The sequence below is a fragment of the Myotis myotis genome, unplaced genomic scaffold (assembly GCF_014108235.1).
Source record: "Myotis myotis isolate mMyoMyo1 unplaced genomic scaffold, mMyoMyo1.p scaffold_m19_p_16, whole genome shotgun sequence".
NCBI classification, from domain to species: Eukaryota; Metazoa; Chordata; class Mammalia; order Chiroptera; family Vespertilionidae; genus Myotis; species Myotis myotis.
The window spans coordinates 35,642,291-35,886,083 of NW_023416320.1; the positions used below are offsets into that span (position 1 = coordinate 35,642,291).

General features: G+C 38.6%; 1 protein-coding gene across 1 annotated transcript; it reads left to right on the forward strand.

Annotated features, from left to right (window-relative positions):
- Positions 1–21,238: 21,238 nt before the first annotated feature.
- PREX2 (phosphatidylinositol-3,4,5-trisphosphate dependent Rac exchange factor 2) lies at positions 21,239–238,616 on the forward strand. The gene is made up of 40 exons (XM_036338466.1): positions 21,239–21,432; positions 78,430–78,501; positions 79,821–79,943; positions 82,796–82,900; positions 86,412–86,513; positions 89,661–89,822; positions 95,570–95,703; positions 102,181–102,284; positions 104,192–104,341; positions 107,391–107,535; positions 111,860–111,960; positions 116,382–116,485; positions 117,425–117,474; positions 120,297–120,372; positions 122,277–122,349; positions 124,775–124,917; positions 125,072–125,164; positions 127,494–127,642; positions 131,662–131,747; positions 134,066–134,202; positions 136,561–136,678; positions 139,330–139,514; positions 142,153–142,314; positions 146,239–146,458; positions 147,002–147,209; positions 154,374–154,553; positions 155,812–155,906; positions 156,674–156,756; positions 157,486–157,576; positions 158,599–158,727; positions 165,934–165,975; positions 171,834–172,051; positions 176,047–176,149; positions 182,901–183,044; positions 191,925–192,039; positions 210,818–210,884; positions 211,348–211,538; positions 222,643–222,745; positions 227,006–227,073; positions 233,257–238,616. Exons 1-40 carry the CDS (start codon positions 21,316–21,318, stop codon positions 233,300–233,302), a joined length of 4,794 nt encoding a protein of 1,597 aa, XP_036194359.1. The 5' UTR covers positions 21,239–21,315; the 3' UTR covers positions 233,303–238,616.
- The last annotated feature ends 5,177 nt before the right edge of the window (positions 238,617–243,793 follow it).

A 243,793-nucleotide genomic window follows, 5' to 3' on the forward strand; every position in this document is an offset into this window, starting at 1 on the left:
CTAAATGACTAGACCTCAGGATTTGGAGATTGAACCATTGTCTTTCAGACTTAAAATAGTGTGAGGCAAGGTTACCTCTAAGGATCCTTGCTGCTTTTCTAAAGTGCAGGGTTGCCTAGTGAAAACAAAACAGGCTCTGTAGTCAGGCAGCCCTAGAGTTACTGTCTACAGGCTGTGATCCTGTAAAGTTAGTTCTTCTGTCTTTGTGAGACTCACTTTGTAGACTGGCAAATTGAGGGCACTGATGTCTATCTCATAGAACTACAGTACACTCTCATTCTAGGTTACGGAACCTAACGTACGTAGGATACTGCCCAGCAGAGTGAAGATGCTCATTCATAAGAAGCATTATTAATTTGGAATGGTTTTACCTCTGCCAGTAATGAAGTGTGCAACTTCAGGAGAACCACTCAAACCGAAGTTCCTGTCAACAGACAGGCCTGGACTCTAAGTTCTCACAGTCACCACAATTGTTAGGCTCTCAACAAATATGAAGTGCCTTTGGGTGAGACTATCAACCATTTTCAGGTTGACCTATTGCCATTGGGAAAAATATCCATGATTACGATTTTTCTGGGTGATTTACTGTTTAAAAAATAAATTGCCTTGGATGAGAGGGGGAAATGCTAAAAGATTGCATTTTCACAAAATTTGAAAACCAGTCTCATAGCTCCACACCACCCCCCGCCCAAAGCAGTTACTAAAAATGGTGCTTGGTGTTGTGTCCCTTGGCTTGGAGCCTCCAACTTCCTATGAGCACATTGAAAATAACACAGGAAATACCTTATTCCAGAGAAGTTAGTTTAGCCTTTCTTCAGGCAGCCTTATCTGTGCCAAATCTAAACCACACTTGAAGATTTATGGATCAAGCTGCATTGGTGAAAAGGAATAAGTTGCCTTTGAGTTGGGCTCCAGCACAAGTATATGCTGTTGAATCAACAGTAAAACTAAAGTCAAGTCATGTCTTTCTACTGCTCAAAACCTCTTAACAGCATTCCCTCTCACACAAGTCCTCAGTCTGGTCTGCACAAATGTGCACCACTGCCTCCTTCACTTTTGGCCTCATCTACTGCATTCTGCCCGGTCTTCCGGGTCTTTAGCTTCTTCCCATCAGCCTACCCAGACAAACTGCCTCCGGGCCTTGATACTCTCTCCACTTCTGCTTAGAAGGCTCTTTGCCCAAATACCTATCAATCTTCATGGCTCCTTCCTCACCTCCTTAGGGCCTTTCCTGACACTGTCATCCTCATAGTGAACCTCTCTGACGACCCATGCCATTCCTTCCCCCTTGCATCATTTACTTATTTCTCCTTAGTAATTATTATTATTATGTTCTATTTCATTTATTTATTTTTTAAAAAATATTTTTATTAATTTCAGAGAGAAAGAGAGAGGGAGAGAGGTAGAAACATCAGTGATGAAAGAGAATCATTGATTGGCTGCCTCCTGCACCTCCCTAACCAAGAATCAAACCGTGACTTCCTGGTTCGTAGGTAGTTGCTCAACCACTGAGCCATGCTGGCCGGCATGTTCTATTTTATTTATTTATTTGGTTTTTCTCTCTACTACCTTGTTATAGGAGGTCAGGTGTTTGGTTTTTTTAAATTTGGTTTATTTACTAGTTATATTTCAGATAGGACCTGGTCCAGAATAGGTTCTCATTACATTTTTATTGAATGAATGAATAAATTAATGTTGATAGCCTGACCAAGGAGAAATGACTCATCAGGACAAACCATCAGAGATCTTAGTGTGTAAGCTCCCCAAGGAAAAGACATTCCCTTGCTAATTCTTGACTGCCTCCACAAAGCTTTGCAAAGCCCTGGGATATAGTGGACATGCAATTGATACTTATTTTATAAATAAATTAATTTATTGACAATTTAAGCCTCTTAATTGTCACAGTGTCTCCTAAAATAAACCATCATGCTTTGGGCAAAAGACTTCTTGTTATAATTTGGCTACCACTTTTGTTTTAGAAACTTAAATAAATTTCTCCTTTCTGTGCCTCAATCTTCTTATATTTAAATGGGCCAATATTATTTTTAGTGTTTGTATCTAAGAATTAGAATAGTTAAATTATATACAATGTCTGGCAGATAATAAAGTTTCAATAAACATTGTTATTTTTTTCCTCTTTTTAAATCACCCTAGCTCTAAATTACTCCTATTATACAATTTATGTTTACATTGTTCTCTTTGAGAAAAAACTTAAAATCTCAGCTGCAAAACAACCATCTGTAACAGTAAAACAAATTGTAAATTTATATTCTCTTCCCTCAGTTCCTCCCTAAATGTTAAGCTACACCTGTGCAGGAAGTATTACACCACATAAACAAAGTCTTAATCATTGATTACTACCAAAAAAGAGAAACGGGGAAACATCTACAAGTTCCAGAGGAAATTCCAAGCACAAATTCTCACAGTTGCCTCTATTCACTTGTTGTTCCTCCTCTGACCATTGTTTTAACTACGGCTCAAAGAGAGATGCTAGTTTCATGGTACTTTTGCCTCCTTAAAGCAATATACTATCACTGCTGTCCAAGCTTAATATTTGTAATACTTGCAATAGTTAACCATTAAACTAAATAACATACGAAGTCAAAGATTAAATTCTGGAAGTTAAATTTAAAGAGGAATTTTAAAAACCCATGTGCCACAAAGCTTGACATAGTCTGTTCAATTGTGGCCCTACAAAGCAGACTGTTGGAAGGCATGCTTCATTAACTTTCATCTACATAGGCCTGAAGCAATGAGCATCATCTTACAAAATTAATAGTATGGCTGTAGTTTTTCTTATTATTAGGAGTAGAAGATTTGAAGGAGGAATCATTTTAAGGGAATCGTGGTAAGCGAACTAACATAATACTCCAGAGAGATTTCTAAATTTATCCCAATTGTGAACTTGCCCTATTTATCTAAATTCCTGGAATTTATTTTTGTTTTGTGCTGACCAGCCTTTGACTCATTTATTTCATTAGTCATTCTTTGTTAAACTTTAGTTAAGTTTTAAGAGACACCATTGCTAGAGAATAGCACTAACTGTATTTGGTATAATTTGTTGTCTGAGTTGATAAAAATGCCTCTGTTTTGGCAATGTTTTAGTCATTTTCTGGCTCTTTTCAGAATGGTTAAAACTAAAAACAATGTTTTAAGTAAGTAGGGCAACTTTTACACAATTAGAATAAGTATAGAAATGTCTTTAGAATGTTATGCATACTTTTAGAGCAATGTCCTTAGAATGATAATATTTTATATAGATCTCCTTTTAATCATGATCTCTGAGATTAGCTTTAAAAGATCCTTAAATTCAAATACAATGGCTCTTTAGTTCCATTGTCTACATTTTGTTGAGTATATGCTTTGGTTAAGATAACACATCAGGCAGTAGCTGGTTTGGCTCAGTGGATAGAGTGTTGGCCTGTGGACTGAAAGGTCCCAGGTTTGATTCCTGTCAAAGGCATGTACCTTGGCTGCAGACACATCCCCAGTGGGGGGTGTGCAGGAGGCAGCTGATCGATGTTTCTCTCTTATCGATGTTTCTAACCCTCTATCCCTCTCCCTTCCTCTCTGTAAAAAAATCAATAAAATATATTAAAAAAAAAGATAACACATCAGTTCTCTCATCCCTAAACTGTCTGTCAATCCCCATACAGATCACATGGGGGGGAAATAATAGCAGTTTTCATTTTCAATATCCTCTGAATTTTTCTCTCTCATTCCTCCTTTGCCTTACATGTTTGACTGCATAATGCTTTTAGAAGGAAGATGTGGTGTTTAGAGAATTATGGTTTAGATAATAAGTCTAACATTTTTATTTATTTACCCTGCAAATATTTACTGAGCACTGCTTTGTTATCTATCCCGAATAACAAATGACCGCAAAACTTAGTAGCCCAAAGTAATGTTCTTATTTTGCATCATTCTCTGTGTTGGCTGGGGCTCAGCTGGGTGGTTGTTCCGCTGATCTTGTTTGGGATGTCAGAGGAGATTGCAGTCAGATGGTAGGTGGAGCTGGGTCATCCAAGATGGCTTCTTCACTGGCTTGTTGGGCACACTGGGGCTTCGACATGTAGCCTGTCTCTCCAGGGGGTTGCCTCGATTTCTTACATAGTGGCACGGGACTCTAAGAGGCAGTTAGTGGAAACGGCCACTCTTCTGTACGTCTGGTCGGTCTCAAAGTCCCAGGATGTAACTTCTATTGTATTCTATTGGTTAAAGCCATTCACAAGGCTGTTAGCAATGCATAAATATTTTTAAAGGAAGAAAAATGAGGGTTAAAGTTCAGAATAGAGAGCTGAATAAAATGCCTCTCTCTCCTCTACAACAATACAAAACCAGGACAAACTATATACTTATGACATTGTGTGAGCCCTTCAAATTGTTAAGGTCACTGGACCAACCATTACTTAAAATCTGGAGAGAGATAAGCATCTGCAAGGAGAAATGAAATCTGAGTATTTGCTTGCCTTGGACAGACACCACCAAGCACCATAAAAGCTGGTAAGAATATTCATCTAGTAACTTTTAATGAATTGCTAAAGGCCGCGTGTGGAGGATTAATAACTACTGTGTAGGGCTAGAATACCATTATGTGCTAGCCACATTGTCTGGAACAGAGGATGTAGCCATTAAATGAAAGCTGTTGACACTATTTGGAATGTTTGATAATGAAGGCAGTATTGTTTTGCTTTTCTCAGTACATTTACTTAATTTATATCTTCACACATATTGAGCAAATTAAGTAAATTGGCTGAATATTTTTGTCTTCATCACATAAACAGGAAAACTACGTCTGAATATAAAGTGACTTTTTCAAGACTATTTCAATTCTGTCTCTCAAGAGGGATCCCTATTTTGCAAAACAAACCATGATGAGTCAGCCAATATTTACTGAGTACCTTTGTTCCCAGGCAAAATACGCACATACACAGACACACTCACATATACACATAAACTTTAAAGTAGATACAGATTGACTGCCTCATTTTTCTTCCTTTCCCTTATCATTTTATCTCTGGAGTTGGTGTTTCAGTTTGCAGGTTATGTTCCTTGGCCTGTGCCCTTCCCCCACCCTTCCACAGGCACACCTTGCATCAATTGAGCTCCTAAGGCAAAAGTGGCTAACAGATGTGTGGGCTCTGCTGTACTTTGGTATTGTAATTTCCTATCACTGAAAAAAATGTGAAGTGTCACCAAGGAGTCCAGGGGGGTTTCCTGGCTAGCAATGCCTTTGAAGTTGAAGAATATTTCACGACAGAGGTTTTTAATTGCAAAGAATCTTAATCACATGGAGAAGTATGCCTTTGAAATATTTTTCTCTGAACCGTACGTTTACCAGCTGAGGAAGCTTCTTTCTAAGGAATGATACTTTCATTTCGATGCATTTACTTCCCTTACATTGCTGCCGTGCTATTCTTAGTCTTATTAATTACATTCTGAAAATTAGGCTACTTGCCTTAAGCTATTCTATATAAATGTGTTTACTCCCCACATCTGTTATTTCAGAGATGCAATTTTAGCCTTTAATTGAAGAAAACAATCTAAAGTGGCTCCGACTGAGATTTCCTGGGTTTATTCTCCTGCCGTCTCTGCAGGAGCTATTCTCCACTTCAAAAATCTGACAGTCTCCACGAATGCTAATTCTGGGTCTAAAGAGACTTCACGTCTAAATTCAATTTTCCTAACTCATTCCATTTGCTGAAAGTTTGAATAAACTGGGCTTATCTTAAAATGGATATTTGACCAGGCAAAAGCCAACACAAGAGCAGTGGAAAGTTTGTCATTGGTTTAAGACAGGAGAATGATTCTCTTCAAAGTTCATGTCAAAAATATATTGCCATAAATGTCTCATTATTTATCCCAGTTAGAGGTAAGATTTTTTTGTGTTCACATTCATATATATATATATATATATATATATATATATATGTATATATATACATGTGTATATATATGTATGTATGTGTGTATATATATATATATACACACACACACACACATATATATATATATGTATTTACCAGAAACATATTTTGTCTTTGGTTATAGTAACACCACACACACACACACACACACACACACACACACACGATCATTGAAGCCCAAGTAAAATGACATTCATTAGGAAACCACACTCTTTTGAATGAAGGTCAATTCTGAAATAAATTTAACGTTTCAAGTACAGACCCTTTACTTAAAACACCATCACTAATTGCATGTGGATGCTTTGATATCAATCTAGCCTGAATGAATTATCTGCCATATCTGTAACTATATTAATAATTATTACACATGTCTGTCTGTCTGTTAATACATCTTTGGCCCCAGGGTCTCTTAAGATTTGGGTTGCACATTTAGTTTCTAGGTTGCTTGTTTGGTCCAGTTTTTGTCTTTAGTAGTGTTAGTATTGCCATTAATAAATTTGATTTTGACTTGAGGAAAGACCTACTGTTATGTTCTTTTATCTTTTCCACATTTGCATGTGGGGTTAAAACCCCTGGATAACCAATAATATTTGCTCATCACAGAGGAAATACCAGGTGAGGAAGACTGTACTGGGCAATGCAAGTCAGGCGAAGTCTCTTGAGCCGACCACGTGGCAGCCTTACATTTGCGTAAAGGAAAGCTTACAGAGGGTAAATTGGATAGGGAGGAAGAACTCATCTAGAAGCTGGGGTTGCACAACATATTAAATGACACTGAAGAGAAGTTTAGTGCAGGTAACGAAGAATAAGGGTTGGGGTGGAGGGTGGCTGCAGCCTCCGTGATAGAGATTATGGTTATAGTAACCTGACCTGGATAAAAGATAAGAATTATAAAACAATGGCAAGTTTGCCCAGCCAGTGTGGCTCAGTGGTTGAGTGTCGACTTATGAACCAGAAGGTCACGGTTCCATTCCTGGTCAGGGCACATGCCCAGGTTGTGCGCTCCATCCCCAGTGTGGGGCATGCAAGAGGCAGCTGATCAATGATTGTCTCTCATCATTGATGTTTCTATTTCTCTCTCCCTCTCCCTTCCTCTCTGAAATCAATAAAAAATATTTTTTAAAAATGACAAGTTTTAGTGTCAAGAACAGTATTTTTTTTTCTAGGAGAGTTGTGTGCCAAGCTACTCAATTTTGGAAAAATAAGTATCCCAAATATGCTTTCATCTCTGCTTTAGTGAGAAGCCTAGAAAAAGGCCGAAGGCAGTTTCGTAAGTCATCTTCAGTTTTGGTTAAAAACAAACAAGCACATTTTTTTAAAAATCCCACATTTCACCCATCCAAAAGTTTTCTTAGAGTCTAATAAATAGTATTCATTTTAAAAGAAGCATGTAAAAAACTTCCCTTCATGCACCAAGAGCAATAGCTCTTGTGAAAAAGGATTTACTGGAAATTTCTGACATCATCAAGGACAACTTTTCCATATCTAATTTGATTCTATTTTCCCCATTTTTTTAAAAAGGAAAGTTTGTAATAAGGATAGGCTATTCCTCAAAAATATCTCAAATGAAGCTATCAAATATATTCTCTAATGCCTGAAAAAAAAAATTAATATGCTTTTTATTGATACTTAGAGAGGGAGAGGAAGGAGATAACAAGAAACATAGATTGGCTGCCTCCAAAAGCCACCCAGACTGGGGATAGAACTTGCAACCCAAGCATGTGCCCTGACCAGGAATCAAACCAGCGACCTTTTGGTGCCCAGGCCAATGCTCAACCAACTGAGCCACACCAGCCAGGGCCCTATAAAATTGTAAAGACCATGTCAATCACAGCAAAGTAGTCCTTTCCTTTTTAACAGATTATTTTGAATTCCAGGAAAGGAATATAAAGTGAAAAATACTTTCCTCTATTCATAAAAATAGGGGTTAAGGTCAACATCAATAAGTAAGCATTTTATTTGTGACAACATTTAAGGCATATTTTGATTTTAAAGCACTATGAGAACCTTCTGCTTTTAAAAGAGGGCGGTGGAGCAATTTTTGATCTTTAGAGTCTATGGTTGAGAACACAAGGACTATGGTTCTGACACCAGTTCCAGTGTGTATGATTTTTCCACACCATGAAGCAATTCTGTGACACCAATTGGATGTCCTACAATTCAAATCTACTCCAACACTGTCCACCGGAGGCAGTGTCAGATCCCATAGGTTAAGGACTCACTCCTAGAAGATTGCCTTACACACACACACACACACACACAGATCACAAGTCCATGTTGACACCTGTGCTTCTGACCCAGTAGGTATAGATAGAGGTTCTTTGGGCCTCCTCCTTGGGCTTGATTAATTTGCTAGAACAGCTCACAGAACTCAGAAACATTTTACTTCCCAGATCAACAGTTTATTGTAAAGTTACTAGAGGCTCGGTGCATGAAAATTTGTGCATGGGCGAGGCAGATCCCTCAGCCCAGCCTGTACCCTCTACAATCCAGGAGCTCTCAGGGGTTGTCTGTCTGCCAGTTTAACCCTGTAGGATGGGGCCTAAACCAGCAGTCAGACATCCCTCTTGCAATCTAGGACCGCTGATTCCTAACCGCTTGCCTGTCTGCCGGCCTGATCGCCACCTAACCACTCCCCTGCTGGCCTGATGGCTCCCAACTGCCCTCCCCTGCCAGCCTGATCGCCCCTAACTGCCTTTGCCTTGGCCCCCAGCTCTGTGGCTTTGTCTGGAAGGAAGTCAGACGTCCAGAAGATGTCCGGTCACCCAGTCTAATTAGCATATTACCCTTTTATTAGTATAGATAATTGAGGAACAGCCCAATGAAATCGATGCATAAGGCAAAGTATGGAAAAGGGGCATGGAACTTCCATGTCCTAACCAAGCATGTCACTCTCCCAGCACCTAGAGGTGTTTACCAGCCTAGAAGCTCTTCAAACTCCATCCTTTGTGTTTTTGTAGAAGTTTCATTAGATAGGCATGCCTGAGCGACTGAATGGCCTCTCTTCCCTCCCTCTCTTCCCTCCCATCATGAAGACCCCACCCTGATGACCTCATCTAAAGTTAATTACCTCCAAAAGGTCCCATTTACAAATATCAAAATGGGGATTAGGACTTCAACACATGAATTTGGGGGGAACACATTTCAGTCCATAGCAGTCAGCTTCTTAGATTTGTAGGTTTATAGTTTTCATCAACTTTGGAAAAATTTTTAGCTATCATGTTTAATTTTGGATAATTTCTACTGCTATGCCTCCAAGTTCATTAGTATGGTCTTCTGTAGTGTCTAATCTGTTTTTCATTCCATCCAGTGTATTTCATTTTAGATATTGTATTTTTCATCTCTAGGGGTTTGATTTGGGTCTTTTTAATATATTTTGTTCTCTGCTCCTTACCCTCACAGTTTCCTCTATCTTCTCGAACTTAAGTGGTTTATTTATAACATCCTTGTCTATTAATTCTAATATCTTCTTTCTGGGTCTATGGATATTGATTGATTTTTCTCTTGAAATATGATTATAGCTCATTTTCCCCTTTTTTACTGGCACTCAATAAAAATCAGTTAATTTGTATTGAGTGCCAGTCATTGTGAATTTTACATTGTTCGGTGCTGGATATTTTTGTATGCCCTTACATATTTTGGGGCTTTGTTCCTGGACAAATAAAATTACTTAGAATCAGTGTGACCCTTTGAGGTTTCTTCTGAATCTTCATTGTAGCAGGTTTAACTTGAGGATAATTGGCCTGCTACTAAACATGCTACCTGATGGCTCATTTATTAGATCCTTCCACTCTGCCTGATAGGAACATGAATTATTCCTGGCTCTACGAGATCCGAGGGTTGCTCTGTCTACTTCCCTCTGGTGGTCTTTCCTCAGCCTTATTTTTCTCATGTGAATACACAGAGCAGTTCTTAGGAAAAGACTTGAGAGGAAACCTGCACAGATCTGCCAATCCCTCTCTCTGCATTTCCTTCTCCCCAGCACTCTATCCTGATAATTATACCAGCCTTGGCCTCCTTCATTGTGTTTCCTCAATCAGTGAGAGCTCCTCCTCCTAGATCTTAGCCTGGAAAAGGCTCCCTAGGTCATTCATTCGTCTCATTTTTCTTGTTTCCCTGTGTTAGGAACCATTGCTCTGAGCTGCCTGTTGTTTCATATAGCAGGTCTGCTTTTCTACTTGTTTAAGATGAGAGGCTAAATCCAGTCCCTCATGTGCCATCATGGCCAGAAGTAGAGGTCTCATTTCCATACCATATTTGTTACACATTGAATTTGTACATATTGTAATATATCTATTAACTGTTCTGTTACTCTGATATAGTTGCCTATTTATGTGCTAATAACACATTATTTTGGTCATGGAGTCTTTATGCTAAGTTGTAATGTTTGCAAGGCCAATCTAGCCTCTACTTTTCATATTTTTTTAATGCTCTTAGATATTTTTATGATCTATTTTCCCTTTTTAGATCTTGTTATATGACCTCAAGTAATAGATTATAATTACATTTAATTAAGCACTTTATTGTTAGAAATACTGTTTCTAAACCATATTATAAATGAATTGTATTTTCTGTTTGTTTCTTGCTCATAATTCCCAGTATAGAATAAAGCTACTAATTTTTGCATATTATCTTTTAAGAAGTAATCAAATCTCCTTTTTATATCATATATCATATTAACAAAAAGATAATTGAATTTCTTCTTGTTCAATATTGACTGATATTTTTATTACTTTCACTTAGTATATTCCCTAAAACTGCAGTTCCCTGGAACTATGAGTCAATGTTGTCTAGTAATGATATTAGAGGGCATTTCTTTCTTCTTCCTGATTTTGATGAAAATGGCTTTAGTGGTTCACCATTTGGAATAATATTTGTTGGCTTATCATATAAAAGCCATTTATTTAAATGCCTTTTAAGAGTTCTTACTGGAATTTCTGTTACATTTTATCAAGTGCCATTTCAGAATGTATTGAAATGATGAAAAAATTTTCTCTTTAGTGTGTTAATTAGTGAATTATGTTAATTGGGATATTTTCACATTGAACCCTCTTCTATTTCTAAATTAAATCTTCCTTGATCATTTTGATACACTGTGAGTAGACTGAATTCTGTTATTGTCAGATACTGTTAGATTGGATTAAAAAACAACGTGTTTTTTTTTTTTTCTTCCAGAATTTGTACAGTGATGAATGAGTAGCTTTCCTCCTTTTTATATCCTCTTTAACAAGTTTTGTTACTAAATTAAACTGGGCCCTTAACATAACTAAGGAGACATCTAGAAAAATCAATGGTCTGGATTTAAAATTCTAAAAAATAAAATTATATCAAGAAGAATGCAAGTATTGGCCCCATATTTTTTAAAAGAAAATATGGCTTGCATGCATACAGAGGTGCGAGGAGAGAATGTCAGAGGTGAAAGCAACCTGCCCGGGATATGCAAATGTTTCAGTTGCTTATGGATAGCAGTTCCCTCCTCTTTTTGTTTGTCACTCCTCCCTCATCCCTGAGATTTGCTACCCACGTGTCAACCTGAGCTGGGCTCAGCTGCAGAGTAGTTTTGTACTTTTTGCTGCCAAACCCAAGAAGCTGGAATATACAGTCTCTTAGGGCTTAGCAGTTGTTAAAGTGAGAAAATCCTCTCTGGCAACTGCTGAGGGAATGCATGGATGTCAGGGAGTGAGGAGATCCTGGAGGCAAAGAACAGCTCTTCAGAGACACAGATGTGCGACCTGCTCGGCAGGCCCACTTAACATTCTGGTCAGCAGCTGTGGTGGGTGTCCTGGAACTCAGAATGCTTCCTAAAACCCTGGGCCCTCAACTGTAATAAACATTTTTTTCTCTTTTATAGCTGATTCTGCGGCCAGAGCAGTTCTCGTAACCTCCAGAGCTGCCGCGGTTGTAATGGAAGGAATATGTGGCCTTTCCCCTCCCATCCGTGTGTTCTTTACCTTAACAACCTCGCTGGGACCCAGTGTCTTCTTTCCCTCTCTCTCCCCCCACCCCCCAAGTTGTCCCTTATTTCTGCCTCATCTCCTCTGCCTTTCCAGCTTTGCCTTCACTCTCTCCATACATTGTTGTCAGCTCAGTTTAGGCTGGAGTGCAGTTCAACACTGGCAGTCCTTGCAGCACTTCGAATGCCATGATGTGGAGTCGGTTCATAATATTGGCAGCAATGGGCTTGGCGTGATGGCAGCAGCACAGTGGACTCAGAGGTGGCAGTTCTGATGGGGGCAGATTGGGCAAGGCTGCCAGCAGTTTCCATGGTGACATTGTTGGCTTCACGAGAAGCAGGGAGTGAATAATGGTCATGAACAGAGGCTTTTCCATGGTTAGTTGCAACCCTCCTTCCACCTGTCATGGACATTGTAATTGTCTTCCTAGCATTCATTCAGTCCCTCCCCATTGGCTTGGGAGAGAGTGAACTCCCCTCATTTCTAGGAATGGGACCTGTTTTGATCTAAGCCATTCATTACAAGTTCTCACTATAACAGCCAGTTCAAGGTAAAGCCATAACTCAGCTCGAAGCTAATTAGTGCACAGAATTACTTTAGTGATAGTGATTGTTGAAGGGATGGGCACCTGCCATTAAGTGGTCCAGTTAGAGGCAGTGTTCATGACTTCTGTTAGATGTTGTTGATGTTTCAGTAATCCCTTGCTCAAGAAAAAAAAAAAACTCCAAAATGTAGTGTCTTAAAACATCAATGATTTATTATTTCTCTTAATTTTGTGAGTCAACTATGTGAATGTTTCTTCTGGACTTACCCGAGGTCATTCATGTGGTTGCAATCATATCACAGTTCACTTGTGACTGGAGGATCCCAAATGGTGTCACACTTATGTCTGACAATTGATACTATTGGTTGGAGTGCCATGACTCTCCTCCATGTAGCTTATCCCACAATAGGGTACCCTGGGTATTTGCCTAACATGTTGATTTTAGGTTTTTAAGAGTGGAAGTTACAAGTTCTTTTAAGGTTTAATCTCTGGAACTTGCATATCATCACTTCTGTCATATTCTATTGGTAAGGGCAATTAACTAAGCCAGCTAATATTTAAGCTAGAGAAAAAAACGGACTTCATTTCTTAATGGGAGCAGCAGAATTGTCAATTACTAAGTGATGTGAACACAAAGAATCATAATTCATTAAGGGACATTAGCTATCCATAATGGTTAAGTAAGGCTAGTTATGCAGTATAAGTTACATGTGCTGCATAATTTATTGTCCAGTATTATATCTTTAAAAAATTATCATGTAGATTCCTCTATCTGGTGTATTACAGTTTTCATAATTTTCTCTTTAGAACTGGCTTTCTGTTCTGCCACATCAAAGTGTGTGTTACACTTATTTTAGTGTATGTGTACCTATCTCCCAATTTGAAATTACCTATAGATTCAACATAATTCCTATTGAAATCCCAGCAAAGTAATTAGTACACATTGAAAAACTTATTCTAAAGTTGATATGGAAAGACAAAATAGCCAACTTAATATTAAAGGAGAACAGAATCAGAGGATTGTTAATACCTGACTTTATGATTTATGATAAGTCTAGGATAATCAATACAGTGTGGAACTGGTGAAAGAATAGACAAATAGATCAAGGTACTAGAATAGAGAGCACAGAAATAGACCCACACAAATATAATAAATCATTGGAAAAGAAGCACAGGCAATTGAATTAAGATTAAATTTAAAGGGTAATTTTTTCAACAAATCGTGCTGAAAGAACTACATCCACATACAAAAAAAAAATCTACACACAGACCTTAGACCTTTCACAAAATTAACACATGGATCATGAACCTAAGTGTAAAATGCAAAACTATAAACCTCTGAGAAGATAACATAGGAGAGAAAATCTAGGTGACTTTGGGTCTGGCAATGATAAATCCACACATTTTTAGGCACAACACCAAAAATGTGATCCATGAAAGAAGAAATTGATAAATTAAACTTCATTAAAATGAAAACCTTCTGCTGTGCAAAATGACAATGCCAAGAGAATGAAAAAAAAACAAGCTACAGGGGGAAAATATTTGCAAAAGACACAGCTGATAAAGAACTGTTATACAAAACTAGAGGCCCAAAATTCACAGCCCGGCTTCATCCAGAAGGTCATCTGGAAGGTCGTCCAGATGGTCGTTCCACTGTTTGGCCGTCTGGTCTAATTAGCATATGATGCTTTTATTATTATAGATATATACAGAACCCTTGAAACTCAATAATAAGGAAACAACCTAATTAAAGAATGGGCCAAAGACCTTAATAGACACTTCCCCAGAGAAGATATACAGATGACAAGCAAGCACTGAAAAAGATATTTAACATCATAAGTCATAAGGGAATTGCAAATCAAAACAATGAGATGCCACTACATACCAATTACATGGCCAAAATCCAAAACCCTGACAACACTAAAAGCTGGAGAGGATGTGGAGCAACAGGAACTATCCTTCATTGCTGGTGGGAATGAGATATGATACAGCCACTTTGGAAAAGAGTTGGCAATTTGTTACAAAGCTAAATATACTCATGATCCAGCAGTCACACTCCGTGGTATTTACTCAAATGAAGTAAATATGCATTTAAGTTTCCTCCATGTCTTTTAATGGTTTGATAGCTCATTTTATTTTACCACTGAATAAAATTTCATTGTCTCAGATTGACATCCTATGTCCACACAAAAACTTGCACGCAAATGTTTATAGCAGCTTGATTCATAATTGCCAAAATCTGAAAGCTTCCAAGAAGTCCTTCAGTAGCTGAGTTAGTAAACAAACTGGTCCATCTCCAGTGGTTCTCAACCTGTGGGTCGCAAACAATGAAAATACATCCTGCATATCAGATATTTACATTATGATTCATAACAACTAAAAAAAAAAAAAAAAAAAAAAGACCGTACCCTTTTATGTAATGATGTAAAAGGGTACGGTTTTTTTTTTTTTTTTTAGTTTTATTGTAGCAACATTACAGTTGAAGTAACAACGAAAATAATTTAATGGTTGGGGGTCACCACAACATGGGGAACTGTATTAAAGGGTCGCGGCATGAGGAAGATTGAGAACCACTGAATTCTTGACAATGAAATTTTATTGAGTGGTAAAATGAATGAGCTATCAAGCATTAAAAGATGTGGAGGCAACTTAAATGAATATTGCTAAAGCTAAAGAAGCCAATCTGAAAAGGTTACATACTGTGTGATTCCAACTATGTGACATTCTGTGAAAGGCAAAACTATGAAGTCAGTAAAAAGATCAGTGATTACCAGGATCCTGAAGGGAGAGGTAACCAGGTGGATTTTTAGGGTAGTATTCAGTAGGATACTGTAATGGTGTATATACGTCATACAGTTGTTAAAACCCATAGAATGTGCAACACAAGGAATGGACCCTAATATAAACTATGTACTTTTGTTGTAATAATACATGCATATTAGCTCATTAAAAGTAACAAATGTACCACATTGATCAAGATAATAATAAGGGAAACTAGGGGTGGGGTGAGGGTGGGATAGAAGGTGGTTTATAGAAACTCTCTTTACATTCCACTCAATTTTTCTATAAACCTGAAACTGTTCAAAAAATAAAGTCTAATAATTTTTAAAAATAGATACAAGAAAGCTATTTAATAATGTTTTATTTTATATTTACATGAGTCCAGAAGTACTGCGGTAAAAAGGCAGTTATTCTCCAGTACAATGGGTGGCCTAATACATTATATATCTGTTTTCATTAAACTTATTTTTGTACTTTGGTAATTATAATTTCTTTCCTAGTTTATTATAATGTATTTCTTTCACTGCTTGAAATGATTGCTTTGGGAAGAGTGTGGATGGATTTGATTATGTTATTGACACATTTCAGGTGAGATGAGTGATACTTCTTTGAGAATACAGAATATTAATATAATATTTGTAGTTTCTTTGTGTCCCTTACATAGACTCACAATCCATAATGAAGCTCATTGACTCAGAAAGCATTGGTTTAAAGATAGACTGATTAGGCGCTGGGAGGCCAATAGAGTTCCAGTGCATTTTATTCTTCTATTTATTCATTTATATATTCAATCAGCAAATATTCATTTAACTACAATTATATGCTAGATTCCCAAGAGGCTCAGGGTTCACATGGGTGACACAATCTTTTTCTTCAGGACACTGGTCTGGTAATGAGTTCCATCAGCTGAACTGGCAGTTATGATAAAGAATAGTCAGTGCTGTGACAGGAGAAAGGACTGCACTGTGGGCATTGTACTGTGTGGCTGGGGTGCATTTGCACAGGGAGGTGTGGCATGGAATGCAGCCAGAGAGGCTGGTCAGCAATGACATTGTCTGTATCTTGAAGTACTCGAAACAGGATCAGAAAACCCATGTATTCAAGAAAAAACAAAACAAAACACACCTCTCGACCTCTTATTCCTGATGATCATGGAAGCAGCTCCTCAGATGCTCAGACCAGTCTGACACAGGAACAGCCTCAGAGGGCCTCACCCTTCTCGCTTCCTCACTCGGATCTTATCTGTGGAAACCTCTCCAGGGGTGGGCAAACTTTTTGACTCGAGGGCCACAATGGGTTCTTAAACTGGACCGGAGGCCGGAACAAAAGCATGGATGGAGTGTTTGTGTGAACTAATATAAATTCAAAGTAAACATCATTACATAAAAGGGTACGGTCTTTTTTTTTTCCAGTTTTATTCATTTCAAACTGGCCGGATCCGGCCCGCGGGCCGTGGTTTGCCCACGGCTGCTCTAGGCACTCATGCACGGGCAAGGTGGGCGTGCAGGGACCACGCAGCAATCCTTGGCCAGTTGAGAATAGGAAATGATGAGGAGGTGCTTCCTTCTTCCCTCCTCCAGGCTGGCCGCGCGGGAGGAAGGTCCTATAGGAGGCACTCGGGCATCCAGTTCCCCAGAGGGGTGGCCAGCTCTGTTGTTCCTTCTTGTGCTGGTGTTCCCTCTTCCTCTAGTTCACTTTTTCTTCCCCACACTCCTGCTCCCTGGGATCACATGGCCATACGTATTATCTTCACATTAGCTTCACATTAGCCAGTGTGGAAATGAGCACATCTTTAAGAACTTTAGAGTCCTGCTAGAATAATCCTACCCAAACATTTATTTAGTTTTATATGTCATACACATTGTATCTAAAACTAAAACATGGCTATGAAAACTATATTTTATCCTTTAGGGCAATACTAAAATCCTCGAATTGGTATGATAGAAATAATTACATGTTCCAGTACATTCTATGCTTGTTATGACTAAAATATAACTGAATTAACAAGTCTTTTTAGAATTGCTTCTTGTCCAAGACTCTTAACTATACATTATATAGCTGAATGTGTCTGATCTATATCTATATCTATATCTATCTATATTTATATTTATCTGTCTATATATATTTATTGTTGTTGTTAATCCTCACCCAAGGATATTTTTCCATTGATTTTTTAGAGAGAGTGGAGGGGAGGGAGAGGGGAATGAGAGAGAGAGAGAGAGAGAGAGAGAGAGAGAGAGAGAGAGAGAGAGAAAGAGAAACATGAGACACACATTGATTGGTTGCCTCCTGCACATGCCCACACTGTAGCCTGGGGTCGAACCAGAAACCCAGGTATGCCCCCTTGGCCAGGTATCAAATCTGAGACCATCCATCCTTGACCAGGAATCGAATGTGAGACCTTCGGTGCTGGGACTGATGCTTTAACCACCGAACACAGCAGCCAGGGCTGTAATATTTTTATACCAGTATGATTTAGAATCACCTAACATAGTCCAAAGTAATGAAAAAATACCAGAGTCAATTTTACTTGTAAATAAAGAACAGTCTGTCTCTTAGAATTCTTTATTTAACTAGAGATTTTTTTCAATGCTGTTATCTTAATAAATGTCAGCATCCAATTTTATTTATGACCTTACCTAGTATTGAAATGGCAGGAAGGCTAACATGATCTCGATCTGATATATGACCACGGAAGCCATTGTCTTACAAAGAAACATCCTTGGGTTTTTCCTTTAGTCCAGGAGTCCTTCTATCAGCCTGACCAAGGAAGCCTGCTCTGCCCTGTGCGTTGGCTCTTTGAACCGTATGATCATGGGCTCTAACCACGCCAAGTTCACGCATCTGAAATACATTTAATGGCTGAGCAACTTTACTACTCAGCAGCCTCTTCTATCTTCTCTTCTCCCATCTCCTTTTTATGGGATGCTTCAACCTCATTAGCATTTCAGGAAAAAAAAAACTGGATCCTGTCCATCATTTTTGTTGTCGCTTTCCTTTTCCTGGCAGACAGAGCCTGAAGTTTCAATAGAGGAAGCGGGGAGGGATACAGCACATTCAGAGTTTATGAAAGACCTTATTTACCATTAAAGTGAAGGTTTCCAGACACTCCAGCCCTGTTTTCTTATGCTCTTCTGTCTTTGATGAGGAATTAAGGACTCCAGCCAGGGCTACAGAAGACACCGAGAGCTGTCTGGCAGAAGGCTCTAGTCAGTGCCCTGAAGCCGGTCGTTATTACGAATGATGCTGAGGGGTACACTGAGGAGCGGAAGAGTGGGCAGAAACCATTGATAATCCCCTTACAGGGGCACTTCTGAGAGGAGTCTGACTCTGCACACTTAAGCAAATATTTTTCTGCTAGCTTCCTTTGCACATTTTATTTTTTTTGCAAAGCACTCATTACAGTTTGTCTTTTTTTAAAAAAATATTTTATTGATTTTCTACAGAGAGGAAGGCAGAGGAATAGAGAGTTAGAAACATCGATGAGTGAGAAACATTGATCAGCTGCCCCCTGCACACCCCCCACTGGGGATGTGCCCGCAACCCAGGTACATGCCCTTGACCGGAATCGAGTCTGGGACCCTTGAGTCCGCAGGCTGACGCTCTATCCACTGAGCCAAACCGGTTAGGGCACAGTTTGTCTTTTAATAGAATTACTCCATTCCGTTCCACTCAATTGTAAGTCTTTAGAATGGAGGCTTTCAGATGTTAGTGTGTCTAAGAATAATCTGAAGACCTTGTCAGATTAGTTTAGGGCTCACATCTTTGAGATTCTCATTCAATACATTTGGGATGGGGCCCGGAAATGTTCATTTTAACAAGATCTCAGGGAACTGTCATACATTTGTCTGTGACCCACCTTGAGAAACATTTGCCTAGAGATCAAGGTCTCTGTGGTCTTATGCCCTTGCACTATGCAATACACATAGAGGTCCTCAGCACCTGTGCGTGGACCTGAGGCGCATGCTCTGGGTGGGTAAAACCCCATTGGTGGTTCAAGCTCAATGGTGGCTCAAGCTCTCAGAGGTAAGACTGACTCTCTAGGGGGTGGTGCATAGACTAATTTCCTTTGTTGGCAGAAAGAAATTAGATAAACAGTTCTCCAATTGGGAACAATTAGTAAGAGAGAAATACTTCTTCTGGGAGAACACCTGATAGAAAGCATGATTTATGTACTTACTTTTTACTTTAGAGGGGGGTGCAGACCTAGGGGGGAGGAAATGCATTCATGTTTGATTTTCCCATTCATTACTGGAGGCCCATTTCCCATGTCTTCCGTTTATTCCTTTTGTTTATTGTTTACTAGGTGCTGTGAAGGCTGCTCTTTCATGTGCCTTGTCCTTTGTTCTTCTGCCACAGGGTGTGAAGCCATTTACTTCTTTCTTCTTTGCTCACGGCTACCTCTAAAGAGACATGTGCAAAAGAAAGAGGAAAAGCACATCTTGCCCATCAGCTGTTCACACATCAGTCAAACACGGGGTCCTTCATATAAGGAGACGAGGACAGCCCCCGTTTGTTGCATTCGGAGGGGCACAGTGATTCATCACAAACTATGCTCTCTAACGACATCATCTGCAGAACTGATAGTTGTTTTACTATCAATAATTGGAAAGCATCTTAATTTTTTTAGAGTTTTGCTACTGCTTGCAACTATTGGAACAGATTTACATGCCACATTCTTGCATCAGAACCATTCACTCTTCAGTTTATTAAGTGTCATTAGTGTGGACTGTTTAAAGTTGTTGTAAGTAGGAAAAAATGCCTCTGAAAAATACATGTGAATAGTATCAAGACAAAAGTGTATATGGTTTGTTTTGCTTACTTGTGTTTTGGCTCTTTGATTCTGGTATTTTTTTCATTACTTTTGCCTATGTTCGATGATTCTAAATTATACTAGTATAAAAATTAAGTGAAAATAGTCATTGCTCATTAGCTCCTGGATCTGTTTCCCAGTGAGAAAAGGCAATGAACATAAACATTAAAATCAAGACACGCTCTTGATTTTAAGAATCTATCTGCATCTTTTGATGAGCATTCACTAACAACTCTGTCTCTTTAATTAGGGTCAGTGTCTTAAGTTATAGCAGCTCTTAGAAACAAAACCGGCACATATATTCTTGCCTCTGGTTGGATTTACATACTATCTAGAATGTTGAAAAAAAGTTAAGGACTTGCAAAGGGTCTCCCTTCAAAACAGCATAGAGCAATGGTGATGCTCATTGTATTGGAGCTTACTGCATAGGCCAGGGCTGTCACTTTCCCATAGTGTCTTTATTTATTATGCTAATTGACTCTCCCAGTGCAGCCAGGAGGGGATCAGCCCTGTGAAAATTTTTTTTTTGGGGGGGGTGGAGTGGGGAAGGAGGGGGTTAAAAGCAAACCTGTTTTGTGCCTGAATAAAACAAAAAAATCAATGTGGTTTTTTCCCCCCTCTTTTCCCCCCAAAAAACAGGAGGGTCAATACCATGGTTGTTTTTGTTCCCATCCAGTTATGTAACCGTGGGGACTTGCTTCATTGCTTTCAGGATTTGTACAAAACACATTAAAGCTAAACAATAGGCGGGAGTCCCAGGAGCGACCCCCGGAGCTGTGACTTCGAGTCTGTCCTCCCTCCTAGGTTTGGGATCTCCCATTAGTTGCATCTCCAGTGCTGACTGGGAGTGAGCGAGTGTGTGTGTGTGTGTGTGTGTGTGTGTGTGTGTGTGTTTAGTTAGCTGGCACGCAACACACTTCCCCAGGGTTGTGTTTCCTTTTTCCTGAGATTTGGCGAAGGGTAAAGGGTCGGAGTCACATGGATACAAAGCATTTGATTAATGTCCAAGTCACCGCGGTGGCTGCCAGAGCCGCCTCGCCTCTAGCCCGGACCGTGTGAGGCCGGAGCGGCGGGGCCGGGCGCGCAGGTCCCGGGCCGGAGCCCCATCCCCCGGGGGAGTTTCCTCTGCGGTGGCCCCCGCCTCCCGCGCCCCCGTTCCAGCGGGCGACCCCTGCTGTCCCCCCCGCCCCCCGCCCCAGCCTCTCCCCCGCCTGTAAAGTCGCCGATCCCGCCACGGACTTTGCAGAGGCCGCAACTTTCCTTTCCCGCCGCAGCCCGGCCGCCCACCATCCCAGCATGAGCGAGGAGAGCCGCGGGGACCCGGAGCGGCAGCTCCGCCTGCGCGTGTGCGTGCTCAGCGAGCTGCAGAAGACCGAGCGGGACTACGTGGCCACGCTGGAGTTCCTGGTGTCGGTGAGTGTCCCGCGGCGCGGGGACCCGGACCGCTCCCGGCATCGCGGGCGCTGTGTGCACGGGGCGTGGACCGCGGGGACATGTGGGTGCCGGGGGTCGCCCGGAGTTCCCCGCGCCTCGGAGAGGTGCCGGTTTGCAAAGTGAGCTGGAGGGGGAGAAGGAGCTGGTCCCGGGAGTCCCGGCATCTTTCCTCACTCTCCCGCCCCCCTCCCCGCCTGGCCTGCGGGATCACATTGTGCAATCTTTCCCCCCCTTTTCTTCCTCCCCTGGGGATTTTGTGTTAAGACTTTGGCTCGCGGAGGAAAGTCAGTCTGCTACATCTAAATGCATTTAGTTTTTAAAAAGTACTTGGTTCTTCTAGAGCCGGAGCCCATTATTCAGATTTCAGGACGGGGAAGTCCCTTTCGTTAGAATAATCTTTGAAACAGGGTTCGGGTGGAGGGTCGGCACTGAGAGAGCAGCGGGGTGGTGGCCTCTAGCAGCTGTTCGATATTAGAGCCACATGTGGTGGTCGCCCCTTCCTAGTCCTACAATCTCCTCCCCCACCCCCCACCCCGGGTTTAAATCAGTTCCCGCTCAGGTTCTGGGGTCCCACTGAGCCCAGGAGAGGCGCATAATAAAACTCATGTCAAACAACTTCAAGTTTTCCTAGAACTGGCAGGAACTTTGTTTCAAAGTTTCAGCCTGGCTCACTGGGAGTCAGCTTTTGTAAACGGTTCATTCATTGTAGGACCGGGAGGGACAACATTGAGTGAAAGAAACTTCTTAGACTTCACTCAAAAGTTGATCCCCCCCCCCCCCCCCCCACTGCTGCAAAGACAAAGAATTTGAGGATTGGCTGCTTTCCACCCAGATGTCCGGGAGAGCATCGTTCAGACTCAGGAGCCATAGGCTTTGCAATCTCCCCCAAATCTAACCTTCTTCCACCACCCTGTTGGTAACCCCGGTCCAAAGGGAAATGTTTCTTAAGCCAAACTTCCTGCTCAGTTTTCTGAACGATGTAAACTTTCTGCTTATGATTATGACAGAAGAAATTCACTTCTTAACTAGGGCAGAAAGGAAAGAACAATGAATGTCTCCAGGGATGTAAGATGCACAGGTTGGCTTCTGGGTAATTTCTCAAGTTAAAAATCAATCTCCTTGAGCCCCCCAGGGGCCACGCTCTTTGGAAATGTTGTGTATTTGAGAATATACTGGTAATTGGTTATAAATAGAATTCTACGCGTCCATGCAGCAATGTAAAAAAAAAGAAGAAGAAAAGAAAAGCATGTTTTAAAGGAGATTTGAGTTTTAATAGCCTCAAACTGGCTTTCATGAAACTTTGGTGGTGACAAAGTCCTTTGGCTTAGAACAATCTGAGTCACTTCTTAAATTGCCTTCCTTCCTTCTTTCTGGAGGTTTATGAAAAAGATATTGTGGAGAGTCCTAATTTAGAGACATAGCTAACCTAAGCTTCCTTAAAAACCAAGTTGTTGATCTTTATTTAAAATATCATTTTTCCTCTAATCTTAACACCTGATTATTAAAACTGCAAACTTATTGCTATATAGCGATAGAAATGATAGGAGGTATAAAATAAATTATATTTTCCTACCTACAAGTAGATCACCTTATAATTTCATTCTTTTCGTCTCATGCAGAAATTATGGACTTTTCCTTTTCTTATGTCCATTATGTGTGCACATGTATGTTTACACACACACGCAAACATGGCCTGGAAGTCATCCTTAACAAAAGTTTACCCTGACTTCTTTATAGTCTTATAACTAACTATTCAAAGCCAAGATCTACTTATAATACACTATTAGCTTTTATTTTTTAGGTATTATGGATAGTAACATTTAATTTCCATGTATTATATTTGGTCCATCTAGTTTTAATTTTAGCCTAATCTAATATGTATCAAGAGCTTTAAAAAAATTTAAACCCTTTGGGCTGGTAATTCAGCTTCTAGAAGTCTATCCTAATGGAATAATCAGAAATGCACACAAACAATGAAAGTTATTTTAAAAAATTAGCTGTAATATTAAATAAGCACTGTGGTAAATTAGTTGCAAAGCTTTGATAGTGCATTCTTCAGTCAAATTTAAATATTTGTTAGATTAGTCATGTAGATGTTTGTCATTGCTTCAAGCCATTCACAGGGATGAAGGGTAACTCATCTTTATTACAAAGAGATAGAAAACATATTTTTAGTTTTATCAAGAACATATTTTTACTTGCGGGCCCATAAATAAACCCATCAAAATGGTATTATTGCTCTTGATTAAATGATTGTGTGGCCTGAGGGGATGACTCTTCTTACTAAGATTTTTACTTCTGAATCCTTTCTCTTCTCTTTTCTAGCTCTGCACCTTCGCTGGAGAGAGCACCTCTCCCCACCCCCACCCCTAGGTAGCCCATGAACGTTGCCTTTTTTCTCTGTCCATATGCACCTTCTTTCCCGTGCCTGCCAGGCGCACACTTCTTGATTGAATGAGAGACTTTCCTTTAAGTTTGCTGCTGTCATTTGGAGTGGCTGTCTCTTCCCCTGCGTGTCATGATTTCTCAGGGCTCCTCTCTCGCTCCTCCCTAGCCCTTAGCTACCTGCTGGATTCCTACTGGGCTTTTCAAGGCTCAGTTCAAGTCCTTCGGAAAACCTTCATGAACCACCCTGCATTCCCCCAGGTTAGAATAATGCTCACTGCTTTGTACCTACTCTTCCCTGTGGTTACTTCATGAACCACCCTGCATTCCCCCAGGTTAGAATAATGCTCACTGCTTTGTACCTACTCTTCCCTGTGGTTACTTCTTCCTTAGCGCTAAGGAAAGCTTATGCATTTATTTGTTTACCTTTGTTTCATTCTACTAGAATGCAAGCTTCTTGAGGCCTACATTTTCTTCACCTGTGTTTCCCCAGAATCTTGTTCTGTGCTTGAGACATTGTAAGTAATCAGTACATGCTGAAGGAATAAATGAATGAATGAGCAAATTGACTCATCTTCTAAACTCCTACCCCTTTAAAAAAAATCTTTATTGTTGAGAGTATTACTGATAAATACTCCCTCCGCCCCATTACTGCCCCCCCTCCCCCCCCCACACACCTGGTTCCCACTCTGCCCCAGGCCTTTACCACCCTATAGTCTCTGTCCATAGGTAACTAGGTAGTGCATATATGCATTATAAGATCTTTGGTCTCTTCTCACCCTTTCCCCACCTCCCCTCACCCATTTTTAAGGACAGTTTCTTAATTATCCTTAAATTTCTGATTTTGGTCTGTATAGTTAGTGGAAATTACTTAAGTTTAGGCACATATGTATTTATGTAACAAAATATTTTAAATTAAACATTATTGCCTGCATTTAGTAAAACAGAAACATGATTTAAATCAGGCATCGAGGTATTTTTGACTTTGTAATACACTATTATTTCAATTCATTGTATTCTAAAATTTCATTTGAGACTATGGATCAATTACATTATCTGGATTATTTATTTTTGGGACAAAGAAAATGGTGGAGAAAGACCAAATTTGCTTGAATATATCTTCTTGTTTTGTTTGGGCAATGAAATTTTGTGCTTCGTTAGAAATACTCTAAAACATGTCTTCTAAAGAATGCTATGATGGGTCTAGTAACATGTCCAAAGTCTGGACAATAGTAGGTTGCAACTGGTTTCCTGCTTGCAATCCAGTCACAGGGCATGATGCTTTCACAGACCCACCTGAGTGGACAGAAAAAGGACAGACCAGGGCCAACCTCATGGGTCTCACTTCACAGCAGTCACATGGGGCTTAACATTCAGAAGGACCTTAGGTAGGTTTAATGTTCTGCCATTACCATCTTGAAATTCTTGCTAGTCTTTTAAAAACATTTTTATTGATTTGAGAGAGAGAGAGACGAAGAAGGAGAGAAAGAGAGATTTGTTGTTCTACTTACTATGCAGTCATTGGTTGATTCTTATATGTGCCCTGACCAGGAATCAAACCTGAAACTTATGAGTATTGGGACGATGCTTTAACCAACTGAGCTACCTAGTTAGGGTGAAATTCTTGCTGATTTTGTCTTTGAACTTGTCTTTTGCAAGTGAAGTTCAGTGGGACAGTGGAGTGTGAGCAGCGCAGATACACGTAAGAAAAAAGACTTTGTATTTTCAGCACCTTTGATAGTACTTTTTTTCTGCCGTTTGAACAAAAGGCCTCCCATTTTTGTTTTGCACTGGGCCTGGAAAATTGGGTAGACATGTTTCACTATAGCAAGTAGCATTGAGGCAGGATGACCATATACTTTTTTGTCTAAACTGGGACACTTTTGAGAGTGAAAGGCAGAGCTATTAATAATTACAGTGGGAAACAGCTGTAAACTAGGATCACTCCACACTGTAGGCTGTTCAGACAAAGTTATGTGTCTTTCCATAAACCAGAGATACTGAAATATGCTATCTGTCCAGGCTTGACCTCATGTACTCCAGAATTAGTCCTGTCTCTGATGTATTATGTAACTTGGGAGACACTCCAAAACTTTTCAAGGCCTATTTTCCTCGTCTGTAAAATGGGGAAACAGTAAATGTCTCAAGGCTGCTATGATGACAAGATGAAGTATGCTTTGGGCTCAGTCCAGAGTCTGGCTGGCAGGAGGGCCCTATAAATAGTCACTCTTATTTCCTCTGATGCTGCAGTGCCATACGGAGCCACACATGCTGGTCATCCTTAGTGCGTAATTACAGTCTCCTCTACCTTTTAGCTGTGTCTCCGAGGCCCTGCTTCCTCCCCTCTGCTTCCTTCTGCCGGTGCACTCCTTCCCACGGTAGTCTGTCCTTGCTCAGTTGACTTTAAGACTGTAAGAACTCTTCATACAACCATAGTTAGTACGGTGCTTTCCAATTTACCCTAAACAGTTGCATATTCATTATCTTCTTTGGCCTAACAGGTGTATCTCTTAGCTCTTTCCCATGGTGCTCCCTAGAGCTCCAGGCTTTTGTGATTTGGCTTCACAAAGGGTCAGGGTGGGGGCTGACTTAGGTGGACCCCGGCTCTCCACCTTCTTCTGATTTGTGTTTTTGCTAAAGCCGTGAGAAAAACCACTTAACTAGATGGTAAACCCCAAGAGAACAGGGTCTGAGCGTTTATTTCCTGTGTGCATTTACTTCCTATGCATGCTTTTCTTGGCCTAAATACAGTGCTTTGTAAATAGCAGGTGCTCAAGAAAACAAACAGGCAAATAAAGCCAAACAAACAAAACAGTTTGCATGAATTTGAAAACAACTTCTTTCAGTCAGGATCTAACTTTTCCAGGCAATGATGAATAGATTCAGCATATTATGTTAAGGCTTATGGTCTGCAATTGTGCCCCTCACCCCCCCGATTCATGTTGCAGCCCTAACCCTTAGTATACAGATAATGACAGTATGGTGTGGCAGGTGCAACTACGTATAATAATAAAAGCATAATATGCTAATTAGACTGGACAGCCAAACGACCTTCCGGACGTCCTTCTGGATGAAGCCGTGGTGGCGGAGGCTGTGGCAGAGGCGGTTAGGGGTGATCAGGCAGGCAGGCAGGCAGAGTGGTTAGGGGTGATCAGGCAGGCAGGTGAGTGGTTAGGGGCAATAAGGCAGGCAGACAGGCCAGCAGTTAGGAGCCAGTGGTCCCGGATTGCGAGAGGGATGTCCTGGATTGCGAGAGGGTGCAGGCTGGGCTGAGGGGACTCATCCCCCCCCCCCCCCCCGTGAATTTCATGTACTGGGCCTCTAGTAGAATGATAAACATCGTAGCAGGGAGGCATCAAGGTGCTCCCTCAGTATAGGGTCCAAGGAAGCTTTTGGGAAGAGATGACAATAGAGCTGGCTTTTGAGGGCTGAGGAGGAATGTGCCAGACTAGGAAGATAATTATCCACTTCCCCAAAGTAGCATGTTCAGTGTGACCTTGGAATGTGGGAAGAAGTTCCCTGAATCTGTGTCATCTTCAAATTCCTTCTCCTTATTTTCTATTCCTGCCACCTCAGCAGCCCTCAGCATGCACTGCCTCTTCAACAACCCTAATCTAGAGAAGACCTGTCCTTGCTCCCCTTAATCTGGGTCAAATTATAACTTTCAAAAAGCGTTATTTGCTAAAGGTGAGGCCAAGAACCCTAGAAGTGACATGAAACACAGACAGTCTGGCTTCTCCTACCTAAGCGAGCTTGCTCTAAGGGTCTGCAGACTCTGCCCTGTTCTAACCTTAAACCCTCCAATAGCTTCTGTTTGATCCTTCTGGCTAGGCACCACTCCTGGGCTGATTTGCCTGGGTTCTTTGTTTTCTACTCATTAGCCTGAAGTGTATACATGAGGATGGCATCAGGAAGATGCCCTTAAGAGGTCATTACTCTTGCAGTAAATGTACCATGAACTAAATGGAGTTCATTCATAATTCTGATTTTTGGAGAATTAATCATGTGGCCAGAGCCTGCTCCCTACACAGAAGGATGTGTCTTTAGTCTATGGTTTCATTTGTATAATTATATCTTATTATAATATGATGACATAATGGAAAAAATAGTATCTATTGAGATTAGCTTTGTTTCTTATCAATATAATTCTATCATTGGGTTTGAGGAACAAAGTTGAGGTCTAGTTACCCATTAGGAGTTTCTGCCATTGCATTGGCTCAGGTAAGAAACGTGGAATGTCTGGTCTAAGGTAGAGGCATTGACGAAGATACTAAACAATAAAACACAAAACACCCAACAACTAGGAGACATTTCTTGGGTAGAACCTTTAGTATTTGTGTTCACTGGGAAGTGAAGGTAAATAGAATGGAGAACATAAGGTGGTACATAGGTCTCTAGTTTGAAGATAAGATGGGTAGCGTCCTTAATGAGAAATGGAATGTGAGGGACAGAACAGCATTGGGAGGAAGAGGAGGAGAAAAGGGAATTTGGTTTTGGACACACTGAGCTGCCAATTCTGCTCATTATTGGAGATAGGAAGATAAAGCTTAGGAAAGAATTTGGGGCAAAAGTTAGAGATCTAGAAATTAACTAGTCATATATGTTGCACCTGTCAAGTGGATCAGATGACACACGGGGAACAATTTGAGGAAGAAAACGTACAGAGAAGGGTAGGATGTTAGAGAGCCAATGTTTAAAGGTTAGAGGAAGAGGAGAGTGCCCTGGTGACTTGGACTGAGCCCTCAGAGGTTGAAACAAAGAACCAGGACGGAGTGATCTCTTGAAAGACAAGGAAGGATCTAGTTCCCCAAAGAAAGGTTTCTTTCAAGTGTCAACTTTAGAAAAGTAGGTAGTGTGAAGAGGGAAGGTTAGACAATTAGAGCGTCTTTGGGATTTTAGCTTCAGTAGTGTGTGTGAGCAGGAGACTGATGAAGAATGAGCTGAGACATGAGTGGAAGCTGAGGAGGTAAAGAGGAGGAAGAAAAATCTTCAATTTGCTTGGTGGTAAATGCAAGGGAAGAAGTGGGTTAGTATTGTAAGGGGCTGATTTTGTCCAGGATGTTTGAGGAAGATCTGTATAGCCAAGGGGAAGGAGACAATGAAAAGGGAACTAAAGCAGCTACAACATATCATGGCAGAAGTCAAATGCATCTTCTGGAAAAACATGGCACTGGGAGGCAAGACACTTGGCAAAATTCACTGAGCCATCTCGCCATGGAACATTCCCACAGCAACATGTCACTGCAGAACTAAGGCTAAGCAAGTTGTCTCTTGTATACTTCAAAAATTCTGCTTCTTCTCTAATCTATAGCTAGTGGAACTGCTGGGATGGCCTTTGTACCTCCTTTTGAAAACACCATCGCTCTGGGACAGTGGGGTGAAGTGCATGGTGCACAGCATGGTTTTGGGGAATCTGACGACCTGGGTTAAAGTCCTGCATGAAATGTATAAACTGTGTTATTTGGACAAATTGCATAGCCTCTTAGCCCTGGCTGGTGTGGTGTAGTGGGATGGAATGTCATCCTGAGCACCCAAGGGTTGCAGGTTTGATTTCCAGTCAGGGTAAATATCCAGGTTGCAGGTTTGATTCCTAGTTGTGGCCTGTGTGTGAGGCAACCGATGGATGTTTCTCTCTCTAAAATCAATAAAAACATTCTTGGGTGAGGATTAAAAAAAGATTACATAACCTCTTTATGCCTAGTTTCATATTTGGAAGACACAGTCGATACCTCATACCTCATGGGGCTGGCCTGAAGCTCTAATCTGCTCATGGAGTAAAGTCCTGGTAGGTAGGAAGTGTCTTCTTGTTTTCTCCCTTTGCAAACTCTGAGTTTATCTCTCTCTCCTCTGTCTCTCCTACCTCACAGACTGAGCCTGGAACTCGCTCAAACCACCTAACCTGCTCCTGACCCCTTTCTTTTCCAATCCTAGGAGCTCACGGGAGGGTTTAATAGATGAAGAAAGGTCCTGAGGAGGCCAGAGGGGCCTTCAGGAATGCAGGGAGGGGCATCTTGTCTTGGAGCTACAGGAGGGATGTTTTCCTCTGGGAGTGGGGAAGGATGTAAGGCCAAGGGTCAGGTTAAGGGGGGAGGAATTTGGAGGTTCCTACCTGGTGCCCTTTATTTTATCTGTGGAGTTGAACTCTTGCTTTCTTTGTGTTCTGTTTTTGTTTTGCTGTGTGTATTGGCTGAGAGTGAGGTGCCCTAAAAACAGTAAAAGATTTAGAACATACACTTTCATCAGTAGTCAAGGGAATTGAACACAGACATCTGAGGTTTGTTGGGAGTCTGTATAATATCTTTGTATAATTATTCTTTTAAATGTGACTTTCTTAAGTGCAACATATAAATTTAAAAGTCAAAATACAGAAGTAAGCTCTCCTGATTTAGTACATCTACTATGACTAGGTTCAAATCTTGAAATGATGGTGTAATACTTTTTTAAACCTTGATACAAATTGTACTGAATTTCTTTATTACATTTAATGCACACAGCCATCATTGTACACACTTTAAAAAAAAGAAACATTGATTTATCTGACAAGGTTTTGGTGTGATTACATTAGTCTCAGTGCTGGTCTTTTAACAGTGTTCTGTTGAATGTTCTCTATACCTGGTATTATATTTTAATACCAAATAAAATTATGTTTGTTTTCAGTACAAATAGTTTGACCTAAAAATAGTTATTTTTTACATTAATTCTTTGAAAATTTTATGTATATTTACTTTTTATAATAGATGACTTTTTATTCTCACATGTTAAAATTGCATTAGCTATATTAAAATCAATATTTCTTTGATTTATGATATTATATTTACCTCAAAGGTTTCTTTGATTTTTAACATTATATAAGCAATCAAATATACAGGAAAAACATCCCTTAGTAAATTTTTCTTTGTTTAAAAGTGTGGTTGAGTCACTTTTCCAATGGCATTGAGTATAATCAATCAAATACTGACATCTAATAAAAACTTAAAAAAATTTTTTTTCCATTCTTATGAATTATTTCATTTGACTCAGGAAGTCAATGATTGTAAATTTTTGTTTGTTTGTTTGTTTTTTAATATATTTTATTCATTTTTTACAGAGAGGAGGGGAGAGGGACAGAGAGCCAGAAACATCGATGAGAGAGAAACATTGATCAGCTGCCTCCTGCACGCCCCCCACTGGGGATGTGCCCGCAACTAAGACACATGCCCTTGACCAGAATCGAACCTGGGACCCTTGAGTCTGCAGGCTGACGCTCCATCCGTGGAGCCACACCGGCCAGGGCAATGATTGTAAATTTTAAGAAAATTGATACATTAAGTTGAAGTTATGATATAAAAAAAACTGTGAGCAATATTTATTTCAACTATAATCACAATTCTTAATTACACATTTAGTTTTATTTATTTTTAAAATTTAAATTCTTTATTGTTTAAAGTATTACATATGTCTCCTTTTCCCCCAGTTGATCTCTCCCCAGCTGCTCCCACTCCCCAGAACATGCCCTCACCCCCTACTGTCTGTGTCCATTGGTTATGCTCATATGCATGGATACAAGTCCTTTGGTTGATCTCTTACCCCTCCCCTGCCTTCCCTCTTAGATTGAATGGTCTGTTAGATGCTTCTATGACTCTGGTTCTATTTTTGTTCAGTTTATGTTGTTCATTATATTCCACAACTGAGTGAGATCATGTGATACTTCTAGTTAGTGTAGATGATTTCAGACTTTGGTTCCTTGAATTTGTTGTATTCTAGCCTTGCTATATCGCTATTAATAATGGACATAAAGGACCTGTTTTGTGGGAGAATATTTAAGCCAAGGACATTGTGTCCTCTCACTAATGCGAAACGCATATTTTCTTTTAAAGGCACGTCTTTCGTTTGAAAAGATTAAATGGTATAATACTTAAGAAGTGACTCCAGCTGCTTAAATTTGGAATAAGGATATAAAAATATTCTCTGGGTTTATAGCAAAAATATAACAATATAGAATATGAATGGGCAGATGTTTTAATTCATCTGAAAACTTTGTTTCTCTAAGACAGTCAAATAGGGGTTGATATCTATGGCTTTTCTTTGCCACTTTTTGTTACTTTAACTATCAACTTAAATTGTCTTCTTGTTTAAATTGTCTTGGAGAGCCTTTATAGATGGTGACACATTTTTAGTGATTGTGTAAGTAATGTTGATATTTTCCTTAGATGACTTGTAATGCTTCAACTTGGACTTGCTGCCTTGGAGTCTAGTTTTTTTCTTATTTGTCCCAAAGAAATAAATTTTAGGAGTCCAGAAATGATAATTGCCATTCCAAAGTTTTATTTCTGTCAGTAGCACTAGGGGAGGAGCTATGGAAAGACATTATTTCATCTAAATGTTAGTCCCATACCCACATGTTCCAAGATTACTTTATTAATTCATTGTTTTCCCAGAGGTGAAACTATGAGAGGAAAAGGCACTTTTTTTTTGTACACTGTACATCTAGGTTGTGTTGCACTTTGCATACCTTTGATATATCTTAATATTTTATATAGAAATATTTTTGTATTTATATTGTTTACATTTGACAACATTTTTGAATATTCTAGATAGAATTTTATCTCAATTTTTCTCGTATCTCTTAAGAATGAGATCTCTGGCATAGACTTCTAATTGCCCCTAATATCTAATATTCTTTCCTTCTATAATGATAGAAGTTTTAGCTCAGTACTTGATTATCCAGCTCGAGATTACATTTCCCAGCCTTCCTTGCAGTTAGGTGTGTATATGTATAGGTTCCAGGCAGTGGGATGAGCAGAAGTGCTAAAGTACGTCCTTATAACAAAGGAGTATGCACTCTGCCCCTTCGCCCCAGCTGGTATGAGGCTGTGATGGCAGGTGCTGGGGCAACCATTTTGGACCATGAAATGGAAGTCACATGTTGAGAATGACAGAGCAACTAAATAGGAGTCTGTTTCTTTATTAAAGCAGTTTAACCTGCGACCTATCAAAATGGGCCTGTAAGATAAATCAGTATTTGTTTAATTCTGATCTAAACTCATCTCTGATCATCTTTTTGAGATTTCACATTTTGCTTCCAAGTTCTCATTGAGTTATGCAAAAATTATTAAAAAATTGGCAAACTTAAATAATTTTGTGTGCCTTTGCCTTGTCAAACTGAGTAGTCTTAATATTTTAAATTTATTTTTAGTTTTTCTTTAATGAATCTTCTCTAGCTCACCAATGATTTCCCTGGATTGCGCTAAAACCACACTCTCTTATTTTAGTTTTTTTCTTTAGAGAAAGAACAATATATTTTTTTTTTACCCACACATATACTATTTCTTCTGAAGACCAGAATTTTTGTGTTTATTTTGTATATTTATAAGGATATTTGTTCAACTGCTTTCACTGAGGCCAGATAGCAGTAGTTTAAATGACACAGGCGGCTTGTTTGTGAATATGAAAGGTGTATGGCATCAGCATGGCTCGGCTTTGCTTTCTCTCTCGGAGCTCTTTTCTTTAATTTTTGATACCGTTGCCCAACAGTGTTCCAGGGGAGGACGAAGCTCAGCTCCATTGGGTTATTCAGATTCTCGCTCTTTCTATTTCTCCACTCTCCCCCAGGACCAATTAAATCTGAATCTGTAGGAGAGAGTCAGGCATCAGTATTTTATGTAGTTTCCTCAGCTCGTTCCATTGTGCAAAGAAGGTTGGGGAACCAATACACTAGAGCAGCCGTGGGCAAACTACAGCCCGCGGGCCAGATCCGGCCCGTTTGAAATGAATAAAACTAAAAAAAAAAAAGACCATACCCTTTTATGTATTGATGTTTACTTTGAATTTATATTAGTTCACACAAACACTCCATCCATGCTTTTGTTCCGGCCCTCCGGTCCAGTTTAAGAACCCATTGTGGCCCTCGAGTCAAAAAGTTTGCCCACCCCTGCACTAGAGTGTTCTTGTCGTTATAGTTGAAGCTGGCTTATCAGGGCCCCTTGCATATTCCAGAGCCAGGGGGACAGAGGGTGTGAGACAGATTCCACACATTACTTGCACACTCATCCTCTTGGTCAGAACTTTGTAACATGGCTGAACCAGCTGCAAGGGAGCCTGGGAAGTGTGTTGTCTATTCAGCAGCCATGTGTACAGTTTGGGGAGTTCTATAGTAAAACTAGAGACCCAGTGCACGAATTCATGCATGGGTGGGGTCCCTCGGCCAGGCCCACGATGAGGGCCATCTCGCCCAGTCCCGATTGGGGCTGGCTGGCCGGGGAGGTACTGCAGGAGGGCTCCAGGGCATGTCCAGCCCATCTTGCACAGTCCCAGTCGGCCGGACCCCAGCAGCAAGCTAACCTACCAGTCAGAGCACCTGCCCCCTGGGGGTCAGTGCATGTTATAGTGACTGGTTCAGCGGTCAACCAAATGGTCGACCGATCGGTTGGACACTTAGCATATTACGACTTTTTTATATAGGATAAAGAATTGGAGAATTAATGCTGAGGAGCAAAGCATAGTCTCTGCCACATTTTGGGCCCCAGTGATACTCTAGGCTTGTGTCCTCAAAATATAATTTATATTAATTCTTGGATTCCTTCACTGGAAGAACCTATTATACTTAAAATATAATTTGGAGTATTTTTCCTCTTAAAATAATGTATTCTTACATAGAAATCCATCTAATATTTATCTACCTTTTCATATATGTTTGTAAGTGTACTCTATCATTCCCCGACCCCACAACCCCTCTCAATTGGCTCTCACTACAGGAAGCGTTTGAGAAGACTTAGAGATTTTGTGTAATTTCTCTTATTTTTCTTAAGTCTCCAAAAAAATATCCCAGGGTGACATTGAAATCTTCAAATATCATGTGTTTGTATGTGTCAGGTGCTGCATAGTCATGTGTACCTCACAACTCACAACTACCTTCAAGTCTTACATCATTGTAACTCACAACTGAGGACACACCAATCAATTCAGTGGGAGGTTGAGGATTCTGAATAGATCTATTTGAATCTGTTCCAAGATTCAGTGGGTGATTTGCTGGCCTGGGCATTTCCAGATTGTGGGAGCAGCGTGATTAATCGGGACTAGGAAAACCAAGGCAGATTTGGAACCCAGACACAGAACTTTACTCCGGATGTACACAAAAGCTAGAAGTCAGGAAGGAACAGCAGTTCATTTCAGGCAAACCGTCAAGAGCAAGAGAGCAACAGACACTAATGGTCAGCCAAGACAGGTCAGAGCCGGGTAAGTACTCAGGAGCCAAAGATTACCCAGAAGTCAGGAGCTTCTTGCTCAGAAATGAGGATACACAATGAACCTTGAAAAAAAATAGAAAACCTTAGTTCTCCTGTTGGTTATCTGTTAACACACATCATCCTTGAGACTACTTTCAGCCAACTTTAATTATTCTAGGATTATTTTGGATCTCTCTACTTGTTTACTTAGTACTTCATAGCATATTGGAACTCTTAGTTTTATGTGTTAAATGTAGCTCATGTTTATCCCATACATGCTTAAATCAAAAGATATTTGAGGCAAGGGTTAATTTTACACGCACACACATACACACACCTCCAAAATGTGTGTGCTTCTCTGCATTCAGTGGATGTTGTATAGATCATATTGGTAGAAAGCATTAATGTAATTTAAACACAAATGAAGTGAATCCGTAACTGAAATGATTGGTATTCCCGGGATTCTGTTGACAGGCCTACTTTTTACTTCCCACCTAATAAATTTTATTTTTAAATTTTTATTTATTGTTGACAGTATTCCAGATGGTCTTCCACTCCCATCCCCCACCCCCTTTGCCCACCTCCACTCAACCCCTGCCCCCTCCCCAGGCCTTCGCCACACTATTGTTTGTGTCCATGGGCTATGCATATATGTTCTTTGGTTCATCTCTTCCCTACCCCTTCCCCTCTGAAGGCCTACTTCTTTTGATCCTTTAGATGCGATAGAGTAACTGGAATTCTGGCAGCCCTGGAATCAAGTTTGATAAATAGGCATGTTATATAGACGGGGTATTCTCCTCAGTTTCTAGCAAGGACAATTAGCACAATTACATATATTCTTAGAGTCCAAAAGGAATCACTGTTCTAGACTAAGAAGATGTATACATAATTAAAAATCCCTGCTTTCATGGAGCTCCCACTTTAAACCAGGAGATACGAGACAAAAGAGTAAAATTTTGATATATTAGCTAGCCTAAATAGCAAGGAGAATGAATGAAGCAGAGACGGGAAGAAAAAGCTGCGTATGTTTTGACATTTTATAGGACGAAAAGGCAGGAATTCACTCCTTTCTGTACACGCTTCTTTCTCTGTCTCTAAAAATATTTTAAAACAACGTCTATTTTTTTTACTCTTACCTTAAGAGGCGGTATCCAAGAAGAAGCAGGGCTCTTGTTGAACTCTCCAGTATAATTATAATCTTTACATGAAATTAAACCCAGGTGAACATTGCTAATAAAGTTAATAGAACAGATTAGCAAAAGCATGGTGACTAAGGTTTAAAGCTTTCACTAGCTGTCATTTTTCAGTGCATTGATTTTAACGTAATAGGCCTATTTTTTCGGAGGTGCCAACTGAAAATCCACTACCTCATTCCAGTGCCAATGGACTGGGGCACCAGAAAGGCGGCTGGTGGTGAGGGGGTCGGAGAGCCCGAATGCTCCGCAGCCTCTAAAGCCAGTTTTGTAACTGTTACCTTAGATAACCCCAGGCATGGGTTAAAAGCAAAGGTATAGGTCACTGGTTTAGGGTCTTTCCCTGAGAGGGAACAGGAATGGTAAGCAGTTGTTCCTGGCAACACCCTCCCCCACCCCCACCCCCTTGTTCCTAGGGTATTGTCCCCCTAATGTCCCTGGAGAAGTGTGGACAGCTGGCTGCAGCCCCTTTGTGGCCTGTAAAGTGTCTCTGGGAGCCACTGCCAGACTGTGGGGGAGGGGAAAGGTCACTTCAGGACTGTGGAAAATATTCCCTTTCCCCTCAGCATCTCGAGGCCTTCCTGTTAATAGAGGCCAGGAGCTCGGATTCCGAGGCTGAAGTTTGGTTCAGGGTTGGTTAGTTCTCGAAATGATATTTTTAAAGCAGCCTTCTGCAGCACTTCATTCTGCAGCTCACTGACTGTGTAGCACAAAGGAGAGGAAATAGATTTATTGCTATCGTCATGACCAACTTCAGAATAGAAATTGGTGAATAATTATGCTTATGTTAGACGCTAAAAAAAAAGTATAACTGAAGGGAAGGGATTTAGCTGCCTGTATTTTTTGATAAGCTTGTGTGCTTTCCTCTTCCGTTTCTCTGTAGAGACCATTCTATGGCTAATACATCATAAAAGCTAAAAGGAAGTGCAAACACAATTACCACAGAAAGTTGGAATCTTTTCCATTCACTTCTTTGTGCTATTTGTGACTTGCCTGCCTGATTGTTTCAAAGTAAAAAAAAAAAAAAAAAAAAAAAGTTGGTATTCTTATCTCTCCTTTATCAGTGGCACTGGTTTTGAGAGCGTGGTTGGGACCAAATCAGCCCTAACGCCAACAGCCGTTGTACTAAACCACAGGACCGTGTACAGCATATATGCAGTGAGCCTTAAAGGCAAGTAGATTTGTCTAATGAAATCATGTAAGATGCAGTGTCTCGGAGGGAACTTCCCTTTAATTCTGTAGCAACATGTTCAGGGTCATCAGTAGCTCTTACTTAGGGGCTTTGAGATCTGCCATCCTGTGCTCAGGCAGGATCTCAGCACTCATCCTGGCCCTCAGTCCCAAAGCCCCAGGAGGAGGCCCTGCGTGCTGATGGTGCTCATTAATCAAGAGCACAGTGTCTGCCATTGGGGTCATCACTGGGAAGCCAGGCTGGGTTTAGAAGTCGGTCTAAGATAACATCTGGACGTTGCAGAGGGTCATGAAAGGAAATGGGGTCAAGGGTTAACACAGCTGAGTTCTCTGTGACACAGAGCCAAGGAAGCAGCCTTCGGGGATCTCTGCCACTTCTTACTCTTGAGAAATGTAGCTAGTTCCTGCTGCTCAGCCCCTTCCCATGCTCTCTGCTCTGGTCCCCCACAGCTCCCCCCAATCCCCGGCACCCTTCACTTTCAGGATCCTCCGGCAGAGACACTTCCTGAGCTGCTGGGTAGCTTCGAGTAAGGACTTCAGGCTTGTGATACTGTCTGAGGGACGGATGATCCCAAAATAATAAAGATTGGGACCAATATCTGTAACAAAGAGAGGTAGATTCTAACTGCTTTTATTAAACTTATGTCCTAGATGATTAGAATCATCATTTGTGCCAATTACTTTATAGTTACTCCCTTAGTCCCTTTCCCACCTAGGAAGGTTTGTTAATGTCTTTTGATTATTGTGTAATTTATAAGAATACTTACCAGACACAAGGACCTTCCTTTATGTACCAAGTCTGGTCTTACCTAGAGACTGAGCCTTTAGGAAAAGCTTGAAAACGCCCCTGACGACTTGTCTGGAGGGAGGTAAGCAGGTTCCCTTTGGGTCTTTCATGTAACTTACGGTCCCAGGTGCACAGAGGTGAAGGGGGTTGTCCAAACAAAAGGACAAGTCAGAGACTCTTTGGCCCATCATCTGAGCCCAACTCCAGTCTTAATGCCCTATAACTCAAGTTTCTATAGCTCGATGTGTTCTAATTCCCAAGCACCTTCTGTACTTTTTCCCCTTGATTGTTTATACCAGTGATATAATCAGTTTGGAGATTCAGGAAGTATGAAAAAATAAGGAAGACAGAAATCAGTTATCTCCTTCTTTTTTGGGAAACCACAGAGCAAAGTGGTTTTGTTTATGAACTTGATGATGTCTGAGGAACAGTTGTTGAGAGTGAGGTTAAGATCTGTTGTTCAGAGTTATAGTCTCTACATTTCATGTAATATAGGATAAGGTCCAGATACAATTTAGTCTTCAAACGGCCACACCAAACTGAAAACAAAAATGAATACAAAACCCCAAACCCCCAAACAAGATCCATTCCTATTCATATGAAGAAAAACCTTAATACTCTCAAGGACTTGGGATTAATTATCCCAGGAAAGTAACAATACCCCCAATCTATTTTCACCCTTCTATGTCTCTGATGGAATCAATTTACAAATAAAAGGCTGACATTTTACTTTGAGTTCTCAGCCCCACCAACCTCCTACAGAGATTGGGCTGGGCTGCCAGCTTGGGAAAATACACCAAAAAAAAACCACTTGGAATTAAAGAGTTCTCACACTAGTAGCTACAAACTCATGTTTTTTTAATCAAGGGATAATCCCACTTTTGACTTCAGAGTAAGAAATATGAAATAAATGAGGAAACAATCGTCCTCTACTTCTGAGACTGTGATGCAATTGATGTCATACATGAGGCTACTCAGAACCTTCTAGACTAGAGCCCGGAGGGTAAGGAGAGAGCCTGGTGTTGCAGGGCTCTCTTCCTGCACCTGCTGACCCAGAGCCCAGACTATCTGAAGCTATTTAGCAATTATATTCGTATACTAATTTACTTAATGCAAACAGATTCTCCTTCCACTGTCACTCTAATGACAAAGTGTGAAGGCCTGTGTTGTTTAGACTGTACTTTAGGTGGGAATTGTTTGCTTTTGCTTTTTTAGAACAGTGATTAAAATGGTCAGGTTGAAGGGGTGTTATAGAGGAATAGTGATGGATGATCAAGGTGGCCTGGGGTCAGATGGTGTTGGGTAGACTTGAATGGCAGAGAAGTAGCTTAGAACTATCAATAGACAATGGAGAGTGAGGGGACATTGTTGAGCCAGGGAATCAGAGAATTGAGCCTTGATTCAGGAAGAGTCATCTGGCAGACTGGCTTTAGACGGGCAATAATAGATTGTAGGAGTGGCTCTATTGGGCACAGGGGGACTGGAAGAGAACAATCCATTGAGCCCAACAGATGTTGGAGAAACCAAATCAGTGGGGAATATGATGATGGCCTCTCTCTAGAACAACTTAATTAAAATCTCAGGATAAGGGGAAAAGGTGTGGGAACTCAGGAATCAGTATTTTTAGAAAGCTCTTTAGCTAATTCTAATGTTAGGTAGAGTTGAGAAATATATACAGGGAAATGAATAAAATGGCATTAATGTACATTTCAATAAAGGATTGAGATAACTAATCTCAAGTTGACCAGTATGCCCCTAAAAGTTTGATCAGTGTGGTTTAAGTTGTGTGCTTGCTTCCTTGAAAAGTGAGAGAGCTCTGAAGTGACAAAAAGGAAAACACAATGACTTGAGAATGGGAATGTATTTACAGAGTAGTTAAAAAATCACCAGTAGAAAGACTTTATTGAATTGGTCAAAATGACCAGAAATGAGGCGAGAGTGACCGCAGTTATGGCCAGAACAGGCTTTTTGTGCAGCTAAATGTGCTTAGGGATTTTCTGATGCTCTCCTTCCATTCTTTAGTTCTCTAGATACATTAATTTCTGAAAAAAAGAAATACTTTTTTTTAAGTACTAGGTGGTGGGAGAGGTACAGTGAAATTTGAGTTCTGGTCCTCCCACTGCTTACTAGGAAAATGGGGAAAGTAACTGATATATGTCAAGCAGCTCCCATACGATGGTTATTTAATATCGTACATTATCATTAACCTGCACAACAGTCCTGTGGTACTGGGATTAACCTCCCCATTTTATAGGAAATGAAAGGAGGCTCACCAGAGATGAGGAACTGGAGATAAACTTTGAGCACTTTGTAGTAAAGGAGAGCACAAAGATTAGTATTGTTATTGTCATTATTAGTTATTATAGAGAGAACGCAGATGGATGGTGGGTTCAAGGTTACGTGAAGGTAAATGACAAAGCATGTACAGAAGGAAGCAGAGTTCAGTTACCCAGAGAACAGAAAGAAGAGTTAGGCTGAAGACACAGGTAAATTCATATTATTCTCTTCATATATATATATATATATATATATATATATATAGAGAGAGAGAGAGAGAGAGAGAGAGAGAGAGATAGAGAGAGAGAGAGAGAGAGAGAAATATATATATTAACCCAGCCCTACTGGTGTTCATCCACCGTTCCACCAGAAATGCCTTTGTCAAAATCACCAGTAATATTCATGTTGCTAAATCCAGTGGTCAGCCTCTCAGGACTCGTTCTACTTGATTTAAAGGAGTGTTTGACCTTCCTCCCCACGTTCTCCCAGGACACTACACTCTCCTGATTTCCTGCTGCCTCTCGGCTCCTGCATCTCAGGGTCCCTTGCTGGTTGCTCTTCTCCAAGATAAGTAGCTATTGGAGCTGCATGTTTCCTTGAGGCGCAGGATTCATTGCTCTGACCCTTTGTCTTCTCTACCTACGTGACCACCCTGAACTTCAGCCTTGAATTTCTGCCTCTCCTCCTGGATGTCTGCTAGATGTCTCAAATTAACATGACCAACACCAAACTCCTGATCGCCTCCCCTTCTCCCCATCCTGCTTTCTCACTGCCAGCCTCATCCTCTTGAGATCTGACTCATGTCAGAAATGACAATTTAATCTTTTCTTCCATCCCCTCATCGAATACTGGCAAATCCTGTTAGCACTTATCTTTTAAAAAAATCTAGACTTTGATGACTTTTTCCCACCTCTGTCCACTGCTGTTACTCTGATCCAGCAGCTTTCCACTTGGTTTCCTGCATCCCTACAACCAGGGATTTATACAGTAGCTGAAGGGATTCTGTAAGAACATGTTAGGTCATTTCACTTTGCTCTAAGCCAGGGGTCCTCAAACTTTTTAAATAGGGGGCCAGTTCACTGTCCCTCAGACCTTTGGAGGGCCGGACTATAGTTTAAAAAAGAACTATGAACAAATTCCTATGCACACTGCACATATCTTATTTTGAAGTAAAAAAACAAAACGGGAACAAATACAATATTTGTATTTGCATGTGGCCCGCGGGCCATAGTTTGAGGACCCCTGCTCTAAGCCCTCCAAATACTTCTCATGTCCTTAAAAGCCAAAGTTCTAGTGGCCTTATGAGACCTTATGATGTCATTTCCTGCTATTCTTCCCCACACTCTCTTTTAATCAGTCTTCTCTGCTGATCCTGCAACATGCCGGGCAGGCTCCAGCCTCAGGGCCTTTGCTCTGTTGTTCCCTTGCTTGGAGCACTGTCCTCCCAGATACCCCGATGCCAGCTCCTTTGCTTCCTTAGGTCTCTGTGACCACCATATTCCAAAATTGCAACTCTCCTCTAAATTGCAACTCTCCTCTCTTCAGTCCAATGCTCCTCAGTCACCTTTTCTGTTTTAATTTCTTTAAAGTACTTGCTGACATACTAAATACCTTAATTATTTTGTTTATGGCTGCTTCTTTTCTCACTACAGAGTGAACTCTTTAGGAAAGGGAAGGGATCATGACTGTTAGTTTATTGCTCTGTGCCCCACCTCTATAATTATGCCTAGCACATAGTAGGCGCTCATTAATGTTTTGGAATAAATTGATGTGGGTCATACTCAATATTTTATTAAGGAATAGAAATATATTTTTAAAATCCTTTGTTGGAAAAAATTATTGAATCATTCACCATATATAAGAAAGGTATTGAAGGTCTAGTAATGAGCTACAAACTTGAGTCAGATCTATAAATGTTAAATAATCCTATCTAATAATAGAGAAACATGGTAATTAACCGTAACTTCGCTACCCTTCCCATTGACTAATCAGCGAGATATGCAAATTAACTGCCAACCAAGATGGCGTCCGGCAGCCAGACAGCTGAAGCGAACAGGAGGCTTGCTTGCTCCAGTGATAGAGGAAGCCAACGTTCCCCGCCTGCCACTGCCGGCCTCTGAGCTTGCACTCTAAGCAACTATGTTGCAATTATAGAAGTTAAACAATCCCCAGAAACCTGCTTTCAGCCGTCAGAGCTGGAGCGAGCAGGACCACAACAGTGTTACAATTATAGAACCCAAACAAACCCAGATACCTGCTTTCAGCAGCTGAGGTCTCAGAGCTGGAGCCAAGCCTTAGAGCTAAAGCCAGCTCTCAGCTCCAGTGACAGCCATAGAAGGTAAATAAATCCCAGAATAAAAAAAAAAGAAAAAAAGGAGAGGTTGGGAGCTTCAGTCACCTGCCAGCCTGAAAACGGCCCTCAGCCCCTCACCCAGACTGGCCAGGCACCCCAGTGGGGACCCCCACCCTGAAGTGGGTGTGACCAGCTGCAGACAGCCATCATCCCCTCATCCAGGCTGGCCAGGCACCCAAGAGGGACCTCCACCCTGAAGGGAGTGTGACCAGCTGCAAACAGCCATCATCCCCTCATCCAGGCTGGCCAGGCACCCAAGCGGGACCCCTACCCTGATCCGGGACACCCTTCAGGGCAAACCAGCCGGCCCCCACCCGTGCACCAGGCCTCTATCCTATATAGTAAAAGGGTAATATGAAAATTGACCCTAACAGCAGAAAGACTGGGAATGACTGGTCACTATGACACACACTGACCACCAGGGGGCAGATGCTCAATGCAGGAGCTGTCCTCTGGTGGTCAGTGCACTCTCACATGGGAGGAGCTCTGCTCAGCCACAAGCCAAGCTGATGGCTGCCAGTACAGCGGTGGTGGTGGGAGCCTCTCCTGCCTCCTCAGCAGCGCTAAGGATGTCCGACTGCAGTTTAGGCCTGCTCCCCGCTGGCAAGTGGACATCCCTCGAGGGCTGCCGGGCTGCCAGAGGGATGTCTGATTGCCATCTTAGGCTCAATCCCCCGGGGAGCGGGCCTAAGTCACCAGGTGGTCATCCCCTGAGGGGTCCCAGACTTCGAGAGGGCACAGGCTGGGCTGCGGGACCTCCCTCCCCCCTGAGTGCACAAATTTTTGTGAACTGGGCCTCTAGTATTGATAATAAAATGAATGATGAGAAAGGATAGCCTGACAAAACCCTATATAATAAAAGGGGAATATGCAAATTGACCCTAACAGCTGCATGACCAGGAACCACAGGTCATTATGACATGCACTGACCACCAGGGGGCAGACGCTCAATGCAGGAGCTGCCCCCTGGTGGTCAGTGCACTCCCACAGGGGGAGCTCCACTCAGCAACAAGCCCGAGCTCATGGCTGCAAGTGCAACAACAATGGCGGGAGCCTTTCCTGCCTCCGTGGCAGCCTTAAGGATGTCTGATTGGGGCTTAGGCGCACTCCCCATGGGCCGTCAGTTGGACATCCTCCAAGGGCCTCCTGGACTGTGAAAGGATGCAGGCCGGGCTGAGGGCGTTCCCACCCCCCCATCCCCCCCCCCCCCCCCCCACGAAATTTTGTGCACCGGGCCTCTAGTTAACTCATAAAACTAAGGAATAAGTAAACATTGGAGAAGAAGCTAAAGAGAAATGAAATTAGCTAGGAGACTGCATTTATAAGATGTCAGTGGTTATCCAGTGATATTTTTCAAAACTAATGAGAAATGCTGGCAGTAGAAAAGATATTGTTAAAGTCTGGATTTAACTTAGGTAGAAGTCAACTAATTGTGTTTCATGTATCTGAGCAAAGCAATAAGACAGTAGTGATTAGTGGGAAGTACTCTGGTGTGGGAAAGGAAGTATGCTACTTTGGGAAATAAGGATGTTGTAAAAATTAATATTTTAAAGTCTTCAGATGATTCCCATAGGGGAGTGATGCATTTTCCAAAGTTCTTTGTTGTGATTAGTTATGCAGAGTTATTTTCTAAGTGCCAATCTGTGAATATAAGCATCTGCATACCAAGGGAGATTTAAAATGCAAGGGAGCCACTAAGGTTTGATGTGATGTCCTTAAAGGTTTTGTTTTGTTTTTTGTCTCATCCCTCATGTCTAAAGGCATAATTAAAGTTCACTGTTGTGAGAGGCTCAGATGCCTTTGCTTTTGAGTGTACTGGCAATAATTTGATATCTGGTTGCAGTAATTCCTGTAATAAAGTCCTTTGGCAATCTCCACAGAATTTAGGTTGTTACTACTATATATAAGATTACTGTATGCCATCAGATTAGGCAGGTCTTTTGTATTGAAAATACTCTGGAAAACTTGTCCTAATCTCATTGCCACTTGTAGCTGCTGTAGAAATTCTCTCCCAAAGCTTTCAGACGCATTGCCCACATTGCTATATTCACTTGCAGTTTCTGCTTCATGGCCTCTTGGAACCCTTCCCAACCTGGCTTCTTGACCCCTCTCTATAGAAGAAAGACTCCTGAGGTTTTTCAGCGACAATCTTTTAGCCATTTCTCTTCGCTCTGTCCCAATTTTGATCTCCCTTTGCTTCCCTGTGCCATTTGACATTGTTCAGCAATGTTCCTTTTTTGAAATTCCCTCATTGTAGGTTGTCTCTTTTGGATTCATGATGAAACTCTATAATTAGTCTCTGCTTTCAACTTTCATGCTTAGCTTCTCATTCCCTTTTTTTTACACAATTTTTAGTTTTATCACTAAGCTTATTAACTCCTCATGGCCTCTGCAATTACCCCTCCCCCTTCTTTATTTTCTTATAATTACCATTACATAAAGAAAACTTAATTAAAATATATCACTCCAGGCAAGATCTTGAGTCCTTAGGCTATGTCTTTTAATATAGGACATTCCATTGTATGTCTCACTTTCACCTCCAACTCATCATGTGCGAAATTGAACTCATTTTCCCTTGGAAGATATTCATCCCTTCTCTCTCTCTACCTCCTTGCTGTAATTGGCATTCTCCAGTCTCCCTGGACTGGAAGGCTGTGTCATCTTTGTCTCCTTACCCTTCATCCCTGTCTAACCAGTCTCAATGCCCTAATGGTTCCCCTTTCTAAGTGTCTCCAGACATTTCCAAGTGTCCCCAGGCCTTTACTGCTTATTCTTATGAACTAAACTCCCTTTCTGCTGGGGAGACGTAACAATGAGATAGCAGGCAGAGGGATATCCATCCAGCCAACATGCCCAGCTTCATCTCCCTAAAATAGTCTCTTCACCTTTTTATTTCTTTTGTCATAGTCTTCCCCTCCTTGAATCTCATACATCCTCATTTCCCAACTTGACATTCTAGAGCCTTTATAAAAAGGTCTTTACCGTGTTTGTCCAAACCTTCTTTCGTTAGCTATCCCTAAGAACCCCTCAGGTAGAGTTCGTTTATTGCTCAAGTAATCCAAATCATCATGTTGCTCACCCACCTTTCTGCCTCTGCTTATGCTATTCTTTCTGCTGGGATAACTTCTCTTCTTGAGTATCTATATTCCACCTGACTTTCAGGACCTGGTTTAAATACATCTTTCGCAATGACATCCCTTTCTACTCGATTCCATACACTCTTACTTTCCATCCCCTCCTGTATATTTTATTATTCACACCACAAGTCGCCAAGGTGCCAGTCACGTGAATGATGATGGGATGAAGCCACTTTAGTGATGGATCCTCCAGTCACCCCCAGTGGATGCCACCTGTAGCACAATGTCAGGCTGAGCTCTTCTCACATTTCTAACCCTCAAAATCATGAGCAAAGTAAATGGTTCATTTAAGCCACTACGTTTTGGCACACTTAGTTATGTAACAATAGGTAAGTGAAACATAACATACAGAAACCTGTAAATCATCAATCAATTTCACAAATTGAACCCAAATGTGTAATTGGCACCAGAATCAAGAAACAGAGTATTGCTGGCACCTTGGAAGCTGTTTCATCCCCTTCCAGGAATAGCCTTCTCCACGAGTAACAACTGCTCTGACACCCAGCACCCTAGATTAGTTTTGTCCGGTTTGGAATTTTATGTAAATGAAATATATCCATTATGTACTCATTTTTGTCTTGCATCTTTCACTTCTCATTATATTTGTGTGATTTATCTAGTTTTAGTTCAAACCTTCTCATTGCTGTATAACATCCCATTCTATGAATGTACCACAATATATTCTTCTATTGATGGACGTTGGGGTGGTTTCCTGTTGTTGACTATTATGGACAGTCCTGCTGTTAACATTCATAAATGTGTCTTTGGTAAACATATGTACACTTCTCTTTCGGGTGGTTTTTGAAATGTTTTGTACTTATTAAATTCTATAAGTCATCTATATGCCATTTTAGAATATAATGTCTAGGCTTTATATTATATATTTTTTTCTTTCTCTTCATTATGCCTTTCAAGTAGAGTTCAAGTTTAGAGTTATTATTGAGGAAATGTATGTGATTGGTCTTTTAGAACTTTCAAAGCACAAATTCTTGGCTTCTCCAAAAAAGTTTTAAAGTAGCCATAGAGTTTACACTCTAGTCTTTAAGTGCAAAAAAATAGGAAATATCCTTTCAATTAGCCCTTTCTGTTGAATTAATAACAGCTTATTGGAAAATATTTTATTTGCCCAGAACTATTGTTTGGTGTCTTGCAAATAGTGTGAGAAAGAAAATCACTTTGTTTCTTATAATGATAAAAGAAAGGATACTATGACCAACTAAGGTTTCTGTGTACTATTAGCATACCTAGGTTTTAAGCTTCAGTGAATCACTTGTTAGGAACTAATAAATTATATTGTTGTGTGTAACTTGAAAATAGTCTTAGAGTACATATTCTCTGTTTTGATGCGTTATTTGTTTAGAATTGTATCATAACATTTACTGTAATATGAATTAATGGGCACTAAAATTATAATATTTTTTTCTTCACATCTAATCAACTCCAGAAATTTCCTTGTTCTTTGCTGTAACATTTGGACTATTTACTTAAAAATTGCAATGATAAAACTATTTCAAATAAGCTAGGTCTGATTATTTTCAACCCTAGCACATTTACTTAAATTCCATATGGAAGGGTTTAACTCCAATATGCCATACGTTTTTCTTTTTTGGTAAAGTGTAGCTTTTGGCCAAAAAAAAAAAAGTGGCGTAGATATTCAAATTAATATCAGATGGTTTTAGAGCTTGTGTGGTTGCTAACTCTGAGGAATCTGGACACATAAAAAGATTAAAGAATTTTTTTAACTACCAAGCTTAAAATATATGTGTTTACAAACACATCCATGCATTGTATATCTTGGTTTATCCTTGTTCCTTTAATTGCCAGTATGTTTTCTTGCATCTTCCCATTCGTTTATTTATTCAGCAAAGATTTTTTGGGTATTTTCTGTGGGGCAAATACTCTGAGTCCTTTCATTTTTATAATCAGGGCTCCTACTCTGCCTTGGAGGAGATCAGAGTCTACTGGGTCACAGTCATGTGGGTCACAGGTATTGACAATATGCATCTAATAGATACACGAGCAAAGTAGTATCACAGCAACTCATTCTGCCTGGGAGAGTGTGGACAGTTTCAGAGAGCAGATCAACTTGGGACTGAGACTTAAAGGAAGTACAGGAATTGGAACAAAGAAGTGCATGGAGAGATGTATGCAAAGGGAGTAGGGGAATGCAAAGCTGAGCTGAGGAAAGTTTGGCATGTGCAGGACACAGTTTTAAGTTCCATTTGCTGAGAGCTCAAAGCACGGGGGAGTGAAGAGGAGAGAAGAGTGGGAATGAGGTAAGTTACTATTCCCACTGCCAGAAATGAAGAACCCAGCCCTCCCCCAGGTGTCTTTCCTCTTTGTAACTTGGAATTTTGGAGATCTGGGAACTGGTAACCCTTTCTGGAATTGGCAGGAATTGAAGGAAAGGTCAGCTTTTGATCAGCAAAGAGATTGGGCATTCCAAAAAACAAAAAGTAATGTGAAGAAGGGGAAGAATATTCTCAGAACAATAAGTAGATCAGTTGGCCATTCCTAAAACAGAGATGCTACCGATGAAATGGGCAACCCTTTTGGAGGGAGACCTCCATCCGAGTACTGTAGACACTGGCCATGGCTTTCTTTATTTGCCTCTCTTGACTGACCTGGGTGAAATCACAGAGGGCAACTAGATAGAACAGATGCTAATGTGGCTGATAACAGAAGCAAGCAACAACAATGGTTTTGAATAGGAAGGTAGAACGGCCTGAAAATGAGAAAGTAAAGTTTAAAGACATAAATAATTCTAAAATGTTACAATTATTGGGGAAAAGATGGTAGGTGTTTTAAATAAATGCCTAAAAAAGGGAACAATGTTATGAGACGATTAAGGAAGCAAATGTCTTATCAGGAAGATCTGAATAAAGGTGGGAGAGAGTGTCCCTCTAGCCTCCATCCGGGCATTTCATTTAGTCTGGATGCCATATATTAAGAAATAACTGCAGAGATCAAAATAAAAAGCTTTTGCACAGCAAAGGAAACCATCAACAAAACAACAAGAAGACCCACTACATGGGAGAACATATTTGCCAATGATACCACCGATAAGGGTTTAATTTCCAACATTTACAGGGATCTCATGAAACTTAACAAAAGGAAGATAAACAACCCAATAAAAAAATGGGCAACGGACCTAGATAGACACTTTTCGAAAGAGGACATACAGAAGGCCGAAAGACATATGAAAACCTGCTCAAAGTCACTAATTATACGAGAGATGCAAATCAAAACGACAATGCGTTATCATCTCACACCTGTCAGAATGGCTATCATCAACAAATCAACAAACAACAAGTGTTGGAGAGGATGTGGAGAAAAAGGAACCCTTCTGCACTGCTGGTGGGAATGCAGACTGGTGCAGCCACTGTGGAGAACAGTATGGAGCTACCTCAGAAGACTAAAAATGGAACTCCCATTTGACCCAGTGATCCCACTACTAGGAATATATCCCAAGAAACCAGAAACGCCAATCAGAAAGGATATATGCACCCCTATGTTCATAGCAGCACAATTCACCATAGCTAAGATTTGGAAATAGCCTAAGTGCCCATCAGCAGATGAGTGGATTAGAAAACTGTGGTACATATACACAATGGAATACTATGCTGCAGTAAAAAAAAGGGAACTCTTGCCTTTTGCAACAGCATGGATGGAACTGGAGAGCATTATGCTAAGTGAAATAAGCCAGTCAGAGAAAGATAAATACCACATGATCTCACTCATTTGTGGATTATAGAGAACAACATAGACTGATGAAAAGGGACAGACCCAAAGACTGAGAAACAGCGATCAGGCTATCAATCCCCAGAAGGAAAGTAGGGGAGGGCGGGGGTAAGGGGAAGAAATCAACCGAAGGACTTGTATACATGTATATAAGCCAAACCAATGGACATGGACAACAGGGGGAAGGGAGCATGAGTGTGTGTGTGTGGGGGAGATTGGGGGGTTAATGGGGGGGATGAGGACACATTTGTAATACCTTAACTAATAATAATAAAATAATTATAAAATAATTATAAAATAATAAATTATAAAATAATAATAAAATAATTATAAAAAAAGAAATAACTGCAGAGAAGAGAATGGCTGGGGAACGTAACCCGGGTAGTAAAAGGTCTGGGAAGAATATTGCAGATAATGAAACTGAAGCTAGAAACCCTCTCGAATGAAGGAGACAAGACAGACAGTTGTTGAGAGCAAGAATTGTCCAGGGGGAAGACAGCGACCACTAAATGAAGTCCAGGGAGTAGATTTAATTTTAAGACGAGATGATCTTTCTAATGGTTTCTATTGTGACTAGGGAAGTAAACAACGTTGGAATAAGTACAGTCCCTCTAAGATAATGAGTTCCCTGTGGACTAGGAATGTTCTAGCTGTAAATGAGTGCCAAGCTGTCAGGGATGCTGCGAATTGTGGGAGTTTTACCTAATGACTCTCAGTGCCACTTGTCTGCGAGTGTAAAATATGATACTTGATATCTTTAAGATGTGTGGGAACCAGATGGCCTCGGCTAAATGCATCTAAGAGCCCCAAAGCCAGCGAACCCTGGGTGTAAGGTAGGGCTGTGTGCTGCGGAGTTTTATCTGATGTTTGCCGGTGGGGAATGACTTAGTTGCTAAATTGAGATGCAATCAATAATCGTCACAGTCACTAGGAGATGAATGCCTCTTAGTGCCCAATTCTCAGCTGGGTACTTTATATGATCTATCTGATTAATCATCACAACAAACTTGGGTTTTTTTATTCACTCTTCCTTTTGCCAGTGAAAAATTGGGGTTAAACAAGTTAAGTCCAGCTCTGACATTTCCTAGTTGTGTCACTTTGAGAGAGTGACATAATGCCTCCATGTCTCATTTCCATCATCCGAAAGTGTGGATGTTGTGAGGGTCAAATGTGTCTGGCACAGAGTAGATGCTTAATAAAAGTTTGCTATTATACTTTAATTTTTTTTTTAAATATATTTTATTGATCTTTTACAGAGAGGAAGGGAGAGAGATAGAGAGTTAGAAACATCGATGAGAGAGAAACATTGATCAGCTGCCTCCTGCACATCTCCTACTGGGGATGTGCCCGCAACCCAGGTACATGCCCTTGACCGGAATCGAACCTGGGACCTCTCAGTCCGCAGGCTGACGCTCTATCCACTGAGCCAAACCGGTTTCGGCAATATACTTTAATTTTTATTATGGCCCCAAACTCATGCTGTTTGCACCATGGTACTTTAATTTTCCCTTATTTAGCAAAGGATGGAAGGGAATATGACAGTTAGCAAAAGAAATATTGAAAAGTATTAGAATTTTCATTAAACACATAGGCATTCCATTTAGGAATTTGGTAGGGGGTTGACAATCACATGAGTGAACTTACATTTTTATGTATAAGAACAGCTTACAGTATTTTCCCTCTGTATTTTTACTCATGCCTACCACCTCTCAAAGCCCATCTAAAATGTTACGTACTTTATAAACTTTTGCTGATCTACAAAATGGAATGGGAGTCTTTCATTAAACCCCCAGAGAATGTTTTTATTTGCTTATTTCCTGCTGAAAATAATAGCTACCTATGTACTTATCTTACCATTTCCCAAGGACATAAAGCTCAGTTTTGGCCTGGCTTTGCCACCTATGTGATGTTTCTTGGAATACCTCAATTCTGATATGCAGATACTTAAGTATTTGAATTGAGCCACATTGTTAAGCTTTAATTTTTATTCTTTTCACCTGATTCCTTTAAATAATACCGAAAGGCATCTTTTAAAAAATATATATTTTTTTATTGATTTCAGAGAGGAAGGGAGAGGGAGAGAGAGAGAAAGAAACATCAATGGTGAGAGAATAATTGATTGGCTATTGCCTGCATGCCCCACACTGGGGATCTAGCCCACAATCTGGGCATGTGCCCTGACTGCGAATTGAACCATGACCTCCTGGTTCAAAGGTCGATGCTCAGCTGCTGAGACACACAGGCCAGGCCTGAAAGGCATGTTCAGAACATTTTCTTTATATACGCCATAGTGTTTTATTTTTTAAACAGTTACACTAATTCTGAAAATTTTATGTTTGTGTTTTTCTTCAAGAACAAACATTATTTAATAAAACAGATTCCGAATCTTTGTTTGATATCCACATAGTGACAATTGTGAGTCAGTGGTGAAGGGAATGAACTTTGAGTCACTCTAGCCTCACCCCAAAAGGACTTCCATGAAAAAGATTGAATGTTCCCTTTATCTGACCCAACTCCATGGACACCTGGGTGCAGCGTCTCCCCTGCATTGCCCAGCCAGGTTAGCTCAGTGATGCTTGAATGCACAAGTGCTTTGCAATATCTGTCATCTCTCCATCCTCACTGTCACTTCGTTTGTATTCTAAAATTATCATACCTGAGTTATTATAACAGCTTCCTAATTTGAGGTTCCTGCCTCTGTTCTTGACTCAAATAAGGCCCCACCCTCCAGAAAGTAAACTTTCTGTATAGAGAAGTGACTGTGTTCATTCACCTGGATCGTCCGCAGGAGTTCCGTGCAGTTGAGCTGGCCTAGTGCCTTCCTAGGTCATTCCCCTATGGAATTTCCAGCAGCACCCTTCTCCTGCCCTATCCCTTCTGCCAGACCCTGTGGACTTTATGTTCCAGAAATACAAGTTAGTTTTTCCATTTGTTTACTCTTCGATTATCCATTAAATATTATAGTGTGCCTTGTAAGTAGTTATTAGGGATGCGGGCTCTAGATCCACATGGTCCAGATCGAAGCTTTGTGATCATAGTAGAGGTTTTTAATTTCTATCTCCTTCACCTTTCATATTTGTAAGATGGGGATGATATGGGCACCCAAGTCATAGATTGTCGAGAACATTGAGCTAATGCCTGGCACATACAGGGGTGGGCAAACTTTTTGACTCGAGGGCCACAATGGGTTCTTAAACTGGACCGGAGGGCTGGAACAAAAGCATGGATGGAGTGTTTGTGTGAACTAATATAAATTCAAAGTAAACATCATTACATAAAAGGGTACGGTCTTTTTTTTTATTAGTTTTATTCATTTCAAACGGGCTCACGGCTGCACTAGGCACACATCAGTTTCACTCTGCTCTATCCTTCTCTGGGAATTTGTGTCATCACACCTTGCTTTTCCCTGTCTCAAGTGTTCCTCTCTGTCAACGTGAAGAATTTCTATCCATCCTTTAGAACCCTCCTAAGGTACCAGCTTCTTAGTAAAGCTTTTCCATGTCACCCTTTCCATTCTCAGGAAGGCCTGATCACTCCATCTTCTGTTCTACCTCTGAACCTTGAAAATACATTCATATGCAACACACTTTAATGCAATTTTTCAAATATATAATGGTGTCCCCTACTGGACCACAAAGTCATGAGAACAAAGACTATGATTTATTAATCATTGATTCCTTAGGAGCTAGCTCTGTGCCTGCCACAAAGTAACTCACAAATAATTGTGGAACTGTGTGTTTTTTGTTTTTGTTTTTTTATATATATATTTTATTGAATTTTTACAGAGAGGAAGGGAGAGGGACAGAGAGTTAGAAACATCGATGAGAGAGAAACATCGATCAGCCGCCTCCTACACACCCCCCACTGGGGATGTGCCCGCAACCAAGGCACATGCCCTTGACTGGAACCGAACTCGGGACCCCCCAGTCCGCAGGCCGACGCTCTATGCACTGAGCCAAACCGGTCAGGGCGGAACTGTACGTATTGGGTTGAACAGCAAAACACTTTATGACATAACGTGGTGTTGGTGGTACTTGAATGTCAAGACGTTGGACTCTAATCCAGAGTACTTTGCCACTACGTCATGCTGATAGGTGTATAGTTTGACTAGTCTATGCCCGATCAAATCAAATGACGGCTGCGAGTTGTTCATTTATTTAACTACTGCTGGTAGTTTATAAGAAATGAATGTCTCTGGCTTCCTATGTAGAAATGGAAGCTGTCCACTGTGGTGGTTCAGTGCCAAAGATGCGTTGCTGTTCGCCTGGAAGACTCTGTGTGCGCTGGCTCAAGCTGTGCTCTGATAAACAGGAGCTCGGACACTTGATGATGGGAAGTACAGCTGAGGACTCAAGTGCAGAGCTGATCGTGCTGAATGCTTTTCTGGGTCATGCTCATTTCATAAAAACAGTCCATTCCCAGCCTTCCCGGGAGAGGAAATGCTGAAGGTCCCCAGCTGCAGTGTGGGGTAAGGGGGAAACCAAGGACTGGGAGCGGGAGGGGCCCCACCCCCTGTCCTCTCCCTGGCCAATAAGTGGCAGGCACTGAGCCCAGTCACACAGGTCCCCGCACAGCAGCTTTCAGGCTACATTTGTGCTGTTGCTTAAAAGCAGATTCCCCCCCACCCCCCTTTTCTAGCGACCACGTTGTTCCAGTGACCAGAGCAACATGACATAGAAGCAGAAAAAACACACCAAGTTCTTGCCAGTTGCTAGGCAGAGAAAACGCTTTTCTGTGGCTGAAGTATGCTTCCCATGTTGATTTCCTAATCATGACTTGTTTGCAAAGCCAAATACAATAGCTCCGTGAACACTCATCGGCATTTGGTCGGCTTCGCTGCCAAGCTAATTAACAGATTTCACTTTAGAGGGAGGAGAATAAAAGGGATGCTTTTTGTAAAGAGGCAGCTTCATGGGAAATTTGATTTTTCTCTATTTAAGGATGGTTATGTCTGAATTTTTGACACAACCCTGTAAATACTGATTCTATTGGCCATGCATGTTTCAATTATAACATGGGCAGTCTTTCGATTATGCTTAATGTTGATGCCAGCACATTTGCAATGGATAGTACCTAAGTTGTCTTTTGAAAAGTCTGATGAATAATTAAAAAGTATTCACTTTGGATCCAAATGTGAGGATTAGAGCAGGTTATCTGTGTGACGGACTTAGGTGCACGTTGATGAGGCTCCTTTTTCCTCATTGTCAGGGATGAGAACACAGCCATTTGCTCTGAAACACCAAAGCTCTCCCTGGTACCCAGTACACTTCCTCCGAATCCTGGAATTGGAGGCAGACAATCCTCAGGAAGCTGTAGAGTGTAGGAGGCTGAAAGGGAAGCAGGCGGGGACCCTCCCTGGCTGGCCAAACACAATGGGAAGGGACAGGAATAGGGAGACTGCAGTGGCTGGTGTAAGAGTGATGCGAGGGCAGGGCTTTCGGGCATGGCTGGCCCTGGGGTCAGCCGTTTACCAGTGGGCAGTGGAGCTGCTCCATCCACACAGGCAGTCAACTGCACCCACCAGAGATATCCAGAGTGATGTCTCTCTAATTCTGTTATCAGGATGGTGAGGTTTTTAGCTGAGTACACAGCTCTGCTTGAGGCTTTCAGGAAGCTGTGTGAATAGGAAGACACATGTGGTGGTGGAAAGAGCTCAGGCCAGCTGTCGCTTGGGAGATGGAAGTTCAAGGTTAATTTCGGTTGGTTGGCAAAAGAGTATTGAGAGAAAAGTTCATTTTCATAATGTTTCTTTTGGCCGAAGACAGGGGAAATGGGGAAAAGATTAACATATTTTTCTAGGATCTCTTCTGAGCTAATTAGGTTATTCCAATGAAAATGATCAGTGTGCAAGGCACAGGGCTGAGTGCACTGTGAGTGCAAACTCTTAGTTCTCACAATAGCCCCATGAGGTAGAAACCCTGACCCTTTCCTTCTTAGAGATGCGAAGCTGAGGTATGGAGAGGTTAAGCAATTGCCCAGAATCACCCAGCGAGTGAGTGGCAGAGCTGGAATTTGAACCAAAGAAGTTTTGTGACAGAGTTACTGCTCTCAGCCAGTGCACTCTACTTCCTGCCTGGGCCTTCAGAGAGGTGTAGATATGACAGCTGGGTTGGTCTCCAAGCGTTCTGTAGCACTTCATGGGGGCATTTTTTCCCACTGGGGTTAAGTAATTGATTTTTGGTTTGTATTACCTCTATCATTTTGCACAGACCTTATGAAGTTGTGGGACCCAGTGCCTGTGACCAGGGGCCCAGAGTGACAAGAAGGTGAGGAGCGTTGAGTGATCTACGAGACACTTTTTGACTTTTGTCAGAGGAATAGAGGTAGTGTCTTGTGGAGTTTACTGAAATCAAACTTAAGATGATTAAAGAAATAAAAGAATCCATTTTTGATGTGTTCATGTTTGCTTTCTATCATTAATATTTCCATCTTTCTAGAACGATGTGAAGCCTGTCAAATCTTCCTAAAACTTAAGCTAGCGAGGCATTTATTTGGCTACCGATGCTAACCGGATCAACTCAGAGCCACTGCCTGCACCTTAAAGCTCGATGCTTTTTCTTTATACTGTCTGGGCTCCTTGAGAATATTTATTATCTTTCTCCAACTCACTGTACTCTCGCAGGGATGCTGGAGTTTTCTCTATGTGGGGAGAACTATGTGCATTGGATGCAAAGTTTCAGTTACCGAATGTGTCCAGAATGAATTCTCAGCCTGGCCCTGAAGGGCATCTATAATTCCTCTGCAGGTACATTTTCAGGCTCATTTCCATCCCCCCTACCCAACCTCCTACCCTATGCTTCCATCACATGCACTGGACTGATCATCTGTCCTCAAACAGACTGGTGGCTTCTGCCTCTGGGTCTGGCCTCACATGGTTCCCTTAGATAAAAATACCCTTCACCCTGCATTCTCCTGCCCGTGGGGGCCCTTCTCTGCCTGTGAAGCCCAGCCTCCTCCATTTCTCAGCAGCTGCCCAGGTCTCCCCTCTTGTTCCCCCCCACTCCTCCTTCACCCTGGTCTGGAAACAGGACTGGATTTAGAGCCCTAGGATCAACAGTAAGCTGAGGAGGTGAGTGCACTCTGCAGCGATGCTCTCCTGGCAGCCTGATGTCACTATTTCAGTTTTGCCGATGAAGAAACTGAAGCTCCTGGAAATGATGGAGCACAGTCGGGATCTGAAGCCAGATTTCACCACTGACAGTCCCATGTTCTCCCCCCTATGGCTCCCCAAGTCTCCTGAGCCCTGGTGTGTGCCTGGCACAGTGCTTTCATCACTAGTGCATACTCACCCTGGGGCCGATAATGGTGGATAGAGTCCATGACTCAAGCACAGGTCTTTTTCACTCTTCTCTTCCCATTCTCCTGTGCCACTCCTGACTGCCTAGAACACACAGAGGAAATTCTGTCTTGTTTCCTGGGGTGCTGCCCATGTGTACCTTTTATCTTCCGGACCCCCATCCTAGCTTGTGTCTAAGTTAATGGCCTTTTACTTCATTAGCTTCTGAGTGCAATCAAGAACATCTGCCCGGTTTTCTTGCTAACTCTGTGGTTCAGCAAGGATGAGGGTATCATAATGTCAGAGACACAGGTGTTAAGATATATACCCCCCCTTCTTCCCGAAACTTAACTAACATCCTGACTGTGCTCTGTTCTCACGAATATATTTCTAATTTTGGTGCTTGTGCATTAGTCTCAGCTGAGAAGTATGATTAACATCTCCTTAGTGTTTATTTACTCAACAAGCATTTAGGCTGAGAAGCATTTAAGAACTTGGAGATATGGAGCATTTTATAATTTTATGAAACATTGATTAAATAAACTATGATCAAATATTGATTCTTTTAGAAACACATTTGAGACTGTTTTATAAACAATTAAGACACAGGTTTCTCCTTTAATTTTCTAATATAGCATATACTGGTGTAGGCATTCTTTAAAAGAGGGCAATATTTTGCAAGAAACATCATTGTTAATGGCAGTATAACCATAGGATCTAAATATCAGCACTTTGATTTAGAAGCAGTCGAAAGCTTATTTTCCATAGCTTCTGTAGCAACAGTTCAGATTTCATTAGTTTGGGTTACTCATCTGAACATAATAGGAACTGTTTTCTTGTTATAGGAACCAAACTGAGTTTTTTAAAGAGGGTATGGGGTTAATAACTGGTACCTTAGAAAAACACGGGCAATGTAATTTGTTATTTTTAAGGCAAAATGTACGTTGAACACATTTCAACTGTAAATTTTAAGGTTATGAACAAATTTCAATGTTCACTTTAAAAATTAATATTTGAAGATTATTAACTATTTATTTCAGAACTTGAACCACTGAAACCTATCTTTTTTTTATTATTATTAGTTAAGGTATTACAAATGTGTCCTCATCCCCCCCATTAACCCCCAACCTCCCCCCTCCCCCGCCCCGCACACTCATGCTCCCATCCCCCTGTTGTCCATGTCCATTGGTTTGGCTTATATACATGTATACAAGTCCTTCGGCTGATCTCTCAAACCTATCTGTAGCTTAAGTTTGTAAACATATTTCAAAGTGTTTTTGATTTTTTAATGGTGACTAAACAATTATTAAAAATGGTTGTAGATTTGTAAGTATTTATAGATTGATGTTCGTCTAAGAACTGTTTCTTTTAAGTACTGATAACTTCTCAAATTAATGTCTTGCTTTGGCTATTTTTTCTGATCATGCATTGTACTTTATTAGACTGTGTTCCCTTTCTAGATAATAGCATCCATTTGGAGTCATATGATGATTAAGGATGAAATTTGTGTATAATTCTAGTTTCTTAGAAAGAATAGTATGGCTTACAACTACTTTTTGAAATTTCAGAATATTACTTCACTTTAGTACCTATTTGAATATCTTATATAGTGCCAATCATCAGGGGCATGCTCAAATGTAAGATTAAATGTCAAAATAAGCATTTTATCCAATAAAGTCTATTGACAATCCATTAAGAAACAAATACCTGGGCCAAAAGATTTGAGGAAGTCTTCATGGAGAAAGTGGGCTTTCATGTGTAGGTCCTGTAGGCTGGATTGAATTTATATGGACAGGTATATGCGGGTGTCATTAATAACACTGGTGATTGAAGGGAGAAGTGATTGGGGTCATAGGATGACTTTAGGAAGATAAATGGCTGAGAGATAATATTAAAAAAGATCAATTAAGTTCTCTAGGAATGATGTATAGCAACTATATAAAACTTTAAACTGATTATTGCTTATATACTGTCATCTGGCCCTGGGTGATTCCATTGGTAAAAGTATAGCATCTATTGCAAGTCAGACCACACTTTCTTGTGTTCCAAGGCCATAGATTGCGCTTACTGTCTCAGTAATGTGCCTACTTGTCATTAGTAGGTGGGCCGGCTGAGATCACCACTCATAATACACAGGTGAGAACCTGAATTAGCCCAGCCTAGGAATCATATTGTTTGTCTTTGACAGATATTCCACATGGCATAGACGCTACAATAAAAATTCAGTTGTTGGAGTTGCCTAAATATTGTCACTGAATGTATTGTTGTAAGTTTTGTGGTAAAGAAGAGAGGAGCTTCTTTCATTGGTTACTTTTGATGTCAACTGATAGGTTTTCTTAAATCTTGAATGAAATATTGTCCTTGAAGAAGATAATAAAGGCGATTGTAAGTTATTTCACATAATTGGATATTCAACAATTGTTGGAAAATTTGAATTCAAAAAAGTACACTGAAGAAAAGAAATATTCACACCCAATAGTTTAACATGCCTTTGTTAAGCATCTGTTATGTGCAGAGTCCTGGGCTAGAGAGAGAACCGGAGGAACAGATTTCATTCTAGTCTTCAAGAATTTTCTCAATCACTAGCTTTGCTGACTAAATTTTCAGGGAATTACTTCACCATGAAGTCCAGGTTAATAAGCTCACACATATTTATTGAGCCTCTGCTATGTGCCAGGTAGTGTAATATCCAGGGGGATATTAAAAGCTGGAACTATGCCTGGAGAGGAGACAGGGGTTAATCTTAGATAACATTTTATACTAAGAAGTTCTATAAAGTTTTAATATAATTTGATATGTTTATAATTTTAGCCTAAAACTAAACTGTAATCATTTTGAGACAAAGAATTGTTTCCTCTTATCCTTTATTACATTTTCTTTTCTCTTTTCTCCCCATCACAATTTCCTCCTATTTCTTTTAGACTAATCTGCAAAGACGGTGCATTCTGCATATCAGCTGCCTTCCATTCATAGTGTTACTTAATAAACGTTTCATGGATAATGAAGATATAAGTTTTAGTTATTATTAAACCCTGGAATATAATCTATATGGCTTTTAATAATTACTTTTTCTATGATTACTACAATGCAAACATTTCTTACAAACCCTTTTGGTATTGATTTTAATTTTTTTATTTTCACTAGTATGTTTCACAAATGAAAGCAGATATGAATGAATGGATGTGAAATAACGTGACTCATTGTCAGATCGCTGGAAAAAGCAAGAAAGACAAATACAGAATAATCATTTCTGTTTAAACTTATTATTTCTGTGATAGTCATAGCAAAAGTGATAAAGTGTTCACTTTTTCACTAGCTATAGAAAATATCTCAATGAATGCTTCCATAATCCTGTAAAGTTGAGTGTAATCTTAGCTCCATTTCAGCAATAGAGAAACGGAGCCTGGAAGAAGCAAATATAGTAAATCCTTCCCATCATCCACAGGTTCTTGAAAAATTAAGGGAAACCATGTATAATAAAACCAATTTGACCGGAGGCTAACTGAGAGAAACAAGAGTTAAGTTCCTATGGCATATTTTTGGTTACAAGAACAACACACAACTTCTAAATAAAGACCCAAACACTTCTAATAGTTAACAGTGAAACCAACGTGAGCTAGACATACATTATAAAAACAAGTAAGATCATCTTCCTTAGTATTTATTTATTCAACAAGCATTTAGGCTGAGAAACATTTAAGAACTTGGAGAAATAGAGTGTTTTATAATTTTATGGAACATTGCCCAAACTCTGATCAGATGCTGATCTTTTTAAAAACACATTTGGGACTGAGTGTTTCATAAGCAATTTTTAAGGTACAGGTTCCTCCTTTAATTTTCTAATAGAGTGCCTCATCACCACACCTGGCTTTCTGCACCCAGGAGTTCCCTTTCCATCTGGCTACCCTGAGCCCACCATTGAGACAGGTGCTACAGCATGCATTGCATGAGGCCTGCGAGGTGATTAATCCCAATTCTTCTCTCTGGTCCTCAGCTTTCAGTGGGTCCTTGCCTTGCCCTGGGAAGGCCCCGTGTGCCCCACTGGGGACCTTTCTCAGCTTTCTTGCTTTTGTCTCCAATGCTTAGCACACTGCCCTTCAGCACACTTCAGCACTTGCTGGAAGCTTGTGGGAAAGAGTTGGCTGGTGTGTGTGAACTTGGCTTGTTGCTGGGGCTTATTGGGATTCTAATTTCAGATGTACTCTTTAAAAGTTCTTTAAAAGTTGAACTAGTTTCTCTGTACTCTGATCTATAACAGATTCGTATTCCTTCTACAGCTCCTCCAGGTAGGCAAGCAGAATGCCTGGCCATTTCTCACTTATGAAGGGCTCATCACTATCTGAAATCCATTTCATTTAGATTTTTTTTGCATCATTAGCTCCCTGAAAAATCACGATTTTTGTCACTTATCCATCTTGTTCTGCTTGTTAGAGTGGAAGCAATGGTGTGTGGCAACTTTCTGTATCCCAACCGAAACACAGAAGTTCCGTGTAATCATTTAAGATGCATGGAGAAGAGACTAATTTTCCTTATATAATTGTCCTGGTGGCTCTCTGTCCTAGTAGCAGCTTTCAGTGTACTGTTTGCAATATATGAACTTACTGGAATATGTGAGCTCATTGGTAATATGTTCATGATATCTGAACTTATAGAGAATATTCTTAAAAATGTCTTTACCTCATCCAGATCCATTCCATTTACACTGTGTGTGGTACTTCCTAATCTTAAGGGATTTGGAATATGTCACTAATGCATTTAAAATCATAATGCTAATCGCATGGTGGAAAACATTTTGCTGAAACATTAGTTTGATGAAAGTGGTACATATTATACTTCAATAACTGGTTAAATCTAGTTATAGGAATTTTTGAGTTAGGAACAATATGCTGGTTAAGGAGCTCATGTTTTAACATTGTGCGGAGAACAGTTAGATCTCTGGAGAATGAGGGGTTAGTATAATTGTTATCATTATAGGTCAGCTTCAGTGAATATTTTTGTGCTACTTTTAATTCATTAATACATTTTTCTCAAAAGATGTCTGTAGACTATTTAAGGGTTTGGGATTAATCCTAACTAGATCCTAAACCCTGATAAGTCCCGTTATATTCCACTACGTAGTAGTTTCTTAATACAGTAATTTCTGATTAAAACCCTTTGAGTATCTAAATTCCTGAGATGGCAAAAGGTCATTCCGATGGGGCCACTTTTGCTAAATCAGACTAGTGAGCAGTATGGAACTAGGAAGGCCTTGCCTGCCCCTGGTGTCAGCTGGAACTTGTGAACTGAGAATAGGTACTTGATTGTATTGTTTTTGAATGTGGTCTTCTTAACTTACATGCTGTAATTATGATAAGAAGAAAGGGATTCTGGAGAATTTTCTTCTATAAGCAATATTCTGTTACAGAAGTATAAAGTTACTCAACTTCTGTGATTGTTATTTAGTTAGGAAAAAAATCAGGGCAATCAAAGTCCAGGAGCCTTAAATTGAAGAGACTTGCCTAATTTCTCTGCTAAAAGATCCGAGAGCAGTGACATCCTTTCCTAGGCAGGAAGAGGAACTTTGGAAATTAAATTCAGAAACTGAGTGTAATTGGGTTTTATTTCGCCTCTACATGAGGTCTCCTGGTCTGACATTCTAACTTACCTGTGAGGAAGTGTGGGTGTAATCATCCAATCACTGGTTAGAGCGCTGGTGCAGAGTCCAGCAGGGAATGAATCCACGCTACTTCATTTCCTGGCTGTTTGACCTTGGAGAAGTTACAGCAGGTCTTCCAATAATGTTGTTCTGTTCAACATCATCCTATATAATAAAAGCCCAGTGACTGAAATGGCACAACCAGAACGACCAGTACGACCAGAACAACCGTGGCCCCTCACCCCTGCTGGCTCCGCCTCCCAGTGGGCCCCCCACCCTGATCAGGGTTGGGGCCAGCTGCCGTAGCTTGAGAAGATGGCCCTGATCACAGGCCAGGCCTAGGGACATTCCAATGCAAGAATTTCATGTGCCGGGCCTCTAGTTTGTTACGAGAAAAAAAACCATGATTCCAGGGCCACTGCCTCTATTGGTTTGCACCTTCTCCCCACATCTGAGTGGGTTCCTCCCACATCCCAAAGATGTGCATGTGAGGTCCATTGATTGCCCCATCTCAGTGAGTGTGGGTAGGTGTGAGTGGCTCTGGGATGGAAGGGTGTCCTGTACAGGGTAGGTCCTGTCGTGAGCTACCAGGACAGGCTTCAGCCACTTGTGACCCTGAACTGGAATAAGCAAGTTGGAAAATTATCTTAACTTGTTTTTATAAATCTTACTTAAATGTGTGTCTAGCTCAGATTTTCTTTTTAAATCCTCTTTAGAGGATATGCTTTTATTGATTTTAGAGAGAGAGGATGGAAGAAAGAGAGAAAGGGAGAGAGAGACATGTATGTGAGAGAGAAACTCAGTTGGTTGCCTCCCAGAAGCGTCTAATTGGCGATCGAACCTGCAACCTAGGTATGTGCCCTCCTTACCTCCAAACATCTGGCCTAGTTCTGATTAGGTTTTGGTTTACCATTCAGTTTATCCTTTATATTATTTGCATTTTTAAGCTGCATGCCTTACAAACAATCTCCCTAAGCCATGTTAGTTATCCATACTCAGCCCAGGGACAATTTCACTTACATCCCCAAAAGGCTGCTTCTTGGGGACCTGGGATGATGCAGGTCCTTTGATATGAAGGACTGTTGATATTAGGGGATATTTGTCGTTTTTTAGTAATTGAGCAAATCTGTTGCATCTCTGTGATTATATAACAAAGCTCATAAATAAAGTTTGAATACACATTAGCTTTTCCTTGTTTGTTTTTTCACATAATTCAGATCAGAAAAAAGTGCATGAAATATATTTTAGTTATCATAGCTTTTTTTCCTGAAAGGTAAGTTTACCTGCATCCAGCTTGCCTCATGAATATTCAGCTGTTGACAGAGCTGCAAGCCAATATCCATGGCAATGAACTCATTAATAGGATTTTTCTGGCTCCTATTTGATTTATGGAGTTATATAGAAATATTTATGATATTTCATATTTTATTTTCTTCTCACTTTTTAAAACATAATAGTATTGTCGATAATAATTTGTTTTCCCTGATTTGCAGTTGAGTTTATTTTTTCTCATATTTCTTGATGGTATATGCAAATGCTTTCAGATATTTGCCTTCGTGCAGATTGTTGATATAATTTTTACAAAGAACATTATGAATAAAAACTGTGAATGGCCCAGCAGATGTGGCTCAGTGGGTGAGCATTATCAACCCATGAACCAGGAGGTGTTGGTTCGATTCCTGGTCAGGGCATGTGCCCAGGCTGCGGGTTCGATTCCCAGTAGGGGGCGTGCAGGAGGCAGCTAATCAATGATTCTCATCATTGATGTTTCTCTCTCTCCCTCCCCCTTCCGCTCTGAAATCAATTAAAAAAAATTATGAATGGCTTAAAAACAGTTTTGAAATATTTATACATAATCCTCTTATTAATGCATTGATTACAACTTGCTGTGCGAATATTGTAAAAAAGAACGATTCTCCTTGAAGGTCTTCCTTCAAAGATGAAGTGTGCAGCTGTTTAATGAAAATAGCATATGCCAAATATATTTGGTGATGTCAAATGAAACAGAAAAAAACAGTAATAATAGCAAACAGCTATTATTAGTCCTTGATATGCCAGGTGCTTTACATATATATTAATTTATTTAATCTTTAGAGCAAGTTTGCAGGAGTGGATATCCTATTACTCTCATTTGGCAAATATGGAGACTGCCTCAGGGAAGTAGTAACTTGTGAGATGTCACATGACTAGTAACTGGCAGATTTGAACCCAGGTGGAACAACTCCAGAGTTCAAGCCCTTAACCACTTCTCATTCTTGTCTCCTTTTATATTTTGGCAAAGTCTATACACCTGACTGCCTATTGTCTCAACACCTGTGCCTTCTTTCCTCACTTATTTGAAGCACCATACTAAATTCCCCTCTACTCAGGATGTTTTCTGGACTCTTGTCTGTTCCATTAATCTATTTGTCCAGATCAGCCCAACACTAACGGTACACGTTAATTCCTTGTAGTAATAGAGTCCAAATAGAATGAAGAAGGAAAGGAAACCAAACTACAGCTAAGGACTGGATGGTATGTTGAATATTTGGGCATGAGAAAAGGGGAGACGGGGATATGGTGAGTCAGAAGGGCAATAGGATGTTGATAGAAAAGCTGTATGTGTTTTAAGGATAAGAGTAGACAATTTCAGGAGTCAGGTTTTAAAGAAAAGGTGAAGGAGATACATAAATTTTGGAATAAAAAGTTCTTTATATTAGTTGAAACAAGTATGCATTTTGAAGCGGGTTTGAAATCTTCTTTTCTGTACTTCATGGGGTTGCACAGTGAGAAAAATGTGTGAGAAAAAAGGGGGTAGTGGGTGCCGGGCAGAGAACCTTTGAGCTGGAATCCTCAGTTCCCTTCTCTAGGTTGTTTTCCAGCTTCAAACACTTTTCCTCCCCCTCTTACATTTCCTTTTCTCGAATAACGACTTAAACAGGAATGGTGTTCTGCATGTTGAATTCGGGAAATGACCAGTTTCCTGTGCCAGAGAAAAATTTGTGCTTGAGAATATTATCTATATTATGTGCTTTGTACTTCCCACTCAACCTTCTCTTTCATTGTGCTGTGTTTTTTAAGTTATCTGATATCAATGTAAATTCCTGAGCAGCACAATGTGAAGTATTATATTGGAGACACAATAGCCTGCTGGCCTCTCTGTATAAATATTTGTGTAACATTAAAAATACAGCAATTTACCAGACATCTTATTAAGGAAAACTTGCCCAAGTATGTTCATTTAAGCTCATGAGCTGCCTTTTAGAAATCCATTCCCGAATTAGTCACTAACTGACACCATGAAATGTATTTTTATCTGAAATGCCACCAGAAATCGGGGAATATTTGAAATACTTTTGTTATAATTCTGAACTTAATTGAAAATTTATTATTTTCATCTGACACCAAGCTCTTTTACAAATATGATGTCATATATAAAGAATCGATTTTAATTTATGTTTTGTCACCTAATATATGACCTTTGTTTAATGATTCTGTTGCTGCTATAAAGAGTTGACAGCATCCAGAAGAACTAAGGCAGCTTCAAGAAGATTAGTCTTCTTTTCTGCACCTGACTTTTCTATAGTAATGTTCTTAGATTAGCCTGTGTAATTCTTGTCCATACCCAAATCTTGTTGCAGCTCATTGAAATCAAAGCCATAATCTGGCCATACTCCACATATATTGTTTAGGTTTTTTAATACCTTGTTTTCCACATCTTCTCAAGGATTATGGAAATATTAGTCTTTATTAGCATTTTATAGTTTGATCCTGAATTATTTTTTTCTACCTTCTGCTATTTGTTAATTTTTACATTTTGAAATATGAATAGAGAGATTGACGTTTGCCACATTTGAGGACCAGCCTGGAATCAGTGCAGAAAAGACCTAATGCAATGTGGAAAATATCCTATCTAATAAAGAGGGAATATGCTAATTGACTGCCACAAACTCAAAGATGGCGGCACTAACAGCCAATAAGGAGGGAATATGCTAATTGACTGCCACACCCTCAAAGATGGCGGTGCCCACAGACACAAGATGGCCAGCAGGGGAGGGCAGTTGTGGGTGATCACGCTGGCAGGGGAGCAGTTAGGCGTTGATCAGACTGGCTGGGGAAGTGGTTAGGGGGTGATCAGGCAGGCAGGCGGAAGCGGTTGGGAGTCAGCAGTCGGATTGTGAGAGGGATATCCCTCGAGAAGTCCCAGAATGGAGAGGGTGCAGGCAGGGCTGAGGGACACCCCCCCCCCCCAGTGCACTCTATTTTATCTATCTATCTATCTATCTATCTATCTATCTACCTATCTATCTATATATACACCTATATATATCTATCTATATATATACACACATATATGTGTGTACATATATGTATAGATATATATACAGGGTGGGACAAAAGTAAGTTTACAGTTGTGAGTACACGAAACAGAATTTATTCTTTTTTGTATTATTATTTATCAATTACTATATTATTTTCCATACAAACAACTCTAAACCTACTTTTGCCCCACCTTGCATATATACATATATAACACATATATTTATGTATATTTAAATAAACATAGTAGATCCCCCTCCCAAAGTCTTGGATTATTTGTTTTGAAACAAAGGATTTTTCAGAAGTTAGAGTCTGTTGGATTGATTCACTGTTAACAGAGGAGCAAAACTGAACTTTAGCTCAGTTCTCTCTAGTGTTAACAATAATTGTAATCACAGTAGAGATAATAGAACAATGTCTGTGGATGTAGCAGTAACAGCAGAAATATCAGATAACATTTTTTTGATCCTAATTAGGCACTAGTTCTGTTCGAAGTGCCAGCAAAAATTACTTCCCTGTAATGTATAATTCTCTTCCTGCTCTGTGAGAGAGCTGTTATTATTACCCCAATTAATGAGCAAGAAAGCTGAGCCTTGGGCTTCATACATGCTTATCACATGGCTGAACTTTACCCCTACGAGACATCCTGTGTCTGAATAAATATGTGGGTAGCAGTTTCTAGGTGTATTGGTGGGGGGTGGGGTGGGGGTGGGGGGGGCTTAATTTTGATAGATTTCACATTAGTTGACTAACATTGGGCACTTCGTAATCTTACTTTAGTTCAGTTCTCCCTAGAGTCTGGTATATCCCTGATCATTCCGGAAAGAGATGTCAATCATCCTAAACAATATAAGGAACACAAGATCATCATGTATCAAATGATACTTGGAATATATAAGCCAAGAAGAGTTTATTGTCAAAAGTCACTTTATTAAAATAAATGTTTAATAGTTTAAAATAAAGGCTATAGAGTCCTTTCAGTATTTGAGAAAACTAGTTGAATCCATGGCTTCCAGAGCTGTCTGCCAAGAATTAACATCTAACTTAATTTTGAATTCCTTGGGAAACTAGAATTTAAGTAAATGGGCACCAGTTTTCTTAGTTTCTTTAATATTTTTTTTTTCTCTCTTCCATCTTGGGAGTACTTTTTCACTTAAACACATTAAGATCAAATGCCATTTTGAAACTTAGACTTCTGGATGATCATTATGAAAACTTTGTAAGAGCTAAAAGGGCCTACGCAAAACCTCAAGGTTATGGCTAGGAATTGAAATGGCTACAGAGATATCTAAGTAGCAAAAATGAATAAAATGGACTCTGTGTGAAAGAGGATAATATTAGTGTGAGAATGAGTAATGAGCATTTAGCTTTGTAGGGATAATAGGAAATAGTGGTGACTGTAGCAAACTAAGGAAACCGGGCTCTCTTTGCTTCAGCCTGTTGTTACCGTTCAGAAATGTGGGTCCTGTATTGATATTTTTTCCTAGTGTTTGAAGAGAAACTACAGATATTGACTTTTATGTGAATGCTGTCATTTCTTTAAATGGTAGCAAGTTAATCAATGTTTTAACCACACTGTGCTATGCTAAAAATACCTCCAGTGCTTTTGACCTCTGCTTTAGATAAACTCATTGCCTTAGGCCAATGGAAATTACCCAAGAAAGTCAGCTACAGTATCCTTATTCTTATAGTCTGAGCTGTGAGATGAATTTGGTGGGAATTGAAATTGCAAAACACATTTAAAAATGTTAAACAAAAAATAACAAAACCTAAAATATTAACAAAAGACAACTTCAAAAAAGTGTGCACTTACTGTAGTATTTCATTGCAATCATGTCAATAAATTTCTGAATTTTCACTTTCACTGTTAATAATTTTATGACTCTAATTCCATTGGGGATGGTTCTGAGTTCTCTTTCACCTTCTGTCCAGTTTCACTATTGACTTTCCAGCCACCTAACTATTAGACATCTTTACAATCGTGTGCCTTTCAGTTAGTGCACTGACCACAAGCTGACAACGATGAATTCTTTCTATTGAAGACTGAAGAACACAGTTCTGTCAAGCTTCTGAGACGACACTAAATAATGTTTTAATTATCATCAAATCCTGGAAAAGTTTCATTGAAGAGTTTAAAAAATCTGGGTGGTCTGATGAAAAATCATCTTCCCCAAGGCTCTCAGCTAAATGGTGACGTTCTCTTTAATAGTTGTTCTGAAAAAGAATAAAACACATTTCGGTGGGGAGTTGATCAGATGCTAAAAGGCTCTTAATAACTCAGACACACCAAATCCCTTTGGTTCTGAATAATAAGCAAACATCAACAATCAGGGGACTTCGATGTACTGTGTAGGTGTCACTGCGATCCCTTCAGGTAACGGAGTGATCCAGGGGTGGTATATATTTCTCAGTGGTTTGTAGAGTCATAGATGCCCATGGCAAGTGATTTATTGTTCTTTAAGTTTTTGGAATTTAATATCGACAGAATGTTGTTATGGCCATTTAGGGACAAACTAACAACTGTTCCAAAGATGAAAAGGTGCTGCCCGTATTCTGAAGGAGCTTACAATCTCGTGGAGAGTGGACATGCAAACTAACAGTATTTTGTAATTGTTGTTCATTGTAGTAACAACATGAACATTTAAACATAAATTCTTCCTAATTATAATTTTCATAAAATGTTTTTGACTTTTTATTCATAATCTAACACATTTATTGAAACAAGGAGACTATATAGAGAGATAATGGACTGTGCAAAAGCTCAGTTAGACATGGAAAATCCATCATTTTTATAATGTAGCCCAGAGAATAATTTAAAAGTCTTTCATCTCAAATTCATGAATTTACTTGGCATTTGCTATAGGTATTTTGGGACTTATATGCTAGAGGTGCTCAACTGTGGGTGTGGGGTTGGGCATGTAGCAATGTATGGAGACGTTTTTAGGTTGTCACTGCTAGGGTAGCGGTTGCTGCTGGCATCCAGTAGGTGGAACTGTTAAATCTCCTGAATGTACAGGACAGGCCCCACAGCCAGGATTGATCTAGTCCCCAACGTCAGTAGTGTCAAAGTTGAGAAACACTGGTATACGGTGATAGAAAAGGGAAAGATTATATGACATCCTTATAATACAAATGGCTGACTATTCGGATTCGGGGGAAGATAATACACATATTTGGGAAAATTTGGGGAAGATAATATACTAGGGAAATTAATACTACACAGTCTGGTGGTGTTTAGACACAAAAACCTAGGTAAGAAAAAATTCTCCACGCATTCCACTGACGTTTATTGAGAGCTCACGAGGTGCGAGGCAGTGCTGTAGGTGCTGAGGATACACCAGACAGGCTCTGTCTCCATGGAGCTCCTGTCCCAATGTGGGAGACCAGTAAACAGACAAATACATAACCTGGGACATGGAGGAGTGGGGCGGGGGGAGGGGTGAACAAGCAGAGTAATGTGATACTTAGCACTGATAGGGGTTGGAGAAGGGACATGCCATGCTGGATGGTCATCAGTGACCTCTCAGGAGGTGGCAAATATGCTGAGAACTGAAGGCCAGCAGGAGGCAGCCAGAAAACAGGGTTCCACGCAGAGGAAGCAGGTAGTGAAAAGGTGCTAATGTGGAAGTGAGCACGCATGTCTGGGGAGGAGCCGGAAGGCTGTGTGGCTGGGCAGTGGCCCAGAATGGGAAACAGGTATGACTAAGAGGGAGAGAGGGAGGAAGGGAGGGGCTAGACATCAATAAAGGGACTCTGAAACTCTAGACCAGGATCATCATTGTAAGATAAAAATATCTATGGTTGCTAATTTCCCTGTGTTTCTAATTTTTCTCAGTTCCCTAGTCAAATGAGTCCCAAGTGCTTGGCAGTAAGAATAAAATGGAAGAATACTTGCTTCCTTATTTTTGGAGGTCACTGGGCATTGTAGAGGAAGGTTATAGTGTCCCATCCCACTGTTGGTCTTATGCACAGAGTGGGTATAGAAGACAGTAATAGAGCAAAGGAAAGACATATGAGGAAGGAAAAGAGAACGGGCAGCTTTGGCTGGTGTGAGAAGTGATTCCATGGATGTAACAAGAGAAAGGTCAGGTTTAATTAAATAACAGAATTGAGTGGTTTAGATTTATGGTGGTGAATTTTGAGCCCTGGGTCTTGGAGAGCATGGAATTATTGCAAGGTATTATATGGGTTTCCAAATGTGTGAAGATTCCTTTTTATTATTATGGTAAATTTATTGCTCAGTTTTAGCACCTTCCGTCTAATGTACCAAATATGTTTATGATTATTTATTGAATATTATATGTATCCTCCCAATAGAACATAAGCAAGGAATTTTGACCATTTTGTTTATTAATATATTCTATATGCCTAAAACAGTAGTTCCTAAAGTGTGGTTTGCAGACATTTGGAGTTTTGTGAAATCCTTTCAGGAGATTTGAAAGGTCAAAACTATTTTTATGGTGTACTAAAACCTTATTTGCTTGTTTTCTCTGTTGACATTTGCACTGATGGAGCAAAAGCAATGGTGTGTAAAACTGTTGATGCTTTACTGTGAATAAAGGCATAGCAACAGACTGTACGAGTGGTCACTGTATACTTCACTGTCACTCACTCATGATGGTGGTGGTGGTGGTGGAGGGGGGTAGGAGGATGCCAGTTTCACTTAAGAATGTTCTTGGTAAAGCTGTAAAAATTATTAATTTTGTTAAGTCCTGACTCTTGCACAAGTCTGTTTGATATTCTGTGTGGTGAAATGGGAAGTAGACCTAAGTACTTCTGCATATTTAAGTATTATAGCTGTCTCCAGGGAAAGAATTTGTGTGCCTGTCTGCGTTGCTATGGAACATCATATTTACTTGAAGTAACAACTGTGAGGCAAACTGTGGTTTCAGTTTCAGGGCATTGAGGTATTTGGCAGATATTTTCTCAAAAGACAATGAAGTGAGCTTGAATTCAGCTGGAAAACAACTGAAAATACTTGTTGATGATGAGGAATTCAAGCTTGTAAGTGAATTTAGAGTTTTGGAGAATTTATATCTATGACTGTGAGCTTGACAATGCCCTAATAAAGACTTTCCTCATGAGTTGAATACTGATATTAACTAACAGAATGTGAGTTTTTTGATAATGTATAATTAAATGTGTTAATATTTCACATATTTGCATAACTCTTAATCAGTGTTAAAAAATTTACAAAATCACACGTGGATAAAAGATCCCTTCAAATTGCAAGATAGATCAATGGGTTTTAATGGAACAGAGTATGAAAAGTTCACTGATATAGTTTAAGAATCCACATCATGCCTAATTTTTAAGAAACTACCACTTATTTAGTTTTGGTGTTATATTAAAGAATATCCACAAATATCTGAAAATGTTATAGCAATAAACACATTTCTCCCTTTCCCAACTATCATGAGAAATACGTTTTCAAATAGCATATCACAACAAATTGAAGTATCTATGAGAATTTAGCTATTTTCTATTAACCTAGATATTAAAGAAAGTTGTAATTATATGAAACAGTACCACACTTCTTACTTAATTATTTTGGAAAATATTTTTCAAAAGAATATGTTATATATACATTAACATGTAATGGGCTTATTTTTGATTTTTAATAAACTTATAAATTAATAAATTGGGTAACAGATATTAAAAATTTTCTTAGTTTTAATTTCTGATATATTAAACATTGGTAGATATAATATACATAAATAAAAGCTCTTTGTGGTTCTCCATATTTTTTAAGAGTATAAAGGAGTCCTGAGACCGAAACATTTAAGAACCTCTGCCAAGAACAATGCCTGGCACACAGCATAAACATTGTTGAATTTTTTCTAATAGTTTTTTGTTAATATGTATTTAAATTGACAGATTAATATTAGCACCACAATATGCATGTCTATCATTTTTTTCATGTTTAGGGAAGGATTCCTACTCAAAAAATTAGGAATCAGTAGGTGTGCAGGGAAGGGTGAGATCCGATAAACTGGAGAGGTTACAAAAGGTTCACTGTATTAAAGGGCATAATGTGATTTGCAGGATGGATTGAGATAGTATTATTTAACTTAAAAAATAAACATTCCCTTGATCCAAATCCATTTCCATACCTGTGCTCCCTGTATCAGCAAAAGTTTAAAGTTTTTAAAACATTTTCTGTGGTAATAGCTCCATTTCCACATCCTCTGTTTTCCCCTCTACCCATTCCATTGGGAACTGCTCTGGTCAAAATCAAATGACTGACTCTGTGTTGTCCAGCCACATGTCATTTGTGTAGTGTCCTTTGTGCACGTGTCTTTCGTGCACTACTTGATTTCTCGGCGCTGTTAAAGCAGCTGTCCACGCCCTCATTCTGGAAACACTCTCTGCTGTTGGCGTTTATGATACCACATTCTTCTGGATTTGCTCCTACCTTATTGGCTTCTGTGGTTTTTCTTCTGCTTGACATCTCCATGTTGGAGTGCCCCCAGGTTCTGTCCTGGGGCCTTCTGTGTTCTCCATCTGTGTTCTTCAACGGAGTGGGGCCATTGGCCCTTCTGCCTGTGAACACTTCCTGCTTTATGTCTTTGTGCTCCGCTCTCTCCTCAAAACTTCAGATTGGCACAGTGAACTCCCCACTTGAGATCTCCACACTGGTGTTCAGTAGGCATCTCAAGAACATACTCCCATTCTTTCATCCCCAAACCTACTGCTCCTTCAGACTTCTCCATTGCAATAAAATCATACCACTATCAAGCAGGTGTTCAAGACACACTCAAATGACAAGTCTTTTTCATTTATGAGGACTTTGTTTTTCTCTCAGGAAGACAAAACAAAATAACTTAACTTCTAAAGAATTTTGATGTGATAACATTGTTTTAAGTTCAAGAGGTAAAAGGAAAATATTTACCCTTTCCCCCCCACTTATTTTCATGAAACGAGTATACAATTTCCTGCAATAGTGTAGCCCCTCTTAAATTTTCCCCTTTTCACCTTTATATATAAAATTTACCTATCTCTATCCCTATAAAATTGGCCACATTTTAAGATGACAGTTGTTGCTATGATCATTCTGAATGTCGAATATTCATAGGAGTACAAAGGTTTACTGCCTGTACAATATTAGGAAATTCAGATTGGCACAAGGTATCTAGAATTAAGTCTAGACCGGTGGTTCTCAACCTTCCTAATGCCGCAACCCTTTAATACAGTTTTTCATGTTGTGGTGACCCCCAGCCATAAAATTATTTTCGTTGCTACTTCATAACTAATTTTGCTACTGTTATGAATCATAATTAAATATCTGATATGCAGGATGTATTTTCATTGTTTCAAATTTAACATAATTAAAGCATAGTGGTTAATCACAAAAACAATATGTAATTATATATGTGTTTTCCGATGGTCTTAGGCGACTCCTGTGAAAGGGTCTTTCGACTTCCAAAGGGGTTGCGACCCACAGGTTGAGAACCACTGCTCTAGACTATGAACATCTGTGGGACTTTTGAGAGATCTGTGTGTGCCTGACAAAAGAAAGAGCAGAAAGGACAAAAATGAGTTGAGAGAGATCATTGAATATACTGAAATTAGGACATTAGCAGGTGTTCTCTGAGAGTAAAACTCATCATGGACTTCACTTTTGAGCTGTCAGTGGCCCAGGTGGGCAGACTAGGGGACAGGGGATTGTGTCCATCTCCCTGTTGTATCTTAGTCCATTTCTTCCTTCTTTTGATTTTTTTGTAGCAAATTTGTGACATTTTTGCTTTCTTAAGCAATTCATACATGGCATTTGACATATTTTACCAAGTGCACGATAAGAGGAAAACAACATGGGGAGCAAGTTGAAGAGTTCTGAATCAAGTTAGGGGAATGCTGGCGAGTGTGCAAGCTGACACACCTGCCCGCTGAAAGGCACCTGGAGGCACACCTTCGAGCCTCGCTTCCTCCAAGTGTGACTTGGAGATTATTAGGACCTGTTTACCCGTTGGTTGTGATTTTCATTATTGGGGGGCAAGGTCCTCTGGCGGGGTGTTAGCAATCGCAAGTGGCTGAATGAGAGGGTGTTGTACATAGAGGGAGTTTGACAGAGTTGAAAGTCAAGGTGAAACAAATGAACCCCCCTTTTTTTTTCATTCAGATTCATTTGTTTCTCAAAGTCTTTTTTTCAGACTTTGGAAGAATGAACCTAAAGGAATGGTCACCAACATGTGGTCTATAGTCCAACTGCATCAGGATGCAGATTTATATGCACCTAGGGAGCTTGCTTTCTGGGTCCTGAACCCATCTGCTGAATCAGACCTTCTGGGGATAGGCCAGGGAATCTGTATTTGGAAGAAACTTTCCACATCATAAAACACAATAAAAAAGTTTGAGAACCATTGGCATGAGAAGCTATTTGCCAGTACTTATTTCCAATATGTTTGTATCAAAATGAAGATGATCTAATTCTAATGAAATTCTGGACCAGTGAGAATGACTGAATGCAGAGATAAACAGCGTATCCACTCCCTCCCAGGGTTTTGTGACTAGGGTATTAATGCTTTCTTGATTGATATGACAAAGATTGAATGCCCAGTCACCAAAGTCTGAAAGGACTTTATAGATACTGGTTTTTAAGGGATGATTCTGAACACACATTATTTATCTCTATTTTCAAGAAGGAAGATTTACACATTTTGTGAAAAAATGTCAACCAGTTTTTTATAAGTTTGAACGCTCAACCAACTATCAAAAATCTGCCTGCACTGTTGTGTAAAATGGGGCTCTTGGGAAAAATAAACGCTTGGTCAGAAATGCTAATAAGTTCCAGGTTTTCTGTCGTATACAGTTAAGCAGAAAGTTCCATATTGTCACGGAGGATAAGAAGATAAAAAATCAGATAAAGATATAGTTTACTTTATTAGTTAGTATTTCCCCTTCTCTCTCATATTTTGAATTATTTTGACTATCTCTTTACTTTAATTTATTAGTTTCAGGATGTGACTGAGCTCAATTTATGAGGAAAAGGTTTATAAGTCTAGACTTGAAGTTTAAGCGTTGCTTGCCTGAGAGGTTACCTGTTTACTGTGTGGTCAATATTGAAATGTAAACAAGGCAACTAAACCACCCATGTTATTTTAAGACTAAATGGAAAGGTCTAAAAAGCATTTTTGGTATGAGGATGTGGAAAAATATTCAAGAAAAACAAAACTAAAATTAAACAGAGTAATACTAATTAAATGGACACTTAGAGTTAGAAAATTCAAAACCTGTGTTTTCGTTACCAATTAAATGAAAATTTAGAAAATAGTTCAAAAATTGTGTCATTTTTAAAAAATGATGTTTTATTTGTTTCAGAGAGGAAGAGAGAGGGAAAGAGATAGAAACATCAGTGATGAGAGAGAATCATTGTTTGGTTGCTTCCTGTACACCCCATTCTGGGGATTGAGCCCACAATCTGGGCATGTGCCCTGACTGGGAATCAAACCGTGACCTCCTGGTTCATAGGTCGATGCTCAACCACAGAGTCATGACGGCTAGGCTGTATCATATTTTTTTTGTTGTTTGTTTTTGTTTTTAAATATATTTATTGATTTTTTTACAGAGAGGCAGGGAGAGAGATAGAGAGTTAGAAACATCGATGAGAGAGAAACATCGATCAGCTGCCTCCTGCACATCTCCCACTGGAGAAGTGCCCACAACCCAGGTACATGCCCTTGACTGGAATCGAACCTGGGACCTCTCAGTCCGCAAGCCAACGCTCTATCCACTGAGCCAAACCGGCTTCGGCAGTATCATGTTTTTTAAATAAAAAAATTTAAGGTAATATCTACTATGTTGTTTTTCATTTTATTTAATTCAGATGAATTATTTTATTCTATTAAGCTATTAGTACTGTACTGATGTGTCTTTGTAGTTATGAATACGAGGTATGAATTGGTTGAATCGGGAATAAAGATGGTGCTAAAACTAATGTTAGGAGTAAGAGCTTGTGCTCATTTGTTTTGTTTCTTTCAAATAGTTTTGTTTTTCTTTTTACAGAACGTACTAATAGCCTAATATTCTGAAAATAAGGAAGGTTGCTTTCCTACTTTCTGGAGGTAACCACTGTTTGTGTTTTGGTATATACTACATATTTTTTCTCAGGATGTATGTATACTGACGTTGCACATATGTATATAAGTATATATACTTGTATGCATGTGTATATATGTATGTGTATACATACATATATTAGTATGTGTATATGTCTGTACATATCAAGTATATCACTTTGTAAATCTTTTCACCAAATGGTATCTTAGAGACAACTGTTTTATACACGCATTTGTGTATATTATTTTATAACATTCCATTTATGATTATACTTTTGCAGTGTATTTTAAAATGTGAATGTGTAGAAATATATTAAATGATTCCCTTATTGATGGCCATTTACGTTATTTCCAATGTGTCCACTTTTGTAATGAACACACCGAAACCTCTTGTCTGAATATTTTCTTAGGATAAATTTCTAGAGTTACATTTGCTGAGTTAAAGGGAACGCCCATTTAAAAACTTGAGCTACATTGTCAGATTGTCCTCAGAAATGTCCTGCCATTTTATACTCTTACTAGCAATGTCTTGAGGGTGGTAATTTTGGAATGTTGTGGCCACATCTGGGTTTCATTAATCTTCTAAATAATTAGTATGCCTCAAACGGGATTCTTACCTTACTTTGTTTGCTGCAGTGTCCAGAGAGTCCCTAGAGCTTCTCTGTGCCCTGGGGAGTCGGTGACTTGGCAGGTGGTGGGTAGAGTCCTAAGATAGACAAGGGAAAGAATGGCCTCACCTGGGCATTAGATAGTTACTGGACAATGTCTTGGGGACACAAATTAACTTTGCTTGATGGAAAGTCTCTTCTCCTTTTCCTTCTAAACTTTCTCTTTTGAGGCTCAATATAAGTAACTCATGCTACTCTTTTTTTCCCTTTGTAAAAATAATAGCTTATTTATCTATGGATCAAAGCTTAATAATCATCATGAATAGTCCCAGTTATTGAAAGTGCTAATGAAATTATTTGTCTACTATAGGGCTCTGCAGAACCCTGAGCTGATCCCAGAAATACACATTCCGGCTTCCTAAAACTTGGGGGAGGGGATGAAAAGGGGGCATCTTTCCATTTCTTCCTGAAGAGTCACTTTCTCTCCCTCCCTCTCTCAGTCTCTCTGTGTTTTTATTAGACTTTAGTCTTTTGTGCTTCATAAGACTTAGAAGTTTAGGAAACATCTGACTCTTAAGTATTTACCACTGAACTTGGAGACTCCAGTGGATAAATTTAATTCACATTTATGTGGCCTTGACCCCAAACTATAAAGGAAATATAATTCTTGGGTAGGAACAGCAATGCACAAAGAGTCCCCCTTTTATGATAAAACTATACTCAACAATGATTGGATTTGTAAGCTTTGGTGTCTTGTAAAAAACACATTAAGTGTATCAACACAGTTATTTTATTAACCTAATGTTACCTTTCTATCTTTTCTTGTCCCGCGCAGGCATTCTTACAGCGAATGAACCAGTGTGCAGCATCAAAAGTTGACAAAAATGTCACAGAGGAGACAGTGAAGGTGAGGAGGGACAGTGGGCCCTCACCCCAAACACAGGTTCCTCCTAGATGAAATTTCACCTGGGGATGTTTCTTCAGGACTCTTTAACCTGCCTTCAGTCCCAGTATACGTTCTTATGCCATTTACTTGTGTGGGTCATCATTAGAAAAGGAAAACCAGACTTTGGGAAAAGAAATGGTGATTAAGAGGATGGAGACGGAGACAGAGAGAGATTGTTTTTGCCCGAGCCTGGAGACAAGTTCGAAAAGACAAAGAAAAATAAACCCAGACCAAGAACCTGAGTGTCTGTGAGAGGGAGGGAGCTGAGCTCTGTGGAAGGCAATTGCTAGAGGTGGCTCAGGAAGATAGGACGTGGGCAGATGCAGCTCCCAGTCCCTGATCACTAAAGAACAAGCGATCTGGATGGTCCATTGGTGCAGAAAAGAAACTCCAAGTAGTATCTGCAACTCAGACAAACGTATAAACATTTCCTTTTAAACTGTACGGAAGGATGATTTTTGCAGAGCTTTGGGGAACACAAAGGGATGGTAAATGAAAATGAATTGTGCTGTAGTCATTATTACTCATTTAAGTTGTATAAATCATCATTGATTTTTCCTTTTGATGCTAACCGGCTGTTTTACTTTACTGAAAATAAAATATTTCCCAGGATTTTATTGGCTCTCCTTATCCTATTTCCCCATAAGTTGAACACTAACTTTCAAATTCTCCTACCAGGGGAGTATATTACTTTGCATGCTTTTGGTTGCAAAAAACCGCTATTACTCAAATTGACTTGACAATACGTTGGCTCTCAGATTGGGCACCTCAGACGGGAGAGAATGTTCAGGACTCGTGACTCAGGAGGTTAATGAAATTGCCAGGTTCTCTTTAGCTCTTCCCTCTGCCATCCAGGCTATCAGCTCTGCCCTGGACTGCTCCTTCCACTGCTACAAAATGACCCTGTAGCTATCCAGGCAAAGTACCTTTCCAGCGCACCCCTCTTAGGAACAAAAAGCCTGCCAGCCAATCTGCCGGCACTGTTTTACCCACAGCCAATGCTCGTGAATGGGGGTGGGACCACCACGCTGGGATTCAGCCACTCACACTTTTCCGGAGAGCCAGGAATAGGTTTCTGGTTCCCAAAGCTGTGTGGGAGGAGAGAGGACATCCAGACAAAATTGGTCCTCTGCCCGCTGGGTGGGAGGGAGGAATGGATGTGGGACAGATAGCACTCCACTGAAGTTTTCAGCCTGGAAGAGAACGCTATGCTCTCATAGACTTTTTTTTTTTTTTTAAACTTGCTTTACCATTGTACTTACTTACACGTTTATTTTCAGATTCTGTTCTCAAACATTGAAGACATCCTTGCGGTACATAAGGAATTCTTAAAAGTGGTGGAAGAATGCCTACATCCTGAACCTAATGCTCAGCAAGAAGTGGGAACCTGCTTTCTTCATTTTGTAGGATACGTTTCTGTTTATTTTAAAAGCTCTTATCCCCTACATTTTGAGGTTTAGCTTTTGGCCTGGTAGGATGTGGGAATGCAGCATTAGAAGTAAAATCTGACACCAAAAGTTTAGGGTCTTTTAAGGCCAATGGAATCTCCCAGTTGAGGCCAGAAAAGAGGAGAGGGCCCCACATCATCCATTTTATTCAGTGAAGAATAAACAGCCTTTTCATTTTCCCAACAAGTTAGTTCTTCGCATCCTCTGTAGCTTTGAATTCTAATGAATTTTCAGGCTGTTCATAATGAATGGATTTTTATGTTTCTTTCAAACATGGGGCATTTCTCTTTTGAGCAGAAAAGCCTTACTCTTATAATGGCGTGCGGAGCCTTTGATCAGTCAGAATGTCCCCTTGTTAATCCACTGGTGGCAAACCTGGAGGTGAACAAACCAGGCCACTCTAGGTACACGGATGTCTGTGCCTGGATTTTTCTCAAGGATGGCTTCTCAGGCGGGGTCCTGAGCAGAGCAGAAGAACAAGCCAGAACTCCACCTTTTCAGACTGTGCCTCATGCTTGTGTGATCATTTTTATCTCTTTGGGCACAATAGCTGAAATAACATATGCAAACGATTTGCAAAGTGAAAAGCCTCCTGTATAGCGAAAATTGTTTTCAGAACTAAACAGCATTTATCTACAAATTGTGCTCGTTATACCATTCCACTGATGCTAATCAGAATACTAATTTGAATCCATATTTATCAAAATGCTGAACAAGTAACGTTTTATTAAAAATGGGTAATTTTGTCATCAAAATCAATTTTTGTTTATTTTAAATTTCTATTTCGTCTTTTATGAAGGTAACTATGTAGTTTCTTTTTTTGTTTCTTTTATTCATCACATATTTTTTATTAAATTTATTGAGGTGACACTGGTCAGTAGAGTCCTTTAGGTTTCAAGTGTACATTTCTGTGATACATGATCTGTATATTGCATTTGTGTGCCCACCATCCAAAGTCAAATCAGCTTCCGTCACCATGTATTTGCCCCCCCCCCCCCATCCTATATGTAGTTTCTAATTCTGTCCTTCTATATGCTAGTGAGCAGGCTCTGTATATGTTACTTTTGTAATCAGAAACTATTTTATAAAGATAATTATATTAATGGGAGAGGCTCTTTGGGAGGAGGAAGACGAACGGCTGGAAGTCAGGCATGTTTGTGTCCACTTAACCCAGCCGGTTCTCTTTCCTGAGAGAATCCTAGTCTTCTGCCAGCCGGAGGGGCTGCTGTCTCAGTTCAGGGCTGTACCTGGGAGTCTTCCACCCTGAAGCTTATTTCTTCTGTAGCACACGATCAGTCTGTCATCCATGCATTCAGCTGAACTATTTCTGAAGTTTGTTTTATTCTGGTTCATAACCATCTCTCTCTCTCTCTCTTTTTAATTCTTTTATTTCAAGAAAAATGATTTTAAATATAATAATGTTACATGCAATAAACATTAATATTTCAAGAAAGACGATCTTAAATATAATAAGGATACATGAACCATCTCTTGAAATAAGTAATTCAATACATTTCCTACTGGCCATCTAAAATAGCACTCCATGTTTCTTTCTAATTGCATGTCTTTACAATTTCAGGGGACACACTTCTTTATTATATTTAAGAATATTTTTATTGACTTTTAGAGAGAGAGGAAGAGAAAGGGGGAGAGAGAGAGAGAGAGAGAGAGAGAGAGAGAGAGAGAGAGAGAGAGAGAAATATTGATGTGAGAGCGAATCATCAATCAGCTGTCTCCTGCACATCCCCCACCAGGGCACTGGGCTCAGAACCCAGGCAGGTGCCTGACGGGGAATCGAACTGGCTTTTGGTGCATGGGATGATGCCCAAGCAACTGAGCCACACTGACCAGGGGGACACCCTTCTGTTTTAATATTTGATCTATACATTTTCTGTCTTCCTCTTTGGTTGGTGCTGCTTTGATAGATGCTGATCATAGCCAATTAGGTAAAATCTTACAGATGGAGGAAAGCTTAGAGACCATGATGGCGAAGTTCCTCCTCTTTTTGTAAGTGTCCTGTCTCTAGTATCAGTGAAGGTTGCTTGTTTTTACTTGACCACTTTTAGTGACAGCTCCAATTGTTAGAAAATCTTTGTGTTAATCCAGAATCTGCCAATCACTGCCCATCCCTCCCTTGCAATTTCCACCTAGTGGTTCTAGTTTTGTGTTTTGGAGCTACATAAAATTGTAAATTCTTTGCAATATGAGAACTTAAGTAGAGTTACCATTTCCTAATTTTTTTATACTAACATATTTTCTGAAATGATCTCTCGTATGCAATGGCTTCCTGATCTTACTCACTTACTGCCGCATTTCTCCTGTTAGTGTTCCTCTTAAACACACGGCCCAGCTCAGTGAATGTGAAAGGCAGGGCGTGTGTGTCTAGCCCTGGGTGATCTGGTGTACGCTTTCCCTCTACCTACAATGCTTTCTTTCCTCTCCCTGCCTGGGAAGCATGGACTCATCTCTCCGGACCTTGCTTTAATGTTACTTCCCTTTTAAAGCTGTATATGAATCCTCTCAGCAAAGCTAGGGACTCCCTTCTCTGTAAGTTCCTACCACTTGGTTCATTTACCTGTTTTTTCATACATCCTATTGGACCGTAATTAATATGTCTAGCTCCTTTCCAAAGCTATTCTTCATAGATCAGGGAAAAGAAATAAATAAAATGTATTTATACATACATGTGGGTATAGTTTTTAATACATAGTAAACACTTCATAAAGTTTGCTCATAAACATCACACAGGTTACTATTTCAAAATGGCTAATAAAATGACTCTAACTCATTCTTCCTTGATTTCACAGAAAGACAAGTTTCGTATTTATGATGAATATTGTAGTAACCATGAGAAGGCACAAAAATTGCTTCTGGAACTTAACAAAATTAGAACAATCCGGACATTTCTTTTGGTAAGTACATATTTAGGTGTTACCATATGCTGCTCCTTGTTGGCAGGCCCACCAAGCGCTGAGGAATAGCATCAGTGTGATACAGAAGCTGTTCCCGTTACAGCTCTTTTACCATAGCCCAGTGGTCGGCAAACTGCGGCCCCTTGAGTGTGGCTCTTCCACAAAATACCACGTGCGGGCCGTACAGTGTGATTGAAACTTCGTGGCCACACTCAAGGGGCCAAAGAGCCGCATGTGGCTCGCGAGCCGCGGTTTGCCGACCACGGCCATAGCCAGTCTAGGAGGCTAGAGTCCTTTCATAAATGCAGTGAGAGTTGGGAGAGGCTAGTTATGTGGGGACACACTGAGGATGCCCTCTCCTGGTTGATTCTGAATTGCTTGTGAAACCCACAGGATCCCAGGGAGAGAAGACATTTATACAAGTTCAACATTGCTTTTGTATCCCTCACTTCCTGGGGTTCCTTTGCTTCTGCTAAGAGAGCTGTAAGTAGGGAAGTAACAGGACGGAAACAAACGATGGTGTGGTAGAAAAGAAATTTAAAGACCGATCTTTCTTCTACATACTTTTCTTCTTCCGTTTTCATAGAGCAAAAATGTGCATTTGATTTCTTTAGGCCAGCACCAATATATGCGTATTTTGGCAGTTAGTTGGCCAGTTTAATTGCCAGTGAGAAATATGCTGCAAGTGTAGACTTCAGTGATATTTAGCAGACTGTGGAGTGGAACAGCCACCCCTATGATCTGGGTTTAGAGCATTGTCGTTACCCCCAAAGCCCCTCATGCCTGTTTAGAGCCCATCTCCACTCCCGTCATCAGCTCCAGGTAATCACTGATTTGCTTTCTGTCTTGATAGATTTGCCTTTTCTGCAGGCGTTATATAAATGAAATCACACCATGTAAACTTTTTTATGCCTGGCTTCTTTTACTGAGGAAAATGTTTTTGAGGTTCATCCTTGTTGTAGTATGTATCTATATTCCACCCATATTTATTGCTGAATGACATTATTCATTATCATATTGAATGGATATACCATTTTTGTTTATCCATGGCCAGTTATGAACATTGGGTCAACAAGTGGCTATAATAATGATGGACCTTAAAGAGACCACATGTGAAAGGCCATTTCAGAGAGAGACATGTGTTAATGTAGAAAAGCCAGGAAATGTTTAGTTTGGGCTATCGTACATAATGCTTTTATGAACTTAACATTTATGTACAAGTCTTTCTGTGGACATATATTTTCATTCTCTTGGGTATATACTTAGAGTGGAATTGCTGGGTCATAGTACATTCATGTTTAACTTATTAAGAAGCTACCAATGTGGCTGTGCCATATCCACCAGCAGTGTGAGACTTGCAGTTTCTTTGCCAACACATGGTATCGCCATGCTAGGTGACTTTTATTTGTATTTCTCGAATGACCAATTATATTAAACACGATTTCATGTGTTCATTAGCCATTCATTATTCTCTTAAGTGAAATGCTCACTCAAATCTTTTGCTATATTTAAATTGCAATGTTTATCTTATATTGAGCTATAACCTTATTTTGGATACAGTTCCTATATCAGTCATATAATTGGCAAATATTTCCCCCAGTGTGGTTTGTCTGTTCATTATAAAAAATTGTCTTTTGAAAATCAAATGTCTTAAATTTTGTTGAAGTCCAGTTCATTAAATTTTTTTTTCATTATGGCGTGCTTTTGTTGTCATATTTAAGGCATCTGTGTTCAGGTCTTATACTTATTTTGTTAAATTTATTCCTAAGTATATTATTCTTTTTGTTGTTGTGATTGGGATTGTCTTAATTTAACTTTTGGATTGTTCAGTGCTAGTACTAGTATATAGAAATTTAATTGACTTTTGTATATTCTTGTGTTGTATCCTGTGATTTAAATGCATATATTAGTTCTAAAAGATTTTGGAGGATCTTTCACAAATAAGATAATGGAATTTCACTTCTTCCTCTTCAATGTGATGTCTTTTTTTCTTTTCTTGCCTTTTGCGTTGGCTAGACCCAGTACAGGGTTGCAAAGAAGTAGTAAGAATGGACACTTCCACCTTGTTTCTTATCTTTGGGGGGAATCTTTCAGTTTTTCATCATTAAGTATGATGTTACCTGTAGTTTTTTATTGGTAGATGTTATCAGGGTGAGGAATTTCCATTATGTTCAGAGTTTGTTGACAGTCTTTAAGACTTTTTTTTTTCTTTTGTAATATAGGTGTTTAATGCTGTGAGTTTTCCCTTATACTAGTATATGGCTTTAGTTGTATTCCATGAATTTTGACATGTGTTTTTATTTTCATTCAGTTTTTTTAAATGTCTAGTTTCCTTTGTTATTTTTTTTGATTCATTGTTTATTTAGAAGTTTGTCTTGGGAGGCAATTCACCGTGGGTCTCTTGTGTTTCTTTTGTTGTTATTGACACTATTCCATATGTCCCCCATCTTCCCCTCTTTGCCCTCCTCCACCTAGCCCTCCTCCTGCACGCCCCCTTCACAACATTGTTGTCTGTGTCCATGGGCTATGCATATATGCACATATATTCTTTGGCTAATCTCTCCCAGTATCCCCATACCTTCCCCTCTGAGATCTGTCAGTCATCCTGTATGCGCCCCGACAGGGGAGTGAACCAGCAACCTAGGTATGTGCCCTGACCAGGAATTGAACTCATAACCTTTTGTTGCATGGACTGATGCTTCTTCAGTCGCTCAGCCATGCCGGCCAGGCTGTCCTGCCTATCTTTTAAATAATATTTGCATCATGAACAGCCTGAGAGATATATTGTCTTCCTCCTCTGCAATGGTTAGACATCCATGCTGCTTTTATAAAAGAGTTATATTTCCTAAACTCGGGTCTCTTGTCCTGTTGTACATGTGCACATGTCATCTGGCCCTTTTTGTGTTGTAATGTGGGAATTGGGGCTTTGGAGGCTGGCCCCCACATAATGATACTCTGGCTATTCCTAGTGCTGTGAGGCAAATACAGAAACTGTCCCGTATCTCAATCCAGTTGCATCATTAGTCAGTGGTAGAGTATACATGGAGCCTTGTTCTACAAAACAACACTACCACTCTTTATAAAGAGGATACATCCATGTATCTGTGTGTTGTTTACCCATCCATCAGTCCATCCATCCATCAACCCACCCACCCATTCCAACCATTCCATTCATTTATTCTATCTATTCACCTATTTACTATCCATCCATCCACCCATTTATTCATTCCTCCATCTCTGGTTCTGTTTTCTCAGACAATACTCAGGAGAATATATGTGAATTAATTTTCAAGACATAGATCCAAAACACATATTGGCTACTGTAACTAATATGAAAGGCAAAGGTATTTTTCATTCCTGTGAATGTTATTTGTGACTGAATGTGATCTTCTCAGAGGAGCTATATAGAGACATGCTTTTACCATTTTTCAGCAGAAAATTTCATGATAGAAGTGAGTTTTATAGCTACAGGTTTTAGAAATATAATTAATTATGCCTATTTCCACCCCAGAACTGCATGCTGCTTTCAGGACGGAAGAACACAGATGTCCCCCTGGAAGGATATTTAGTAACTCCAATACAGAGAATATGCAAGTACCCTCTCATTTTGAAGGTAATTTATGTGTTTACTTTATCATAGCATTTTCCTTGTACCTGCATATTTTGCTTATTATTTTTTAATATTTTTTCTTTTAAATAGTCTGATATTCTGAAGAAAGGGCATATTTTAGTCATGGGGGGGAATGGCTAATTTGTCACTAATTTATATATGGAGTAGGAAACAAATCTTTTAAGAAAAGAAACAAAGAAGTGCTCTTTGTAGAAAACAGTTGTTTGAGTTTCATTTAGAGTAAATGCATTACTTTCAAGATAGATCCCGTTAAGTACATTATGTTCAGTTTATATAGCACTTTATCTTTTTTATGTTAAGTAAGTTCTCTGTTGGTGAATTCTTTGATTTACTCTATAACATTGGTGCTAACAAAGTGAAGGTCAGCGTTTCATAATTTCAGAGCCGGGTTTTAAATCATTATTACAGGGAATGGAGTGGGTCACATGGGACAGTGAATGATGGACATAGAAGGACAGTGTCCTGAAAACACTGCCTCTGCAAGATAGGAAATGCTTCAGTAATGGTCATAGGGACATTGCCTCATTATAATGACCAATTTCTTTTTTTAAGAAAAACCTGTGGTAAAGTATGAATTACTGCTCGTTCTGCAAAGGCCTATGAATAGATTAGAATAGTAATTCCGGAAAAGGTGGTTTTTGGAACTATTAGCATCAGGATAGGCAGTTTGGGGTGGTGGTTGAGCACATGAGTTCTAAGTTCAAGTCCTAAGTATTCTGCTTATAGCTGTATGACTGAGCACATAATGTCATCTCTTAAAGCCTTGGGTTTTCACTTGTGAACCAGAATAATGATGACAAAATTATAGCATATACCTACAAGAATGTGTACATGTACATGTATGTATGTATGTATGTATCTGTGCATATTGACATATATATGCATGTATAAATTATTACCTAATAGTTATTTGGGCTATTTTAAATAAGCCATTTAGCATAGTATATATACCGTAAATGTTAGCCATTATTATTCATATATATTTGATTCTGATTTCTTTAATATATTAATTAATACTTGGTATCCAAATTTAAAAATACTCTAAAATGCTATGGACATATTAACTGGTATTCTTATTGATTTACTTTTCGAGAAATAAGTATTATACATTTGAACTAAAAATATACGTTTTACTATAACTTTTGGCATAAATTGGGTTTCAGTGTAAAATTTCTTCAAAAAGCATCTCTCCTTACTGAAAAAACAAGTAAAGATGCTTGGGTAAGCCATAGAGAGGAGCTAATACAGGGATCTCCAGTTCTGCAGAGCTTTGGCACAGTCAAGAGGGTAGGGAGGATTGGTGTAGATGTGACGCCTGTCTTTGGGAGAGTCCCTTCAGACTTCCAAGCTGGTGACTCAGATTTGCGTCTGTACTCATCACTGCAGTTATTCCTGGCCTAGGTTTTGGAATCCCAGGGATTTGTTTGTTTTAAGAGTCAGAAGGCAGAGTGATATTAAGAGAAGTGCAGCATGGCAAGTAGTTCTAGATCACTCACTTCTGGATAAGGATGACCTCCAGTGCTTCAGCTAGTCTTTCAAAAGATAGGATCACGGACAATTCCTTATGTAGGAAAGAAGAGGTTATATCAGAACACCTTTAAGCAGTGGAGAGATGACATCTTTTCCCATTTTTGGAAGATTATCTTCACAAACATGAAAAAAATGTTTACTTGTGTAGTAAGTAGATACTTTGGTGTTTGATATTTTTTCTTTCTGGTCCTATCAGCTGAAAAATTGTGCTGGTGGTCTCTTTGATTCTGGATGGCTTTGGTTATTCAGAGAAAAATGTTAGGGGATTAGGCTGTGTGTTAAAGAAAACATATGTTGATCTTATTTGTGGAACTTGAAATGATTGGATTCACAGCAGGTAACTGAGAGAAGGCTGTTACTAGTCACTACTTCACGTGATCTAAATTCCTGTCTTGACCTGCAAATACCCAGTGGGGACACTTCCATCAGGTCTCACATCTCATGTCCTGCAGGCTGACTTGACTCCTTCGCGTGATTTACAAATATTTCTACCCTTCAGAATTGCTCGAGAGCGTTGCATATCTCTTATATGTATTTTTAATTCAGCATAACTTTTTAAACCTTGTCTTGGGAATGATGTAATGTTGCAAGGTCAAAGTTTATGGCAAATTGGTAAAAAAAAGCCCAACACAAACACACACACAAAAAACACAAAACAGACTTCAAGAGAATATAGCAACTGCATATTTTCCCACTGTATGTTAAGAATTAAGAAAATTCTTACAAAGATTGGCCTCAGGATTTCTGTAATTGTGTTAGTTACATGATGATGGCAACTGTAGTAAGGAAACAAATGACTAATTGAAAAGCAATGTGGTCACAACTGTCTAGACAGTGGGTGAAAATGTTTAATTTTTGCTTCTAAACAACTAACAAGACCTTTTAGTATATTTAAAAGATTAGAGATCACTCTGGTTCTGCTATCTTGAATGGAAAAAGAATAAAAAGCCAAAAATCCCTCTCCAAAAACCAAAAGAAAAATCAAGCTATTGAGGGCATATGGCAGTTCATTCATAGCAGAGCATGATCTTGAGTTATTGATGAAAACAGCATAAATTGTTTCTTTAATGATGGGGTATTGTGGAAATTTGAAATTATTTATTTTCTTAGAGTATAAGACCCTTTTTTAAAGTTTTGTTTTATTTATGGCATGCTTTTATAATGTCTTCAAAATTATTAGGAAAGAAGGCACTTAGATTATTTTTGAAATTATGGGGCATATTCATTTACTGTTCTGTTAAAGACTCTAGGAAAATGAAATTCACATATGAAAGTGTACTTCTGTTGGAGCAAAAGTCAAACTTATAAAAAATTGCATTCTGCAGGTGAGATATTTGACAATTTGAAAAGAGAGATCTAATTTCGTTTTTAAAAACAATTTTCAGGGGAAAATAAAAGTAACTGCAAAATGCGTTATCAGGGTACCACTTCTTCATTGATTCAACCTTTTGTTTTTTATCTTAATCTTCGTGGAGGTGGTAACGTCACTTCTGAAAGTGGTTCTCATGATCTTTGTAGTTTTCATTTCCTGGTCAGCCTGAACCTGCTGTACCAGAAAGCTGAAGATCAAAGGGCGATTTGTTTTCTGTGTATAAACAGGAGTTGCTGAAGCGGACTCCAAGGAAACACAGTGACTACGCAGCAGTGATGGAAGCTCTCCAAGCCATGAAAGCTGTCTGTTCCAACATCAACGAGGCCAAGAGACAGATGGAGAAGTTAGAAGTGTTGGAGGAATGGCAGTCTCACATTGAAGGCTGGGAGGTACATTCACTGTTCTCAACAATTGAGCTTAACGTAGTTTTGCTATTTCTCATGCTATGTGTAGAATTGATTGGCTTTGGATGGAACTGTAGATGCTCATTTTCCTAGGTAATGCTAGGGGGCTGTAAGCATTTCTGAAAAGTGCCGTCATTTTTACTTTGAAATATTTTTAAAGTGGCAGTTGATTGGCTTGACCTCAAGCTTTGTGATAGAGACAGTTGACACTGTTTGGGTTATAAGCTTTGATATTTCAGTATTTGAGAACATGGTTACCCTTTTCCCTGTCTTAACTTTGGTCAGGAAGTATACAGCCTGACTCCTGGGGAGAGTACGGAAGGGGACTGAGGCTTCATATGTGTGCTGGGATATTATTTTGAGACTGTAAATTAGGTAGTAAATTTAATTGTGAACCCATTTAATCTCTCTAAATTTTAATTTTTTCATTTCTAAAATGAATGAAGTAGCTGTGATATGATTTTTAAAATTGTTTTTATTGATTTTAGAGCAGAGGAAGGGAGAGGGAGAGAGAGAATAACATTGATTGTTTGCCTTCCATATGTGCCCTGACCAGGGATAGAACTCACAACCTAGGTATGTGCCCTGACTGGGAATAGAACCTACAACCTTTTTGGTGCATGGGATGACACTCAACCAACTGAGCCACACTGGCCAGTCCTGTGATGTGATTTTTAAGATCCATTCAACATGAAAAATTGTATGGGTTCATGATTCATTAAATAAAGAATTTTTTTAATTATAAAAAAGCAAAAGAAGAGTGATTTTCAGAATCTATAATGTGTTTCCAGCTATAGTGACTTTGAATCCCAGTTACTTCATGGGGTTGGAGTCTATATTACTTTAGTGCTATATAAAGAATAAACTAAAATTTTCTTTCAATTGCCTTAATTTAGATGAGAATGAGCTTTGGACTTGAATAAATTTTTATTGTTATAAAGTAAGCAAATCACCATAGTTTTTTAAAGTCTAAAACAATTTTAAAGGGTTACTAACCAAATATTGTATCACACAAATCCAAGTGGATTGCTTTTGTCTTTCGGGCATTATAATTGACTGATTTGTTTCTTATTTTCAGTATGTTGGTTTCCATTTAAATCTAAAATTATAGCCACTTAGACTTGCAAAGTAATCTCAAACATTGACCTCAGGGAATTCTCCTATTTATCTGTTCTTCCCATGGATTTTTAAAAATGCTTAATGGGATCGGATGTAGCTTCCCCCCTCATTTATATTCTTCCATTCCAGGTGTCCAGAGTGACCCCACATTCAGCATGAATGCCACTTATTCCAATCAATTAAAATGGTTGTGTGTTTTACAGTTGATTCATGATGATAATTCTTTTTCTAGCGGAGCGGTTGTCCTGTTGGAATGAGAAAAATGAGCTAAACTTTGCTTTTGCTCTTCTGCTGTCACTGAAACGTTGGAAGAAAAACTGCAGGATTTGTTAGGGATGTTTGTCAGGCCTTTTACCAAAACAAAAACTTCACAGTCTTTGTTCGACGCTTTGTGGAAATGGATCTGAAATAATTTTGTTTCCTTCTTGTATAGATCCTAAAAATCAGGTTTACTGCAGAAATGAATGATTATTTTTAAAGTATTGATATTTCTTGTACTCTACGTGCCAGTTACTCCAAGGAGGAAAGTATGGGGGTCATACTGTGTCATATGTGACCCACAGTGGTGGGCGCCTTGACCTCAGAAGCCTTGCCTAGTATACAACACTGGAGTACAAGAGCAGAAAGGAGCATTGACACAGAGGAAACTGACGGGGGTAGGAGGGTGAGGAGGGGTCCAGATAGGACTCCAGTTCCAGCAGGTCTCCTGGATGTTGGGTTCCAAAAAGAGTGGCAGCACTAATTCTCCTTGAGGAGATTTGAAAATGATTGCATGAGACATGGCTATATAGTGATTCGGGAGTTTGGGGACTTTGAGGGTCTGCAGCTTGGAGCTAGACCCAGCCAGTTGTCTGATGACTTGTGATAAGAACCTGAATCCTTATCTCAGTCCACCACCGTAGAGTGGGGGTGGTGAAGCTGTTGTACTCTGCCTGGTCCCTTCTGGGACAGTTAGGAGAAATGCTATCTGATAGGACTCCAAAGGTCACAAGGCAAAGGGACACAATCATCCAGGATGAACTCTGGCCTTGGAGGAAGTGGGCTTTCTTTGCATTGCTAACAGGTTATTGTTCAGTTTACAGACAGCTTTGGGTACTTTAGAGTAGCTCTAGCGGGGTTAGGGCAGATCAAGGACAGATGTCTGATGGCATGACCTTTACAGGACATAGTTTCTTGAATTTTTGAGGTTAGGAGTCATGAGCTAATCTTGAGAAACAGCTCCTTCTACGAACTCTTGCAGACCTTTTATGACCACCTTAAAGGTGACGTTCTCATTCCAGAAACTAAAGTTCTCTCAAATGGAATCTGAGTGTGATATGCCATGAATTTCCCTTAGTTCCACTTTAGGAGGATTATTATTTCAAATAAGTTACTTAATTATCTAGGGTCTTGTTTCCCCATTCAGAAAATGAAGGGTTTTTTTTTGCAGTGAGATCTCTCAGATAAATTTGCCTATTATAAAAATTGGGTTTTAATCAGCATTAGGCAGTGACTGCTCTCACAGAAGATCTGTAGTTTTTTTAATTGCTCATATTTGAAGCGCCAAAATATACTTTCAGAAACTGACAAGAGCCAGAAAAGGCAATTAGGAGTATATGTATTTGTTTTTGACTTCTTTTCTAAATTTCCAAATCTCTTCAAACATTAAAATCATAATGTATGAAAAAATGCAATAACAAAACAATTTTCTTCTCAAAAGAAACAATAAAAATAACGTTAAAATATTATTAATATCATTTATTATATCTGAGTCATATGTCTTATCCAACACTCCAAACATTCCACAAGATATTCTACTAAAGGTAATTGTAGAGCAATGACCAATGTGCTTGGAAATGAAACTGATTAACTGTTTCGTTAGAGTCATTGATTCATTTCGTGGAACAGGACCATTCTTAGTTTTAGTCTGCTTTTTAGTTGGTTGATAGTATTGTAATTATAACTGCAATCTTTGGAGCAATACTGTCTGATATTGACAAGGGAGTATCAATAAACATTATGTCATTTAGTAATTCAGCTTTACGTCCTTGATAGATTGATCTCTCAAATCAGAGGAAAAATCACGATAAAAGGTAGAGGGTGAATTATTAATATATGAAGGTGTTGGAAAAATAGCATTCAAGATAGTTATTGTGTCTTAGAAAGTAAAAAGAAACACTCAAAACTTGACACCTCTTTCTTATCTTTTTACAAGGAGACACAGGATGCTACTAGACCATTTTAAGATCACCTCTTGTTTTTGGAACCAGTTTGCTGCTTACATTTGATGAAGTTTGTGTCAGACAGTGTATTGACTTCAAGTCATGTTCTCTTGTTATTTCATGACTGAGTCTTGCCAAGGTTATGGTGAGACCTGTTTCTTTCTGTCCCTTCTACAAGGTGATTTGGTAGGCACAGTTTGTCTGCCTTGAGGTAGAATTGATTTATAGATAGTCCTTGTTATTGAAGGATAAGTGGTGTGGGAAAAAAGACCATTTAAAGTAAATCCACATAAAAATTGATCAAAATTTCACAATATGCGGGATTTGGGGAAAGTTTGATTGGGACATTATCTTGGTAAAATGAAATGTATATTATTAGTTTGTTTTACCTAATATATAACAGAATTTAGGTTATAATTTCACTTAACAATTTGAATCTCAGAAAGAGTGACTGAAATGTTGAGTCTTTTTTTTTTTTTGGAGAGTGCATACATTTTAAGACAACATTGTATAATAAAGCAATGTGATAGACTTCATTCCATATTTGACTTTCATAGTAGTTTTAAAAGATTTTTTAAAAGAATATTCAAATGCTTCATTCACTTTCTCAAGAAACTCCTTTGATATTAGAACTGTTCTCTGATGAAATACCCATCTAACTTGTCCTTCTGGTCAATATTCTTTTCTTCTGCTGTGAGTGGGTCCCACTTTCTTAGCTCTTTGCCTGGCAGTACATTGTATACAAAGGAAAAGGGTTCAAGCACTCTTCCATCTCTCATCTTTCCTCAGATTATGATTCCTCTCTGCAGGCAGTATGTGTTTTTCTGATGCTGACACTCAACCTTCAGTTGGCAAGATGAATGAGACAGTCCCTGGTGTTAAGCAGAGAGAGCTGAAAATGGGCAGATAATCAGTGAATGGTTTCCTATTATACTGATTTTTGCCATCTCATAGCTGCAAAGAATCAGCAATGAACCCTTATGTAACTTATATTGAGAGAACTTGTTAACATAAAAAAAACAACAACTTACCCTCTCAAAAGAGTCCAAAATTGGGTTAGCAATATTATACTTTATTGTTTCTTTTGAGAAGATATTTGTTTTGTTATTGCAGTTTTTCATAAATTATGATTTTAATGTTTGAAGAGGCTTGGAAATTAGAAAAGAAACCAAAAATAAATACACATGCTTCTAATTGCCTTTTCTGGCTCTTGTCAGTTTCTGAAAGTATAATTTGGCACCTAACAAGTGTCTGCTCATGAAATTTATCACGCGTCCCCATTAAATTCTGTAATGGTGCATGAAACTTAATAGTTTTTCATGTATCCTGACTGTATAAGTAATTGGCAGCCAGTTATATATTTCAACTTATAGATGAAAAATTATTCAGCTTCTTCACAAATTAGATTCTGAATTGTTATTATTTTCTTGCTGGATCTTGTGGCGTGACACACACACCACAAGAAGATATGTGGTTGGTAGCATTGGTGCCAAAATGGGCTGCTCTGGGCTGCAGTCTGTGACTGAAGTTCATCCATTCAGACTGACCTCAACTATAGTGGAAGGTGATATTTAAATGGTGTGCTTCATAAATTCAACGAAGAAAATTACTGGAGAATGATTGTACCTGAAACCACAACATGGAAAAACCACATCATTAATTATAAACACACATAATCATAAGCACACACAGCCATCCCTCATATTCATCACTGTTCACTCACACCAACCCTCATTTTATTAAAGGTCTATTCTTGCAATGATCACATGGTATATAATTGCGTTCACATTTCTGTTTTTCCACTACTGTATGTGTTTCTTGGGGGTGTGGGTCATGTCTCAAGCTCTGGGTCCCTAGCATCTAAGATAGTGTCTGACACATAGTGGGCTGAATGATAATTAAATGCAGATATAATGATTAGCAACTTCTTACTATTTTAGGATCCTCTTGGCTCTTTTGGTTAATGACAATGATTTTGACCTGGTTCTGTTTAGAGCCTAGTATTTGTTTCATTATCCTGCTTTTTGATGTTTTCTAATAATCTTTAGCATCCTGTTCTGGTTTGAAAACATTGTCTTTTTAAAGAACATAGGAAACATGTATCATAGATGGCTTAAATATGCATACATATATAAAATAGCAAAAAGACCCAGAATCTCTTTTTTTGCCTTTTTATTGAATTTATTGGAGTGATACTCCTATCAGTGGTTATGTCGTCTCAGACTGGTCAGGACGAGATGGAAAGAACGGAGACCTACTTTCAGTGTATAAATATTTGTACTGTTTGAGCTTTAATCTTGTCCATATAATGCATCTTCAAATAAAAACAAATATTCTTTTAAGGAGAAAAAGAATCACACATGAAAGTTTCTAGTAAGTAATCAGACATTATCTCCATTTTTCCTGACTTAGGGGTCCAACATTACTGACACCTGCACTGAAATGCTTATGTGTGGAGTCTTACTGAAAATTTCTTCTGGAAACATTCAAGAACGGGTGTTTTTTCTTTTTGATAATCTTTTGGTGTATTGCAAAAGAAAACACAGGTAAGAGGATAAACAGGTAACACTTCAGAAATTGGTTAACCATCTCCTAGGCTCAACCTTCTCCTCTGTGGTCCTGGGACCTCACAATCTCATGGTTTCAGAAACTTCCACATACTCAGCCTATGCTGACTGTCCTCTTCACTTGTTTATAAAACCTAACTGAAATGTAACTCTCATTCGGTGACACTGCTTCCCCAGGAGCCTTCTAGAGGAAAGATTTTTGTTGTTGCTGTTTCTAACTCCCCGACCTCAGACCCTGTAGGACAAGTAGGTGTGTCTTCCTTGTTTCCTAATGCTGCTTCCCAACCTCTTCTCCTCTTCCTTTAAGAATTCCAGCACATGTGAAGTTCATGCCATTAGTCCTTCCTATCTAGTAGCTTTCTTGGTTTATTTACTTTTAACACTTCGTATCTCCTTGCCACACGAATTCAGTGATTGCTTTAGCTCTTGTACCACTTTCTTGTGTTTTCTTGGTCACCATTTTGCTGTGTTCAAAACTCCTGTGAATGATCCATTCAGTATTTGGACCTGAAAGCCTGCAGATGCTTCACCTGCAGCAGTATTCTACTTCATTATACCTGAGCCACCTGTCCTGTGGGCATCCCTTTACTTTGTCAACACTAACAGTTATAAAAATGGAAAGCTTGATGGCAAGCATTCCACTCTGCTCCACCAAGCTGCTCATGTCAGTCACCATTGACCTCTCAGGAAGTGATAACTTTTCTGCTCTGTAAGGTTTCATTTGTTTTTCTCAGCGCGTTTAGCTTAGTTGAGCACGTCTTCCTTCTTAAAACACTTTCATGTCTTTATTTTTGTAAAAAATACGGAGCATAAATTGTGGAGCAGTAAATGGGACCAGTTAGGAGGCAGCCACTAGCACTCAGGGAGGAGATGGTAGTGCACTGAATGGACTAGGGTAGATAGAAAGATGTGGAAAGATTTTTGTATGTTTTAAATGCAGAATCAGCCTGGCTGAAGTGGCTCAGTTGAGTGTCGACTTATGAACCAGGAGGTCACAGTTTGATTCCCAGTCAGGGCACATTCCCAGTCAGGTTGCAGGCTCCATCCCTCCTGTGGGATGTGCAGGAGGCAGCTGATTAATGATTCTCTCTCATCATTGCTGTTTCTATTTTTCTCTTTCTCTCCCTTCCTCTCTAAAGTCAATACAAATATATTTAAAACATAAAATAATATAAATGCAGAATCAGGAAGATTTTCTAATGGATTGATGTGGGAGGATGAGGGGAAGATAGGACCCAAGGCTAACTCTTAGGTTTTAGAATCAAGGAAACAAATGGATGGGGAAACTGGAGAGGAGCAGTTTTAGGAGGACATCAATAATTAATTTTAATTTTAAAAAATGTAATTAATTTTTTTTCAATTATGGTTTACACTTCATATTATCTTATATTGGTTTCAGGTGTACAGCATAGTGGTTAGACAATCAGATACTTTACAAAGTGTTCTCCCTGATATTTCCAGAACCCAGCTGGCACCATACGTAGTTATTGCAGTATTATTGACTGTATTCTCTATGCTGTACGTTACATCCCCATGAGGAAATAGAGAATACGATTTCTTCCATGGTGCATTGTCTGTTTCTCCTTCCTAGTTGCTCTTCCCTCCAAGGTTTGTGTGGCCAGGTTCTTTATGCCTTTTAGATCTCATTTAAATATCACATCCTCAGAAATATCTTCCCTGACCACCCCATCCAAGGCAGCCTCCCAGCCACTCTGTCAATATCTGGAAAATGCACGCTGAAATTTTCTCCATTATTTATTTGATTATTTTCTGCCACCTTTACAAGATGTGACTGCAAGGGCCATGAGAACAAGGGTCTTGCTGCTTTTTCATTGCTATTTCCCCGGAGACTGAAGCAGATCTGCCATGTAATAGCTACTCGAGAAGTATTTGTTGAATAAATGAATAAACAATTGAATGAAATCCAATCAAAGTTATTGATGTAATTGTTGTTTGTTTTAAAGCATAGATACAATTTTTTTTTCTTCAGAAGGTACTTGTTTGATAGGATGTTTTCTTGAACTTTTGGGGGAAATTTTTGCAGGTGGATTAAGCAAAATAGTAAAATGCACTTTATTGAAAAATTTCCTGAGCCTTTATATGCTTTTCTTAACTGTATCTAGGAAACATTTGTTTGATGAAGTGATACCATGCACCTTGATGAAAGGGACCAGGTTAGGATTAGAGCCAAAAGATAATTAAATTGTTGTCAGCTTTTCTCAGTAAACTTTTAAATACTTGCCCTTTCCCAGTATGAAAACGGACCTGTTATTTTTTCTAGTATGCTCTTCTAAATTCTTTGCCTTTGGTAGAAAGATTGAGATTAATAGAAATAGGCTTTATGAAGATGTAGGCTGTTAATTTTACTTGTGTGTAACTCATTAAAAATTGTAATGTGATTCAAGTTGTTTAGGTGTAATTATTTTTTCCAACTTTATTGAGGTATAATTGAGAAATAAAATTGTAAGATTTTTAGAGTTTATAATATAATTTGATATACATAATATGTTATGAAAACATTTCCCCATTGAGTTAATTAACACATTTGTGTAGGTGCAGTTATTAAAGGCATTCACTTGAGAATGATATCTTTTTAAAATTACAGTTGATCATTCATATATATATATATATATATATTCATTCCTGCCTTTAAGTTAAAAGCTTTTGCAAATGAAGACTGTACCGATTATGATATTATTTATGGTCTCATGGACTTAATATTTAAATTAAACAACAAGACAGGCTTTATAAAATTAAGATCTTGTGGTTTAGCAAATACCCTGAATGTATGTGTAGCATGGACAAAATATATAGTGATTAGAAATGGAAATCACTAAATAAATCTGTGTGTCCATCCCTTCCTGAATGATAGTAATGTGAATCCACCATCTGTTTCCTTCGTTTTAGAATACTTCACTTCCTTTACCTTGCAGTGTCTAAGCTCTAATGATCCTTCAGAAAGTATGAGTAAACTGGACCTTTTCCAAACTTCCATAATGTTGTAATTGCAAGAACCAGGGACCTGATGAATTTATTTTAATTTTAGAATTACATTCATTAAAACAAGAGTGCTAATTAGGCATCCCAGCTGTCCATATTTCTAACACTATTAATCTTAGAAGAAACTAGTATTGAAAAAGAATGACTTATGCAATATTTGATACTTATAACATGACTGCCTACTGGTAGTTTGGCTTTTTATGAGCTTTGTATATCAGATGGTATTATCATGGATTTCGTTGCTGCAACTTATGTTTTATAGAATATACTTTTTAAACTATATATCTGTGTGCAGCAATAGTTTATTCATCTTAACTGCTGCATAATAGTCTATTGGTTGAATATAATACAATTTAATTAATAGTTTATTCATTCTCCTGTCCATGGACTTGGGTTCTTTCCAGTTTTTCTGTTTTTGTGAACATTCCTGTACATGCATCCTGGTGGCCATTGAAACACATAATTAAAAGAAAATCATAGACTCAAGATACGCAAATACTCAACATTACAATATAGAGTAAAATAATTTTCAAACCATGGATTTTTTTAATCTTTAGAATTCAATAGAGCTACTTTCTGAAGGGACCAAAGATCTATTTGATCAAAGTATTACTGTATTGATCAGACACTGACTAGAATTTCATATTCACTGTTATCATCTGTAGGTCAAGAGAATATAAAAAGCCTGTACAGGGTTAAGAGCAGGATCACAAAGGAAATTACTTTAAAAAATAGGACCCAATGATAGATTCCGTGCCTGTGACTAAAACTGTCATCAAGGATATTAAGCATTTCAAAATATGATTGGTTTTAAGTGTGATGTATCAACTTATAAGAAATCCTTTTTTTGCAACACACCAGGGTACGATTTCCTACCTGAGAGAATATGCAGTTATCTGCATATTAGTTGGCTCTGCATTCTTTACCTTTGGCCTCCAGTGATGGCAACTTTCATAGCTACTTGGTTTGAATTCCTAATTATAGTATATATTTAGGCTTATTAAGGAAGGGCATTTAGAGGTTGCTTTCAGAATGAACGTAAGAGTGCAAGATCCTGAAGGCCTGGGGCCAACAGATTGTCAGTCAGCTGAATTGATCAATTTCGTTAGTTTTCTTTATTAGTGATGAAGGACTAATGAGGGTTTAGACCAGCCGTGGGCAAACTACGGCCCGCGGGCCGGATCCGGCCCGTTTGAAATGAATAAAACTAAAAAAAAAAAAATAAAAGACCGTACCCTTTTATGTAATCATGTTTACTTTGAATTTATATTAGTTCACACAAACACTCCATCCATGCTTTTGTTCCGGCCCTCCGGTCCAGTTTAAGAACCCATTGTGGCCCTCGAGTCAGAAAGTTTGCCCACCCCTGGTTTGCCGGGGTCCAACCCCAGCAGGTCCAGGGGTCCCCAAAGGTGTGGATGGAGTCGGCGAAGAAGGAATGACACAGAGACAGCGTTCAGTTGATCAGCAGCCTAGCCAGGATCTCTAGCCAGGATCTCCAGCCAAGTTCTGGTCTGGATCTCCAGCGAAGTTCTGCTTAGGATCTCCAGCCAGGTTCTGTGTCCATGTTCTCTTGCTAGGTTCTCCAGCCAGGTTCTGTCCAGGTTCTCCAGCCAGGTTCAGTCACCAGGTTCTAGTCAGGTTCTCTTGCCAATTTCTGTAGTCAGGTTCAGTCCAGGATCTTTTGCCATGTTCTCTCCAGCGAAGTTCTTCTGTCTCTAGGTTCTGTGTAGGTTCTGTCTTCTTAGTTCTGTGTTCTAAGCTCTGTATTCTAAGTTCTGAGTTCTAAGTTCTGTGTCTTGCTGTCTTGTTGCATCTGTATTTATACCAGTTGATTCAATCCTATCAATCTCTATTACAAAGGTTAGGGCGTTTCTTATATTCATTCCAGGGAGTAAAGATTATGTAGCTTAAGCACGATTGTTCGTAGTTAAAGTGATTAATTACCCGCCTGGCACTTAGTTAAGAGTTTTTATTCCCTCCCTAACTTCAGGGGAAAGTCCCTACCTGGGGAAACAACCTTTCTCAGAGAGGAGACCTTGGTTAAAACACATAGTGCCAAGAAGGTGAGCAAACATATTAAGAACAATATGCCATATATGCCAGGTCCCTTGAAACAGCAAGGATGGACCGGCTCCCGGCACTGGTTTAGACGGATAAGTAGGGATATATACTATTTCCAAAGAAGGAAGTCAGGCACTGTGAAGATACCTTGTGTCACCTCCCTGTACCCACCCCTTCCACTCTATGGCAGGTATCTACCAAGGAGAGGAGGGAGAACACTGGTGTTGGTATACAGTTACAGCTTAACTTTTGCTAGGTGTAACTGTATTATACAGTAAATGAATAGTTATTTCAGCATACTAAATTGTTAGGCAAACTTGTGTCAGGAAGTTAACTTGAATAGCCCAGGTCAATTGAAATCTCTTCAGTGATTGGGTATTCTTTAATCCTCTTGAATCATTCCTTACAATCTTTCCTTTTAAACGGAAAAGACTCCGTTTTTAAAGCAATCTGTTGTGAATGTTCAGTGATTGAACTATAAGCATACATAATGACCTAATTCATTATTTCAAATGTTCATCTGTAAACCTGGATTTTCTTACTTTGTGTTACATACTTTTAAAGATTAAAAACCAGTACTGGACCCACTATATGCAACATTTTGGAATGTTTTGGACTATTTTGAAAATAAATATGATGTTTATGAAGGATTGTAAATGTATTGAGAGACTTATCCAACAAGTATACAGTTATCTATATATATAAAAGTCTAATATGCAAATTGTCCCCTTGGGAGTTTGACCAGGAGACCAGGACTTTGATCGCTTGCTATGACGTGTGCTGACCACCAGGGGGCAGCACGGAACGAAGGAAGGCCCCAGCGGCATCCAGAAGGCTCCGATTGGCCCTGATCACCACAGGCCTAGTGATCCTACTCGTGCATGAATTTTGTGCACTGGGCCTCTAGTCATATCATAAAAACAATGTAGGGAAAATATTTTTAGCTGGATAATGCTTAAGAACCAGCAGAGTCAATTTATTTGCAGAGGGGTCATAAGAACTAACTGAATTTTACCAGGGATTGGAAAAATGGGAATTACCAGCTATTTACTGAAAAATGAGGTGAAAGAAATAAAATGAAATTTCAACCAACTCTTAGTGCCTGTTAGTGTGTGATTAGGTATCTTTGATGTCCTATATTGATCTTTACCCTACCACTTATATATTGTCTTGAGCCCAGAGCTTTAGTTTATTAAAAAAAAACTGGAAGTCACATTTCATAATGCACCAGTGCTATTATGAATAGGAGAACACAAGTAAAAAATACCAAGAACCTAACATTTGATGTCGTTGAGTCTCTCTTTTACAAAGATTTGGTTAAATTATATTGCATCAACATTGTCTTGCATTAAGTAGGGTAATAATGATTTTGCAATTTCATTCTTTTATAAGACGATTGAAGAATAGCAAGACATCTACAGATGGACATCGGTACCTTTTTCGTGGCCGGATCAATACAGAGGTGATGGAAGTGGAGAATGTGGATGATGGTACAGGTAAGTGATTAGTAGATTTAAAATCAAAGGCCAATGGTAAACTCCCTCATAAGACAGACTTCTCACTTGAATAATTCCTGTGTAGTGCATTAGAGCTTAGAAATACTTTGTTAGATAGAGCAGTCAGAGGAAAAAGGCTAAAGGATTTTTGGCTGAAACACACTAACATTAAACACAGATATAAAGAAATAGCTGAGTAGGAATGTTATAGACACAGTTCCTAGTCTAGTGAGTGTGAATGCAGAAATATTTAATGGATGAATTGATTTTCTTTGAGTGATCTTATGTGTTATAAGTATATATGTGACATTGTGTTCCTATAATATAGTTAATGTAGAATATAGCAAACCTTAGATTTATTTTGGTATATAACTGTTATTAATATAAACAGGTTATCAATTTGTTTGTACAGGAAAGTTGTGGATGGAGGTGGTTTGTGTAATGTTAAGTTCTTTATCTCATAAAGATAGTAAACTTCTGCTCTGTACATTTGAAGGTATGGACTTTTATAAGTAAGTTAATACAATTATGATCAGTCCCAAACATTATATAAAATGAAGTTAAAGTAAATTAATTATTTACTACTTGAAAAAAAAAATTGTCTCTAATATGAATCCTTAGTAAATTGAATCACTCTTTTTCCAAAGATTTTAATTAGAATTTCAAAGGTATGCTCCTAAGAGAAAAGACAAAAGAATATAAAATATATTAATTGTTGATAAATGACTTTTATTCCCATATAGAGAAATGTCTTTGTAATATTCAATCTGAACATGGGATTGGGGTACAGATTAGCTTCCCCCTCCCACATACCTTTCTTGTCCTTCCTGGGTCTCAGAGGGGAGAAGAATGTTTATAATCTGTGGGGAACACAGGTTTTCAAATGCGCACCTGTGTGCCATTTCTCTATCTTATCATTAGCATCCTAACAAATTGTCCAGTTCTTAAAAGAGTGAACTGTGGTTGCCGCAGGTAAGGGAAAAAGACATGGGATGGGCCCAGTTCGGGTGGTGCCTGAGACAGGGCACTTCCCTTGGGAGCCAAGTCATGCTGTGGAGAAGATCCTCATTGGCTGATGGTGGGATGGAGGTGCGGAGCTGTCAGTCAGCAGGAACAGGGAGAAACCCCACATTTCAAATCCCTTTCTGTGCTGCCAACTATGGTTGCAAATACTCCCGTGATCACGTGTGGGACCTAGCAGGCTCTCTTTCCATGGCAGGTGTGCACGGTAGTCTTTACAAGGTGGAGTCGCTCATTTGAAGGCTTTCTAAAGAGACCATTTAGTGGCACTTAGGAATGCTACCTGTCTAAAATGTGAACAGCTCTCTGCTTCCGTGCTTGTGGTGGGAAGACGTGAGATAGGGGCAGGCACACCCAAGCCTCCGCGCTGCCCTTCATTGGCCCTGTCTCCCCGGGGAACCTCTGCCCTGTTGCATCCGCAACTCTCTTTGTTTTCTTCCCTGTGGCTCACTTCCTTCCTTTTCTTCAGATGACGTGGTCGTCAACATTTGTACCATCTGCCCTAGAAGTCGAAGTGAATTTTGTATTGATTGCTATGGTTACTGTGCTGATGGGAAACTGGGACACTAGATAAAGACATGTAATCATCCAGGGCCTTTGGAGGGATGGGCTTGCAGTGCTGTCCTCAGTGTATCTGTGCCAGATGTAGGCGAGTGAGAGCCTGTGAGGGGTAATGGATGTTAGAAATGTTCGACAATTGAGCACTGACTGCACTCGATATATAGACATTTTGTTAATTTTTTATTTTTTGTTCTTCAACACACACATATAAAGGAAAGGTATCTTGAAGAATTCACTGGTTTTGGAACTTTTGTGAATTGAACGACTGCATTGAAATAATATTATAGATAACATTTGCTCATTCACCTTTGCTCTTTAATTTCCAGCTGACTTCCATAGCAGTGGACACATTGTGGTTAATGGATGGAAGATACATAACACAGCAAAAAATAAATGGTTTGTGTGTATGGCAAAAACACCTGAAGAGAAACACGAATGGTTAGAAGCTATTTTGAAAGAAAGAGAAAGACGAAAAAGTGGGTATATGAATTGGACACTGTTATGCTTGGTGAATCTCTAAGTTAGCAGAAAAGCAGATAATGGGCAAAAGTTATGAGAAAGGAAAAAGGTATATAATGCTTACTTGAATTTCCTATGTGATGTAAGTCCCCCATGCTGAAATAATTTTTGAAAGCTTCCAATATTATTACTTATTAAAATAAAAGAATAACCTTATGTCGTTAGCAAAATAGTTGTATTGTGACTGGCAGTGTCTTTTAAATAGTGTCGTAGTCTGGTCGGGCTGCTATAACAAACTACCATGGGCTGGGTGGCTTATGAGCAACAGACATTTCTTTCTCACTGTTCTGGAGGCTGGGAAGGCCAAGGTCATGGCACCTGCAGAGTCTGAGTTCTGTGACAGGCCACTTCCTCATACAAGGCCTCTTGCTGTAACCTCACAAGGTGGAGGGAGTGAGAGGGATCTCTCTGGAGTCTCTTCTATAAGGGCACTAATCACATTCATGAGGGTTCCGTTCTCATGACCTAACCGCCTCCCAGAGGCCCCACCTCCTCATGCCATCTCACCAGGGATTAGATTTCCACATATGACTGTTGGGGGCACACATACATTCTGTTTACTGTTTACAGGAAATAGTTTCACTTGCTTTCACATTCGTTCCATTTTCTTTGCACTTTATTCTTGCCATTTCTACAGCATCATCACAGAGTTTTCCTTTAAGAGACAAGCTTCAATAATATGCAGTTTTGTAGGGCCTCCAACAATCGTTCTCTGTATATTTAGTAGTACACTGAAAATTCCAAATACGTTAGTGTCCTAATTATAGAAAAGGGCACTTTGGATATATATTAACTTTTTAAACATGTTACAGTAGCACGGAGTATTGTGTAACATAACCCAATAAGGAGCTTGTTCACACCGGGCAGGCCTAGCTCAAATGTGCTTCATGTTTTTTTAGGGAGATCTGTGGGAGGTATTTGGTCTGGCAATATTCAGTTGTCTGCAAGTAACCATGTTTCTGTGATTCAGCTGGGAAATAGAAATGCTTATATAACTGCTAGTTTCTTTATCAAATAATCAATAAGAAACATGACTGTGTATTCTTTCCCTAGACGTCTAGGAATAAAACATCTCATTGGTGATAAAATTTTAGAACATGAAAGCCCTTTCCATCTTCAGATATTTTTCCTTGGAGATGTATAAATTTTCTACCTTGATTAAAATATCCATAGTACACAGTTGTGCTAAGAATTTCCAAAGCATTTTCAAATACTTACTCCTTTGATTGGTGTTGGAGGAAGAACCAGATGGTAATTTTTAAGACAAAAATTTTGAATGCATAATGGACTCCTAAGTTTTGTTAAATCTAGCAGTTTACTCAAATATAGCAGATTATTTTAAAATAAATTGAAATTTTCATCAAGTTAAAGATTTATTTTTCAGAATGACTATGTATGTAGATATGCCCAACCCCTCCCCCCCCAAAAAAAAAGTGGAGGGGGGGGAGAAAGAAAGAAAGAAATCTGTATGTTAATAGGCTCAATGCTTTTTAAAATATATTTTTATTGATTTCAGAGAGGGAGAGGGAGAAAGAGATAGAAGCATCAATGATGGGAAATTTCCATTAATTGGTTGCCTCCTGCATGTCCCCCACTGGACATTGAGCCAGAAAGCAGGGCATGTGCCCTGACCGGAACTCGAACCATGACCTCCTGGTTCATAGGTTGACGCTCAGCCACTGAGCAGACCAGCCAGACAATAGGTTCAATTGTTAATGGGTTATTCACTATTACTGACAAATGTTAATGGCTCCTGCCATTGTAAAAAATAAAATGTTAGTACGAAATTCTGTAGCTAGAAGACTAAAATAATTCAAGTAATTCCTCTGCAACAATTCTTCATGAAAGTCCCACTGATTAAATGTCAGTGTTCCTAGGATTCTGCTTTGGCACTGGTCTCCTCTAAACTAGATTCCTTGCCTGGGTCATCTATTCCCACCAGATCAGCTTCCACTCTACATTGCCAAGTTCTCAGTCTTTATGTCTAGCCTTGTCCGCTCTCCTGAGCTTCATACTTACGCATCCCACTGACCCCTTGGCTCCCCTTGAATGTCCAAGGTCAACCTGGTCAGTGCTGGGCTCCTCCTGACCTGAAACCCTTGCCCACTATGCTTCCCACTTCCTTTCAGTTGTCATGTCAAAAGTCTGGAAGGCATCCTGATTTTCTTCTCTTGGCTTCACACGTACAATTAACCTGGTGGTGTGTCCTCCCAATACCACCTCCTAGCTATTTCTTAACTCTGTTCCTATTATTGTCTGTAGGGACTCAAACTTGCATTTCCATCCTAATGATCTCCCTCTTTCTAAACCCTCCCCCTTTCAGCTTGCCCTCTGAGCTTAGTTTCCAAAGCAACAGAACTTCCTTTCCTGCTCTACCCTGCCTTCTCCCCCCCTGATTGAAACAGATGTTTCCCCAGTACCTAAGGGATGAAGGACCTTGAACTGCAGTTGAGCAAGGACTCTGCCTAATCCACCAGTGAATCTCCTGTGCTCTCACCTAAACCCAGTGCTCCCTGTCTGTGCTGCTTCACCTCGGTTAGCTCTCATGGCTCTTTTCTCTCTCTGAAAAATCCTGTTCATACCTCTGCATTCACACAGGCCCTTCTGTGAAGCCTTTCTGAAAATTTCTCAGATAAGGAATCTACTCTGAGTGGGTCCCTGTTGTATCAGAATTTTTCCTCTTAGGCTGTCTCTAGGGTCACCCTGTCCAGTTGTTCTGATGGAGTCCTGACAAAGGGGTCCACAGGGTCTGAGATACAGCTATTCTTCCTTCACTGGCCAAACCATGCACCTTTGAGGCAGAGCTTGCACAAAGGTGCCAGATCACCTTGGGCATCTTACCTCCACTGTCTCCCTGTACCTCATGAGCTTCCTGAACACCAGGCCTCTGTAATACAGAGCTCTGTACCCACAGCCCCAGCACATGGCAGACATGCAATAAAAGGTTGTTTAATAAAGGCATGAGTGAATAGACTTTTTCAGTTACCTTTGTTTCATGTTTGATAGGTTTAAAATTAGGAATGGAACAAGACACCTGGGTAATGATCTCTGAACAGGGTGAGAAACTCTATAAAATGATGTGCAAACAAGGAAATCTGATCAAAGACAGAAAAAGAAAACTGACTACGTTCCCTAAATGCTTTCTTGGAAGGTAGGGTTGGTGGTCTGGGTGCATATATATATTTTCATTATCTCATGTGTTAATTTTCTTTATTTGTTTTTCTTTAAAAAATATTCTCCTAAGCATTTTGAATATTTCTTTATTATCAACATTTTCTGGCCTATAGTGGGATGAGGGAATGGATGTAGAGCTGGAAACCATGAAAATGTAAGGCATTTATCCATTCATTCATGACTTCAGTAATTTCTGATATACTATGAGGCTGTGCATGTAGAGGCTATGCCTGCAGTGGGTTTGCCGGTAGCGGACAGACTGGCAAGGACATGAGTACAGAGGATTCCGCTGTGGCACTGGTCTCCTCTAAACTAGATTCCTTGCCTGGGTCATCTATTCCCACCAGATCAACTTTGACTTCTACGTGGCCAAGTGCTCAATCTTTATGTCTAGCCAGTGAAAGTGATAGGAAAGTCAGAGAAGGCTAGAGAACTGAAGAAACACAGTGTAAGCTACCATATATACCAAAAATATATTTAAGATATATTAATTTTAAATATAATTTTATTGATTTCAAAGAGGGAGAGGGAGAGAGAGTGATAGAAATATCAATGATGAGAGAGAATCATTGATCGGCTGCCTTCTGCACGCCCCCCCACTAGGGACTGAGCCCGCAACCCAGGCATATGCCCTTGACCGGAATTAAACTCAGGACCCTTCAGTCCACAGGCCGACACTCTATCCACTGAGCCAAACTGGCGAGGGCGACTACCAGTTAATTTACTATTTTGATAGGTAGGCTCAGGATGAAGGGCAATTAATGAAGAGTCTGAAAAAGTGGGTCATGGGAGGAGCAGGCACAGAGCAAGAGGCAGGGAAGTCGCCTGGGCGTTTAGCATGGATGGACTGTGCGTGTCCTTGGGGTGGTTGCAACAGCTGTGCCTGGGGAATCCCTGCTGGGTTAAGCAGGCAGGGCCAAGGGGAAGGGCAATGCCTCAGGTTCCTATAGGTAGGCCAGGCTCTGGGCTGGATTCTTTCTGTACGTTATTTCTAATCCTCAAATACATACTTATAGTTTACAAAGATTCAGCAACGAGGAATCAGGGAGTTTAACACGCCCAAGTTCATACAGCTAGTGGATGTTAAAGTCAGGTCATAAAAGTAGATTGGAATAGTATTCAAAACCCAGACTTCACAGTCAGGCTCTCTCCGTTCAGAGCTGGTCCTGAGATTTGGAAAAGTTAAATTTCTCTTTCCTCTCTAAAAATGGAGATTATCGTAGTACTTACCTGTACTACCTACCAGAATGTCTTGTTAATTAATTAGCTATGCAGACCCCCAAAATCACCATGGGCCACCCCCCGCCCCCCAAATCCCCGTCCTATTAGAAGAATATAGGCCAGGAGCCTGTGCTTGCAGGGAGGGCGGCATGGAATCTCTTCTTCAGTGGGCGTGGTCCTCACTGTGGCCACGTGACTGCCAGCAGGCTAGTGTTGCTAGTGTCCCCAGTGCCCCAGCAGTTGGATCTTGTGCAAGAGAAAGAGCAAATGTGAATCCACCTTGGCTTAGTAGCTCCATATTGCAAGGAAGACGCTGTTTCTATTAACAGCCTCATGGACATAACTTCCAAGGTCCCCACAGGGGCATGCCTACTGATGAGAGTCAATTCAGATTTTGGCTTTTCATTAGGTTTTATGAGTATGCATTTCAGCCACTGGGGTCATTTTTACCATAAGCCGTGCTGCCTACTAATGCAGCGGACACCCTGCCTTCATCAAGTTTCTAGAGAAGCAGGTTCAGCAAGTTAACCCAGAGTCAAGCTTGTCCTTATTGAAGGAGACGGGTTTTGTTAACCCTTTACCCACAAGCTCTCCTGGGGCTGTGGTGCTAGTGAGATGCAATGATAGGCAAAGAATTCCCCAGAGCGCCTGATACATAGGAGACTCAGTAAATGTTAGCTGTGTTAATGGTGGCCTTTGCCATACTCCCTCTTGTGTCCAGCATGACCTGCCCAGTTAGGAATTTATGGTCAAATTACCCTGTAATGTTAACTTCCGTTAGATTAATTACAGCATCCCCTTTTGGTCCATACTCTTGATTTGTAACAGTACTTGAATTTTGTTCTTTCCCTCATTTGAATTTGACACAGTGAGGAATCTGGTGACGTCAGAATGTAAAATCATGCTTTAGCTACATTCCAGCCATTTCAACGTCCTTGTCAATCTTCGACATTTAATAAGTGCTCCATGTGCCAGGCAGTGGGCTGGGTTTCTGACCTTCCAGCTCATTTAATCTTGTGTCAGCACCGTGAGGGTGATATTATTTCTATGTTACAAGGAAAACCCTACGGTTTAGAGAACTGCATTTACTAATCCAACATCACACAGCTATTAGAAGCAGGGACGGGACCTGAATCCAGGTTGTCTTACTGTGAAGAACACAATCTTAACAGTTACACTGTATTTCACCTTCTTTTATTTCCTTTCTCTCGGGTGGTGCTTACTTAATAGAAAAATAAAAAGCACTCTAACAACTTGTTCTGCCTTAAAATGTGCTTGTTAGACTAGACATCACATTTAGAATTCCATGTTCCTTGCCTATTTGTTCTTTAGCCATTCGTGTTGCTTTTGGTTTTGAAATAAATAGAGAAGCAATTTCTCCACATGTTTCATAGCTTTGCTTCTCTTGACCTCTGTGAAAAAGTAAAATCATCCTAAAATATATTCATTAGTCTACGTAAAGTGTCAAATGTTAGATTTTTATAACGTATGCTTGATAAAATTTTTATTGTAAAATGTCTCTGTCTTTAGTGTTCTTTTAATGATACCACATGGCCTTTAAAAAATTTACTACTGAGCTGGTGCTCTCTTTCCTAAGTGTTACAAAACATGACTCTTCTTATCTGCGATGCCTGGGGCTCCTCACCCCCTCCCGGATTGTGAAAGACGAGAGCCCTAGTCCTCTGTGGCCATTCACAGCCACAGCCTCCGTGTGTGGGAGATGGTTTTGCGCTGGAGTATTCCTTACAGATGACAATTTAGATACACCAATGAATTTACCAAATAATTTTAAAGTTTGGGGAAAGAATAGTAAAGCTATTCTGTGTCTGTTGTTGTGTATTAATTTTTTTATTGCTGCAAAACAAATTACCCCCATACCTAGTGGCTTGAAACAACACCCATTTTATTAGCTCCTAATTCTGGATGTTAAATACTGGGTTTTCTGCTCAAAGCCAAAATCAAGGTGTGGGCTGGGTAGGGCTCTTACCTTGAGACCCTGAGGAGGAATTCACTTCCAGGCTCATTCAAGTTGTTGGCAGATTCATGGGTTATAAGAATGAGGTTCCACCTCATGTTGGCTCTAGGCCAGGATGAAGCTGCCTGCATTCCCATGACATGGTCCCTCTGCCTTCAAAGGCAGCAGTGGCATCTTCCTTATGGGCTTTGCATTTTCCTCACTTCCTCTTGGGCTACCAGTCTCTGCTTCCAAGGCCTCAAAGGGCTCAAGTGATTGGCTCAGGCCCAGTGGGTTGATTTCCATATTTTAAGGTCAGCTGACTTGGGTTGTTAATTACATATGCAGTACCCACTGGCACTACCTACATTAGGATGTGTTTAAAAAACGAAGGGATGGGATTCTTGATAGGGGGTGGGCGGGCATCTTCAGATTCTGTCTGCCATACCAGGCACACAGTTTTGTTTTGTTTGCCCTCTTTGAATTTCTGATCCACTTGTTCTCTGTGCCTGGACCGCCACATTCAAGAGTTTACCTTTTGCAAAGTGTTCCCCCACTATTACCAGTACCCAGCTGGCACCATACATAGTTATAGCACTATTATTGACTATATTCCCGATACTTTACATCCCATGACTATGATTGTCTAACCACTATGCTATACACCTGAAACCAATATAAAATAATACTGAAAGTAAATTGTAATTGAAAAGTTTTAAAAAGGAGTTTATCTCTTATTACTCTATCTAGTTCTTATTACTCTCTCCAGTTCTCTCCTTTAGCTATCTTTAGGATCTGTTGTATACTCTTTAGTCCAAAATTTGCCTTTATGTGGATAGTAACCTTATAATTGTTTTTCCCTTTGTGTTTATTAGAAGTCTCAACAAGTTAAATAGTTGTTAAGTATAGTTTAGGGAAGTCTGAATATATGGACATCGGTTGTCTAGAAGAGTTCAGTTTAAATAACTGAGCTTTATGGATATGAAAAGTGATTGCTGAAATACACTAAAAATAGTCCTTTCTATTTTTGAGACACCTTTCATAGCTGATTGATGAATGCATGCACAGATAGACTTCCTGGGGAAAAAATTAACTAGTTAACCTTTTCATTGGATTTCTGCTGCAGTGAATTTGTGTCATGGCTGTTGGAAATCGGAGAGATTCACAGGCCTGAAGAAGGTGTTCACTTGGGACAAGCATTATTAGAAAATGGAATTATACATCATGGTAATGACTTTAGTAATTTTTTATTTATTCTATTCATCCATAGATTGCATGTTTGTTAGCTCTAATGATTAGTTTACTTTATACTAATTCTCCATATTATAAGGTGCTTATGTTTTTTCAACATTTTGAATAGCTAATATATGTAGAGCCGTGTTTCAGGGAGTGAAAGTTTCTGGTGATGTTTTTGCTAACTTTACAATGAACAACTACAACACAGGCAAGGATCAGAAATGCAAGTAAGTGTTGTGGGATTGTGCAGAAAGGGATGATGAGTTCTAACTAGAGTATTTAGGAATGCTTCATGAGGGAGTGGGATTAGTGTTGGACCTTCTAGAATGAATGGAACTCTGCCAGGGACAGAGGGCAGGAGGACATTCCATCCTGAGCAATATTATATGGCACTTAGGCTGGGAGCGGAAGTTCAAGGTGGCCTCTTCAGGAACTAGCACAGTCTCATGTGGCAGACAATATACTTCCGTAATGCATAGACTGGGGTGGGGGTTGTGGTGAGAAAGGTGGGCTAACACCAGACCCAGAAGATTTTAACTCCCAGGCTGTAGTGTCTCAGGTTGATTCTTGAGGTAAGAAGCTGATGGACACTTTTAAGTGAAGGAGTGACCAGACTTGGTTTTAGAGCTACCGGAGGCAGGGCGGAGCCTGGAGCAGGCAGATTAGAGACTGCAGAGCGCCCCGTGCATGGGGGCCCATTCCATCCCCAGGCGTGAAAGGACAGGGCATTGCCAGGGCTGTGTCGGTGGGCATGATGAGAGTGGCCATTGCAGAGATTCGGGGGAAGCTGAAACAGCACATTTGAGAACTGGCTGAGGGAGATGAAGAATGACGAGTGAAATCAGATGATTCTGAGCTTTCTATTTGGATGTCAGGAAGAGCTAATCAGGAGGAGGATCAGGTTGGGGAGAAAATAAAGATTTGCTGTGGGTTGGATATGAGACATCTGTGTGGAAGTGCCCAGCAAAGGTTGAAAATGTGTGTGTGAAGCTTGGTGTAGAGAGAGTGAGAGACAGATTTGGGAATAATTTCAACAGAGTCATCATTGAGATTGCTCAAATCAGTAATAAGAAACAACAAATGAACAAAATACAAGAAAGCAATGATAATGAGACTAAAAATAAAAGCTTGGAGAATGTCAAATGGGAAATGTGGGAGAGGAGGAAAGGCAGGGAATTATGAATAAATATGGATATTTGGCTATAGTATTTTGATGTTGATTTTCTTTCTAACGTGGAGTGGGTTGAAAACAAACTAGATCCTCCCAAATTTTTCCCACCACACCGGGGGCCACTGATATCAGATACTTGTACCACCATCTATCTAGATAGGAATCATCTGGAAATCCGTTCTCTCCCTCTAAAAAGAAAAAAAAAAATGAATAACGTAAGTTTGTTTTGTTTGGAAGGGATATCAGAATGGAAGAATTTCACTCCTAATCTGTTTATCTCCCCTATGGCAGACACCACTTTTCTCCAACAATACAATTTTGAAAAGGAAGTGGTAGATAAATTCTGGATTAAATTTTATTTTGAAATTTCAAATGCAAGAACTGTTTGATTATTTAACTTGTGAGAATTTAAATCTTTTTGAACAGTGATATTAATAAGCCGATTAACTTTTTTTCCAAGCAATATAGCACTGCATACTCTCTAAGAATAATTAACACTGTTCTGTTCATCACAGTTTGATTTTAGTGGCTTATGCTGTACTATGGCTGTTTTCAGGATTTGGTCAGTTGTAATGCCAGATTTGGCATGCAGATTATTTTGTCACAGGAAATAATCTTCTTTCTAAGTGTTTGAAATTAACAGATTCCTTCAACTGGAGATAAGAAAACATATTATGCAATTTCACATTAATAATTTTATTAGAATGAAGAAATATGAGCCACATATGCTAATTTTATTAGTATGTGGTTCTAGCTGCGTTTTAGTGAAAATAGAATTCCCGAAATAAAGTTGAGTGAACCGTCTGTTTTAAGGAAAGCAAGCAAAAAATAAGTAGAAACTAGACTGTTAATGCTGTCAGTCACATTGCAAACACTGTGAGAACTTCATCAGAGGCAAAGCCTTGCTACACCAGGAGTTCAGAGGTTGAAGCGCATATGCTTTCTCTGTGGTGTGCTGATAATATTATTCCTGTCTGGCACTAGTATTTACATTGTAAATGCTAATGTGAGAACTCAGAGACCTCGATTGTTATATCCACTGGTGTGCAGAAGTTGCTTGTACACGCTCAAGAGAGCTGGTAATTACATTTTTAAAAATTTGCAAGGTGATTGCTAACAACTATTATTAAAATTTAAGTTATAGAAACATATAACTACCATTAAAAACAAAGGTAATAGATTCTTAAAACCCATCGCTTCCTAATTATTTTACTCTGTTTTTCTGTTAACTGTGCTCTTGGTGTTATATCTATTACTTCTATGTGATGGAAATACTCAATATAACGTGTCACCGCACACCTAAATCTGTGTTCGGTGACTTTGTTTTAGTGGCTTGCAGTTGGCCCTTGTGGGAGTACTTATACCACGGAAATTTGGCATATGCTGCAAATCAGAGCTACTTCTCCCATTTACCAGTGCCCCCCGGTAACATCACATAGTTGTTGAAGAGATGGCACAGCCTTTCTCACAAGATGACCCGAACTCCTCAGTTAATAAACCCCTTTTCCATGTTCAAGAAGTTGAGGGAGTACAGGCAACAGCGAAGGGTTTCAGATTAACCCTAGAGTAGTTCTCGAAGTCACAGGAGTTTGCCTGTGGTCAGCCCTGCCTTTTGAATAGGTTGAAGCACCACTTGTTTTATTGTGGCAAGAGACATCTGGGCCCGACATGTCCTGGAATTTTGGAGTAGCAAGACAGTAATTGATTTCAGTGAATCTTTAGGGATAAGAATGGGAATAGGTAGATGGCATAGGAGAAATAAATGCGTGGACTTGAAAGACACCATTGGATTTCCAAATATTTCCTCTCAATTTTTTTCCAAAATACTTTTAAAATTTTATTTTGGGGGCTTATTTTGGAAAAAGGATGCCAAAAAGCTGTGTTGTCTGTCTCTATTTGGGGTAGCAGTCCTTTCTCAATTTTGTGGCCATAAGCCACACATGTGGTTTGAATAGCTTGGGGTAGAATAGCTGAAAATTCACGCATGCGTGCGTGCGTGCGTGTGTGTGTGTGTGTGTGTGTGTGTGTGTGTTACAAACCTTTTGGCTTTTTCTCTGGATTCACCTAATGTGGTTAATGATATTTAATTCTGACAGCTTTCCCTCCCCCTTAAACATTGTTAGCAAAAAGTACAGGTCAGAGTTTTCTATCATGAAAAAAGAGCCCATTGCAGTAAATTGTCTCTTCTGCAAATGTCACATTCCCTGTAAAGAAAACAATTATTGCCCTAGTCGATTTGGTTCAGTGGATAGAGAGCATCAGTCTGCGGACTGAAGGGTCCCGGATTCGATTCTGATCAAGGGCACATGCCTGGGCTTGATCCTCAGTAGGGGGTGTGAAGAAGGCAGCCAATCAATGATTCTATCTCATAATTGATGTTTCGATCTCTCTCTCCCTCCCTCTTCCTTCCTCTCTAAAATCCATAAAAATATGTTTAAAAAAACCTACAATTATTTTACATGAAAACTCTGAGCTTCAATTTGAAGTTTTTCTTTTCTAGAACAGTCATTTAAAAAATGTGTCTGTAAAATAACTTCAGGAAAAAAGAGAATTTGAGAGGAAGTTTATTAGGAGTCTTTTTTAATATGAAATTATCCTAAGTATGCCAGTGAAGGATGACCACTCTCATTTTCCACTGAGAAAAAGAAATTAAGTGACATGAATAGAAAAGCATTTTTCAGTGTAAGAAAACTATTACAATCTTGGAATCAGTTGTATATTGAAATTATGCAATCTGCTCTCAAGATCTAAACACAGGGTAAATGGTCAAGACTGGTCTATGTGTGGTCTTGGCTTGATCACTGTGGGATAAAACAGATAAATGTTAAAATTCACTTCTAGGGCTGAGACTCAAACCATAACTCACTAATTGGAATATCTTCTCTTTGAAGGGCACATTTTGCTTGACTTTGTGGCACTATAAAGAAATAGAAAACACAAACTAGTATATTTATCTAAATATAAATACACACAATTACATATAATATGCTAGCTAAATGTTGCTAACCTCGATTTAGTTCTTAAGTCATTATATGGAAATGGTAAATGTATTATATAACCAAATCTTATGAATCTTACTATCTAAATACTAGAATTGTAATACTGTGTTAGGAAAACAAAAGCTTTTGATAAAACTAAAGTTTCAGTATTTGGGAAATATGTATTTCATAAATGTATTTGTTTTTAGCTGACACTCTTTTTAGATTTCTAGTATTTTCATATTTTGTTTTTATGTTCTTAGTTACTGATAAACATCAATTCAAACCAGAGCAGATGTTATACAGATTTCGCTATGATGATGGAACATTTTATCCAAGAAATGAGATGCAGGATGTGATTTCAAAGGTAACAGCTTCTACAATCTTCTATCGATAGCAGAATTCATGTCATAATTTTAAATGCTGTTGAGAAACTTAAAATATTCTTCTAGAATTGAAATTTTTAAAATGACATGCATAGCAGACCTCAAAATTTTTTGTTATTTCAAGAATTCTAATGTAAAATTATTTTTTTCATTCGCTTATCTACTTCTAAGTGGAAGTAATGCAACTGCATCATTCAGAAGGTTATAACCATTGAAAGCTATTTCACATGTAGCAATAAGTGGTCATGGTACATGACTAAATTAAAATAATACGAATATTTAAAATTAATGTTATGTCATTTTTCTTTGTATACTTGACAAAATTTATATTGCTATACAATGAACCAGTAGAATGATGTTGCTGATGATAGATTTATTTTCTGTTTACATTATATCTTTTTTAAAAAATATGTTTTTATTGCTTTTGAGAAAGAGGAGAAATAGGGAGAAAAAGAGAAACATCAATGTGAGGGAAAAACATTGAGCAGTTGCCTCTTGTACTTAGGATCAGGGATCAAACCTGCAACCTGGGCATGTGCCCTGACCAGGAATTGAACTGGCAACCTTTTGGCTCATGGTATGACATTCAATCAACTGAGCCACACCGGCCAGGGCACATTATATTTTGTTATTTTGTATTTTAAGAAAAATAATTTAAAAACCCCTTTATATATGTATATGTCACATGTGTATGACAAATTCATAGCACAGTTAGTTCTATTTTTAATGATTTAAGTCATTATTTTATGACTAAGAGCATATATGTTATGTTGTAATGTCACATTTGAATAACTTTTATATTGGTTGAGATGTATTGATTCTAGAATAATAAAGTGAATAAATACATTTATTTCAGAATATCATTGGTTTGTCCTTTTAGTGCTCTTACTTGTTTTTGACATGTCTTTATTTTACAATAGGGTGTAAGATTATATTGCCGTCTTCATAGCTTATTTACTCCAGTGATAAGGTGAGTCGGTTTCTAAGTTCTGGGCAACTTATATGGGAACATTTACATTGCATATTAGTTAAATATTATCTACCTACAACTTGTTGGTTTATTTTATTTTTTTCCAAAAGTGAAAATTTTACTATTAAGCAATAATTTATCTTAAAATATTCCTAAATTTTCTGAGGCTCTAAATATATAGTTTCTTCCACTCTTTTTATTCTGACTTCTATAATTATTTGCCATTAAGTTATAGTAAATTATAGACTTTATAATGAAACAATCCATATTCAGTTAATATTTAATAAACAATAGTTGACTAGAGGATTTGGAAATATTGTTTATTATAAACATTTACCATTATGGTTGCTTGTATATTAATTTTTAAATTAAATTGTGTAATCCAATGTTGGATGTGTATTTTATTTCAAAATATTTTCTTTGCATAAAAGACCATTAGAAGAAAATATTCTGAAATAAAATACACATCCAACATTGGATTACACAATTTAATTTCAGAATATTTTCTTCTAATGGTCTTTTATGCAAAGAAAATATTTTATACTTGAAAATTAAGAATCATTTGGGAGTTAATAAGTATAATTTAATAATTTTGTTCTCCACTGCCCTTTTCCTTATAAAGAGATATGCTTTTTACTTTTAAGAGAAATTAGGATTAATTTTAAGTTTATCTCTTTAGAAACACAGCAGAAAACTTTGAGTTTTGTGTTATGATTAAAATTGGAGAAGACCATCCAGCAGTATCATGGTGATTTGTAAAATACACTGCATATGTAATATACACTAACTGATAGAATGTAACACGATGGTAATCGGATTTCAAATGGCCAGATATCATTCACAGTTTGTTGATTTAAACATATTATTCACACACAAAATACAGATGTACTATTTCCAAAATGAATAAAGAGTCTTTTCAGTTGTGGTTATAGAATCCAAATGTTTGATATACATTGTTTCTAGTCTTCATTCTGATTTCCCACTCCAAGGAAATGCAGAGCTTAATTAAAAATAAAAACGTTTCAGGAGTTGCTGTTTAAGTGAATTGGAATGCCCACTGATGTTCCATAGAGAACGCATTGCATAGTCTGGCGAGAAAAAAGGATCTCTCCCATTATTTCTGAAAGTGCCCTGTCCCCTTGCCCTTCACACAGTAAAAAGAGGAAAAAGAACCAGTATTTGTTGATTCTGTGGCACAGACACCCTGTAAATGTTTTGGATAATTTAATACTAAAAGATGTTTGCTTAACTCTGTAGCAAGTGCATATTTATATTTATTTTTCTGCTAAATTAATAGAAAACAATAATGGTCAAATTTTTTCATCTCACCTATGTAGATGTAGAGTTTGTATGTGAGAAAATAGGTTCTGAAAATATATTTTAGGCATATGGAATTTCTTTTGAGAAAGTTACTCTTAATAGGAGCTGATAAGAAGGAATTGTTCTTTGGCTAGAAATGACAATTTTTCATGAGCTGTCAAGGGAAAATTTATGGGGGGAAAAACCCCATAAAACAGATGGGATGTGTGATAGTTATTCTTTTAATATGTGTGAACTCAGCTTATGAAGAGAACAATCATTTGGGTGAAGAACCCACAGACCCACATGTGGTCTATAACAGATACACCTTTTCCTTTCTTAATAATGCTTATGGGCACCAAGATGAAATGGGTGGTGAGGTATCAACAAGGAGGTATGTTTTAAAAGATTGTTGATTACTAGCTAATCTAATACATTTATTATTGAAATCTCAGAAATTTCCACCATACTTCAGGGAGCCCTTTATGAAAGTGGATAAGATGATATGAATGTGCATTGTAAATCCCTGTCAGAGGCTAGAGAACTCTGAATATAGTTAATAATTGTTCATCACTTTGAGTCGTTTACAATTTGGATTTTTTGACGTTTTGAAAAGTCTGTCGCTTTCTCTTTCTTCTTAAAATTTCATTTATTGATTTGAGAGAGAGGGAGAGAAATATCAACCTGTTGTTCCACTTATTTATGCATTCATTGGTTCACTTTTGCCTGTGCCCCAACTTGGGGATCAAACCCACAACCTTGGTACACGTAGCTTGAACCGAGATAGATGGCCAGCCAGGGCTCTCATTCCCTTTTGATCCAGACCTGCAAACTCAATGCATTATAGATTTTTGCCTTTGGGGCCTTGTTCTGATCACGAGCACTTGGGTGGTATCTAACTAAAATATGAATGGTTGCTCAGACCTGGGAAGTCTACTGAAAGAAGTCTGGTGTGGAAACAGTTGACTACCATGGTCCCCTGGGGATGTGGTGTCACTGTGACAAAATGCATGACATGGTTCTCAGTGCACTTACCTTGGATAGGCCTACAGTCTTCCAGTTCAGCTGAGCCAAATGAACACTCCTTTAGAGCAAGTCCAGGCTTCCCAGGGAAGTCTGAGTGGGAATTCAATGATTGCTTTCTTCTCTACTTTTTGAGATGTTTTGTATAATCTATCTTGATTTAAAGGGGAAAAAAGTCCATTTTATTATTCTTTTATTAATGAGATATTTTATGTCTAGCTAAGTTATTACCAGGTAATATAGCAGTAGTAATCTATTTGGATATGAGAAAATGTGAAAGAAGAAATGCCCTGTTTTGGTATCATTGTGGGTTTCTTCTATGTGGGTATGAGCTGATGAAGGAGTTTTCAGGTGTTGTGCAGACCTTGTAAACGTCTCTTACTTACACATAATGTGGACAGTTGATTCAGATTGCATTGAGTAAATGCACATATTGAATGAAGTGTTTCTTACTCACTTATCTCCTTCCCTAATGTTTTTTGTTTCTTTTTTCTTTATAGAGATAAAGATTACCATTTAAGGACCTACAAATCTGTAGTCATGGCCAACAAACTGATAGACTGGTTAATTGCACAGGTAAATAAACAAATAGAAGTTGCTCAGTTACGTTCACTGTTGATGTAAGTTTGAGAACGTGATTGAGGTACATTTTTTAAAAAAAATCCTCACCTACACATGAAACACAGTGAAATAACTTGACCAATTCATACAGCTAATATGAAGCAGAATTAGGATTTGAGGCTAGACAATCTATTTGAGTTCAAAATCTTCAGGCTTAACTTTTGTGCAACATTGTCTTTGAAGAAGACATTCCTATTTTTAAATAATCAGATGAGATAATTAGATTTTAAAAAGTGAAGTGTAATATGAATATCACGAAAAAGAAACAATAGGCATATAATAAAAATGTTGCATGTTTTGTTCATGAATTTGTTTTAAAGTATCTGTTTATTAGTCCTAGCAAGTTATTCTAATCTTCCTATGCCTTTTCTCTATTAGGTAATAATTGCACTTTGACACTATAAGATTTAACAACCATCTCCATACATTTTAAATAGGAAAGTACAAAATTTGTTGTGGTTTTAATTCTGCTTAGAATATGCAAGCTAGGAAAATGATATTTGCTAATCAGGGCATGTCACCTATCATAATAGATATTCAAATATAAACTTATTTAAATGTTTTATTATATTAGGTCAGCTAATGAATGAGCAAATATTTTCCCTTCATTAAAGAAAAGGCTAAGAAAAGTGATATCCACTTTAACAGATTATACTATTTTGGGGAGGGGATATTGCTTGGTTGAAAGTTGTTGTTATGTTTGGGTATTTGAGTCAGTGTCATAAACAGTTTTACTTTTTTGTTATTAAAGAAAGTGGCCCACTTCCTGTTACAACTGTATAATAACATTTGATACTCAATCATAAAAATGTTTATTTTGGTTTCAAATATTAATGTTTAATTCACATTTGATTAATCTGTACACATACATTTTGACATTTTTTATAATTAATATTAATTTCTAGATTTTCCAAGACCACTATATTTTATAGCACTTAAATTTATTCTATTTAAAGTTAAGATTTTAGATTAATCCAACAGTTACCTTTAGATAAAACTTAAATTCATACACACAATGGGTTTACTAGTATAGAGCCTTTTCTAACACTGGTCAATGTGTGTCATTGGAATTGGTTCTGTACTTGATATCAGAGTTGGAATTTCACATAGGAACTATAATGTTATAGAAGTCACATGATCTTGTACTATATATTGGTTATGTGAGAAAACCGAAGAACATTTTTTTTAAAGTAAAAGCCAGTGTTGAATAAATATTTGAAGTCAGTTATCATCATTTTTGTTTTTCTTTTGCCATTTTTACTTTCCAAGTGTGAGCATTAGAAGAATAAAGTAAGTTGCTCAAAACCTGGACAAGGGTTGCATTGGGCTTTTCTTTGGGGGGGTTGGGGTTCAGTTATATTGAAAGAGAAGCTTGCATGTGTTGTCTCAGCCAAAAAGTTTATTCCAAGGGTCTTACCAGTGACCCTAGATTAGTACATTTCAGTTTTTAAAGAGCAAGGCCATTTGATGGAAGGGAAGTGATAGCTGAGATTTTTTTAGTGTGTGATTTCAATATATAGGCTATTTCCTGGATGCATAGTTGGGATACAATATTGAAGAAATAAGAGAAAGGAGTCATTTTGGTAGCAATAAATTTTAGTTACTTATATGTTTTCATACTTAATCAAGTATAGTTTGTCTCAAGAAATGTTAAATCTTTGTTTTTCATTGAAGGTCAAAAGATGTTTTCATTACCAAGTGAATGTTTTATAGCAATTAGATATATTGTGGGCTTATGAAAGCAACGGAAACCATAATATATGAGTGGTTTTGTCAGGTTAGTGCTGCGAATATCAAATGTAGTAAACATGCAGGACTTCGGTTGCCTATTAACCTGTACAGTGCTCTTTGGTTAACAGGGGGATTGTCGCACCAGAGAAGAGGCAATGATATTTGCTGTTGGACTTTGTGACAATGGATTTATGCACCATGGTAGGAATTTTTATTCTGGAAGCTTACGGATATATTTCACTTTTTTGTTTTTGTTAGGATGCTGGGGCCATCTCAGTGTTCCAGTGAAGTAATTTAGAAATGAACCAGCAAGACTATCTAGGCCTTGCCATGTGGGTTACCACATCTGCATTATCTCCCAGGTGCCATGATTAGCCTTGTATTTTTCTAGACCCTAACTGATTCCAGAAGAGCGAGGAATTGAGTTTAGAAGTTTGAAAAAAAAAAGTTCATATGCTTCTTTGAAATTATTTCAGATCAAATTTATGGTTTGTTTTTTTAATGCTAGTATATATTAAAATGATTAAATGAGAGTATATATTGTTAAGTATTTCTTGTCCTTTTTATCGTTCTTTTTATAAAAATACTTTCAAACTTATCTCAGAGAACAAAATTATAAATATCTTGGAGAAATCTGATTTTTTGGCAACTAATTAAAGATTGATTTTCTTTCTTGTTTGATGACTTCATTCCCCTTAAATTGATAAAAATAATGAGACTTAGTTTTCCCTCTCTATTCATACCATCTTGGAAATTCCATAAACCCAAATGATCTTTTTTTATTGTTATATATATGTACATATATATATATATATATATATATGCTTATAAAGATGTATTTGATAGTACTTGTCAAATATTTGTTAATATATATGCTTATATACATTATTTAATAGCACTTGTCAAATATTTGATACCAATTTTTCAATTACTTTCAGAAGGTTGTTACCTTTTTATAAAAAAGAAAGCAAAAGTTAGCAATTTTGAGAGCATCCTTGGATATTGTATAGCCTTTGAGAATTCCATTACATTCCACTATCTCTAGAGCACTGTCAGTTGTGATATAGACTTATCAATCCTTGAAGAGCAAACCATTGAATGGAAGAAATGGCATCATTATAGGGGATTAAAACTATAATATCAAGGTAGAAACAAGCAGTAATTGGATCTCAACACTTATTTTTAAATGCTTAGTTACAACGAACATTTTTCCGACAAAAGCCTCTGTCAGTAAAGCACAATCAAGTCAGTGCATGTGTGTCCTTCCTGATGTCTTCTTCTCTCACTCCTTTTAGACAGACTATTTTGGGGAGGAAAACAGTAGCAAAACACCCTGTGTGTTTTGGGAAACTGCTTATGTCATGTAGGCAAGACCTAACTCGATCTCACTTTTATTCTCATTTCTATGGTCAGCTGTGACTGTGTTACTTTTTAATTTGTGGTCAATAGTTTCACTTGTTAACTCACATTGCCAGCCAGTCTCTCATCCAAAGATCAATACGTGCATACATCCGGTTAATAATTACTATTTGGAACTCTGTAAAAATAATAAAATAGCTATCATTTTTTATTTCTTACTCTGTGTCAAGTTATTTACATGTATTGCCTCATTTTAGTTTTGTACAATATCATGAAGGTTTAATGAGGAAGTTGAAGTTCAAAGAGTGTAGGTAACTTGTCCAATGTTACACGTAGGTTCAATCTCAGACCTGGAATTTAAATGCATGTCTGTCTCAGCATCAAGCCTTAACTTTCTACTGTGCTGTGGGGACACTGCCTTCCCTTTAGCTCCCTGGCTCAATGAATCAACCTGTCCCAACAAAGAACTCTTCAAGGTACTACTGAAAGATTAATGGAAATGGAAAAGATTTCTCTTTCAACACATTTGACTGCTGTCAGGATCTTGCTGAATACAGATTCTCTCTATTGATATTAAGCCTTTTAAAAAAAGCTTATAAAACATAATTCTTGTATCCAGGAATCTTAGGGATTTGGGGGGAAATATTACTGTTCAGACAAAAGAGAAAAAACTGGGCTTTGCATAAATAAGGTTATTTGAGAATAATGCTTTGAAACAGAAATGAGCTAAGAATTAATGGAAACTAAAATCACATTTCACCCAGAAGACATATTTCTGGTTTCAAGTGTTAGAACAAAGTGAGCACAATGGGAATTGCTCATAACATAAAAACAACACTTAATCCATTTGAATTTTCCCAGAATTGTGCAGGATATTAAAATCATACTTAAAATGTTTACTACAAATTCAAAACACTGTAGTTTTCTATGTTTTGGATTGTATACATTTTTTATTCAATATAATCTTTTATTTAAGTTTAGGCTTTAATCTGGAAAGTTAAAGACGTGGTTAAGTATAAAAAAAAGTTAACATTGACAAAATATTAAAAATTCAAATCCTTTAGGTAACAGTAATTTAAAAGAAACATTGGCTTGAAATTGTAGAAAGAAATGGAAAAAATATTATGGATATTAGTGAGTGTAACTTGTTCAAGGAGTGTAAAATTGAGGTCATGGTACAGTTATTACTTTACTGAATGTCTATCACTTTGGACGAAGAATTTGATTTTGGGATTAATTGAAACAATTTGAATCTCTGTTTCATTAGTCCTTGAAAAAAGTGAATTCAAAGATGAACCTCTCCTTTTCCGTTTCTTTGCGGATGAAGAAATGGAAGGATCCAATATGAAACATCGACTTATGAAACATGATTTAAAAGTTGTGGAAAATGTTATCGCTAAATCATTATTGGTAAGTTTATTAATATGTTACATAAGTTTTCTTCTTGGTTAGATATTAGCAGGAGATTACATAAACATGTTTGATGCATATTATTTATTTCTGTTTGATTTAAAAATTCTTTTCCTACTTGCTTTATTAATAATGTTAATATTTTACATTTCAGATTAAATCCAATGAAGGCAGCTATGGTTTTGGGTTAGAAGACAAAAATAAAGTTCCAATAATTAAGTTGGTAGAAAAGGGGTCCAATGCCGAGGTAATGTAAATTAGCATTATTATTTTAAGTTGTTGCGCATGACATATATAATAAATATAAAATTTCTAAACTAATTGAAATCAGTCTTTTACTATCCTATTGAAAATGTTTCTGAATACCCTTATTCTGAGGTTCTATCGAATACTCTCGGGATCTGTGAGAGGAGTCATCTGGGCACTCAGGTGTAGTTGTGGGGAGGTATTGGAAATATCTACAGCTGTGAACTTGAGCTCCTGGGAGGCCAAATGGCTCATTACATGCCCCTGGGACTTCCCTGTTCATGGATTCTAGCCCAGAACCCTGTGGGGACTGGGTAGAGTGGGACTGTTATGCATGTCAGATGGTTCTTCCATTAATTCAAGGGCTGTGTCTTCTATTTTCCTGTGTCTGTTGACTGTCATATAAATACAACTTCCATCAGTAAAGAACACACTTTGACCTATTTTCTCATTGGGTTAATGTTGACAGATGTTCTCTCACCTCACCAGCCTTTTAAACCAAGAAATCTCCTGATCATTTATTTAGTCATTCATTCACAAATATCCATTTGGTACCTACTGTATGCTAGGCAGTGTTCTGGGCTCTGGGAATACAGCAATGAACAAAATAGACAATTTTTCCTATCCTCATGAAACCTACTTTCCAGTGCTGTATACCAAGTTTATCAAAGTAACGTATGCTCACCTTGCTGCCTAGCTTATAAGATGGTTAATCCCCCAGCAAACGTCTCAATATTTAAGTCTTTAATACAGAATGTGATGATGAATTAAATAGCTTTTAACTTAGAATCTGTTTAAAGTTAGTAGTAGACTGTCACCCATCCTCTCATCTGATAACGTCCAAGGTGTCTCATGCAAGACAAAGCTTAATGCACACTACTATCAAATCAGATAACTCTGGCCAACTCATACTCTGTTAGTGGGCCCAGCCAGCAAATGACTATTTTCACTAATTTCCTGTGAGAAGCAAATGTTTCTCCCAGACTATTTCAGAGGATGTTTCTAGAGCTTCATCTGCCTATGCCTCTGATAAAAGCCTTCTCCAGGGCTCTCATCCTTTATCTGATAACTAACAGAGCATATAGTTTATAGGCAGTAGATTTGGTTAAGAAGAGCAGCCTTGTTGGCATGGAGAGATAATGGCTATTTATTTGTTTGTTTGTTTATTTTATTGTTGACAGTATTACAAATGTCCCTCAAGTCCCCCCTTAACCCTCCTCATCCAGCTCCTGCCCCATCCCAGGCCTTCACCACACTATTATCTGTGTCCATTGGTTATGCATATATGTATATTAGTTCTTTGGTTAATCTCTTCCCATCACCCGCCCTCTACTCTGAGATATATCAGCCTGTTCCATGCATTCATGCCTCTGGGCCTATTTTGTTTGCCAGTCAGTTTATTAGGTTCATTTGATTCCACATATAAGTTAGATCATGTGATATTTGTCTTTCTCTGACTGGCTTGTTTCACTCAGCATAATATTCTAATGTTCTTTAGGTCCATTCATGCTGTCACAAAGGGTAACACATTCTTCATTTTTACAGCTGACTAGTATTCTGTTGTATAGACATACCACATCTTTTTTGTCCATTCATCTGCTGATGGGCACTTGGGCTGTTTCCAGATCTTGGCTATTGTAAAATAACGCTGCTATGAATGTAGAGGTGCATATAGTCTTTCTGATTGGTGTTTAGGGAATCTTAGGAATATATTTGCAGAAGTGGGATTCCTGGGTCAAATGGCAGTTCCATTTTTAATTTTTTGAGGAAATTCCATACTGTTTTCAACAGTGGCTGCACCGGGAAGTTTGGGATTATGTCTTCTTTGTCACCTTTTCAGCATTTTATAGTCTGTGCTTGTTGGAGCACACTTCCTTGGATTCTAGGCCATTTCTCTCTCCTATCCTTTCTCAGGCTAACGATGCCTGTGTGGTTGTCATTGATGTCTATATTGAGATTGAAACTCTGAGTTAATTGGTTATCCATGGAAAATACAGTAAAAAAATTAACTTGGGGTTTGACTATAGTTAAAAGGGTGAAATAAAAAACAGGGATTATAAAATAGAGCAGAAGAAAGGATCACAGGAGGCGTACAATGTTAAGTCATGGAGGGAGGTAAAGATGGGTGATCAAATTTAAAACTAGGTCAGAGAGAATAATTCTGTCACTTCTCCCACAGTTTTATTTTGTGAAATTGTATAAAAACATTGCAGATGTGTTAAAATGTCAAAATCTATAAGTTCTAGACCTTTTCAGATTCTAATTCTGGGAAATAAATAGTTCCCTTATTAAAATATAATTTGACTCTTTTTTTTCTATTTCTCTCATAGATGGCTGGCATGGAAGTTGGAAAAAAGATTTTTGCTATTAACAGTGACCTAGTTTTTATGAGACCTTTCAATGAAGTGGATTGCTTCCTGAAATCCTGCTTAAACAGCAGAAAACCTCTAAGAGTTCTTGTGAGCACAAAGCCAAGGGAGTAAGTTGTATGATTTGTGTGGGATTTTTAAAAAAATTATGCATAGATGAATAAAATAGAAAAATTAACTAAGCAAATGTCTAGAATTAAGCTTCTCATTGCTTGGAACATTGAAACCTCACCAAACATCACTAAGATTGGTCTTTAAATGATGGGAAAAACTACATTGCTTATGATGACAAAATGCTTGCTACTTGAATCATGTAGTTTCAGCAGAAATAATAATTTCCTTTTAATGTCTAAATTTTCCTGGTCTAGTTTGGGTTGAGTCTGACTATGAGTGAAGAAAAAACAATAGAACACTTGATAATAAAGAATTGCATTCCTCTATGTTCAGCCCTAAGAATTTCAAGGGTTATAAGTTAACTCGAAAACATTTATAATCAAACACTGTTAGGGTATGGGATCAAAACTAAGAGAAAGACAATCCTATGCTGGTGTGTACTTAGAAATAGGTCCTATCTATCTGCCTATGATTAGAAAAAACTCATGTTTATCATAGGAAATTTAGAGTACAGACTTTCCAAAGGACTTTTCTTATAATCATACCACCCATAAATAACCATTATTATTTTTTTTGAAATCAGTGTTAGTTAAATTTTACAAATCCTGACAGATCTATGCATAATCACATTTATAAAATGAGATATGCTTTATGATCTTTTTTTTTTTTTTACAAAAATTAACAAGATATGGTGGATATAGTTGGAAGACATTGGCTTTTCTTCTCTAAATCATTGATGATCTTGCTTTTTCTTATCAGGTTTTCACTTGTTTATCCAATGAGGTAACAGAAATAATGCATATAAAGTACTTACCACAATGTGTTAGTGTACATACTATGATTTTGTCAAAATTACTGTTTAATACTTATTATATTATTTATCAATAGTGATAAGCAACTTCATGAATTTTAAGATAAATAAAGGTTACCACTTCAAAAACAAAATGATTTACTTTAACTACTTATAGAAAGATTCTAAATATATATATAATGGAGTTTTCTTTCCTGTCTTAATATATATTCAGCAAAGTTGGGTGCACTATTTATCTTAAGAGTTGTAGTGCAGTGTAATAGGCTACATTCTGTAGTGCTAAGTCATCAAGGTAGATGTTCTACCAACAGCTTACTAAGGGGTCCGAAAGAGTGGGCCTCATTAAAGTTACTAATTTAGAGGGACTTTATGCTAGAGAGCAGCAGATAACCATAACAATGTCATCTTTCTCTAAAACTAGTTAGAATCTACTGCTCCCCCTTTATCCAACCCGCCTAGGATAAGGTTAACTTAGTTGCCTACCTGTGGGCATTTTGAGGAAATTTAACAGGAAAGGAATAAGGGAGTAGCATTCCTAAGCTTTACTCATGGGCCCTTGATCCCTAATTTAACCCTACAAATACTGGTCCACTGATCACAAACATTTCAACAGGTAGAGGTCTCTGGAGTCACCAGCTTGAAAACTAAATAGATAGGGCAAATCCCCAGTCCTAGAAGTTGTTGCTAGATGAGCAGGGTTGGAACGTGGATCTTCTGATTCTTCCCTCGGTGTTTATTGCACAGCAATTGGAACCCTGATATTTCTGGTCCAGGATCAAGCCTCTCATCCACCACTTGTTTGCTAATTGTGTTGCTTCAACATCCTCATCCATAAAAAAGTGGGGATGATAAGAGTGACTATATTACGGAGCTGCTAAGAACACTTAAATAAATCTAGGTTTGTAAGAACTTAGTGACATGTTCAGCCCATAATATATACTCCAGTGATCTGATCTGTGATGCTTTCTTCTCTCATTTCATTTTTGCATTGCTTCTTTATTACATCAAGGCATATTTCACATTGTATTTTAAAACTGTTTTGAGGATGGAGTACTCATTTTTTCTTTTTAATTTGTTCAAAATTTATAACCGTTCCTTTATGTCCTTATTCTAATGGATGGTTCCTATAAATCACTCTCATATTTTTTTGCAATAGCTACTTACAATTTATGAAGTATCCTGTTTGGGAAAAAAAGCAAAAATGTGAGAGGTAAATACAACAGAATTTTTCTTTTGAGTCTAGGTGCATTTTACAAAAGATAACACAAGGAATTTTCCAGCAGGCTTTGTAGAAGATAATTTAGGCACTTGTTTTCTACAGGAAATAGAGCATCCTTCTTGTATAAATTTAATTCTTCCTTTAATAGGCAGCATAGTGTTTCCACCAGTAAACATTTTCCAAAGATCATTTTATGAAGGGGGTCCCCAAATTATGACCAAATGCATCTTATAGTGTTTTGTACAAATTTTGTTAAGGAAAGAATAATAATCTTCTAGAAGATTAGAGTTGGGTCAGCCTTCCATAGCCATGTTAGAAGGATAGAAGACCTTCCTTAGGAAGGATTGAGAGGCCACCAAGAATTCTAATTCTGCACCATCCGAAAGAACAATAATTCATCATGGCCTGAAAGCTCTAAGTTATTTCAGACAAAGTGAGCTCTCATTGGTAATATATAGAAGTACGAGTTACCTCTTTTTCATTTCATGCTCAGGAAATGTATTTATCTCCCCCCCCCTCAGTTATTTTCTATTTTTAAGTTTATATTTGATAGACTCTAGTGACAAGTTTCTGTTGAAAGAAAGCAGATACAGTTTTATAAACCAAAAAATTACCTAATTAAGGATAAAGGATAAATTCATTCTTTGACCTCCATCCCACCAATATGCAGATCACTTCCTATTGTATAACCTAATGTATGATAATCCTTTCAGATTCGCTGGAACAGGCAATGTGCATTTCTGTCTCCGAATGTCTGAATGCCTGCCTGGGTTATATTTTAGGTGGCAGTGCCAGCCCCTTGCCTTCAGGTCTAAATGCACTATCTGGCTTTCCCAAGTGTTCTAGGCGCCATGGTGCTCCAACTGCTCCAACAGCTATTTCATAAATTACAAATAAGGCCTGAGACTGTTTAATGTGCCCTTGAAGTACTGCTGCATTTATTTCATGATTCATTCAGCAGCTTTTGGCAAACACTTGTTTCTTGAGCATCAAGGGCTATCCATCAAAATTTATTGCATCGTATTCATTTGTCTGTGCTCTCTGTCGCAATTTATTATACTCGTTTTTATTATGAGGTTCCATCTTATCTCCTGTTCTCTGCTTTTCATCGTCACTATCTGATTTCTGGCTTCCTCCTAAGGAGTAGCTGATTTGTTAGTGCCAAATCGGACATCCCTCCCTGGTTTGCCTTGTCAGCTTACTCGAATTTATTTTCCACCCTTCATCTTCTTTTCCGTGTGGATTCATTGAAAATTCCTTTTTACTTAAGCAGGCTTACCTTTTGTTGTATTATTCTTTTAAAATCCCACTGAATAAATACTAACGTTAATCATATTCTTAACTTGCTTTGATGTAGTGTTCGATGCATCTGTTCTTTATAACTGGCTCTTTGTTGTTTTTTGATGGAGTTCCCAACAGGTAGAAATGTATTAACTCTGTTTCTTTTATGTTAATGTTAGCAAAGAAATTTCACAGTGTGCACCAGTGTCTTCTTTGTAATAGTAAACAAAGGGGAAAGCTTCCATTTTGTTAAATACCTACCTAGCTCATGGCACAATGCAGGGCAATTGGCCAATGATATCTCTTTTCACCTCCACCGACACATTGCAAAGTAAGTTTTAACACCATCATCTTTCTGGAAACTCAGACTCAGAGAAGTTAAGGAGTTCATTCGAGTTATCCAACTGTCAAGTGACTAAAAGTGGATTCAGAGCGAGGAGGGTCTGAGGCCAGAGCCTGTCCTTACTCAGGCTGTTCTTGCAATGGCCGTGTCAAGTGAGACATCTGCTGTGTGTGCCTGCTCCGTGCCTTTCTGAGGGCATGCACCGTGATGCTTCCCTCGAGGGTTTGGAACCCAGTGTTTTTCACAGGGTCGACCCTCAATATGAATTTATGGAAAGAATAAATAAAAGTTTGGACAACTATTGTTTTAACCAATTGTGGTGTTTTAAAGTCGTCTTACCCTATTTTCGGATTGATTTTAGGACAGTGAAAATCCCAGATTCAGCCGACGGACTTGGATTCCAGATCCGGGGATATGGCCCATCGGTTGTGCATGCGGTGGGAAGAGGTGAGAAAGCTATTCTGCGTGGTGAACAGCTTTCCAGCATGTTTGCCATTCTTCGCTAAACAAGAATATGTTTATAATGCACATAATCGTGTTATGAATTTTCTCATCATATTTTACTGTATTAACTCAATAGTAGTATATTCTTAAAATGATATTTTTAAAAAACATTTAAAAATTGTAGGGCATATGTATCTCAGTTAAAAAGTTAATAATGAATGATGCCTCCTAAAATCACTTTTCTGCATGCTAGAGTTTAGCCGGAGGATATAATGATTTTAAGGGCATCTATTTGTCTTTTTTGTCTGACAGTAATTACCTTTTTGTCATTAATTCAAAGATGTGAGTTTTCAGGTTTAAAAATGATCTGTGTGTTTTATAGCCTGTTGCCATATGATTACTTCAAGAATTCCTATAAGCCATGCATTTTATAGCTTAATAAAATGGCTAATGGCCATGCATTTTATTAAACTATAAAATGCATTTTAAATTAAATGATTTTAGTGACTAAAAACTTGGTTTATATTTTATTCTCTTTTGCTTGTTCTCCATAAACAATCATGTTGATCCTCTTTGCCAGGGATTTCTGCATTTCTGTCTCCAGCCCAGATCTCTTTCCTGCGTACTATCGCCCAGATCCAATTGTTTATTATATACATAATGGCCTTGGGACACCTTAAAGCTCAGCATTCTCCCCAAAAGAACTTATTCATTGTCTAAAGCTGCTTTACCTTCTGTATTCTCTCTTTATTTAAGTGACGCCATCTTCTCAGCCACTGAGTCCAAAGGTACAAGAGTGATCTTGGGTACTGTAGCCTCTCCACAAACTCCGTCATCACACATCAAATACGTGACCTCATTCTCCCCTCTGTGACTAACGCTACCTTAGTTCCAGCCTGGAAAGTTGCAGCAGATGCTGTGATTTTGATTTTTGACTTAAATTCTAATAACCCATGGTCCATTTGGGGGGGATCATGTCACTTCTGTGCTTAAAATTCTTGAATGTTTTTCTCTTCCATATATAGTAAGGTTCAGACTTAGGACTTCATGCAAAGCACCAAGAACTTCCCATCCGGGCTCTGCTCTGCTCTCTAGGGTCCTTTCTAGTCTAAGTTCACACTCCCAACTGCTAATATGTTCCTGAATGTCCAGGTTATTTCTTTTTAAAAAAATATATTTTATTGATTTTTTTTTTTTTTACAGAGAGGAAGGGAGAGGGATAGAGAGTCAGAAACATTGATGAGAGAGAAACATCGATCAGCTGCCTCCTGCACACTCCTTATTGGGTGTGTGCCTGCAACCAAGGTACATGCCCTTGACTGGAATCGAACCTGGGACCCTTGAGTCCACAGGCCGATGCTCTATCCACTGAGCCAAACCAGTTAGGTCTCTAGGTTATTTCTTGACACAGTACCTATTTTCAGGCTGTTCTTTCTGTTGGGAATATCCCTCACTCCAGCAAGAATCAGTTCAATCCAGAAAAAGCACTTAAAATTTCTGGGAGTGAATTTTAGTGAGGATAATTCTTGAATATAAATTATGTTCTTCAAGATTTTTATTAATTCTTTCATGAGGGAAATTGCTTATAAACAAAGGCTCTTCTAACATACTTATAATAAGTTTTGTAGTTATTTATCTTAGTTATATTCATTGCTTTGTTAATGTTACTTTGAATATCAAATAATAATGACTGAAAGGTTCTGGAAATCTTAACTCACTGGTTAGGATATGCCACTTCCATACTTAAATCTATGTCTATGCAAATAAGTGATGGGCAGTTAATGTTATCTGATTAATTTTATTCTTCAGTTCTCTGGTTCCTGAACTTATTTTTCTTAGTACATCCAGTCCACTTGTAATTGCTAATTGATTTGATTTGATTTCTTAAGAATTTCTTTTAATATTTGGCATTTTAAAAATGAAAGTGAATTCTCTTTTAATTTTTAGAGATTTTTGTAAACAAAAGAAAGATAAATAAGGCATGATACTGGCTTTCTCATTTTGCTATTATACATGAATATTCAGAAAATTAGATTGACTAGACATTTTAAAGGGAAAATAACTGATTAGCATTAAAAAAGTTACTTTACAATATCCCTTCAAACTAATTCATAGGGCGGTGGGAAAATACTCTGTTACAGTTTGAATGTCCTGTAAATAGCAGAAACATGTTGAGAGGGCATTGCTATCAGAACCAAATGATCAAAAACACACTAGCTAGATGTTTATTATGTATATTTTTAATTGCTTTCCTTATTGCATATGTGATAAAAAAACAAATCTAAAATGACTTTCTGGCAATTTTCCATTTGTACTTAAAGGAACGGTGGCCGCAGCAGCCGGTCTTCACCCTGGACAGTGTATCATCAAAGTCAACGGGATCAATGTCAGCAAAGAGACACACGCCAGCGTCATTGCACACGTCACGGCCTGCAGGAAGTACAGGAGACCAACCAAGGTACGCTGCCTCTCAGCTTATCTAGAGCTAATCGAGAACGTGCACAGAAACCCCAGGGACAACACAGGAAGTGCCAGAGAGGTTTGTGGTTTCTACTTCTGGGTTCACATTTAAGCACAGCATTGTAAATCTCATCATGATTGCTTTGCCAAAATAATGAGTGATGATCGATTGTGCTTAAACGTTACATTTCATTGTTGCGGTATTATCACCTGTTTAAAAAATGCCCTGAGATTTGAGTTTTTAAATTTATCAAATTGAGATCCAAAGGTTTAAACTGTTTTCCTGACCCTTGTATTTGCTTGAGAATATAGGATGGTCGTTCTGTGTCTGTAGATTTGAATTATAAATGCTTGCAATGTTTACCATTAGAATTTTGTGAAAAACAAAAACTTGTGGGTATTATGGGGTCTGCAGTTGATTTTTGGATATATTAATTTAGCCAATTGAATTTAGTTCAGAAAAGAAAGTACTTGTCATTATTTAAAATTGTCAGCACTATCCTCTGGTCCAAATTTCAAGTGTCATAGAAAAAATAAAATTACAATCCTAATTTGTAAGCGAAGCTTATTATCTCACGAGGTACAAGTGCATATTGGACTAAAAGAGAAAATTCAGTTTAATCCACTAAATGCAAAAGAATTTTAAATGCAAAAAATCTTCAGAGGAGAGGCTTTGCATTTTTTTCTGTCATGTGCACTGAAGTACTGTTTTATGGATTGGGGAATAAAACTTTTAGTCCAAATCAGAAGGATAAATGGCTATTTTGTCATAGTTCAGGCCCAACACCCTGCAAAATACTGTACATACAAGAAAATAGCTCATCAATTTTACTTACCAATAGGTCAAATTAGCATAGCAAATTAGAATTCACACATTGATGCACAGGTTATTCTGGTTGATAGTAAGTAGTTCAATAAATATTTATTGAACTATGTTATTGAATGAATTTTTTTTAAAGGACATTTCTGAAATTATCAAATCTTTCCCCTTCTATCAGAATTTTACTAAGTAGCTAAGTTGATTTTAGTTTTACTCCTTTTTATTTTCCCAGCCTGCTTTCTTGGAGAGGTGTTGTTGATCAATAAAATGATTGAGAAAAATAATAAATGGACAGAAAAATTTACAAAGGGAATAACATCAGGGATTCATTGCCACAAAACAGACTGTCCCACCACTCGGTGGCTTAAACAGTAGTGATTGATTATTTCTCTTGATTCTGCGGGCTGATTGGGTGTCAGTGCCTGTGAGGGCACTGGCACCTCTGCATTATGCTGGGACTGACTGGGCACTGCAGTTCCGCTGCTGCTAATCTCTCTCCAGACTCTTCCACACGGCCTCCCTTTCCAGTCTATAGCAGGATTTCCCTTCTTCATGGTGTCTGGATATCAAGAGGGGATATTACTATCGATCAACTCTCTATTTACATCATGCTTGCTCTATCCCTTTGGAAAAATCAGATCGCATGATCACACCCAGAGTCAGTGTGGGAGGAGTCACATAAAGGTGTAGATTCTTGGGGATGTGGGTCACTGGAGGCCACCACAGGTTACCAAGATGTATTTGAATGATCAAATGTTAGCATTTTAATGATGCATAGCAATATTATAATTAAACATAATTGTGAAGTTAATAAACAAGAGAAAAATGGGTAATACAGACTATATCACACTTCAGTAGTGCAATTCAATTTATCATCTTACCTAGGAAAAGTATACACTTGGAGTAATGCAACCCTAAACGCATTTACTTGGTAGCCGCTTTTTCTCTCTCTCATTTATCTAAGTAAGATTGGAACTGCTATTTCAATTAAGATATAGGATGATTATGACATAGGAGGATTAAAAGATAGTTACATTACTTAAGAACCTAATGAGATGAAAGATGGTCTTCCAATTTTTTTATTGGTTTGATTCAAAAAACATTAAGTGTATTAAAATATATGTGATTGTTAGGAGAGCCCTTAAAGGGAGACACTAAAAGGGTGTAGATGCTTGATCCTTTGGAAAACTGTTCATCTAACATTTATTTATTAAAAATGTAATTTATAGTTCATTTTCAGATATAATTGCGGCATTTAAGTAAGACATTTGGGGAGTATATCTTACTCAAAAACATACTTTTGGGAGATAAAATTTCAAGCTTTAAAAGGTCAGCTTGTTAAACAACAACGATAGTTGGCTTTGACATTCTATTCGTTTCTGATGTTGATTTTCTTTTTCAAAATTTATTATTTTTAAACAAACTAGAAGGAAAAATAAGCTTGTCAGCTCTCCTTCTGAAGCAGGTTTATGAAATGGATATGCATGTTTAGGAAGCACTAATGCTGCTGAGGTTTTTTCCCTTCCTCATTTCCAGCAAGATTCCATACAGTGGGTTTATAACAGCCTTGAGAGTGCCCAAGAAGACCTTCAAAAGTCTAACACCAAACCCCCCGGAGATGAAGCAGGGGATTCTTTTGATTGCAAAGTAGAAGGTGGGTTCCTTCTTTTCTCACTATTTGTTCATAGTATTCTTTTTCAATGTGCTAATTATTGAAAATCTGATACGTTCAAGCCACTTATATTTTTCATTTGGGAATGTACAGCTCTTTCAAATTACAGTTGACATATAATAGTGCATTAGTTTCAGATGTCCACATAGTTATTTGATATTTATATATCTTATGAAGTGATCATCATGAGAAGTCTAGGAGCCATCTATCACCATATGAAGTTATTATATTATTGACTATATTCTTTATGCTGTACATTATATCTCTGTGACTAATTTATGTTATAACTATAAATTTGTACCTCTTAATCCCCTTCACCTTTTTGCCCATTCCCCATTCAAGCCACTTTCTTAAGTTATTGTTACTAATAGATGTCATGTCTAATGCATAAGTAATAATAGCTTCTAGCTCAGTGGTTCTCAACCTTCCTAATGCCACGACCCTTTAATACAGTTCCTCATGTTTCATTTGTAACAATGAAATTGAACATAATTAAAGCATAGTGATTAATCACAAAAACAATATGTAATTATGTATGTGTTTTCCGTTGGTCTTAGGCAACCCCTGTGAAAGAGTCGGTCGACCCCCAAAGGGGTTGCGACCCAAAGATTGAGAACCGCTGTTCTAGCTAATATGGAATAGCTACTACACTTTGTTAGTCACTTTATTAAGTCTTTTACATAAATTATCTCATAAAGTCATCAAAAGAGAAGATCTCATAAGGTGTGATTATCACCATCCTCATTTTATAGGAGAAGAAATGGAGGCTAAGGGAGTTGCCCAAGTTAGTATGTGGTAGAATGAGGATTCAAATCTCAGTTAGAATGTGTTTCCTGCCGAAACCGGTTTGGCTCAGTGGATAGAGCGTCGGCCTGCGGACTGAAAGGTCCCAGGTTCGATTCCGGTCAAGGGCATGTACCTGGGTTGCGGGCACATCCCCAGTGGGAGATGTGCAGGAGGCAGCTGATCGATGTTCCTCTCTCATCGATGTTTCTAACTCTCTATCTCTCTCCCTTCCTCTCTGTAAAAAATCAATAAAATATATTTTAAAAAAAAATGTGTTTCCTTGTTTTAAGTTTAGATGTTGTTTAGACCTTACTACTCTGATGTGGTTTGCAGACCAGTAGCAGGAGAACCTGGAGCAAGAGAGAGTCCCAGAATCTCAGCCAACCCTAGATCTTCTGACTCAGAACCTCCAAGTTAATAAATCTGATCTGCATGCACACTTATATCCCAGAAGCCCTGGTTTAGAAGGTCCATAGTTCTTTTGAAAATAATTTCTTGATTCAAGTAACTTTTACTGTATTGAAGCACTGATAGTAATGAGAGAAGCAAGCTAATGTGCAAACGAGTGAAAGACGGACCTTTTGACAAGGACTCCTATCATCTCTTTTCTCGGTGAAGCAAGCCAGCAGATTGCTATATTCAGTAGCTTCTTTGCTAAGGGCAAAGGGGCTGAGGCAATTGACAAAAGCTTTGAATTATTGTTTCAAAGGCTTTTCACAGAAGTCCTTGCATCCTCTCTTCCATTCTCCTGGCATCTTTCCACTCATATATTTGGTGGGTGTCCCTAAATTTTTATTGTAGTTTTAGTTTCTTGCAAACCAGTACAGGTGGAGAATTCCCTAGACACACTGCTCGTATGGGGGAACTTAGGAAACGCTGTTTCTCCCCACTCCTGGAAGGCCATTGGTAGGAGCCACTCATTTCATGGGCAGTATTAGAAATGCTCACCTCACTGGCGCAGCAAGACTGTTAGGATAAATCAATTCTCTTATTTTTTTTAAATGAAGATGAATCTCAGGACTTCATTCTGAAGCTTTTTTTTTTCTCATTTAGAGTTAGTTGCTGCTAATCATCATTCTGTCTCAGTGAAAGGTAGAGAGGGTTGATGAGATGCTGTGGAAATCGATTTCTAGCTATGCTGGGATTTAATTATTTTTGCTATTTCCACTATTTCTAGAATTATTTTAAATAAACTCATATTCTATTTTGCTTACTTAATATTTACTGTTAGGTTTCTCAGTGTTTCTTACTTGAGATTTTAGGTGTTGTTGTTGTTTTATCAGCTGAGTGATTTTAGTTCAAAACCTATAAGAAGATGTTCCAGATGGAATGTTAGTATAGTGAATGATGAGACATTTTCTCAATGATCTCTGGAAAATGCTATTTGGGAGAATTCAGACACACTCTCTGCTGAAAAAATGATTCCTGCATCTCCTTTCTGCTTCGTCAATATGGCCTTATATATTTTTTTTTTCTGCTTTCAGAAAATATTCATCCAATGTTTAAGGCAATTTCAAGAATGCTGACTTTAATTCATGCATGCTTTTAATGAGAAAATATAAAATTGTGTGTATAACGTTTATAGTGGTGTAAATAGGCTTACATATGGTCCATAGATCAAAATGGATATGTAAAGATAGAGTAGTGAGATTTGGATAACTCAAGCATATTTCTAAAATAATGTTCTTCTTTTAAGAAATGTTAACAAGGGTATATACTTCATTAGCACATTAAACTTAGCCATCCTTTAAAGAACTCCTTAAAAATTATTCAAAGAGACTCAAATTATTTGAAAAGGCTAACAGACCCTTCATGAATTTGCTGAATTAAAATTGTCTTTATTCCAGAGGTAATTGACAAGTTCAACACCATGGCCATCATCGATGGGAAGAAGGAGCATGTGAGTCTGACGGTGGATAATGTGCACCTGGAATACGGGGTCGTGTATGAGTATGACAGCACCGCTGGGATCAAGTGCAACGTGGTGGAGAAGATGATCGAGCCCAAAGGTTTCTTCAGCCTCACTGCCAAGGTAAGGGCCATCCTGGGAACAAGGGATCGTGCTCTAAATAAAGCAACTCTAACCCTCCCCCACCGCCATCTTAAAACATTTAAAGAGCTGTATGCGTTTCACTTCAGCTGTCAGCTCATTCAACTTCTGCTCCCCACCCCCATTACTCAGTATGTGTACAGTCTTCCTTTTTATTGATACTTGTTGGAGCACAGTGGGAAGTTATATGGGACTCTAGCCCAGGGGAGTGTTAGTTGCTTTGGCGGTCTTCTCTACATTTTATAAGTGTGCTGTGTTCGTTAATTCAGTATCATGTGTACGATTTAGATGATTTTCACGCCAGGTGGTGCTTTTTTTAAATGCACATAATTCTCGGAGGAGTATTTGAAGTCATGAAATACATTATACGAAATTTCAAACCCTGCAAGTCTCAACCTTATTTCATAAAATTTCACAAAGCTTAGAGATGATTTACGAATAGATCCTCAGACATTTATGTAATTCTTGGTAGTGAGGGATATTATTCGTAGTCCTTAGCCTGCAGCAAGACAGGGAGGAAGCAAGTCTTCATCCTAATGGATAAATCATGTAGGAAATGAGAGGTGATCCTGTGCTTGCTTTTCATGATCCTCTACAAGGGAGATCTATCAAACTCCTATGGGACTCTCCACAGGTTAGAACTTTAGTATTTTGTCTGCTTTTATATCACCCTGTGAGGATTCAGGCATTACAAGTAAGTAATATGACAAATAGCTTCACTACCTTTATTTCTTCATCTCAATTCATTTCAAATATTCAAAAAATTCAAATATTTCAAGATAGACTTAAAATATTTATAGCATGTGTTTTTTTAATCCTTCATTCAAGGATATGTTTTTATTGCTTTTGAGAGAGAGATAAAGGGAGAAAGAGAGAGAGAGAGAGAGAGAGAGAGAGAGAGAGAGAGAGAAAGAGAGAGAAAGAGAGAGAGAAAATGAATAACATTGATTGGTTGCCTCCTGTACAAGCCCCAACTGGGGATCAAACCCACAACCTAGGTATGTGCCCTACCATTTGTTGTACAGGATGACACTTCTACCAGCTGAGTTAACCAGCCAGGGCGGTAGCATATATTTTTTAAAAAATATCAGTTAGAGAAAATAATTATAGAATTATAAATTCACTATTTTAAAAATAATTATGTTTCTGTTTTATATTCTGAAAGTCTACTTTAAAAAAAAATGCCATTATTCTGATGACATTTACCACTCTATATATCTATTGATATAAGATGTATATTTTAAAAATGCAACCCTTTTTGCCGAAACCGGTTTGGCTCAGTGGATAGAGCGTCGGCCTGCGGACTGAGAGGTCCCGGGTTCGATTCCGGTCAAGGGCATGTACCTGGATTGCGGGCACATCCCCAGTAGGAGATGTGCAGGAGGCAGCTGATCGATGTTTCTCTCTCATCGATGTTTCTAACTCTCTATCTCTCTCCCTTCCTCTCTGTAAAAACTCAATAAAATACATATAAAAAAAATTTAAAAAAAAATAAAATAAAAATGCAACCCTTAACCTTACTGCATTATACTATTAAAGAGGATCCATGTAAGAATTTGTGATCAAGTTATTGTAATTATTTTATCTCATTTCCTATTTCAAATTTGTAAAATTACATGGGTTATTTTATATATGAAAGCTGTGTAAGTTAGTGCACTTACGTATTTCCCCTGCACACAAGAAGAAAAGAAAATTAAAGGTAGTAAAAACCCCTCAAATTTCTAGATTAGTAACTCATATTCCATAATAATTAGTGGAATAAATAAATAACTCATACTTTATATTCTGCAAGAAAGGGAAGTGGAGGTGGTGAGGCAGTTCAGATAAATATATCATGTATACATTTCTCACAAATTATTTTAAAATGTTAGGTAAGGGTATAATCAGTCCTGTGATCGTTACACAATAAAAAATGCTACATATAAATATGACAATTCTCAATTCATATGGAAATTCTCAGTGATCTAGGGTGTGTATGTATTTGTGTGAACATGTGTGTGTGCATACACACATACACACACTCACAGACACTTGCACACAGACACACGCACACTGCCTTACCATTGATTCCAATAGCCAAAAGGGTTTACAAATTGAATACATAAATAGGACGCTTTTATCTGATGCTGTTATCAGAGCACAGGCACTGCAGGTAGCATTGATTGTTATTTTAGCAAGAAAGCCTCTTATTTATTCAGTCCTTCAGCAAACATTTGTTAAATGCACACTCTGTACTGGGAAAGTAAGGAGGCTACTCTTTTGGATTTCATTAGTTTTTGTTGTTCTATAAAATTGAAAAAAAATGTTCTGAGTAACATATAGGCATTGTGTTCAAACATCAGTGTATTGATTTATTGAGCGAGGAGTCTTAGAAGTCCACTCACCTCCTTCAGGGAGCCTTTTATAGTCAACAGAAGGCAAAGAATGAGATACCAGACACAGAGGCCCATCACTGTACTGCCAGGGCTTGGGTGAACATAGAAATCCTAGGCAGCCACAACAAGAGCATTGGGAAGTCACCTGTGTTGTGGAATTGTGAACATTTTACTTGGCTAATTTTGAAGGTTTTATTTTCCTGTTCTGTTCTGCATTTTGCATGTGTATCTGTGTGTCACTACAGATTCTCGAAGCCTTAGCTAAAAGTGATGATCATTTTGTACAAAACTGCACCAGCCTTAACTCTTTAAATGAAGTGATTCCGACTGAACTTCAGAGTAAATTCAGTGCCATCTGCAGTGAAAAAGTTGAGCACATCTCTCAGAGAATATCCAGTTACAAAAAGGTAAACGTTCTATGTATACATTTCACATGTGAGTATTGTTTAAATTACTAGAGGCCTGGTGCACGAAATTCATGCACAAGGGTGTCCCCTAAGCCCAGCCTGCACCCTCTCTGATCGGGGACATCCCTCTCACAATCCAGGACCTCTGGCTCCTAATGGTTCACCTGCCTGCCTGCCTGATCGCCCCTAACTGCCTCTGCCTGCTGGCCTGATCGCTCCTAACTGCTCCCCACCCCTGCTGGCTTGGTGGCCCCCAACTGCCCCCCCCCCCCCCCGCCAGCCTGGTCGCTCCCAAATGCATGCCTCCCCTCCCCCCCCCGCCCCCCCGCCAGCCTGGTCACCCCTAACTGCTCCCCCCCGGCTGGCCTGGTTGCCCCTTACTGCCCACCCTCCTGGCCTGGATGCCCCACACAGCCTACTGTTCAGTCATTTGGTTGCCCCTCACTAACCCCCCTGCCAGCCTTGTCGCCCCATGCAGCCTGCTGTTTGGTCATTACTGTTACCCGAATAATTTGCATATTCTTCTATTATTAGTATAGATTGTTTAAATGTCAAATTAATTCAATTTCTGATATTTTTTTTTTACTTATTCATGTTCCAGCTAATTGAAATGATAACTTTTACGTAACATTTTGGTGGTTTTAAATGCCTATAAATCTATCCCCTCATTTGATCTTTGCAAACCTCATTTTCCAGTTGTAATAACTGAGGCTTAAAGAATGATATTTAACCTACTAGCAAAAGGTAGAGTTGGGATTTGAATCTCAGCCACCTAATTCTGAAGTCAAATTTTAAAATTACACTGTAGTTCTTCTTTCCCGTTTCTCTCAACAGAGGGAACAGAGCTATTAGTCAGAAACTATGGGGAACATCGGCTATTTTAAATTGATCAATTGTTTCATTTATTTGACATACTTTATTGAGCACATTTTATATGTCAAATTCTCTTCTTGGGCCCAGGAATATGGCAGCAAAAGCACCTCTTGTGGCACTTATGTTTGAGTGGGGGAAGCAGCAAGAAAGTAAATAAATATATTCAAAGGAGGGAAATCAAATATTGAAAGGAGTTATGAGAAAATCAAAATAGGAAGCTGGTCATTGCTTGTTTACCTGTATTGACACTGAGCTACACAGCTTATGTGCTAAACAGTATAGTTGAGACAACAAGGGCAACAGCATTTCAGAAAAGGAGGAATTATTGTGGATCAACTCGTCAAAAAATGCTACCTGCTATTTGGAAAGATTTGTCAGAGTGAAGAGGGAGAAATGACACTCAAGTAAAGGGATATATCCTAAGTGAAGGCAGAGATGTTGACGTGACACTGATCTAATCGATGAAGAATTGGCAGACTGCCTGGACTAGGAAGGAGGACTTGAATTGGATGCAATTAAAAAAGTAAAGTGAAAAAATCTGATTTTTCCAGTGATATTTGGAGTGGCCTAATAATCATGTTTGTTTGTAAAAAGTGCCAGTGACTTAGACTTGTATGGAAGCATTGGGAATGGGGAGGAAAGGATCTGCTCAAGGTGTGTGTAGGTAAAGTATATACCGCCTTATGATGAATAGGTTATGGCGGAGGAAGCGGGTGCTATTGCCTGGCTTCTAACAAAAATATGGTTTGTGATAAACTAAGGAGTGCATGTTGTGGGGGATTAGAAACATAAAGCACAGGGTTTCCCCCCAAATGCTGGGGATTCTCAAACACATTATTCTGGTGAGTGAAATAAATGAAAACACATCCTTCTTACATTTTCTCAGGAGTAACTAAGGGCCTGAGAAGCTTTTAAAGCAGAGATGGAGAGGCTAATGGGCAATGATTTTAGATGATAGAAATAATAACACTGGATTATGGAAAGCTCTTGTATGTACATTATTATTTGAGTTTCGAAATAACCATGTATACTGAATCCTGCTTCTTTCTCAGGGAGATTGATAATTTCCTTAATGTCACGTAACTGGCAAGTGGAAGACTAGGTATCAGTCTTTTGGAAAGCTCTCACTTATTTTTATTTTCAATTTAGAAATAAAAAGAGATTTGTAAGACAACTAGGACTTAAAAAAAATGAAGCTATTTTTTTCCTCATCCCTTCTTGACCATAACATATTTAGAATAATGGGCTATCTTTCTCACTAGATAGAGAAACCAGATTAGCAAGAAAATATTTCAAGGTTCTTTTCTATTTGAACAAAGTTTAGATACCTAAAATAATATCCTTAATAGATCATGTAAGGTTAGCTCTATTTGCATATCAAATGCATGTCAATGGAAACAATAGCATTGGTGAATATATGTGTTTAATTTCCACATATTTACTTTTATAGTATTATTAGCAACATATTTTTCTTCTAGAGGAAGGCTTCAAACACTTTCTTCCTGTAAAATAAAATGTATCTATAGAAACTGAAATCTCAAAGAGGCTACCTTGCCTTTATTTTGACTCTAAAAGATTTAGATTATAAAAATAGAAAACAGTTGGTTTCTGTAGTTTCTGTAGCCAGGCTGTTGCCATCAAAATAGATTTCCTGGCCGGTTGTACAGGCCATCGATGCTTTGGGGCCCAGGTGTGAGAGAAGTTCAGACCTTGCTGGAGACCTGGGTGAGTCCTCTGCAGGCAGTTAATCCCTGGAAGATGTGTAGTGAACTAGGGGTAAGAATGGGCACCAATTGGAGGAACATTCTCACCCTAAATTGTCCTAAGGAATCCTTCTTAATTCTAGATTTATTCTTCTGTTTTACAATACTTGCATAATTGAGCTTATTTTGGGTATTGGCCATACTTCCTCCGTAGACAGATTTCATGAGCTTTCAAGAGATAGTTCCTATTTACACAAAAGTGTAACAGGTGGGAATCAGGCACTTGGACTAGTGTGTACAAAGAGTGGGTAGATGGTGTCTGAGAGGAACTGAGTGAAGACTAGACGGAGCACAGGGAGCAAGGGGAAGAGAGCTTGAGATAAATAAGCTGGGTGCAATTAGACTTTGGGCAGCTGTAGAGTATGGCAAGAATTAGATGGATGTGGATTGCAAGGTTTTCAGCACTGGGGTGGCTATCCTTGGAAAGCATGTCATTCCTTTGAGTAGTGCTTTATTCTCAATGGCACTAACGCAGGGTCCACACCAGTCCTCAGGCGGATCCGGACCCAAGTACTCAGCAGGGATTAACAGGAGGCATGGGGAATACCATTGGTCCTGTCTGTCATCCTGCCATTTTGGGTCAACAGCACCACGCCTGACTGTCTAACCTGCTCACAGGTTTGGATTGACTTTCTGACAGTGTTTGGAATAATCCCATCTTCCACCCTTGACCTGCCAGCTACCCTATTCTGTCACCTTGTCTCACTTTAAAGATGAAGACCCTATATTGATGTCATAGGACACTTATTTCTCTATCAGACTCTCATTTGTTAAGAGTCTTTTTTCCCCCCTAAATATATTTTATTGATTTTTTTTTTATAGGGAGGAAGGGAGAGGGATAGAGAGTTAGAAACATCGATCAGCTGCCTCCTGCACACCCCCTACTGGGTATGTGCCCGAAACCAAGGTACATGCCCTTGACCAGAATCGAACCCGGGACCCTTCAGTCCGCAGGCTGATGCTCTATCCACTGAGCCAAACCGGTCAGGGCACGAGTCTTTGAATTTGAAACCTAGGAAGTGATATTGGTCCCTTAAATTAATTTCTTTTAGCACCTACCTTGTGAACAGAGTTCCAAAGGAATTACATGCACCTGCTGCCTACATGGCTTTACTTTATTAAAAATGTGTGGATTTTAAAATAACAATTTAAATTCTAGCAGCTTATAATTTATTTCACTTGTTCCAGTTGACATTTAATTTTATTTTGATTTTACTGTGGATGATGGAAGTGAAATGTTTGAGTTACCACTGTGTGTTCCACTGCTGTTTATTTCTTTAATTTTTAGTTTTCTCGTGTACTGAAGAATAGAGCCTGGCCCACCTTTAAACAAGCCAAATCTAAAATATCCCCACTGCACAGCAGTGATTTCTGCCCAACCAACTGCCATGTCAACGTGATGGAAGTTTCTTATCCCAAAACATCGACCTCCCTGGGGAGCGCATTTGGTGTTCAGTTGGATAGTAGGAAGCATAATGCTCAGGATAAAGAAAACAAATCTGAACAAGGTATGTTAGCTTTTGAAACTTGGTCAAATCATATAAAAGTAATTTAGGCCGTCATAATTGGCCCCACATCCCTGGCCTTGGACAGACTCCTGGTGTGTAAGCAAGTCTGCTCTGCACTTTGGTAAAGAAAGACTCCTCACTATAATCACTTGGGTAATTATGTATAAATCTTTATAGAATGAAAATGGAGTATGCAGTTTTATTATTTTATTGTTTTTCCTTTAAGAAGAATGGGGGTTCTTGCCTTTCTTCCACATGATAGCTACAGCTCATTTTGCTGTGAAAACAATCTGAAATTCCCTATAACTCTGAGATAAATAGAGAAGCATAGTGTAATTCCCACCTTCACCGCAGGATGCGGGATCAAACTGTATTCCTCCCCTTTCATGGCAATTCCCCATAAGCTTTAATTCCTGAATTAAATTCAGCATTGGGCTTGCATTTTATTTTATGTAAGCTTGGGCCTTTAAGGTGAATTGCCCTGGATTGTTAATGTAAGTTAAAGGTAGTAACTATAATGATGGAATAATCTTGCCTCCCCAGGGAAACTGAGCCCCATGGTGTACATTCAGCACACAATCACAACCATGGCGGCCCCTTCGGGCTTGTCTCTGGCTCAGCAGGACGGGCACGGGCTCCGGTATTTGTTAAAAGAAGAAGACTTGGAAACCCAAGACATCTATGTGAAACTGCTGGGCAAACTCCAGGCTGCCCTGAAAGAGGTGGAGATGTGTGTCTGTCAAATAGACGAGTAAGTATTTTATTTACTGTATTTACAAATGTGCCTAATAAAATAGCCGTACAAAATAAGACTTTTGAACATCCCTCATTCTCTCTTTAGTTTTTGGAAATGTAGGAGCTTTTTGCTGACCACATAGACTCCCTTCTTCTAACAACTTAAAAATGATAAAACATGCCGTATATCTATAGATACATATTTTAAGGAAGCTTTAATACAGGGAAGAGAGTGACAAAACTTGAATGTACGGAAAACACGAAGTTTCAGTGTGAAAATATTAAATTGACAAATATGATTGAAAGAGGGATGTCACTGTAGAGCAGAGTACACTAATTGGTATATATGCATGCAGTTCAGGAAAAATGTTAAATATAACAAATTCTTAACATACTTCTTAAATGAGTAAATTCAATCCTATCTATCCCTTGGACTAATGACCAAATTAATGGTAGAGTAAGCAATGACCCAGATACCTGTGCCAGTAATTTGAAAGACTTTTATCAAGCAAGGCAGAGGAAGTTAATGATAACTTTTCCAAAGCGAGTCTGAGGGAGGAGTTCCATTTTCGGAGAACTGCCTGAGCTCTGTAGGATGGTGCGCTCCATCATGGTATCTGATTAAGTTTCACATGTAGTCAAGACAGTTCTGTGTGTACAGAACAACACGGCACTCAGTGTAGCACAGTGTCTCATGTCTACAACAGGGTGAACAATAACACATTGCAAGTTTGTGGTGACAGTTATACAACTTCATACAAAAAGCAATCAGCCATCTTGCTTGCTTATCATTCAAGGAGTTGAAATTGTTGAACCTAGCCAAAGTTGGTCGAATCTGAAAATGGTATAAGCACTGTTAATCCTCTTTTTTTTTTTAATTGTACCTCCTTTTGAAGTTATACATTTAGATGGCTGTTGGGTGTGTGTTGTGTAGTACACACACACAGACGTCTTCCCATTCCTCCATGGATAAATCAGTTGTGACAAAAATATTTAAAGCTTACTTTAAGCCTTTGTTGCAATGAGATATTATACTGATGAAGTCTTGACAGACATCATCTCTGATTTTACACATCTTAGAAATTTAGTCTGTATCATTTCTATAAGATTATTTTTAAATATTTACTATTTACTATGCTATTTTTCCAGATGTTTTAATGAGTTAATTTAGAATTACAATTCTGTTTTCCTAGATCTAATACGCTAGTTCTTTTTAAATGAATTATTTTGCTTGGGAGTCAGCTCTAGTGGGTGGGGGGGGAGGGGATGGGGAGGGCAGTCTTGGAGTGAGTGGAGGGATTGAGCAAAAAAGAAAAAAGAGAGAACTCATGGACATGGACAAGTGTGGTGATTGCAGGGAGAGAGGGGTGGGTGGAGGTGGAAGAGGGCATAGGGGGGCTAAATAGTGATAGAAAAAGTAAAATAAAATACAACTTGAAAATAAATTTTAAAAAACGACATATTTGCATATCATATTGTGACTGCCCCATTTACAGATGAATTCGACAGTGAAGTTTCTGAGAACAGGTAGCTAGTTTCAAACAACTGTATGATACTTGTGAATTGTCTTAGAATGGATATGTGACCTTGTGACAGACAAGTTTATATTTTAGGGCATTATATTTATTTAATAAATCTGATTTTATTGTATGATATATTCTATATAAGAAATCAGTTTTTCCCTCCGAAATATTTAGGAAATGCAATCAGGAAGATATAGCCAATAAAGCCATAAATAAAAGCATTGAGTCATGTATCTTAGATCTCAAAGAGTTTTAGGAGAACATCTGGACCAATCCCATGTTCCAATCAGGCCAAGAGTAATTGTTCCTACTTTTCAGATGAGTCCTTTGTCAATGGCAGGATAATTGATTGCCCGAGTGCACACTGCCTCCGAGACAAAGCCTTGGATGCATTGACTACCTAGCACTGCCTGGCACTTGTACGGGCTTCATCTGTCTGTGTTACGTTTTTGACCTTTTTATTTTAAAGTTCTGCTAATGTAGATATATTTTTTCCAAGAAAATGGTTAGAGCTAAGGGGCTCCCTTTCCTTGGTTCAAAATTTAAAGCACTAGTTGCAGAAAGGAGTTATTGTTCTTATCCAAAACTACTTAAAATGATTACCTATTTTTACTTAAGATTTCCCCACTCTATTCTTCTAAAAGCCGTTACCCAACTGTGCAGGTTTATTAGGAAAGTGATGTGAAATGAGCAAATGATTTGAGGAACTTCCTTGCTCTTCTCTGTGTGCACCATATAATTCAATTCTAAATATAAATGTGTTCTATATAATTCAGTGTGCGATATAATAACTTTAAGACAGTACAGTTGTCCAAGAGCTCAGATTCCCCGTTGCCCTTAGAATTCAGAGATGCTGCAGTACAGTCGAACTTGCCAAATTATTTGAAAAGCTACTTACCAAACAATTTTCTCACCATGTAGTAATTATTCTTGGTCACGCATAGAAGTGTCTGCAGAATGGAGAAGCAGATTTCAGATGTTTTGCCACATTTTAAGGGAAATGGCCTCAGAACACCCCATGGCTAGCCTTTCTAGAAGTCATTCATTCCTGTGACAGGGCCTGTGTTGAGCTTGTCTACCCCTGAAGTCTGGTTACCCTTTCACTTGAGAACACTTCCAGAAATAACATTTTACTTAACATGTAGACATTCCACTCAATCCTCCTATTTCATTCAGGTCCACAGATGGAGCTAGAGATGAATTTACTGTTTAGCACCATGAAATAAGGCAGTGTTACGGGTTTCATCAAGGCTTTGTGATTCCTGTTTCATTGTGGAACACTAAATACTTTTGCCTTCTAATGAGGTATTTTCTGATTAATGACACTTAGGTACTAGGCATAAGTAAACAGGAAAATAATTTGTGGATAGTCTAGGATAGTCTAAAACCTTTTATGGGATTTCAGAAAACAGGGAAGAAGTAAATAAAAAGCCTTGGGGGTTATTGAAGATAGGACATTTGAAAACAGACTTCATTTTGCAGGTACCAGATGCCCCAGGATTGAGCTGTGAACACTGTAGAACATTCAGCAAACTGGGGGTTACAGATGGGAGTGGTAGGGCTGGCGGTGGAATTATCTTTGAGGTTTCCCAAGCATTTTTCTGGTAAATGTATAAAAGAGGGCACAGCTTCATGAATGTATAAAAGAGGCACAGCTTCATGAAAGTTAGCTTGTGCACCAGGCGCACTATGCCGCTTTATACACTGGCTTATTCGTTGTACAGTCCCTCTGTCATGTGGCTTATGAACCACTGGGATGTATCACAGATACATCAAACTTACATTTGTTTCCAAAACTGAATTCTAGATTTTCTCTTACTCAATCCATTTCAACCCCTCCACCAAGGGCTTCCCTTTGTGAGTAAAGTATTTCCCAACTCTAGTTCATGAAGTCAGAATCTGGGTCTCACCATTGATTCTTCCCTTTTCTTCCTATTCACCTCAGTACTTCATTAAGTTCTGTCAATTGTACTTCAGAATATATCCACCCCATCATCTTAGACTCGGTCATCATTGTCCCCCTCCGTGTGCCCACTGTGGGAGTTTCCAGCTGTGCCTCTCTCTGATACATTCTACATTCACCTGTGCCAGAGGGGTCTGAAAGGTAAAGCATGCTGGCTTCTTGCTTAAAACCATTTGAGGGCATTGCAATGCAATTAAGAAAGCATGGAATGGATCCTTGTGGCCTGCACGGCCCTACATGATCTGCTCCTGTCCCCTCTCTGAGGAAACTCGTCCCCTTAAGCTCCAGGACACCAGCCTCTTTCTGTTCCTGGAACTCGACAAACGGCCCAGATAGCCCTGCTCCTGAGGTTTATCTGGCTGGCCTTCCAGGCACTTAAGTGTCAGACTAATGTCTGCTGTGTAGAGAGGCTCTGCCTCAGTCCCCCTAGAGCAGTGGTTCTCAACCTTCTGGCCCTTCAAATGCAGTTCCTCATGGTGTGACCCAACCATAAAATTATTTTCGTTGCTACTTCATAACTGTCATGTTGCTACTGTTATGAATCGTAATGTAAATATCTGATATGCAGGATGGTCTTAGGTGACCCCTGTGAAAGGGTCGTTTGACCGCCAAAGGGGTCGCGACCCACAGGTTGAGAACCGCTGCCCTAGAGAGTAGATACTCCTGTGTCCCAGTCGCTCATGTCATATCTTCTTAGACACTTACTATTTATACAAGTCTTTTTACCCCCTTCACTGTTATGTTAACTGTAAGCCTCACAACAAGGTGTCTTTCTTACTCACTCTCCATGCCCATCTGAGTCACAGGGTCTCTGCTGCACACTGACCTCCTTCAGAGTCTAGGCAACAGCCCTTGTCAGTTGGGGTGTCTGATTGTCCCACCAGGGAGAGACAATGAGGCCAATCCCACTGGCATAAAGGCTTCTACCTGGAAGGGGCCCATGTCACCTCCAATCACATCAAAAGCAAGTCACCTGGTCATTCCCACCCTCACAGGGGTAGAGGAGGCCACCAGTCATGTGCCCAGGAGAGCTGGGATGTGGTGGACAGCTCTGATGACCACCTTCCTCCCTTCAGTGTGTGTCACTGATATGCAGGGGAGCAGGTGTTCTGCTGAATTTGAAAGTATATGTATACAACAGTGTGTCTCACCCCATCTCTAAAATGAGGATATAATAATAATACCAACTTCATAAGGTGGTTTTAGGGCTTGAATGAATTGATATCTGTTAAGTACTTAACATAATGACTTCAGTAAGAGCTAACTAAATGTTATCTATGATGAAGATGATGGTGATGATGACATTGAAACGTCAATGTTATAGAAAAAAAAAACATAGGTCAATGCACATCCAACATACAAAACTCTTTATTAATCAAGGGCATCAGGAAAAGATTGACCTGGAATGGCAGGCTGCTCAGAATTTTCATTCAGAATGAATGGACTTACAGTAGGTAGCTTCTTCATATTACCCATGAGCAACAGTACAGGAAAATGTGTCTGTATGCACATGTTAAGTTTTATGCCTTATTATTGCTATTAGGAATCTAGACATTTTATCAAAATCATGGTGTTACAAACGGTTTTTCTAACATTTGTTAGCATAACACTTGTTCCTGCAGGGTCACTGTGAGCATAATTGCAGCTGCTTCTGATGAAAAGCAAATATGTGAATACAGTGCCTGTAAGTTGGAAAGAAATGTGTATGCTGAGCCCCATGGCTTCTAATTTAAAAACGCATAGAGCACAGAGGACGCCTTGCAGAATGAGAACTCCTGCAAACTCTTTGGTATTCAGAGCTCATCTGTCTGTGCCGTGTGGCGCTTGTGTCGCCCAATGTTTTAGTCTTTTGGGTGGAGGGAGCGAATACATATCCAATCTGTCTTACAAGACATAAAAGTATCCTTCCAAATAAGAGGACTTTTTTAAAAGAGAATTTGAAGCCTCACAAGGTCTTGAGCAATGCACCTCAGCTTCCTGATCGTTACTGGTGCCTAAACACCATAAACTGCCAAATATTGTTCCAGTGTCACCTCCCAGTGAGACCTTACCTGATACATGGTTTGAAGTTGCAGCTCTGGCTTCCTTGCCGTCTTCATTTTTCTCCCTAATGTCTGTCACCATCTGAGTACTAGACAGTTTACCGTTTATTGTTTTGTTTCCTCCCCGGAGATTGTGAGCTCCAAGAGGGCAGGAGATCTTGTTTGTTTTGTTAACTATGATACGCACAGCCTGCGAACAATGCATAATATAATAAATGTTCTAATTAATTAGTAAAAATCACTGAAATCTTTACTCAGCGCACATTGGGTTTGACATTATGAGATGTACATATAAGAGGTATGAGACATTTCCATGGTCTTGAAATAAAGCAAATATGACATTGCTATGAAAGAAGAGTGTCAGTAAATGTGCATGTTGCCCTCACTGGGTTGCTCAGGTGGTTGTAGTGTCGTCCCATACACCAAAGGTTGCAGGTTCAATTCTCAGTCAGGGCACATACCTAGGTTGTGGGTTCGGTCCCAGTTCAGGGCAACCAGTTGATGTTTCTCTCTTACCAGGATGTTTCTCTCTCTCTCTCTCTCTCTCTCTCTCTCTCTCTCTCTCTCTCTTTCTCTCCTTTTCTCTCTCTCTTTCTAAAATCAATAAACTTATCCTTAGGTGAGGACTGAAAACAAAGATATGTACATTTGCTATTGATAGAACAGAGTGTCATTGCTATTTGATAAATGAGAAGATAATGGTTGGCTGGAGAAGCCAAACATGGGTCCCTTTATTCAGATGTGACTTAATTCAATTTTATAGCATGTTGTTTGATAGTAAAGACCGATTTCATTTTCGCATATTTTTGAGTTAGTTTTAACAGAAACGTTTTACAGCCCAACAGTCAAGGCTAGAGTGGTGGAGTCAGTGCTTGTCAAAGTCCAAGATCAATTTTCACACCAGTTCAGCATCTGAGGTGGCATTTTAGCCTTGAGCCAGTTTGAAAGATCTGTGACATTTCATCCTGACGGATTGCAGATGATGTGGGAGTAGCAACTGCTGGCTTCCTATTCTCCCCTTGTGTGTGGCTCTGTTTAGCATCTTACGATCACAGGGACCAGGACCTTCCTGTGAGTCTGAGCAGTAAGAAAGGATTGACAAATGGAGAAAGCCTGGGAGGTAACTAAGACAGGCCCGGTGGGTAGGTGGCTTTTTCATAGCTGAGGGTAAGCCAGTGAGGATATCTAAGCACCTTTAGTGTTTGTTTTGATATCTGGGTAGCCCTTTAAAGTTTCCCACGTACTTTCATATGGCGGTGCTAGTGGCTAATGTCCAGGAGAGAGGTGGTGCCCAGGATGCACCAGGAATGTGTCGTTCTCTTTTCATTCTCACAGCGATCCTGTGGGTTAGTCATTCATATTATTCCCATCTCATGGATGTCAAAGAGACTGTCGTCATTTTGCTCTGATAACAAAGCTCATAAGTTGGAGAACCAGGATTTGAACACAGCTTTCTAGTCTAAATTGTGTTCCTATTATTTACTCTGAGAGGAAAAGGTAAACTTCGTACGACAGGGTTTTGATGCGGTAGGATATTTACTTCCTGCGAAACACAGATGCACTCTAGACATATTTTGAAAGCCCATCATATCAACCAGTAAGCAGCCAGTTTGAAAGTGTGCACTTATTCTTTTTTTTATATCACAATACAGCCTTCTGTCTTCGATAACATCTTCTCCTAAGTTAGAACGGAAGACATCCGAATGCCTAGTGCCAACAGACAGTGACAATGAGAAGGGGGAAAGAAACAGCAAACGAGTCTGTTTTAATGTGGCTGGAGATGAGCAGGAAGATTCAGGTCATGACACTATCAGCAACAGAGACTCTTACAGGTAATCCGTTAATTCCTCGAACTCATTTATTTCATCAACAAGGTGAAACGTGAATTGGTTATTTTCCAGAAAGGTCTTGTAAAAAATAATTACTATTCGATCAAAATAATAATTATTGATCAGAGATGTTTAGTACATACTAATAGTTATTAAAAACATGTTTTACCGACACATGGGGGAACAGGATGCCCTCACATAATTCCCACCACAACCCTATGTGACTGGTTCTGAGATGAGCTCCATTTTACAGATAGGGAAGCTGAAGTCCACAGAACTTACCTAATTTACCCATGAGACCAGGTGGTCTGGCCCTGAGTTTCTCTCTTAGCCACTCTACTATCTCAGTTTCTATGTGAAAGGGATTTTAACCAATACATAAGAATTAATTATTCCTAGGGATTTAATAATATATCATGCAGATGGACCACTTTTACCATTTCTTTTACTTTTAGCTTCTAAGGATACCAATATGCTCTTTAAAAGGAATCTGTGATTTCCTCTCCAATGGGATATTGTCTAAAAATATTTTCCTGCCTGAAATTCTAGTTACCAATTTATTAAAATTACCCTCAGTCTCCCACTAGGCAAAAATAGAAATTTTTAATGTAAATTTAAAGTTAAATAACTCATTTTTATTTATTGTGAGAGGAAAAAAATATTTAATCTCCTGCACTATTTCAGATATGTGTAGTATATCCATATTCATTCACAATTATTTTAAACCTTCTTTCCTTCAATGTTCACCATTATTGAACATTTTCAAGGTACATGCCTTGTGCTGAGCTCTGAGGTGAGGAGAAGGCAATGACCTCCCTACCTCCTAGGGAAGCTCAGAGTGCCATTGATAAGTTATAATTTAAGGTACCAGTAAGGGTTGAAAGTCAGAGATCTGAAATAGAACTTTGTCTCTATTAACAAATTAACTACAGGAATATACCATCAAAAAGATTATGAAGAATTTTAAGTTTGGTTTGAATCCTTGGTTTATATATTCATTTTTAAAATTTTTATAACCATGCATTTAAAATTTATTTAGGATTATGTTATATAACAAGAAAACTTGAAATATGATTAAACTTAAAATACATTTTTTTGAAAAAAGTTAGATAAACTGTGATAGAGAAGTTTATCTTTCGCATCCTTTTCTGTAAAACATATTAGTAAATGTAACTGCGGCATAGTATGTTTCTCTCAGAAGAAATCACAGGGTAAGTGTGACGAATGCAATCTTAAAGTCAATGTGACTCTTTCCTTTCAGCGACTGCAATAGCAACAGGAACTCCGTCGCCTCCTTCACGAGCATTTGCAGCAGCCAGTGCAGCTCATATTTTCATAGTGATGAAATGGACTCAGGTGCGTTTGCTGAAGGCATGGGTGCTTTTTGATGCTAGTACCATTGGAATTGACCTGTCTGATCCTTATGCATTTTTACCTTTTGTCAGTCATCCTTGGTAACTGCACATGTTGCATTTCAGTGTATGTGCTTGCAAAAGTCCGTTTCTCAATCCTGATATAAGTAGTGAATTAAAAAGAGATGAAGTAAACAAACTAAATTTTTTAAATGACCTTAGTATATGTTTTATGATCTTTCTATGGTACTATGAAAAATGATAGGTATACAGGAAACAAGTTTTACTAAAACATTAGGCATTGTTGATTGGGTATGGAGGTGGGAAGGGCTCTTAAACCAAGGGCTTTAGGACAGTAGATGTACCTGAAATGGTCTTAATGTAGGTGATGGGATTAATAAATAAATACCTGATATAAATACCTCATAAATTTCTTGTTATGTGTGTGTTACAAACAAGACTTTGCAGCCAATTAGGATAAATCTTAATTTCAAAATCTGAAGTTTATTTCAACTACTTAATCATTAGAAAAATGTACCATTTGAAAGAATTAACATAGTGCAGTGTTCTTTCTGTGTGGCCACTTTCAGTCCACTTTGCTAGGATCAGTAATCTGATACCTCCATAGCTATTAAATCTGTTGGAATTCATTTTCTGATCATGAAAACTAATGTCTTGAATAGGAGCTTGTGTTTCAACATTTTTATTTTATTTATATTAAAATACTTTGGAATGTTAAACATAGGATTCATTATTATTTTTTATATCTAGGTGATGAACTTCCACTAAGTGTTCGAATTTCTCATGAAAAACAGGATAAGATACATAGTTGTCTGGAGCATCTTTTCAGCCAGGTATGACTGGGACACCTGTGGGTATTTCTCTCTGTGGACTAAACTAGCGGGACTCTCTTTTTCAGATGTCCTGAAAAGAGCTCGGGATTAGAATAGAAAGGCCTCAATCTGTCCCTCCTCCCCACTTTAACTCAATTCCCACAATTTGAAAATGGGAATAAATATTCATTTCTTCAGCCAACTAACCCAAAGGATTATTGTAATGTCAAGTATTTTACAGTCTTGAGGAAATCATAAAGAGGTATACACACAGGAGTTATTCTTTTATTGTTTATTTTTTTATGGGTTTTCAGAATCCTTTATGACATTTCTTATTTAATTTTATTCTTAATTTCAAAAAGCACAAAGATTGTCACAGGGCTCATATTGGTGTTGTATAGTCTTTAAAAACTTATATTCATAACTACAATTTATAGTGTAGAACCTTTTATTACTTTGAAAAGGATTTTGATGACTTTTAGTTTTCTTTAATAATTTTAGGACCTATACTTCTTTTGTGAAGTGAATTTATATTTTGTATTACTATATGGTAGGATAGTAAGAAATGTTATTACAAATGTTCTCAGGTGAGTTTATTCCAATATTTTATTTAAAGGTAGATTTCATAAGAATCATGGGATTTCAACCAGTAATTATTGCTTTAAAAATATGTTGCAAGATTTACTCTTGGAAATATATGTGATGTGTTATGAGATTATGTAACTCTCAGAATCTCTACTATTGTCATAGGTGGATTCAATTACCAATCTCCTAAAAGGGCAAGCTGTGGTCAGAGCCTTTGAGCAAACCAAGTACCTAACCCCAGGTCGAGGATTGCAGGGTAAGGTTTATGAAATAACTGTTAGAAGCAATGGGAGACAAAGTGGGAGACAGTATAGTTATAAAGCAAAAGCATCTACATATATAAACGCCTAAGCAACCATGTGATCATTGGACCGTTTGCACGGTAGCTATGACATGCACTGACCACCCAGAGGCAGATGCTGAATGCACAAGCATGCAAACATGGAACAGACTGATAAATCTCAGAGGGAATGGGGAAGAAAGGAGGGTGGGAAGAGCTTAACCAAAGATCTTATATGCATACTGGAGGCCCAATGCATGGATTTGTACACCAGTGGGGTCCCTTGGCCTGGCCTGCGGGAACCGGGGGGGGACCAGGCCGAAACCAGCAGTCCGATATCCCCCGAGGGGTCCCAGATTGCGAGAGGGCACAGGCCAGGATGAGGGATCCCACCAGTGCCTGAATCCATGCACCGGGCCTCTAGTAGCACTATAAGAAAAGTTCCATTTGCTCATGCTTCATAATTCATTTACTATTGCTTCTGTTTTGATAGTTTTTGAATCTAAGTAAAAAATCAGTATAGGATATTTTAGATTTCTTTGAAAGTTAAAATGTTTAATGCCTATGGGGGCCAGACTGAATATATATGAGTTAATTGAAGCAATATAGGTGTTGAGTTGCTTTGGCCTGAACCAAGCATAATGGCTACTCGTTCATATCCCAGTGGTGGGGGAGGAGGGTTGAGAATGTGGGTGGGCAAACAGAATAGGCTAACAGAAGAAGATCTAGAGCTTCCACTTTCCGACATCTAGTTTAAGATGTTTAAAGTATAGTTTTTCATCTAAATTTGCTCCTTTGTTTAAACATTTGTAAGAAAATAATATTAAGGTTTGGCATTCTGGATTTGACACATTTTCTCCTGTGATATGGCTAAAGAAATTACCAACATGATAATAATTTAGGACAACGGCAAGGAAAACAAGATTCTGAAGCTGATAGTGTTGTTAACTGTTTGGTAAATGGTTGAGAGTTAAGAGAGACTTTTTGTGTTTATTTAGAATTTCAGCAGGAAATGGAACCAAAGCTGAGTTGTCCAAAACGGTTAAGGCTTCACATCAAGCAAGATCCTTGGAATCTTCCCAGCAGTGTCCGGAGTCTTGCTCAGAACATCAGAAAATTTGTTGAAGGTCAGTTTGAAAAACAAAGAAGACCTCATTATATTAGTAGTAATCATTTAAAAACCCATTAAACCCAAAAGTTCAGTAATAGTCTGATCACTTTTTCAGTGTTTCCTGTTAAGAGTGAAATAAAAGGACTGTAAAGTATGATGGAGGAAGAGAGAAAGGAGGAATAAAATTGCAGAACCTTATGTTCCAAGGATCTAAAGGATCTACATGATGGAGAATATTTTCAGTGAATAACATAAGAGCTTATATTTATGAAGACAGATGGAACATGGAGCTTCATAGTTTATATGAGACAACAGAAAATGTTTTTAAAGAATTCACAAAAGACATGAAGCTAAATGTTATGGAGAGTCTGAAAAATCAATTGGGCAACTGTGTGAGGATCAAGATAATGACATAGGTTGCATCATTCATTTTAAGTTTCTTTTTCAGAATTGTTTGTCTGAGTTGATGGTGTTATTATCTACCATGACATTGTTTCCTGAACACCGTATAATTGGTACAACCTATAATTGGAGATAGAACTTCAAGACACCTCCAAAATCTGATTGCATGTTTAGATTCAGAGTTACTCAGTAGAACATTCTGAGAGTTTCCAACATGGTTATGGTGAAAATGTTGAAAAGGGAAATTCGTTTAATTTTTTTAAATATCTAATTCATGATTTTATTTCCAATATTCAGGCAGTGGTTGACAGTATCTGGAGAGACACTTTGGTTGTCCCAACTGTGGGTATACCACTGGCATCTAGTGGGTGGAGCCCAGGGATTCTACTAACAGTCTACAATGTTCAGGACAGTCCCTTACAACAAAAAATGGTTTGGCCCAAAATGTTAATAGTGCTAAGACCAGGAAACTTGCACAATGGATAAGTATTATGCCTGGGTTTAAATTTTTATTACACAATGATTTGAATGTCAGTTCGATATGGTAAATAGTATTCAGCAAAATCACTGCATTACCCCAGTCATTACCATTATTGCAGGGTACATTAGAGAAGTTATTTAATTGATTTCAGAGAAGGGAGAGGGAGAGAGAGATAGAAACATCAATGAGGAGAGAGAATCATTGATCAGTTGCCTCCTGCACACCACACACTGGGGATCGAGCACGCAACCTGGGCATGTGCCCTGACCAGGAATTGAAATATGAACTGTTTTATAGGTGAACGCTCAACCACTGAGCCACATCAGTTGGGCTGGATTTTTTTTTTACTATATTTTTTATTGATTAAGATATTACATATGTGTCCTTGTCCCCACGTTACCCTCTACCCCCCCCCCCATGCCCTCACCCCCCCGTTGTCCGTGTCCATTGGTTAGGCCTATATGCTTGCATGTAAGTCCTTTGGTTGACCTTTCCCCCTTACCCCCACCCTCCCCTACCTTCCCTCCAAGGCCCGACAGTCCAATCAATGCCTCTCCGTCTCTGGATCAGTCCTTGTTCATCAGTTTATGTTGTTCATTATATTCCACAAATGAGTGAGATCATGTGGTATTTATCCGCTCTCCAGTTCCATCCATGCTGTGACAAATGGTAAGAGTTCCTTTTTCTTCTTCCTCTTCTTAAAGAATACCTTTCAGCATTTCATATAATGCTGGTTTGGTGGTGATGAACTCCTTTAGCTTTTTCTTATCCGTGAAGCTCTTTATCTGACCTTCTATTCTGAATGATAGCTTTGCTGGATAAAGTAATCTTGGTTGCAGGTTCTTGCTATTCATCACTTTGAATATTTCTTGCCAGTCTCTTCTGGCCTGCATGGTTTCTGTTGAGAAATCAGCTGACAGTCGTATGGGTACTCCCTTGTAGGTAACTGACTGTCTTTCTCTTGCTGCTTTTAAGATTCTCTCTTTGTCTTTTGCTCTTGGCATTTTAATTATGATGTGTCTTGGTGTGGTCCTGTTTGGATTCCTTTTGTTTGGGGTTCTCTGCGCTTCCTGGACTTGTAAGTCTATTTCTTTCACCAGGTAGGGGAAGTTTTCTGTCATTATTTCTTCAAATAGGTTTTCAATATCTTGCCCTCTCTCTTCTTCTGGTACCCCTATAATTCTGATGTTGGTACGCTTGAAGTTGTCCCAGAGGCTCCTTACACTATCTTCATATTTTTGGAATCTCTTTTCTTTTTTCTTTTTCGGTTGGGTATTTTTTGTTTCTTTGTATTTCAAATCTTTGACTTGATTCTTTGGATCCTCTTGTCTGCTGTTGGATCTCTGTAAATTATTCTTTATTTCAGTCAGTGTATGCTTAATTTCTAGTTGGTCCTTTTTCATGTCCTCCAGGGTCTCACTATACTTATTGAGGGACTCACTAAATTTATTGGCGGTTTCCATAAAATTCTTGAAAAACCTTATAAACGTGGCCTTGAACTCTATATCCAGTCGTTTGCTTTCCTCCATTTCTGCCATTTGTGACCTGTTTCTTTGTCTCCGCATTTTGGCTGCTTCCCTGTGTTGATAGAGTGGCTTTGTGTGCTAGGTGTCCTGTAGGGCCCAGTGTTTCAGCCTCCCCAGTTACCTGAGGTGGACACTCTTGGTGCACCCCCTTGTGGGCTTTGTGCACAGTCTTGTTGTAGTTATGCCTTGGTTGTTGTAGGATCACTGGGAGGAATTGACCTCCAGGGCAATTGGCAGCGAGAATCAGCTGTGTCTGCAGTGGGAGAACTTCTGTGCTGGAGACACCCTTCTGGGGCAAGACTTGCTTCAGTGGGGTTTTGGTGCTCACTGAGTCTGCACCCTGAGTGTGTCCCTTATGGATCTGAGGAGTTGTGATCTGGATGGTCCCCCTCTGACCACTGGGTACAGTGGCTCTTGGATCTAAGGAGGTGCTAATTTAGCCTCTGCCTGAGGTTACACAGCAGGAGCTACGAAGAGAACTGCAGATTCCCCTTCCGTTTTTGGAGTTTGGAGGTGCCCTGATGAGGCTCAGCTGTGAAGCAATGCAAGCTGCTGTGGGGCCTTGGGCCTTCTCTTGGAAGTTCTGGGTCTGTCTGGCCTGGCTGCAGTTAGGTAATTATCAGGTTGCAAAGGGCCGGGGCATTCATATGCAAAAGCCTCTGCCACAGCCTGGCTGGGGCGGGGTCTCAAGGAATCAAAGGGCGGAGCAAGCAGCTATGGCAGATCCTTAGCCCTGCCTTAAGGAGTCGCGCGTCTGTGTCCCGGTAACGGCTGCAAGCACCTCTGAGGGAAAGCCGCCTTCAAGTTCGCCCGCTGCCACAGTCCAGTTTCTCCCCTTATGAGTCCTGGGTCTCCAGAGACTTCCCGGAACCAGAGTTCAGAGCAGTCGGGAGCTTGTGACTCCCTCCGGATTCAAAAAGACAGCCGCGTCCTCAGGTGCCAGCCCCTTTCCACGCGCGCGAGCCCCCGTACCTCTGCACTTTACTTCCGCAGCTCCTGTGGCTCTCAGTGTGCTTTTCTTTCCTTCTAGTTGTAGAATTTACACTCAGCCAGCCTTCCTGTACTTCTGGATGATGTCCGTTTTGTGTTTCTAGAAGATTTTTCAATTGTTGTGGGAGGCAGCAATTTCCCGGTGTTTATCTATGCCGCCATCTTAGTTTCTCCCTGGATTTTTTTTTTTATGCTATTAAAAAACAAAATTCAACTGAGGAAATTTGAAGATCTAATTGCCTTTATTAAGTGATTTCTGAATCAGACAGCATCCTATCTAGTAACTGCAAGGGTGCTCCAAGGGGATGTACAAGATGGAAGGTTTTTATAGGAAGATGGGTGGGGCAAGGCAGCTATTAACAAAAGAAGATAAAGGATTATATTTACACCAGGACATCTTCTTAAGGGAGCTGCAAGGGTTTTTATCTTGCCAGTTGCCTCTTCTTTTTATGGGGGATGGAAAGGGCCCACTCAACAGATTACCTTAGTGGTGCTTGATCAGAAAATTCCAGACTGTTGATTAAGGTTATATTTCCAAGAAGGTTGAAACAGCAATTATGTCAGGCATCAAATATAGGTTTGGTATCATGGGTTTTAGCATAAGTGATGCCATTTTGAGTCTGGTTTTCTCTTTTACAATGCTTTCCTGATAAATGATAGCTCCTAAACTCAACAGAATCCGAGCCATCACTTAACCCCTTTGGGGGCTCAGTTTCATCATTTTGGGGGCCTCTTCATAAATGACAGAGATGGTTTAAATGTTCTGTGATTACTAAGTCTGCCTAGAAATAAACTCAATATAACAGCTTAGGTATTATTTAGAGACCAGTAGAGGAGTTTGTACAGATATGAAAAACTCCAAATGAATCACAGCATTTCTGTTGAGTGATGAAATATTTTGCTCTTGACAGCTAGATTTCTTGGGTATATTTTTATTTTATAGATAAATATATATATTGGCTACTTGTTACACATTATAACACTCCCCCAAAATAATGATTAGCAAGAGGGTGATATTTTTAAAAGGTGTTAGGCTTAAGAAATCTAGGCATATACTTTACTAAGTAAAAGGTGTATTTTTACTCAATAGATGCCAGTATCATAACACTCCTAAAAGTTATGTCATGAATCTAAATGCAGTTGTTCTCATCATCCTTGAGTTTTTTAAACCTTATATTGCTTTTAGAGTAAATGAAATATTGATATGGACAGAGAAATCCTTTTTTATTGTTTGCTTTTTGAAGAGCTTTATCTTTAAAATATAAACCTCTTCTACAGAATAAAATGCTTACTTTTTTAAAAGGTCTTCATTTGAAGGATGATACATTTTCATCTTAAGTCCTGCTTTTATATCTTTAGTACCTCATATCACAATAAACAGCAGTAGGAATGGCAGCTATCTGCATTGATTGATTGACTTATTAATTGATTGATTGATAGATATTGAATACGTGCCGCTGTTGATCATAGGAGCCTAGGAACTGGTTGAACGTGGCTGGATGTACAGTCAGTGGTGTGGGGAGGGCTTTTTCCAGAATTTCAGTTGCATCCCTAGTTGTAAGTTTCAATGAGATGCACTTACTTTGGATAAGGGCTATGATTGTCACCATATTAAGTGAGACTCTGAAAAACTATTAATCACTAGTTCAGCTCAATGGACTATTCAAAGGAGAAGTCGAGTTGCCATTTCCTGTAACGTGTGTGGTGTCTAATCCTGTTGTAAGGATAGAAGCACAGTCCTGAGATCCTTATCATCAGCTGCTTGTTCTGTGGAGGCACACTGATGTAACATCACCAGTTTAGCATGAATTTATCTAACGCAACTAGAAGTAATTTCCATTTTCTTCTTGAACTGTCTGTACATAGGGAAAGTTAGGTCTCACCTGCAAGTTAACATAAGGCCAACTTGCCAGAATTTCATTGTTGATATACATGGCTGGGATTGACCCCATTCTGATATTCCTGTAGGGGAGGAAATAAATATCTTTTGTCTTCTATCCTCCTGTGAATTATGCTGAAAAAAGGAAAATTAATAAGAGGAGAGCATACAAATCTATTTAATATGAATTTTACATGAGACAAGAGCCTTCATAAGGAATGAGGACCCAGAGAAATAGTTAAACCTAAGAGTTTTTATACTAGGTTTGATGAAGAGTGGAAAGTTGTGGGACAATGTGATAAAACAGAGGGTATATGCTAAGGACAGTGATCTGGGAGAAACTTAGCAGGGTCTGTTCCTCTCAGCATCTTTGGACATAGGATGCTTTGTTCCTCCAGGTGTAGGGAGGAGAATTCTCATATGAGGGTCTTATGACCTGTGTTAGGGGAGAAGAGGGGGATCAGAGAGTCCTTCCTGCACCTGCTGTTTCTCAAATTCACTCAGCTTAAAATATTTAACATGCCAAAGTGCCTTATGCTAGGGTAGCATGTTCTGAACCATTCTTCCTCATATTCTGGGAGTGTGGCCTATTCAGACAGCATGGAAGCTCCATGCCTTTCTCCCATACTTTGCCCTTGCCTCTCTTCCATCTGTTGTTCCTGAGTTATATCCTTTTGTAATGAACTCAGCAAGTGGTGACTCAAAGTTTTTTAGTAATTTTTTAAAGACCACACAGCTAGTATATGACACAGGGGTCTTCTGTTTTTGCAGTCTCACTTGTAAAATTTAATGCCCTCTTATGTATCTCCTGAATTTCTTGTAGATTAATTTTGTTGCTCTCACTATTGTGAACCTATCCAGAATAGTATGCAATCTAACCTTTGTCATTTCCCATAATCTTGGGAAAAAACTCTGTAGGTTTTTATGGCAAATAAACTATTTGCCAATTGGAAATAAGTGGACACATAACTCATTGGACACAGAGCAATGAGAATGAAGTTCATACACATTATTTATGAAATACTTGTGATTGACCATGTTCGGAGATGGGGTGGGAAGATGACTATTTTGGAAACATTTAGTATTTTTCTGTCCTTTAGGGCAGTATCTTGAATTATAGATGGGAAGGAAGACTATATATATTCTATAGGATCTATAAATATAATCTATGTAATTATATATAAACTATAATTATAATCTATAATGCATAATATAATATACTAGAGGCCCGGTGCATGAAATTCTTCACTCAGGGGGGTGTCCCTCACCCTGAGCTCTCAGGGGATGTCCAACTGACAGCTTAGGCCCAGGGGGAGCAGGCCTAAGCCATCAGTCGGATATCCTTAGCAATGCCACAGATGCAGGAGAGGCTCCTGCCACTAATGCTGCACTTGCCAGCTGTGAGCCCAGCTTCTGGCTGAAAAGCGCTCCCCCTGTGTGAGTGCACTGACCACCAGGGGGCATCTCCTGCATTGAGCGTGTGCCCCCTGGTGGTCAGTGCTCATCATAGTGACTGGTCGGTCTGCCGTTCAGTTGATTTTATTATTAGCCTTTTATTATATAGGATAATTGTATATATTATATATGATTTTTAAAAGTTTAAATAACTAAGAAAAATACCATTTGATAGTTTATTGATTGAGACTATGTCAACTGTAGGAGTTTAGAGAATACCATGTAAGCTATGGCAACAAAGGAGGACCTACATAGGTAGCAGGATTTGAATGCTGTTTCATCGACTCACATAATTCAGATCTAGGAGGCATTTTAGGGTCTTGAGCAATGGATAGAATTTATATAAACAGGTAGGAATGAATAGCATTTCAAGTGATTTTTATTATCTTATGTAATGAGATTGTGCTAATTTTTATTATGGTATAGTTAAAATGTGGCAGAAAAAAATTGAACAATTAACTGATATGTTGTTGTGTTTTTCCTCTGCAGAAGTCAAGTGTAGAATACTTCTGGCACTTCTTGAGTATTCAGGTAATATTTTTCATTATTTTTACTTTTTGAAATCATGCCCTTAGAAGTGTCATGATATCAAAGCAATGCCTTCAGCAAAATAGATGGAAATATGATCCCTACCTTCTCTAAAGTCTTGCAAAGATAGAAAAAAAGTTGTTTTAAGAAAAACACAAAAATGTATATTCATCTTCAATTACAAATAGAAACATGCGACCACATATAAACATTTATATGAATGTAATTTAGGTTCCTGGCAGGGCAGCTCAGTTGGTTAGAGCATCATCCTCATATGCCAAGGTTGTGGGTTCCATCTCCGGTCAGGGCACATACAATAAGCAGCCAATGAATGCATAAATAAGTGGAACAAATCAATGTTTCTCTCTCTCTCTCTCTCTCTCTCACCTGAAAAGGGTAGACTGTGTCTGCTAAATATTCTTAACTCACTTTTATTCCTGTCTCTCTCTCTGACCTTTTCTTTTTGTTTCCTTATTTATTTTGCTTTATCTTTCTAAAATCAATTAAAAATATTTTAATTAAAAAGAGAAAGGAAGCAGGTTTGGTAAAGTTAATTGTGCAAATTGGATATATTGAGAAACTGTGTCTAACTTCTGTATCTGAGCAGGGATAGAGGTGGGCTCAAATTCACAGGGTCGGGAAATGGACTGTGCTTTTGATGGAGAGTCTCAATCTCAAAATCATATTGCAAAGGCATGGTACAGACAGGGGAGGAATTCGTGACCACTTATACAAATCTGCCAGTTAGAAAATTTAAAGTATAAATAAATGAATGGAGGAGCCAAGTTAACCAAGAGGGATTTTTTGTTTGTTGGTTGTTTAAACAAGTTTTTGCTCTGCTTTTTGACTGAATAATAATATAATACATTTCTTACATTTTTTAAGCTTTACTAATAACCACACAGTTGATGGACCTCATGTTTATGTATTTCATTAGGTCCTCACAACCACTCTGTGAGAATGTACTAGTAATTATTTTTCCAAGTTTTAAAAGTGAAGAAATTAATAATCAGGCAGATTAAAAATAATTAAAAATTAAGAATCAGTAAGGTTAATAATAATTTGTAAATGATGCTCATTCAACACATATTTTTGAGCAACTAGAATATGTTTCATTGAGTATATGAATTAATAAATAGGAAGTGGCAGATTTGAAATTCAAACTTATGCTAATTTCAGAAGTGGTCCTGGAATGTATTACTTTATTCATTAATATTCCAATGGCTGTTCTTGTAGATTCTTATTTTGATTTCATTTTTATTTTTTTTATTCTTGTCATAATTCTACCTTTTCCCACTTTATTCACTCACTCTTTGTTCCCTCATATATAAATAGCCTGGCACCAAAACAGTAACCAATTACACCATATGGTTGGCTGTGAAATTACACTCTTCACTTGAAAAGGGTAGACTGTGTCTGCTAAATATTCTTAGCTCACTTTTATTCCTGTCTTTCTCTGATCTCTTCTTTTTGTTTCCCTGTTTATTTTGCTTTCTTTCCCTTCCATCTCAGAAAAATCGCTGGGATTGCTTTTGTGTCTAGAAACCATCTCATTCTTTTTAGACCAGCTAGCTAACTGTGGAACTTGGCCTTTTAAAACAGTGAGATAAATGAAGTGTTAATATTGTAAAGCATGTTTGTAAAAATGAGTTGAAGTAGGTGCTTAAAAACAGAAATGAAACAGAAGCATTTGATAAGTTTCAAAAAATCCATTTTTTAGTCCATTTCTACTACAAGAGAATACTTACTCTGCAAAAGCAATAAACAAGCTGTCACCAAAAAAACACACTCTCTGCTTTTCTTTGTTTGCTGGAAGCTGGAAGCAGCAATTGTGATTCTTGCTGTAATTCTTATTGATAAAAATGAGGAATGAGAATAGCTTTAGAAAGGATGGACACTGTGAATTTTAAACAGCTGTATAATTACTAAAAAACAAACAAACCCTAAACCTATGTGTTTTTGCTTGGAGTTAGCATCTTTTGTTTTCTTTATCATGTTGTCCTCTCTCCAGCAATAAAACTGGGCTCCCACTCAGTGCCAGGACCCTGCTAGATGCTAGAGAAAGAAATCACCATAATAATACTGTCCAGTTGCACTTTACTAAATGCTCTAAATTTTTTTAATATGTTTTTATTTTATTTAAGAGAGGAAGGGAGAAGGAGAGATAGAAACACTGATGATGAGAAAGAATTATCAATTGGCTGCCTCCTGCACACCGCCCCCTGCCCCCCCCACCCCAATCCCCCCCTTCCTCACTGGGGATCAAGCCCGCAATCTGGGCATGTGCCCTGACCAGGAATTGAACTGTGACCTCCTGGTTCATGGGTTGACGCTCAACCACTGAGCCACACCGGCTGACAATGCTCTAAATGTTTTTATCTCATTTATCTTTATGGTGATCTGAGAAATAGGTATATCCCATTTTACACATTGAAATCTAGTACTTAGGATTATATGGTTTAAAATTGGTGGAATGGGTAGACAAAAGCCGATCATACGCCTCTAATATGCCTCTAAAGTCCAGGAGCATAATTCACACATTATAGGTTATATGCCACTTCCTATGGCCTGTGCTGAAGGTCCCTGAGGTTCACAAACAAGTAAGCAGACTTACAACCAGAGGTTATTAGCCACCTAGTACAGGCATGCGCCAGGCCTGGTGGCAGGTAGAAGTGTGCAATACTTCCTGAAGGAGAAGGGGAATGTCACCAGGGGAGATAATACTTCAATAGTTCAGAGTTTCAGTAGTTCAATGAGTTGACTCTTAACTGATGATTTAAAGTTTGCTGGTGGAGAGGAGGGAAGGGCCTGCAGCCAGCGAGTCGGTGGACAAAGGTGTGGCTATAGGGGCCTTTCATGTCTGAGGAGCGCTCAGCAGTACTGTGTGGCTCGGAGAGGTCTGTACAGCCCAGTTCTGGCTGCTTTCAGATACATTGTTTTATTATATTCTCACAACAATTGTGTGAAGATAGTTGCTGGTTGTCTGGGATGGATGGAGGGAGGTGATGTGTGGAGAAGTTATCAACGTAAGTTGGGTCTAGATAGACTCTTCTGCTACTCAGTTTTCTACTTTGGTTACTCCTATCAAAATCACTTGAAAAGCTTTTAATATATGATGTGCATTGTGAAGTCTAGGCAACCTAGTCACTTACTCTCTGTTGAAAAAAGGAAGGGGGCAATTGAAAGCCACCTCATGAAGTAATAAGCATTTATTAAGTGTTTTTCACTTGAAAATCTGTTGGTGTAAGATTTCAGTGGCAGTGTGGTCCAAAGGCATCTTGCTTATCTACTCTCCAATCTGCAGGGAGCATAGCCATGGCCAAGGCCTCGACTTGGGCTTCTTTACACCCCCAGTCATTGGTGCAAAAATGTTTACTTCTTGTGGGGCATTCAGTTAAAGCTCGAATTAATGAACGAATTCAACTTTCGTGTGGTTAGTTCTGATTTTGATAATGAAGCTGAATGAAAAATTTAATTTGGCTTAAAATGAATACAGAATTTAGCAAAGACTAGAACAGACATCTAAGTATTTGTTTTAGGATAAAAGAAGAAGAAATTTGAGAATTTCTTCTTAAAAGCAATTTGGAGATCATTATTTCTGCTCACCGTGGAGCCAGATCCTTCTTTCTACAGACCTTAGCCCTCTGCTCTTGATATAAACAATTTCTTTCCACTTAGATTTTTATTAAGAAATTATTCTCAGATTATAGGTGGGAGTATTCTTGCCAAAGCTACTGGAGTATATTTTAAAATTGCCCAGATTTTCTGACAAAGGAAAAACAAAGCAATAACGTATAAGGAAGGTTAAGAGCAATTTTTGCTTAGTCTCAGTCTTGAACGTCAATCTTCTAGCCGCACTTCTGAGCTAAAAGCTTTCTGAAGCTCCCTTTTAAGTAAAACTAAATCCAGAGATTTCAAGAAGCCAGGGAATGAGTGCAGACATTTTCATTTCACTGAATTCATTTGTCTCTTAGTTGCTCCACTGGCTTATTATATTCATTCATTAATTCAGTAAACATTTATTGAATGTTTACATTGTGTGAGAAATTATACACAACAGCAAAATAAGTAGTTTTGCTTTTTTTTAAAGTTGAGATTTGAACAGAGTTTTTCTTAAGTTTAGCCCTTTTATAGTTACTTATATAAAATGCTCTTTTCCATCTATTAGAACGGGGCATATGGTATAGAACCACATAAGGAAAATGTCTAACACATGTTGTTGGTTAAATTAGTAAGTCAGACCATATGGAATTGCTGTAGTCAACTATTTTAACCTGCTGAAATAGCAAGTTCTTATAGTTTAACCTAATAAATGAATATTTTGTTATAAAATTAAATATTTTAAATATTTATTTTTCTAATAAAATTTCCAAGAGTAGCCTTTACTAACTGTGAAACTGAATAACGCAGCAATTATATTATGTGTACACATGCCTTTCATGGTTATTAAAAACAGGTGTTTTGTATTCTTGGTAAACATCTTAAAAATTATGCTTTTTATGAATAAAGCTAGAACTCAACACCGAATAAAGGCAGCATTTATACTACATTACACACTAATATTGACAATACCTCTTCATTTCAGAAGATTCTGAGTCCTCAAAATATTCAATAGATTTTTGGAAATATGACTATTTTTACCTTTGTTGTTCTTCTACTGGAAGTGATTTTTCAATGTACATAATATATGGCTTGGTGTTCATAGTAATTATGTAATTTGTATATATCCAACCACCCCTGGAAGTGAACCCTCTGTGAGCCGGCACTCAGGCACAGCTTCTTTCCATTGGCAGTTCACATGGCAAATATACCTGCAAAGTGGTTCAGTGAAAATGCCAGTCAATTGCAGAATAAGAATCCTAGTAAAAATCAATTTGTGCTAAAACTGTAAATACATTACTTATTTCAAAGAAATATGGGAGTTTATGAACTGGACATATTGATAACTTATGAAGTTGAATAGTAAATTCAGGACATACAGGTTTGCTTATTGTTACAAACAATTGGACAACGATACTTTGTTTCCCATGAGCATGTCACATAAATATTTCAATAGGTTTAGTAGACAATTTTTAAAAACTTAGTATTAATGATATTGTATTTTTTAAAAATATATTTTTACTAGAGGCCTAGTTCATGAAATTCATGCACTGGTAGATTCCCTAGCGGCTGCTGGCTGCCAGCTGGCTACTCCCTCCCTTTCCCCCGGCTGGCCCTGCCCCGGGTCAAACGCCCTGACAACCTCCTGGTGGAGGGGACAATTTGCATACTATGCTTTTATTATATAGGATTGATTTCAGAGAGGAAGGGAGAGGGAGAGAGAGGTAGAAAGATCAATGATGAAAGAGAATCCCCACTGGGGACTGAGCCTTCAACCTGGGCATGTGCCCTGACCGAGAATTGAACCGTGATCTCCTGGTTCAACTACTGAGCCATGCCGGCCAGGCATGATATTGTGTTTTGTTTGCCAGCACAAACTGAAAAAATGGACTCTGAGTTTCCTTTAGGGACATTCCACGTAACAAACACAAATTGTGGACCATCAGAAAAAATAAAAAAAAGTAAATAAATAACGACTTAGTTTTTTTTCCCCCCCTTAGGTTTTATAAAGCAATTTAGGGATTATAAAATAAAGTCATAATGTCATATAAGAAAAATTATTTTAATGTTTCTAACACTTTTCGGTGTTTTCTAAAAAACAAAGTTGCTAAAATATATGTGCTCATTAAGAGAGCTCAAATTTACATTCTCACATCCTGTGAATTTAGTGAGAGGTCGAAATAACAGCGAGGGTAAAAGCTTACTGGACTGGTTTGATTGATGACATTTCTCAAAACTCCCTCTGTTCTCCTGGATCGCAGACAGTGAGCCACAGCTCCGAAGAGACATGGTTTTCTGCCAAAGTCTCGTAGCCACAGTCTGTGCCTTCTCCGAGCAGCTCATGGCAGCCTTAAACCAGATGTTCGACAACAGCAAGGAAAATGAGATGGAAACGTGGGAAGCCAGCAGAAGGTGGCTGGACCAGATCGCCAATGCCGGCGTTCTTTTTCACTTTCAGTCCCTTCTGTCGCCAAACTTGGTAAGGAATCACAGGACACACCGCTGTCTGTGTCTGTTGTAACATATTCGCTGTAACATGTTCCCAAATAGCAAGTGGTTATTCGTTATTATATAAGCAGTCATTCAGCTCCTTCAAAAGAATATATATTTTTCATGGGTAAATGTAATTGTTTTTTTTTAATATGTTTTATTGATTTTTTACAGAGAGGAAGGGAGAAGGATAGAGAGTTAGAAACATCGATGAGAGAGAAACATCGATCAGCTGCCTCCTGCACACCCCCTACTGGGGATGTGCCCACAACCAGGGTACATGCCCTTGACCAGAATCAAACCTGGGACTCTTCAGTCCGCAGGCCGATGCTCTATCCACTGAGCCAAACCAGTCAGGGCAAATGTAGTTTTAATAGGCATGTAGAAGGAGTTCTTTCTTTCCTGATTTTGACCTGTTCTCAGTGGTTGCTAAAAGCTGAGAAAGCCTTGATCTGTTATTAACTCCTGCATCCCTAAGCACTGGCTGAAAAGGGTCTTCAGAGGAACCAGGGTTTCTCTGCTGTGGTTCCTTATTTCCGGTGCAGGAAAGGGGTCCTGCCATGCATGGAACTCAGCCTCCCGCTGAGGCTGATACTCTGGAACATTCTTGATAGAGAGCTCTGACAACTTGCCTGTCACATGGTCTGACAATCTGTTTAAAATTTGCATGTGTTAAGTGATTCTATTTCCTTCCTTCGTAATCATGTTTGTCCTGTTAAATCTAAGAACATTGCTCTAATTACTGTAGGATATTCCATGTTTATGCATTAGTTTTCCATAGTGAATATGAAAAAAGCCTCTTGAAATATGTGATAAATAACACTGTGGTGAACTTAGAGTTTTTCTCACCCATACTTTCTGTGGTTCTGATAGTTGTCATGATGTTTGAAGGCAAATATGTTTACTTTTAAATATAAACTTAAGGTGCTAATTAAATGGAATAGTGATTTTGAACATGAGATAATGTAGCTACCAAGTAACATGGTTAAGATTTTAAACAAAAGCATATGAGTTTATACATCAAAATAAAGCTTTTCTTCAATGACATTGAGGATAGGGAGGTCATCGCTGTACTGCACGGTCATAAAAGGTTCTGGAAGGTTAAGTAAGTCAGTCCACTTCAGTGTACTTCAGAGAAACAATTAGATTCTTCTGCGAAGACTCTGCTGCACTCCATATGGGTGATCATTTTTTTTTATTTGGTTGCTATTACAACCAAATATAAGATTTAATTAATGAAATACTTAAATAAGGCACTTTCAAAAGTGTGTTTAAAATAGATATTAATCATTGCCTATGAAACAGAAATTACATAAGATAGGAAGCCTACTTTCCAACACATGGCAGACATTAAGTATCAAACGAATGAATAAATCAATGAATGAGTCTTTATTTCTGTTCTGTTCTTTCTTTAACACTGCCATTGTCTAGTCAAGTGCTGGTACTTTAGCTTTAACCTGAATTTTATTTGAAATTTTATTTATTTATAATCCATATATCAGATAAGTGACATATCCAGGTTATATAATGAATTCTTAAAACTAAGCAATAAAAAGACAACGCAAAAAGTGGGCAAAGGTTTTGAATGGCTGTTTCTCCAAAGAATATATAAAATTGCCAAAAAACATAAAATAGATAGTCAACATCATTAGCCACTGGGGAAATGCAACTCAAAACTAAGTGAGATACTATGTCACGCGCGAGGTGGATGGCGAGATTATTCATAATAACTAAAAAGTGGAAACAAGCCAAATTTCCATGAACTGATGAGTGGATAAACAAGTTGTGGTATATCTATACAGCCGAACGTTATTCAGCAATAAAAATGAATGAAATACCAATACATGCTGTAACATGGATGAATGTTGAAAACGTTTTGCAACATGAAATAAGCCAGTTACAAAAGACCACATATTCTGTGATTCCATTATTATGTAATATGGGAAACAGAAAAATCTTAGAGACTAAAAGCAGGCTAGTGGTTACCTGGGGCTAAGGACTGGGGGGTGGAATGTGGGAATGGAATGCTTATGGGTACTGAGGTTCTTTTTGGTAGTGGAAATATTCTAAATTTAGATGGTGGTGATAGTAATACAGCTCTGTGAATATACTAAAACCCCTGAGCTACAGCAAAATGTAAGTCTCTGTTTTACTATGGTTGCAAATATCACACTTTACAGGGGTGAATTTTGTAGTATGTGAATTATATCTCAAGAAAGCTGTATTTTCGTTAAATTGTTCTTGCAAAACACTTATGTTTATTACAGAATTGATTAAAAATCCAAAGGTAACAAGAAAAACACACACACCCCGTCTTTCTGCCTCTGAAGCAAGAACAGAAATGCCCCCCGGGACTGTGAAGGGCTCTCTGGGAGCTACAGGCTCTGAGGTCTGTGTGCCTGAGCTCTGAGCACAGTCCTGGTCACTTGGCTATGGCTCCAATTGCATCAGCAGGAGCATTGTGGCGTGCACCTTAGCAATCAGAGGCCAGCCTCTTTGGGACGTTTCTTTCTGCATGTTTCCCTCTCAACTGGAAAAACACTGATTCTTTAGTCCAGTCCTTCCATTTCCGTTCATGGCATATTTCTGCTGCTTCAAACGACTTTAAAAAACTGAACAGTTCAATAAACATTTATCCAGCACTTACTGTGTACCATACACTATATTAAGTACCACACCAACGTGCAAAGGTGGCAATTCTCTTAACCTCTTTGTTTCCACTCAGTGATTCTTTTTTCACACAAATGAAATTCTTTACCGTCTCCTGCAGTTTCTACTAATGCTGCCCCCAACATATGGCTATAAACTTAAAGCAACTTTTAAAAAATGTGTGTAAAGTATGTTAACATTATTGTTTAAAAGTATCATTGACACTCTTCAGGAAACAATGTCACCTTTAAAAGATAAGCGATATACGGTAAGGCTCATTATTCTTTCATAAGGAAATTTGTAAAGGACTGGAATCTAGTGATGGCGAACCTTTTGAGCTCGGCATGTCAGCATTTTGAAAAACCCTAACTTAACTCTGGTGCCATGTCACATATAGAAATTTTTTGATATTTGCAACCATAGTAAAACAGAGACTTACATTTTTGATATTTATTTTATATATTTAAATGCCATTTAACAAAGAAAAATCAACCAAAAAAAATGAGTTCATGTGTCACCTCTGACACGCATGTCATAGGTTCGCCATCACTGGACTAGATGGTGAGTGCACTGAATTGCCCACAGGAAGGCCAGAACCTAGCACTGGGAAGATGATCTCACTGAGACATGCACTGAGCTTATTATCATGTCTGGCCTTACCTGCCTCCGCTGGAAAATAACATGCTTTAAGGATGTAAGAAGTGATTAAAACAGTGGGATCTCATGGTCACAAGATTCTAGGTTAGAGCACCAAAAGACAAGTGAGATGAAAAAGATTCTTATCCCCAAGCCCTTCAAAAAATCATTACACACATGCAAATTTCTTTTATCAGAGTTTTAATAAATTGCAAAATGAATAATGCATAGTTATCTTATTGTAAAATAGGGTGACCATTATGTGTTGTGGCTTTTTTAATACAACAACATTTTCGCCTTTCAGCTGTTACATTAATAAGATTATACAAATTTAGAGGCAAATGGTATGCTTTTTGTAAAGATTCATTTGTAAGTAGTAAAAATAAATATGATTAGGCTCTAGTTACAAAATAGAATGAAGAGCTGTGTAGAACCATTTAAACAATTGGGAAAAGTAAAAATATAAAACTCTAAAGAAATCTGTAACTTTGAGAGATTTATTAATTTTAATTTAAACAGCAAACTTTTAGTTAAATGTTGATAATTTGATTTGAATGTGAATAAAACACAAGTGAAGCAAGTTTAGGTCTGGGGATGTTATGTAATATTATGTTATGCTGCGCTAAGCTATGTTATGTCATGTTATGTTATACACAATCCTATTATATCATGTATTGTTTGTTTTCCCTCTCTTTCTAGACAGATGAACAGGCCATGCTAGAAGATACACTGGTTGCACTATTTGATTTGGAAAAGGTTTCTTTTTACTTTAAACCATCAGAAGAGGAACCGCTGGTTGCAAGTACGTAGTTAAATGTTTTATAGAATTTCTTTGTTATCAAACAAACACATATGGTAATACTTTGATATAAATATATTTTAAATGAAGTTAATTTTATTATTTTTTAAAATATATTTTTACTGATTTCAGGGAAGAAGGGAGAGGGAGAGAGAGATAGAAACATCAATGATGAGAGAGAATCATTGATCAGCTGCCTCCAGCATGCACCACACCAGGGATCGAGCCCCAACCAGGGCATATGCCCCGACCAGGAATCAAACTGTGACCTCCTGGTTCATAGGTCAACGCTCAACCACTGAGTCACCCTGGCTGGACTGAAGTTTATTTTACATAAAATATCATATTTAGAGAAAATAATAATAGCTAATTGGGAGGCATAGAAAGTATATATAGCATAAGCCTACAAATAATTCTAAACTTTCATTTGTACCTATTAGTTTGGCCTTCAAAATGTTTTGAATATGTGCATCAAATTTTGTGCTAGTCAAAATTTTCTTCCCTTTTTTATTTTTGTTATTTTGGTAAAACATACATACCATAAAATTTACCACTTAAATAATTTTCAGTGTAGAATTCAGTGGCATTAAATAAATTCACACTATTGTGCAACTATTTCCAGCATCCATCTCCAGAATTTTTTATTCTCCCAAATAGAGACTTCATACTCATTAAGCAATGTCTCCATTCCCCCCTCTTCCAGTCCCTGGTAATCTCTTCTCAACTTTCTGTCTCCATGAATTTACTATGCTAGGTACCTCTTATAAGTAGGATCATAGAATATTTGTTATTTCTACTGCTTTTTTATGTAAAGATTTTTTTTAAATAAAAGGACTGCCGTAATATTTCTGTAGCTTCCAAAACTTTTTCTCAAATATGTACAAAATTGATTGAGTTGACTTTGCTCTCCATATCTTCAATTGTTCCTCTAGGACAGCGGTTCTCAACCTGTGGATCACGACCCCTTTGGGGGTCGAACAACCATTTCACACGGGTCGCCTAAGACCATCGGAAAGCACATATATAATTACGTATTGTTTTTGTGATTAATCACTATGCTTTAACTATGTTCAATTTGTAACAATGAAAATACATCCTGCATATCAGATATTTACATTACGATTCATAACAGTAGCAAAATTACAGTTATGAAGTAGCAACGAAAATAATTTTATGGTTGGGGGTCACCACAACATGAGGAACTGTATTAAAGGGTCGCAGCATTAGGAAGGTTGAGAACCACTGGTCTAGGGATTGTGTTAGCAGGCAACGCAAACAAGTATTTAGGGCCAATAAGAGTCCTATGTTATGCTCACTTTGTATAAAATTTAGATCTAAACCAGTTGAGAAAGACATTATAGTTATTTGATCTGACAATAATTGAAAAAAGTTATAATTTAATTTTGAAGTAGACACACATTCTATACTTTTTGCTTGCTTAAAAATGAAAATAAATCATTTCATTCTGAATGTCAAGAATTTTAATGTGTATAAATATAATCACAATAATTATCTTGATTCATTTATTTATCCTCTACAACAAGCATGTCAAACTCAAAGGCTAACACACACCAAATAAACCAGGCATGCAGCCCACGTGCCCTGAGTTTGACATGCTTGCTCTACAATGTCCAGGATGGCAACAACCCTTTCCTGTCTTGTTCATTGTTATATCTCCAGCACCTAAAAGAGTGCCTGAAACAGAAAAGGCAATGTTGTTATTTTTCCCCAAGGAAATGAATGAACAAATATCAATTAAGTATATGCATTGCCACAGGCAGAAGGGCATTATTATTATAAAAGTTGAAGGAAGAACACACTTAGTGTGATGATTGAAGGAGAGAACTTCAACAGAACGTCATTGTATCTAATGTAGCGAAGCAATTGCTTAATGAATTGAGGGTTTGAAAAATATTCCTTTGATTTAGCAATTTGATGTCAGTATACCCAACAAAAGGGAGTAATTTGGAAGTTTATATTCAGAGAAATAGCAATACCTAGGGTTTAATTCTATATCTTTTAGTTTCTGCAAGTTCTCATTTACCTACTATTTCAACATTGTCATAAATAGGTTTAAAATTTATCTCTGAGTCCAAGAAATCTTTAGCAGTTTTATTATTTTTCTGTCTCTTTTTTTTTTTCCCCATAAGTGTGAGGATCTTATGTACTATGTTAACTTTTCCAGGGCTGAGAAAGGTTCTTACTTATGTTCACATTTCTGATGTCTAGTACAATAAATATTGACTCAATAAATATCCATTTAATCTGTGATCTGATTTAAGAATGATAATCATTTATTCAATCGTCAAAAATTTCTGAAACATCTACTATCACCAAGTACTATTCTAGGTGCTGGATACGGTAGAGATCTAGACAGACAGATAGGCCTGACAGAGCGGATATTCAAGTGGAGAGATAGAAACAATAAGCAAGACAAAATGAGGTAATTTGATAATAAATTAGAAGATAATAATATGAACGTATAAGGGAAATAGAAGAGAACAGAGGATGAAAATGAAGGGGCTGATGAAAGGGGGCGAATGTTGAACAAGCTGGGGAGGGAAGCCTTCCTAAGGAGAAGAGCAGAGACCTGAATGCGTTCAGGGAGCGAGTCATACAGGTATTTGGGAGGGCGTGTCCCAGACTCATTGGAACAGTGTGGCATGCTCTCAGGATTGCAAGGAGGCCTGTGTGGCTGGCATGGAGTGACTGAGGGGAAAAGAGTAGGAGATAAGAAGGAACGCAGTGGCCGGCAAACCGCAGCTCGGCAAACCGCGGCTCGCGAGCCACATGCGGCTCTTGGCCCCTTGAGTGTGGCTCTTCCACAGAATACCGACTTCTGCGCATGGGCCACAAAGTTTCAATCGCACTGTACGTGCGCTCCTGCATGTGGTATTTTGTGGAAGAGCCACACTCAAGGGGCCAAAGAGCCACATGTGGCCCGCGAGCCGCGGTTTGCCGACCACTGGCCGCTAGACCATTGAAAGAGCTTTCCCTTTCTAATGAAGCCATTGAGCAGAGGAAGGACATGATCTGCCTTACTTATTAAGGCTGCCTCAGACTGCTGTGTTGAATAAATCATTACTGGCGGCCAGGGCAGAGGCAGAAAGAGCAGTTCGGAAGCAATTGCAATGACCCAGGTGAAAGATGATGGTGACTTGACCTTGATAGTAGCTGTGGAGATGGTAAAAGTCCTTGGTTCTGTATGTATGAAATTATGAAGATAAGAGGACAAAATTTTATTAAATTTTCACCTTCACTGATAAATGACAGAGAACAAAAACATGAATTACAATGTTAAGAATATAGGTTATATTCTAGGGAGAATTTGTCTGATAAAGGGGATTATTTGATAAGGATAATATTATTTGAACAAATTGTATGGTCTTCTGTGGTCGTGTATAAAATAAAATGTATTTTCATCTGCTTGAGTAATGTAGGCACAGCTTTGCTGAAGGGAGAGAAACTCTATTTTCACAATATAACCTAATGTTTTCTTCCTTCTAAATTTTGCCTGAGGAACTATAAATTTCAGGAATACTGTTTTCTGTGGTTTAAATATGACATTTCTGGTTGAGTGGTCTGTTGAACAAGCAGCAGAGGAACCGATACCATAAGCTTGATAAATATCTACTTATTGCATATGCACTATGATTTAACTTTGGCCTGTTGAAAATATACTGTTAAAGATAATTAAGACCGGTTAACTAACTTTTGTATGTAAATGTAGATGAATCTGCGACAGACACAAAAACTGTGCGATACATTTGGCAATACATTTTTATGTCTTTCCCTGAAGCATAACCTCACCTAGTGAAAGGTCAGCTCCCATGCTACATTACTAGGTATTCCAAATAAATTAAAAATAGTGATGATAGGAATCTAGTTATTCTAAACTAATTTCAAGAAAGAGAATGATTCAGTACCTGCGGGTCATCACATCCTATTTATGTGGTGTAAGAAAACCAGAGCTTTATCATTAATTGCATGTGATTTCATTTCTATAAGCATAGAAGCAGAGGCATCAGATTGACTAATTAATATGTGTCACTGTAATGAGAACTAGTTGGCTGCATGTCTGTGTGAGAAGGACTCAGTGCAGAGGATGGAAGCATGAATATATAAAGAGAATAAATAGGGAACATCGACCTTGAAGTCCAGAAACCTTAGTTCAGATCCTGGCTCTGTTCTCATCTGCACGAGAATATTAGCTTTCCCCACTCTCAGGATTTTGAGTTTTAAATAAAGTAATGTATTTGAGAGTCTCCAGCATTATATAAGGCTAATGGTAATATTCAGTAAATATTCTAATCCCTCCTCCTTGCTTTATTACTTTGCATTTTTCAAAAAGGTATATTTAGCATTATTTATAGTCTAATTTTTTTAGTAAATAATGGTGAGATTCTGAAGAAATATGACATGCCAAGCAAGTAGAATTCAAATGTCTGGATTGAAAACAGTTCATTTTCTTGGAAGAAATAATTATTAAGTATATACAATGTATTAAGTGCTAAACTAATTTTTAGGGATATAATGGTGACTTAATAAAACAAAGTCGCTGTTGGCATAAAGCTTAGAGATCAATGAGCGATACATGGCAATCTGACCCACTTCAGTATAGGGAAAATACAAGATACTTCTCATCTCATATTATGTAACTAGGGGCCCAATGCATGAAAATTGTGCAAGGGGCTCGGCCCTCGCAGCCATGGTGGCTTGCCTCAGCCCTCACAGCCCCGGTTTCATCAGGAAGGTCGTCTGGAACGTCTTTCGGCTGTCCGGTCTACTTAGCATATTACGCTTCTATTATTATAGATTGGTGGAGGAATAAAGGAACTAAATGATTATCTTGTATATAATTAAATTTTGTGGGAAATCTTTATGGTTTTGGAGAATAGTATAATGACAGCAGATCTTCCCCTTTTTAATTTTATGGTAACTATTAGGGGAATGAGTATTTTTGAACCTCTACTCTATCTATATGCACCTGGAGCTGTGGATGCCATGGTGAATAAGACAGACACCGGACATGTCCCTGTTTTCATGGCGCTCACAGCCTAATGGAAGACAGCAAGAAAGGAATCAATCATGTACCAGTTAGGGGCATGGTAAATCCTGTGCAGAAGATAAGTAAGGCATGAAGAACAAGGGTGAGGTGGCCCTTTTAGGAGTCACCAGGGAAGGGTTCTCAACAGAAGTAGCTTTTAAGCTGAAATCTGAAGGGCATGAAGGACCCAGCCCTGCAGAAGGAAAAGGTAGAGCAATTCAAGCGAAGGCAACTAACAACTTCTGAGTCAAAAACTTATTTTCAAACTCACTGGCCCATCCCGTGATGGGGCCGTGTTTACAGGGAGGGATCCCACCACCGAAACTTCTCTCAAGGGTGAACCTCTCTGTAGGATGGAATCCGAAACCTTTCCTTATACGATAACGTTTTTGAAGGTTTTAATCATTGCATAGTCCTAATCATCAAGTTTGCTTTTCATAGTTGATAAATTTCCACAGATAAAAGGCAGCAGTTTTCAGGTGCACCAAACACTTTGAGAGCAATGGGTTTCCATTCTTTCAGGGAGTACTCTTCATTTTTAACTTCATTTTAAATTCATTATGTTTGATTATTTTTATTTTCAGTTTCTTCATTTCTGGTAAAGCATCTTTATTTGTTCTTTGTTAGTCCTATCATATGGAACTCAACTGCTGCATTATTTTCTTTCCAATAACATGATTCATCTGCTTATGCAGCGATTGGCTGCATTGTTGCCACGGAGCAAAGGGATGGGACTTAACAAAATTAAAAAAATATAAATATTAATAACATTGTATGAAATGGGGAGCAAGAAGATACCGATATTTAAAATACAGAAATTTGTATTTTCTTTGGTGTCCATGCATCTTTTCCTCTTTATTTTAGAATCAGGAAAAATAAAAAGATTGTTCCAATCATTAAAATGCAATTATTTCCAACTCTTTAACTGTTTATTATTTTTCCTAAACCAAAATCCTTCATCTCCCTTTTAAAAAAGAAACAAAAATAAAATGAACTTTATTAGTATACGCATCAAAGAGATTTGTAGATGTTAATACAGAGCTTTTAAGAAAGTTTTTACATGCCTTTTTTAAAAAAAAATTATCTGGAAATTATTTGCCATGATGAAGTATCATAAAATGAAGAGGATTTATGACAGCACTGTGAAATACTCCTGCAGCATTTTCTCTTGGTGTTTTGGGTTTTTGTTTTTTTGAGTAAATAAATTTAGGATATTTGAAAAAAGATAATTTCTAATGACTGTTGGACACCAACAGAAATAATCCAGTTTTGATCTGGAGCTGACTTTGATAATGGTTGGTAGGTACTCAATTCCTTGCACAATACTTAAGAAGTATACCCCAGGGACCCATTTGACTAAAATGTGAATGAGGCAGTGGCCCTGGGAGATTGTGATTCCAAACCATGTGTAGCTTAACTTCTCATTTCATTCAGTGAGACATCTGATGTATCAAAGTGTGATGAAGTTTCCTCTTACAGGGTTTTATATACAGTACAGTAATAAATGTTATTTAGTTAATGAGAACCTGATTTATAGTCTTTCCCTGAATGACACAGTAAGGGTGCCCAAACCTGAACTTAATAAACATGGGTACTTTAAGATATTTAGTTTCTAGTAATTTTCAGGATTCTTTTTAAAGGTTAACAAATTCTGCTATGCAGTGTATCTGATTTTAGGAAATAATATAACATTAAATGTCATTTTAGATGTTCCTCTTACATATCAAGTGGAAGGAAGCCGGCAAGCTCTGAAAGTTTACTTCTACCTTGATAGTTATCATTTTGAACAACTGCCTCAACGGTTGAAAAATGGAGGAGGGTTCAAAATTCATCCTGTTCTTTTTGCACAAGGTAAACGGCTTCCTTTTTTTTTTTTTTTTATACTTCATGTACCTAAATTACTCTGTCTTGATTGATTTTTAAAAATAAATTTAATTGTAATCATCATCATGGTTTTTCCATTAATTTAAAAATTCATGCATAATGCCTAACTAATATATTTACTTCTGGGAATGTTTATTAAGAAAATAATCACATATGGTTTAAATATTTATAAAATAAGATTACAGCATTATTTATAATAGAGTAACAAGACACAACTGGTTGAAATAAATAAAGATAATTTAATTTGGCTTAAATAAATGATGGTAGAGCCATTAAAGTTGTATTATTTACAATATTTTATGATATAGAAAAAGGTTCACATATACACATTCAGGTTATGAAAAATAATTTGTATTATAATCTCAATTATGTCATACATGTATTTATATACTTATATTATTTAAAATGCTTTTAAAATAATTGGATGATTAATGATGATATTTTATTCTTTGAGTTTTTCTGCATTATGTCAGTGAATATGTATTCCATTTGTAAATTAAAAAAATTTTTTTTGGAAATGAGCAGTGAGTAGCAATGCAGTAGAAGAAATTAAGATTAACACAAGTGAGAAAATTCTTGCAGTGAACGGGTTTCCAAAGGAAGGTCCCACATCTTTTAGTTTTTTATTTTTGGAGTCATAAATGCAGCCTAGAAAAGATCAGAAGTCCGGATTATTGTGTAGTTTCCTCTCGTCTATGTCTTTTTTTAAAAAAAATATGTTTTTATTGATTTCAGAGAGGAAGGGAGAGGGAGAGAGAGATAGAAACATAAATGATGAGAGAGAATCATTAATTGGCTGCCTCCTGCATGCCCCCTACTGGGGATTGAGCCTGCAACCCGGGCATGTGCCCTTGACTGGAATCGAACCTGGGACCCTTCAGCCCGCAGGCCGACCCTCTATCCACTGAGCAAAACCAGCTGGGGCCTAAGTCTTTTTTTTTTTTTTTTTTTTTTTAAATCCATGCTGTGGTCACAAGATTATATCCATTTTTTTCTGAGTAATATGATAGAACATTTCATTTTTTTCTTCTTTTGAGTTTTCAAGACCTGCATTGGTTTTGCTGGGGAATTTTATATTCTTATAAAAAAATGAGAAGAGAAGAGGAATAAAATTAACCTTTGTAACTGAAGAACAGACGGCATATGAAACCTAAATTCAGTACCAAGTGAAATTTCTGCTTGTACCACATGCATATTATTTTAATTCTAAAAACAATGACCACCAAGAACAGATTCTTGGCAAGAATACATTTTAGCAAAGGAAAATTCCAGTGATGAGAGGATCCTAGGAGTTATTATAAGGTATTTCCTCCCTCCCTCTTCCTCTCCCTGTCCTTCTCCTCCACCCTTGCTCGCTCTCCCTCCCTCCCACCCTCCCTCCCTCCTTCTCTTTCTCCCTCTCTCACTTTCTCTCAATCTCTCTTTCTCTCAACCTTCCTTCCTTCCTTCCTTCCTTCCTTCCTTCCTTCCTTCCTTCCTTCCTTCTTTCCTTCCTTCCTTCCTTCCTTCCTTCCTTCCTTCCTTCCTTCCTTCCTTCCTTCCTTCTTGCCTTCCTTCCTTCCTTCCTTCCTTCCTTCCTTCCTTCCTTCCTCCCTTCCTTCCAACTATATTAGGGTCCTTAAAGGTAATACAAGATTCTATAATGAAAAGGAATAAAAAGGGGAAAAAAAACACTGAGAAAAAATAGACCTTTGGAGCTATGTTAGGAGAATTAAGTTCAGCCTAAAATATGTTAAAAGCCATTATTGAGACATTGATTTAGAAGACAGGGAAAGATGCTGGTCTAGAATGTTAACTTTTATAGAGTTTAACCAGAGCTTACAGTTGTTACAGCCTCTTCCCTTCTTTTCCTTTGTCTCTTTTAAAAACTCTGTCTTTGAAATCATTACTGAGATGACAGATGGCATTAAGCATCTTTTCTAAAAAAATTATTACATGTGTGACATATCAGCCATAAATAGCTGAATATTCATACCCAGCAGCAAGTGTACATAGGAGAAAGACTACTTTGCAAGTAACCTTTATTTTATAATTGTGGCTAAACAAATTTTAAAAGAATGCCTAAATATATATTATTTCAGTAAGTACAATATCACTTTTAAAATGTAATTTAGCCCAGCTGGTGTGCTCAGTGGTTGAGCGTCGACCTATGAACCAAGAGGTCACAGTTCGCTTTCTAGTCAGGGCACGTGCCTGTATTGCCATCTCGATCCCCACTGTGGGGCATGCAGGAGGCAGCTGGTCAATGATTGTCTCTTATTATTGATTAGTGGCCCACTGCACAGATTCGTGCACATAGAGAGGAAGTTAATTAAAAGAAATATTTTACTATCACTATTTGCCCTTTCTCTATAATAGAAGTGGGCCAAATTCACAATCAACAATGACAGTTTAAAACACATGCGTGCGATTGGTACCAGTGAGAGTGTTATATATATATCTCTTCCATTTGGAAGAGATTCCAAATGCTATCTATTCTGGGACAGAAAATAGGATTCTGCTGAGATGTGTCAACTTAGCCTTTTATCCTATATAATAAAAGCCTAATATGCTAAATATCCAACTATTCGACCGTTCGACCAGTTGCTCTGACACACACGCACTGACCACCATGGGGAAGACACTCCGACCGATAGGTTAGCATGCTTCTGGGGTCCAGCCAGTCGGGACTGGGTGAGATGGGCTGGTTACGCTGTGGAGTCCTCCTCAGTCCCTCCCCGGCCCTGATCGTGCACTGATGAGGTCCCTCAACCTGGCCTGCACCCTCTCACAATTTGGGACCTCTTGGGGGGATGTTGGAGAGCCGGTTTTGGCCCGATCCCCACAGGCCAGGCCGAGGGACCCCACCGGTGCACAAATCCGTGTACTGGGCCTCTAGTATATATAGAATACACTTGCTTAATTAGACCTGCTTTCAGATGTAGCTAAACTTTTTTCAGCCCAGTGAAGCACCCCAACTTCTCTTTTAGGTAATTGTCAACAACACAGCAGTAAATATCAACACGAAGTAGATTATTATTGTAGATCATGCAGGGAGAACAAAGGGTAAAATATTTAACTGCAGCAGTGTTTGACTATATTCTCCGGAGTGAGAAAATCTGAAGTTTTTCAAGGTCCACCATTTCTTCTTTTCAGTCAGGTCAAGTTTCTAAACTTTCTAAATCTTCGTTTTCTGGCTAATGAAAAGAAAATAGGATTCTGCCGAGTCTCTTATCTACCTACTCCAGGACTTCTGTGAGGATCAAATGAGATGAGGCACAGGAAAACGCTTTACAGACATTTGGTTAAGGTGTGAAATGTTTGCACCTGGCTATAAAGCAAGTCGTGTTCCTGGGCTGAAGAAACTGCAAGGAGGCTAGTTGCTAGGGAGTGGAAGCCGGGCATTGCTACGTGATGTCATTACCAGCGCCCACAACAACTATTTCCAGGCTGGACTGGGCTGTGGGCCGCATTTTGCGCCATGGGGTCTCGGTAGCATCAGCTGCGATTTTGTGGGCTATCACTCCAGAGTGGTGGCTGAACTGTGTCCCACTTTGGGGAAGCCTAGTGTTGCTTTGTGGACGCCAGGTCCACAGTGACATTTCTCTGTAAATGGCCAGTGTGTGCCACGCAGCTCTTGCATTGAGCGTCTGCCCCCCTGGTGGTCAGTGCGTGGCATAGTGACCGGTCAGATGGTAGGACACTTAACATATTAGCCTTTTATATATATACTAGAGGCCCGGTGAACAAAAAGTTGTGCACTCGGGGTGGGGGGGTCCCTCAGCCCAGCCTGTGCCCATTTGTAGTCCAGGACCTCTTGGGGGATGTCCACCTGTCGACTTAGGCCCACTCCCTGGGGGATCAGGCCTAAGCTTGCAGTCAGACATCCTTCTGGCAGCCAGGGAGCCCTTGGAGGATGTCTGACTATAGGCTTAGGCCCCCAAGGGAGCTGTGATGAGGAAGCTGGGGTGACAGAGGAGCCATGCTGCCCTGCCTGGCCGCCCCAGGTCGGGTCGCACACAGGACGCCCACCGCCCTGGGTCACAGATAGCAGGCCCGGATAGCGGCGGGGCAGGCGGGATGGTGCTCACCTGTCCTGCCTGCAGTATGCAAATTAACCGCCATCTTTGTTGGCACTTAATTTGCATATCACACTGATTAGCCAATGGGAGGCATAGTGAAGGTATGGTCAATTACCATGTTTGTCTATTATTAGATAGGATATATACCTCTCCTTCTCTCCTCCTCTCTGAAATTAATAAAAATATATTTTTAAAATGTAATTTCAAAAGAAACTACAGCAAATGTTAGTTTTAGTAGTTACACAGCAGTAAAATATGAAAAATGAATTGAATAAGTATCAGTGGAAGTACTTGTGCAGTTAAGGTCACAGATAGGTAAAGAAGACTAGGAAACAGTTTGTCTCATTGAGATTCTGTCTTTGATAAAATTGCCTGTAGAAAGGGCTTCAGGAGTTCCTCTGCATTCACAAAACTCCCATGAGGAGCCATAAGTAGCTCTCAGTATTCATCAGATTGAGGGGAGCACATTAAATATAGCTCTGGTTTGAGTGGAGACTACCATCTGGTAATTGAAAGAGTTGATAAATGGAAGAGATTCCCAATGGAATCTATTCTGGGATAAACATTTATTTGGAGGGTTTTGGTTCTGTGTGGATATGCATACATGAGTCTTTGCTAGCAAATAAAAAAATAGAAATATTAGATGAATTTGAAAACTTCCTGGGAAATTTATTAAAATCCTCCCTCAGAAAGTTGTCAGTAGTACCGTATACTTGAACAGGAAGTGAATGAGCTGCCTCTCCCAATTTTCTTACTAGAGAGGGTTTGGGCAGAGGAGGGCACACTCATGGAGGGGGCACCCTGCAGAGATGGGACCAACAATTAGATCAGGAATTCCAGGGTTGGAGGCCAGTGGGGAACACATTAGGGAACATGCATCACTGAAGATCAGAGCTGCAGAACAGAATTATAGGCAGACAAAACGAATGGCACAGATTTCCAAGGTAAGGGACACAGACACAGTCAGGAAAGTCAGCACAAAGCATAACACAATGCCAGAAGGTGAAGATCACGCTAAAACAATCTTCTGTAAAAACATCCTACAAGTCAGGGGATTAATCCTGTTGGGATCCCCCAGCCCTGGGTGAGATAAAGGAAGTAAAAAATGGGAATAAAGGAGGGTATTGAGGGTCACTTCCTCCTCGCTGACTTTCACTTCATCCCCACTGGCCTGTTTTCATGCTGTCTCTCAGTGGTTCCCAGTACTGGCTGCATATTTGTCCCCTTGGGAAGGTCTTAGAAAATACCCAGGCTTGGTCCCAAACTAAACAAATACATCAGAATCTCTGGGAGGTGAGGTCCAAATGCCAGTATATTTTAGCCTTCCAGGTGATTCTAAATGTCCACTGGGAGGGAGAAGGCACAGGACTATGTGGAATATGAAACACTGTGCAATTATCCAGTAAATATTTGCTTAATTAGAATAATCCATTTCACAAATGTTTGACCCTGCTAGATTCTGGGCAGTTGTGGGGAGGGAGCTGGATCTTTTTGCTTCTGCGTTGTTAGGCCATTAGGATGCAGGCTGCCTCCAAAGGAGATGTAATTGCATGGGACAAATTTCCAGCAAAGGCTGACGATGCCTTAAGGAGCTGACAGCTAGGATGTTTTTCTGGTTATTCTAGCAGCTCAGCAACATTTTTGAAGGGGGATCTGAGTGGGTGACTCTCAGAGCATCTGCCATAGTCCACATCTTGCGCCCTCAGATCCATTCATTTTTTAAGAATCAGGAGTGTGTCCCTCATGACTGATGGGCCTCCCTTCCTGGGAGGATAATTGAGAAGAAACATGTTAATGGGACAAGCTATAGCCCTATTGCTACAGCTGGTCTTGGGCTGCAGTAGATTGTCATTTCTCCTCTTCTGCTACCCATTATAGGTTAGCCTTGTTCTCAGCTTGAACCTCTGCTGCTCTCTGTGGCATACATGACCAGGACCTTCATCCCAGAGGGTCAAAAGTGGGCAAGGGAGTACTAAGAGGGACCTGAGTGGATTACCTGGATGCAATTCACATTATGCCTCATAACTACTCCCTTATGATGATCAGGGTCTATTAGTCTTGCCAAGATGGTATTTGCTCTTCTTGGCTGCTGATGCCTTGGCACAAGGAATCTCCAGTGCCCAGGTGGCAACCACAGCTTACAGTTTCGTGGAACCCCTCCTTTGTTTCCTAGGGAATGTGTGCCCCTTTGAGGATCGGAATCTTTAAACCCAGGGAGCCAGAGTTTCAGGGAGGAACGAACACAATCCCTAAGTAAGGCATTGGAACTGAATTTGTATTCATTTCCAGGACTGCCACACAAATGGCCACAAACTAGGTATTCTATCAGAGTTCTTGAGGCTAGCAGTCTGAAATCAAGATGTCCACAGGATGAGAATTAAGGTAAAATACTAAGGAGTGGTCAAATTCTAAAGTCTGGACGTTAATGTACATTAACCTACTTTTCTGAGAATAGAAATTGAATTTGGCAAAAAGTCATTCCATTTTCTTTTCTTTTTTTTTTTTTTTTTTTAAACAATAAATACCAAGCCACGGACCTAAAAGGGGGAATGTGTTTCCATACAAAGTTTACTTTTTAAATATAGATTTTTTATTCATTTCCCCACAACACCATGCAGGTAACATAAAATTTTGTGAAACTCTGGTGAAATTATTAGACTCTCCTCTCTTAAAAATTTTTTTTCACATAGTTGTGAATTTTAACTGTTGTTAATTTGGAAATATTGTCGAGAAGAGTGATGAAAATGTCCATTTGTTTCTAAAGTGTAATAAACGTTTAGAACAGGACTGGACATTTTGGTTAAAATCAAGCCATCCAGACTTTTATAAAAATTAGATCCCAGGTGTTTTCTTCTTTCCCTTCCATCCCCCAACCCCTGTTCCCCTCTTACTCCTTCCTAGTGTTTTTCCAGTCTCTTTGGTCTTGAATCACAAACTTCCTGTTTGGCTAAGCACACTCATGCATAATCTATATGCCCTGAAAATTGGATCATGCCCATAGAGCACTGGGCATGTTGCCTAGTACATAAAACACGTGCAGTGAATGATAAGAGTAGTCATAGGCTCTCTTAATACTATTATTTACCTTAATTCAAGAACCATAATTAGTAGGTAATCTTCTATTTCACAAATGAGGGACTTGAGGCTCTCAGATATTAATTAACATACCTAAGGTCACACAGCTACTATGGAACGCAAGTTGTGGTTTAACTCCAATGCCAGGATTTTCATTATTAGCTTTACAACTAGTAAGAGGAATCCGCATTGAAGTATGACCATTAATAGATTGAATACTCCTCTCCTAGAATATTTGAAGATTGATTTTTCAGGAAGACTTCTTTGTATGTCTTGTGTGTATTCAGGACCAGAAGCTTGCTGAACTAGTGCAAATATTCTAATTAATGCAGAGTTTTAAGGAATAAACAAATAAACAATCATTGAAACAAGCTCCACATTTTATTTCCTGTACTGAACTAACTGTAGTGGTCTTTCTGTCTAATTTTGCATAAATGCGTTTCTTGATTATAGGCCAGTAATTCCATTTTTAAAATTTCAAATGCAGCAGTACTCAAAGTTTTGTTGTTTCTTCAATGCTCCAAGCTGACTAGTTTAGAAAATATAGCACAGCTGAAATTAGCAGTGACTTTCTTATTTTGCCTCCCAAAATAGTAAGTCTCTGTCAATTCAAGGAAACCTTATTATTTAGTTTAGAAATGATTGCATTTGGAAGTTTTGAAAGATTAATTTTTATTCAATTTTGAAATAGTCTGCTGACAAGTGAGGCTCTTTAGTGGCAATAATTTCACGGGGAAATAATTTACACTGGACAAGATTAATTCCTTTGCTATTCCTGTTGCTGGCAACCTCTCTATAAGAAATCTTATACTTCTGGGCAATTCCATGCGATTCATTTCCTTGTTAAAAGGTTAAAAATATCACTGCATAAAGTGTAAGGGAAAAAGAACCACTTAACCAAAAATGTTAGTTAAAAAAGAAATTTATATTAATCAAAAGACTTTTAAAATCAATGGGACTTTAAACACACACACACACACACACACACACACACACACAGGTATGTTTGTGCTTTTTTATTTTTAACTAAATTTTGGGTAGAGTCAGTATTCTAAGATTTAACTTTAAATGTCTTATTTATTACACTAATATTTCATAATTTAATTGCAGCTATAAGAGAATGTGAATATACATGGAGATGACAATTTCAATTTTTTACTCACATATGTTAATATACATTTCTGCCTCTCATACATGTGTATGTGTGTATTTACCTTTGTGTTTATATATTAATAACATATATGAGTTTGAGTTTAGCTTCACAAAGAACATATACAAAATGTTTTAAGAACAGGAAACAGTTTAAATTAGAAATTCCTTTCCCTGCTTAACAGAGAGTCATCACATGCTTGCTATTTATTATGAGAGCAGAAGAATGATTTTTATTCATTCTTGCTCTGATGAAAGATAGTTTCTTGCATATATGGTTATATTTGGTGATATTTAATACATCTATATATATATATATAAAAGCCAAGTGACCAGAATAATTGGAATGACCGGCTGCTATGTCATGCACTGTGGCCGGCCAACCTCCCGCGGCCCCTCCCCCTGGCCAGCTGGACCCCATCGGGCCCTGATCGGGGCAGGCCAGGGGACCCCACCTCTGCACAAATTCGTGCACTGGGCCTCTAGTTTACTAATAATAAGATTAAATGTGGAGAAACTGAGTTATAAATCATGTGAAAAGTACATTTACTTGTTTCTACAGCTCTGGAGAGCATGGAAGGATATTATTATAGAGACAATGTTTCAGTGGAAGAATTTCAAGCCCAAATAAATGCAGCCTCATTGGAAAAGGTCAAACAATACAACCAGAAGCTCAGGTACGTAATTATTCAATGGTGGTGAAGGAGTGGGTGACATGGGAACTAGGTAGAGGTGGGAAATGGGGGAAAGAGGGGACATTTGTAATACTCTCAACAGTAAAGATAAAAAAAGTTTCTGTTTCTGTATTTTGACAGGGACAGATAGTGTTTTTGCCCTCTTAAATTATTCATTATATTAGATGATTCATGATATTTCTTTTGATATAAAGTTCTCTATTTAGGGTTTACTATTTCAAATATTCTAATGGGTACTAATTTTCTAAATAAAATAGAAAACCTGTTTGTAAATTTTAATGCTATGCTTTTAATTTCTGTTGAAGATCTAGGGATTAAATATTTAGTAGACCATTTTCCGGGGGAAAAGCATTGATGTTTATAGTGATGTCCCTAGGACAGTGATGGCGAACCTATGACATGCGTGTCAGGTGACACGCGAACTCATTTTTTGGGTTGATTTTTCTTTGTTAAATGGCATTTAAATATATAAAATGAATATCAAAAATATAAATCTTTGTTTTACTATGGTTGCAAATATCAAAAAATTTCTATATGTGACACGGCACCAGAGTTAAGTTACGGTTTTTCAAAATGCTGACACGCCGAGCTCAAAAGGTTCGCCATCACTGCCCTAGGAGGTTCAGTGGGTTGAGGGTAAAATAGTTTTGTTATGTACCATTAAGCAGCTGGCACCCTCACAAAGAAAGAAGCATATGTTTAACACGGAAGATATGAAGAAACATGTACCTGGTATCGGAAAAATATCTACTTTCAAACACATCTGATGTTAATGTTTGCATTTTAATATGTTCTTTTTCTCTCTCTAAAAATGTTACTGGTACAGTGATCAATGGCAGAGAAAATTAACCACAATGTGTTATAATTTAGCAGCTTTAATTTTCAACAAATTATTAACATTCCTCTTATAAATGACTTAGAGGCCCGATGCATGAAAATTCGTGCAAGTGTAGGCCTTCCTTCCCCCAGCTGCTGGCACTGGCTTCCCACTGGCAGGCAGGCACCCAGGACCCAGACTTCGCTCTGGCCCTGGCTTCGTCCGGAAGAGCGTCTGGTCTAATTAGGATATTACCCTTTTATTATTATAGATTCTGCTAACAGATTGCCTTTTAAAATTACTGATTACAACTTTTATTTTTAAGAAAATATATTTTTATTCCACCTTAAGCCCTAATAACTCAAAAACACTATTGAGACAATATTTTGGTTTTGTTCACGATACGGCTAAATGGTGAAGACAATTCCTAAAATTCCTGACAAGGAAGGGGTATTGGTTCCTGTGGTTATGACTGATGTAGGCTTTCTTCCACTAAAAATGCTTTGTCTCCTTACCCCAGCTTTACAAAAAACTATCCCTTTTTCTAGGTTTTTATTTTTACTTTTTTCCAGCATTTTATCATCTTCTGAAGCTCTAGCCTCAAAGCCCTCAATATCGTTTTCATTTCTCATTTTCCCCTCTTCCTAAAATGTAATTGAAGATCCTGATGATTCTAAGGCTGCCCCAATTTTACTGCCTTGTCTAGACTTTGTTACTCAAAGTCATGTTATATATATATATATATTTCCTGCTTTCACAGGAAAAAATAAAATCAATATTGAAATTTTAAATAGTTTGTCTACTGATTAAAAAATATTGACTTTAGAAGCCTTAAGTTCAATGTTATGAAAATCTCAACATTGAGTACTGACTGTCTTCACAAAAGAAAAGTTTGCCTGCATAACTGATAAAATATATTCTTAGGTTATCTTTCACATAAAGACATGAAATGAAAGCATTTGTGTAGAGCAGGTGGGCCTTGAGAGTACGTCCCTGGAGTCCAGTTTGAGAAAATAGTCCTAGACCATTGCTGTGGCTCCTACCTGGTCTTCCTCTAAGAACCAGTGTTGTGTTATTTACTCAGGAATTTGCTGCCAGATAAGAAATTTAAACCTCATCTTACCATGTCCTTCTCCTGCTCAGAGCATTGGGTGATTTCTTATTGCCCCCTCAGGAGTCATAAGCTCCTTGGTATGGCGGTCCAGGTCTTTGATGACTTGACCCAAGGTTTCATTGTTCTGCCTGTGCACCAGCCATGCTGCACTTGCCCCATGTCCCATCATGCCCTGTCCTTCCCTTCTTCTGTGACTTCTCACTTAGCATCTGCCACCCCTGTGTCTGTTTATAAAACTACTCTTTATATGCTTCTATGTCCAGTTCCAGTAGAGTCTCCTCCATTTTTATTACTGGGCTGGGGTGAGGCCTGGGCATTAGAACTTTTTAGAAGTCCCCTAGGAGGTTCTAATGTGCAGCTAGAATTAAAAACCAGTTCCCATAGTTCCAGGAGTTCTCAAAGGATGGTCCCCAGACCAGCAGCCTCAGTATCACCTGCAAACTTGGTAAAAATCTCGTGGTGGCCCTGCGATCTGTGTTGTAACAGGGCTTCCTCGTGATAATCACGCACACTCAAATTTCAGAGCCACAGCCCTGAGCTAAATGAATGTCACCTCACCCTTGCACTCTTTCGTTTTGCTTCATCTGTGGCTCGTACAGAGTTCAGTGTTTTTCCTTGATGATAAATTACAGATGTACAGATTTCTCATCTTCTTGAATCTTGTTTTTATAGTTTATATATAAATATATATGTAATATATATGTAATTTTACAGTTTACATTCAATATTTACAAGCACAGTTTACATTCAGTATTATTTTGTATTAGTTTCAAGTGTGCAGCGTAGTGGTTAGACAATCATATACTTTACCAAGTGCCTCCCCTGATATTTCCAGTGCTCCCCTAGCACCATCCATAGTTATTACAATATTATTGACTCTATTCCCTATGCTGTACTCTACATCCCCATGACTGCCTTGTAACTACTAATCTGTACTTCTCAATCCCTTCACCTTTTCACCCAGTCCCCCAACCCTCCTCCTCTCTGGCAACCATCAGTCAGTTCTCTGTATCTGTGAGTCTGGTTCTGTTTTGTTTGTTTGTTTGTATTGTTCTTTAGATTTCACATGTAAGTAAAATTTATTCTTGTATAGCCTCTTTGAAATGAAGGATAAGTTGATTGGTATTGTCATTGTGCTTATCAAAGCACTTTGTGTAAGAAGTTCTCCATACTGTAGAGTCGTTGGAAAGTTTTTACTTAATTAGCTTCTATTGCAAATGATATTCAAAATGGTTAAAGTTCTCATGAGACAGTAATACAGCCAGCAGAGACCAACTGGCTGGTCTGACCATGCCAGTCTCCATGGGAATACGGGCCAGGCATTCAGAGCACCTGAGGTGTCCTTGCCACCTGCATCAAAGCCCTGACGCTGGTGGCCGGAAGGCAACCTGGGTTAGTTGTTATCCTTAATAGATAGTGTTAAGCCAGCAGACATGTTTGACACCTATGTCTAAATTATACCCTTCTCTGCCAAATCAAAGTTCTTGATTGATTGTCCTCTGATTATTAAGAAATAACAGCATGTAAAGTATCTAACATAATTTCTAACCAAGAAACTTAGGAGCAAGGGCATTTTTATTCTCTACCTTCACCATCCTCTAACTATTTTATTCTCTTTTTTCTACCCCAAGCTTTCCTTTTTATTCATTCCCTCTGGACACGAGCCATCATTTCCATTAGCCTTGTTCTTTCCTGCCTTACATAAATGTACTCTACCGTTACCAAACTCTTTCATTTTAATGCATCCTGGTTATGGCCAAAAGCACCACTGCCTGGTGACCGGTGAGATAAAATGTAATGTCAGTGTGAACATTATTCCCTGTATGAAAGTACTCCTTTCAATTAGAGGGTTCTAGATTATTTTTAAGTACCATTTTTATTATAAAGTCAACAGTAAAATAAAGCAGAAAAATCAAAAGGAAACAAGTTGTACATTAGTTACTGAGGCCATTTATCATTTTTGTGATGTGTGAGCTTCAGACTGAAACTTTTTAGGGTTTATGTTTCAGGGTATCTAAATGTAAATTCATCATCCTTTCAGAAGGAAGACAAGAAAATTACTCAAAGCATATATTCTCTCAAGCTGTGCCTTTGTGGATATGGATTGGCACATTTTCTTTAAAAGAAAGTTTTTAAAGGGCCAAACTATATTTGATATAAGTAGAAAAATGATAGAGATCTTATTTGTGTTCACAAGGAATGCTACCCAAATACTAATCTCAGAGTCATATATTTTGCACAATTTTTTCAACTGAAAAAAATGTCTGGTTGGAAGTTTTGGCTATTCCCATGATAGCACCTCCATGAAATGTGCCATTTCTCTATATTCTGAAGGAGGGCAGGGATGTCATGAATGCATTCTCCTGGTGTGAGATAGATGTGAAGGATGGTGTGGGCTTACTGCCATTTCTTGTTTTTAAGTACAACTAGGAGTAGTATGAGGACATAAAGAACCTCAGCCTTCACACCTCATCTCCAGTCCTAGCCCCTGTCTCCATTCCCATGTCCTTCTTCCCTCAGAGCCTTCAGCTCATAAAACACTGTTTCTCATTCCTTGTTTAGATAACAAATGGTGTTTCCAAGCTTGAAATGGAAAATTTTGGTTCTTCTATTGATGAGCAGCTGTGGAAACTTCCTTAACTCAACAAGAGTATGGATTTAATAAATCTGGGAGAGGGAGGGAGGGAGGGAGGGAGGAAGGGAGAGAGAGAGAGAGAGAGAGAGAGAGAGAGAGAGAGAGAGAGAGAGAGAGAGAGGCCATTAATCAGAATATAAATAATTCCTTATCCTTCAGTTGTTTTTCTTAATAAATCTGTGGCTTTAGAGTTATTAAATGATGGGGTTTCTTTTTAAATGAACCGGAAACATTCCAGATGCATATTTATCTCCTCAATAGCAGTTTTATATTTATTTTCTAGTTTGTCTTTCAGGTGGATTCTATGTTTCTATACCTTATGATGCATCCATATTTCTGTTGCTCTAAGACAGGCTGTGAACTAAATGTGTACATCCAGTTTCTTTCTGTTTTCAGAGTTGTAAATTTTGTTTTATATGAGAAGTGATTGTTTAATAGCCGGAGAAATTAACTAAATTTACAAAGAATTTGAATTAATTTATAATGGCTGAATGTTTTCTATACTTCTTTCCTATATGTGAAACATATAAAGGCTCTTATATTTACAATGTGTAAGTTATACCTAAGTGCCAAATCCTCACACAATGTAATCGTAAAGGTATTGCTGGATACTTACATTTACTTCCCCAATCTTGTATTCCCAAGTACCAGGGACAGCTCTTCACACTGAGGGCCTCCCAGTAGACAAGATTGTTACCTTCCAAGAAAATTTTGCCTATGGGTTATGATAAACAACAAACAACATTTTTAATAACAATTTGTAGCAATGTGTGGAAAAAATAATGTAGGAAATGTGTAAGGTGCTACACGTGTAAAGGAAAGAATCTGTCTTAATTGAAGGCAGGATGGGGTGACGGTTGAAGGTTAAAGGAGTGAATTATTTGAGGAAGTATGATCTTTGTGCCGCGATCTTCTGAAAGAGGAGTTGAAGCTACAGTGTTCAGGGGAGAGGGAACAGGAGATAAAAGTGTGGGGCGAGGGGTATGTTTTAGCAGAGACAGTAGCATGTGTGAAAATCCTACAGGGGGAGGAGAAATAATAAAGTGGTATGAGGGTAGAATTCAAAAGGAAGAGGGGCATGAAACAGGTGTGCAAATAGAATCAGCATGTCCACCTGTACCTCCTTTGCTGTCAGTTCTTCTTCAGCTTCTTTGAACCCAGCTATCATTCAGGGCATGTGCTTCGGGTCCATTTCTATTTGGTGAAAGAGTATAATTATTTAAGACCCATCTCAAATTTATCTTTCTGCAGGAAGCCTTCAGAAGTTATTACAGTCTCAGCTGGAATTAATCACTTTCTTCTTTAAAACTTAATAACCTCTTGAATGTCATTTGTTTTAGTCTGACTTGTGAGTTATTTATCTGCCTTACTCAATGCATAGGAGGGCAACTGTGTCCTGGTCAGCTCTGTGTTTGGTATGTAGTAAGTGCCATAAAAATTGTTGAATTGAATTGGAGATCAGATTAATTTTAGTGTAATAGCCTTCCTTTTTGTGCTATTATTATTTTATTGAACTTATTCTAGCATCCAGTCTACTTTTTATATCCAGAAAATTCTAGGCCATTTGAAGGGCACAGATGCTGGCTCTGTTGGAGACCGCACTCAAGAAAACTCATCAGCATAGCCAAGGTTCATAAATTTCACATGAGACAAGAGCAGGTAAACTTGAAAATATAGTGACACTCTTAAGAACAACCTAGCTTTTCTTTATTTGAAAATCACTATAATTCTATTAAATGTTGCCACCACTACTGTCTGAGCATATGATCTAGCAGCATTTACATATATACATGGAACCTTATTTCATTTATCTGCACTCTGCTCATTCTTATCTGCATGCAGACTAATTCATTTGCCCTTGAGGAGTTGTAATTATATCTAATATTTACTTCTACATTAAAGGAATTTTTAATACAATCATTAGATAAGAGCAGCAAATGAGATTTGAATTACTTATCTCAGTGTTTTCACATGCTATGGTAAGTCTTTTATTGTGATAATATTTATCAAGGATGAATAGATACCCTGGCTGACAAGCAGAGGCAGACACTAGTAAAATCATCTTCAAAAAGAAACCTTTGAATTACTTCTGTCCCTAAGCTAAGAAAAGCTGTTGTTTTCACCAAAGCAAAAGGAAGATCAAAGGATTTTGTGCCCAGAATTTCCTTTGGAATAAATGAGAGCTGAAAATATTAGAGATAAAATAAGACTAACCTGAAGATTCAGTTAAGGAAATATACTCTGTGAGGAAAAATTGTCAGTGCTTACAGAAGCAGGATTTATTTTTATTTGTGACTGCTGAGTTTTTTAGCCTGTCACAAGGACAGTCAGTCTTTAAAAAATGTATTCAAGGCATTCTGGTCAAGTTCTTTGTAATTTTTTCCCTACTGCTTTTGTTTAGTTCCTTTTGCTGACATTTCAGACTTCTGTTTGGTGGATGGACCACAGAGGGTGAATGAATGATTATACATTATCCTCTCAAAGCTTTGCCCCTGTACCAATCAGGAAATTTAGCTCGGGCCCAGAACTTCTGATTCAAAAAACATAATTGTAACTTAGAAGAAATTAATATGGACTTATTAAAAATCATTATTTGTGGGAAGAATAGAGTGTTATGTTTTGAATATTAGCTGTCTAGTTACATGGACCTTACAACTTCAATGGTGGACAAAGTTCTGTTTTATATAGATCCAAGTTTGTGAGATTCTGTCAGTCATTTAGAAGAAAATGAAACATCTTTGCTTGTTTTTTTGGTAATTTTAGCCAGACTGACTCTAATTTCAGCTGCTTTGGCCAATTCCCACCCATCTTTCCTGGCATACCTCAAAATCCATCCTCCATGAAGTCTTCTTTCCTCCCATAAATTAGTCTTTTTCTTTATATTCCTTTCTATGCCTACATTATAGACTTCCTCATATCATGCTTTATATTCATTTGATGAATATCTTTTTGATTTGTCTTTTTCTTTTTTATTTACCCATTGTTGACAAGGTATCTACTAACAGATGATTAATGAATGTTTGTATGTATATAAATGCCCAAAAGTTGGGGCAACTAGATGAGAATAGAAATGGTGGTGGATTCCTGAGTGACATGGTGACTTTAACAGAATAGCATTCATGGAGAACAGTATGGACTCTACTGTCACTGCTGACAGGTCTTCCTTTTTGAAATAGTCTTTCTGTTTCAACAATATATATTGTGTAATTTAAAATATATTTTTATTGATTTCAGAGAGGAAGGGAGAAGGAGAGACAGAAACATCAATGATGAGAGATAATCATTGATTGGCTTCCTCCTGGAAGCCCTCTACTGGAGATTGCTTCTGCAACCTGGGCATGTGCCCTGACCAGGAATTAAACCATGACCTCTTGGTTCATAGGTCGATGCTCAACCACTGAGCCATGCCGGCCTGGCTATTGTGTAATTTATGCAAGTGCAGGACTGTGTACAGCATTGGGATGCAGAGATGAATCAGACAGTATGCCCTTGACAATCTTAAAGGAAAGGAAGAGGAATTGCAGTATACAGGTTATTTTGAAACACTCTACTAAACACTATGGTAGAGGCAACAGGATGCCCAGGGAGTGCAGAAGAGACTTAGGAAAGACCTAGGAGTTTAGCATGGGCAGTTCTGACAGATGACTGTTAGTAGGCTAGTTAAAGGAAGGGAGAGAGGCTCCTTCAGGGAGAGGGAACAATATGAGCAAAGATATTGCAGAACCATGATGGGTGAGGAAGGGTAGAAAGGAAGCAGGAGGGGTGGGCAGGAGCAGACCAACGGGACCTTAGGACACCAGTTGAGGAACTTAGCCTTATGCCTGTAAGAGAGGTGATTGGCTTGTGAGTTTTAAGTGGTGCAAGGGGCGGGGTCATGCATTTTAAATTGAGCATCCTGGTGGTACCATTGAGGACAAATTAAGGATGAAACTAAGAGCAGAGTCAGAGAGACTAGTTAGGAAGTTATTGAAACAAATGGAAATGGAGAGGAAAGTATTGATTTTAGAAATATTTAGGAGGTAGGAAAATAAAAGTCTTGTTAGAATACATAGTGTGTTGAGAGGGAGACAGACACATTGAATTGGGTGCCTGGATCATTATCTGATATAATGGCAAAACCAGAGGAGAAGTTCCTTGGGGATTGGGAGTGTCAGGATACTGAATTGAATTGGATTTGAGATGTGGGATTGCTATCTAAGAGGCTCTATCCAGTAGGCTGGGTTCACCAACAGGGAAGTAGTAGTTAAAACCAAAATAATGCCTGAGAGTTTCCAGACGATAGCACCTCACACACAGAGAGGTTCAGCGAATTGCTCAAAGGCAGGCAGCTGGTTCCACGGGAGCCGAGACTCACGCTAGGTATTTTCAGCTCCGAAGCATATGTTTTTATACCAGTACTCCATTTCTTCTCCCAACACGTGAACGATCACAGGATTATGTACATGGCTTGGGAAGTGATTTAATGCTGTTGTAATTATTTACAAGCATTAAAAACAACACAAATATGTGAAATCTTTAGGTAAAAAAATGAGAATTTCCAAGTGTTTTAAAGGGCAAAGAAGCATCCTGATTTGTTGTTGTTGTTTTGTTTGTTTTTTATGAAAAGATTTTGTTTCATAGCTGTAGAACTAGAAGAGATGAAAGAGACCAAAGTGGAAGAAAAAGGCAAAAGAGACTGAAATCATTGTAATCATATTATTAATTAATTGAAAGCATCTCTAGAGTCTGACTATGAATCAATCTCACTGATGTATGCGCCTCATAGATGATTCCACACTCTCAGGAAGGGGAATTCATCTGCATATGTTTTAAATGCCATCAAAATGCATTATCAGCCATGTTCCTCACCTCAAATTTCAATCAAGTGTTGTAATATACACTATGTAATCCTATATAATAAAAAGCTAATATGCAAATTGACCGAACGGCAGAACAACTGGTTGCTATGAAGTGTACTGACCACCAGGAGGCAGATGCTCAGTGCAGGAGCTGCCCCCTGGTGGTCAGTGCGCGTCCACGGTGTGTGTGTGTGTGTGTGTGTGTGTGTGTGTGTGTGTGTGGAGCGCCGCTCAGCCAGAAGCCAGGCTCATGGCTGGCCAGCGCAATGGCGGTGGCGGGATCCTCTCCTGCTTCCACCAACTAGCTGCATGACTTGGGGCAAGTTCTTAATATCTCTGAGCCTTGATGTCCTTACTTGTCCATTGGAGCTAGCGTTGCTTTTGAGGTTGCTTTGAGTAGTAGCCAAGAGGAGGTGTGTGCAGATCTCTATGTTCACCAAATGTAAAGAGTAGCAAAGGCTTGTTTCTGAAGGTGGGTTCCATGGGGTTCCTGCAGAGAGGCTCATTGGAGAATAAAGTTAGTGTGAAGGGCTTCTCCAAGGAGCTCGGTGCTGGGCCAGCTGACCTCACTTCCCAGTGGGAAACCATAGAGGGCACTTGCATGAAACAACTATGCAAATGGAACTGGAAGAGCACGGAGATGCTCAGGAGAATAGCCCAGATTTCATACCAGAAAACTGTAAGGATAGAAGTGATTGTGGAGAACTATCCAGAACTAGCCTAGCTGTGCTTCAATCCTCGGTGTAGTCCAGGAGTGGGCAACCCCTGGCATGCATGCCAAACATGGCACGCCAGTAACTTTTGCTGGCACACGAAACCCTCTCTTATAATCATCCATTTGCAATTTTTTTCTTAATATCAACTTTTTTATTTTTCAGATAAATTCAGTGTAGGTGCATCTTAGATAAATAAATAATTTTACATAACAAGTTATCTTAAAGACCATAGACATGGATTGATGAGAGAGGGGAAGAGCAATTCTATGCCTCTGCCTTAACTCTCCCTGCCTTCCTAGATCCGACCAGTGTTTTGGTTTCATCCACATGCGCTTGTGAATCTTTGTTCTCAGTGATGAATTTTGTTAAGTCTCGTAATAGGAGTAGCCTGACGGATGAAAGTAGTAGCTCGTGCCTATCTCTGAAGGTCATGAAATATAAACCTGATGTAAAATCTCTGTCATCAGTGATGCAGCAGCAAAAGTCACACTGATAATATCAAACGGAGTCATAAAGTTTTCTGTCGGACTATCAGTGTACATGTATACATTAAAAAGTAAATGTATTTTTCATCATCATATACTGTGTTTTTGTCGCTCGAATGAATTTTATTATTTCTTCAAGGTTCTTCACATACGTACACCTTAAGAGATATCAAGTAGGCGTAACATGTTCTCAAAAAATTAGGGTTGGCACGCAGAAGAATTTTGAGTCAGAGATTTTGCTGGTTTTGGCATGCACTCACAAAAAGGTTGCCCACCCCTGGTGTAGTCTAACGATAGGAAATGTGGTTGCCCAGCTCTGCTATGAATGAGGTTGCAGTACGCTTCTCCAGCGAGAGCACAGGAAGCAGGGACTTTTCATGCCAGGTGTAATTCAAATGGAAAGTATCAGGCTCAGCTCTGCTCCACTGAATTTGAATACTACCAGATTCTTTCGGCAATTAATAAGGAAGTGCCATGAGTCACTTTTGCTATTCTGCAACCAAAAATAAAAGTTGAGTGATACTGTGATTCTCTATATTCACTCTTTACATATACTTGAACAAACACTGCATAGACTGATGCTTAAAGTTTTCAGTGTGAGAAATAAGCTAGTTTCTCCCTTAGGGCCTACACTGGGTTGGCATGGCAGCATGGCTTACAGGAGAAAATGTACTTCTAAACTCTTCCCATGTTGGTCTTACCCTCAGAGTATGGGAAATCCAGTCTCTCGGAGATACGTTAACGGGAGGAAAGATAAGATTTAAAAGCAATGTCTTAACAAAACTCCAGTGAAATTTGTATTGTCATCTATAAATTATAGATAAATGTTACCAATTTTATTTCCTGGTTAATTATGTCAAACCATTGATTTTTAAAATTCTGATTGGTAATTAAGGTGACTGTAGAGTTGATAAGTTTTAAATAAAAACAACTGCTTATGTTTGATTTCTATTTTTATACAGTTTGGGTTTACTAGTATACACTGGTTTAGTAGTTGACACTCATTGTGATGTGGCCTTGCTGTCTGTGACTATTCTGCAACTCACACATAAACGGGCTTGCTGTGCCCGTCTGTGCCCTGCTCAATACGACAAGTGCTTTTGAATGTTTGCATGTTGACACAACATATATATTTTTATGCAATTTCTAAATTCCTGCTGGCAACTTTTTTACTTAAGTCTGCGAACCACCTTTTGAGTGGCGCTGAGATAGAGGAATAGGCTGGCATTTAAAGTAGCAGTTGCTGGTGAGAGATGTCACTTTGGCCCTTCATGTGTGTGTGTATTTCCTAAATGAGGATGGGCATTGTAAAGTGAGCTCAGGGCAGACCCCACAGGAGTGAGAACAAGCTTGTCTTGTGTCTGGGTAAAGAAATGTTATTGGAATAAAACACTGGGACAGGGCTGCTCTGTAGTAGAAAAGCAGATTTAGGGAGAACCAGAATTAGAGGAGTTTCTATTTTCCCATGAAGAAAGGCTGCTGGGGAGTCAGGCTCTTCAGACACTTACAGGGATGGAAGGACAAGTTCTCACCTGACTTGTACACGTGTTCCCAGCTGCCGTGTACATGTTCCCTAGTGAACAAGCTTTGTCTCTTGCTCATTGCTGTATTCCTAAAACAGGAAATAGTGCTTCACACTGCAATAGATGCTCACACAGTATTGGTTGAAATAATTGAATAAAAAGTATTAAGAACATGTCCTTATGTCCAGAAAGCCATAGTGTAGGATGAGTAATTTTTATTACTCTCAACTGCTGTTGAATGCCACAAAGATTTCAGGACGGTTGGACAGACTCACAGTAGTTCGTTGACAATTGGGACAAGGGAACATTTCTTTTAAGTCTCATGCCTTTTACCCCTTCACTTTCATCTAATTCAACATAATAGGATCCATGACCAAAAATGGTATAAGGCTCGCTCTCTTTCTGCAATATATACATCTAGCAGGTGCAGGAAGGACTATCACCCTAGCATCCTCATGAAAAGAGGGACAAGATGAAAATGAAGAAAAGGAGTGTTTGAAAACCAGAGAGTAGGATTCTAGTCCAGTATTTTCTGATTGAAGGCCATCAAAAGGAGAGTGAAATGTGGTCAGCAGCAGCCGTAGGGAACAGTGGGTCCATCTCCACCACCTTGATCCTGTTTTCAGAGCATAAGGGAAGTCTGAGAAGAGTGCTTTTCTCAATGTGGGAAAGTACTGTCCTCTGTGGTCACACGACTGTCTTGTTAACCTTCCTGCAATTCCTCACCCTCCCGCCCCCAAAACTCAAGTAGAAGTAAAAATGGCGCTGTTAATTGATAATAGGCGGTTCTCTAATGACAGGCTCCTAAGATGCTCTGTTTTTGACAAGCCAAAGCACACATTTGCCCAAGCAAATCCACATTTATCTCATTATTCAGGATTTCTCTTACTTTAAGTAAAACCTAACCTAGAGAAATCAAGGCTAATGCTTATGGACATGGAAAGTGGTTGGGATGGAGGTGCAAATTAATGTTCTCCTCCCTCCTTCCTCATCGTGTGTTTTTACCCATATGTGAGCTCAGGTTGAACCTGTCGGGTGACACCCCCTTGGACAAGAGGTCAGTATTTTTTAATGCGAACTTATGTAGAAGTAGAGATGAGTCTGGCCAAGTGAGAAATTTCCATAATTATTCTAAATATAGAGATGATCTCATAAGCAATGACCTGGAAAAGAAACAAGAATATAGCAGAGATCTGAGCTGAATACTATAGTTATTCTTCCCTGTGTTGTATAAAACAGCAGGGGCTCTTATGCCTTTGTCATCTCTCTTGGGAAATTGGATATACTCCAACATGCCCAGAAAAAGGAGGGGGGGTAGCCCCAAATGAAAAGAATGTCACATTTGTCATTGAGTTAACCTTTGTATCTTCAATGACAAAATTAATAAATTTAAATATTTTAAATCAAGCTGTTGCATCGTCTCTCTTTGTTTGAAAACCTGGCCATCATGGGAGCACCAGCCTGTTCCTATAGAGCTTTGATCCATTTGACAAAGCATTTACGTGATTCTTAAATTAGTATATAAACTTGATTAGCTCTACACAACTAATCTCTATGTTCCCCAAACTAATTTTCTTTCATGGAAAACATCAATTCCTATTTCCATTACCGTGGTCTTGTTATGAATGCTGAATGATGCTTTTCATTTCTAGGGTCTCTTGAAACTCTAAATTCCCTAAATTTTCACATTTTGTGTATCACACATTTCTTCCCATGTATTCTTTTTTTGCTGGTAGCTAAGTTTGACTTTGTAGTGCTTCTCAACTGCTTAACAAATGAATTACAATTTTTTAGTTTGCTACTTAATTTTGTCACAATATGATCCAGCTGACTTGCCCAACATTCTCTCTCCCTACCTTACATGAACCTTGTTTTCAGCCAAATTGGCTCCATCCACTCTATATCTGTTCTGTTCTTCCATGGCGTTGCCTCTACTTGAAATGATTCTTTCCCATTTTGGCCTGTCCAGAATTCCTTCCATGGGTCTAAGTCCAACTCTTAGGTCATATTCTTACGTGGCCTTCCTTCTTTCTCTTTCAGGTATATCCCAGTGACTTTCTGCACTTTTTAATTTACCTCCCAACACTCTACCTTGCATTGTAGATACCTGTACACTTGTCTTTACTATTAGATTGTATGAAATTAGTTTGCCCAAATTAGTTTCATTGTAGTTATTAGATTTGGATGGGTTTATATCACTAGTGATAGTACTTATGACATTATTACTTCTTTCATTGGTATTTTATTATATAGGGACTAAATGAAAAAATGTGATTGTAATGTATCCATTTTCTATGGCAGAGTTAATTTATAAAATTGTGACAATGAAGCCTGATGTAATCAAGCATGAAAGGAAACTTACTGTTCACTTTCTATAAAATAAGAGCAGCACTTTCCAAATGGTCTCAATAAGATTTGCTATATTGGGACAAAGGATCATGACTTCATTCTTACTAGCCTCAGAAACATAATAAACTACGGTCAGTTTTGGCATTAATCCAATTTTACCATTAACTTTTTCATAAATTTTGATTAAGGAGCATGGTAAGACTTGCAATTAAGGGAAGTGCATTAGAAATTCATTTCCTGTCCACAGTTTGTCATATTCTGAAAAATACTGAAATTCTGTGAATACCTGCAAACCATAGGGATGGTAAACTATCTGGCTGAACACGTGTGTGTGTGTGTTTCTGATGGGGAGTACCTAAAATTACCTGCAGCCTCAAGTCCAACTTTTTATTTTAAGAAGTAATTGACTAAAGTATTTGTTGGCTGTGTAAATTTCATAAGAGTGACAAGGTGGCCATATTTCATGGTCATTTTCTCTAAATGTCACCGGCTCACAGATGTATTTTATAATAATTTGTTGCTTTTTATAATCATTTGTTAACAAATAATTAACTACTTGCTCAAGTCTGAATCAATAACGTATCTAACTCTGAATTTGTAATTGGCCTTTCTCTTCTAAGAGTATTTTCCAGGATGCGGTTATATCACTTGATTTTTTTTTTCTATTTTAGTTCTGCTATATAGCAGCTTAGGAAAGATAACATTGTTTCTGAATAAGGTTTCGCTTGATGTGGGCACTTATTTATTTTAAATCTATAAAAGTCATTTTTCTGCTGATTCTCTTCATCAAATATGTTTGTTAGAAGATGTTGCCCCATTGAAAAGTGGAAGATTTCTGCCAAGTCAATTTTCATGAATGTAGCAGAGTTAGATCAACATGACCCTCCTGTTAACTTTTCTTTTTAAGGAGCATTTCCTTCAGAAAGCAGGTAGAGTGCCCAGTGTGGCCAGCTGTGGTGGCAGGCTTCAGTAGTGAAGTTTTCCTTGGTGTCCTAATGATCCCTGGATTCCTTTTACAGAATATTTCTCCCCCCAAACTATTCAGGGTAGGGAAGAGCTGCCGTTTCCACAACCAGTGCACCTGAGTAAGCCATTTAAATGATACTCTTCAACTTTCACCCAAAAAAGTTTCCTTTCTTTTGAGAACTGAACCTCTGTTTGTGCAGTGATTGCAGAATTATGTAGATGCCAAATATCTACCTTAATTTTCATTTTCTACGTGGATCATAACACGTTTGAGATGGCCTTAGGGGGAAACTGGACACTTTGGCTTAGATACCTCCTACTGTGTGCACTTGAATAGTAGTTATTGCATAAGTCCTGTTTGCTGACCACAGTACCGACCACTTCATACTCATTGATTAATCTTCAACATTATGCTATTGATACGCAGGGCAATTTTAATATCCACTGTAAAAATGAGGTACTTGAGACCCTGGGGGGCTAAATAATTCATTGACTTGTGTGCTCTTTTTCTACCAAGCACACACGAGGAGGCATGAGGACATCTGATTAGGTGTCTGTGTGGCTTCCAGCTTTGAAGCATCACCTACCTCTGTTCTAAGTGTATAGTGATGCTGGATAAAATGTGAAGGCAGAAAATGTAAAAGTCACAGCTGAGGTCACAATTTATCATCTCAGTGACCCGTGAATGGAAAGGAAATGGGAGCAGTTCTGTGTTGAGGCCTCTGGCTTGTTGACCTCTGGTGGTAGACAGAGGGTTCTGTACAACTTGTTAAGGAAAATGAGGAATTAAAGTCATTCCACACTAGGTAGAGATCAAGAGCCATCCTCACAATTTAAAAGCAGGGTGTAGAGAAGGACTCTTCCACTTCTGAGTAAAGGATGAGCTATCTGTTGTCTATGGCTGCCAGAGACTGTAGCTTTTATGGACTAGAGATGGAGAAAGAAGCGGACATGGCCATTAAACTAGGAACTAAACTGGCTCATGATGTGACTGGTAATAATCCAGATGTCTGCATAATGTGATACTCCCGTCACCAATACGAAACTGTTTACAGATGCGGGTTCTGGGCACCAAATGAGCACAGAATCATTTGTAAGAGAAATATGATGAGAGATGGGGGATGGAGCTAAATCAAAATAACAAATAAAACTAAATTAAAAATCCTCCCACTTCAAATGAACTTGCAAAACAAAATCCCAAAGAACATGAAGAAGCCTAACACTAAGAAAGAGCCAACGAAATTTCCACTGAAAACAAATTTGACTCAGAAGAAATTAAAATGTTGATATAGCCTGGCAAAATATATTTTAGATGTTCAAAGTATAAACAAAGGATTGCAGCCCATCAAAAAGGTAGACAACCTTGAAGAAAAAGAAAGCCAGTTATCCATTTATTTATTTATTTATTTACTTATTTATTATTTTCTGTAACTATTTTTCATTGGATTCTTTGGGGGAACATTGGCTAGTACAATTATATAGGTTTCAGATATACAAATCTAAATACATCATCTGCATCTGGTATTGTGTGTTTACCACCCCAAATCAAGTTTCCTTCCATCACCCTTTATCCCCCCATACCCTATTCTACATCCCTCCACCCCCTGTTCTCTCTGGTAATAACCATACTATTGTCTGTCTATGAACTCTTTTGTGTTTGTAATCCCTTCACCTTTTTCACCCAATTACTTATTTACATTTATTAAGTCCACACTATGTTCCACCCAATGTTTTAGGTGCTAGAGAAGCAGCAATGAACAAAAGTAAACCAAACTCATCCCCACATGGAGAGTTTACATTCTCGTGCATTTAGTGGTAGAAATGAAATAAGATTAGGCAGAAAGCTTGGAAATGAAAAGATAATCATGGAAATAAAATTCTCAGAAATGCTAAACTCTTTACTTGACTGCTTTTTTCACTTGGAAGATATTACTTAGTAAATTACCTAAAATGCAATAATTGCAAAATAAAATCTTAAAAAAAAAAGTGTGCACGGTCTGAGTATCTCTCTGTGTGTGGAGAGAGAGAACATGAGATTATGTAAAAAGATAGTAGTTGAGATTATTTTAAAGCTGAAGATAAGACTCTTCAAGTTGAAAGTGCACTTTAAGATTCTGTCTGGATAAATAAAAACAAATCAATGCCTAAATATTTTGTGGTCAAACTTTAGAATACCGAGGATAAAAAGAAAGTCTTAACTTATGAGAGAAAAAATAGACTAAGCCCAAAACAAAAACTAGTTTGAGAGCAGACACCAAAGCAGTACTGAGGGGGAAAATGTACTGTCGATCTAATTCTAGAACTCTGTGTCAGAGCATACCACTGACTGATGCTGACCAAAATATTTATTGAACAATCACCTTCTTGGGGAAGTAAGCCTAGAAAGAAAGTGTGGATTTAAAGAGGGGGGAAAGTAAAGAAAAAAAGCTATTCTTTGGTGCCTCCATTTAGGCCAACCATATGGGTGACCTTTAAGTGTGGAAGTAGTAAGTGCCAGCTTCGGGTGGTGCTGCCCTTTGTGAGGGAGAGTTTTGGACCAGATGGGAATGGAGAAGGGTGAGCAACAAAGGGCTTATCTGCACCTGTCAAGTTCCTTTTCTTTTTAAGGAGAAGCAAAGTGCAAAATGCTAACATAGTTAAAGCATGGTGGTGCGTGCAAGGGTTTTCACAGCGTTCACCTAAGTGTGTACCTGTATAACTGAAATAAAAAGGTACTCAGAACTGCAGGAGAACATGACCTTTTAGGCACAGCCATCGAGTTTATAAAACAGCCCGCCGTCCGGTAATGGGGCCAGTTAAGATCCCAGTCTTCCTCAGGGCTCACAGGGCCCTGCAGAGCCTGCTCTCCCAGCCTCTTCCTAAGCTGCTCATTCATTCCTTCCGACCGAGCTCCAGCCGCATGGCATTTCTCTGTTCCTCACACAATTCAAGCTCGTTTCCTCTTCTCATAACAGCACTCCTCTTAGAGAGTTCTTATTTCCTTCAGATACTGGGGAAAGTCTAGAACTCTTTAAAATAGCTTAAATTCCTTTGATCTTGCTCTCCATCCTGTGCTCTTAGTAGATATTGACTCAAACAGGTAAATGAAACTATTGTCATGGCACTTGATGGACATTCCACGTCTGTCCTTATAACACTTTGTCCTGAGCTGAACACTTCCCTGGGTTACTTCGAAAGTGCTATGTACCCAGGACCAACAGGCAGCTGCGGGATTCAGGATGAGGGAATAATTTGTCTGTAGACTTGTGTACCAAGCACACTCGTGCATTTTAATTTCTCTCACAATGAATGATACCTTATTCTTTGGATTCTTACAGGGCATTTTATTTGGACAAGTCAAATTCACCACCCAACTCCACATCCAAGGCTGCCTATGTTGATAAGGTACAAATAGAGGATAGCGTTTATTTATGCTTTATTATTTACATAGCTCCCTTCCTCAGTTTTTCTGCTGTCTGTTGTTTTTGCAGTCTCCAATTTTGCTAACTGCATAATAAAATATTTTGGACTATTCATTAAAAGTTATAATAGTTCTGAATTATATTCCAGCTAAAAGGATTTCTTAAAAAAGAAAGACTCCTGGACAGACAGTATGGTGATTGCCAGAGGGCAGGGGGGCTGGGGGGAGGTAGAAGAGGGTATGGGAGGATAAATGATGATGGAAGGAGACTTGACCTGGGGTAGGGAACACACAGTACAATATACAGATGATGTATATTGAATACCTGAGACCTTTTTAATTTTTTAAACCAATATCACCCCAAAATATTAATGAAAAATAAAATCGATAAAAGGATTTATTTCCACTAACCATGTTGAACTTTATGTTCATCCCTTTGTTCTGTAGCTCCTGAGGCCTCTCAATGCCCTGGATGAACTTTACCGCCTGGTAGCCTCGTTTATCAGGTCCAAGCGCACGGCGGCCTGTGCGAACACAGCGTGCAGTGCCTCGGGCGTGGGGCTGCTGTCCGTGTCGTCGGAGCTGTGCAGCAGGCTGGGGGCCTGCCACGTCATCATGTGCAACAGCGGCGTGCACCGGTACGTGAGCGTCCCCGGGGGCTGCACCATGCCCACTTTCATTTAGTAGTTCTGGTTTACACTTTAGCGACAGGAAATTATAACTGGTAGCATTCAAAGGACAAATGTATTTGGGAGAAGATTTCGGAAATTAGATAATTCTTACACAGTATTTCCTGGTTTTAGTTCCTATCTGTATTTTCTGTGACTATTCATACAAATGAATACAGTCCCACATTTCTATCATTGTAGCCCAGAATGTTTTCACCCTTTTATTTATATTATAATATTTATACTTTAGGTACAAAGTTATTCATTGCCCTTATTCACTGTAGGAACTTGCTTGGTAGGACACTTTTCATTGCATTCAGTGGGTTAGATCCCTATTACACAATTATTGTGAGCTGGATGCAGTCTTGGGGTTACTACCATCTTCCCGCTCCTGGCAAAATAATAGTCCAAGAGCCCGTATAGTATGTTGTTCCTGAACATATAAGGGGACACCCAGATGGGTCTAGTCAGGTGGTTTGTCTTCGGCAACTGTGCTCTGTATGAATTCATATGGCTACATCAGATGCAGACGGTGAGTGGACAGCCACAAGTTAAGTTCTTTTTTATCAGCATGTGTTCCTCTTATGTCATCCTTCCATTTTCACAAGGAAGCAAAACCATGTAGGTGGGAAAATAGGGAAGAATTTAGTTCTCATTGTCATCTGAGTGGACAGAGAACCTTCTGTCATCTGTCATTGTCTCTTCTTAGTTCTGGGCCAGTTAGATTTGAGGGTGGTGGTTATTGTTTATTTAAATGCATCTGGTACTTAACTCATGCAATGGACTGCAGTTGGTGCTATTGGCTGTGTAATAAAGTGGTGATGCTCATGTTAGAGACATAAAGTATGAACAACAAACAACAGAAAATAATAACAAAATTAATAATAATATTACTATAACATATAGCAAGAACAATTAAAAAAACACAAACACGAGTAAATCTGTACTACTTGTGTACAGAAAATGTAAATGACCCAGGAAAGTTATCCATAAAACATAAGATCTCCGTGATGGTTAGAACTGGGAAGTTTCCATGGAGAAGCTGATGGTTGAACTGGGTTTTGTTGCATCAGATTGAAGAGGTAGGAAAGGGGAGAAAGGTGATTCAAGGCAACAGGTGCTCATGTGTGAAATTCGTTTGACTTGGTATGCTTGAATTCTAGTTTTCAAGTCCTACACAGCATGTTTTGACTTATGCAATATGGCAAGACTTGATTTTTCTGAAAGGCACATTACATTTTTTTGGTTGATAGAATATACAGAATTTCCCTCTTTATTTTCATTGCCGTGTACTTTGTGCTTTATTGCAAGCATACTAAGAGATTAATTGAAAATGTTGTCTGCCACTGAATATATAAAATTAGTTCATAGTTTTTATAGCAGAAAAATTATCTCTCCTTTATGATCAACTTGTGTTCATTCATTCTGGTCCTATTAATTCACTCATTATTCATTCACTCAACAAATATGTACTGAACACCAATTATGTGCCAACACTGTTTTAGTGGCTGGGGATATAGCATTGAAAACTCTTACATAGTGTTGTTCATTGTGTTGGGGAAAACAGGTAGTAAAGTATACAGGTAAATATGTAATATGATAGGTGAAATAAATGCAAAAAAAGATTAGAAGTCTAGGGGGTAAACGTTGACGGGCCGGGAAGAAGAGGTAGTGCCTTCTGAAGAGGTGATTTCAGTAGAGACCTGTATGAACTGGAGTGAGTTATGCGGATATCTCCGGAAAGGGCATTTGGTCATGGTAGGGAACAGCCATGCCCATGTGGGAGCTCAAGTGGCAGTGTGCCTGGTGTGTTCGAGGAATGGCATGGTGGCCTCAGCCAAGTGTCATCACCTTGAGCATTTGTGTTCTTCTCTTATCCTGGTGCAATATCATAGTTATCTGAGGACTGGAGACACTATGACAACCTCCACATTAATTTACTGAAAGTTAATACAATTAAATTTGTCATTTAATCTAAGAACCATGACCAAGTTGTCCAAATTATTCTCAGCTATTCCCTGAGCAATTGAGAATTTGACTGATGTTGTTTAGGAGAAAAAAATTGATGTCCCACAACTATTTTACAATCGCTGTATTCATCGAAAGGTGTGTGAATCACAAGTAATATTGGGATTTTAAAGTAGTTTGACCTTTTCCATTTCTACAATTCAAAATAAATATAGTTTTGGTTAGCTCATTTTGGAGACATTTACTGAAGTGTGGGCACAAATGCCCCATGACAGATGCTGAACTGAAGGTCAAAACTATTTGAAAATGGTATGGTTTTGTTTTTCCATGACGCAGAATAAAATGAGACTTTAATAATATCTTTAATCTTTTAGTGAAGGCTATGCTTAGACTTTTCATGATGGTAAATGTGCACTAATTTATGTTGGAAACAGAAATTCCACATAAGACTGGTTCTAAAATAATTGCCTTACTAGTTATAATCCAGACAGCTGGAGAGGAACTCAGGTAGATCCGCACCTGCACTGCCATTAGACATGGATCCAACATAGGGGAGAAGTTCACAGTGGGAGAATAAATATTCCACACACCTTTTATCATTTACTTTTAAAATCAAGATGAGAAATCGTCAACCCTATGATATCCACGTTAGATAGTCAGTTTTCCTTTTCTGAAATATTTTGAAAGGATTGCATTATACAGCATATGTTTCATATTAAAGAGAAGAATGTGGTTTCTCAGTATGAAAAGGCAGACTTAATTAGCATTAATGTCTAGGTGTCTCAATGCCATTCTGAATTAGATGGCAGAGCTGCGTACAACAATGAATGTGAGATTAGTTGGACAGAAATTCAGGATGAATGATTAAAATCCACTCACAGCATTTAGCCTGGCTTTGTTTTTATTAAATTCTCTTTCCCAGGGTAGTCCTTTGCATGAGTTATAGTTCCACTGATGAACTTTCCTGCCCACAGTCTCTTCATTGCTTTCAAATAGTGGAAGAAGAGGACTCTTTTTAAGATCAGGTTTTGCCTCTTAATCAGTATAAACATGTTATTAACAGGTAGTTTAATAATAGAAAATTCCCAGAATTTCCCATCTTGACATGCTTTATTTTCATTTTATGTCATCTCTTGCAATTTATATCAAACAACACACATTTGAACACAATGTTATTGGTATATATAGTTTAACAATCTGCTTTAGGTTCCTAGCAACTATATGTATCTCCAAAATGTATGCATCCACTTTCTCATTATCACTTATGTTTGTTACATAACATTCCAACTAGTGGTTATACCACAGTTTACTCAACTACTGTATTATTTTGGTGATTTCTCTATTGTATCCTTGCCACATCAGAGGCATCTTTCTTTATGTAGCTGATCATATTTCAATTTTATTTCCCATTAAGCCAAAAGAAGACAAAAATATCCTCCAGGTATAATTACTGGCGTTTAAACCTCTGGTTTATATGCTATTATTCAGGTTCCAGAAGGACTGCCCTCATGCACAACACAACCAGGCCAGGTGGTCGTGGGGCCCGCCCCCCTTTACCTTGCGTAAAGAGGGTACATATCATGCTTCTCTTCCAAATGGGCACTGACATTTCAGCAATGCTTTCATTTACACTCCTTGGTTTAACAAGTACAAACATTTGAAGATCTTTTGAATTTCCTTTTCCACCAAGATGTATGCTACATATTGTCCAGATGCATGCCTTACAGCAACTTTACCTTATGCCAAAGTGAGTGTCTTTAACTTTTTGCTAAAGTGAACATTTTTAAAGTATGGAATCAGCACTGCGGCTGTTAAAGTTCCCTTTTGTCCTCCTGCCAGTTATTTGTTGCAGGCAATCCAGAAGCATGCCATGGGGATTTCTCCGTGTCCCTTTGATTTCATACTGCAGCAGCCTTCCGTTCAACGCGGCATTTCATTTTGGTTTGGTTCTTTATTCCCACACCTGCTTACTAGCCAACTGGTTTTCTTTAACTGATAAAAATCAGGATCCGCACATGTTATAAAATCCGAGGCATGAGTCCTAATGTGTCCAAAACCAAAGACGCCCTTTTCCTCCCGCTCCATCAGCTTCAGCTTCCTGCGCCGTGGGAACCAGTGGGTGGACATTTCCAGAGGCTACCTGACAAGATGTGTCAGAGAAATTTCTAGTGAGGGCAAGAAATCTGGAATTATTTTTCCCCTCTAAGGACTTACTCCAGAGGGTTTTGTCCACACTCTCTGGTTCTATTAACCATGGGGTTTGGGTGGTGTCAGAGCCCTGGGCTGGCCCTGAGGGAAAGGGGTCATCTGAACGCAAGTCTCATGTTTCTCACTCGCCCATGACGTCTGTGAATTAAAACTTTGGAGCCTCTGTACTCATAAATTACCTTTTATCTTCATGCTTTGTTGAGGGGGTGAATTTCTTCTCGGAAATAAGGTCCTGCATTTTTTACTGCCATCCAGTCAGGCTTGTGAACAGCATCACCAGGAGGGGGTCCCCGCATCCGGGACTCACCAGCCCCAGTCAGCATCACCACTATCTTCCGTTTAAAACCACATATCAGTGTGGGAGAGAAACATTCTGTGGCAACACCAGCCTGTTCTCATCATTAAAACAACGTAATGATGATGAACATCAAGCTGGCCATCATCTATGTATTCCAGCGTTAGGCTGCTTTTTCTTTAATACGTTGTAGAAACTAACTTTAACATGTATAAAGTTTTAGGAACTACGGGGATATAAATATAGAGATTAGGGATATAGATATATGAAGTTTCTAACTTCAAAGAGGTCTATTTCTAAAATGCTTTCTTATTTTGTTATTTGGAAATTGAGATATATTTTCACATTTGGCAGTGTTACAGACGGTGATTGAATTCTCAGTCATTCTTCTTCCCTTTCTGTTACTGCACACAAGGGGTTGGCCACTTGGGGCGCTCTATTCAAGGACTAGACATGGTTGTGGTGGGGTAGTTTGTTTAATTGTGACAGGTAAAGAAGACAGGATTTCTATCCAAAACTCTGTCTCTGGAAAGGTAGGCTCAGCCATTGCTTATGTGGACTATTTGGTTAGATACACGTTGACTTCTTTGCACTGGGCTTACCAGGTTGAGTTGCTGTCAAGCTCATCTGTTTATAGCTGCATTTGCAAAATACTGCGGTACATTTTATCACTTAGCAAGAAGAGCATTTAGTAACAACCACCCAGACCTTGAGACCCTTGTCCTATCTAACACTTCCCTACCAGCTAAAAATTTATATAACCCGTCCTGTGACCATAGCATAGGACCTAACGTGTGATTGTAAGCATTTGTTAGAAAAATGAAATCCAGGAGTTAAAATACAAGACAATAAAGAAAACTATGTATTACCAATTTGGTTAATGAAAAAGTTGATATTTCAAATGATGATCAACAGTGTAGTGACCCTCGATTCCTACAAGCAATTTTTTAAAAAAGTATTTTTCAGATAAGTTATCAATGAACAATTTTGAAAACCACTTTTGTTTGAACTTCAAAGGACTTTCTCTTAGCAATATCTTATTCTGTCATCATATGACATTGGAGGACAAATTGACAAAATAGGCCTCCGATTAAAAAATGCAGAATCTTGTAAAAGTGGAGCAGTCAGGGCAGCCTGGTGTGGGTGGTCAGTCCTAAGGGGGCAGATGATGAAGCGGCATCTTTCTCCACTTGCCATTGAAACAGCAGGTGAGAGGTGGAGATTCGCTCTGGGGATTTCCCTATGTAGATTAGATTCTGTGGGACAGAAAAAAAAAAAACCTGCAGTAAGCAAATGGAGATTTCAGATGTACCCCTTTACTTTCTGTGCGAAAAATGATTTGAGAGATTCAGTAACAAGATTAGGAGAAATGCTTGAATTTTAAATCTCCAGAAAGACGGCTAAATAGAACAGAAGAAACATTTTTGCTTACTCATGATCCCAAGATACTGTACATTCCCAATAAGAAGTTCTAAAATTGTGCTCCGTAATCATGAATCTGAAACACATTGGTCTAAAACACTTCTTTTATATAAGGGTAGGAATAACAATGACAGAGCTGACATTTAAAGTTGTCATTAAATATAACTATAGTTTCAATTATTTTTAACAATTATAATTGGATTATGACTGAATCAACTGTTCTCACTTGTTTGATATCTAATAAAATACTTAATGAATCAGAATGAAAAAAAAATAAAATTGTGCTCTAATCTTTAGAACAGAAAAAATAAAATGCTATAATGGGGCTCTGAGAAAATAGCAAAATATATCCTACTCAGAGCAGAATGGTGGTTAACAGGGGCTTGGAGGGGGGAAATAGGGAGATATTGGTCAATGGTACAACATTTCAGTGATGCAAGATGAATAAATTCTGGAGATCTAATGTACAACAATGTGACTATAGTTAACAGTACTGTGCTATATACCTGACATTGCTTAAATGTTTTCAACACACACACACACACACACACACACACACACACACACACACCACACCACACACACCACACACCACACACAAAGAGTAGGAAAGTAGTACTATGTGAGGTGATGGATATATTAATTAGCTTGACTATGATGACTATTTCACAATGTATACTGCAATTAGATATAATTGAACCCCCCTCCCCACCCCCCGCAAGAGGCTATGGAAAAGCAGAAATGGGGCTGATGTTAGTAGAGGGAGAGAGGAGAAGGAGCCCAGGCAGAGATGACTTCACAGAGATACATGTGAGCTGGGTTTAAAACAGGGAATCTTAGTGCAGCCTCCTGGTGCGACTAGCCACACCAGCAGGGCCAGAGCTTATTTCTATAGGTAATACTGGAAACTTGCTTGAGTGATTGCTGGCTTATGGATACTAGCTATTGTTAGACTGTCACATTTTCCTAAAGAGAGAGTATATATATTTAGTACTTTATTCCATCTGTGTATAAGTGTGTGTATAAGTGAATTCCTTATTATTGAAAACAAGTAGTCTGTTTGCCCGTTTTTCACATAATAATACTTAAGTGTTTTATTAAGAAAAGTGTCTTCTCTGTTACAGGGGATCAAGGACACAGGGGCTGGGTTTTTGAGATCCCTGAGGACCTGTGACAGCTTCTCGAGCTTTTCATTTGTCACAAATGCATTGCTAAGGGTGAACAAGGTGGGAAAGACCAATAGGTCAGCAGTGGTCTTTCCATATTAATGTCACGGACACTCTGTCTGTGTAGAAGCATAGCAGCCAATCCAGGACTGATCAGTACTTAACATTCTGCATCAGCCCTAGGTGTACCATTCTCCCTCAGTGTGAGGTAACAGAAGGGAGCAGGGGACATATAACCCTGCGACATTAAGCAATTAGTTTCTTCAGTCAGCTGTTTCATTCTAGTTGTCAATAGACTTTTCACAGTGGCGCTCTGTGCTCAGCGGTGAAAAGTAATTAGATGGCAGAATAAATGAGATCATTGCAGGAATGAACACTCTGCACAGAACAGTGCATTTTATATCGAAAAATGCAAATCTGTCATAGAGAAGGTACACGGTCTCCCTTCAATTTATTTTTACTACTTGATTGCCTTACACTCGTTATACTTATTTAACATGCTTCACATCTAAGTTCCTTTTTAATCACGAACACATTCATTTTAGTATGATGAGGTCTACATTAATAGTGAAGTGATTTGGGCCGACTGAATTAAACTTTCCCAAAACGACGAATTTAAAGTATAAATGCTGCCCAACTGGTGTGGCTCAGTGGTTGAGCCCAGAGGTCACCAGTTCGATTCCTGGTCAGGGTACATGACCAGGTTGCAGGCTCAATCCCCAGTAGGGAACATGACGGGGGGGTCGGGGGGTGAGGCAGTTGATGTTTCTATCTCTCTATTCCTCTCCCTCTTTCTTGAAAATCAATTTTAAAAACATATCTAAAGTATAAATGCTGAGCCAAGATTGTGATTGTTGTATTATGGATGTGGGAGCTAGAATTCTCTAAATGCAGTCATCTACGTGATACAATTTTGCAGTAATGGAAAGAGACCTAGATTTTGAATCAGAAAATGGTTTTGAATTCTGTGACTAACTCCCTTTGTGACCGTGATTACAATACCTGGTCCCTTAGAGACTTGTTGGTGAAATATGAATAATGATATTTTTTTCTAAAAAAAGGGAGGGGAAATAAAAACAAAGTATCCTTTGCTAAAGGTTGCATTTTTATTTTTAATTACTTTGAAAAATATGTTTTCACTTTAACATCTACATAATGTTAATTTATTCAAAATTATTGTGGCTGCAGATTCAGAAATCTTCATTACATTAGGTTTTCAGGTGATTTATTGAAGGTGATTTAGCTTATAACTAGAATCCGAATGCCCCTCCTCCACTAATCATAAGAAAATTTGGAATCACCCCAAGAGATAGCAATATAATCATTAGCTACCAAGCAAAACCTCAGAATTTCTGACTGTGACCTTGCTGAGAATTAGCAAATAAATCCACTGTAGGAAACAGAACTCAAAGCCACAAACCTTACATTCTTCTCCTTTCCCATGTCAGGTTAAGTTACTGCGTCCCCCTCTTGGCCCAAAAGGGGTGATGCATCTTCCCAAGTGTTCAATTTAACACATTTCAACTCTTCGGAGGTTGGCTTCATTGTTCAGTATAATTTGAATCAACATTAAATGAGGCAGTAGATCCACGGAGGTTTGAAAATGTAATTAGAGTACAACTGATGTTTTTATCTGTTATCCTGGCAGATGACCAAATATGTAGAAGGTCCTTAGGTTTCAAGAATCTTGTGTCTAATTTAGTATAGAAATGTCATGTTTGATGTTTTTAAAAAGGATTTACATGTAATTTGATTTAAGATTTGAAGTCTTACAAAGTGAACTAAATGCAGTATGACAGATTCAACTTAATTAATGACTGAGCTACACAATTTTCCAATTAAGCCAACTTAGGAAGCCAGGCTTTGTCTCTGCAGTGAGACTTGGTTGAGAAGGAGGTTCGGATGTTGATCGTTTTTAACCCCTAGCATCTAGAAGTAGAAATGGCAAATAAGAGACCAGCATGCTCTTCCTGACCCTTAGCTCCATGGTTTGATATATAAAATAAAATTGATGGCTATTATCTAGGATCAGTTGGGACAGACATCTGAAAGAAAAACCTCATATTAGCAAATGCCTAATTATGTCAAGTAAGACTCTAGTTCAGCCAAACCCCAATTTATAAAAGAATATTGGTAGAAGTTTGTCATTTACTCCATGTAATTATCATAATCCTGTAACATCAGAATCTTATAAAAGAATTTACCACAGGGTTACTTTAATGAACCTCTCTTTAAAATAAAAAAGTTGAAAGCTTTTAAAAATACTTACAATAGCCTTGGCTGGGTGGCTCAGTTGATTGGAGTGTTGTCCGGCAGGGCATGTACCCAGGTTGTGGGTTTGATTCCTGGTTGGAGTGAGTGTAAGAGGCAACCGATTGATGTTTCTCTTTCAAGTTGATGTTTCTCTCTCTCTCTCTCTCTCTCTCTCTCTCTCTCTCTCTCTCTCTCTCTCTCTTTACCTTTCTCTAAAAATCAATCAAAACATATCCTTGCCCAGCTGTTGTGGCTCAGTAGTTGAGCATTGACCCATGAACCAGGAGGTTGAGATTCGATTCCTGGTCAGGGAACATGCCCAGGTTTTAGGCTCAATCTCCAGTAGGGACATGTGGGAGGCAGCTGATCAATGCTTTTCTCTCATCATTGATGTTTCTATCTCTCTCTTCTTCTCCCTTCCTCTGTCTGAAATCAAAATATATATTTAAAATAAACACATATCCTTGGGTAAGGATCAAAAAATAATAAATTAATTAAAATAGTTAACATACAATGGGATTTGAGAAACTGGGATTTCTGAAAGCTAATGTTCCTCAGATTTTCCAAATAATGTGTTGCCCACATGAGTTCACATAGGCACATGTACTGTATGAGTCAGTAGCAAGGAGCAGTGGAGATGGCATTAGTACCCTGCTGGCTCTCTGCATTTCCAACCTTGTTTCTCCTCCTCCACACACATACTTACAGTCCTGGATGCCCCAGGATAGAAACATATTGCATTACCACCTGGAGCCCTGCACCCCCTTTTCCACATTGGGTGAATTTGTACAGTGGCAGTAGGAATACTCTGGAATCCATTTCTGCATCAGGATACCTTAATAATCTAACTATAAATGGAAGTGACTATGAATCATAAACATAGGTCCCAGTAACCTAACCTAAATGCCCCCCTAATTTACTTCATTTAGTTTAGTTCCAGAAATAACCATGGCCATTTGAACAAAGGAAAAATAGAAGGCTCACCGGTCATTGAATTCAGGGACTGAATTATGAATTTTCTTGGGGCTACTCTGGGTACTGCATTCTTGTATAATTAATTAAAGGTTCCTTTGGAAAATTTTACAGCCTTTAAGTCCAAGAAATATACTTTTTAAAAATCAATTCTGAACTTAGTGAATATTAATTTCACTGTTAATTTTTCTACTATATTAGGCATAAATCAATATAAATCTATTATCAATATGAATGGAAATATTAGGAAGTCATTTTTAAATTACGGAAAATATCAGTAAAGAATAATATCTGGTAATAGAACTTATTATAATTTTGCTTATTTAATTTCCTGTGTACAAACTTTCAAATAAACATAGTTCATTATGAGTTTGTTTGAAATTTAAACACTTAATTTTGGACTCCAACAGTGTAGCTCTATCATCTATTTTGAACAGGTATTTTGTAGAAAAATCAATGGTTCATTGTCTAGTTGCTTTAATTTTGTCTGGTGCCTTTTGATTTTGAAATTAGTGTAGGGGAGGAAAATTAAACTTTCCTCTGTCCTTCTGAGTTCTTAGCTGAGACCCCTGTAATAAAGGACAGATTGACAAGAGAAAATTATAAACAAAAATTTATTAATATGTATACATCATGTATACATGGGAGATGCCGAGGGGAAAGTAAGTAACTCTCCAAGAAGGTATATATGGGGGTGGTGTATTCTGCTAGCTTCATTAGTAATCCCAAGTGTCTTGAAATGCTCACCAGGAACCGGTGGGATTTGACTTGCCCTTGCCTTTGCTCACAGGTGCACCCTGAGCGTGACAGTGGAGCAGGCCATCATTCTGGCCAGAAGCCACGGACTGCCTCCTCGCTACATTATGCAGGCTACGGATGTAATGCGGAAGCAGGTGAGTCTCACACACTAGGGCAGTGGTTCTCAACCTTCCTAATGCCGCGACCCTTTGATACAGTTCCTCATGTTGTGGTGACCCCCAATTTCATTGTTACAAACTGAACATAATTAAAGCATAGTGATTAGTCACAAAAACAATATGTAATTATATATGTGTTTTCCGATGGTCTTAGGCGACCCCTGTGAAAGGGTCGTTCGCCCCCCAAAAGGGTCGCGACCCACAGGTTGAGAACCGCTGCTCTAGGGAGTTGTGTTATAAGACCTGGATTTGTTTGCGCATCAGATGTCTAACAAGTGCCTGGATGTGACGGGCAGTTTTCCAGGCTCAGAGGGTAAGCTGAGAACAAGAAACACTCCCGGGGAAGAAGACAGCACAGATGTCCACGTGAGGGTTCTCCGAGAACCTTCGAGAACCTGGAGAAAAGGGTGTCTCAGAGGCCACCTGAGGAGGAAAGGGAGTTGGCCAGGCAAAAGGAGCCAGGGTGGCTTGGGGCTTATGTAAAGGAGAAGATATGTGTCACTTTCTGGGAATTGCAGGGAATAGACTGGGGAAGGGGTCGGGGGAGAGGAAAGAACTGAGGGCCCTGCGTGCTTCTGGAGATTCACGGGGCCTCACGCGCCAGATAAAGCACAGACCTCGGTTTTCCATTTAGAGGATGAAGCGCGCATTGGACTGCCTGTAGGTCTCTGAAGTATGTGTGGGTGAGAATGTCCTAGCTTATAAAGAGGATGAACTTTCTATACAATAATCCAAGAGTATTTGGAGTGGCAGATTGGTTTTTAACCCTTAAAATTCTTTGAAAAGATAGTAGCAAAACTGCACTAATATCCAGTTTAGTGATTATTAGGAAAATGTGCTTACTCTAGTAGAAAAGACACAGTGAGTAGACGGAAAAAGAAATTGAGAGACATTAATTTGTTAAATTTTATTTATGATTTTTAGAGAGGAAGAGGGAGAGAGAGACAGAGACAGAGAGAAAAACATCTACTTGTTGTTCCACGGGTTGATTTTTGTATGTGCCCTGCCCTGACCAGGGATCAAACCCGAAATCTTGGCGCATCAGGACAACATTCTAACCAACCAAGTTACCTAGCCAGGGTGAAAGACAATTTTATATTTTATTCTGCCACCTTTTCTTATGGCTACCATGGAAAATTGGTTTAACCAATCTCTCTACCTGCTGACTTGGTTTGACTTGTCCAGTGATAGTGAAGGACTTAATTTTTAAGATATGCTTTTGTAATTATGAACTTGGTTTACTAAAGAGTGGATAATTCTTAAACATAAATCCCTATGGGTTTGCTCCAAAAAAAACCCAAAACAACAACACAAAACCCCAGAAGCGGTGATAAGTGAGGCCAGTGCTGGCCTGTGGACCGCACTGCAGACATGAGGTGCAGCGGGCACAGACCCTGGAATTTCAGGTTGTGAATCCAGACCTGAAGATTGAAAATGAAAACCCAGGTCTCACAAGGTCCAGGAGGGATTTGTTGCAAGGAGGTTAGATCCATGAGAAGCACGTGGCATACTGCGGGTCAGCTGGAAAAGGGCAAATACAGATGCAACGGTGGCAGGTTTAGGAAGAACTTTTTGGGGTGCATATACACATTTAGTTTTTAAAGGCAGGTTAAGGTGAACATGTGATTAGTCATATCTGGATTGGGATGTGGGCTCTGAAACATACAGAAAGAGACTGATCTTCAATTTCACTCTGTTGCTACTAGATTAAGTTTGCAACCAGACTTGTAGAAGCCATTTCAAAATTGTGGTTTATGGGAGACTATATTGACCTTTTTTATAATAATCTTTTTATAATAGTAAAGGGTAATTATGAGTTGGCTACGTATACATTGTAAGTATATAGACTTAAACACTCAAAACCTTTAACTTCTTATAACTGAAAATGAGGATAGAGAAAATGAAAAAAGTAAAACAATATTATGTAGGCCTTAATGACTTGTTTAACTGGTGTAAGCTTCTTTAAAACATAATATACATACAGTTGTATTAATACCTGTTACTATATATTTATAAAATGTAATTTTAAAAGACTAAAATGTTACGAAGTCCCTGGTCGATTTCTAATTTGCACTATTTTTTAGTATTTATCATCCTGTCTTCCTCCTAATTTTTGAATAAATACATTTAGAACCCTACCCCTTCCTTTGTTGCTTGTCTGTCTGCTCTAAGTTTTTGTGACATCTCTAAGTGGTTCTGAGAGACAAAGATGGAGTTCTACCTTCTCTGTGAAAGATTATGGAGCCCAGGCCTTCTCTTTAGAGAAACTGGAGTAGACTTTTGCAATATTCCTCCTGCTGCTAATCCTATGAAGAGTTCAGCAGCTTCAGGCCATGGGATTAATGGTTGGGATCAGTCTGCAAGCCAACACCTACCAGCATGGGATCTGAGTAGTTAGGACACACCTGTAATGAAAGATGTTTCTTTTGCCTTTCAACCCCTTAGACTCCGTTTTTCAGAGACTGAATGGTTAGAATATTTGCCAGATTAATGATTTATAATTTCTAAGATATTTAGTTTCTTTTTCTAGGAAGAAGCTTTCCAGCATGATTTATTATTCTTATTTCTAATTGCAGTATAGTTTTCACATACAGATTTTGTATATGTGCTTTCCGTAGAGTTGTTTGAATTAAGGGCTTGAGTTAGGAAGAGAGGTAAAAGATAGAAGGAAGGGTACTGTGCTCCTTACACTTTTTTGTAATGATTATAATAATTATTGGCAGCACTTTCACATAACCATCTGATCTGATTAATAAAATAATTGAGGTTGACACTCCCATTTACATCATAAACTTCAAGTTTTCTGTCCTATAAATTATACATTTCAAGTATTCTTTGATGGAGGCCAAACATTCTTTTTTGACCATTTTAACAAACACTGGGATTGCACAGAATTCTGGCTCCTTAGCTACAGTATCAGAGCATTAGTCTGGGCACGAGGACCAAGGACCAGGGAAGACGCACTTCTTGCCTGATACCATGGTGGACACATGTAGGCAAATCACCGTGATACAGGCACCAACAGGCAAGTACTCTCTGGGGTGTACAACCTAGTGGCTCAGGACATAAGTCAGAAAACTAATAAAAAATATGCAAATTCTCTACTTTGCTTTTACAACCTTTCTATAAGTCTAAAATTACTTCAAAATAAAATTAATTGCAATTCCTAAATCCCTTCCCATCTGTCTCTTCTCCCCACCCTCACCCCCCCATCCCTATCCCTTGCCCTATTTGCTTTCCTTTACTTCAGGGGTGGGGAACCTTTTTTCTGCCAAGGGCCGCTTGCTTATTTCTAACTGGCAGGCCATACAAAATGATCAACTTTAAATTAGTCTGCTATCTTTGGGCAAACATTTAATTGACTCACTAATGCCTTGGCAGGGCCAGACCAAATGATTTTGTAGGCCTTATATAGCTTGTGAGCCAGATGTTGCCCATCTCTGCTTGGTCCACTTGAGAGAATTTTTCTTTTTCTTTTCTTTCTTCTTTCCTTTCTTCTTTTCCCATAGGTTAGCATTTGGTAGCAGGAGAGAGGGTTTCAGAGTTTTTTTTAAACCACTCTCCTTTATCTGTTCTCAGTCCCACATGCTGATGTTTTGTTCTATGCAATAACTAATTCCCATTAGGAACTGAACAATGATTGTAGCTTCATTCACAAACTTGACAGATTGTAAAGACTTTTTCATTGCTAAAGTACGTTGTCTTTGTGCTATAAATGTTGAAGCAGAATTCTTACATTTCAGAGATCTACATGCAAATTGTTTTAGAACTATTTAAGAAATTATTTTCTTGATAAGCACAGTGAAGTTTAAAATAGCTCATTCTTTAGCTAAAACACAGGAGTGTGATATAACTGTGATTTTTGTTCCACGAAAGTGAAGATATAGCAGATATTTATAACCTGCTCATGTCCTATTGTCTTATGCATTGCTTGCTTTTAGGAATAAAGACGTAGATGAGATGGTGAACAGGAAGCTGCTGTTTAAACTAATTTCAAATAACTTAGAGGCTATTGGAATACATACCAATCCTTTGAAATAATATATCAGCATATTTTAGTTCTTAAAAGCATTAATTTTGAAAGTGCTCAGATGAAAATGTCTCTCTTCCTTCTCATCCAGTCTCCCTTGATGTTAAGTACATGGTTGGAATAAATACTCTACACTCAAGTGTTAATGCTGTCTTGATTACTAATGCGATGTAGAGCCAAGAGTGATTTTTCTTTACTTTTTTCAGGGAGCAAGAGTTCAGAACACAGCAAAGAATTTAGGAGTGAGAGACCGGACGCCACAGTCTGCTCCCAGGTAAGTGACTCCCTATGTCTGCTCTTTTCCACCCTCTCCCTGCTGTAACTGCTCGAGGCTATGCTCAGTGTAGAACTGATTATAGTCATAGAAACTGGCCTGGTGGACATTCTGTGGCTCTGTGATTAGGCATAAATGCTCTCTGAATGAAATTGAATTCTAGCTGAAGAAAATTTAGAGGGAGCAAGTAGAAGAAGTCTTGACATTATTTAGATTTTGCAAGTTTCATCATGAATTCAATCACAAAAGTCCACACAATTCCTATGAAAATGTATATGCCAACTGTGCCAAACTACGAAAATGCTGTTTTCATTGATACTTTTATGACGGGCCGTGCTGTTTGTTCCCTCTGGCAGGATTGCCTTTCCCATCTGTGTCTGTATGAAACACTCCTATTTAACCACAAAACCCTACTGAGATATCATTTCCCCTTGAAGTCTTGGTTGAATTCCCTTTCTCTTTATGTTCCATTAACATCTTGTAGACTGATTGATTATAGCCGTGAGTGTGTTACAATATCCTGCTACATGTCCCTTTACTCAACCTGAATAATGAATTATTTGGAGGCAGGGAGTATGTTGTTTTGATTTTGCTCATTGCTCATCATTGCTTACCTATGAATATCTGAACTGATTTCAAGAATGTATGAATGGCTAAACGAGTGAATGAGCTTTTTGTTTGTTAGCAGACCACATATTCACAGTTTACATATCATTACAAGAAAATACCTTAATTCACCCTTACAATAAATGATATGGCACAGCCATCAAAGAAATGATATTGATTTGACTTCCCTGGTAACATTAGGGTAGGCAGCCATCTGTCTTGAAGTAGGGCGAAATTAAATAATTTCTTTTACATTTGATTGTGTCTGCACTTTTGCATTTTAACAAAAAGAAGGCCCTTCCATGCCTTGTTGCAGATGAGACACTCTTTGTTTCTATGTACAAAGCAGTTACCAGAGTTAGAATGAAAACTGCAGCATTTATGAAGCTAAATCTCGTTTTGAAATACTGTGTGGGCAGTGAAAGTACTTTCAAAAAACAAAACATATTTTCCCCTGAAAATGGATGAAGTACTACTCATGTTCTAATTGCATTTATTTTTAGTGCTGACTCCTAATCCTATTTTGCGCTTCAAGTCTTGTTAATGTTATCTTCCATATTTGATTAGATTATAATCTAAGACTTTCCTTTTGCCAAAGAACCATTTCATGTAGGAATTAGCTCTCTAGCACCTGGAGCAGACAGGGTACATTTGGATAATCAACCCAGCGCAGTGTTAAAATTACAATAAGAAAACAAGCTAACAGCTCAGCAGGGTCCTCTTAGCTAGAGCTTATAAACAATAATAAACAGTGAGGTAGGATAAGACTCCAGCATCCTAATCAATAAACCAATAAGTACCAGGCTGAATATAAGAAAGGAAACTGATGAACTCACTCTTTTCTTTATTGGGTTATGTTTTAAAACACTTGAAATGAAACACAATAAAATGTGCCAGCTATAAAACTGACATTTTTCACAAGGGAATAATGGCCCTGAGAGAGAGAGAGAGCTAGAGTAGTTTTTACACTTTATTGTACTTATTCTTTCATTCACTTTACAAATATTTATTGAGGACCTACAAAATACAAAGCACTCTGCTGTCCCCTATGCTGAAGGTAAATACAAGATAGAAATAGTTTTGTCTCTCAAGAAGCTTTCAGCTAAAGAGCTGAGATGAGTAAAAGGTAACTCATAAGGAAAGGTAGAAGATAAGAGATTGCTAAGGTCTGCAGAGGGGCTGGGATTCCCTCCCAGCTGGAAACCAGGATCCCTTCCCCCAATGACATCAAACTGAAAAACATTTGGCTTTTATAACCAGGCCATCCATAGGCAAGTCTGGGGTAATATTTCTGCAAATATCTTTGTGGAGATAACATTTGCTACCTCAGTCTAAGATAATATTTTGTTCTAATCTCCAACCAATCTCTTCATAGTTTTCCTAAAACCATTCACTTTCTTTCATTTTTAAAAATTCACTCAGCAAACATACATTGAATTTCAGCTATGTGTTCGTAGGTGTCAGGTGCTTTGTTAAAAACTAGAAATATAGCCTGGCCAGTGTTTCTCAGTGGTTGAGCATCAACCTATGAACCAGGAGGTCATGTTCAATTCCCAGTCGGGGCACATGCCCAGGGTGTGGGCTGGATCCCCAGTAGGGGTTGTGCAGGAGGCAGCCAACCAATGATTCTCATCATTGATGTTTCTATCTTTCTCTCCCTCTCCTTTTCTCTCTGAAATCAATAAAAATATATTAAAAAAAAAACTAGAGATATAGTCTCTTCCATCAGGCACCAGTGTGTGCAGTAGAGTGACAATTGAACAAAATGAAAATGTTATACAGTTAAGAACTGTGACAGCAACCGGCACAGGCCCCAGCCTAGGAATGGAGAAGGGAGGTTGAAGAGTAGTCCTGGCCCAGTCAGCATGGTAATCAATGTCCCGTACAGCTGATGCAATGACACTGGTGCCTATGGACACATCCCATTCTGAGAACTACACCTAGATCTCTGGGATGGCTGAATGTGCTTCAAGAATGATGCCAAGTGAGGCTGGAGACATAGGCAGAAGCTGGATCAGGAAGACACTGGTATGAGATACTGAAGGGTTTTGATTTTAACTTGTAGACCATAGGGAGGTATTAATAAACAATCTTCCTACCTGGAAGATTTAAATTTTAGAATTTATCTCTGGCGGCATTAAGAGGATCAATCAGAGGAAAGCTAAGCCTGAAGTCAAGAGCTTAAAAGGAGATGACTATAGTATTTAGAATGAAGATGAGAGGAAGGATTGGAGAAACATTAGCTAGACAGAAATAATAGTCTTTGGACACTAATTGGAAGAAGAAGGTTGAGAAAAGGAAGATGATAGAATGGCCACCACATTTTTGGCTTGAGTGACAAGAGGTGAATGGTTCTAGATATAGGGAAAAGAGCACACATAGAGGAAAGATGATGATTCATCCTGGTACTATTGAGACTAAGGATCCCTGGGACATCCATGTGGAGATGGCTTTGTGGGCCGTACAGATGAGGTTCTTCCTCCTCTGTTCATACATTGGCTTTTCAGAGCAATTAGCACATCTTCACGAAGAACCAAATATTACATTTCAGCTGGAATGGCACACTTGTCTTATTTTCTATTGCATTATGAAATCTGTAAAGGATTGTTCAATGAAAGCTTGATTTTTCTTTATTTGTATAATTGGGAGGCAAGCATACCATAGTGATTAAAAGTGACATGATGGTTAAGTCCAGGTCCTGCTATGTAACCTTATTTAGTCGTGTTATTTATCCTCTGAGTCAGTTTTCTTTTTTGCACGATGGGGAAATTGCCTTGCAATGGAGTGTTACTGGACTTTAGCCTTGAAAGAGGCATTTGCTTTGTGGTTTCCTTTAACACAACTTGTACTTTGCCATGTACACAGATGAAGGGCGTGAGCTGTAGACTGCAATTCGAAAGTTCTACTCTGCAGGTTTAGATTTGGGTGGAAATATCAGCTCCAACAGGAAAAGACGAAAGTGGAGCTGGGACCACACCCTTTGTGCAGGGCCGCTGGTGTGCATGAGTGGAATGAGAAAAGCCAGGGCCCCTGAGCGTTGGGCAAACAAAGACCTCCTATTACCTAACAATTTAGCCGCCAAAAAACAAATGCCTTGGTGCCGAGAAAAAGTCTAATTCTTACCTATTACATTTTACTTCCAAACTGCATCTGCTTCTCTAAGTCCCCAAAGCCCCACAATTTCCATTACAAATGTGCCTGAACTCAAATAACCCTGAATCACTTCCAAGAAGCCTCATAGAAGCGAATCTGCCCAGCTCTGCAGTACCCAGAGCTATTATTTCATTAGGTGATCACAGGCAGTAGCCTTTGTGCCAGATTGCAAGGCAGATATTTCAAAGACTTGCCTACCCCGTGGCATTAGTTACATTCTGTGTGAACGTGCAGTTCAGAGTAATGGAATGTGATGGCTCAGCCCAGGGAGGACATCCTCTACCCAACATACTGTGTCTGTTCTGCGGGAGTACGGCCGCTGTGCCTTCTCACTCCCCAGGCAGAACTGTTGGGAAATGAGGATAGGCATTCAAGAAGGGAAGAGCTTCCCAATTATTCTGCTATTCCAGCCCCGGGCATGCAATTTGAAGCAATACCATATCCTTTAGCTGAAAAAAAAAAAAAAAAAAAAAGCTGCTTAGAAGTCTATCAGGTCATTTTAATGTATTATTTTTCCTGGGAAGGGTGAAATAAGCTTTCTGATATGAGATGTCCTTATTTCAGTATTTATTTTCTTCCATGGAGGTGACATGTGGAGCAGAAACCACCTTCCAGGCTTGAAATATGTTTTACAAACCTCCAAGGCAATAACTTCTTGCATGTGTGTCCAGACTAGGAAAATTCATTTTGTTAACTAAATTTCTAACTCAATATTAAATCTTTCTCATTCTTCCTCTTTGATTTAGAATTAGCATGGGATTAAGTATTGAAGAGAGAGGAAATTTTTAACTTGCTAAATTTGTTAACAACTCGTTGAAGCTGGGTTCACTTTAAAGGCAGTGAATACGGCAGCTATCCCTGGGTTTGGAGTGCTTTTCAAAGGAAGCAAAGCAGAAATCTGCACCTTTTTTTTTTAGACCATGAAACTAAGCTCTGAAGGAGAACCAGCGCGGCCATGGGCACAGTTGAGGACCACAGGTGGGGTCCAACATCTAGCCACCTTAGGCCAGCTGATGTTCACTGAGACTATGCCTTAAATCATGGGTATGCCCCATGACATAAGGCCTATGTGGTCACTATTGCAAGCATGTTCCTCTTTCCTTTGTTCTGGGGTTAGGATTCCACCATTCAGAGGAATGTGGAGCACTAGAATGTGTATAGTCCTAGGTCAGTCCCCCGAACTTGGCCTTGAAGCTGTATGGCCAAGCTGGGGTGAAAATAGGGAGAGTCTTCCCATCTCCCGGCATCTCCACCAGTTCAGATGGATTCCTAGACTCACGTGAATCTCCACCTGATTCTATTGACAGGTGAGGGGAAGGATGGGCAAAGCTGAGCATGTATTTCTGAGGAAACACCAGCTAGTTGTGCCTTTTATGTTCAGGACTCTGCCACAGCAGCCATTCCATATCGAACTGCCTGTACCACCAGATGGTACCAAATGAAGCAAATTTCTAAAACTGGTCAGAAAATCAGTAGACCCCTATTGGGGTAGATGTTATCTTGGTACAAGACAATCACATGATGATAATTATCATAATGATATCATCCTGTGGAATTTAGAGACTCAATTTTGCTACCAAGGAGAAGAACAGCGGGCACTGGAGCAAAGCAGCTGGGTACGAACAAGACAGCATTGCCCAACCAGCCGTCATATTTGTGTGCACAGACATTGGTGTTTTCAAGAGAACAGCCCTGGTCAGTTGCTCAGTGGTTAGAGCATTGGCCCTGGGACCAAAGGGTCTTGGGTTCAATTCCCGGTCAAGAACACATACCTGGATGTGAGGGCGATCTGGCTGCGACATCTGTCACCCCATTGATCGCCAGGGTTGATTCGGCTGATCTGGCTGGCTAGGCGGGTGTCCCCCTCCTCCCTCACCGATCCATGTGCGTCCCTCCCGAAGCTGCGCGCTCGGTCGAAGAGGACGACCTTCCCCCCGAGGAGAGGACCGGTCTTCGGTCAAGGGTATACGAGTAGCTGCGCTCCCCTGCTAGAACCTCCAAACAAGCTCTCAAGAACACATACCTGGGTTACAGGTTCCTCAGCCCCCATGGGGTGCATCTAGAAGGCAACCAATTGATGTATCTCTCTCACATCAATATTTCTCTCTCTCTCTCTCTCTCTCTCTCTCTCTCTCTCTCTCTCTCTCTCTCTCCCTCTCTCTCTCTCCCTTCCACTCTCTATAAATCAATGGGAAAAAATATCCTCTGGTGAGCACAAATAAAAAATTAAAAAATAGAACCGAAATTTGGGAGTTTGCTAATTCCTATGCAATTTTTAGTGAAATAGGCAATATGGTCATGCCTCCCAAACCAAGAAATTATTGTTAGTGTGTTTATTATACTAATGTATTTGTTATACTAATAAAAAAACCTCAAGTAATGTCACTGTCAGGCCACGGTCACACTTTCTCATGCCTCTTCTAGGCTGTACAAGCTATGCGAGCCGCCTCCCCCAGTTGGAGAAGAATGAAGAGAACCTCTAGGAACCCGCTGAGCAGAGCTTCTGAGCACTGGAATAGACAAAGGACCGCCTGGCGAAACACTCTGCATTCAAGGAAAAGCGAATTTTTTCCCTAGTTCTTTCACCACGGTGTAAATAACTAATGTCAGCTCCTCCTGTGCTGGAAATGGATAGGCCTTCATTCACACAATTCAGTTTCACAAACCGATCTCTCTATGTATTGACATGAACTGTTCGTTTTTAGGGTAGACTTCATCCCTGGATGTTACAGAAAAAATATCAGAGGACAAAATGAGCCATCGTGCCTATTCTCCCATGTACTAAAATTATTTCATTGTGCTTAGTCTTATCTTCGCCAAATGGGAAGACGTAATCATGGATCTCTGAAGACACATGGCCACATTTCCTCAACTGTGCAGAAATGTTCTGGAAAACAGAGACTGGTGTCCTCGTCCTCAGTCCCTCTGCATCAGAGAAAATAGTTCCTGTGTGAAAGGTGAAGAGCATGGTTTTCTCTGTCAGAGGGTGTTTTGTCCAGAGAGGAGAAGAGAGTGATTGAGGCCTCCATCAAGACCTTCTTCCAGCTGCTTCCAGGTGTCCTTCACGCTGCTGGACAGTTGCAGAGGCCAGAGCTGGACATGATGATAATCACTGTGGGTCTCTGAAGTGGGCGTGGCTTTCTTGGGTCACGTGTGCTGGTGCTGTCAGATGTGGCCTGGGGTGGGAAGAGGCAGAGATTGGGGAGGTGGAAAAGAAGACCAGGCTAAAGGAGGGGAAAATAAGTCTATTTAAAAACTCAACCTCTAACTTAGATACTTAAAATTCTTCATTTTATTAAGGCTTTCATATAAGACATCAAACTCCTAAGAATACACCCTGCCCGGCATTTTTTCTATCAAGGTATATGTATAAGAGATGAAATTAGGCTTTATTTGGTGAACTTTAAAAGGACTATTAGAGACCTTGATAATCTATGGAAGCACAAGGTATATTCTGTGCATAATTTTTATCACTTCTACCTTGATAAAATAACATTGTTGTTAGCATAGTGAATACAGTAATATTGAGCTTAAATTCATAATTTTCAAAATAATTAAAATGCCCTTATTAGGGTTGTTATAATTTTATGAATTTAGACTAATTTAGTATGTGAAATGCTTTCAAAACTAAAGTATATACAAACCATTATTACATTTTAATTTATAAACCTTGTTCATGGTTTTCAAGCTATCATTAATGACCTTCATCACTAGCAGTTGTGTATTAAATAACAAAAATACTGTGTTTATATATGTACGAGCTTTTTATATACTGGTTAAGGTAATAATTGTTATTTGGTAAAGGATCTCTTAAGACGTTGGCAATAAGTTCATATTTGTAATGAAAAATAAAGAAACCAACATCAGTTTTCAAAGAAAAAATTGAACACTTAGACTGTAATAAAGAGATGAGTATAACAAATATTTATATTAAGTACATTCTTAACTTTTAGGGATTTAACATTCTCGATACTATCAGCAAGTGATCCTAAAGGTCCGTCATATTAGCAAATTGTGACTTTTCACATATTGAAAATTTGATTAAGTTCTATGTAGAGCTAATGAGAGAGCACAACTGAATAACTAGCAGGTACTTCTCATACTGACATCAGTGTTTCCTAATCACTGTCCTGGAAGCAGTAGTCTCTGAGAGGGATGAAAGGGTCCTAAATATCTTAGTCACACTTTGGTATGTTTCATGGGGGAAATTACCTGTTCTTGTGGTATGTATATAAGAGAGCATGTTTTTAAGGACTTACATTCTTTGTAATATAATGCTTTTACTATTACTTTAGGGTCCAACATAGTATATGGATACCATCTACTTTAATAAGTGCTTGGCATTTATTAAATTCTCCAAAGTTAATAATGGTGTATAATATCATCAGTCATTGTCATGTTTTATAATAAAAATTATAGATAACAGTTAAATAATTACTATGTGCCAAGCAATACATACAAGTGCTTTACCCGTTCTTGTTGTTACTGCTTCACTAATCTTCATAATGACAATTCCAGGTGGCATTCTTTTCATAGCCCCCTTTTTACAGTTAGGGACTGAAGCAGAGAATGGTCCAGTGACTGGCCCAAGACTACATGACTGACAAGTGGTAGAACCAGGATTTTGAACCCAGGAAGTTTGCCTTTTCATTTTTTAAATTGATTTCAGAGAAAAAGGGAGAGGGGGAGAGAGAGAGAAACATCTATGATGAGAGGGAATCATTGATCGGCTGCCTCCTGCACACCCCACTGCACACTGAGGATGGAGCCCACAACCCAGGCATGTGCCCTGACCAGAAGTGAACCATGACCTCCTGGTTCATAGGTTGGCACTCAACCTCTGAAACATGCCAGCCAGGCAAGTTTGCCTTCTTAATACATTATGGTTACCAGCAGAACTGTTGTAATGTTACCAGTTATTTCTTAGTAAAGTAGGAGTTATATGGACTGTGTTGCCATTAAGTTATACATCTTATATTGAGAAAAAATGAGTGGAAATATATAAAATGCCTTTAATATATGAAAATCTTAGGATTTCCAGGACGTTTTACCTTTCTAAATACAATGCTGTTGCAATCTGGAACAAAAATTCCTCAAATTAAAGATAACAGTTTTAGCTATATTTTGAGTCTGGAGTAGTACATCATATAATATTTGTGATTCCAAAGCAGTGGTAACAGTAAAAAATATCTATTTTACAAATGAATAAAAACAATTTTTCAATTCCATGATGCGCTTCTGTATGACATTGGACGTTTAACTGGCCTTGAGTTTTTAGAGCAGGTTTACCTAAATGCTCACATACTCCTGTACAACCTGAGTACTTTTAAACATTGCTAAAGCCTGCCAGCAGTTCTTCCAAGTTCTGAGTTTGGACATCTGCCTCTCTCCACCTAAAAGGGAACGGCGTGCATAGAAATGTGGTTCTTCACTGGGGACTGGATTCAAAATTGTGGGATAACTAATAACTCCTAGTCATACACATTAAATATTATATCTTACAAAGATTTTCATATTACACATTACACAATTTAATAATTATAAAGATGAGCAATTTTAGGAAACTAAAATTTTACATAAATACCCATTACTATTTAATAAGGAGGAAAGAAGAAAGAAAAAATTTGTATTATTTTTCCTTATATTGTATATCTAATGTTGACTTTAGAGGATAGCTCGATTTTATGAGCCAATATCCCAATCTTAGAAGTCTCATACTATTTTCTGTCTCTTTAAATCACATTGTTCCAGTGGTTTCAATTCAGTGACCACTCTTTGTGCAGCTACAATGTTCAATTTAAAAATAGTTTAAATTCTTATGATACTATAATTTATATTTGGCCCTTGAACAATACAGATTTGAACTGCATTGGTTTCACTGACATGCAGATTTATTTCAACAAATGAATACAATACTATAAATATATTTCCTCTTGCTTGTGATTTTAATAACATTTTATTTTCTCTAGCTTACTTTATTATAAAAATACAGTATGTAATACATATAACATACAAGGTGTGCATTAATCAGTTGTTTATGTTCTTGATAAGGCTTCTGGTCACAAGTTACCAGTATACAGGGTTTTTGACTATGGTCATTTTTTAGATTTTCCACACTAGTAGTATTTACTAATATTGAAACTAACCTTTAGTGTGTGACTAAATTGTTTCTAAGCTTTTGGAAACTGTGTTTAATTTTTAAAGACTTACTTTCAAGAGAATTATTGCACTAAATTATAGTTTAATTATTTTCTCAAAGCCAGTAGTCCTTATTTCATTAATATGTAAATACACTAATCAATTTGCTGAAAGAATTTTCCATTGTTCTGCTTAAGTATAAAGGCCAAAGCTTTTGAAATGGCTGATCTGAACTTGGATTAAGAGAAGTATTCTGTACCCTATCAAGTTTTTGAAGTTTTAGTGATGAGCCTCAGAAAGTTCACCCTGCATGAAGCCGAAGCTGTGGGGGAAAGTTCCAAGAGGGATCTGGGCCAAGAATGGGTTCAGGCTGACTCCTTTAAAGTACAGTGGACACAGCCTTCTTAGGGGCTGCAATGCCACAACTGTGTTAGACTTTGGTTTTAGAAAATTTTTACTGCTTCAAAACTACCTTTGCAGGTGATCTCAGCATTCAGATGGCCAAGTCGTGCATGCATAGAAGACTGTTCAGTATGGCCTGTGCATTGTCTAGCCTTTGTTGCTAGGCACATGGCCTGCTTCACTCAGGATAGCTGCCTCACTCACTGAGAGACACCTGAAGTCTGCTAAGTCTACTAATATGTAAATACACACATTGATACTTACTGCTTTTTGTTTTTCATGATAATACATTATAGAAATTGGATTATGATGTCTTGTTTTGTACGAAGATAGGATATATGGAGTTGTTCAAAATCTTGAATGTCCCGTAAACATCAGAGCTGCCTACATAAACAGGAAGCACACCTGGTAGAGCATCGTTTTGAACACTGACACTAGTTTGCAACTTAATCTGGAATCACTTTACCTAACTTTGCTTTCCAGAAAAGTAGCTGATTAAGTAAAAGTGTTGAGTTTTTAAATGATATTTTTACTAGAAATAGAAAGCTTTGAATAAGTACATTTGGGTGAAAATAACTGAATAAATGCCTTCCACTTGTGTATTCATTCAACAAATGTGTTTGAGTTCAACTGTGTACAAGGCACAGCCCGTGGGTCTCGTTTATGTATTGGATGTGTTAATGACTGCCTGTGTTTTACTTGAAATAACATTACTTGTAACGCAAACCTATTCTAATATCATGGAGGTATATATACTGTATTAAGTCAAGAACACTAAGTTGATAAAATGCTTTAGAAAACATTCATTTAAATTTGAATATCTAATGCAAATTTATTAGAGTTTCAGATGAATATATATTTTTGTTACTGCCAAATAAATAAGTAGAACATAGCTTTTGCTTAAACATATTTTTGTAAGTATTCATTTACACAGTTATTATCTTAAATAGTAAAATTGGTTCTATATATAGTAACTCTCTTGAATATATCCATATTTAATGTTGTATTACATCCAAACTATAATGACAAATTTCATTGGAAGATGTTATTAAAGTAGTCTATACTTTCTTTTGTAAAATATACATGTAACATAGTTTCAATCACACAGGATTTTGTGTATGGTTAAAATGATCAAAGTGTATTATGTGTTTTATATCATTTATTTTTGTTTGCATAAAAGACTAGAATAGTAACATTGTATCATAAATGTCAATAACAATAAAGTATAATGTAGTATGATCATATCAACTTCTTTCCATTTAAATGTAACCAATTCCTCTTCTGTTCTCACCTGTTTAGGAGACAAAACTTCATGAAAAACAGATTTTTACCCTTTAAGAATTCACAGGCTTTATAGAAGAAAATTTATACACATGAAACAAATCAACAAATATGAGCCATGGTGAGTTGTAGAGCCAGTAACCGCTAGGAGTGGGGGTCAGAAAATAAAGCTGAATATTGAGCATGCTTAGAAAAGCTTCATGGGAGAGAAGAGACTTTTGCTGTTCCTGGAATTTACTAGCCAATCTATCAAGATTTGTTTAGTACCTTTTATGTATAAGCCCCTGTCCGACCTGCCGAGGGTGTTATCAATGCATATAATTCCCATACTCTGCACTGGAAGAACTTCATATCTACAGATAATGAATGCAGTGCACAAACCAAAATGATAACTGTGGACATAAGCAATAGACACTATTACAAAATGAGAAGTAAGGCAATGAGATATGTGTAGTACAACATTTCAGAGAATTTACATTTAATCCAACATCTTTTTATTGGGCATCTAGAAATGACCAGGTACTGAGCTAAGCTGGATATTTAGTAATTAGAAACACATATATGGCTATTGTCCATGTGGAGGTTACAGTCTAGATGGGGGGAAACTGACAAAAATGATGAGAGAAGATTGGGTCAGCTTTCAGGATTTGTAAGGTTAAACAACAGAAGAAGAGAATGGCAACCTTGTTGAGAAGAACAGCATGAACACACATGCTGAGAAACAAATGCAGCAGATATTTTGGTGGAATGGTGTGTGGATCAGTCTGAATAGAGAATTAAGATTTGTGAGTGTGATTAGGAAGAGCTACTGATAGGCAAGAAGGTTGGGTCCGGTTGGTGTAGGTCTCTGAATGCCAAGCTAGGAAGTCTGAGCATTGTATGCAAAAGCAAGTTGAAATATCTAGTTCATAACAATGATAAAGAATTACGAAATCCCAGGGAGGTGTTTGGAAAATGTGTATGTTATTGATTGTGTAAGCCAACTCAGAAATGTCAACAGAAATATCCAGCGAAGAAAACAAAGATCTATAACTAGGTTTTACTTTTTGGAGATTCCTGGTATATGCTGAGATTGCAAATTTAATTACAGTAATAAGAACAAAATGGAACCAGCACACATAGGCTGTTCTATAACGGCATTCTAGACACTGGTGTTCCAGAGAGGTGCTTAGATGAGATACACATACAAAATATGGTCCTAACCGATTTGGCTCAGTGGATAGGGCATCGGCCTGCAGACTGAAGGGTCCCAGGTTCAATTCTGGTCAAGGGCATGTACCTCAGTTGCGGGCACATCCCCAGTGGGGGGTGTGCAGGAGGCAGCTGATCAGTGTTTCTAACTATCCCTCTCCCTTCCTTTCTGTAAAAAATCAATAAAATATATTTAAAAAAATAAGATAAACAAAATATGATATGGTCAAAATAAGTTTAAGAAACAGACTTAAACAGCTCTATTTTAGGACTTTTCCAACTTAATGAACTTACGAAAATCATAATTTCAGAGGAGACAGGTGGCATGTGATATTTCCCCAACTTACTAGAGGACAGGGCATATTTCATGGGAGATTTGTTAATATTCAGCAAAGCACTCTGTGGGAGCACTAGTGTGGAAGTTTCATGATAACATGAGGGGAAAAAAAGATAAATGCATCAATGGGAAATGGCACAGCCTTTATCTGATAGAGATGTCATTAGGGTTTAAAGGAAGAAATGACAAATAGTGACATAAGTGAACAGTAACAGTGAATTAGAATTAAAAGCAGGCTGTAATATTGTAACGTTTATTTTCTCACCATTCATCTATGCTCAGGATATTAGTCATGAGGAAGAGCTTAATCCACAGAAAAATGCAAATGCCTCCTCTGTACTCTAATCATTTCAGCTCTATACCATGATGAGATGTCTTACTATTATATAAAAACTTGACTCCAGTTTACCATGTTTTCTGGACTAAATTTGTAATGTTTGATGCCATGACTCGGTATCTTGAGTCAGACAACTTGAAGGAATTTTATCTCTCCAGAAAGTATTTAAATATATGTTAAATGTGGGGTTTTCCAGACTGACACTGGTCAGCCATTTGGACATAATGTCAATGTAGTAATACATATATCACACTGATTTTTTTTTTAAAGCTAGATCTTGATACAATGAGCCCACAGATCATCTCCAAGACTCCTGGGGATCAGGAATCTTCTAGATCTAAATGTGGACTCCTTTGCTATTAATTAAAGTATATGCAGAAGAAAAGGTTTCAGTACAGAACTGTCTAGACCAGCGGTTCTCAACCTGTGGGTCACGACCTCTTTGGGGGTTGAACGACTCTTTCACAGGGGTCGCCTAAGACCATCGGAAAACACATATATAATTGCATATTGTTTTTGTGATTAATCACTATGCTTTAATTATGTTCAATTTGTAACAATGAAAATACATCCTGCATATCAGATATTTACATCACGATTCATTACAGTAGCAAAATTATAGTTATGAAGTAGCAACGAAAATAATTTTATGGTTGGGGGTCACCACAACATGAGGAACTGTATTAAAGGGTCGCGGCATTAGGAAGGTTGAGAACCACTGGTCTAGACATTCAGCAAGTCATGGAGTTCCTAGAGACCTGCAAACCCCTTGCCAGAAAAGTGATAAACTATATTATTCCAGGGTTGTGTGCTCAGAGAAAAAGGCAGAGATCACCCTTGATATTGTAGAGCATTCTGTTTATGGCACTTTAGTTCAGAAGGATGAAGACAAGTGAGGATATAAATGATGATCAAAGAATGACAAAGGGCATTCAGGGATTGAGGGCCAGGAAATATTGGGTCTACTAAAAACTTCTCTAACTGCCCACATGTTGACTCACTGTTAAAAATGTTGCCCTCTGAGGTTAGACTTAGGATGGTACCTAATTAGCAATGAGAGATCTAGAAACTATAACCAAACGCAGAGTAAAGAGCAGGCTCAGGGGTTATATGAAAAGTGGCTTTTAGACACAGCCTTTGAAAACCTTATTTAAATTGTTTAAAATATTAGTTGATGTCCAACCAATAAGCTTTTCCCCCCAACTTTTATAAATTAAAATGAAATTCATGTAACACAAAATCAACAATTTTTAAGTATGCAACTCCCTGACATTTAGTACATTTACAATGGTGTGCAATCAATATGTCTATCTGGTTCCAAAACATTTGCATCACCTTCAAGCAGATTATTTTTAATTGAACTTTAAAAAAAAATAACTGTAGATTCAAATTTTTTACAAAGTTCAAAAAACAGCCCAATGGAGGAAGGATAGCCTTTTCAACAGGTGCTAGGACATCTATAAGCATAAAAATGTTGAACTCAACATTACATCTCATGCAAATATTAACTCAAAATGGGTCATGGATTTAAATGTGAAATATAAAATTATAGCATTTTAAGAAAAAATATAAAAGAGCATCTTCATGATCCAAGGCAAGATTGAGTTTTTTTAGTCTGGATCCAAAAAAAAACCTCCACATGATCCATAAAAGAAAAAATTGATAAATGAGACCTTATCAAAAATTAAAACTCTTTATATTATAAGCCAATGAAAGGGTATGTTACAGACAGGAAGAAAATAGTTGCAAATTACACATTTGAAAAATTAGAACATGTAAAGAATTTTTTTTAAAAGCAGGTGTGAAAGGCTTCAAATAGTATTATTCCATTTATGTAGCATTCTTGAAATGGCAAAATTGTGGAAATGGAAAACAAATGAGAAATGGGCAGGAAGGAAGCACTTTTAGTTATACAATGGCAATGAGAGTGAACTTTGTGGTAATGGAAGGTTCTCCATCTTGCCAGTATTATTGTTGACATCATGATTGTGAAACTGTAGTCTTGTTTTTGCAAGATTTTATTTTTCAGGGAAACTGAATAAAGGGGACACGAGATTTTTCTGGATTATTTCTCACAACTGAATGTGAACCTACAATTACCTTAATAGAAGTTTCAATTAAAAATATAGAATGAGTATTAAATGTCTCTCAAAATGGTAGTTTTAAAAGATTAGTAAGGAAAATATCTTCCTGGAAATGAAATCACATTTTGAGATAGAGGCTAATACTAAACATGATGACTTCTTTCTCTCTCTCTCTCTTTTTTTTTTTTTTTTTGCCCCTCATAGCATTCATCCATTCATTCATTCAGTAAGTCAGCTGCACAAACTGAGAGCCCACTATATGGAAGGCTTGGTGTTGGGACTGAGTGCCCGCTAACGTTCAGAGGCTCTTGAGGAGTTCATATGTTAGTGGTGCAGTTGGCATGTAACCAGAGGTATCATCTAGAAGTCTAATTAAGAGGCCCAAGCCATCACTAAATAGCTGCACGACCATGAACAAGGTACTTCTTTGACCCTCAGATTCTCTGAACTGTAAAATCACAATAATAATACCACTTACTTCACAGGGCTGTACCATGAATTAAATGAAATAATGCAGGTAAGAATTTAGCACTGAGCCTGGAAGCTAGAAGCACTCCGTAATGTTCACTAGGGAGTAGAATATTGTATCATCATGAGGTTCAACCAAGAAGTAGGAGGGAAGACCTACTCTCCAGAGACGGTTTCTTCAGGCAGATGGCTTATCTGGGGAATAGAGAGATGGGAGTAGAGGGGTTAGCTGCCATTTGAAAGCATGGGATGCCATGGAAAGGAATTTGGAGTTTATCCTGTGGGCAGTGGTAACCCTTTGGGAGTTTTCAAGCAAGTAAACAAATGAAATGATCAAAATAGTTACATTCACAGCAGTGCAGTTAGAAGGTTATTGCAATAATCGCAAGTGTACAAGGAGATAGGTAACGAGAGAACCAAGTATATAATTCTGGGACATTAAAATGTAAGTGAAAGAAAAGATGCTATGAATGGAATCCAGAAGGAATATTTGAAGTGGTTGGGAGGAGATTCAAGAAATTGGGTGGTAACAGAAGTCAATAACATAGAATTCAAAGAGGGAATTGTCAACTGATTCAGTGATTGTAAGTAGAATGAGAGTAAAAAGGACATTTGGCTTTTAAATTACTTTTATTTCTTGCATTTTCTTTTATTTTAGTTGCAGAAGTTTTACATGATTTTTGTAAGATCATAATTTTTTTTCAAAAAATAGTTATAGCATAT

Coding starts and splice junctions, on each gene's coding strand:
- PREX2 (XM_036338466.1), top strand. CDS start 21,316: ATGAGCGAGGAGAGCCGCGGGGACCCGGAGCGGCAGCTCCGCCTGCGC. Junction 131,748..134,065: donor TGTGCATGCGGTGGGAAGAG/GTGAGAAAGCTA, acceptor TTGTACTTAAAG/GAACGGTGGCCGCAGCAGCC. Junction 222,746..227,005: donor CGGATGTAATGCGGAAGCAG/GTGAGTCTCACA, acceptor TACTTTTTTCAG/GGAGCAAGAGTTCAGAACAC.